The sequence below is a fragment of the Dendropsophus ebraccatus genome, chromosome 12, assembly GCF_027789765.1.
Source record: "Dendropsophus ebraccatus isolate aDenEbr1 chromosome 12, aDenEbr1.pat, whole genome shotgun sequence".
Classification (NCBI taxonomy): Eukaryota; Metazoa; Chordata; class Amphibia; order Anura; family Hylidae; genus Dendropsophus; species Dendropsophus ebraccatus.
This window is the reverse complement of record NC_091465.1, coordinates 5,135,257-5,421,688: the sequence shown is the minus strand read 5'-3', so window position 1 is coordinate 5,421,688 and position 286,432 is coordinate 5,135,257. Positions and strand designations below refer to the sequence as shown.

The window sequence follows — 286,432 nt, the reverse complement described above, 5'->3', positions numbered from 1 at the left end:
AAGAATAATGAGCCATAGAGGAGGGCAGAGAAGGGGGAGTGGCCCCCACAGGGCCTTGTCCATCCCAGCAAGGGGCGGAGCCTCAGCCAGGAGCTGCCATATATAGCAGAGCTGCCTCTGCTGCCAGACACTACCTCCCAGCAGCTGCACTGCCTGTCACTGAGCCATGGCCCCCAGCATGATCCTCTCCGAGTCAGCGCCCAGCTACCAGCCCAAGCCTGGGAAGAAGAGCAAAGAGGCCAGCGAGCTGAGAAAGGTGAGAGCCTGCCCCCTGCATTCTACCTGTATAACCTGTATAACCTGAGGTGTCTGTATCTTATAAGAAATATAACCAGATATTAACCAAATGCTGCATCTTATTCTGCAGACTCTCAAACCTCTGATGGAGAAAAGGCGGAGAGCAAGGATCAATGAGAGCCTCAACCAGCTCAAGACCCTCATCCTGCCCCTCATAGGCAAAGATGTAAGTACAGGTGTTATTGCTCCATACATAGCACAGGGCTGCTCATACACCCAGTGCACTCACTAGCAGGGAGTAACCTTCTCCTTCCTTCTTTCCTCCATAGAATTCCAGATATTCCAAACTAGAAAAAGCCGATATTCTGGAGATGACCGTCCGTTTCCTCAAGGATATCCCCCCAGTGCAAACACAAAGTAAGTACCTGTTCTATCCTCACAACTATTCTAGATATTAGATGTGTCCTGTGACTGGGGGGGGGGGGGGAATAGAGGCAAAAAGAAGGAGTCTTATATGACCTGGACTGGTTCCATAGTCCTCTATGACCTGGACTGGTTCCATAGTCTTATATGACCTGTACTGGTTCCATAGTCCTCTATGACCTGGACTGGTTCCATAGTCTTATATGGCCTGTACTGGTTCCATAGTCCTCTATGACCTGGACTGGTTCCATAGTCTTATATGACCTGGACTGGTTCCATAGTCTTATATGACCTGGACTGGTTCCATAGTCTTATATGACCTGGACTGGTTCCATAGTCTTATATTTCCTGTACTGGTTCCATAGTCCTCTATGATCTGGACTGGTTCCATAGTCTTATATGACCTAGACTGGTTCCATAGTCTTATATGTCCTGTACTGGTTCCATAGTCCTATATGACCTGGACTGGTTTCATAGTCCTATATAAACTGTACTGGTTCCATAGTCTTATATGACCTGGACTGGTTCCATAGTCCTATATGACCTGGACTGGTTCCATAGTCTTATATGACCTGGACTGGTTCCATAGTCCTATATGACCTGGACTGGTTCCATAGTCCTATATAAACTGTACTGGTTCCATAGTCCTATATGATCTGGACTGGTTTCATTTTCCTATATGACCTGGACTGGTTCCATAGTCTTATATGATCTGGACTGGTTCCATAGTCCTCTATGACCTGTAGTGGTTCCATAGTCCTCTATGACCTGTAGTGGTTCCATAGTCCTATATGACTTGTACTGGTTCCATAGTCCTATATAAACTGTACTGGTTCCATAGTCCTATATGATCTGGACTGGTTCCATAGTTCTATATGACCTGGACTGGTTCCATAGTCCTATATGACCTGGACTGGTTCCATAGTCCTATATGACCTGGACTGGTTGTTGTATACATTCATTTCCTGGTACTTTGATCAAGTTGTGACCAATATCTGTTCTTTTTTTTAGATTCTACAGAAAAATACCGAGAAGGCTACAGAGCTTGTCTGGAGCGTCTGAGTGGTCTCCTCAGTAAGAGCAATGCCATAGCGGGGGAGACCTGCAGCCGCCTCCTGGATCACCTGCAGAGGAGCCCAGAACTTTGTTGCCAAGATTGCACCAAATCCCCCAGTGCTAAAGCCACCGGCAGCCCGAGGATTGTCCTCCATCTCAGCCCCAGGAGGTCAGACATGTTCTGCTCATCTCCAAGTCAGGCAGCACCAAGACCCCAGGCCCCCAGCCCAGCTCAGCCCAGCAGCCCCATCTGGAGACCTTGGTGAGGACAAGGCATGGACTCCTCTCTATTGGACTGATGACACTGATGCAATATTCCCATCCTAATTTATTACACACCAGCATGTAAATATGTTCCTAACCACACCACCACCACCACTTGTTGCATGGAAGATTATTCTAAGCAGAACATTGTGGGGTCCATTTGGTCCTTTAAGGGGATTGAATATCTACATATAGGGGTACGAGAAGAACCCTGGTGAACCCAAAGGGTTTATAGAAGAGTATGCGATTTGCATGATTTACTTTAACCACTTAGCTGCTGGAGGGCAAAGCTATGCTGGGCTCCCTGGCGCCTAAAGGGTTAAAACACGGCAGGGCAATGTGCAACAAGGCTTTGTATATATGTAAAATTTGCACTTTTTTGCTTACAGACTTTTTTATGATAAATTTTTTATATATTTTCATTTCAAAATAAAATGAAAAAAAAAAAAAAAAAAAAAACTCTGGATGGTGATGTGTTTCTTCTTCATAGTCACTCAGCTTTCCCAGGGTCCTGAAGGGTCATCTGCTTAGTTATGCAGCTTTGTTAGGAGCAGATGGTGAAGCTTGGGATAAACAAAGACACGTTGGTTGTCACCCAGCTTTCCTGGGAATGGAGAGAAATATTTGGGCGGGAGAAAAAACCTTTCTATTGTCTCCTCCAAAGAGAACTCATCCATATGCATGGATACATAAAGGGGGGCCCCTCTAATATAAGTCAGAGTAGCGAGCCTCTAACAAACATTACCTCCTAGTCTGGTGGGTCCAGATTTACATCTATTAATTTCATGTAATACCATATGTTCCCTGCAGAGGTCGCTGAAGAGGGATTGTACTGTTCCCTGAATAATGGGCTGCAGCGCCCCCCAGTGATAGCAGCTGACTGGAGAACTGATACAGGACATCAGGGGGTGGAGCACGACACAGGAATCCAGCTCCGCCCCCAAGCTCAGCACAACACACAATACATTCGTTTTGTCTGGACTATTCCTTTAACTTCTCAAAACTGCACAAGTGAGGGCAAAAGATAAACCACAGCAACATCCTATAATATAATATCATATAACATGTCTGCTTTAGGTCAAAGGTACAGTTCTGGCCTGTTTGTCTGGGCATGCTGGGAGTTGTAGTTTTGCAATAGATGGTGAACCACTGCTCTATATGTACAAAGCATAACTGTGCAGCCCAGCTGGAGACCACCGCACAGGAGAGCTGGATGTAGAGTGCTGGAGACCACAGCACAGGAGAGCTGTATGTAGAGTGCTGGAGACCACCGCACAGGAGAGCTGTATGTAGAGTGCTGCAGACCACCTCACAGGAGAGCTGTATGTAGAGTGCTGCAGACCACCTCACAGGAGAGCTGTATGTAGAGTGCTGGAGACCACCGCACAGGAGAGCTGTATGTAGAGTGCTGGAGACCACCGCACAGGAGAGCTGAATGTAGAGTGCTGGAGACCACCGCACAGGAGAGCTGTATGTAGAGTGCTGGAGACCACCGCACAGGAGAGCTGTATGTAGAGTGCTGGAGACCACCGCACAGGAGAGCTGTATGTAGAGTGCTGGAGACCACCGCATAGGAGAGCTGTATGTAGAGTGCTGGAGACCACCTCACAGGAGAGCTGGATGTAGAGTGCTGGAGACCACCGCACAGAAGAGCTGGATGTAGAGTGCTGGAGACCACCGCACAGGAGAGCTGTATGTAGAGTGCTGCAGATCACCTCACAGGAGAGCTGTATGTAGAGTGCTGGAGACCACCGCACAGGAGAGCTGGATGTAGAGTGCTGGAGACCACCGCACAGAAGAGCTGGATGTAGAGTGCTGGAGACCACCGCACAGGAGAGCTGTATGTAGAGTGCTGCAGACCACCTCACAGGAGAGCTGTATGTAGAGTGCTGGAGACCACCGCACAGGAGAGCTGGATGTAGAGTGCTGGAGACCACCGCACAGGAGAGCTGAATGTAGAGTGCTGGAGACCACCGCACAGGAGAGCTGTATGTAGAGTGCTGGAGACCACCGCACAGGAGAGCTGTATGTAGAGTGCTGGAGACCACCGCACAGGAGAGCTGTATGTAGAGTGCTGGAGACCACCGCACAGGAGAGCTGTATGTAGAGTGCTGGAGACCACCTCACAGGAGAGCTGGATGTAGAGTGCTGGAGACCACCGCACAGAAGAGCTGGATGTAGAGTGCTGGAGACCACCGCACAGGAGAGCTGTATGTAGAGTGCTGCAGATCACCTCACAGGAGAGCTGTATGTAGAGTGCTGGAGACCACCGCACAGGAGAGCTGGATGTAGAGTGCTGGAGACCACCGCACAGAAGAGCTGGATGTAGAGTGCTGGAGACCACCGCACAGGAGAGCTGTATGTAGAGTGCTGCAGACCACCTCACAGGAGAGCTGTATGTAGAGTGCTGGAGACCACCGCACAGAAGAGCTGGATGTAGAGTGCTGGAGACCACCGCACAGGAGAGCTGGATGTAGAGTGCTGGAGACCACCGCACAGGAGAGCTGTATGTAGAGTGCTGCAGACCACCTCACAGGAGAGCTGTATGTAGAGTGCTGGAGACCACCGCACAGGAGAGCTGTATGTAGAGTGCTGGAGACCACCGCACAGGAGAGATGAATGTAGAGTGCTGGAGACCACCGCACAGGAGAGCTGTATAAAGAGTGCTGGAGACCACCGCATAGGAGAGCTGTATGTAGAGTGCTGGAGACCACCTCACAGGAGAGCTGGATGTAGAGTGCTGGAGACCACCGCACAGAAGAGCTGGATGTAGAGTGCTGGAGACCACCGCACAGGAGAGCTGGATGTAGAGTGCTGGAGACCACTGCACAGGAGAGCTGTATGTAGAGTGCTGCAGACCACCTCACAGGAGAGCTGTATGTAGAGTGCTGGTGACCACCACACAGGAGAGCTGGATGTAGAGTGCTGGAGACCACCGCACAGGAGAGCTGTATGTAGAGTGCTGGAGACCACTGCACAGGAGAGCTGTATGTAGAGTGCTGCAGACCACCGCACAGGAGAGCTGTATGTAGAGTGCTGGAGACCACCTCACAGGAGAGCTGTATGTAGAGTGCTGCAGACCACCTCACAGGAGAGCTGGATGTAGAGTGCTGGATGTAGAGTGCTGGAGACCACTGCACAGGAGAGCTGTATGTAGAGTGCTGGAGACCACCGCACAGGAGAGCTGTATGTAGAGTGCTGGAGACCACTGCACAGGAGAGCTGTATGTAGAGTGCTGGAGACCACCGCACAGGAGAGCTGAATGTAGAGTGCTGGAGACCACCGCACAGGAGAGCTGTATGTAGAGTGCTGCAGACCACCTCACAGGAGAGCTGTATTTAGAGTGCTGCAGACCACCTCACAGGAGAGCTGTATGTAGAGTGCTGGAGACCACCGCACAGGAGAGCTGTATGTAGAGTGCTGGAGACCACCGCACAGGAGAGCTGAATGTAGAGTGCTGGAGACCACCGCACAGAAGAGCTGGATGTAGAGTGCTGGAGACCACCGCACAGGAGAGCTGAATGTAGAGTGCTGGAGACCACCGCACAGGAGAGCTGAATGTAGAGTGCTGGAGACCACCGCACAGGAGAGCTGTATGTAGAGTGCTGGAGACCACCGCATAGGAGAGCTGTATGTAGAGTGCTGGAGACCACCTCACAGGAGAGCTGGATGTAGAGTGCTGGAGACCACCGCACAGAAGAGCTGGATGTAGAGTGCTGGAGACCACCGCACAGGAGAGCTGGATGTAGAGTGCTGGAGACCACTGCACAGGAGAGCTGTATGTAGAGTGCTGCAGACCACCTCACAGGAGAGCTGTATGTAGAGTGCTGGAGACCACCGCACAGGAGAGCTGTATGTAGAGTGCTGGAGACCACCACACAGGAGAGCTGGATGTAGAGTGCTGGAGACCACCGCACAGGAGAGCTGTATGTAGAGTGCTGCAGACCACCGCACAGGAGAGCTGTATGTAGAGTGCTGGAGACCACCACACAGGAGAGCTGTATGTAGAGTGCTGGAGACCACCACACAGGAGAGCTGTATGTAGAGTGCTGGAGACCACCGCACAGGAGAGCTGTATGTAGAGTGCTGGAGACCACCGCACAGGAGAGCTGTATGTAGAGTGCTGGAGACCACCACACAGGAGAGCTGTATGTAGAGTGCTGGAGACCACCGCACAGGAGAGCTGTATGTAGAGTGCTGGAGACCACCACACAGGAGAGCTGGATGTAGAGTGCTGGAGACCACCACACATTAAAGTCCTGGAGGCTGCCAACCCTCACCCTAATGAGTAGGACTACTCAGGCATGGCCGCCCTCTATGGAAGGAGATCAGGAGGACTCAGCTATGGGAATGCCTCCCTAATGCCTCCTCCAGTGTTACTGATGTAGCAGAGTGCACTTTGTCATTACAAGAAAAATCTAATGTGACCTCAAAATAAGTGATAGAAGTGATAGAAGTGATAGAAGTGATATTACCCCAGAAATAATAGTGATAGAAGTGATAGAAGTGATATTACCCCAGAAATAATAGTGATAGAAGTGATAGAAGTGATATTACCCCAGAAATAATAGTGATAGAAGTGATAGAAGTGATATTACTCCAGAAATAATAGTGATATAAGTGATATTACCCCAGAAATTATAGTGACCTAATCTCACAATACAAAAAGTATAGAAAGGAAACGAGTGATATTCCACAGTCAGACGCAACATCTATCAGCATACTGTCATATATATATAACTGCTGTATCTACCTATCTCCTATCTATCTATCTCCTATCTATCTATCTCCTATCTATCTATCTATCTCCTATCTCCTATCTATCTATCTATCTATCTATCTATCTATCTATCTCCTATCTATCTATCTATCTATCTATCTATCTACCTTCTATCTATCTATCTATCTATCTATCTCCTATCTATCTATCTATCTATCTATCTATCTCCTATCTATCTATCTATCTATCTATCTATCTATCTCCTATCTATCTATCTATCTATCTCCTATCTATCTATCTATCTATCTCCTATCTACCTATCTATCTATCTATCTATCTATCTATCTATCTATCTCCTATCTATCTATCTATCTATCTATCTATCTATCTCCTATCTATCTATCTATCTATCTATCTATCTCCTATCTATTTATCTATCTATCTCCTATCTATCTATCTATCTATTTATCTATCTATCTATCTCCTATCTATCTATCTATCTATCTATCTATCTATCTATCTATCTATCTCCTATCTATCTATCTATCTATCTATCTATCTATCTATCTCCTATCTATCTATCTATCTCCTATCTATCTCCTATCTATCTATCTCCTATCTATCTCCTATCTATCTCCTATCTATCTCCTATCTATCTATCTATCTATCTATCTATCTATCTATCTATCTATCTATCTCCTATCTATCTATCTATCTATCTCCTATCTATCTATCTATCTATCTATCTATCTATCTCCTATCTATCTATCTCCTATCTATCTATCTATCTATCTATCTATCTATCTCCTATCTATCTATCTATCTATCTATCTATCTATCTATCTATCTATCTATCTATCTATCTATCTCCTATCTATCTATCTATCTATCTATCTATCTCCTATCTATCTATCTATCTCCTATCTATCTATCTATCTATCTATCTATCTATCTCCTATCTATCTATCTATCTATCTATCTATCTATCTATCTATCTACCTTCTATCTATCTATCTATCTATCTATCTATCTATCTCCTATCTATCTATCTATCTATCTCCTATCTATCTATCTATCTATCTCCTATCTATCTATCTATCTATCTATCTCCTATCTACCTATCTATCTATCTCCTATCTACCTATCTATCTCCTATCTATCTATCTATCTATCTATCTATCTATCTATCTATCTATCTCCTATCTATCTATCTATCTATCTATCTATCTATCTCCTATCTATCTATCTCCTATCTATCTCCTATCTATCTATCTCCTATCTATCTATCTATCTATCTATCTATCTCCTATCTACCTATCTATCTATCTATCTATCTATCTATCTATCTATCTCCTATCTATCTCCTATCTATCTATCTATCTCCTATCTATCTATCTCCTATCTATCTATCTATCTCCTATCTATTTATCTATCTATCTCCTATCTATCTATCTCCTATCTATCTCCTATCTCCTATCTATCTATCTATCTATCTATCTATCTATCTATCTATCTATCTATCTATCTATCTCCTATCTATCTCCTATCTATCTATCTATCTATCTATCTATCTATCTATCTATCTATCTGGTACCTGATGTGTATGGACCCTCTCACAATGACCCCCTGTGTCTCGGCTCTTTGTAGGGAGCAGGTATTACCTATTATCTGAGGGGGGGATGTGACTCTCTTTAGCCCCCAGCTATGAGTGGATTGTAATTGTATCACACTGGGGGTCTCCTGTGATTAATGATACAGTAGTAATTGTAGACCCTTCATTATGGTAATGTGACGCCTCTTTGTTTCAACCCATTCAGACTCCTGGAATCATAGTTACAAGACATTATACCTGGTAATATACAGGGCCTCTCCCATGAAGGACACACCACAGCTTAGCTGAGGAGTGGTCAGTCGGAAACAAACCTTTGGGACCCCCAACAATCATGATACAGAGTTCCTCTGTTCCCCAGAAGGCTGCTAGAAAGTTGCAGAGATTTTTAATTTACTTCTATAAAAAAATCCAGTACTTATCAGCTGCTGTATGTCCTGCAGGAAGTGGTATATTCTCCAGTCTGACACAGTGCTCTCTGCTGCCACCTCTGTCTATGTCAGGAACTGTCCAGTAGTTGTTTTCTATGGGGATTTGCTGCTGCTCTGGACAGTTCCTGACATGGACAGAGGGGGCAGCAGAGAGCACTGTGTCAGACTGTAGAGAATACACCTCTTCCTGCAGAACCTGCAGCAGCTGATAAGTACTGGAAGACTGGAGACTTTTTTTTATAGAAGTAAATTACAAATCTATATAATTTACTGGCACTGGTTGATCTGAAAGATTTTTTTTTGTGTGAACAAGCCCTTTAACACCTGGGAAGGTGCAGCTCCTTGAGTATAACCCACCAGCTCTCCACCTTTTGATAAGCGAGAAGTTTTACTCAGTGAGGTTTTCAGACTGATAATGAATAAGATAAAGGGGGAGAAGAGCTCAGCTGCTTTCTTCTGATCACAGCGCCCCCCTTGTCTGCAGGTTGTGTGTGGTATTGCAGATCAGCCACATTCACGTTAGCGGCGCTGAGATTCAGTACTGGAAGAAAGTGAAGGGATAAGGTGAGAAGTGATGAGCAGACGTCTCCCAGGTTCTTCACCTCTATTGTTCCAGCTCGTGCCTCGTCTTGTCGGAGCTGCTCCGTCTTTATGACATTGCGTCAGTCACCTCCCGACTATATGGATGGTGAATGACCACGCGCTGCCACAAGCTGCATAATCAGGGAGGGAGACAACAAAGACACAATGCTGACACTGATGCCTTGGTGTGTCCTCTGGGTGACTCCATAGCACATGGATAGTCCAGATGATGATGGTGATGATGTTGTACGCACAGAGGGAGCGCAGAAGCCTAGGCGAGGCCACTTACCTGCTTATTACAGGATATAGGAGATTTATATCATACGCTGCACTTCTTATATACACATGAGAATGACAAAGGTGTGAAACAGCCTGAGGCGGATGACGGGAGGGTTTATACAGGGTCCTGGGATAGGCGTCTAATAGTACTGCAGTATATTACAGCTACCAGGCCAGAGAACCAATATGGATAGTTATATGGATGCTAAAATGCGGCTATAGTATATTCAGCTCATTCATCTGCCCACACACTGCGCTAATACAGCGACGGGGAACGTGCACCCCTCCAGCTGTCACTAAACTACAACTCCCATCATACCTGGACGGCCAAAGCTAAAGCTGCTCTAACACTATAATGGGCCCCAAAGGTCCAGCAAGAGACACCCCATCTAAAGGAGACATTGTAGCCAATTACTGGTCATAGTCAAAGCCTCCATACACAGCCTGCTCCCCCTAAACACAGCCTGCTCCCCCTAAACACAGCCTGCTCCCTCCATACACAGCACCCAGCTATTATCCCCGCTCCCCCCATGCACATGTACACCCAGCCGATCGCTAATATCCCTTCTCACCCTATACACATGCACACTCAGCCAACAGCTATTATCCCTGCTCCCCCTACACATGTACACTCAGCCAAGCCGACAGCTGTTATCCCTGCTCCCCCCATACACATGTACACTCAGCCGACAGCTATTATCCCTGCTCCCCCCATACACATGTACACTCAGCCGACAGCTATTATCCCTGCTCCCCCCATACACATGTACACTCAGCCGACAGCTATTATGCCTATCCCCCCCCCATACACATGTACACTCAGCCGACAGCTATTATCCCTGCTCCCCCAATCCACATGTACACTCAGCCAACAGCTATTTTCCCTGCTCCCCCCATATACATGCACGCTCAGCCCAGCCGACAGCTATTATCCCTGCTCCCCCCCTATACACATGCACGCTCAGCCCAGACAACAGCTATTATCCCTGCTCCCCCCATACACATGTACACTCAGCCCAGCCGACAGCTATTATCCCTGCTCCCCCCATACACATGCACGCTCAGCCCAGCCGACAGCTATTATCCCTGCTCCCCTCATACACATGCACGCTCAGCCCAGACAACAGCTATTATCCCTGCTCCCCCCATACACATGCACGCTCAGCCGACAGCTATTATCCCTGCTCCCCCCATACACATGTACACTCAGCCCAGCCGACAGCTATTATCACTGCTCGCCCCATACACATGCACGCTCAGCCGACAGCTATTATCCCTGCTCCCCCCATACACATGCACGCTCAGCTGACAGCTATTATCCCTGCTCCCCCCATACACATGCACGCTCAGCCCAGCCGACAGCTATTATCCCTGCTCCCCCCATACACATGTACACTCAGCCGAAAGCTATTATCCCTGCTCCCCCCATACACATGCACGCTCAGCCGACAGCTATTATCCCTGCTCCCCCCATACACATGCACGCTCAGCCGACAGCTATTATCCCTGCTCCCCCATACACATGTACACTCAGCCGACAGCTATTATCCCTGCTCCCCCCATACACATGTACACTCAGCTGACAGCTATTATTCCTACTCCCCATACACATGTACACTCAGCCCAGCCGACAGCTATTATCCCTGCTCCCCCTATACACATGTACACCCAGCCGACAGCTGTTATCCCTGCTCCCCTCATAAACATGCACGCTCAGCCGACAGCTATTATCCCTGCTCCCCCATACACATGTACGCTCAGCCGACAGCTATTATCCCTGCTCCCCCCATACACATGTACACTCAGCCGACAGCTATTATCCCTGCTCCCCCATACACATGTACGCTCAGCCGACAGCTATTATCCCTGCTCCCCCCATACACATGCACGCTCAGCCCAGCCGACAGCTATTATCCCTGCTCCCCCCATACACATGCACGCTCAGCCGACAGCTATTATCCCTGCTCCCCCATACACATGTACGCTCAGCCGACAGCTATTATCCCTGCTCCCCCCATATACATGCACGCTCAGCCGACAGCTGTTATCCCTGCTCCCCCCATACACATGTACACCCAGCCGACAGCTATTATCCCTGCTCCCCCCATATACATGCACGCTCAGCCGACAGCTGTTATCCCTGCTCCCCCCATACACATGTACACCCAGCCGACAGCTATTATCCCTGCTCCCCCATACACATGTACGCTCAGCCGACAGCTATTATCCCTGCTCCCCCCATACACATGTACATCCAGCCGACAGCTATTATCCCTGCTCCCCCCATACACATGCACGCTCAGCCGACAGCTGTTATCCCTGCTCCCCCCATACACATGTACGCTCAGCCGACAGCTATTATCCCTGCTCCCCCCATACACATGCACACTCAGCCGACAGCTATTATCCCTGCTCCCCCCATACACATGCACGCTCAGCCGACAGCTATTATCCCTGCTCCCCCCATACACATGCACACCCAGCCTACAGCTATTATCCCTGCTCCCCCCATACACATGCACGCTCAGCCGACAGCTATTATCCCTGCTCCCCCCATACACATGTACACTCAGCTGACAGCTATTATCCCTGCTCAATCTTTGCCCTTCTTTTTGGCAGAGGGGGGGTCTATCAGAGGGAACACTGCTGCGGAATTGTTTTGCACAAAACTAGTTGCTAATAGTTAATATATATAACTTGAAAGCTGCCCCCTCCAAGCAAAACATTTAACAAATGCCGCCACCAGCGTCGTAAAGTGCTCATAATAGAGCAATAATAATAGAGCACCATATAACATTTATATAACATTAGGGGATAGGTCTGAATACCTACATGTCATCCCTTCTGCTGTCCTTTAGTAGGATTTTCTCTGTTGCCCATGGCAACCAAATCACAGCCTCCCCCACAGCAACCAATCACAGCTTAGCTTTCATTTAACCAGAGCATTGTGAGAAATGAACGCTTAGATGTGATTGGTTGCTATGAGAGCTGTGACTGGTTGCTACTGGGAACAGAGAATCCTCCTATACAACAAAATCTCCCCCTATATGTCTCCGTGTCATATATATGTTTCACAATGATGAGAGTAATTGGTTAAAATGGTGAATGGGGTAAAAAGAGGAGGCAACTGAGCGCACAGGTGCACAGTACTATAGGGTCTTTAGGGTCTTTATGTGCCGCCATACAGGGTTTCAGCCTACACTCATCCCATGGAGCCTGACAACGTAAGGGTGCGTTTACACAGAAAGATTTATCTGACAGATTTTGGAAGCCAAAGCCAGGAACGGATTTGAAAATAGGAGAAATCTCAGTCTTTCCTTTATGACCTGATCCCTGTTTATAGTCTGTGCCTGGTTTTGGCTTCCAAGATCTGTCAGATAAATCTGTCTGTGTAAACGCACCGTAAGACTTCGCCATTTATTAAAGGGGTTATCCAGACATAGAAACACATGGCAGCTTTTTTTCCCCACAAACAGCGCCTCTCTTGTCTCCAGGTTGGGTGTGGTATTGCCGCTCAGTGTCATTGAAGTGAATGGAGCTTGCAATCCACACCTGAACTGGAGACAAGAGTCATGTCTATGGAGACGAGTCATGCTGGAAGAAAGCGGCCATGTTTTTCTAAGCCTGGAGATAACCCCTTTAACCATTGCTTGCCCGGCTGTCAGTCATCAACGTCACCAGATATGAGCGGATAATGGAACGCTAAACAGAAGACAATGACAGGTCAATGTGACAACGACCCGAACAAGCGCACTTGTGTGTGTCATGGCTGCTGGCAGTGCCTCACCAGGCCTTAACCCCCATGTGTGATGATGGCGTGTGATCAGTCAGAGCTGAACTCCAGGCACACGCCTGGAAGGGAGGGTGATGATCAGCCATGTCTCAGGCTGTGCAGGCGAGGTGCCCGGACATGTACACAGAGAAGGGAGCAGGCCCTGGGCCCACTCCCACTGACTAAGCAGTTTCACTTGGCGTTTCCCAGGCGAGGCCACAGGCAGGTGAGGGATCTGTAAGAAGTCTGAATAAGCACTTCAGAAGCGTGAGAAAACATCAGGCTCCATGGCTCACGATCAGTCCACACGTGTGAAGCGACCGCAGCCCCAACCACCACCCCACCGCTGCCATATACAATTACAGAGGCGGCACACTTGTCTCCCGGCCACGACCTGCTCAGCCTGCTGCCATAGGATCTAATAGAATTCATTCTGCAGCAAATAAAAGTCCTTGTGGAGCTTTATGAGCTTTCGATGAACCGCTCATTATCTGTATTTATTACATACACAGATGTAGCAGAGCCCAGTTTGTCTTCACACCTCTGTTAGCCGTATACGTTAGATATGAGTAATTAATCTGGCAGGATCGCTGGGGGGGGGGGGTCAAGCTGATGATGGACAGCCAGGCATGATGGGAATTGTAGTTTTGCAACAGCTGGAGATTCGCAAGTTTGACACCCCTGCTCTAATGCATAAGGAGGCCTATTGACTTACCTTCATCCTCATCCATTGGGGGGTTGTTCACCCCCCAAAAATTCTTTCAAATCAACTGGTGGCAGAAAGATTGTTAGGTGCCAGATATTTGTAATTTACTTCAGTCTTCCAGTACTTATCAGCTGCTGTATATCCTGCAGGAAGTGGTGTATTCTTTCCAGTCTGACACAGTGCTCTCTGCTGCCACCTCTGTCCATGTCAGGAACTGTCCAGAGCAGGAGAGGTTTTCTATAGGGATTTGCTGCTGCTCTGGACAGTTCCTGACATGGACAGAGGTGGCAGCAGAGAGCACTGTGTCAGACTGGAGAGAATATACTATTTCCTGCAGGACATACAGCAGCTCATAGGTACTGGAAGACGGAAGTAAATTACAAATCTCTGGTACTATCTGGCACCAATTGATTTAAAGGATTTTTTTTCTGTTGAACAACCCCTTTAAAATCAAAGCAACCTTCATGTAATGCAGGTCAGAATTCTCTGATGGGGTAAATATATCCCATGCAGCAGACAACCCTTACGACCTATGCTGCACGTGTCACTCTACACCCCAGGGTGTTGTCCTATGTCATTAAATAAGATGTATAAGAAATTACCACAAAGCAACGTGCCCGGGATCTTATCTCTGTGAATCACAAACAATATCCTGTAATTCTGCCCCAACGTCCACAAGATTAAAACTCATCTTCATAAGGGTTGTATAGGATTAGAGAAACATGACTTCTTTCCTCTGAAACAGCACCACAGCTGCCCCCAGGTTGTGTGTGGTACTGCATCTCATTCACTTCAGTACAGCTAGGCTGCAGGGCCACTAACAACTTGGACAGGATGGCACTGTATGATGCCCTAAAGGAGTAGTCTTTAGTCTGGTTTGGTCATCCTTCTCTTAGAATGAAGCTGTCCTGCAGGTCTGGTAGTCCCCAGTCACAGGAAGGAATTGCAGTGTATTTCATCTGCATTGGAAATGTAAAAATGCACAAAGCAGAGAGTTCTGATGTCTTCTGGCACATGGGTACCTATAAAGGTATATGGTAAGGGTTGTCCTGATGTCTGTGACCCCCCCATTAATGTGCATTAAGGTAACACTGATACACTGAGTGCTGTGTAGTGCAGGGCCTGAAGGGGCGGAGCATGACACCGATATACAAAAAAAATGCTCCAAATCCAGGAGTTGTCTCTCTGCATTAATCTCTCCCCATGCACGCCTCCTGCTGAATGACTAACAACACTCCTTGGAAAGCAGGCTTGCAGAAGGCATAGTTGCATGCATGAAACAGGGAGAGAGCAGTGCTTGCAGCAAGAAGAGAGGCATGCTTGCAGCAAGGAGAGAGGCATGCTTGCAGCAAGAAGAGAGGCATGCTTGCAGCAGGGAGAGGGGAGTGCGTGCAGCAAGGATAGTGGTGTGCATTAGAGATGAGTGAACCGGGTTCGGGTTCGAGTCCATCCGAACCCAAACGTTCGGTATTTGATTAGCGGGGGCTGCTGAAGTTGGATAAAGCTCTAAGGTTGTCTGGAAAACATGGACACAGCCAATGACTATATCCATGTTTTCCACATAGCCTTAGGGTGTTATCCAACTTCAGCAGCCACCGCTAATCAAATGCCGAAAGTTTGGGTTCGGATCGACCCCAGCATGCTCCAGGTTCGCTCATCTCTAGTGTGCATGAAACGGAGATAGAAGTGCTCGCAGCAAGGAGAGAGGAGTGCTTGCAGCAGGGAGAGAGGAGTGCTTGCAGCAGGGAGAGAGGAGTGCTTGCAGCAGGGAGAGAGGCGTGCTTGCAGCAGGGAGAGAGGCGTGCTTGCAGCAGGGAGAGAGGCATGTTTTCAGCAAAGAGAGAGGTGTGCTTGCGGCAGAGAGAAAGTCATGCTTGCAGCAAAGAGAGGTGTTCTTACAGCAGGGACTGAGACATTCTTGAAGCAGGGAGATGACTTTGAGCTGCTTGGTAATGCTCCAATGACTCCATATACTTCAGATACATCCAGCACAGGCAGTACAACGTTATCTAAAAACATATCACCCAGAAACGCACATCACACGCATGTACAGAATTGGTATTAAAGAACCTATAAAGCAGCTAACAGGATAACATTAAGGGTAGCTTCACACGTACCCACTCGCAGCGTTAATAACGCTGCGAGTTGGTTAGGTCCTGGCAGATCACTTTCACTACATACACACAGCGGTCTGAACGACCGCTGTGTGTATGTAATTCTGCCGGCCGCTTAGCCCCTTCTGTTGCCGCCCGGCTCCCGCTCTGTATACATTACCTGTCCTCGCTGCACGGGTCCCGGCGTACTGCTCTCCCGCCCGGCCAATTAGTGTGTTGCCCTGCTGCAGCTACTGATTGGCCGGGCGGGAGAGCAGTACGCAGTACGCAGCGAGGACAGGTAATGTATATAGAGCGGGAGCCGGGCGGCAGCTGAAGGGGTTAAGCGGCTGGCAGAATTACATACACGCAGCGATCGTTCAGACCACTGCATGTATGTAATGACAGTGATCTGCCAGGACCTAGCCGAACGCAGCGTGATTAACGCTGTGATTCGGTACATGTGAAGCTACCCTTAGGGTATAAACACACTCACCCCATATACGCAGCGTATTTACTGCTGCGATACGCAGCAAATACGCAATAAATACGCAGCAGATTAGATCTAAATAACTGAACACAGCATCAAATCTGCACCATCAAATCTGCTGCAGATCTGCTGCGTATCTGCTGCGTATACGGTGTGTGTGTTTGTACTCTTGGGTACAAACCCACACACCGTATACGCAGCAGATACGCAGCAGATATGATGGTTATGATGCGCATTTGTTGCGTATTTGCTGCGTATCGCAGCAGTAAATGCGCTGCGTATACGGTGTGTGTTTATACCCTAAGGGCCCTTGCACACTGAGCAATTCTCGAGGAACTGTAGCTGAAAAATTTCTGCTTGAAATTCCTCGCCTATTCTGCTCTGGCGGAATTCGAGCGGAATTTGAGCGGAATTTGAGCGGAATTTGAGCGGAAATCAAGCGGAATGCAAGCGGAATTACCAGCAGAATTCAAACCCCATTCACTTCTATAGGATTCCTCTAGCGGAATCCGCCCAAAGAATTGACATGTACATTATTTGGGCGGAATGCGGATTCTGCGCGGAATCCGCGCGGAATTCCGGACGGAAATTTACTCTGTGTGCACGGGCAGTCGGAAATCCCATTGTTCTCTATGGAAAGAGCAATGTTGCATTTACACGGGCGGAATTCCACGCGGATTCCGCCCGCTTTTTATGGCGGAATTCGGGCAGAATTCCGCTAGAATTGCTCAGTGTGCACATACCACAGGGTACAAACACACACACCGTATACGCAGCAGATACGCAGCAGATAAGCAGCAGATCTGCAGAAGATTTGATGCTGTGTTCAGTAATTTAGATCTAATCTGCTGCATATCTGTTGCGTATTTGCTGCGTATCGCGGCATGAGTGTTTGTACCCTAAATTTCCAGGATTAGAAACATGGCTACTTTCTTGCTAAGGGCCCTTGCACACTGAGCAATTCTCGAGGAATTGTAGCTGAAAGACTACTCGGAATTCGAGCGGAAATCAAGCGGAATGCAAGCGGAATTACCAGCAGAATTCAAACCCCATTGACTTCTATAGGATTCCTCTAGCGGAATCCGCCCAAAGAATTGACATGTACATTCTTTGGGCGGAATGCGGATTCTGCGCGGAATTCCGGACGGAAATTTACTCTGTGTGCACGGGCAGTCGGAAATCCCATTGTTCTCTATGAAAAGAGCAATGTTGCATTTACACGTGGAATTCCGCCCGCTTTTTATGGCGGAATTCGGGCAGAATTCCGCTAGAATTGCTCAGTGTGCACATACCCTTAAACAGCATCACACCTGTCCATTGAAGTGAATAGAACTTAGCAGTAATACCACCTCCACCTGAGGACATATTTTCCCCCTTTAAGCGCTATATCTTTTCATTGACCCTTACCAGACCACTTCTTTGGCTGTGGCTGAATATACTTCAGTCCATTGGCTATCCGCCCCCCTATTCAGCTGTATGAGTCCCTGTGGCCCCACAGTGAGGGGCTGAGATCTCATAGTGTTTTTTCCCATTAGAGGGCTGTGTATATTTTATTTCCTTTGGGCTGTGACTATATAACCAGTTATTGGTATATACAAGAGACGCGCGAGGCCCCAGGGCAGCCGCTTCTGTTCTCACCACACACAAGTATCATGGGAAAATCTACAACCTACCTGAGATTCTGTATATTCCCAGAGATGCACAAATCCTTATCGGCGTCTTATCTGCATTTAGTTCAAGTTTGTAAAACCTGAGGGGACGACGGCGAAGAAAGACGTTTCTGAAGAATTCACAACAAGTGGCATTTTATAGGAGGGCTTAGTTGAAACTTGCTTGCATGTATAAGGAGGATTCTTAAGATGTGCGCAGGACATGTCACCAAGTGGCAAAACCAGTGAACTGGGAGCCCGTGCCGTCCCCCGAGGCTGTACACGAAACCAAGGGAGGGATCACTGGTAAGCAGGGGCCACAGGGGCCTTTAGCAATGGCCGTCTAGGCATGATGGGAGTTGTAGTTCTTCAACAGCTGGAGGGCCCAGGTTTGACACCTCTGCTCGATACACATGAACACTCGTCTCGGCTGAGCGTGTGTGCACGTGTTCTGTTCATAGAAAGATTTGCAGCAGTTGGAGGGTCAAAGGTTCCCATCCCTGCTGTAGTGTAGATGACCGGCCATTCCCACTGTTTGTACGTCCCGTGTCTAATAGGCATCAGGCCCTTCTCTACTACCAGTGACAGTAAGAGGGGGCTTATAGGGGCTGCACAGGTAGCAGTCACCCAAAGGCACCCATAAGATTAGATGACATAAATGGCACCTGAGAGATATGGGGCCCCACTACTGCACTGGGGCCCAGGAGCTTATGTATGGAGGAAGGAGGCAAAAAGCTCTGCAGGAAAGTGCAGGATGGTGACACTAGAGATTGTGGGCACTACTATAAGGCACTGCTGTTAGGTTATTGCACGGTCACTGTGGCTGATTCTATATATCAGTAAAACTACAACTCCTATCATGTCCCACATCAGGGATGGGGAACCTTTAACCCTCCAGCTGTTGCAAAACTATAATTCCCATTATGCCTGGACAGCCGAAGGCTGAAGGTTCCCCATCCCTGTCTTAGATGGAAGTTTTGCAGGAGTTTTTCTGCTCCTCGCCTGATCGCTGACACATTTACACTTGCTGATTATTGGACGAATGACCATTTCTAGCAACTCTCCTTGCCAATAATCGGCCCATGTAAAAGGTCCCTGAAGGGGAACTCCGGCAAAAGTATTACATTTGTACTTTACTTCTATTTAAAAATCTCCAGTCTTCCAGAACTTATCAGCTACTGTATGTCCTGCAGGAAGTGGTGTATTCTCTCCAGTCTGACACAGCGCTCTCTGCTGCCACCTCTGTCCATATCAGGAACTGTCCAGAGCAGGAGAGGTTTTCTATGGGGATTTGCTGCTGCTCTGGACAGTTCCTGACATGGACAGAGGTGGCAGCAGAGAGCACTGTGTCAGACTGGAGGGAATATACCACTTCCTGCAGGACATACAGCAGCTCATAAGTACTGGAAGGCTGGAGATTTTTAAATAGAAGTAAATTACAAATCTGTATAACTTTCTGACACCAGTTGATTTGAAGGGAAGAGATTTTCATCGGAGTACCCGTCTAGGTTGCTCCGTATTCTCCATCTCTTGAGCTAATATCAGTGAAAGGGAACGTGGTGATCAAAAGGCCTTGTGTGTGCGGCCAGGTGACCCTCCCTGGACATACCTGTGGTCACTAATAGACGTCTGTTAATGAGATTGTTCCCTGATTGATGTTGGTTCAAAGGTTACAGAGCGACGATGATCCCATGAGTGTAACTTTTCACCGATAAAGAGATGTTACCTGCGCCGGCTAAGCTTGTTGTCACTGGAAATAATACAAGGGGGATAGTTAGGGTCAGCCGTGTGCTCGGACTTTGATGATCTTATCTCCAGGCTTGGGATCACCTCTCTAAGACATGATCAAAGGCTTACAAGGAGGTGGACAGGAGAGACAATGGAGTCACTTACTGCAGCAACACAGTTCTATTCAGCTCAGGACTATTATTATTATCATCGTCATCATAGATTCAAGGTGACCACTGGCCCATCACCTTCTATGGGGGAGTCAATGGGACGGCCATCCTCTATAGGAGCAGAGATGCTGAGCAGGAGGAGGATAGGATGCCGGCACTTCTATAGCTTTGATACATTTGTAACATAATAACAATAATAAAAATAACAGCAACAATAACAGTAATAATAATAATAACAAAAACTCAACATCAATGTATAAATATACACTCCACACAGTGGGAGCAATTGTCATGGATCCCCAGCTGCTAGGGGAACCCCGAGGATAGGAAACCTCTGAGAAACAAGAGAAACATCCAGTAATAAAGGGGTAATCCTAAGAATATCACCAACCACAGGACTGATAGAATGCATCCACTTTCCTTACATGTTGGTATGTTGCCCCCTGTATCATGTTATGTTGCTCTGTCACATGTTATGTTGATTCCTGTGTCACATGTTGTTATGTTGCTCCCTGTGTCATATGTTGTTATGTTGCTCCCTGTGTTACAGGTTGTTGTTGCCCCGTGTTACATGTTGTTATGTTGCCCCCTGTGTCATGTTGTTATTTTGCCCCCTGTGTCATGTTGTTATTTTGCCCCCTGTGTCACATGTTGTTATGTTGCCCCCTGTGTCATGTTGTTATGTTGCTCTGTGTCACATGTTGTTATGTTGCTCTCAGTGTCACATGTTGTTATGTTGCCCCCCTGTGTCACATGTTGTTATGTTGCCCCCTGTGTCATGTTGTTATGTTGCTCTGTGTCACATGTTGTTATGTTGCCCCCTGTGTCATGTTGTTATGTTGCCCCCTGTGTCATGTTGTTATGTTGCTCTGTGTCACATGTTGTTATGTTGCTCTCAGTGTCACATGTTGTTATGTTGCCCCTTGTTCCCATCATTCTGCCCCCAGTACCCCATATTGATCAGTGAGGACAGGACGGTAGACATCTGTATAATCCCTATAATCCCTATCAGTATTCGGAGCGGCCCCTCTGGCAGTGATTCCTCCTCCAGTCTTCTCGGCTATGAGACCACAAGGGTTACACCTGGATTTGGGGATGTTCGGCCGTTCTTCTTTGCTCTCCCCTCTGTCAGGTTGGAAGGGGCCATTGGTGGACGCCATTGTCAGTATGGGGCTGTCACAGTGCAGTTATGAAGCTGTTACAGTGCAGGTACGGGGCTGCCAAGGTGCAGGTATATGGCTGTCACGGTGCAGATACGAGGCTGTCAGAACAGTAATCACTGAACTCAAGGAGAACAGTGAAAAAAAACTCCAATGAAGTATTAATCAAGAGTCTCCACTGATGCCCCCAAAAATTTACATATGCAAAACAGGAGTCCGTGGAGCCTCAGTTGCGAGTCTCAAAACACGGGATAGCCAGATATCTCTAGCCTGTGGAGACTCTTGATTGATACTTCATTGGAGTTTTTTCCGCTGTTCTCCCTGAGTTCAGTAATTACTGTGTTTTGTTGGTTGATTTGTCATTGCCCCAACTAGCCAGAATCCTACTCCACACTGACAAGGGGCAAATACCCCAAATACTCCTTGTACCTGCTCAGGTACGAGGCTGTCACTGCTCAGGTACAAGGCTGTCACAGTGCAGGTACGAGGCTGTCACTGCTCAGGTACAAGGCTGTCACAGTGCAGGTACGAGGCTTGTGATGGTGCAGGGGGGGGGGCTTCTCCTGTACGCAGCACCTGTGTCGCCTCTACCTGTTCGGACAGGACCTCACCCTCTATATATGAGAATATCTTCAGATGACAGAACCTGCGGAGAAACCAGGTCACATTATTACAGAGATGAGTGACAGTAATCAGGACAGTCTCTTCCCGCTTTCCCCCATACAGGAGTCAGGTAATATGTATGGTGGGGGTCCCAGCAGTCAGGTAATATTATTATGTATGGTGGGGGTCCCATCACTCTGGTAATATGTATGGTGGGGTCCCAGCAGTCAGGTAATATGTATGGTGGGGGTCCCAGCAGTCAGGTAATATGTATGGTGGGGGTCCCAGCAGTCAGGTAATATGTATGGTGGGGGTTCCATCACTCTGGTAATATGTATGGTGGGGGTCCCAGCAGTCAGGTAATATGTATGGTGGGGGTCCCATCACTCTGGTAATATGTATGGTGGGGGTCCCATCACTCTGGTAATATGTATGGTGGGGTCCCAGCAGTCAGGTAATATGTATGGTGGGGGTCCCAGCAGTCTGGTAATATGTATGGTGGGGGTCCCAGCAGCCAGGTAATATGTATGGTGGGGGTCCCAGCAGTCTGGTAATATGTATGGTGGGGGTCCCAGCAGTCAGGTAATATGTATGGTGGGGGTCCCCCACCATACATATTACCTGACTGCTGGGACCCCCACCATACATATTACCAGACTGCTGGGACCCCCACCATACATATTACCAGAGTGATGGGACCCCCACCATACATATTACCAGAGTGATGGGACCCCCACCATACATATTACCTGACTGCTGGGACCCCCACCATACATATTACCTGACTGCTGGGACCCCCACCATACATATTACCAGAGTGATGGGACCCCCACCATACATATTACCTGACTGCTGGGACCCCCACCATACATATTACCAGAGTGATGGAACCCCCACCATACATATTACCTGACTGCTGGGACCCCCACCATACATATTACCTGACTGCTGGGACCCCCACCATACATATTACCTGACTGCTGGGACCCCCACCATACATATTACCTGACTGCTGGGACCCCCACCATACATATTACCTGACTGCTGGGACCCCCACCATACATATTACCTGACTGCTGGGACCCCCACCATACATGATTTTGCAGCATTTGGCTATGAATTATTGACCCCCTCACCCTTTTTGCTGTAGAGGAAACTCGCTGTGTGACTTTACCCTTAGAGACGACCCCTCTCAGAAAGAAGCCACTGCCAGACTCCTGATTTACAGCTGTTTTTGGCGCAGCCCTCAGTAATGCTACATGACGGCCGCTCAGATATGTAATGTAAAACATGGACGGCTTGTGTCTTCAGGGTTTATCCTCATCAGACAATCTCTTTAAAAGGCGTTCCCAAACTATTTGATCAGTCGGGTCCAGGGGTTCAGACCCCACTAATTGTTAGAAGAAATGGGAGAAGCGCTCAGGTAAGTGCTTCAATCTCTGGTTGGCTGCAGTGTCCATAGACATACAATGGAGTAAGATGGAGAAGGCAGCGTGTGAGCCAGGGAGAGAAGCGCTGAACACCCAGACCCCGACTGATCATAACCTTCATGTGTTTACAAGATGGCAAAAGGCTTTTAAAGTTACAGTACCGATTATAGTCGCCCTCCATGTTACATGTCACCTGCATCACCTCTGGTGTGGAAGCAGAGAATTAGATACATCAGGTGCAGCCGCCTTATCCCACAGGTGACATGCCCTCTTTGGGGTCATGAATGGCAATAAATTGTGTACGTCCTTTAAAATGATCAAATCAATATAATATAAGAAGAAATGCAACAACAATAACAAAGATTATAACAACAGGAAAAAAAAACCCAATCCATATAGATTCATCCATAGTCAGGACTGAGGTTTAGGGTGAGAAGTTTCCTGCACACTAATAAAGCTGTTCTGCTGCTGCCACCTACTGGTCAGTGCTATAATAACACTTCTCTATAGGTTACAGCTAAACACTGCCCCTAGTGGCCACTGGTGGAAATGGTAAAATTCACAGGTTGTAATAATAATAATAATAATTTTATTTGTATAGCGCCAACAGATTCCGCAGCGCTTTTTTTCTATGCATACAGTACAGAGGTACATAATACACAGTTAAATAATTAGAATAAATAAAAATAACATAAAAATACAATGTATAATTTACAGACTATAATTTTCGTTGACAGCAGGCATAAGTGCTTCATTTGTCCATGGTCCGGCCATTGTACATAGTTAGAAATACAGGATGAGCCAGTAACAACACCAATGTCTGATGCAAGTAAATATATAGAGTGCAGGAACCGTCAGAGATATAGAGCGAGGGAAACAACAGAAGGGGGAACAAGTATAGAGAACGTTATAAGCGAACCTGAAGAGATGAGTCCTCAGGGCACGCTTGAAACTGTGAGTGTTGGGTATGAGTCTGATGTGTTTGGGTAGGGCGTTCCAGAGAACTGGTGCAGCACGAGAGAAGTCTTGGAGGCGGGAATGAGAGGTTCTGATTATGGAAGATGTTAAGGTTAGATCATTAGCAGAGCACAGAGCACAGGAAGGATGATAGGTGGAGATAAGGGAGGAGATGTATGGAGAGCAGAGTTGTGGAGATGAGGGGGAAGATGTATGGAGGGCAGAGTAGTGGAGATGAGGAGATGTATGGAGGGCAGAGTTGTGGAGATGAGGAGATGTATGGAGGGCAGAGTTGTGGAGATGAGGGAGGAGATGTATGGAGGGCAGAGTTGTGGAGATGAGGGAGGAGATGTATGGAGGGGCAGAGTTGTGGAGATGAGGAGATGTATGGAGGGCAGAGTTGTGGAGATGAGGGAGGAGATGTATGGAGGGCAGAGTTGTGGAGATAAGGGAGGAGATGTATGGGGGGCAGAGTTGTGGAGATGAGGGAGGAGATGTATGGAGGGCAGAGTTGTGGAGATGAGGAGATGTATGGAGGGCAGAGTTGTGGAGATGAGGGAGGAGATGTATGGAGGACAGAGTTGTGGAGATGAGGGAGGAGATGTATGGAGGGCAGAGTTGTGGAGATGAGGGAGGAGATGTATGGAGGGCGGAGTAGTGGAGATGAGGGAGGAGATGTATGGAGGGCAGAGTTCTGGAGATGAGGGAGGAGATGTATGGAGGGCAGAGTTGTGGAGATGAGGAGATGTATGGAGGGCAGAGTTGTGGAGATGAGGGAGGAGATGTATGGAGGGCAGAGTTGTGGAGATGAGGGAGGAGATGTATGGAGGGGCAGAGTTGTGGAGATGAGGGAGGAGATGTATGGAGGGCAGAGTTGTGGAGATGAGGGAGGAGATGTATGGAGGGCAGAGTTGTGGAGATAAGGGAGGAGATGTATGGGGGGCAGAGTTGTGGAGATGAGGGAGGAGATGTATGGAGGGCAGAGTTGTGGAGATGAGGAGATGTATGGAGGGCAGAGTTGTGGAGATGAGGGAGGAGATGTATGGAGGGGGGCAGAGTTGTGGAGATAAGGGAGGAGATGTATGGAGGGCAGAGTTGTGGAGATGAGGAGATGTATGGGGGGCAGAGTAGTGGAGATGAGGGAGGAGATGTATGGAGGGCAGAGTTGTGGAGATGAGGGAGGAGATGTATGGAGGGCAGAGTTGTGGAGATGAGGGAGGAGATGTATGGAGGGCAGAGTTGTGGAGATAAGGGAGGAGATGTATGGAGGGCAGAGTTGTGGAGATGTATGGAGGGCAGAGTTGTGGAGATGAGGGAGGAGATGTATGGAGGGCAGAGTTGTGGAGATGAGGGAGGAGATGTATGGAGGGCAGAGTTGTGGAGATGAGGGAGGAGATGTATGGAGGGCGGAGTAGTGGAGATGAGGGAGGAGATGTATGGAGGGCAGAGTTCTGGAGATGAGGGAGGAGATGTATGGAGGGCAGAGTTGTGGAGATGAGGGAGGAGATGTATGGAGGGCGGAGTAGTGGAGATGAGGGAGGAGATGTATGGAGGGCAGAGTTCTGGAGATGAGGGAGGAGATGTATGGAGGGCAGAGTTGTGGAGATGAGGGAGGAGATGTATGGAGGGCAGAGTTGTGGAGATAAGGGAGGAGATGTATGGAGGGCAGAGTTGTGGAGATGAGGAGATGTATGGGGGGCAGAGTAGTGGAGATGAGGGAGGAGATGTATGGAGGGCAGAGTTGTGGAGATGAGGGAGGAGATGTATGGAGGGCAGAGTTGTGGAGATGAGGGAGGAGATGTATGGAGGGCAGAGTTGTGGAGATGAGGGAGGAGATGTATGGAGGGGCAGAGTTGTGGAGATAAGGGAGGAGATGTATGGAGGGCAGAGTAGTGGAGATGAGGAGATGTATGGAGGGCAGAGTTGTGGAGATGAGGGAGGAGATGTATGGAGGACAGAGTTGTGGAGATGAGGGAGGAGATGTATGGAGGGGCAGAGTTGTGGAGATGAGGAGATGTATGGGGGCAGAGTTGTGGAGATGAGGGAGGAGATGTATGGGGGGCAGAGTTGTGGAGATGAGGGAGGAGATGTATGGAGGGCGGAGTAGTGGAGAGCTTTATGGGTGAGGGGGAGGAGCTTGAAGTGGATTCTGTATTTAATGTGTAACCAGTGCAGTTACTGGCACAGGGGGGAGACGTCAGTATAGCGGCTGGAGAGGAAGATGAGCCTGGCTGCTGCGCTCAGGATAGACTGGAGAGGGGACAGCTTAGAGAAAGGAAGAGCGATTAGTAGGGAGTTACAGTAGTCACGACGGGAATGGATCAGGGCGACAGTCAGAGTCTGAGCGGTGTCAGTGGTGAGAAATGGGCGGATTCCGGAGATGTTTTTAAGATGAAGATGACAGGAGCGAGTAAGAGCTTGGATATAGGGAGTGAAGGACAGATGAGAGTCCAGCATAACCCCCAGACATGGAGCCTGATGCACAGGAGTGATGCTAGTACCACAGACTGAGAGGGAGATGTCGGGTTTAGGATTGTTAAAATTACCTCTATAAAAAATAAGTTAAAAACAATCTTTTATTAGTGGCCGTTCCCCGAACTCTTGGACATGTGAGAAATAATTCTGTGTTCTTATATCCTAGAAGATGTTTGGGGAGAGACAAGGCTGGAGAAGCTTCATCGGTTCCTTATTTATATAACAGCAACAGATTCTGCAGCGTTTTAGATATACATATAGTCATCCATACATGAGGGGTGGGGGCCCTGCTCACAGATTCTTACAGACTGGCAGGTGACTGGTCCTGGGTGGGCATGGCCTCCTGCGGGCACATCATAGGCTTCCTATAGGACGGTGCTCACATGTTGCAGTACTGGCTGCAGTCATAGTATATGCAGAGTGTATGCACCAGTCCAGACCCCTCCCATTCCTGACACCCCTCGCTCGCCCGCCACCTATGCATTATAGAAGCAGAGTAACAGTATCCGTCGCTCTTATCGCCGCTGCCCCGTACTGCATTACATTCAGACCTGGTTCACACACCGCAGAATGGAGCAGTTTCTGATGCAATCAGCCGAGGTCACAGCCTGGTCACCGCGTCACATGATGGCGGTTGTCCCCCTATTACCCCTCACACATAACACAATAGGGTTTTATAATGCTATATTGTACACTGTAATACGTATGAAATTAAAGGGGTTGTTCAATATTTTTTCCTTTCAAATCAACTGGTGTCAGAGATTTGTAATTTACTTCTATTAAAAAATCTCCAGTCTTCCAGTACTTATCAGCTGCTGTATGTCTTGCAGAAAGTGGTGTATTCTCTCTAGTCTGACACAGTGCTCTCTGCTGCCACCTCTGTCCATGTCAGGAACTGTCCAGAGCAGCAGCAAATCCCCATAGGAAACCTCTCCTGCTCTGGACAGTTCCTGACATGGACAGAGGTGGCAGCAGAGAGCACCGTGTCATATTGGAGAAAATACACCACTTCCTGCAGGACATACAGCAGCTGATAAGTACCGGAAGACTGGAGATTTTTTAATAGATGTCAATTACAAATCTCTGTCACTTTCTGGCACCAATTGATTTGAAAGAAAAAAAGAAAGTTTGGTGAACAATCCCTTTAAAGAAAATCTATATATTGATGCCTCTGGAATTTATGGGCTGTTATTGCAAAGTGAACTGGAGATGAAGCCAAAGCTCTAGGCATGATGGGAAATGTAGTTTTGCATTAGCGGGAGGGCTGTGAGTGTGACACCTGTGTTGTAGATATGGCGCCTCGCACAGGTTTCTGCGTCTGTAGGATAAAACCTTCCAGCCCATGGAGTCTCACACTGAAGTCTTGCTGCGCCCCTCTTGCCCTTCGGTTGTGTGCAGGTTTTGCAGCTCACTTCAATTAATGTGAATGGAGCTGAATTGTAATACCACATACAGCCTGAGGACAGGGGTGGTGCTGTTTTTGCAATAAAGCAGCTGTGTTTTTTCTGCACCTGGGTAACCTGGTTAAGGAGCCTACAGGCTAGAACTCTGCCCGGCGCCATCCTGTATGTGTAGCCGCAATACATTATGTGTCCTGGTATCCTGTCAGTTCTGACATTACAGCCGCACATTAAGTACTGAGAGTATATAGAAGCATCTTCTCATAGAGCGCCACACCTGTCCGCAGGATGTGTCTGGTATCGCAGCTGTGCTTTACCAATAGTGCAATATCACACCTAACCTGTGGGCAAGAGAGGCGCTGTTTTTGGAAGAAAGCAGCCATGAAAGAGAGCGGCCATGGAAGACAGAGGCCATGGAAGAGAGTGGCCATGGAAGACAGAGGCCATGGAAGAGAGTGGCCATGGAAGACAGAGGCCATGGAAGAGAGCGGCCATGGAAGACAGAGGCCATGGAAGAGAGCGGCCATGGAAGACAGAGGCCATGGAAGAGAGTGGCCATGGAAGAGAGCGGCCATGGAAGAGAGCGGCCATGGAAGAGAGCGGCCATGGAAGAGAGCGGCCATGGAAGAGAGCGGCCATGCTTTTGTAATCTTGGACATCTTAGAGTTATTTAGACAATTTTTTGTCCTTTTTCTGCAATAGAAAATGATATTTTACAAACCAGTTTTTTTTTTTTTTTTGTGGGGGGGGGGGGGGGACAACCTCAAAAAGAGTGAACTTTTATATAGTCCTGAAAAACTGCTGCTCTCAGCTGGAAATAAGGGGCCATTTTACTGATGTCAGTATTTATAAAACTGGGATTTTGGGGACTGTCCATTTTACAGGTCTAAAAACAGCTCAAAATACTGAATGTGGCCAACAGGGCCGTATTCACCACTAGGCACCTGTGGTCCGGTGCCTGGGGCAGCACTTTTTTTTTTTTTTTATTTAGTCTCCCACCTCCTGTTCAGACTTGCCGGTAAATCTGGTCTTTTCAAGGGGGGGGGGGGGGGGGGGGGAGGTGTGATAGTATTGGTCAGATCTGGTTATCCTGTCACAGTATGGTGGTATTGCTCAGGTCTAATATGGCGACATTATCCAGTCACAGTATGGCGGTATTGGTCAGGTGTGGTATGACAGTGTTATCCAGTCACAGTATGGTGGTATTGGTCAGGTCTGGTATGGCGGTGTTATCCAGTCACAGTATGGCGGTATTGGTCAGGTCTGGTGTGGTGGTGTTACCCAGTCACAGTTTGGCGGTATTGGTCAGGTCTGGTATGGCAGTGTTATCCAGTCATAGTATGGCGGTATTGGTCAGGTCTGGTGTGGTGGTGTTACCCAGTCACAGTTTGGCGGTATTGGTCAGGTCTGGTGTGGTGGTGTTACCCAGTCACAGTTTGGCGGTATTGGTCAGGTCTGGTATGGCAGTGTTATCCAGTCACAGTATGGCGGTATTGGTCAGGTCTGGTGTGGCGGTGGTAAATGTGACACCTGGAGCTATTACCTACCAATCTACGAATCTTGTGGTGAGAATTCAGTCAGACAATATGCAGACGGCTCTAATCATTGATCAATGTGGAAATGTGTTTATGTTGAAGCCGTTAAAAACCATGAAAAACGCCATTCAATCTTTCTACATATAGAGAAATGCATGTAGGTGTAGTGCTGGGGGGCAGCAGCTGGTAATACCGCCCTGGGTACTGTATATATGGGGGGTCTGCAGGTGTAGTGCTGGGGGCAGCAGCTGGTAATACGGCCCTGGGTACTGTATATATGGGGGGTCTGCAGGTGTAGTGCCGCGGGCAGCAGCTGGAAATACCGCCCTGGGTACTGTATATATGGGGGGTCTGCAGGTGTAGTGCTGGGGGCAGCAGCTGGTAATACGGCCCTGGGTACTGTATATATGGGGGGTCTGCAGGTGTAGTGCTGGGGGCAGCAGCTGGTAATACGGCCCTGGGTACTGTATATATGGGGGGGTCTGCAGGTGTAGTGCTGGGGGCAGCAGCTGGTAATACGGCCCTGGGTACTGTATATATGGGGGGTCTGCAGGTGTAGTGCTGGGGGGCAGCAGCTGGTAATACGGCCCTGGGTACTGTATATATGGGGGGTCTGCAGGTGTAGTGCTGGGGGGCAGCAGCTGGTAATACGGCCCTGGGTACTGTATATATGGGGGGTCTGCAGGTGTAGTGCTGGGGGCAGCAGCTGGTAATACGGCCCTGGGTACTGCATATTAGTGATGTCACGATACCAGAATTTTGAGTTCGATACCAATACTTGATTTTTTAGTTCGATACTCAATACCAGTTCGATACCTCGAAAAAAAAATACAACCCCCCCTTATAAGATCAGCCCCCTCCTCTCCTGACATCCTCTGTGCTGCTGTGACCTCCCCATAGATCAGCACACTCCTCTCCTGACATCCTCTGTGCTGCTGTGACCTCCCCATAGATCAGCACACTCCTCTCCTGACATCCTCTGTGCTGCTGTGACCTCCTCTATAGATCAGCACACTCCTTTCCTGACATCCTCTGTGCTGCTGTGACCTCTCATAAGATCAGCACACTCCTTCCTCTCCTGACATCCTCTGTGCTGCTGGGACCTCCCCTATAGATCAGCACCCTCCTCTCCTGACATCCTCTGTGCTGCTGGGACGCTGTGACCTCCCCTATAAGATCAGCCCCCTCCTCTCCTGACATTCTCTGTGCTGCTGTGACCTCCCCTATAAGATCAGCCCCCTCCTCTCCTGACATCCTCTGTGCTGCTGTGACCTCCCCTATAAGATCAGCCCCCTCCTCTCCTGACATTCTCTGTGCTGCTGTGACCTCCCCTATAAGATCAGCCCCCTCCTCTCCTGACATCCTCTGTGCTGCTGTGTCCTCTCCTATAGTATCAGCCCCCTCCTCTCCTGACATTCTCTGTGCTGCTGTGACCTCCCCTATAAGATCAGCCCCCTCCTCTCCTGACATCCTCTGTGCTGCTGTGACCTCCCCTATAAGATCAGCCCCCTCCTCTCCTGACATCCTCTGTGCTGCTGTGTCCTCTCCTATAGTATCAGCCCCCTCCTCTCCTGACATCCTCTGTGCTGCTGTGACCTCCCCTATAAGATCAGCCCTCTCCTCTCCTGACATCCTCTGTGCTGCTGTGACCTCCCCTATAAGATCAGCCCCCTTCTCTCCTGACATCCTCTGTGCTGCTGTGACCTCCCCTATAAGATCAGCCCCCTCCTCTCCTGACATCCTCTGTGCTGCTGTGACCTCCCCTATAAGATCAGCCCCCTCCTCTCCTGACATCCTCTGTGCTGCTGTGTCCTCTCCTATAGTATCAGCCCCCTCCTCTCCTGACATCCTCTGTGCTGCTGTGACCTCCCCTATAAGATCAGCCCTCTCCTCTCCTGACATCCTCTGTGCTGCTGTGACCTCCCCTATAAGATCAGCCCCCTCCTCTCCTGACATCCTCTGTGCTGCTGTGACCTCCCCTATAAGATCAGCCCCCTCCTCTCCTGACATCCTCTGTGCTGCTGTGTCCTCTCCTATAGTATCAGCCCCCTCCTCTCCTGACATCCTCTGTGCTGCTGTGACCTCCCCTATAAGATCAGCCCTCTCCTCTCCTGACATCCTCTGTGCTGCTGTGACCTCCCCTATAAGATCAGCCCCCTCCTCTCCTGACATCCTCTGTGCAGCAAGGGACCAAACATTGTGTTTATTGGGGACAGCATGGGGGGGGCAGTAGTGGGCGGATTGACGGGGGGGGGGGGATCCAGGTTGGGTGAACAGCCCAGGGTACATTTAATCCGCCACTGGGTACAGACTACAACCCCCACACTGCAGGGAGCTGGTGAAGGCTGCCAGGTCTGGACAGACAAGAGAGGGTTACTCTGCCTGGCAGGTCAGTTCCTGTCAGAGGGCAGGGGTGTAAGGGCAGGAATGTTAGGGGCACACTAGAGGGCAGGGATGTGGGGGGGGGGCACACTAGAGGGCAGGGATGTGGGGGGGGGCACACCAGAGGGGCAGGAATGTGGGGGGGGGGCACACCAGAGGGCAGGAATGTGGGGGGGGGGCACACTAGAGGGCAGGAATGTGGGGGGGGGGCACACCAGAGGGGCAGGAATGTGGGGGGGGGGCACACCAGAGGGGCAGGAATGTGGGGGGGGGGCACACCAGAGGGGCAGGAATGTGGGGGGGGGCACACCAGAGGGGCAGGAATGTGGGGGGGGCACACCAGAGGGGCAGGGATGTGGGGGGGGGGGCACACCAGAGGGGCAGGGATGTGGGGGGGGGGGCACACCAGAGGGCAGGGATGTGGGGGGGGGGCACACCAGAGGGCAGGGATGTGGGGGGGGGGCACACCAGAGGGCAGGGATGTGGGGGGGGGCGCACACCAGAGGGCAGGGATGTGGGGGGCACACCAGAGGGCAGGGATGTAGGGGGCACACCAGAGGGCAGGGATGTAAGGGGCACACCAGAGGGCAGGGATGTGGGGGGCACACCAGAGGGCAGGGATGTGGGGGGCACACTAGAGGGCAGGGATGTGGGGGGCACACCAGAGGGCAGGGATGTAAGGGGCACACCAGAGGGCAGGGATGTAAGGGGCACACCAGAGGGCAGGGATGTGGGGGGCACACTAGAGGGCAGGGATGTGGGGGGCACACTAGAGGGCAGGGATGTGGGGGGCACACCAGAGGGCAGGGATGTTTGCAATGTCTGCACACATCCCCTGCTCTCACTTACTGTGGTACCACTCAAAGCATGAGGCGTGTCAAAGCAGAGGGGAGGGGGGATTTGTAAAGGAAGTTTAAGGTGGAACAGACAGCCTGAACCTCGGCCAGCAGGAAGATTATAACTTTTGCTGCTGGCCAAGATTCAGGCTGTCTGTTCCACCTTAAATTAGCTCCCTTTACAAATCCCCCCTCCCCTCAGCTCCGGGAAGCCCCCAGCTGTCGGACCTCCGTTCCTCCGTGCATACTCATGTGTGCACACTCAGGCCGGTCAGGAAGCGCAGCCACCGAGAGTGTGCATACATGAATATGCATAGGAACAGCGCCGCAGATGGACGGAGGGCGAGCCGGCATCAGTCAGTCTCACCAACCTCACACTGAGTGCAGCCCTAGACGCAGCTCCTCACACCGGCTGCATTCCAGGAGGGACAGGAGGCTGAGGTGTGACGGGCTGCGGGTCATTAGCAGCGGGGGTCTGTTACACACAGTAGCCGACCCCCACTGCTTCTGGAGAGGCTCAGGACGGGTCAGATGCCGCTGTCAGTTGTGACAGCGGCTTCTGCACAGTTATATAGCAGGCACATGCGATCGCTGTGTGCGGCTATAACTTCTCACTGCAGTGAGCAGAGGAAGGGGCGGGCGGAGGAGGAGGAAGTGACGCCAGGGGGCAGGGGGCGGCACACAGAGAACATGGCCGGCGCTCTGCTAGCCGCCGGCTGTGTTCTCTGCTCTATACTTTATGTTAAGCTGCGTTATTAGGCAGCTTAACATAAAGTATCGATACCAGGAAATCCTGGTACCGAATCGTTTTTTTGCCCGAAATATCGATAGTAGTATCGATATTTCGGTGCATCGTGCATCCCTACTGCATATATGGGGGGTCTGCAGGTGTAGTGCTGGGGGGCAGCAGCTGGTAATACGGCCCTGGGTACTGTATATATGGGGGGTCTGCAGGGGTAGTGCTGGGGGGCAGCAGCTGGTAATACGGCCCTGGGTACTGTATATATGGGGGGTCTGCAGGGGTAGTGCTGGGGGGCAGCAGCTGGTAATACGGCCCTGGGTACTGTATATATGGGGGGTCTGCAGGTGTAGTGCCGCGGGCAGCAGCTGGAAATACCGCCCTGGGTACTGTATATATGGGGGGTCTGCAGGTGTAGTGCTGGGGGGCAGCAGCTGGTAATACGGCCCTGGGTACTGTATATATGGGGGGTCTGCAGGTGTAGTGCTGGGGGCAGCAGCTGGTAATACGGCCCTGGGTACTGTATATATGGGGGGTCTGCAGGTGTAGTGCTGGGGGCAGCAGCTGGTAATATGGCCCTGGGTACTGTATATATGGGGGGTCTGCAGGTGTAGTGCTGGGGGGCAGCAGCTGGTAATACGGCCCTGGGTACTGTATATATGGGGGGTCTGCAGGTGTAGTGCCGGGGGCAGCAGCTGGTAATACGGCCCTGGTACTGTATATATGGGGGGTCTGCAGGTGTAGTGCCGGGGGCAGCAGCTGGTAATACGGCCCTGGGTACTGTATGTATGGGGGGTCTGCAGGTGTAGTGCCGGGGGCAGCAGCTGGTAATACGGCCCTGGGTACTGTATATATGGGGGGTCTGCAGGTGTAGTGCTGGGGGGCAGCAGCTGGTAATACGGCCCTGGGTACTGTATATATGGGGGGCCTGCAGGTGTAGTGCCGGGGGCAGCAGCTGGAAATACGGCCCTGGTACTGTATATATGGGGGGTCTGCAGGTGTAGTGCCGGGGGCAGCAGCTGGTAATACGGCCCTAGCAGTAGCAGGTGGAAGGTTGTGTGTGTGAGAGCTCCTGCAGGAACCAGAACTACCAGAGCTACAGGGGAGGAGTCCATCTTGCTTTCCCCAGGAAGGTGGCAGATTCCTGGGGAGAGTCTCCCAGCCTGCCCATGGAGGATCGGTCCTCCACTCCCCGGTCTAGGCCGGCGGGGGGTGGAAAAGGGAAGCAACCGGCCAGCGCTTCAGAGAAGGTCCCGGCCAGTGGGACGAGGAGATCCAGCAGGGTTCGCAGCAATGTGGGCCCCTCTCCCCTGGCGACGGTTGGAAGGTCTCAGGCTCCGGCAGAAAGCGAAGCTGTGCAGCTATGGAGCGACAGAGGCCGTACGGAGTCCGTGTCCACCTATTGCTCCAGGATGACGGCCATGTTCTCGGAGTACGAGCTGCTGGGGAAGCAGCTTAAGAAGGCAAGAGAGGAGCTGCGGTGCGCCAGGAATTTGGCCAACAACTCCTCAAAAACCAAAAGAGCCGGTTTCTCTGCGAGAGTGAAGGAACTCAAGGAGGAGATTAAGGTGATGGAGAAAAGAAGGGCAGTGATCCTGGAAGGCAGTGGAGCCATGAGGGAGAAGCTGCAGAATGAAGACCGCTTCTCAGTAATGGCTTCCAGTGGAAGAGGTGAGGAGAGTGATGGTGGAAGCAGTGGGGAGAATGGAGACATGGAGAGTGAGGCTGAGGTGGAGCAGGACAGGGGTGATGAGGGTGGAGAAGGTGCAGTCATCCCAGTAACCCCAAACACCCAAAGTGCTCCTGTAACCCCGGGGGTCCGGTGCACCCCCCTGGAGTCAGCAAGCCTAGAGCCGCGCCAGGTAGCTTTACCTGAATCCTTTGAGGAGGATGACGGCAGCGATGATGGCCTCATAGCAAGCGGTCTAATGAAGGCCATTGTGATGCAAGAGTCCCCTATGGCGCTGGAGAGGTTTTCTTTTGGTGATGAATTGCCAGAAGAGGGGGAAAGAAGAAAGAAGAGAAAGACAAAGAGAAAAGAAAAGAAAGAAGTAAAGCTGGTGTACGTAACACAGCAGTCAGGGCCAGCTGAGAAGCCGATCCAGGCTGCTGGGTCCCCAAAGCTGCAGGGGTCTGTTTCTGGGGTGAGGCAGGCCTCGCAGGGTAAGAGGGAACACAAGCACATGGCCAGAGCAGAGGTAATGGCGGAGGAGGCTGGGTGTGGCGTCATCATTGTGGAAGGGCCAGACAAAGGGCCTCTGGGCCAATCGGATGGCTCGGGCTCTGCAGGCCACGCCCCTCATCATGGGGGGTGTGGTCGGGAGTCAGAGTCTGAGATGGTGGTGGGGGGCGGCCCCCAGAGTGTGTGTGCTGAGCTTGCACACTCCCCTGCAGGCAAAGGGGGGAGCGTGGCTGCTGTGGATTATGTCCCCCAAGTGCTGGCTGAGGGGCTCGGGCGGCCGAGCAGCGGCGCTGGGAAGGAGGCGGGGGGCGTTCCCCAGGCTGTAGTACACTCCCCTGTGGCCGGGGGGAGCGTTCATGGTTCCGCGGCCCAAGTACAGCAGGGAAAGAAGCAAGAGGACCCATCAGAAGCCCGGGAAAGCTGGGTTAGAAATATACTCAGGCCTGCAACTCTACTCTTTTGCCCCAGCCCTGGCACAAAGGAGGATGTAGTGAGTATGGACACTGCTGTGAGTGTGAATGTGGATAGGGGTAACAGGAGGGAAGTGGGGGGAAGTCCCCAAGTAAATGCCACCCCAGTTAGTGTCCCAGCTCAAGGTGGGCAACAGGTGGGGGGGAGCACCCAGGTTACAGCCCCTATTAGCCCACAAGTAAATGTCATCCCAGCTAATGTTACAGTTCGAGATGGTCAGCAGGTGGGAGGGACTAGTGGCGGTCAGGGGGTGTCCGGTCCGGCTGCGCCCCCGGTCCGCAGCTATGCTAGTGTGGCGGCCGGGGGACCAGGGGGATCCTCAGTTCCACCTGCAGGGCAGGGTGGTTTGCCGCTGCGCCTCCTGGAGGCTCTCAGGCGGGGTGATAGATCGCTCCAAATAGAGGGGAGGGAGGTGGACCTCTCATTCTGGGTCGAAAGACATGGACTGGGGGCCTTCCGAGAACATAATGGGGAGGTAGTGTGGTCGCTCCCTACAGCCGGGCAGGAGGTAGGGCGTAGGAACGTGGCCCGTCTGATTTGGAGGGGCAGTGATGCATGCCCCCAAAGGGGCAAAGTAGTGGAGCTTCTCCTTCAGGCGGGATTCAAGGCGAGAGACATCTTTGCCTTGATCCACCCCTATGGCTCTGTCGAATTCGACGTCAGCTTTGCGAGGGCCGAGGGGCTTGAAGCCTTTTGGTCCTACTATGAGCTGGCGAAGGAGGAGCCCGGCTGGCGAGATTTTGCTGTAAAAGCAATATCTTGCCAAAACATGGTTAAGAAAGTGACCGTTTTGACCCGTAACGAGTCACTCTCTTGCTACGATATAATGACCTGGCTAGGCAGGTATGGGGAGGTGACGGACGTCCCCAAGAAAAATTTTGATCAATACGGGATCTGGTCTGGTGCCTGGACGTTTTCCGTCCGCCTAAGGCGTTCGGGCAATACGGTGACGCACATTCCCTCTGCTACCTTCCTTGGTCGCGATAGAATCCAGATCTTCTACCAGGGGCAACCGAAGCTGTGTCACAGGTGCGGCGATCCCACCCATCTCAGTGCCCGCTGCACTAGGCAGATGTGCGCGCTTTGTGGTGGGGAGGGTCATCTAGCCGCATCCTGTGACCGGATTAGGTGCCACCTGTGTGGTGATCTCGGTCACCCGTTCAGCCAATGTCCGCGCTCCTTTTCCAGAGCTGCGACCGCCCCAGCCGGGGAGAGCCTAGCGGTTGCCCTGGCGGGGGAAGGGACCAGTGATGGGGTGAGGGCATCCGGGCCAATGAAGAGCAAGCATAAGACCCCCTCTCAGCTTAGGCGAGAGGAGAAGCGCAGGAGGAGCACGGACCTTGGAAGTTCCCAGGGTGTAGTTCAAGGTCCAGCTCCAAATGCTGTTTCAGAGGTGCAAGCTGAGGCTTTGGAGGATGTTGCGCTGGATGAGGAGATCAGGAGGATAGAGCACGAGGAGGGTGAAATTGCCAGCCCCTCTGATTCCTCCCAATATGAGAGTTTGGATGAGGGTCCGGAGGGGTGGCAGACAAAAGAAAAGCGTGCCAAGAGCAAAAACACCAAAAAGAGCAATAAGGGAAAGGGCAAGGGGAAAGTAAGCTTCCCCAAGGCCAAGAAAGCTCATGTCCCAGACCAGAGACCAAAGGAAGGCTCCGCTGCCCCCCCTCTGATCGATTTGTCCAACCGGTACCAGTCCCTAGAAGGAGGGGAGGGACTGGAGGAGCCTTCGGGAGGAACAGGGCCTGCTCCTTTGGAGGTGATTCCTTCAGGGGGGCAGGTTGATCAGGCAGATGGAACTGAGGATCCTGGCATGGACTTGTCCGTGTCGCTAAAACGTCCGAAGGGGGATTCTAAAGAGTCCTCCTCGGACAAGGAAGAGCAGGTTAGGAGTGGGAAGAAGCGGTAATGTATTGTTTGGTGTTGTATATTACTTGGTGTTGTGTAAGACCGTCCAACTCAATCACCCTCGATGGCGGTACTCACTCCATTGACGCTGGCCTCTATTAATTGCGCCAGCATTAAGTCAGATACGGCTCGCTTTGCGGCGTATAGCTTTTTTGAAAATGATTTGAGTAATGTAGATATTTTATTTTTGCAGGAGACCAGGTTAACAGACCTTGCCGCCATAGTGAAGGCCAGAAGAGAGTGGAGGTCTGGGCCTTCACACTGGTCTCTTGCGGCAGAGCCGTATAGTGGAGTGGCGGTACTTTTTACCGCACCTGTAGAATGCCGACGGGTTATCGAGTTGGAAATGGGGAGGTGCCTGATCCTTGATGTCTTCATGAGGGGACAAGAGCTTCGGCTCATTAACATCTACGCCCCGCAGACAAAGCGGGACCGTAAAGATCTCTTCATGAGGATCAAGCCTTTCCTTTTTACCAGCCGGCAGGTTATTTTTGGTGGGGACTTTAATAATGTCACCAGGTCCCAAGACAGGGGAGGCTCTAGCGACCAGCTGGCCTACGACAGTATTGCCCTTAATAGCATAGTTAGGGAAGCTCGCCTGGAGGATGCCCACATCCGGACCCCCTCGGGCCACGCGGGTTTCACCTTTCATCGAGGTAGCTACAGGTCCAGAATAGACAGGTTTTATTTAAAGGAGGAAGCCGTCTCTTCCGCAGTGAAGGTGGTTGAGGTGGAGTTCTCCGACCACTGTCTGATTTTGTTTTCTTTGAATGTTTCAGAGACCCCCCGGATGGGTAGAGGCTACTGGAAGCTGAATTCGTCCCTCCTGGAAGAAGCGGATGTAAGACAGTCCTTTGAGGATTTTCTTCAGAGTCAGGTACCTCTCCTGGATCTTTGTAGTAGTAAGTCAGAGTGGTGGGAGATGTTCAAAAAACGGGTTGCCAAGTTCTTCCGCCAGCTCTCGAGCCTCAGAGCCCTGAGCAGATATCGTCTGTATCAGGGCCTGAGGAGGAAACTCGAGCATCTGGTCTCGACTGGAGGTAGCCGTTCGGAGATCTCCAGAGTGAAAGCCTTGCTCATGAGGTGCCAGTATGATAGGCACACATCCTTGGTTTTTGAGAGGGATTTCGGGAGGTACCGCTCGCCCGACCCTTACAGAAACTGTAGGATGTCAGTGAGTTGTAAGGTCATGACAGGACTGGTCGACAGTACAGGATCTCTGAAGCGGTCCAGTTCAGAGATCTTGGAGATCGTCAGATCCTACTACTTGGACCTCTTGGGAAGGAAGGATCTGGATCGGGACAGGATGTCGGCTTTCCTGGCTGAAGCTGCTCCTCAGCCGGGAGCTGACCTTCCTCTTGATGGTTTGACAGATGCGATCAGAGAAGAGGAAGTGAGACTGGCGATTGACAGGCTTGGCCTGAAGAAATCGCCAGGTCCGGATGGCTTAACATCCGAGTTTTACAAGACCTTTAAGGAATGCTTGATTCCCCTCATGACTGAGGTATTCAATGAGTGTCTCTCCTCGGGCACTCTGCCGAAGTCAATGAGGAGGTCGGCTCTGATCCTCCTGTCAAAGGGTAAGGATTCTAGCCGTGTTGAGAATTGGAGACCCATAGCTCTTCTTAACACGGATAGGAAGCTTTTGGCGAAAATACTATTCAATCGGCTGGTGCAGCTTGCGCCACAGCTCCTTTCTGGGACTCAGCATTGCTCGGTGCCAGGCCGAAGCACTTTAAGTGCCGTCCTGAGTGTCAGGGAGGCAGTGGAACGGAGTAGTGCTGGTCTCTGGAGGGGCTACATGCTGTCCTTGGATCAGGCCAAAGCATTTGATCGGGTGAACCATGAGTACCTCTGGTCTGTCCTTTTGAGGTACGGCTTGCCAGAGGGGTTTGTGGATTGGCTTAAGATCTTGTATGCAAGGGCAGAGAGTTTCCCGCTGGTGAACGGTTGGTCTGGCCGCCCTTTTGAGGTCGGGTCTGGCGTTCGTCAGGGTTGTCCTTTGAGCCCGCTGTTATATGTGTTTGCGATCGACCCTTTCCTTAGGATGGTCGATCGTGGGCCATTGGCGGGAGTCAGGATGAGCCTGGCGGAGCCGGAAGCCACTCTGAGGGTGGTAGCGTACGCGGACGATGTCACCATCTTCGTGTCCTCAGTGGATGAGGCGCAGGTGGTGATGTCTGAAGTGGAGCGCTACTCGGAGGCCTCCGGGTCCAAGATCAACCGGGACAAGTGTGAAGGTCTCTGGCTGGGAGGGGGAGATGCCAGCTTTGACCTCCCGGACACCCTTCCAGAGCCCCGATCCTCGGCTAAAATCTTGGGCATCCAATTCGGCCCGGGTGATTACCCATCCGTCAACTGGGATGGCAAGCTTAAGGATGCCGCCCAGAAGGTGGACCGGTGGAGGGGTTGGTCTTTGACCCTGAGGGAAAGGGTTCACCTGATCAAATGCTACCTGCTCCCTTTGTTTATCTACCTGGGCAGTGTGTGTATTTTGCCAGAAGCATCCTATGTCAGGATCTACAGCCTGTTCTTCCAACTGTTATGGGGGAACAGGTTGAACCTTGTTAAGAGGGAGGTCACGTATCGCACGAGGAGACTAGGGGGGTTGTCTATGGAAAACCCGTGGTGTTCTTAACCAACACCTTTATTAAGATCAACATCTCCAACCTCTGGAAAGAGAGGGCTCCTCCGTGGGTACTCTCCTGCAGGGAGTGGTTTCGGCCTTTCTTCCAGGAATGGGAGACAGGAGGGCGAGTGAAGGACTTGCGCACACCTCACGGGCATCTTCCGGCTTACGCTACCCCGACTCTGAAGGCGATTCGTCGGTGGGGTCTGGGAGTGTGGGAGATCAGGACCCAGTCGAGGAAGTTTCTCGACAAACGGGTTCTGTTGACCCACTTCCAGAAGCCCCTGGCACTCAGGGATTGCCCAGGTCGGGATCTAGGGGTGGGCTTAAGCTTGTTAAATTCTAAGAGGATCCCCTCGAAGTTTTGGGACTTGGCCTGGCGCTGCTTTCAGGGAAAGCTATGTGTAAGGGCCAACTTGAAGTACAGGAGCTCTGATGATCGTGGGTGTCCCCGTGAAGAGTGTGGTTCCACGCTGGAAAGCATGGACCATTTCCTGCTTCAGTGTCCCTTTAATATAGCTGTGTACAAACGGGTGGGAGCTTCCATCGGCTGGAGACAACTTGCCGGCCTCTCCTATGCGGAGTGGGCCTATGGGACATTTAAGAGCCTGGGTGGCCGAGATCGGGTGACACTGTTTTTAGTTAGCATAGTGGTTAGGTACTACACGTGGAATGCACGGTGTTTAATATCTACCCAGCAGAAAGTCCTCTCCGAGGTGGAGGTGTGTAGGAACATCACTGGTGACCTTGGGAAGATCAGGTCTTTAGAGTATGGCAGCTTGGGTACAGATAGGGCATCTCTCCTATGGAGAGGTTTCACTTTTGACGTGCCCTAAGCTCTTTAGTTTTAATTTGAAAGGGAGAGAGTAGGGAGAGTGGTTAGGGATAGTTTTAATGCAGGGACAGAATTAGGGTTAAATAGGGATAGTTTCAAATTTAGGGAGTATCTGAGTTGCCATACTCTGCTCCCGGTGATGGGCTGGTGCATGCCACCTTAGCTTTTTGTTTTTGTAAGTACTGATTAGGTTTGAAAGGCTTGCAGGATACCGAACTTGGGTCTTGGTTTGTTGTGTTATGTTTAGAGTTGGGGGGGGGGGCTGTCTGGCGTTGGGGGGGCATTGCTGTGGTCCTTTGGGGGCGTTGCGGCCCCGATCCTCAGTCCTTAGTTGCTGGGGGTGGGGTCCGTGTTGCCTCTGGGGGGTGGTGGTGGTGTCCTCCTGGCTTTGGATAGTCCCCTCTCTGTTTTTCTAGTTATGTTGAGTTTTTGTTTTCTCATGCTGAAGTAAGCATGTTAGGGTTTGCTTCATAATAAGTATTATATTAGGTTTACTGAAGTAAGTAAGTTGTATTCTTGTTTATTTTAGATGCTGAAATAAGAATATTTAGGTTTGTGTTTCAAAAAAATTTTGATATAGAGTTGTGTGTATGGGGTTAGTTATAGGTTGGGAGGGGGGTCACGGGGGGTGGTGGATACCCTCTCAGGCATGGCTGGAGGCAGAGCAAAAACTCTGGACTTGGACTCCAGAACAATAGCCATGTCTGGGGGGGGGGTGATTTGGGGCTCTCATGGACAAAAGAGAGGACATTGCCCCACACTGGGTAGTAGGGTTGGTGTAAGTATTAGTGTAAGTATTATTGTATTATTGTAAGTATTATTGTAAGTATTAAAAAAAAAAAAAAAAAAATTATTATAAATATTTGTTATGTTTTTGATATGTTGAATTAATAATAATATCTTGTTATGTTTCAGTTTTGTATATAGATAGGTTTGGCAGCCGGACCGGCTGTGGGGATTTAGAGGTTTGGGTGGTTAGTTATGGTTAGTTATGATTAGTATTATTGTACTATTATTGTAGTAGTTAATTTAAGGCGAATGCCTTTTCTTTATTTTATGGCAGGTGCCAGATATTTTATTTCTGTTTGCAGGCGAGTAGCCTTTCTTTTATTTTACTTAGGTTGTATAAGGTGGTAGCCTTCTTCCCTTAATTTAGGCAGAGTCCTTTCTCTTTAGTTTTTCTTAGCCGGAGTGCTTTTCTTAAGTTTATAGTTCATAGTCATGTAATATAGGTAATATAGGTAATATAGGTAGGTACAGGGTAGGTATAGGGTAAGGTGTAGGATAAGGATAAAGTATTGTTTCTTTGATGTGGTGTGGTGTGTGGTGTGTATCTATATGTATATGGGTGATTATAGGTGGCCAAGGGCTGGTGGCTTGCAGGCTCGCATGGTTATGCTGAAATAATTTGTGTGTCACATTTATGGACAGTTATAGACCTCTTCCAGGAATGGACTTTTTAGTTATACCCGAGTTGGGCAAAAGTTTTGTTTTGTTTTTGATTGCAGTTATGCATTTGTTATTTTATTGTTATGGTTTTCATTTTTATAATAAAAAAGAGTAGCAGCTGGTAATACGGCCCTGGGTACTGTATATATGGGGGGTCTGCAGGTGTAGTGCCGGGGGCAGCAGCTGGTAATACGGCCCTGGGTACTGCATATATGGGGGGTCTGCAGGTGTAGTGCTGGGGGGCAGCAGCTGGTAATACGGCCCTGTGTACTGTATATATGGGGGGTCTGCAGGTGTAGTGCCGGGGGCCGCAGCAGCTGGTAATACAGCCCTGGGTACTGTATATATGGGGGGTCTGCAGGTGTAGTGCTGGGGGGCAGCAGCTGGTAATACGGCCCTGGGTACTGTATATATGGGGGGTCTGCAGGTGTAGTGCTGGGGGCAGCAGCTGGTAATATGGCCCTGGGTACTGTATATATGGGGGGGTCTGCAGGTGTAGTGCCGGGGGCAGCAGCTGGTAATACGGCCCTGGGTACTGTATATATGGGGGGTCTGCAGGTGTAGTGCTGGGGGCAGCAGCTGGTAATATGGCCCTGGGTACTGTATATATGGGGGGTCTGCAGGTGTAGTGCTGGGGGGCAGCAGCTGGTAATACGGCCCTGGGTACTGTATATATGGGGGGGTCTGCAGGTGTAGTGCTGGGGGCAGCAGCTGGTAATACGGCCCTGGGTACTGTATATATGGGGGGTCTGCAGGTGTAGTGCCGGGGGCAGCAGCTGGTAATACCGCCCTGGGTACTGTATATATGGGGGGTCTGCAGGTGTAGTGCTGGGGGGCAGCAGCTGGTAATACGGCCCTGGGTACTGTATATATGGGGGGTCTGCAGGTGTAGTGCCGGGGGCAGCAGCTGGTAATACCGCCCTGGGTACTGTATATATGGGGGGGTCTGCAGGTGTAGTGCCGGGGGCAGCATCTGGTAATACGGCCCTGGGTACTGTATATATGGGGGGTCTGCAGGTGTAGTGCCGGGGGCAGCAGCTGGTAATACGGCCCTGGGTACTGTATATATGGGGGGTCTGCAGGTGTAGTGCCGGGGGCAGCAGCTGGTAATACGGCCCTGGGTACTGTATATATGGGGGGTCTGCAGGTGTAGTGCCGGGGGCAGCATCTGGTAATACGGCCCTGGGTACTGTATATATGGGGGGTCTGCAGGTGTAGTGCTGGGAGCAGTAGCTGGTAATACGGCCCTGGGTACTGTATATATGGGGGGTCTGCAGGTGTAGTGCCGGGGGCCCTGGTGACCAACAGCTATAGGATAAAAGTCGGCAATCCTGGGATATGTCCAAAATCCGGTCTTTATTGAAACTTTGCATAGGGTAGCTTCACAGTGTTAAAAACACAGCGATACGATACGGTACGTGTGAAGGCACCCATACAAAAATAACAAACTCAGGGACACAAGCTGCTGTCTGTCAGCCGCTCACTATCAGGAGCAGAGCTGAGAGAAGACACAAGCAGGGCCCCCCCTCACTCCCCCCGGGCCCCTCCCCAGCCACCTCCGTACCTTCTCTGGCTGCGTTCTCTGTCGGGACAAGAGGAGCAGGAGGGGGAGGGGCCGGCTGTGTGCAGGAGAGAAGAGGAAGAAGACTGCACCTCATGCTGCCCCAGACTTTCCCTGAAGAGAATGTAAGTGTGTGTGTGTGTGTGTGTGTGTTAGTGAGGTGTGTGTGTTTGAGAGTTGGGGGGTCACCTGGAGTTGGGGTTAGGCTACCACCCTGTGCACACCAGATAGTAATAGTGAGCACAGCTCTGGATATCTGTATCCTCAGCCCCTCTGCTGTATGCTGAAACTTGTACAATTATAGCTAAAAGATGATGCTTGGTTCTTTATAAAGTGAGAGGCTTATGAAGTTCTGCAGCAGCTGAGAGGTGTGTATTATGAGGTTCTGCAGCAGCTGAGATGTGTGTATTATGAGGTTCTGCAGCAGCTAAGGTGTATTATAAGGTTCTGTAGCAGCTGAGATGTATGATGAGGTTCTGCAGCAGCTGAGGTGTAGTATGAGGTTCTGTAGCAGCTGAGATGTATGATGAGGTTCTGCAGCAGCTGAGGTGTATGATGAGGTTCTGCAGCAGCTGAGGTGTATGATGAGGTTCTGCAGCAGCTGAGATGTGTGTATTATGAGGTTCTGCAGCAGCTGAGATGTGTGTATTATGAGGTTCTGCAGCAGCTGAGGTGTATGATGAGGTTCTGCAGCAGCTGAGATGTAGGATGAGGTTCTGCAGCAGCTGAGGTGTATGATGATGTTCTGCAGTAGCTGAGGTGTATGATGAGGTTCTGCAGCAGCTGAGGTGTATGATGAGGTTCTGCAGCAGCTGAGGTGTATGATGAGGTTCTGCAGCAGCTGAGGTGTATGATTAGGTTCTGCAGCAGCTGAGGTGTATGATTAGGTTCTGCAGCAGCTGAGGTGTAGTATGATGTCTGCTTACCTTCATAATACAACTCAGCTGCGGCATAACATCATCATACACCTGAGCTGCTGCAGAACATCATCATACACCTGAGCTGCTGCAGAACATCATAATACACCTGAGCTGCTGCAGAACATCATAATACACCTCAGCTGCTGCAGAACCTCATCATACACCTCAGCTGCTGCAGAACATCATCATACACCTCAGCTGCTGCAGAACATCATAATACACCTGAGCTGCTGCAGAACATCATAATACACCTCAGCTGCTGCAGAACCTCATCATACACCTCAGCTGCTGCAGAACATCATCATACACCTCAGCTGCTGCAGAACATCATAATACACACCTCAGCTGCTGCAGAACCTCATCATACACACTTCAGTTGCAGCAGAACATCATAATACACCTCAGCTGCTGCAGAACATCATTTAACCTCAGGCAGCAGAAAAGCTAGAATTGGCCCTGTGTATTAGTAGTATGGATGTAAATATAAAATGTACATACGTGTATATATCTGTTTAAAGTGTGACTGTATGTAATGTATACAGTGTGTGTTGTGTGTATATGATGTATGTAATGTATACAGTGTGTGTTGTGTGTATATGATGTATGTAATATATATAGTATGTGCTGTGTGTATATGATGTATGTAATATATATAGTATGTGCTGTGTGTATACCATGTATGTGTGTTATTATAATGGGGGTCATCTCTTCATGGTAAGCCCGGATATTTTGTCAATCTGTTATTTTACCCAGCAATGACGTCGGCACTCGGGAAATTACAGGTGTAAATAGAGAAGATATTTTTGTGTGAGCCATGACTACTTCACCACTGAGGGCCGCCCACATGACTACATGGGGTAATTTACATATGGTTTTTCAAAGTTGTTTTTTTGGGGACAACTGGGGGGCCCAGACACTTTGAGTGTACGGGGCCCAGAAATTCCTGATGGCGGCCCTGATGGGGTTACCCCCTTTATCCTGATCCCTACAGGTATATACTATATTTTATATGATGGGAATCCCCCTGTATCCTGACCCCTACAGGTATATACTATATTATATATGATGGGGTTACCCCTGTATACTGATCCCTACAGGTATATACTATATTATATATGATGGGGTTACCCCTGTATACTGATCCCTACAGGTATATACTATATTATATATGATGGGGTTACCCCTGTATCCTGATCCCTACAGGTATATACTATATTATATATGATGGGGTTACCCCTGTATACTGATCCCTACAGGTATATACTATATTATATATGATGGGGTTACCCCTGTATCCTGATCCCTACAGGTATATACTATATTATATATGATGGGAATCCCCCTTTATCCTGATCCCTACAGGTATATACTATATTATATATGATGGGAATCCCCCTGTATCCTGATCCCTACAGGTATATACTATATTATATATGATGGGGTTACCCCTCTATCCTGATCCCTACAGGTATATACTATATTATATATGATGGGAATCCCCCTCTATCCTGATCCCTACAGGTATATACTATATTATATATGATGGGGTTACCCCTGTATCCTGATCCCTACAGGTATATACTATATTATATATGATGGGGTTACCCCTCTATCCTGATCCCTACAGGTATATACTATATTATATATGATGGGAATCCCCCTGTATCCTGATCCCTATAGGTATATACTATATTATATATGATGGGGTTACCCCTGTATCCTGATCCCTACAGGTATATACTATATTATATATGATGGGAATCCCCCTTTATCCTGATCCCTACAGGTATATACTATATTATATATGATGGGAATCCCCCTGTATCCTGATCCCTACAGGTATATACTATATTATATATGATGGGGTTACCCCTCTATCCTGATCCCTACAGGTATATACTATATTATATATGATGGGAATCCCCCTCTATCCTGATCCCTACAGGTATATACTATATTATATATGATGGGGTTACCCCTGTATCCTGATCCCTACAGGTATATACTATATTATATATGATGGGGTTACCCCTCTATCCTGATCCCTACAGGTATATACTATATTATATATGATGGGAATCCCCCTGTATCCTGATCCCTATAGGTATATACTATATTATATATGATGGGGTTACCCCTCTATCCTGATCCCTACAGGTATATACTATATTATATATGATGGGGTTACCCCTCTATCCTGATCCCTACAGGTATATACTATATTATATATGATGGGGTTACCCCTCTATCCTGATCCCTATAGGTATATACTATATTATATATGATGGGGTTACCCCTGTATCCTGATCCCTACAGGTATATACTATATTATATATGATGGGAATCCCCCTGTATCCTGATCCCTACAGGTATATACTATATTATATATGATGGGGTTACGGTCCCTCTATCCTGATCCCTAGAGGTATATACTATATTATATATGATGGGAATCCCCCTTTATCCCGATCCCTAAAGGTATATCCTATATTATATATGATGGGGTTACCCCTGTATCCTGATCCCTACAGGTATATACTATATTATATATGATGGGGTTACCCCTCTATCCTGATCCCTACAGGTATATACTATATTATATATGATGGGAATCCCCCTGTATCCTGATCCCTATAGGTATATACTATATTATATATGATGGGGTTACCCCTCTATCCTGATCCCTACAGGTATATCCTATATTATATATGATGGGGTTACCCCTCTATCCTGATCCCTACAGGTATATACTATATTATATATGATGGGAATCCCCCTCTATCCTGATCCCTACAGGTATATACTATATTATATATGATGGGGTTACCCCTCTATCCTGATCCCTATAGGTATATACTATAGTATATATGATGGGGTTACCCCTGTATCCTGATCCCTACAGGTATATACTATATTATATATGATGGGGTTACCCCTCTATCCTGATCCCTACAGGTATATACTATATTATATATGATGGGGTTACCCCTCTATCCTGATCCCTATAGGTATATACTATATTATATATGATGGGAATCCCCCTGTATCCTGATCCCTACAGGTATATACTATATTATATATGATGGGGTTACGGTCCCTCTATCCTGATCCCTACAGGTATATACTATATTATATATGATGGGAATCCCCCTTTATCCCGATCCCTAAAGGTATATCCTATATTATATATGATGGGGTTACCCCCTTAATCCTGATCCCTACAGGTATATACTATATTATATATGATGGGAATCCCCCTCTATCCTGATCCCTATAGGTATATACTATAGTATATATGATGGGGTTACCCCTGTATCCTGATCCCTACAGGTATATACTATATTATATATGATGGGGTTACCCCTGTATCCTGATCCCTACAGGTATATACTATATACTATATGATGGGGTTACCCCTCTATCCTGATCCCTACAGGTATATACTATATTATATATGATGGGGTTACCCCTGCATCCTGATCCCTACAGGTATATACTATATTATATATGGTGGGAAACCCCCTGTATCCTGATCCCTACAGGTATATACTATATACTATATGATGGGGTTACCCCTCTATCCTGATCCCTACAGGTATATACTATATTATATATGATGGGGTTACCCCTGCATCCTGATCCCTACAGGTATATACTATATTATATATGATGGGGTTACCCCTCTATCCTGATCCCTACAGGTATATACTATATTCTATATGATGGGAATCCCCCTTTAAGTTAGAGGTGAGTTATTGGTGAAGGTCGATTCCATGTGAGCACGGTCGCACATAGATGTCTTCCTCTGCAGATGGTGGGGGGTCCCAGGCAGTCTTCCCCTCTCACTGAGCATGCTCGCACTTCTCGTCTTGCTCGGGTTATACCGGTAAGTTCCCGCTCTCAGCCTCTCCTTGATTCAATATTTGCTCACAAGATGTTATGTAGAGGAGGAGTAATCTCCAGTGCCTTGATCCTTTGTACAATAATGAAAAAATTATTGCAAATTTGAAAAAAATTCTATACATATTAAAAGGATACAAACAAATAACCCCAAAAAGACCAGCACAGAATGCTCTAAAGCATGCAGAATTATGAATGCTGCTCTGGAGTATAATACATCTCTCAGCTGTCCGCCAGCTCTACAAAGAATGAATGTCCAAGAACCTGCATATGCTAAGAGAAACCACAACAAAATGATACCCTAAAACGTAAAGGGGTGCTCCGGAAGAAAGGTTCTTTCAATCAACTAGTGTCAGAAATTATATATATTTGTAATCTACTTTTATTTTAAAATCTCCAGTCTTCCAATACTTATCAGCTGCTGTATGTCCTGCAGGAAGTGGTGTAATCTCTCCAGTCTGACACAGTGCTCTCTGCTGCCACCTCTGTCCATGTCAGGAACTGTCCAGAGCAGCAGGAAATCCCCATGAAAACCTCTCCTGCTCTGGACAGTTCCTGACATGGACAGAGATGGCAGCATAGAGCACTGTGTCAGACTGGAGAGAATACACCACTTTCTGCAGGACATACAGCAGCTGATAAGTACTGGAAGACTGGAGATTTTTTTTAATAGAAGTAAGGCTGGGTTCACACTGCGTTTTTGCAATCCGTTTTTTCCATCCGTTTTTTAAAAAAAAAAACGGATGAAAAACGGATTGCAAAAACGGATGCATTTGTGTGCATCCGTTTTGATCCGTTTTTCCATTGACTTCCATTATAAAAAAAACGGATCAAAACGGATCCGTTTTTTTTTTTACAGACACAAAAACGTTGCTGACACTATTTTTTTTGTCCGTTAAAAAAAAAACCGATCCGTTAAACATATGCTAAAAACGCAGTGTGAACCCAGCCTAAATTACAAATCTCTGGCACCAGTTGATTTGTAAGAATTTGTTTTTTCTTGATGCCTGACCTTGATGCCTGACCTTTTGGGTATGTTCACACATGTTGGAGTTTTGTCGCATTAATGAGGGTCGGCTGGATGGTAATTATATATTTACTGCAATGAAGTGATGCAGTCACAATGTATTTTCATTGCATCACTGCAGGTGTGAACACAGCCTTGGACAATGTCTGGAGATTTTAGACAGCTTTCACATAGGCAGTCACCCAGCTTTCTCAGCGTCCTGCATGGCATGTCTGTCTATATGTGCAGCAGTACAGGAGGGGGGCGTATTACCTGGTAACGTTGGCTTTGCAGGTCCCATTCAAATGACTACAACAAATCTGCTGCAAGTGAATGCAGCCTTACAAGAGCTTAGAGGGGTTATCTGGGTAACAAAAACATTATTCTAAATTATCCCTTTTCCCAATCCCTCCCTATGTCTAATATACATGTGAGGACATGTGATCTCCTCTCTGGGAGTCGGGTTCTGTCTATTGACTTGGTAACCCGGACCCCAAGAGACATTATCTGCATCATCTCCATGCACCTGTGCTGCCTACGTGTGTCCATGAGCCTAGGTCTGAAAAGTTATAGTGCTTGCTGTCAGTGAATGCAGGCATATGTACCTGTCTGTGTAACAGCTCTGTATAGTGTAAGTGTTATAGATGTTCTTAGAGTCTGGATGGAACTAGAATGCTTTCATTTACAGTCAGCAAACAGTAGTCTAAACCTACACTACACCCTCCACTTCCAAAAGCTACACATGCACATGTCAGCTCTACTACACCATGTGCGGGTCAGCTCTGCTACATCATCAGCGGGTCAGCTCTGCTACACCATGTGCGGGTCAGCTCTGCTACACCATGTGCGGGTCAGCTCTGCTACATCATGAGCGGGTCAGCTCTGCTACACCATGTGTGGGTCAGCTCTGCTACATCATGAGCGGGTCAGCTCTGCTACACCATGTGTGGGTCAGCTCTGCTACACCATGTGCGGGTCAGCTCTGCTACACCATGTGCGGGTCAGCTCTGCTACACCATGTGCGGGTCAGCTCTGCTACACCATGTGCGGGTCAGCTCTGCTACACCATGTGCGGGTCAGCTCTGCTACACCATCAGCGGGTCAGCTCTGCTACATCATCAGCGGGTCAGCTCTGCTACACCATGTGTGGGTCAGCTATGCTACATCATCAGCGGGTCGGCTCTGCTACATCATCAGCGGGTCAGCTCTGCTACTTCATCAGCGGGTCAGCTCTGCTACGTCATCAGCGGGTCAGCTCTGCTACATCATCAGCGGGTCAGCTCTGCTACATCATCAGCGGGTCAGCTCTGCTACATCATCAGCGGGTCAGCTCTGCTACGTCATCAGCGGGTCAGCTCTGCTACGTCATCAGCGGGTCAGCTCTGCTACATCATCAGCGGGTCAGCTCTGCTACATCATCAGCTAGTATTGAATACATACTGGAGTGATGTAATGCAAAATCAGTACAAAAACCCACTTCTATAATAGTAATGACAGCAGCGGGCAGGAAAGAAAGCTAAGGGGGCGAGTACACAAATGGACCAATCAGGGAGATGCATGATGGGAAATGTAGTTTCCTATCTTGGTTATAGATCGGCTTTTAGGAAAACTTGTAACTCAGGAATGGCAGCAGCTAGAAAGACAGGAGACGGCTCTGAATACTCAGGGGGGCTTGGAGGGTAAGAGCAGCGAGCATTTCATTTTTCCCTCTCAGGTGGATAACCCCTTTAGTGTAATAACAGTCACCTAACTTTCCCAGAAATAGATGATATATTTTGTATCACATCCAGATCCAATAAGACATATGTATATATGTGAGTGTATATAATTTCCTCTATATATATATATGTATGTTCCCAGTGTAAGGAGCAGGCTATGAATTAGCTGTAAGTGACCTCCCCTGCTGTAAGGTAACTGTAACCAGCAAGCAGAGGTGTGTCACTTCATTCCATTACAGGAGGGAGATGAGTGAATGCAGGAGGGAGGACTATGCTGGTGTCATCCAGCCCTCCTCCTCCTCCTCCCCCTCCCCTTCCAGGCTCAGCATCCAGGAACAGTCAGACACCTTCAGCAGCTGCCTGACAGCCATCCCAACCTGAGAAGGAGCATGTCTCATCCCAAGGAGCCTGCAGCCTCGGCCATCCAGATCAGCAGGTGAGCACAGGGGTCCCTGGCAGCAGCAGCACAGAGCAGCCTGGGGTAAGGCCATTCATTGCCTGCAGTCTCTGCTACCCACGTGGGTGCAGCCGGCATTGGCAGTAACGCAATGGAGGGAGGGGAGGCAGCTGTGACTCTGCAGAAAGCGGTGCAGGCCTGCGCATAGGACAGGGGGGCTGCAATGTGGGGAAGGGGCTGAATCTAGGTCAGAGCTCCTGCCTGCAGCTGCGCGCTCCATCCACCAGGGGGCGCTGTGCTAATGAGTGCAAAGTGCACAGGATCCAAACAGGTGAGAGGAGGAAGTGCTGCTTCCTGGGGAGTTTATAGATCTTTATTACATAATGTGTCTGTCCTGCTGGGATGTTATTACAGTGCTGGGGGAATCCTGGAGACTATAATAATATCACAGTGCTGGGGGAATCCTGGAGACTATAATATTATCGCAGTGCTGGGGGAATCCTGGAGACTATAATATTATCGCAGTGCTGGGGGAATCCTGGAGACTATAATATTATCGCAGTGCTGGGGGAATCCTGGAGACTATAATAATATCGCAGTGCTGGGGGAATCCTGGAGACTATAATAATATCGCAGTGCTGGGGGAATCCTGGAGACTATAATAATATCGCAGTGCTGGGGGAATCCTGGAGACTATAATAATATCGCAGTGCTGGGGGAATCCTGGAGACTATAATAATATCGCAGTGCTGGGGGAATCCTGGAGACTATAATAATATCGCAGTGCTGGGGGAATCCTGGAGACTATAATATTATCGCAGTGCTGGGGGAATCCTGGAGACTATAATATTATCGCAGTGCTGGGGGAATCCTGGAGACTATAATATTATCGCAGTGCTGGGGGAATCCTGGAGACTATAATATTATCACAGTGCTGGGGGAATCCTGGAGAGTGCTATGTGTTACATTGTCCCCTCTGGCTTCTTCCTATAGTCAGAGTTCCTATCCTCAGGATGGGCCATCAGTATCTCATAAATTAGGTTTTACACCCATCTGGTGATCTGTGTGCCAGAGTGAGCCAGAATCAGATAGCGCCATACACTGTGTAGTGGTCATACTGGGTTACTGCAGTTCTGTTCCCATTAAAGTGAATGAGAGGTACACCGCAGTAACCCAGTATGGCCACTACACAGTGTATGGCACTGTTTGGCATAATTCTTTGTTGCTGTGTAAGTGGTGATCATCCAGCACCCAGTACCTCCTCTAGAACAGTGATCGGTCAGATATTTATAACATATTCTGAGGATTGGACAGCAATAAAAAAAAAAAACTAAATTCCAGAGATATCCCTTTAATGATTCAGCTCAGTCCCATTAATTTAAATTTAAATTTGTAATGCTACGTTTACATGGAACGATAATTTGCACGATCGTACGATTAACGTTGTCGGAGTAACGTTTTTTTTTTCATAACGATCAGCATTTAAATGGTACGATATATCGTACGGAAAATTCGTTTTGCGATCGCTTAAGCCTATCTCACAAATTGGTTAAATCGGCGACCGACTGTTCGGAACGATCTGCGACGATTTGAGAACATGTTCAAAGAGCAAAATGAACGATTTCTCGCTCGTCGTTTGATCGTTCGCTGCGTTTACACGTACGATTATCGTTCGAAATTGATCGTTATGGCGCAAATTCGCATGATAATCGTTCCATGTAAACGCAGCATAACACTAGACTATGGGCAGATGTGGCGTTATTTCTGAAAAAAGTAGGTAGACCAGTCTTCTCTGTATGTTCACATGCAGCAGATGCAGGAATATATGCGGCTCTCCTATACATTGTGCACATGCAGCAGATGCAGGAATATATGCGGCTCTCCTATACATTGTGCAGATGCAGGAATATATGCGGGTCTCCTATACATAGTACTCATGCAGCAGATACAGGAATATATGCGGGTCTCCTATACATTGTGCACATGCAGCAGATGCAGGAATATATGTGGCTCTCCTATACATTGTGCACATGCAGCAGATGCAGGAATATATGTGGCTCTCCTATACATTGTGCAGATGCAGGAATATATGCGGCTCTCCTATACATTGTGCACATGCAGCAGATGCAGGAATATATGTGGCTCTCCTATACATTGTGCAGATGCAGGAATATATGCGGCTCTCCTATACATTGTGCAAATGCAGCAGATGCAGGAAACTATGCGGCTCTCCTATACATTGTTCAGATGCAGGAATATATGCGGGTCTCCTATACATTGTACCCATGCAGCAGATGCAGGAAACTATGCGGCTCTCCTGTACATTGTACACATGCAGGAGTCTATGCGGCTCTCCTATACATTGTACACATGCAGGAATATATGCGGGTCTCCTATATATTGTTCAGATGCAGGAATATATGCGGCTCTCCTATACATTGTTCAGATGCAGGAATATATGCGGCTCTCCTATACATTGTACCCATGCAGCAGATGCAGGAATATATGCGGCTCTCCTATACATTGTACAGATGCAGGAATATATGCGGCTCTCCTATACATTGTACCCATGCAGCAGATGCAGGAATATATGCGGCTCTCCTATACATTGTACACATGCAGGAATATATGCGGGTCTCCTATACATTGTACACATGCAGGAATATATCCAGCTCTCCTATACATTGTTCAGATGCAGGAATATATGCGGCTCTCCTATACATTGTTCAGATGCAGGAATATATGCGGCTCTCCTATACATTGTACAGATGCAGGAATATATGCGGCTCTCCTATACATTGTACAGATGCAGGAATATATGCGGCTCTCCTATACATTGTACCCATGCAGGAATATATGCGGGTCTCCTATACATTGTACCCATGCAGCAGATGCAGGAATATATGCGGCTCTCCTATACATTGTACAGATGCAGGAATATATGCGGCTCTCCTATACATTGTACCCATGCAGCAGATGCAGGAATATATGCGGCTCTCCTATACATTGTACACATGCAGGAATATATGCGGGTCTCCTATACATTGTACACATGCAGGAATATATCCAGCTCTCCTATACATTGTTCAGATGCAGGAATATATGCGGCTCTCCTATACATTGTTCAGATGCAGGAATATATGCGGCTCTCCTATACATTGTACAGATGCAGGAATATATGCGGCTCTCCTATACATTGTACAGATGCAGGAATATATGCGGCTCTCCTATACATTGTACCCATGCAGGAATATATGCGGGTCTCCTATACATTGTACCCATGCAGCAGATGCAGGAATATATGCGGCTCTCCTATACATTGTACAGATGCAGGAATATATGCGGCTCTCCTATACATTGTACCCATGCAGGAATATATGCGGCTCTCCTATACATTGTACAGGTGCAGGAATATATGCGGCTCTCCTATACATTGTACAGATGCAGGAATATATGCGGCTCTCCTATACATTGTACCCATGCAGGAATATATGCGGCTCTCCTATACATTGTACCCATGCAGGAATATATGCGGGTCTCCTATACATTGTACCCATGCAGGAATATATGCGGGTCTCCTATACATTGTACCCATGCAGCAGATGCAGGAATATATGCGGCTCTCCTATACATTGTACACATGCAGGAATATATCCAGCTCTCCTATACATTGTACACATGCAGGAATATATGCGGGTCTCCTATACATTGTACCCATGCAGCAGATGCAGGAATATATGCGGCTCTCCTATACATTGTACACATGCAGGAATATATCCAGCTCTCCTATACATTGTACACATGCAGGAATATATGCGGGTCTCCTATACATTGTACCCATGCAGCAGATGCAGGAATATATGCGGCTCTCCTATACATTGTACACATGCAGGAATATATCCAGCTCTCCTATACATTGTACACATGCAGGAATATATGTGGTTCTCCTTTACCTTGTACACATGCAGCAGATGCAGGAGTCTATGCGGCTCTCCTTTACCTTGTACACATGCAGCAGATGCAGGAGTCTATGCGGCTCTCCTATACATTGTACACATGCAGCAGATGCAGGAGTCTATGCGGCTCTCCTTTACCTTGTACACATGCAGCAGATGCAGGAGTCTATGCGGCTCTCCTTTACCTTGTACACATGCAGCAGATGCAGGAGTCTATGCGGCTCTCCTATACATTGTAGTCATGCAGCAGGCAGCCCCGTTAAATGATTATTCAGTGTCCTCTATAAATCTCTGGTGCCACATGTCAGTGTCCGTGCTATGGCTGTAATCCCGGACCGGCCGTTGGTTTAGTGACCGGACCCCATTATACTGCACATCCCTCACATCTATGGTGGACCGAGGATGTGGCGGATGTGGAAATGCCGCCATATTGCGCTCATATAAAACCATCCTTTGGGTCCAGGCATTGCGTGGCTTCTCTGAAGTGATGGCGGCTCCCATCCGCTTCTGTAATAGTCAGATAATAAGGCTAATATTTTCTCTAATGATCTGGACTCTTTGTGCAATCTTTACCTGACTCGCAGGTGATGTTTTAGGCTTGCAGTACCACTGTCCACCAGCAGAGGAGCTTCCACAAATCTACCATTAGAAAAGCTTGTCGTCTTTTGTCCATAGACAGCGCCACCTTTGCCCTCAGTCTGGGTGGGGTATTACAAGTCAATTGCAAATGATAGGAGTTTAGCTGCAATACCACAAACAACCTGGGGATAAGAGTGGTGCTGCTTATGGATGAACGCAGTCACCTGTTTCTAATTCTAGATAATTCCTTTAAAGGGGTTATTCAGGGACAAGTTGTGGTCACATCCTGTCTCTGAAATGCTAAAGGCCGGCCATCCTGGAGAGTTAGGGCGCTGTCTTATTGTAAGATTCTCTCTGCTGCCCATAGCAACCCATCATGGCTGCCATAGCAACCAATCACAGCTCTGCTTTCATTTTACCAGAGCAATGTTATAACTGAGAGCTGAGCTGTGATTGGTCGCCATGGGCAACAGAGACTCTCCCCCATTACTACATGCAGCGCTACCTGTTATGTCCCCCGCCGCCCCCGGCCTCTGGCTGTATATCGGCTCGGTGGATTGTAGGGAAGTTTTGGGAGCAGCGAGGCCTCCGTAGCTGAGAGAGAGAGGGAGGGGGAGCGGGGGATCTGTGAGGTAATACACGAGGCAGGTCAGGACGGTAGAGAGACGGCCTGTAAGTGTATACTGTGCTGTATATACACAGGGTGGTTGTATACACTATATATACACAGGGTGGTTGTATACACTATATACTATATATATATATATATATATATACACAGGGTGGTTGTATACACTATATACTATATATATACACAGGGTGGTTGTATACACTATATACTACATATATACACAGGGTGGTTGTATAGGCTATATATACACAGGGTGGTTGTATACACTATATACTATATATATATATATATATATACACAGGGTGGTTGTATACACTATATACTATATATATACACAGGGTGGTTGTATACACTATATACTACATATATACACAGGGTGGTTGTATAGGCTATATATACACAGGGTGGTTGTATACACTATATACTATATATATATATATATATACACAGGGTGGTTGTATACACTATATACTATATATATACACAGGGTGGTTGTATACACTATATACTACATATATACACAGGGTGGTTGTATAGGCTATATATACACAGGGTGGTTGTATACACTATATACTATATATACACAGGGTGGTTGTATACACTATATACTATATATACACAGGGTGGTTGTATAGGCCATATATACACAGGGTGGTTGTATAGACTATATATACACAGGGTGGTTGTATAGACTATATATACACAGGGTGGTTGTATAGACTATATATACATAGGGTGGTTGTATACACTATATACTATATATACACAGGGTGGTTGTATAGACTATATATACACAGGGTGGTTGTATAGACTATATATACATAGGGTGGTTGTATACACTATATACTATATATACACAGGGTGGTTGTATAGGCCATATATACACGGGGTGGTTGTATAGACTATATATACACAGGGTGGTTGTATAGACTATATATACACAGGGTGGTTGTATAGACTATATACTATGTTGATGTATACAGTCTATAATATATATACTAGATTGCTGTATACACGGTATAATACTAGTTTGCTGTATACAGGTTATAATACTATATATACTAGGTTGCTGTATACACTGTATAATACTATATGCTGTATACAGGGTATGTACATGCTGCTGTAACCTTTTGACCCTGCACACACACCACCAGCAATCCCCAACCTGTGCCTCTCCAGCTGTTCCAAAACTACAACTCCCAGCATGCCCTGGCAGCTAAAGTTGTTAGTAACAGTGTATGTAAAGTTATGCCATAGCGACGTGTAAGAAGGATTGGGGGGGTTCCCTCCGATACCTAGAACCGGGGGGGGGGGGGGGGGGGGGTTCCCTCCGATACCTAGAACTGAGTGACAGTAATGGTGGGCTCAGCGCTTTGTCCCTCCGTTTCTGCTCAGTTATTATTACAAAGCTGAGTGCATGGGGTGAGGAGGCCACGACTGTCCCCCCGGGATACATACAGACCGTCATGGTAATGGAGGGGGGTCACAACCTCTGCCATTGCTCTGTCCTCATGACAATTGTAAGGAAATGTTGTCAGATTTGTAGTCAGTGAGCGGGGGTGGTCCCTTATCACAGAACCCACCTTACATCATTAGGACTGGATTACCATTTTAACCTCTTCCCAACAATTGATGTTGATGTCAAATGCTGGAAAGTAATTATAGACGCGGGAGATAACTCTGATCTCAGCCCCACAGAGAGAGGATGCTGCCTCTATAATCTTATCAGCACTTAAAGAGGCGCTCTTGCAAACATCAGCAGGGGTTGTGATTGCATGCACTTTTACAATATACTCGCTTTATGTTCTATGTTTAAATCAACGTTATACATGATACGGCCACTAGGTGTCTCCCTTCTCTGGGGATGTGTACAGCTACTGCACGTCCACATTCAGCAGCAGAGCATCCTGAGGGTGCTCGCATTATATGGTCAGCTCTCCTGTCACGCAGCACCAAAACCTCTGTAACCACACAATAACATTATACATAACAAAGAGCGGGGGGCCACGGGGAGCCCATAGGAGATAGCGGCGGTCTGCTGCCATATTGTTCAAAAATGTTTCATCCAATCGATCTAACGATTTTGAAGCAACGATTTGGTTTTTTTAACAATCAGCGTTTAGGCGAATAAATCATTAGAAAAATCATTAGAAAAATCGTTATTGCAATCATTTTAAGATCGCTCAAGCCTCTCACACACACAGGGTAAGTCGGTGAAAGACTGTTTACACGAAGCGATCTGCATTAACATTAGAGAATCTGTGTAACCTGCATATGGTTGTGTTCAGACTGACCTATAGAATAATAGTATCATGTCGCTGTTACCATATAGTGCATTACGTAGACACAGGAACCCCCCAAACGTTACCATATTGCATTCTTTTTTACGATTTCACCTATTTATATCTTCATAAATAATAATTTTGGGATTCCGTCATACATTTTATGGTAAAATGAATGATGCCATTACACAGTACAACTATTCCTGTAACAAACAAGCCCCCACATGGCCCTGTAGATAGAAAACTGAAAGTGCTGGAGCTCTTAGAAGGGGAGGAGGGAAAAACAAAAACACAAAAATGAAAATTTGTGCGGTCCACTGGGTCATTTTGGGCCTGGTCCTCAAAGGGTTAAGGTAATTTCTCTCAGGTGATATACAACCTGCATGATGAACAGCTGTCTCTCCCTGTGTGAGCGCACAGAGGACGGGGACTTCCTGTGCTTGGCGTCTTTTTTTTTTTTTTTTTTTTCTTTCTTTTTGTACAGAGAAAATCATGGCGGGAGCATAAACCACAGTTTGGTTGTGTGTGTATATATATATATATATATATATATATATATATATATATATATATATAAAAAAAGAGATTATTGCAAAACTTCTTGTGATCACAACCGCTGCTGATTTCTTACATTTTTTTTTATAAGAGCAGTGATGATGGCAAATGGGGGCAGTATAGCAGTGCATTGTATTAGTGATCATGCCCCCTAGTGGTCAAATACCATATTGACATAAGCAGTAAAGTAAAAAAAAGTTAAATAAAATAAAAAAATTGCAGTATCAGCCTCTTCCTACCAGCCACAGTTTCATACTCTCAGTAATGGCTCTATCTGATATTGAATATTGGAGCCATTAAAGTGAATGGGATGAGAAGCAATCCCCTGTACAGAGCTGTGTCTTGCAATAGGTGTAGAGGCTGCAGTGATCACATGACTGCATCAATCATCTGATCAGTGAGGCTGATCCTGAGGACAGCTATACAATAAGAATAGAGTGCTATTATACATTGTGCGGGATAGAACGGAGCGGTTATAGCCTTTCCTATAGGACTCCAGGGAGACGTCGCTCTGAACCTGTGCAGCCATTACAATTACTATAATAGAATTAGAGGATTAAATACTGTCAGGGGAGCGGGGAATCCTTACCCAGTGTCCCCTATGGAGCAGCTAATGAAGGATGATAATGTAAGAGTAATGGCATCCCATAAAGCGTCTCTGTATAAGTATCTGATCGTGCCTGGAGAGTCAGGAGAACAACCCGAACCTCTCCCCATATATGACACCGTGTACACACCCCATAGGGAACGTCATCCATACATTTCCAGGAGGAATGATTGACACATTGTCGTAAGAGAAGGGATGATCAAGCTCATCACACGACCGCGCACCCTCAATGACATCATGACTTACTCATCCTACAGTTATCACTGGAAACAGTCAGCAAGCTTGTTGCCAGACGCCCCTCCCAGCCCCACTCCTATAATGCAGGGGCAGGTTGTTATTATTATTATTACTATTTATTTATAGAGTGCTATACATGTAGGTTAGTTCTCCCTCCACCATGTGTGCAGCAATGACCGCCCTAAACAGAATGCAGATGGCTCACCAACGCATGCTCTGTGCAGACACTGAACAAGCAGGAACCCTGGAGAGTTGTCAGTGCCGCTGAGAAGTGTAATTGCTGCCATTCGGTGTTAGTACTTCTATAAAATGAACTTCTAGTAGTTTAGGCTGGAGTGACCTCAGGCTGCATTGTACTATAGGGCAATGTTACATATTACTCCCCTTCTAGGCTGCACCTGATAACCTGCCTGAATTAGTGCAAAGGTGACATTTCTGGATTCATCTCATCCAGCTCATAGGATTCTCCCATCTCCCTGGCTGTTTGACGCTCCTCAGGACCCACTCTGCTTTGGGGATGAGGCTCCCGGGTGTTAGACGCTTGTTGGAAGGACTTCTGTTCCACTCCAGGTAAAGATTCCTGCTCCACAGATACCGATCCCCGGCTGAGAAATGTCCAACAAAGGCCGGTGAGATGCCGCACTGTGTATACAAACCCACTGGTGGCAGATGGGACTGTGTGTATCGGGGCCCCAAGGATAAGAGCCCTGCCGTCTGTCCCGGGGTTAGGAGCCCTGCCGTCTGTCCCGGGGTTAGGAGCCCTGCCGTCTGTCCCGGGGTTAGGAGCCCTGCCGTCTGTCCCGGGGTTAGGAGCCCTGCCGTCTGTCCCGGGGTTAGGAGCCCTGCCGTCTGTCCCGGGGTTAGGAGCCCTGCCGTCTGTCCCGGGGTTAGGAGCCCTGCCGTCTGTCCCGGGGTTAGGAGCCCTGCCGTCTGTCCCGGGGTTAGAAGCCCTGCCGTCTGTCCCGGGGTTAGGAGCCCTGCCGTCTGTCCCGGGGTTAGGAGCCCTGCCGTCTGTCCCGGGGTTAGGAGCCCTGCCGTCTGTCCCGGGGTTAGGAGCCCTGCCGTCTGTCCCGGGGTTAGGAGCCCTGCCGTCTGTCCCGGGGTTAGGAGCCCTGCCGTCTGTCCCGGGGTTTGGAGCCCTGCCGTCTGCCCCGGGGTTTGGAGCCCTGCCGTCTGTCCCGGGGTTTGGAGCCCTGCCGTCTGTCCCGGGGTTAGGAGCCCTGCCGTCTGTCCCGGGGTTAGGAGCCCTGCCGTCTGTCCCGGGGTTAGGAGCCCTGCCGTCTGTCCCGGGGTTAGGAGCCCTGCCGTCTGCCCCGGGGTTTGGAGCCCTGCCGTCTGCCCCGGGGTTTGGAGCCCTGCCGTCTGCCCCGGGGTTTGGAGCCCTGCCGTCTGCCCCGGGGTTTGGAGCCCTGCTTTCACCACAACCATCAGGATGTTACAGGGATTAGCAGTTCCTGGGATCACCAGGGTGGGACGTCACTCATGGACTATTCATGGGAAAGTAAGAAGGTACAGTCCCTGCCATGTGTGTGATACATAATAATACAGAGAGTATGTGTGACATATACTGATACATAGTGTGTGATACAGAGAGTGTGTGACATATACTGATACATAGTGTGTGTGATACATAATGATACATACAGTATGTGTGACATATACTAATACATAGTGTGTGACATGTACTGATACATAGAGTTTGATCCATTATGATACATTGTGTGTGTAATTTCACCTTGTCCAGACTGGATACAATTACAGCAAACTCTCAGCAGGTCTAAAGGTTTTCAGTCTGTGAATGGAAGCAAGACTGTTTCCTTTTACTGACTGCAAGCAGATGTATTGAAAGTAGGGAGGAATTTAAAGGGGTTGTCTAGGATAATTTCATACTTGCGGATCCTGCTGTGGCTGTGGGGACATGTCAGTGATGTATACTTACCTGTTCCGATCCCTCCGCCGCTGCCGGATCTCGGGCCACTCATTCTTCAATGATGTCAGTGTTTTGGAAACATTCAGTGAAGTCCTGCTCCCTCCAGAAAGGGAGGTTGGAGGACGTCACCAAATGTTTCCAAAATAGTGACATCAATGGAGAATGAGCGGTCCCAGATCCGGCAGCGGTGGGTGAGAGGAACAGGTAAGTATACATCACTGACATGTCCCCCGGCAGGATCTACAGGTATGAAATTATCCTGGACATCCCCTTTAAAGGAAATCTAAAATACATGAGGTGCTGTATAACCTTTTTGTTTATTTTCCTTTCCCATTGTTTATTTTTGGAAATGTGGATTGTTTCTCCCCATTCTTGTTGTGTGGAGGGGCTTTTGCTGGTGTGAGCCCACCACCTGTCCCCTTTGCTGCCCGTCTTCCCTCATACTTTTCCACTCACACTGAGTGTGAATCCGGCATTTGCCTCTCCAGTTGTCAACCTGCCAGTTGTATCTTCAGGCCCCGCCTCCTCCAAAATGATTGACAGTCAGAGAAGGCAGGACCATAAGATACAGCAGGAGGGCTGGGGAGCAGGATGCCAGAGGGTAAGTATACACTGCTGCTTGTGATCTGGAAACTGACAGCACAGATATATACATATCGTATATATACTTTTTATATATATATATATATATATATATATATATATATATCTGTGATCTCACTTTCTAGGGCTGCACAAAGAATACAAGTATCATCCGAGCAATCCGGACGCTCGATTTGTTGCACTGTGTACAGTCATCGCTAACTAAAGCCAACAAATCTATTAATGTAAAAGTACCCTCAGCTAGCCGTACATCTACAATAGCTCTTGGCTAACAAAGGTTTGCCGACAGACTATTCCCCCTTCCCGCCCCCCATACATATGGACGCTCTGCTCTGCCAAGTGTTCATGTGTTTTAAATCTTATCTCTGTGACTGAAATCCAACAAGCCTGATCAATCAATATCTTCCATTTGGATCGGGCGGCCTCCATTTACAGCAGCTAAACCTTTCCTACACGTGTACAGGGGCTTCTCAGGGTAATATTAATATAATATTGTGGAGCCGGAACTCCCCATTCAGCCACCACCCACCTGCTATGGTGTGACAGGCTTCCATATAATAGTGATGTGCAAACCTGGTTCCCAACCTGGTGCCTGTAAGCTTACACAATTGTTCCCTGTACCCTCTAAATATACGGCATGGTAAGAAGCCCCTATTGGCTGAGCCCTCATTCTTCCCTGGCTCCCCCATACACGTGCTTGCTTGGCTCAGCTGAGCGTCCATGTGTTCTGAAGTTGGGAGAAAACTGCTGCCAGACTCCTAATGATCACTTATCTCTTCAAGAACAAAAGTATCAGACATGTGAAATCCAATCCTTTTCTCCTCCAGCATTATCAGTAGAGAGTCAGGAGGCGGCTGTACATATACAGAGGCATGGATATAAGCGGTCATTTTCATACTGGACTACACTCCCAGCTTCCTCTCTCTAGAGAGGCTAATATCTCCCTTCACCTCTCTTCATCTCTGTAGATAGGCTGGACTAGAGAAAGCTCTTCCTCCACCATCTGGAAGGTTCCTGGCTGTGTGTGTTAACCCCTACATAACTCTCAGCCTTACCTGGTACATAAGGGACATTGCAAAATCAATATAAAACACTATGAAACTGCACGTATGACATGTGACATCCAAGTGAGAGTCTCCAAAGGACACGCGGAGCTGATGAGCGCCGCTGCTCTGGCGTAAGGACCGGACTCCAATTGATGTCAGCACTGTGGTGATGTTATTTTACTATTTGTTTGTATTCATCATTATTATTTAACAAAGAAATTATTTGTAAAGAGAACTTGTTGGTCTGGAATTCTTTCTTGAATTGAGGTGGACTATTTAAGCCAGGTAGCGTGACGTGGTTGTTGCTGGACCTGCATCACACAGTGTGAACGATGGCACACATACATGGTTAATGCTGATATGGGACATACAACACCCAACCACAGGGATCCTAATGGTACATATGATGCATATATGACGTCATACATCACCCAACTACAGGGATCCTAATGGTACATATGGTGCATATATGACGTCATACAACACCCAACCACAGGGATCCTAATTGTACATATGGTGCATATATGACGTCATACATCACCCAACCACAGGGATCCTAATGGTACATATGGTGCATATATGACGTCATACAACACCCAACCACAGGGATCCTAATTGTACATATGGTGCATATATGACGTCATACATCACCCAACCACAGGGATCCTAATGGTACATTGCATATATGACGTCATACATCACCCAACCACAGGGATCCTAATTGTACATGTGGTGCATATATGACGTCATACAACACCCAACCACAGGGATCCTAATGGTACATTGCATATATGACGTCATACATCACCCAACTACAGGGATCCTAATGGTACATTGCATATATGACATCATACATCACCCAACCACAGGGATCCTAATGGTACATTGCATATATGACATCATACATCACCCAACTACAGGGATCCTAATGGTACATTGCATATATGACGTCATACATCACCCAACCACAGGGATCCTAATGGTACATTGCATATATGACGTCATACATCACCCAACCACAGGGATCCTAATGGTACATTGCATATATGACGTCATACATCACCCAACCACAGGGATCCTAATGGTACATTGCATATATGACGTCATACAACACCAAACCACAGGGATCCTAATGGTACATTGCATATATGACATCATACATCACCCAACCACAGGGATCCTAATGGTACATTGCATATATGACATCATACAACACCAAACAACAGGGATCCTAATGGTACATTGCATATATGACGTCATACATCACCCAACCACAGGGATCCTAATGGTACATTGCATATATGACATCATACATCACCCAACCACAGGGATCCTAATGGTACATTGCATATATGACATCATACATCACCCAACCACAGGGATCCTAATGGTACATTGCATATATGACGTCATACATCACCCAACTACAGGGATCCTAATGGTACATTGCATATATGACGTCATACATCACCCAACCACAGGGATCCTAATGGTACATTGCATATATGACGTCATACAACACCAAACCACAGGGATCCTAATGGTACATTGCATATATGACGTCATACATCACCCAACCACAGGGATCCTAATGGTACATTGCATATATGACGTCATACATCACCCAACTACAGGGATCCCAGTGGGACACTGCACATATGTAAACTGCAGGTAATCATTCTGTCCACATGAGCCGATATTCCTGCGGCCATAAGAGGCCCAACCTGCTGCTACGTGTAGAGCTCTATTAAGCTACACAGTCTATATAGGGGAGATTTATCAAACATGGTGTAAAGTGAAACTGGCTCAGTGGCCCCCGGCAACCAATCAGATTCCACCTTTCATTTTCCAAAGAATCTGTGAGGAATGAAAAGTAGAATCTGATTGGTTGCTAAGGGCACCTGAGCCAGTTTCACTTTACACCATGTTAGATAGATCTCTGTCTCACAAGTGTGAACAAGGTGTTACTAATCACCAATGTACCAGCTGGTAGAATGTAGGGTCTCATGTTGGCCAGGAGACCGGCACGTGGTACATAAGGCAATATGTTTTGATCAAATTATATACCAACATGCTGGCGTTGGTTCTTATATGCAGCCGAGAGGCATTAGTGTCAGCCATAGGTGTGAGGTGCAGCCGCTTCTTTTTCTCTTGGTTTATATATATATATATATATATATATATATACTACACAGTCTATATAGACGGTATACCGCACTATATACTACCCAGTCCGTATATACTACACACTTTTCTACAGTCCATATATAGAAGCCACACTGTAATGATTGGTGGACGTGATACATAATAGCAGCAGCATCTCTTCTATTCTTGGACTTGTTCCACATCCAGGAAACCGTCTCCATCTGATCATTTAGCTACCAGGCTGCCATGGTAACACTGCGTGCGACGTGATTGGCTGCACTGTAGCTCTGCTTCGCAGGTTGCACTTAGCACCATTCATATTCTTGCACATGTAGTGTGTGACATCACGCTGACATCACGGTTCCATCATGCATATTATTCACAATGCTGAGGATGCGGCATTCCTCCCCGGCCCTGCCGCCTGCATGCCGCCTCTCCTCCGCTCTAGCTTCCTGGCCTGATGGAAGATGTTCTTACCAGGTAGCGTGCACATCCTCCTGTGGTGTCTCATACAATTCTCTATTAGATGTGGCAGGAGGGCAGGGGGCTAGTAAGACCAGTATATTGGTGGCAGAGTTGGCTGCAGATGTTGGGAGTAGTAGTTCTATTACCATTATAATGGGTTAGCTGTTTACAGGGTGTCCTGCATGGGGATCAGCGGATACAAATGCTTAATTTCTCAGCAGCGCCACCACAGGGTAGAAGATGCACTACACATAGGAATCAGTGGGCAACCAGTGTCTACTTCAGCAGATTGATAGAGATTCTGAATTAAAAGGGTTCTCCAGGTGTAGAAAAACATGGCCGCCTTCCAGAAACAGCTCCATTCTCGACCGCGGTATGTGTGCAGTTCTGCAGCTCGCTTTCATTGAAGCGAATGGAGTGGAGTGTAATACCACACACAGCCTGAGGACAGGGGTGGTGCTGTTTTTGCAAGAAAGGAGAAATTTTGTTTCTAATGTTAGATAATCTGTTTTAGAGAGCCCTTCTACATAAACTAGTAGGTAGCAGATCTGAGAGTGCCCGTATTGGGGTGGTTAGTCTTGTGTGCTTAAAGGGTTTATGCAGGATTTGAAAAACATTGCTGCCTTCTTCCAAAAATAGCACCACCCCTGTCCTCAGGTTGTGTGCGGTATTATAACTCCAATAGTTCCACTCACTTAGAACCTTTTTTTATCCAGGAAAAAAACGCTTTAAAGGAGTTTTCCACTCACACACAAGTTTTGGTATGTTGCTTCACATGGTGAGACTTATAATTCCTTCGATACTTGTTATTATCTATTCAGTCTCCTTCCCCCAGTTCTCAGTTGCTTGTCTGTGTGTGAGCTGTTTTCTCTTTCTCCCACTCTTCTCCCCCTCTCTTTTGAGACAGTTGAAACAAGTCCCTGGCTGGCTGTATCTGCAACATTGTAGCTTTTTTGTAATTCTGAGGTCAAGTTTCTAATGAACTCACTGTGTTTAACCCTCCCAGCATTACAAAGAAGCTACAATGTTACAGATACAGCCAGCCAGGGATTTGTTTACATCAGCCGTCTCAGAAAGGAGGAGGAGATGGAGAGAGAGGTTCACAGACAGATTTTTGTGTCTTCAGCAGAAAGCAGCAGCTGAGAACTGGGGGAAGGAGACTGAATAGATAATAACAAATATAGAAGGAATTGTTAGTCTCACCATGGGCAGCAACATACCAAAAGTTATGTTTGAGTGGAAAACCCCTTTAAGGACTGTGTAAATGGGGATGTATTACATAAAATCAGGTAAGGATCTTAGGGAGTCACAGAGATGAGACCCCGCCACTCACACTGTATGGATATGTAATCTCCTCTCAGCTTTTACCCACTATAAGCCATGACGGGATGTCGGCCATTGCTAAGGCCTCGGCCTGGATGGATCTCCTGAGGTGCCTGCTGCCTTAAAGGGACCACAACCTCACCCTGATAACTTTGGTTTTCATTAGCATTGTTGCATTCCCTGCTGAAAATGTCATACGGTGTCATCATGTGTGATCGGCCCATAGAATAACATGTGAATGTTCTTTACAGGATCATGCGTCCAGATGACGCCAACATTGCAGGAAACGTGCATGGAGGAACCATTCTGAAGATGATTGAGGAGGCCGGCGCCATCATCAGCACCCGCCATTGTAACAGCCAGGCTGGGGTAAGGCCCTGTAATGTGTATGTGTTCTACAAGCACTAACACAAGTCATACACAAGCCCTACACTCCATAGGACATAAGGGGGAGTGCTTCAGCACTCTAGTGAGCAGTATATGGGTAGCCCTGCAGCACTCTAGTGAGCAGTATATGCATAGCCCTGCAGCAGTATATGGATAGCCCTGCTGCACTCTAGTGAGCAGTATATGGATAGCCCTTCAGCACTCTAGTGAGCAGTATATGGATAGCCCTACAGCTTTCTAGTGAGCAGTATATGGATAGCCCTGCAGCTTTCTAGTGAGCAGTATATGGGTAGCCCTGCAGCACTCTAGTGAGCAGTATATGCATAGCCCTGCAGCAGTATATGGATAGCCCTGCCGCACTCTAGGGAGCAGTATATGGATACCCCTGCAGCACTCTAGTGAGCAGTATATGGATAGCCCTGCAGCACTCTAGTGAGCAGTATATGGATAGCCCTGCAGCACTCTAGTAAGCAGTATATGCATAGCCCTGCAGATAGTCCTGAAGCACTCTAGTGAGCAGTATATGGATAGCCCTGCAGCACTCTAGTGAGCAGTATATGGATACCCCTGCAACATTCTAGTGAGCAGTATATGGATAGCTCTGCAGCAGTATATGGATAGCTCTGCAGCACTCTAGTGAGCAGTATATGGATAACCCTGCATCAGTATATGGATAGCCCTGCATCAGTATATGGATAGCCCTGCAGCAGTATATGGATAGCCCTGCAGCACTCTAGGGAGCAGTATATGGATAGCCCTTCAACACTCTAGTGAGCAGTATATGGATAGCCCTACAGCTTTCTAGTGAGCAGTATATGGATAGCCCTGCAGCTTTCTAGTGAGCAGTATATGGATAGACCTGCAGCACTCTAGTGAACAGTATATGCATAGCCCTGCAGCAGTATATGGATAGCCTTGCAGCACTCTAGTGAGCAGTATATGCACACCCCTGCAGGGTGAGTAGTGAGTAGTATATAGATAGCCCTGCAGCACTCTAGTGAGCAGTATATGGATAGGCCTGCAACACTCTAGTGAGCAGTATGGACAACCCTGCAGCTTTCTAGTGAGTAGTATATGGAGAGCCCTGCAGCACTCTAGTAAGCAGTATATGGATAGCCCTGCAGCATTCTAGTGAGCAGTATATGGATAGCCCTGCAGCACTCTAGTGAGCAGTATATAGATAGCCCTGCAGCACTCTAGTGAGCAGTATATGGATAGCTTTGCAGCAGTATATGGATAGCCCTGCAGCACTCTAGTGAGTGGTATATGGATAGCCCTGCAGCACTCTAGTGAGTAGTATATACAGTGAGTCCAAGAAGTATTTGATCCCTTGCTGATTTTCTTTGTTTGCCCACTAATAAAGACATGATCATTCTATACTTTTAATGGTAGATGTATTCTTACATGGAGAGACAGAATATTAAAAAGAAAATCCAGAAAATAAATCTAAGGAATATATATTAATTGATTTGTATTTCATGGAGTGAAATAAGTATTTGATCCCTTAGTATTCATTAGCAGTTCTGGCTTTTACAGACCAGTTAGACACTCCCAATCAACTTGTTACCTGACCTGAAGCCACCTGTTCTCACTAATCACTTGTGTGAAAAACAACTGTCCACAGAATCAGACAGATCACACAGATTTCAAGTCTCCAACATGGGTAAAACCAAAGAGCTGTCACAGGACCTCAGAGTCAGAATTGTTGACCTTCACAAAGCTGGAATGGGCTACAAAAAGATTAGTAAGGTGTTGGATGTGAAAGTAACAACTATTGGTGCAATTATCAGAAAGTTTAAAGAGTATAACATGACAATCAACAGACCTCGGCCCGGTGCTCCAAAGAAGATTTCGCCTGGTGGGGTGGCAATGATGCTGAGAACAGTCAGAAATCGTCCTGCAACCACTCGGCAGAAGTTAGCAAATGACCTGAAGGCAGCTGAGACCACAGTTTGCAAGGAAACAATTGGCAACACTTTGCGCAACAATGGATTCACATCCTGCAGTGCCCGAAAGGTGCCCCTGCTGAAGAGAGCACATGTGGAGGCGCGCCTCAAGTATGCCAATGATCATTTGAAAGATGAACCAAGTTATTGGGAGAAGGTTTTGTGGTCAGATGAGACCAAAATTGAACTTTTTGGCCTTAACTCCACCCGCCATGTGTGGAGGAAGAAAAATGCTGCCTATGACCCCAAGAACACTGTGCCCACCGTCAAGCATGGAGGTGGAAGCATAATGTTTTGGGGGTGTTTCTCTGCCAAGGGTACAGGGCTACTTCACCGCATCACTGGGAAGATGGATGGAGCCATGTACCACACAATCCTGAGGGACAACCTCCTCCCCTCTGCCTGGGTTCTGAAAATGGGCCGTGGTTGGGTCTTCCAACATGATAACGGCCCTAAACATACAGCAAAGGCAACAAAGGATTGGCTCAAGAAAAATCACATTAAGGTCATGGAGTGGCCCAGCCAGTCGCCAGACCTCAATCCGATGGAAAATCTATGGAGGGAGCTGAAGGTCAGAGTTGCCAAGCGACAGCCCACCAACCTTCATGATTTAGAGAGAATCTGCAAAGAAGAGTGGGCCAAGATTCCCCCTGGTGTGTGCGCTAAACTTGTGGTTAACTACAACAAACGTCTCACCGCTGTGCTTGCAAACAAAGGCTTTGCCACTAAGTATTGGGTGTGTTTGGCAAGAGGGATCAAATACTTATTTTCCTCATTGAAATACAAATTAATTAAAATATATTCTTCAAAATTATATTCTGGATTTTTTTCTTGATATTCTGTCTCTCCATGTTAGAATATATCTACCATTAAAAGTGCTGAAGGATAGTGTCTTTATTAGTGGGCAAACAAAGAAAATCAGCAAGGGATCAAATACTTCTTGGACTCACTGTAGATAGACCGGCAGCACTCTAGTAAGCAGTATATGGATAACCCTGCAGCACTCTAGTGAGCAGTATATGCACACCCCTGCAGCACTAGTGAGTAGTATATGGATAGACCGGCAGCACTCTAGTAAGCAGTATATGGATAGCTCTGCAGCACTCTAGTGAGCAGTATATGGATAGCCCTGCAGCACTCTAGTGAGCAGTATATGCACACCCCTGCAGCGCTCTAGTGAGCAGTATATGGATAGACCGGCAGCACTCTAGTAAGCAGTATATGGATAGCTCTGCAGCAGTATATGGATAGCCCTGCAGTACTCTAGTGAGCAGTATATGCATAGCCCTGCAGCACTCTAGTGAGCAGTATATGGATAGCCCTGCAGCACTCTAGTGAGCAGTATATGGATAGCCTTGACGCAGTATATGGATAGCCCTGCAGCACTCTAGTGAGCAGTATATGGATAGCCCTACAGCACTCTAGTGAGCAGTATATGGATAGCCCTGCAGCACTCTAGTGAGCAGTATGTGTATAGCCTTGCCGCAGTATATGGATAGCCCTGCAGCACTCTAGTGAGCAGTATATGGATAGCCCTGCAGCACTCTAGTGAGCAGTATGTGGATAGCCCTGCAGCACTCTAGTGAGCAGTATATGGATAGCCCTGCAGCACTCTAGTGAGCAGTATATGGATAGCCTTGCAGCAGTATATGGATAGCCCTGCAGTGCTCTAGTGAGTAGTATATAGATAGACTGGCAGCACTCTAGTAAGCAGTATATGAATAACCCTGCAGCACTCTAGTAAGCAATATATGGATAACCCTGCAGCAATCAGCCGTGCAGTGTGTGAAATGTCCCACAAGAAGTGGTGTATTCTCTTCAGTCTTCAATTACTTATCAGCTGCTGTATGTCCTGCAGGAAGTAGTGTATTCTCTCCAGTCTGACACAGTGCTCTCTGCTACCACCTCTGTCCATGTCAGGAACTGTCCAGAGCAGGAGAGGTTTCCTATGGGGATTTGCTGCTGCTCTGGACAGTTCCTGACATGGACAGAGGTGGCAGCAGAGAGCACTGTGTCACACTGGAAAGAATACACCACTTCCTGCAGGACATACAGCAGCTGATAAGTACTGGAAGACTTGATATTTTTAAGTAAATTACAAATCTATATAACTTTCTGACACTAGTTGATTTGAAAGAAAAAAACATTACCCCTTTAATAGGCTGCATGATTGATTGGGTCCTGTACTCGGTCCTTGACTGTAAAAAATCTCTGCATTCTAACAACTTCCTGCCAGTAAAATGATCTGTTTGAGCCGTAATGACCCATTCTGCACATGTTACCGCATGATGGTCGGGCAATCACTGTTAGGTAGAAAAAACTTTATAGGAATATCAAAAATTTTTATGTATTTTATAGCAAACTGTTTATTACAGAGACAATCTGAGAATTTGTAGATTAGATTTCAGTGACTTGAGATTGATGAAGGGACCACACGACTCGGCTGCCTGCAGTATGAGGATTGGACACAAGATGGCGATCCAGCCCTAGTTTACTATTTCTTTGCAAAATGTTCCTGCAAAACATCATGACACAACCAGGAATCTGAATATTCTATAGAATTACAGGAGTCTGAGCCAGAACGAACACCACTACAGTGTATAATGCACAGCTATGGAGGATACAGAGAATATATAGATATAGATACAGTTATGGAGGATACAGAGAATGTGTGTGTGTGTGTGTGTGTGTGTATATATATATATATATATATATATATATATATATATATATATATATATATATACACTCACCGGCCACTTTATTAGGTACACCTGTCCAACTGCACGTTACCACTTTATCAGCCAATCACATGGCGGCAACTCAGTGCATTTAGGCATGTAGACATGGTCAAGACAATCTCCTGCAGTTCAAACCGAGCATCAGTATGGGGAAGAAAGGTGATTTGAGGCCTTTGAACGTGGCATGGTTGTTGGTGCCAGAAGGGCTGGTCTGAGTATTTCAGAAACTGCTGATCTACTGGGATTTTCACGCACAACCATCTCTAGGGTTTACAGAGAATGGTCCGAAAAAGAAAAACCATCCAGTGAGCGGCCGTTCTGTGGGCGGAAATGCCTTGTTGATGCCAGAGGTCAGAGGAGAATGGGCAGACTGGTTCCAGCTGATAGAAAGGCAACAGTGACTCAAATAGCCAACCGTTACAACCAAGGTAGGCAGAAGAGCATCTCTGAGCGCACAGTACGGCCAACTCTGAGGCAGATGGGCTACAGCAGCAGAAGACCACACCGGGGGCCACTCCGCTCAGCTAAGAACAGGAAACTGAGGCTACAATTGTGGTGTGGGGAATATTTTCTTGGCACTCTTTGGGCCCCTTGGTACCAATTGAGCATGGTTACAACGCCACAGCCTACCTGAGTATTGTTGCTGACCATGTCCATCCCTTTATGACCACAATGGACCCAACATCTGATGGCGACTTTCAGCAGGATAATGCGCCATGTCATAAAGCTAGAATCATCTCAGACTGGTTTCTTGTACATGACAATGAGGTCACTGTACTCCAATGGCCTCCACAGTCACCAGATCTCAATCCAATAGAGCATCTTTGGGATGTGGTGGAACGGGAGATTGGCATCATGGATGTGCAGCCGACAAATCTGCGGCAACTGTGTGATGCCATCATGTCACTATGGACCAAAATCTCTGAGGAAGCTTCCAGCACCTTGTTGTATCTATGCCACCAAGAATTGAGGCAGTTCTGAAGGCAAAAGGGGGTCCAACCAGTTACTAGCATGGTGTACCTAATAAAGTGGCCGGTGAGTGTGGATGGATAGATAGATAGATATATAGATACAGCTATGGAGGATACAGCGAATATATAGATACAGCTATGGAGGATACAGCGAATATATAGATACAGCTATGGAGAATACAGAGAATATATAGATACAGCTATGGAGAATACAGAGAATATATAGATACAGCTATGGAGAATATATATAGATACAGCTATGGAGAATATATATAGATACAGCTATGGAGAATATATATAGATACAGCTATGGAGAATATATTTAGATACAGCTATGGAGGATACAGAGAATATATAGAGACAACTATGGAGGATACAGAGAATATATAGATACAGCTATGGAGGATACAGAGAATATATAGATACAGCTATGGAGAATATATATATATATATATATATATATATATATATATATATATATATATATATCCCCTGGTGATTATACAGCTGCAGAACCTCATCCTACACCTCAGCTGCTGCAGAACCTCATCCTATACCTCAGCCGCTGCAAAACCTCATTCTACTCCTTAGCTGCTGCAGAACCTCATCATACACCTCAGCTGCTGCAGAACCTCATAATACCTCATGTGCTGCAGAACCTCATCATACACCTCAGCTGCTGCAGAACCTCATCATACACCTCAGCTGCTGCAGAACCTCATAATACCTCATGTGCTGCAGAACCTCATCATACACCTCAGCTGCTGATCATCATCATACACCTCAGCTGCTGCAGAACCTCATAATACCTCAGGTGCTGCCTTATCATTCACCTCAGCTTCTGCAGAACCCCATCATACACCTCAGCTGCTACAGAACATCATCATACACCTCAGCTGCTGCAGAACCTCATCATACACCTTAGCTGCTGCAGAACCTCATCATACACCTTAGCTGCTGCAGAACCTCATCATACACCTTAGCTGCTGCAGAACCTCATCATACACCTTAGCTGCTGCAGAACCTTATAATACCTCAGGTGCTGCAGAACCTCATCATACACCTCAGCTGCTGCAGAACCTCATAATACCTCAGGTGCTGCAGAACCTCATAATACCTCAGGTGCTGCAGAACCTCATCATACACCTCAGCTGCTGCAGAACCTAATCATACACCTCAGCTTCTGCAGAACCCCATCGTACACCTCAGCTGCTGCACAACCTCATAATACATTTGCATGAGATCAGTGGTAATGTATCCCATCTTATATACAGTGTAGCACTCCTCCGCTCCCTAATAATATATATCTTAGGGGTCTTGTACTTTCAGGAGTTGGAATATTGAAGCTGAAATGTGAATCTTTCACTAATCACCTATATCGTATCTATATTTTACATATCGGACATTCACGCTGCGCTTTGTATCTGATATCTGGTCTCTTATTTCCAGGATAAATGTGTCGCTGCTTTGGCTCGTGTGGAGCGCACAGACTTCCTGTCCCCCATGTGTATAGGAGAGGTGGGACACGTCAGTGCGGAGATCTCCTATACATCCAGGCACTCTGTGGAGGTCCAAGTCAATGTTATGGCGGAAAACATACTGACAGGTAAGATGATTAGTGATACATGTGATATATATGTATACCAGCTACAAGCATATTCATATACATAGGGGGCAGTATTATAGTAGTTATATTCTTGTATATAGGAGCAGTATTAGGCTATGTTCACAATACGTATAAGTACGTCCGTTGTTGCCATCGCCTGTGAACATTGCCTGTTTCTTTATGGGATCCCGGCCACAGCGTATATACATCGTATATGCTCCGGCCGGGATCCAATAAGGGGCTGCTAATAACTGACATGTCAGTTTTCTGCGGCCAGAATTCACTGAATTCCGGCCGCAGAAAGACCTGTCAGTTCACACAGTGAAGCAAGCGGCTCCGGCTCCAGCCGCTCGCTTCACTGTGTGCTATGGGAGGTTCTGATGCGGGCGCACGCTGATGCGCCCGCATCAGAACCCTGCGGCCAAAAGATCATCCAGTCGGTACTGCAGTACCGGCCGGGATGATACGGACAGAGGCTGGCCGTTGGGTGACCCGGACGGGGTCACGGAACGGCCGGTCTCTCACGGTGTGTGAACATAGCCTTATAGTGGTTATATTCCTGTATATAGGAGCAGTATTATAGTAGTTATATTCCTGTATATAGGAGCAGTATTATAGTAGTTATATCCCTGTATATAGGAGCAGTATTATAGTAGTTATATCCCTGTATATAGGAGCAGTATTATAGTAGTTATATTCCTGTATATAGGAGGCAGTATTATAGTAGTTTTATTCCTGTATATAGGGGCAGTATTATAGTAGTTATATTCCTGTATATAGGAGCAGTATTATAGTAGTTATATTCCTGTATATAGGAGCAGTATTATAGTAGTTATATTCCTGTATATAGGGGGCAGTATTATAGTAGTATATTCCTGTATATAGGGGGCAGTATTATAGTAGTATATTCCTGTATATAGGGGCAGTATTATAGTAGTATATTCCTGTATATAGGAGCAGTATTATAGTAGTTATATTCCTTTATATAGGAGCAGTATTATAGTAGTTATATTCCTGTATATAGGGGGCAGTATTATAGTAGTTATATTCCTGTATATAGGGGCAGTATTATAGTAGTTATATTCCTGTATATAGGAGCAGTATTATAGTAGTTATATCCCTGTATATAGGGGCAGTATTATAGTAGTTATATCCCTGTTTATAGGGGGCAGTATTATAGTAATTATATTCCTGTATATAGGAGCAGTATTATAGTAGTTATATCCCTGTATATAGGGGCAGTATTATAGTAGTTATATTCCTGTATATAGGGGCAGTATTATAGTACAGTAATGCCTTGGTGTAATGCCAAGGTTACCGCAGCGGGGATTCCCATCATAATGAGAGGTATCCCCACTCTAAATGGGTGTTCCCCACAATGGAGGCAGAGAGAGGCAGGAGTGGGTGGCTGTTTGAACTCGCCCCTCTGCCCTTGCTTCTCCTCGCCACGCGGAACAACTCCTCCATCCTTCCTCAGCTCCGTGGCCCCTTCTCCGGGTTGCCCTCCCCACAGCTGATCCTGCAGCCACTGCCGGCCTGGAGATGGGTGCTGGTCTAAATTATGCTGAATATGTGTAATGCGGCATCATTGGCAGGTGGGTACAGCGGTGCTCAGGGGTGCTGGGATCTCCTCTAGTGCCCCACATTGCACATTTACATATTGATTAATGTGAAGATTTAGGGGGATCTCCCTCAGCTCTATGGTAACATATCAGCAGGTTAGTTTCCCTGTAAGCCAACGTTCGGGTTTGTGTATTGAAACACATTAGATCTCCGTGTAAATGCGCCTGTGTCGCTTTGCGTTGCTGGAATCTCGATGTTCGTATTCATGTAGTTTTGATCAATCTTCTGATCGTTTAGGATATGCGCAGTTCTTGTTATTACGTTGTAAGTTCTGCATCCTATAAATGAGGCGCTGTGACATAGACAATGGCGGCCGCCTACCTTCCCTCATTTCTCCAGCTCCGCATGTCGGTGGGATATAAAGCAGCAGATATACACTAAGCATATGCTGTGTGATGAGCGGCGGCGGCGGGGGAGCGGCAGAGATTGTACTGTGCTGGCGCAGATGATGTACCGCACTTCACACTCTGCAAGAGAGGAGCTCATTCCCTTAGTCAGTGACACACTGAGAGCTAAAATGTGTCTCCTGCGTTATTGTACGTTACTTCACCCCAGATGCTTCCAGACAGAGCTCCACTTTATTATATCACAGTAGGAGAGACGGCCGAATCCAACTTCATATTCACAGAAGACGTCAGAAAACAGCTGCTTCACATTAGACCTTTTATTTTACTTTATGTCTGAATCTGTTACCACATATTACAGAAATGATCTGTACATATATGGCTCCTATACAAATAACTGCATGGATATGGCCCCTATATGTATAACTGTATGGATATGGCTCCTATATGTATAACTGTATGGATATGGCTCCTATATGTATATAACTCTATGGATATGGCTCCTATATGTATAACTATGGGTATGGGTCCTATATGTATAACTGTATGGATATGGCCCCTATACGTATAACTGTATGGATATGGCTCCTATATGTATAACTGTATGGATATGGCCCCTATATATATAACTGTATGTGTATGGCTCCTATATAGGAGGTTGGACAGGTGAGAGGCCTATAACAAAGGTCTGCGTTGTACTGTGTTTTCTGGTTATAATAGGGTCCCTACAGCAGTTTGGTCAGTTTGGTGGTCTTCATAAGTTGACCTAAGGCCCACTAAGAGAATGTTAGATGCCAGGGGGCCCTTGAGCAGAAATTATCCAACCCTGGACTAGAAGAAGGTTATAGAAACTTGACGCTATCTTCACAGCATGGACTGGCGGTAGTAACTTGCTTGTCACAGCTTTGGGAAATGCTGTAGTCAACAAGACCGTATTTGTAGCTTGTAGCTAGTCCTTGAGGTAAAATCTTCTCCTTTTGGCTTAACTTTTAGAGACTAGAAACTTCATGGTCAGGAGGCTGAACACCGTGATTCCCAACTTTCCCCTTATCAGCATGTCCCCGGCTATCTACGCTGTACACAAGATACTGCAAAAACATCTGGAGGTACTGATCTAGCAGGGCTCAGACTGGTCCAAGCCCTTCTAGATTAACAAGGGGTTGCAGTAGGGACTGCCCTATTGGTTGACACATGTGACCAATACATCTTACTTTCATACATGTGACCACTGGATGTGGCAGAGACACAGGGGTAATAGGCTGATAATATATCTCAATGTAGACTGTGTATCAGTGTGGCCTATAAAGCTCCCTATGCCAGTATGACTCTCTGAGACACATTACCTTCTCAGACCAAAACAATTGGTGTTTTCCCCCTCTTGTCTGTGCTTCTTGCTCCTAACAAATACAAGTCATGCGCCTGACTGTCCTCAAGCTTTGTCTGACTGTGGTAGTAAAAAGAATCAACAGGTATCACTTCACTTTGTTTTCTTCAATAAATCATCTGAATATTCTCACTATAGATTTGTATTTCATTCCCCCCCCAATCTCTGTTCTCCTAGGTTGGGGTCAGCGTTTTTGGGGGATGCCCGCTATTATGATGCAGGTCACTTCTATCAGCTTTTAGCTAAAGACCTCTGTTTGTTCTGACATCTTCGCCGCTATAATATGTATCCTGATACCAAAGTAACTAACATAATTTTGGTCAAAGAGTAAAAGTCCTGCTCACCAAAGCTTGAATAGATTTAAATATTAGGCTCCTCCCACATGCATATTATTACATCTACAAATATTCTCCATACTGGAACACTGTACAGAAAGTTAATGCGGATGTATAAAATCTGCCGGAAAAATAGTTGTGTGTGTCGGCGGTGGGGTCATGTGTGAGCCCATGGCGGTTCCCAGTTTTCAATGTTCTATGAGAACGATTTGTGGCAGTGTTAAATACTTTTTTCTTATGATCTTCTAATATCTACTATCATTAGTTGCTACTGTCATTAGTATCTGTGTCCTCCGCTCCGCTTCTCTGGCCCCCAGCCAGAGAATGGAGCTGTTGGCTCTGTAGCCGTCATAGTGGCGGCACTGGGTACTACAGCCTCAGCTCCTGGACACTTGTATTTGCAGAATCTCCTTTGGTAATCTTATCATCGTCAGTTTTTCTGCAGTTTTCTATTCCTCCTCTCCATGCACATCCAGCAGCACCCCCTTCACCCCTGCCCTGGAACAGTGCAGCTCGTACAGGATTACCGGCCCGCTGAACACATCCTTCTTATTCAGTGTTATATTTTTATCTCACTTGACACTTTTCCTTTCATTTTCCTTCCAGCTCTTGTCCCACTTTCTCTCTCTCACACATTTGTCTGTATTTCTCTTGCACCGCACATTCATTTTTAGCGTTTGGGGCTTTTCTGATCTCCGCAGAAAGTTACTGAAAACTAAAAAAAAAAAAAAAAATACAAGATAAAGCTGAAAGTAACATGAAATACCCTACAAACAAAGCATCTAATAACACAGTAATGCTGGTAGTCTAGAAAGGGTTTCTAATACAGAACTGTACAGAGACCAGAAGACTGTTTACATAATGTGACCCCCACCAGCAGAATGGATGTAACTCAGGATCAGTAATGTAATGTATGTACACAGTGACCCCACCAGCAGAATAGTGAGTGCAGCTCTGGGGTATAATACAGGATGTAACTCAGGATCAGTAATGTAATGTATGTACACAGTGACCCCACCAGCAGAATAGTGAGTGCAGCTCTGGAGTATAATACAGGATGTAACTCAGGATCAGTAATGTAATGTATGCACACAGTGACCACACCAGCAGAATAGTGAGTGCAGCTCTGGAGTATAATACAGGATGTAACTCAGGATCAGTAATGTAATGTATGTACACAGTGACCCCACCAGCAGAATAGTGAGTGCAGCTCTGGAGTATAATACAGGATGTAACTCAGGATCAGTAATGTAATGTATGTACACAGTGACCTCACCAGCAGAATAGTGAGTGCAGCTCTGGAGTATAATACAGGATGTAACTCAAGATCAGTCATATTTGTTATGGGGAAGGATTCTGTATAACTCTGGTAACTCTGATTTTTAGGAGTCCAGTGGGTGGTTCTAATTATTGATTGACAGCGTTCCCTGTATGAGCATCCACCCATAGCTGTCAGTTACTGGCTAGTACTGCCCACTGGACTCCTGAAGTCTAAATAGCCAAAGATTTAAACAAATAAATGACAAGTTATTCAGAATCTTTTGTGGATCTGCGATGAATCCTTCCACCATCTTACAATATCCTCTTGCTCCAGGAAAGACCCTGTCCAGGGGAGAGTTTTTAGCAGGAGGTATGAGCGGGACTCTGGGGGTTAATGCTGAAGATGGGAGGTTTCTGGGATATGAGGGGTTACTTAGAGCCGCGCTCAGTTTGTCTCCTTTTAGGTTTTGCTTTCTTGCGGCTCCTCGTGACGTGGGAGGTAAACACTAGGAATGAAAGGCCATATGGCGAGGTCTGTCATTCTCTACCTGCAGGAGACAGAAGCGGCTGAATTGTTGGCAGATCTATCTTTATACATGATACCTGGTGAGGTGATATACACGACTACAGGATAATCGTGATTCCAGGTATACAATGGTTAATCGATTCAGCAGGGGGTGCACGTGAACTCTGAACAGAGTCCTGCAGACAATGTCCCCAAACTCTGAGTCCACATCCAGTATAGAGAGATTCAGGTTGGGATCTTGATTGGTTTTAGAGGTTTGAAGTTTGGGTGATTTCCCAGGGACACTGACTATTAGAGGGTCCCCCAAAGCCAGGTACCCCAGAGGCCAATGAAGAGCACCCAGCATTATTACACAGCTTATTTAGAGATGGCTGTGTAAAATTAGGACACTATATTATGGTATTATATTGGCCCTATATGTATAATCCTGGGGAAAGAGACCGCTGCCATTAGAGGGTGCCGCTGCCATGAAGGGGGGGGATGGGTGTGTACAATGGTCAGGTAGGTGGTCGGTGTCACAGTAACATCCACATGATGCCAGTACACAAGGTCTCCATCACACTGCCCCCGCCATCTTGTCTTCTTCCTATAGTGCATCCTGGTGCAATCATTCTGGCCATCCACATGATTGAGAACAAGACTCTTCACACCAGACGCCTTCTTCCATTGCTCCAGTCCTGATGCCATTGTAAACACTATCGAGTGGACCGGAATCACATGACTGCTCTGCAGGGCCCCATACACAGAACTGCCATATCCTGTGTCATCTGGCCACCCTGAGGGGCCTCATACATCTGTGGTATCTGACCCCTCTGCGGGGCCCCATACATGTCCTGTAATATCTGACCCCTCTGCAGAGCCCCATACATGTCCTGTAATATCTGACCCCTCTGCAGAGCCCCATACATGTCCTGTAATATCTGACCCCTCTGCAGAGCCCCATACATGTCCTGTAATATCTGACCCCTCTGCAGAGCCCCATACATGTCCTGTAATATCTGACCCCTCTGCAGAGCCCCATACATGTCCTGTAATATCTGACCCCTCTGCGGGGCCCCATACATGTCCTGTAATATCTGACCCCTCTGCGGGGCCCCATACATGTCCTGTGGTATCTGACCCCTCTGCGGGGCCCCATACATCTCCTGTGGTATCTGACCCCTCTGTGGGGCCCCATACATGTCCTGTAATATCTGACCCCTCTGCAGAGCCCCATACATGTCCTGTAATATCTGACCCCTCTGTGGGGCCCCATACATGTCCTGTAATATCTGACCCCTCTGCGGGGCCCCATACATGTCCTGTAATATCTGACCCCTCTGCGGGGCCCCATACATGTCCTGTAATATCTGACCCCTCTGCGGGGCCCCATTCATGTCCTTTAGTATCTGACCGTTCTGCGGGGCCCCATACATGTCCTGTAGTATCTGACCGTTCTGCGGGGCCCCATACATGTCCTGTAGTATCTGACCGTTCTGCGGGGCCCCATACATGTCCTGTAATATCTGACCCCTCTGCAGAGCCCCATACATGTCCTGTAATATCTGACCCCTCTGTGGGGCCCCATACATGTCCTGTAATATCTGACCCCTCTGCGGGGCCCCATACATGTCCTGTAATATCTGACCCCTCTGCGGGGCCCCATACATGTCCTGTAATATCTGACCCCTCTGCGGGGCCCCATTCATGTCCTTTAGTATCTGACCGTTCTGCGGGGCCCCATACATGTCCTGTAGTATCTGACCCCTCTGCGGGGCCCCATACATGTCCTGTGGTATATGACTGCTCTGCGGGGCCCCATACATGTCCTGTAATATCTTACCCCTCTGCGGGGCCCCATACATGTCCTGTGGTATCTGACCGCCATTGTGACCAGATGACCTGGGGTAATCAATTCATTGGTGTCTGTCTGTATGTATATGTGTATATGTGCATATATATACAGTATATATATATATATATATATATATATATATATATATATATATATATATATAATGTCTCAGTGACACAACACATCTATGAACCATGTATTATCCGTACACATGTACATGTTTTATTGCTGCTTTTGTCTGATACTTCCAAGGTCTCGGCTCGGAGGTCTCTGGATTGTCGTCCTTGACACTGGGGGACGTTGTTGTCCGGGCTGCGCGGTTTTCCCGCACTCAGCAGAGCTGAACATAGTGATAGACAAGTCTTGATTACCGTTCCCTGGATGAATAATTTATACTATGTATCAGAATGCTCACAGATTCCAGGATGAGTTGTCAGAAAGCTGATTCATCTATTTTTCCTTCTCTGAATGGCTGAAAAAAAAAGTTCCATCAATAATAATCTATTATCTGCTGAAAATCCCATAGAACCGAGGACTGTTATAGAGGGCGACATAAATATGATGGATGGATAGATATCTAATAGATAAATACAACAGGAAAAAGAGTGAGGAACTTAGAGATATTATTACATATTAAATAATCCTGATATCTTGCAGTTCTCAGTCTTACCACTACATCTAAAACGAAGCTGAGACTTGCTGTTCTGTCTGTGATGATAAGGAGGAGGCAGCTGGAAAGTGGTCTGTATAGTATTACAGTGACAAGTGACACAAGTAGATAGAGACAACAGCATCTCAGCCTCCCCCTCCCCGTGGAGGGATCCCAGAGCATGTCTAGTAGGAGTTCCCCCATAATAATTTAGAAAAATGCTGTGTACCAGTGACTCCTGTATAGACTGAGCTGGTGGATGTAACTGGTGCTTCTGATGTGACGCCAGTCCCGCTCTCTTATTCTTCATAGAATATTCATATGATTTTTTTGCTTATTTTGGTTCCAGATCTAAGCTTCACGTCCTGGCTGTTCGCTGGCAGCCATTTGGATGTAATTAGATCAGCAGACGGACGCATTTGATCAGCGCTCGTAGATTACAGCATTAGGCTCTTACATAAAACTCCAGAGTATTGTAAGTATTATTGCCGCCATCCGAGGCCGCGTACGTCTGAGGTAAATGAGAGCTGGCAGTGACAGAACTGTATTCGCCATTGGTGCTAGCGAAGCCTCAGCATGGTGATATAAGTCTCTTGCCAGTGATACGGTACATTCTATTCCATGTGACGTCAGCTGGTGGCGGCCTCCGCTAGTGATGTCATCGCTGTACAGAATGGAACCTTTCCATGTATTGGAGCCATGTATCCAGGGCCGTTTCTGCCATGAGGCGGAATGAGTATTCCGCCTCAGACGGCAGATTCTGCGCCCCTGCAGGGGGCGGCAGACAGCAGCCCTGCAGCCGCTCACCTGTCCTGCCACAGCTGTCCCGTCGCCAACGCTCACCGCTGTCTTCCCGGCCCTGCAGCCGCTCACCTGTCCTGCCGCAGCTGTCCCGTCGCCAACGCTCACCACTGTCCCGCGCCGTCAGCCAGCAGCTGTCATCGACTCCAGCGAGTCATGAGTGCCCGGGGTCAGTGGGGGCATCACGGCCCCTGCTGACCCCGGGCACTCACGACTCGCTGAAGGGCGATGACAGCTGCTGGCTGACGGCGCGAGAGCACGGAAGGGAACAGCGGTGAGCGTTGGAGGCAGGACAACCCATCGGCGGCAGGACAGGTGAGCTGCTGCAGGGCCGGGAAGACTGCGGTGAGCGTTGGCGGCGATGACAGCTGCTGACTGACGGCGCGGGACAGCGGTGAGCGTTGGCGGCGGGACCGGACGGCTGCTGCAGGACAGGTGAGTGGCTGCAGGGCCGGCCGGGGAGGGGGGGGTTGTGCAGGCGCGGGGGGGGGGGGGGGTTGTTGCTAGTGAGGGGGCGGCCGCCTGAGGTTTGCCTCAGGCGGCAGAGACCCCAGAATCGGCCCTACATGTATCCTCTCCTGGCTATGTCCCTACGATTCTGTGCGTCTCCCACCTGCGGTGTGACTAGTCGGAGGTGCGGTTTCCTTGGTTACGGACTTCAGGGTTGAGTGATTGGGGAGTTTTGTGCAATCGATGCGCAGTTTGTCGTCTTTTAATTCTTTAATTCGTGCAGTCTGATCAGGGGCTGCGGAGACTTCATCGTCATATATAAAATGCACAATTGTAGCGTAATAGCTTCAGTTCATTGTGCCCAATATAATATACAGCCAGGGCGGAGGGGGCAGCATGGTTGGGCACTGAGCCCATTGAGGCTTGTAACTTAAGATGTAATATATGATCTTTGTCGGTGCCATAGAAGGGTTAATGTCATTAGTGCAGCCAGTGACATCATTGGATGAAATGTTTGATGATGTCATACCACGTTTGGTTTATTTACCCCGACAGTTGGGCATTTATACAGTAGATTATAATGATACATGCCCCCCCCCCCCCCCCCCATGGGTTTTGAAACCCTTTCACCCACTTTATTGTCACACACTTACCTGTTACCAGTGCGGAGTCCAGGACCAGTTCTCACCGTCCAGTTACAAAGGACATGGAACCAATCAAGTCCATGACCCCCCCTCTCTTGGAGCCATGTAGACACAGGACTAGCTGTATAAATGATGGGGTCCTCGGCAACAGAAGTAGGGCCACCAGCTTGTCTTTCAGCCCACACTGGTGCCACTATCCGACCAAAATAATACTGTCATAAACAAATCATATAATACCAGCATATACTGCCAAAATAATACCATCATATGCAACCCATAGTTATACCACCGTACACTGCCAAAATAATATCATCATATACAACCTAAATAATACCATATTATACTGCCAAAATAAAACTGATCACTGATCTCAGGAAGACCAGCCAAAGATAACACTGGCGGCTGCTGGTTAAAGCACTCAATGCAGTGACATTCTAGGTGCATTGCTCCCTGGGAAACATGAATATGCAAAAAAGAGCCTGAGGGGCCTCCTCTAAGAGTCTTAAAACACAGGAGTAGCCATATATCCCTCCGGGAAGGACCTAACTGAGGGGCGGCTCCTGTAGGGAGACCACCAAAACCACCATAATAAGTAAAATAATACCATAATAAAAGTTGCCTTATTATACTACACTATCACTACATTACACTACATTATAACTACAAGTCAATGTACAAATAAACTGCAGGATAAAACAGACCCCCTGTTTTATCCTGCAGTTTATTTGTACATTGACTTGTAGTGATAATGTAGTGTAATGTAGTGATAGTTTAGTATAATAAGGGAGGAGGGAGGAGGTGGTCCCTTGGGAGGAGGTGGTCCCTTGGGAGGAGGTGGTCCCTTGGGAGGAGGTGGTCCCTTGGGAGGAGGTGGTCCCTTAAAAATTTTAAAAAAAGGATCCAATAATCCTAAAAAAAAACCCACATAGTCCTACAAGGCCCAAATAATACCACCGCACATTATAATAGGGGTGGGGTTTTAGTCGCTTTTATGGGGATTTAAAGGAAATTGAGACCTTGGCCCTTGGTCAGTTGTTCTGCAGCCCACAACCTCTGTAACCACCCAAACGCATATGGACTGTGACAGATTTGGATCATGGAGTGTCCCTTTTAGAGGGCTATTCTACTCACACATACCTTTTGATATGTTGCTGCCTATGGTGAGACTAACAATTCCTTCCATACTTGTTGTGATCTATTCAGTCTCCTTCCCCCAGTTCTTAGTTGCTGCTTTCTGCTGAAGACATAAAATCTGAGTGTGAGCTTTTCTCACTGTCTCTCTCCTCCTTGGCAGGCTGTATCTGCAACATTGTAGCTTTTTTTGTAATGCTGAGAGAGTTAATCTGAAGTCAAGTTACTAATGACATCAGTGTGATTATCCTTCCCAGCCTCAAAAAGAAGCTACAATGTTGCAGATAAAGCCTGCCAGGGACTTTTTTACATCAGCCTTCTCAGAAGGGAGGGGGAGGAGGGGGAGACAGAGAGTAAAGTCTTCAGCAGAAAGCAGCAGCTCAGAACTGGGGGAAGGAGACTGAATAGATAATAACAAGTATGGAATGAATTGTTAGTCTCACCATGGGCAGCAACATATCAGAAGTTATGTGTGAGTGGAAAACTCCTTTTAAATAGTAAAGTCGGGTCATCACTGACTCTGCACAGAAGCTGTTATAGAAATCATTATTCTAATCTCCTCTATGTATTCCGCCATTAGCCGAGCTGGAAGCCTGGATTCATCTCCACTTAGTGTATTTAGTACAGAGCGCGGTGAGATTTATTTTACTGAGAACATTTGTTTTTGTCAGCTTTGTTTATTACATTTCTGTCTCGCCTTTGTCACAATACATCATCCTCTCGCTGCCATTACACGTGTTGACACCTTCTGGCAGAAAACACGATAGCTGGAAATCTGAATATTGAACCAGTTCTCTCTTCTGTGCGACCACTCGTGCGCTCTTCCCCCTGCGTGCGCCGCAGCTTATTACATGTCAATCTCTTCACCCATCACCCGATTGATCTGCAGAAATTGTACCGGAAATCCAGCCCAGGACTAAAGTTTCGACTCCTGAACCCCCGACTCCTGAATTTTTTTTTCTTTCATAATAACTGGTTTCAAAAAGTTAAATAGATTTGCAATATACTTCTATTAAAAAATCTCCTGTCGTCAAGTACTTATCAGCTGCTGTATGTCCTGCAGGATGGGGTGGATTCTCTCCAGTCTGACAGAGTGCTCTCTGCTGCCACCTCTGTCCATGTCAGGAACTGTCCAGAGCAGGAGAGGTTTTCTATGGGGATTTGCTGCTGCTCTTGATAGTTCCCGACGTGGACAGAGGTGGCAGCAGAGAGCACTGTGTCAGACTGGAGAGAATACACCACTTCCTGCAGGACATACAGCAGCTGTTAAGTTCTGGAAGACTGGAGATTTTCAAATAGAAGTAAATTACAAATTTCTATAACTTACTGATAGCAGTTCATTTTCACCGGAGTACCCCTTTAACCCCCTCTCACACTCAGATGCTGTGAGGAGATGTGGATACCAGCTGTATTATATCTGATACTCACCAGGATGAGACTTCAGTCTAACCCCCTGGATGCTTTGGTCAGTAGTGACTGCAGCATCTAGGTGGTTATTTGAAAGGTGTCAGTACTATAATAGAATATAATTTTTTTTTAATAAATAAATTAAATCAATATAAATAACAGTTAAATTACCCTATTTCCAATTTTTATAATATAAATATAATATTAATATGAAAAAAAACATTAATTGGTATTATTGTGCATGATAATATCTTAGCGACCAACCCATTAAAATATAACATTATTAATCCTGTATAGCAAATAATCTATTTCTTTTAAATTTTAGCTGTAAAAAAATCATCTTCGGTATGTTTAAAATTCCTGAAAATCCTTAAAGTGTGCCATGTGCCGTCTCCTCCTGACACGGTGTGAACTCTCCCGGGAGGGGGGGAGACTTTCTTTCTCCTGAGATTTGGAGCGGAGGATAGATGGTGAACGCAGAGCGGTTGTCTCGATGTTGCTGCTCTTTGTGGTTATTGCCGTTAATGAGATTAAGAAGGTTAAAAAAAAAATATGGGAAATTAAACCTCAGCGAAAATAGATTATTACTAATGAATGACCAGATAAAGCCGACTGACAACTCCTCTTAGGCTAGGTTCAGTTAAAGTTTTTTGTCCCATATGGGGAAGCTATAAAAAAGGAGGATGTCTTACATGTTGCCCGGCGTGGGGCCTTGCATGGGCAGGATGGAGTCATTTTCTGACTACGTTCTGTCTGTTTCCCAATGACACAAAATGACTACATCCTGTCAATTAAAGTCAACGAGGCCAGCGACCCCTGCCAGTTCCTCCCCTTCCCTCAGCACAGGATCAGTCAGTTATGTCCTCATCTCCTTCTCTTCCCCCAGCACAGGATCAGTCAGTTCTATACCTAGCTCCTCCCTTTCCTTTGGTACAGGATCATTCAGTTCTGTGCTCAGCTCCTCTTCCCTCAGCACAGAATCAGTCAGTTCTGTGCTCAGCACCTATTCCCTCAGCACAAGATCAGTCCGTTTTGTGCTTAGCTCCTCCCCTTCCCTCTGCACAGGATCAGTCAGTTCTGTGCTCAGCTCCTCCCCTTCCCTCAGCACAGGATCAGTCAGTTTTGTGCTCAGCTCCTCCCTTTCCCTCAGCACAGGATCAGTCAGTTCTGTGCTCAGCTCCTCCCCTTCCCTTAGCACAGGATCAGTCAGTTCTGTGCTCAGCTCCTCCCCTTTCCCTCAACACAGGATCAGTCAGTTCTGTGCTCCACTCCTCCCCTTCCCTCTGCACAGGATCAGTCAGTTCTGTGCTCAGCTCCTCCCCTTCACTCATCACACGATCTGTCAGTTCTGTGCTCAGCTCTTATTCCCTCAGCACAGGATCAGTCAGTTTTGTGCTCAGCTCCTCCCTTTCCCTCAGCACAGGATCAGTCAGTTCTGTGCTCAGCTCCTCTCCTTCCCTCAGCACAGGATCAGTCAGTTCTGTGCTCAGCTCCTCCCTTCCCTCAGCGCAGGATCAGTCAGTTCTGTGCTCAGCTCCTCCCTTTCCCTCAGCACAGGATCAGTCAGTTCTGTGCTCAGCTCCTCCCCTTCCCTCAGCACAGGATCAGTCAGTTCTGTGCTCAGCTTCTCCCTTTCCCTCAGCACAGGATCAGTCAGTATGTGCTCTGCTCTTCCCCTTCCCTCAGCACAGGATCAGTCAGTTCTGTGCTCAGCTCCTCCCTTTCCCTCAGCACAGGATCAGTCAGTTCTGTGCTCAGCTCCTCCCCTTCCCTCAGCACAGGATCAGTCAGTTCTGTGCTCAGCTCCTCCCCTTCCCTCAGAGCAGGATCAGTCAGTTCTGTCTCAGCTCCTCCCCTTCCCTCAACACAGGATCAGTCAGTTCTGTGCTCAGCTTCTCCCTTTCCCTCAGCACAGGATCAGTCAGTTCTGTGCTCAGCTCCTCCCCTTCCCTCAGCACAGGATCAGTCAGTTCTTTGCTCTGCTCTTCCCCTTCCCTCAGCACAGGATCAGTCAGTTCTGTGCTCTGCTTCTCCCTTTCCCTCAGCACAGGATCAGTCAGTTTTGTGCTCAGCTCCTCCCCTTCCCTCAGCACAGGATCAGTCAGTTCTGTGCTCAGCTCCTCCCCTTCCCTCAGCACAGGATCAGTCAGTTCTGTGCTCAGCTCCTCCCCTTCCCTCAGAGCAGGATCAGTCAGTTCTGTCTCAGCTCCTCTTCTTCCCTCCGCACAGGATCAGTCAGTTTTGTGCTCAGCTCCCCCCTTTCCCTCAGCACAGGATCAGTCAGTATGTGCTCAGCTCCTCCCCTTCCCTCAACACAGGATCAGTCAGTTCTGTGCTCAGCTCCTCCCCTTCCCTCAGCACAGGATCAGTCAGTTCTGTGCTCAGCTCCTCCCCTTCCCTCAGTGCAGGATCAGTCAGTTCTGTCTCAGCTCCTCTCCTTCCCTCCGCACAGGATCAGTCAGTTCTGTGCTCAGTTCTTCCACTTCCCTCCGCACAGGATCAGTCAATTCTGTGTCCTGCTGTTTTCTTTCCCTCTGTCCTGTATCTGTCCTGCACAATAGATGGAAGTGTTCCACAACCTTTTTACAATAGGATTCAGGCAGTGGCACAGAGTTACTGAGCATGTGCGACCACCAGCACTGGATACATTAGGTGGACATTCTGAGAGGAAATAAAAACAACAAAGGGGGCGCCATCACAAGTATGTAACATCAGTATCTAGGCATACATTATACATAGATAGATACTAAATGGGGGGGGGGCATAGAACCATCATGTCGGGTGTAGTCACATGAGCGATTTGTCAGCATCCAGAGTGATCTTTCGGATATGGATCCTGTTCATCTATATATAGGGGATTTCTAATGAATTGATTGATCCTTCCGGTCAGCAGATCCCGCCTTGCAGTAAATATTTTGGCATGAAGCCCCCTCTTGTATCCCCCTCCTTGTGTCATGTTTGGAGAACACAATGAAATTAAGCCTCATAATAACCGTGCTCTGTTCACTTAGGCCGAAGGAAAGAGAGACGGCTCGCGTTGCTATGGTAACCGGCCTGTCAGGATGGTTTTATTAAGGTCCAATGGTAATTCTTATTCCCAAAAGCATGTTGTCAGATCCGCTCTCAGTCAAACTGCACTCGAAATATTTTCCAGATTATTTTTCTTGTACTTTTCACATAATGTATAATTGCATTTAAATGCGTTGGATTTGGCAGTGATAGAGCGGTAACACCGGAGGAGCCGCGCTCCGGGCCCAATCATTTCCCTGGTTAATTCCCATCTAATGTGATGTCTCGTGGTTTCTTTTATCTTTAGGTTTATGCTTTATGTATTACATAGGATACGACATCAGCTCAATGAAGCAATTACTAGAGTGTGAACACGCGTCTATTAGTAACCGATAACATGTACCATATAGGATGGATGAATGTATGACATGGGGCCAGCCTACAAGAACTGGTGAGACCCCCAGCCCCCATTAATGGAGCAAGGGTGCCCCCTACATATGGATCCAGAGGCCACTTAAATAGGTTAACAAACAGTGCCATGAAATTCATTCATAACTCCACCATGACCCCATAAACAATGTGATTTAGGGCTCCTATAGTTACAAGAAACCCCTCCAATAAAAGACACCCAGAAAATGCCTTCATAAAGACAGCGAGCCAAAGTGCCACCATAAACTGTCAGGAATAGAGTGCTTCAATAAATACTGCCATACATAGAGTGCTACTGTGGTGTCACACCATGGGTGTTTCTACTTTGAACACCCCTCGCAAAAGCCTGGTATCTCAAAAGTGAAGTGGTAATGAAGTCATGTATGAGTTTTGCCACTAGATGTTAGCAGTATGTATATTCATGTATATATGTTGCACATCTGTAGTCATGAAGGGGTTATTGTTGTGTTTGTGATCTGTACACCAATGAGAGTTGCTGCTCTTTTTGTTACATATCTCTATCCTCTTTCTTCTCGCACTCTCTTCTCCACTACTCACAGGAGCTGTTACACACACCCTGTAGGAACTTCTCACATGGGGAGAGGAAGTGTAGACCCACACTTAGTCAGTTCTTTTCTGTTTCCCTGAGGAGCAAGACACACAGATCAGTCATCCCTGCTGAGTTAGCCAGGAGCCTGGATCTGCCAGGTTCCCTGTCTGGGACAGACCAGCTGTAGTGTACACTTATGAAGAACTCAGAGACTTTCTTTTCTAAAGCAACACTTATCCTCAAGATGCAGTGCTAAACCCCTACAGAGATCACCCCAACCCACACCATGAACATCTCTAAAAGTGCAGGACAGGATCCTAAAGTAGATGAACTGTCCTGGATAGAGCAAAGCAGCCAAGAGCCTACGTACTCTATCTTGCAGCACAGGTGAGACCGGAAAACTTCAGACACTTAGCTCAATTCAGGTAACTAGGACTGGGGCTTGTGTCACCCTGATAGGACGGGAACCCCGACACTGCACAAGTATTATTCTTCTTTCAAGTATTCTTCTCAAGTACTCTTCTTCTTCTAAAGTTCCGGCAGAGCACAGTACTACATTGGGTTGGGACTCTTATGACCTACTCCTCTCCGCTTCTCTGAACACTTTCTCTAATTTTCTCAGCACGCAACAAGTCAGCACGGCTACTCTACTCTCTACCTCAACAGCTCTCAGTACAGATCTAGTAAAGTCAAGTCTGTATCAGTCAAGTATTATTCACTTGTATCCCAGAAGATTTATTAGTAAAAAGAAGAGTTTATTTATTTCTACTGGGTCTCGGCGATCCTTGCACCAGCACCTACACACAGACTACACTGTCCTAGGGTCACCACCCCTTCCTGTGGGTGGTGGTAACGACAGTCCTGGTGGGTCATAACTCCACTCCAGTCCACCAGGATAAGCGCCCAACCCGGCAAGTCATCAACCAATGGGGAAGGGTATAGCCAGCCACATACAACAAGCAGGTATACCATCATACCTGTGTTCTGAGTCAGCACCGGCATCACAACATCTTCCTAAGCGGCTGAGCTATATCCCACAGATCAACCACCACAGTAGTGGCGTCACACAGTACCATCTAGCAAGTAACTGGTCGCAGAGATACCACGCTACCATATACAATGCCAGACAAAGAGTGCTGTCATAAAAAAAAAAGTAAACAGTGCTGCGTTAAACAGCTCAGAGTGCCCCCATTTACAGTTCTGGGCCTATAGTGCTCCCATCTGCAGTGCCAGGCCTAGAGTGCTCCCATCTGCAGTGCCAGGCCTAGAGTGCTCCCATCTACAGTGCTAGGACTAGAGTGCTCCCATCTGCAGTGCCAGGCCTAGAGTGCTCCCATCTGCAGTGCCAGGCCTAGAGTGCTCCCATCTGCAGTGCCAGGCCTAGAGTGCTCCCATCTGCAGTGCCAGGCCTAGAGTGCTCCCATCTGCAGTGCCAGGCCTAGAGTGCTCCCATCTGCAGTGCCAGGCCTAGAGTGCTCCCATATGCAGTGCCAGGCCTAGAGTGCTCCCATCTGCAGTGCCAGGCCTAGAGTGCTCCCATCTGCAGTGCCAGGCCTAGAGTGCTCCCATCTGCAGTGCCAGGCCTAGAGTGCTCCCATCTGCAGTGCCAGGCCTAGAGTGCTCCCATCTGCAGTGCCAGGCCTAGAGTGCTCCCATCTACAGTGCTAGGACTAGAGTGCTCCCATCTGCAGTGCCAGGCCTAGAGTGCTCCCATCTGCAGTGCCAGGCCTAGAGTGCTCCCATCTGCAGTGCCAGGCCTAAAGTGCTCTCATCTACAGTGTCAGGCCTAGAGTGCTCCCATCTACAGTGCTAGGACTAGAGTGCTCTCATCTACAGTGCCAGGCCTAGAGTGCTCCTATCTACAGTGCTAGGCCTAGAGTGCTCCTATCTACAGTGCTAGGACTAGAGTGCTCCCATCTGCAGTGCCAGGCCTAGAGTGCTCCCATCTGCAGTGCCAGGCCTAGAGTGCTCTCATCTACAGTGCTAGGACTAGAGTGCTCCCATCTACAGTGCCAGGCCTAGAGTGCTCCCATCTGCAGTGCCAGGCCTAGAGTGCTCCCATCTGCAGTGCCAGGCCTAGAGTGCTCCCATCTGCAGTGCCAGGCCCAGAGTGCTCCCATCTGCAGTGCCAGGCCTAGAGTGCTCCCATCTGCAGTGCCAGGCCTAGAGTGCTCCCATCTGCAGTGCCAGGCCTAGAGTGCTCCCATCTGCAGTGCCAGGCCTAGAGTGCTCCCATCTGCAGTGCCAGGCCTAGAGTGCTCTCATCTACAGTGCCAGGCCTAGAGTGCTCTTATCTACATAGCCTAGATGTGAGTTTCTTGTGTCAGGATGGGAGAGGTCTGTGTGCTTCTGCTGCTGTGTTCAGCTCTTAGAGGATTGTCTACATTTGCCCCTTTAATTCAGCCTCGTTCTGATGTCTCATAAAGTTTACGGTTTCTACCTTCTGCATGAAGAATTGATATTTGTTAAGCCCGACTTTGTTCTCACTTGAATGATTTCCCCTATGAAATCTATAAGAGCGGGCGATAACTCAATATTTCCATCGCTCCACGACCAGGGATGTGGGCGGCCGGCGCAGCAGAGGTAGAAAGCGAGACGATTTATTATAGGAGAAGCCGTCATATGACTCAGGGAGATATTCTTGTAAATTGGAGACCTAAATGTAGATGACTGTCACCGAGAGGTCAGGACGGAGGATCCCATCACCATGGTAACTGACGGCCGAGGAAAAACACAAAAACACCGTTATTACCTCTTACATGGAAATATTTCCTTTTTGTAAAAAATAGAAGCAGACATGTTATGGTAAAAGGGTGCAGCTATCTATCTACCTATCTATCTATCTATCTATCTATCTCCTATCTATCTATCTATCTATCTATCTATCTGTCTCCTATCTATGTATCTATCTATCTCCTATCTATCTATCTTCTATCTATCTATCTTCTATCTATCTATCTCCTATCTATCTCCTATCTATCTATCTATCTATCTATCTATCTATCTATCTATCTATCTTCTATCTATCTATCTATCTATCTATCTATCTATCTATCTTCTATCTATCTATCTGTCTCCTATCTACCTATCTATCTATCTATCTATCTATCTATCTATCTATCTATCTCCTATCTATTATCTATCTATCTATCTATCTGTCTCCTATCTATCTATCTATCTATCTATCTATCTCCTATCTATCTATCTATCTATCTATCTATCTCCTATCTATGTATCTATCTATGTATCTATCTATGTATCTATCTATGTATCTATCTATGTATCTATCTATGTATCTATCTATGTATCTATCTATGTATCTATCTATGTATCTATCTATGTATCTATCTATGTATCTATCTATGTATCTATCTATGTATCTCCTATCTATCTCCTATCTATCTCCTATCTATCTCCTATCTATCTCCTATCTATCTCCTATCTATCTCCTATCTATCTCTCCGACTCTGTCTATCCGACTCTGTCTATCCGACTCTGTCTATCCGACTCTCTGTCTATCTCTCCATCCATCTTTCTTCCTATAGAGGCACTCTGGTTGTGTTTTTCATTATCTTTGGTCCTGGCCCGGGGTCAGGCTCCGGCTGCTTCGTCCTCTCATTATTTCTATTAATAATTACTTTTCTCGAAAGACGTTTTACAGCTTAATTTAATACGTAGAAATCCTGACAGCGACTCTTTATCAAGTAGGAAAATATGCAGGCAGCATTGCCCCTGGCAGCCGTCCCCTCCCCCATACATTGTGTACCACCGTCTCTTCTGCACAGTCTATAGTGTGACTGTATATTGGATTCTTATACTGTTTTGTGTGAATTCTTATACATAAGATTAATAGGCTTTTTGCAGACCCTCTTTAAGTTTTAGGCTCATCGTCATAGCATTTAAAGTGGTTGTCAGAAAGTTATACAGATTTGTATATTACTTTCCAGTACTTATCAGCTGCTGTATGTCCTGCAGGAAGTGGTGTATTCTCTCTAGTCTGACACAGTGCTCTCTGCTGCCACCTCTGTCCATGTCAGGAACTGTCCAGAGCAGGAGAGGTTTCCTATAGGGATTTGCTGCTACTCTGGACAGTTCCTGACATGGACAGAGGTGGCAGCAGAGAGCACTGTGTCAGACTGGAGAGAATACACCACTTCCTGCAGAACATACAGCAGCTGATAAGTTCTGTAAGTTGCTGTTTTCTATAGTTATAACATTTCTGTAATTCTAGCACTTTTGGAATCTATTGACTGGGTAACCATTATACTGTGATTAATATACGCTGCAGTTTTATTATTACGCTCCAGCTGGGCGTCTCCTCCCCTGTTTAGTAGATTATTACGGCACCAGTATCTCTTAGCTGACTACTCTGTCTTCTATTGAGCACATTGTATCAGTGTTTCGGGACATGTTACATTGTGGTCATGGATACTATTGTTTTGTTGATTTCATGCATGATATATATATGATTTTTTAGTTTGTTATTGCTTTGGCCGGCCATTGTTCCTATCACACATCCGATGGAACACGCACCGCGCAGCGACAATCCTGTTTAATTCCTCGATTAATAGATGAGGTAATGAGCGCGCTCGGTGCCGCTATCAGGAGACCTTCCCGACTCATTTAAATTTATAATTGAATCTTAATTAAAACTTTAGTGATGGCTGCAGCATTAATGAATGTGCCATGTAATACCCAGGGTAGTGATCCCAGGTAGTGGAGCCGCTGTGCGGTATAATGACGCCCCGGAGGCTGTGTGTATCCAATAATCCAGCATATCTGATCATCCGGTATCATGTATAAAAATATTATAATAGAATGATATATAGAATTGATCTGATGTCAGATGTTATCATGTATCACCACTTGTACGGCCGTATGCTGCAGAGCTGCATTTACAGTTCTACAAGAGGCAAAACAGAAATTTTACAGTATTTCTTCTGTCTGCAGAACCTGTCGTCCTAATATATACACTACCGTTCAAAAGTTTGGGGTCACATTGAAATGTCCTTATTTTTGAAGGGAAAGCACTGTACTTTTCAATGAAGATAACTTTAAACTAGTCCTAACTTTAAACCAATCCACTCTATACATTGCTAATGTGGTAAATGACTATTCTAGCTGCAAATGTCTGGTGTTTGGTGCAATATCTACATAGGTGTATAGAGGCCCATTTCCAGCAACTATCACTCCAGTCTTCTAATGGTACAATGTGTTTGCTCATTGGCTCAGAAGGCTAATTGATGATTAGAAAACCCTTGTGCAATCATGTTCACACATCTGAAAACAGTCTAGCTCGTTACAGAAGCTACAAAACTGACCTTCCTTTGAGCAGATTGAGTTTCTGGAGCATCACATTTGTGGGGTCAATTAAACGCTCAAAATGGCCAGAAAAAGAGAACTTTCATCTGAAACTCGACAGTCTATTCTTGTTCTTAGAAATGAAGGCTATTCCATGTGAGAAATTGCTAAGAAATTGAAGATTTCCTACAACGGTGTGTACTACTCCCTTCAGAGGACAGCACAAACAGGCTCTAACCAGAGTAGAAAAAGAAGTGGGAGGCCGCGTTGCACAACTAAGCAAGAAGATAAGCACATTAGAGTCTAGTATGAGAAACAGACGCCTCACAGGTCCCCACCTGGCACCTTCATTAAATAGAACCCGCAAAACACCAGTGTCACCATCTACAGTGAAGAGGCGGCTGCCGGATTTTGGCCTTCAGGGCAGAGTGGCAAAGAAAAAGCCATATCTGAGACCGGCCAATAAAAGAAAAAGATTAAGATGGGCAAAAGAACACAGACATTGGACAGAGGAAGACTGGAAAAAAGTGTTGTGGACGGATGAATCCAAGTTTGAGGTGTTTGGATGACAAAGAAGAAGGTTTGTGAGACGCAGAAGAAATGAGAAGATGCTGGAAGAATGCCTGACGCCATCTGTTATACATGGTGGAGGTCATGTGATGGTCTGGGGTTGGTGCTGGTAAGGTGGGAGATTTGTACAGGGTAAAAGGGATTGTGAATAAGGAAGGCTATCACTCTGCACCGCCATGCCATACACAGTGGACAGCGCTTGGTTGGAGCCAATTTCATCCTACAACAGGACAATGACCCTAAACACCTCCAAATTGTGCAAGAACTATTTCCAGCAGAAGCAGCAGCTGGTATTCTATCCTAGGTAATGGAGTGGCCAGCGCAGTCACCAGATCACCACCCCATTGTGGGAGCAGCTGGACCGTATGGTACGCCAGAAGTGCCCATCCAACCAATCCAACCTGTGGGAGCTGCTTCTAGAAGCGTGGGGGGCAATTTCTCCAGCTTACCCCAACAGATTAATAGCTAGAATGCCAAAGGTGGGCAATGCTGGAATTGCTGCAAAAGGAGGATTCTGGTGATAAGGCCAGCGATACGATTTTACCTACCTGCACCGTACCTATATGACTACACCTATATATATTGCCCTCTTAAGAGACTGGAGATGATCAGAGCGTGATGAGAGCGTGATCAGAGGGTGACAGAGAGATGTTCTGGATAAAGAAGAGGAATGCTGGAAGCACGTCACTGAGAACAACTCCTGGAAAGTTATCATTTGTAGACACAATCCCCAAGGACCCAGAGACACTTATCTATAAACAATTTATGGAAAACAAATACATTGTGCTCTTGGATTCATGAAAAAGTATCTTTGCACAGAATGTATTGTTCTACCCTTCTTGACCTTTTTGAATAATAATAATGAATACTAATATAGATGCCATTGCGCATGACTGAATATCTAAATCACTAGCACCGCCTCATCTATGCCTTATTAGCATTTGTTACCACCCTATATTTTATCTGTCTATAAAATGTGATGACCATAATAAAACTTGGGCCATTTTCTCCAGGCTTATAATCATGATACATTGTCTTATCTGTGTCCATGACGTATAAGTAACGAGCTGGTAATACTGCAGGATTCCAACTCTAGATATAATTATAAAACCATCCTTTACCTGGGTTTTTGGCTTCTCTCCATAGAGAGAGGTCAACATATAAATTTAGACTTATCACTGGGACGGAAGCAAAGTGTGATGGAAGAACAATGTTATTTCACATACAAATCCTTATTTCTAACCTTGTCAATGTCTTGTCTCTATTTTCTATTCATTTCACAAGGTATGGCGGTGAAGTGTGACTTTTCATGGAAAACACAAGATTGTTTGGGTGACCCCAAACTTTTGTACGGTAGTGTTCATTCTGCAAAGTGTAACCTATATACTAGATGGTGTATAGTGCCATCTGATGTGTGAAAGTGTGCCCCACAGCAGCCACACAATGACCCCACCAGCAGAGTAGTGAGTGCAGCTCTGGAGTATAATACAGGATGTGACTCAGGATCCAGGGGGGGTTTGTTGATTGGCTTAAGACCTTGTATACAGAGGCAGAGAGTTTCCCGCTTGTGAATGGTTGGATTGGCCGCTCTTTTGAGGTTGGGTCTGGTGTCCGTCAGGGTTGCCCTTTGAGCCCACTGTTGTACGTGTTTGCAATTGATCCATTCCTTAGGAGGATTGATTGTGGACCGTTGGCAGGGGTGAGAATGGACCCTGCTGTGCCGGATTCCACTCTGAGGGTGGTAGCGTACGCCGATGATGTCACCATATTCGTCTCCTCGCAAGAGGAGGTGCAGTGTGTGATGTCAGAGGTGGAGCGCTACTCAAAGGCATCTGGGTCCAAGATCAACCAGGATAAGTGTGAGAGTCTCTGGCTGGGAGGTGGAGATCCTGGATTTGATCTCCCGGACACCATTCCAGAGCCCCAGGAGTTTGCAAAAGTCCTCGGCATCGAATTCGGCCAAAGGGATTACCCCAAACAAAACTGAAACAGCAGGCTTAAGATCGCCGCTCAGAAGGTGAATCAGTGGAAGGGTTGGTTTTGACCCTCAGGGAAAGGGTTAACCTGATCAAAACTTTCCTGCTCCCTTTGCTGATATATCTGGGCAGTGTTTGCATTTTGCCAGAGCCGCTCTGGACTTGGGTCTACAGTGTGTTCTTCCAACTGTTATGGGGGAATAGACTAAACCTAGTCAAGAGGGAGGTTACTTACCGTACGAGGAGACAAGGGGGGTTGTGTATGGTCAACCCCGTGGTGTTCCTGGTGAATACCTTTCTTAAGACCAACATTGCAAACCTCTGGAAAGAGAGGGCTCCTCCGTGGGTATTCTCCTGTAGGGGATGGTTTCGGCCTTTCTTCCAGGAATGGGAGGCAGGAGGGCAAGTGAAGGATCTCCGCACACCACACGGGCATCTTCCGGCTTATGCTACCCTGGTTCCGAAGGTCATTCGTCGGGGGGGTTTGGGGATGTGGGAGATTAGGACTCTGTCGAGGAAATTCCTTGACAATAGGGTCCTGTCATCCCATTTCCGAAAACCGCTGGCGCTCAAGGATTGCCCAAGCCGGGATCTGGAGGTTGGTTTGGGCCTATTGAATTCCATCAGGATCCCCTTGAAGTTTTGGGACTTGGCTTGGCGCTGCTTCCATGGGAAACTGTATGTGAGGGACAATCTGAAGTGCAGGAGCTCTGAGGATCGGGGATGTCCCCGGGAGGAGTGTGGAGGCATGCTGGAAAGCATGGAGCATTTTCTGCTTCATTGTCCCTTTAATACAGAGGTTTACAACAGGGTGGGCGCTTCCATCGGGTGGCCCAGGTTGGCCCGTCTCTCCTATGCGGAATGGGCCTATGGAGCATTCAGAAACCTTGGTGGCTGGGACCGGAGCACTTTATTCCTAGTCAGCATAGTGGTCAGGTACCACACGTGGAGTGCACGGTGTTTAGTATCGACGCAGTGTAAAATCCTTCCTGTGGTTGAGGTGGTTAGGGGCACAGTGCCCCCTGTGGGTGAGGTGGTTAGGGGCACAGTGCCCCCTGTGGATGAGGTGGTTAGGGGCACAGTGCCCCCTGTGGATGAGGTGGTTAGGGGCACAGTGCCCCCTGTGGATGAGGTGGTTAGGGGCACAGTGCCCCCTGTGGATGAGGTGGTTAGGGGCACAGTGCCCCCTGTGGATGAGGTGGTTAGGGGCAAAGTGCCCCCTGTGGATGAGGTGGTTAGGGGCACAGTGCCCCCTGTGGGTGAGGTGGTTAGGGGCACAGTGCCCCCTGTGGATGAGGTGGTTAGGGGCACAGCGCCCCCCTGTGGATGAAGTGGTTAGGGGCACAGTGCTCCCTGTGGATGAGGTGGTTAGGGGCACACTCGGTGACCTGGTGAAGGTGCGTTCTTTGGAGTACGAGAGGCTGGGGGCTGGTAGGGCCTCTTGTCTTTGGAGGGGCTTTGCCTATAAGGTTCCTTAGCCTGCGTCTCCTCTCCTGGTGGTCGCTGATGCTGGCACTTTAGTCTTTTGTTTTGTGCTGTAGCTGTATAGGAATATAGGGCTTGCAGGCGCTGAACTTTGGCTTCCGGGCTGTGTGTGGGGCTGAGAAGCCCCCCTATGGTTTGCTGTGTATGTTTGTGTATATTATTAGTGTGTTTAATTGTGTATTTAGTGGGTTATATGGGGGGAGGGGGTTTCTGGGGACTGGGGAAAATCCTGAGCTGGTTCATGGACGTCTGTTATCATGTACTGGGGGCATGGGATGCGGGACCAGCTCAGGGCCAAAAAAAAAAAATTATAAAAATGTTTTGGTGTTTGGATCTATGTATGTATTCATTAATGTATTTATTTGTATATTTTTACTTAATTTTTGTGGAACGCAACCGGACCAGGGGGTTAGTATGGAGTATTGTTATGTTAGTTATTGTTAAGTTTGATTTGAGTGTTATTATTGTGGTGGTTTGGGGGAAATTTAGTTTGCACGTGTGGGAGATAATACAGCGGTGTGTTTGGTGAGTGTCAGGCTGGACCAGTCAATACGTTTATGGACTTGTATATATTGTACAGTTGTGTTATTTAAATTGTTGGTTTGTTATGTTTTATATTTTTTTAAAATAAAAGATCTACAGCATGTAACTCAGGATCAGTAATGTAATGTATGAACACAGCGACCCCACCAGCAGAATAGTGAGTGCAGCTCTGAAGTATAATACAGGATGTAACTCAGGATCAGTAATGTATATACACAGTGACCCCACCAGTAGAATAGTGAGTGCAGCTCTGGAGTATAATACAGGATGTAACTCAGGATCAGTAATTTAATGTATGTACATAGTGACCTCACCAGCAGAATAGTGAGCGCAGCTCTGGAGTTTAATACAGGATGTAACTCAGGATCAGTAATGTAATTAATATAGTGTTATTAGTATTGGGAATAGATATTATCTTTAGGCTAGGATTACACTGCGTTTTTGCATCCGTTTCACTGTATCCGTATTTAAACGTACAAAAAATGTGGTCAACCACGTTATTGCATGCGGTAAACCTTTTTTTAAAAAAAAAAACAGATCTTCTCTTCCATAAAACAGATGCGCTAAACAGACAGCAAAAGCGCAGCTTGAACCCAGGCTTATGCTGCGTTTACACGGAGCGGTTATCGTTTGAATTTTCGCAATACCGCTTTTTTTCTAATGATTTATCACTTCGTCTAAACGCTGATCGTTATAAAAACCAAATTGTTGCTTCAAAATCATTGAACGATCGATTGGGTGAATTATTGCTCGGTGTGAACGCAGCACTACTCTTTAATAAGAGGATCTGAACCCTAGGCGGATGGTACCGTAGTACCCGGAGCAAAGTCACGCAGACACGGAGAACATACAAGCTCTATGCAGATGTTGCTCTTGAAGGGATTTGAACCCAGGACCCCAGCGCTGCCAGGCTACAGTGCTAACCACCCTGCTCACCCTGTGCTGACTTGTAGGAGAAGATAATCCCTCATGTTATATTATATCCTTGTAAAATAATCACAGAACCACAAATATTATCGTAAACAGCCTAATATTTATTTATTTGTTTGTTTATTATTCATTTCTTTATTTATGTTGCAGGTGCAAAAAGAGTGACCAACCGGGCGGCCTTGTGGTACGTCCCACTCTCTCTAGCAAATGTGGGCAGAATCACTGAGGTTCCTCCCATACAGGTAATCTCCTCATGTGTCATCTTATTTTTAGTACGTTTACAGCATTTGGTAAATAATGAGAATGAAGCCGCAGATTGTATACCGTCATGTGAAGCCGACAACGTCATGTTAACACCAGTATGATATAACATGTCATCTCCAATAGTCTCCAAACTGTAGAACTACAACATCCAGCATGCCCAAGCAGTCTCTAAGTAGAGGATGCAAAAAGAGACTTCATGTCCTGGGGAAACTCTGTTCTTCCTTGTTAGGTTTGTTCATCCTGAGCAGTCTGGTTCATGTATAGAGACTGACACTAGGGCAAGGCTGCACCACCGGGTTGGGGAACCTGCAGCCCTTCAGCTGTTACAAAACTACAATTCCCATCATGCCTGAACAGTGTACAGTGTATTCCTGATGGGTGATCACATCCTGCATCTTACTCATACACACATATCCTTTAACCCTTTGTGTGGATGGCTCAGGTCAGTGATAAATAAGGAGTCTTCATCGCCGCCGCAGCACAATGGCCGCTGTGGATTTATCGTACATGAAGATACTTTGGAGCAGGCTGTGGGTACAGGAAATTGCAGAACGGCCTTGGAAGGAATCCTGTGTGCAGCAGCTGCTAAAACGGATCCGTAATTGGCAGACGCCATTGCTCTTAACACAGTAAATATTTTAGACGCTAAGGAGTCTCCAGAGATAAAATGGAGGACAATTATGTAACCGATAAAATCCTTACTGAGTCTCCTTAACTCCTTCGCTGCATCGCCAGCAATGTTCAGCGCTGTCAGAAGCGATCTGGATCCACACCATCAGCTAGTGTCTCTGCCATCCAGTCTTTACTCTCCCGTCATCTCTGTGCCGTACATTTAGTTGCATCATTTCCAGTACAATTTATGGCAATTAAAGGGCTAATCTGGTAGGATTTTTTTTTTAAAATCCACTGCTGGCAGAAATGTATACAGATTTGTAATTTTACTTCTATTTAAAAATCTCCAGTCTCCCAGTACTTATCAGCTGCTGTATGTACTGCAGGAAGTGGTGTATTCTCTCCAGTCTGACACAGTGCACTCTGCTGCCACCTCTGTCCATGTCAGGAACGGTCCAGATCAGCAGCAAATCCCCATAGAAAACCTCTCCTGCTCTGGACAGTTCCTGACATGGACAGAGGTGGCAGCAGAGAGTAGACTGGAAAGAATACACCACTTCCTGCAGGACATACAGCAGCTAATAAGTCATGCTGCCACTGATCACATCTAGCTGGCACTTGTATAATGGAAGGTGAAGGTGAAGGAGCTGTGTCTGAAGCAGAGGTCAAGAGTGTCCGTGACTCTAGCGGCCCATCTGAGCTCATTGTAGGGGGTGATAACCGGTGGGATGGACCATATAGCACAGGTTAGGACTCATGGCCGCCATCTTCCACACTCATACTAGCACATTGCACATCTTTTTGCTGTTGGTTTTGGATTTGTTTTGTATCAATCAGACAAGAATATTATCCAAGCAGAAATCATCTCGGTAGATTTCCCCATTGGAGTTTGCCAGCAGGAGCCGACAACATCATTTGTGTTCAGGAAAGCTTCACAGCGACAATGAGAAGGCAGCACGAAGCCCGAGCGAGCGGCACCAAGCTCTAATTCTGCATTTCAGCCGGAAAATGGGCAAATTAATTGCATAATTGAGCTGAGTGGAAGGAGCGGGATGGGTTTCTGGGTTAGAGGAGAGGTTTCAGACTACAGGGCTTGTTGGGGTCAGAGCCACAGAGCTTGGCGTCTCTGTGTACGAGGAAACACAGGGCAATGGCTGATATCAAGAAGAAATGTGGGGCACAGAAAGGGAAACCATCCAAGGATCAGTGTGATATTACTGGAGGCATAGAAGATATAAATACAGGCATATTGTACCCACTGGCAGGAACACTCTCTAACCCCCCTCCCAATACATAATGTGCCTGACAATGCCTGCCGGAGAGTGATCACACCATAGTGCCCAACAGATGCCCCCATACTCTGTGCCATACAAAGAGTGCTTCCATATACCCTGTGCCATACTTTTATTATGGCGCAAACTAGGCTCAGTACATTATTATGGCACAGACTAGGCTCAGTCCATTATTATGGTGCATACTAGGCTCAGTACATACTGTATTATGGCGCAGACTAGGCTCAGTACATACTGTATTATGGCGCAGACTAGACTCAGTACATTATTATGGTGCATACTAGGCTCAGTACATACTGTATTATGGCGCAGACTAGGCTCAGTACATACTGTATTATGGCGCAGACTAGACTCAGTACATACTGTATTATGGCGCAGACTAGACTCAGTACATTATTATGGTGCATACTAGGCTCAGTACATACTGTATTATGGTGCAGACTAGGCTCAGTCTATTATTATGGTGCAGACTAGGCTCAGTACATACTGTATTATGGCGCAGACTAGACTCTACATTATTATGGTTCATACTAGGCTCAGTACATACTGTATTGTGGTGCAGACTAGGCTCAGTACATACTGTATTATGGCGCAGACTAGGCTCAGTACATACTGTATTATGGTGCAGACTAGGCTCAGTACATACTGTATTATGGCGCAGACTAGGCTTAGTACATTATTATGGTTCATACTAGGCTCAGTACATACTGTATTATGACGCAGACTAGGCTCAGTACATACTGTATTATGGCGCAGACTAGGCTCAGTACATACTGTATTATGGTGCAGACTAGGCTCAGTACATACTGTATTATGGCGCAGACTAGGCTCAGTCCATTATTATGGTGCAGACTAGGCTCAGTACATACTGTATTATGGCGCAGACTAGGCTCAGTACATACTGTATTATGGTGCAGAGTAGGCTTAGTACACACTGTATTATGGCGCAGACTAGGCTCAGTACATTATTTATTATGGTTCATACTAGGCTCAGTACATACTGTATTATGGCGCAGACTAGGCTCAGCACACTTGCAGCAGTATTTCAGTCATCTCAAACCGACCTAAGGTTGAGTTTAAGCAGTTTATAGTACAGGTCGATGTGGTTCTCAAATCTCATCCCACACATAGTGGCAAAACCTGCAGAATTGTAAGAATAATGCAGCATGACCATACTGTTATGGAGCATAACGTGGACCAGTGGGTCCTCTGATCCCTGAGATGCTGATAGTTTAGACCCACAATGAAGAATAAGGACCCATATTATGGCCAAATCGAATCTTGATCCTCTTAATAAAATATGTGGCAAATTGTTCTATAAATTTAGAAGAATCCAAAAACATTTTGATTATTTGAGAATTTCAAAACTTTAATTTTGCCGTCTGGAAACATTCCCATATTCTGTCTTGTAGCGGAATGAAACCTCTTGTGTCCAAATGAGATTTTATTGTTGGCTATTAGGACAGGAATGAATCTGGATGGGGAACGCCAGCGAGCCACCAAATTCTTCTAGCAGAAATCTGAAATCCACGTCTGCTATTTAGTCCCGGGCCTGATAATTTGTTTTTTTGGCCGGCTGAATTCCATTTTTCCATCACAGCGTTCACTCGATAGCTAAGCAGAAAAATACGCTTTGGTGGAAAATCGGATTATAATTTTCCACTGCTGTAAACACAGGGTTTGTATATAAGGGGGAATCATCTCACGTGTGACTCAATTATCACCACGTTTACATCTTGTGATCTATCGGGATATCTACATAACACTTTCCGCTACCACTAAATATAGGCCTGGTGCCCCCACAGAGGCACGCTGCCCCCCGTACACTTATCCCGGGGGATCTGGGTGACTACTATAGAGAATAGGAGGGGATGGGGGTCCGCTCTGCTTAGTTATTAGTGATATATCTGGGAAATAGTCTCCTTCCAGCAGCATATCTCTGTTATTCATATATGTGTGTATATATATATATATATATATATATATATATATATATATATATATATATATATATATATATATATATATATATATATGTGTGTGTATATATATATATATATATATATATATATATATATATATATATATATATTATGTGTGTGTGTATATATATATATATATATATATATATATAGTCGCCATCATGCTGCACATAATCTACCTGGAAGAAGACAAATTACGTATGATTATAAAGCATTATTCCATATAGGATATTCTATCACTTTATGGTTGCTGAGGGTCACAGGTGTGATCCCAATGGTGTAAAGTGGATCCTGGATGGAGACCTTCCAGTATCCCCTGCTCCTCGGGGGAGGAGACAGCATAAAGCCCATTACTACGCAGTCTCCGCCCCCTAGTTACCTCTGTGATAGCCAGCATCAGTAGGTAGGGAGAACTGTCTGCTTCAGCACTGAATACCATCCCCAGAAGGGATCTGACCATGGATATGTTGGGTGTTAGTGCCACAGTGCGTCCCACCTGCCTGCTCTGCCCACATGCTCTTCGTCCTCTATAAAAATGATGCGCCCTGTACCCGTACAGCTGCCCCACTCACCCAGCACATGCCATGGCGCCAACTTCAAATAGCCGCGGAGAAAACATTGCTCGAGCCCGCCACCCGCTATGCCGATACTCGACGCCGCTGCTGCTGCGGGAGACACACCAGCCAGCCTCCCAGGATACCTCTTCACAGGCTGCTGCTGCAAGCACCCATCCACAGCCACCGCTTTACTGTTTGGCTTGTAGAGAGAGAGTGCAGGTTGTAAGGTGAGAGGGTCGGCGTTCATCAGTGAGAGGGTTATGTGCCCGGCGTGTCCCAGGCTGCTGTGAGGACGTGTGTGCTGCGGCCTCCGGTGTACGCAGCCTGTAGTTTCCTACTATGGGTCATCCTGAGCAGCTGCCAGTGTGCGCGGGCTGAGCGCTGAGCTGCTGTGCTGTATGTATACAGTGGCTATGTGGTCGCTACGGGCAGTGCTGGGGGTGAGTGCAGCATCTGTGTGTGAGTATGAGGCGTGTGCAGCGTGTGTGTGAGTATGGGGTGTGTGTGGGTATAGGGCGCGTGCAGCATCTGTGTGTGAGTATGAGGCGTGTGCAGCGTGTGTGTGAGTGCAGCATCTGTGTGTGAGTATGAGGCGTGTGCAGCGTGTGTGTGAGTATGGGGCGTGTGCAGCGTGTGTGTGAGTATGGGGTGTGTGTGGGTATAGGACGCGTGCAGCATCTGTGTGTGAGTATGAGGCGTGTGCAGCGTGTGTGCGAGTATGGGGCGTGTGCAGCCTGTGTGTATGGTCGCGTTTCCTGAGTATGTAGTAGTGAGTATGGGCCACGGTGGAGAGGTTGGAGTGTGTGGACAGGTGATTATTATACAGGTGATGAGATGACACAGGTGCAGGTAATCCAGGTAATGAGGGCGGAGGAGGAGGAGGAGCTTCGTATAGAGAAATAACAAAATAAATAAATAATAATAATATTTAGAAATGCTACAATGTGATTATCTGGTATGTTCTATAGATTCTGTCTCTCCCAGGTGATGTTACCCCCCCCCCCCCTCCATTCTGTGTAGGTGGTCGGCAGGGGATCAGATATTTTCCCCCCTGTTTTGAGGGGACCGGCTCAGGTCAGTCACAGCTGTGCCGTATAATCGGCGTCTGCTTCTGGGTCCTTTGTCAGGATATGAATGTCAGTGTAAATCCTATGAAGGGCTGCGTGGTAGTAGTAGAGAGCGGTGGCGGCGGCGGCCTCATGTGGAAGCTTTCCCTTGTTATGGATAAGTGGCACTTAGAGAAGACCGCCAGAAGCCATTCCATTATAGAAATCAATCAGCTTTTATTGAGCTCAGTCTGTGATGTTCTCTATTACCCCACAATGGCGGAGTGTTATCCACCTCACTCTAAGCGCCATCTGCCTGACAGCGGTTTCAGCTCCTGCCAGCGGCCCTGTCCAGCGGCCGCATGCTTCTGCTCTACCAAGGCCAGACATGGCGGTCAATTTAAAGGGGAATTCTACTGCCGTGCACACAGTCACTTTCTGGCTATTCCTGCACCTCTGCCACTGACTACTGTGTACCCCTTTAAGAGATCCTGTATACCCTGCCGCTAAGAGAATCCACACATCCAGTATATGACCCTAACATGGTGGCTTTGTGTGAATAGCGTATAGCAGTGGTGCAGACTTTTGTTTTTCTTTGAGGTTTTCGCACCTTGTTTTCAGCGTAAGGATGTGTTTTCTTCAGTAGTCACAAGGCTGGCAATGTGTTATTCATAGCCTGTCTGAAATAATCCGGAAGCACAATGGCTTCTTGAGAGAAGTGTGACAGTACTACAGCGGGGAGGGTCGCCTCCCCCAGAAGGTTTAGGGAAGAAGTCAACATGTGAGATGATATAGCATTGTCTACCTAACCTCGGAGTTAGGTAGACCAAGGATGGGGGACCTGTACAGCTGTTGCAAAACTACAGTTACCATTGTGTCTGGGCAGCCAAAACTTTAGGTTTGGCTGCCCAGGCATGATGGGAATTGTAGGTTTGCAAAAGCTGGAGGGCCGAAGGTTCCCCATCCCTGCTATAGACAATGATGCTGAAAGCTGTGGTCTAATACTAGGTATAGAGATCATCAATAAGCCAGAATGTCTAGTTCATAAGGGGCTGTTCTGGAATATACATAAGGGTCTGTCCTGGAATTTACATAAGGGGCTGTCCTGGAATATACATAAGAGGCGGTCCTGGAATTTACATAAGGGGCTGTCCTGGAATATACATAAGGGGCTGTCCTGGAATATACATAAGGGGCTGTCCTGGAATTTACATAAGGGGCTGTCCTGGAATATACATAAGGGGCTGTCCTGGAATATACATAAGGGGCTGTCCTGGAATATACGTAAGGGGCTGTCCTGGAATATACGTAAGGGGCTGTCCTGGAATATACGTAAGGGGCTGTCCTGGAATATACGTAAGGGGCTGTCCTGGAATATACGTAAGGGGCTGTCCTGGAATTTACATAAGGGGCTGTCCTGCAATATACATAAGAGGCGGTCCTGGAATTTACATAAGGGGCTGTCCTGGAATATACGTAAGGGGCTGTCCTGGAATATACGTAAGGGGCTGTCCTGGAATATACATAAGGGGCTGTCCTGGAATATACATAAGGGGCTGTCCTGGAATATACATAAGGGGCTGTCCTGGAATATACATAAGGGGCTGTCCTGGAATATACATAAGGGGCTGTCCTGGAATATACATAAGGGGCTGTCCTAGAATATATATAAAGGACCATTCTCGAATATACAAAAGGGGCTATCAAGGCATAAACATAAAGGGCTGGAATATACATAAGGGGCCATCCAGGCATATACATAAGGGGCCGTCCGGGCATATACGTAAAGGCCTTCCTGAAATATACATAAGGGGCTGTCCGGGAATATACATAAAAGGGGCCGTCCGGGCATATACATAAGGGGCTGTCCGGGCATATACATAAGGGGCCATCCGGGCATATACATAAGGGTCCGTCTGGGAATATACATAAAGGGCCGTCCGGGCATATACATAAGGGGCCGTCCGGGCATATACATAAGGGCCGTCCGGGCATATACATAAGGGGCCGTCCGGGCATATACATAAGGGGCCGTCCGGGAATATACATAAAGGGCCAGTGATCACAGATGGGCGGAGGTCAGTGATCACAGATGGGCGGAGGTCAGTGATCACAGATGGGTGGAGGTCACTGATCACAGATGGGCGGAGGTCACTGATCACAGATGGGCGGAGGTCACTGATCACAGATGGGCGGAGGTCAGTGATCACAGATGGGCGGAGGTCACTGATCACAGATGGGCGGAGGTCACTGATCACAGAGCGGTGGCCTGTCCTGGGGTCGATCATCAATGTATTTTCCAGGAAAACCCTGTTCATATAACATCAGTTTCTCCCAGCTGCTCGATGAATAATGTTTCTAGAATATCTCCTTGTCTGTAGGGTCCTCAGAATACTTAGTGACGCGTTCAGGATTTCAGTCATTGTCTCTCATCGTATGTTAAGAACAAGAAAAAGCTTTGGTCTAGTCATCATGTCATGGAGTGCGCTTGAAATGGTAAAAGGTTTACTTGTTTGTTCCCTTAAAGAAGTCCTCCTGTATTCAGATTTTCTCCTGCAGTACGCATTTACCACCACTATGTCTGCAGGGTCATCTGTTTCATCCCAGCTCTGCTGCATTCATACATTTCATTCTTGTATCTGGCTCATGTTCCTCTCCATTTCATATCTGCTATCCATATCATAGTGCGTCAGCCCAGCATCACATGGGCAGCAAGAGCTAAAGTTGGCCAGGCATGATGGAAATTGTAGTTTTGCAACAGCTGGAGGGCTGCGAGTTTGTCAGAATTTCCTGCTGGGGAGAAAAGGAGCCTCGGCCATGTAGCCGCAGTTCTTGCTTTTATTTTCCCTCTGGATCTTGTATCTGTCTCGGCCATTGTGTTGTTTTTTTAATTCCTTCATATTTTTTCTTCTTTATCATGTAGTAAAATGAATTCTTTTTATAGTATGAAAAGCCAGAACAAGAAGAAGAAGGAAAGAAGAGATACGAAAATCAGAAATTAGAGCGTTTCGAAACCAAATACCGGAACGATGAATACATTGCGCCTGTCGTCAACCCAGGTAAGTACATTTATTTTAGTTCTTTTATTTTAGTTTTTTCTTCATGAAGTTGAGTTTTGTCTATATATAACTGAAGAGCCACAAGTTGGAAACCATCGCTTGAGAGCCAAGTTTCCTGTAGACTAACACACTCCATGATCCTACCCTGACAGTGATGGGGGTGTCTGCGCCCACCTTTAGATATTAAAGGGAGTGTCTACTTTTGGAAAAAGTTTTTCTAACTTTGCCTTTCCCTAGCTGACTTTTGTTTGAAAAGTGTAGAAACAGAAACCCCATGACTTTACATTGAGCTGTATATAGACCTCCAGAACTCTGTAACCTGGAGCAATGTCTGGAAGGTACATCCTGTTTTTCCAAGGCAAAAACGCTTTCCATGCAGATCATTTAAGGTCAAGAACCCACTTTAACATAGCTGCTGATAGGTAACTATCTAAATCCATTCATGGGAATTATTAGGGAAGGTGTTGCTGATTAAATGCTCTAAACCTTTAATTTTCCCATTTTAAAATGTACAACCCCCCAGCGATTGGCCATTGTGCACGGAGGGTGATGCCAGCCAGGCAGTTGCTGCAGGAGAAGTGTAGTATTACAGGACACTCCTTCAATGGCCCATCGGGTAAATCATACCTCTATTGTCTACCAGAATAGGGACCACTCTTTGCATTTACTGGATCATAGAATGTTCACTTTCCTCAAACAGGTCACCCCTCTAAGATGTCCATGTACCTACCCTGCAGTCACAGTATAGGAATATGGAGCTCATTGGTTGGACTGGTGCACCCAAAACAGTATAAGTATAGCAAGGCTAAAACACTCCTACAACGAAAACTTACAATAACCTGCAAAGGTATTGTCTGGCTGGGACAACTCCTTTAGGAGGTGGTATTCTCCTTCATGATCCAAGGAGTAAAGGTTTCTACTTATCATTGGTGTCTTCACATTGATAAGAGATGATAGTTTCCTCTTGTGATCCTGGAATAAAGGTTTCTACTTAACATTGGTGGGACAACTCCTTTAGGGGGTGGTATTCTCCTCTTCTGGTTCTAGGAGTAATGGTTTCTACACATCACTGGGGTCTTCCCATCAGTTAGAGGTGTTATTCTTCCCTTGTGATCCTAGGAGGGAAAAGTTTCCCATTTTATTGATGGGAAGATGTCTTCTGATACCATCAATAGGAGATGATATTCTCCCCTTGTGATTCTAGGAGTAAAAGTTTCCCACTTATTGATAGGAATATGTCTTCTGATACCATCGATAAGAGGTGATATTATCCCCTTGTAAAAGTTTCCCACTTATCATTGGTGTCTTCCCATCAGTAAGAGGTGGTATTCACCTCTGTGATCCTAGGAGTAAAAGTTTCTACTTATCATTGGTGTCTTTCCATCAATAAGAAGTGATATCTTCCTCTTGAGATCCTAGGAGGTAAAGGTTTCCCACTTATGATGGTGAGATTGTTTCCAAAACCAATGAAAAGTGGGAAACCTTTACCTTCTAGGATCACAAGGGGATTATATACCTTCTTATTGATGGGAAGATGTCTTCTGATACCAGTGATAAGAGGTGACATTCTCCCTCTGTGATCCTAGAAGTAAAGGTTTCCCACTCATCATTTATGTCTTCCCATCGATAAGCAGTTATATTCTCCTCCGTGATCCTACAAGGATAGTTTTTCCACTTATCATTGCTGTCTTCTCCATCAGTGATGTCTTCTCCTCCATAATCCTAGTGTCCTATACTCATGTGATTATGTGAATCTGTCCGAATAACTATATGATAACTGTTCACTTCTCCAATAAAAAGCACAAGTATCCTTACTTGGCTGAGAAAGGAGCTTATACCAACACACTCTCTGTCTGGTGTGATTTCATTATCGCTCACACTCAGTTATATATATCTAATTTGGACAGGGACAGTCACTTGGGGTATCAGGGTGGACTAACGGGCATCTAACCCTGACACTAGGAGGTGAAGTTCTCCCTTTATCATTGATGTCTTCCATCGATAAAGGGTGGTAGTCTCCCTGCGTGATCCGAGGAGGTAAAGTTCTCCCTTTATCATTGATGTCTTCCATCAATAAGAGGTGGTAGTCTCCTCCGTGATATTAGGAGGTAAAGTTCTCCCTTTATCATTGATGTCTTCCATCGATAAGAGGTGGTATTCTCCTCCGTCATCCGAGGAGGTAAAGTTCTCTCTTTATTATTGTTGTCTTCCATCAATAAGAGGTGGTAGTCTCCTCCGTGATCCGAGGAGGTAAAGTTCTCCCTTGTGGTGTAGGATGCCATCTTCCCATTGATATCCGCTGATGGGGATCCACATTGATAACTATTAGTTTGGATAGTGAATGCATTAATTCAAGCTCTTCCTATGTACAATCCATCCTACATTCTTATATCCAGCCGCTTTTCTTGAGTTCAGTTGATTTCTTCTTTTTTTATCCTTCCTCATTTCTGGCTGAAGGCTGCAAGACGAAAGATAAGTGTCTGTTCTGCTACAAGGGACTTGTCAAGTTGTTATGTCTGCAGCCTCGGCTGCTGTAGAAGAAGTGACGAGAAACAAATTGATCTGAGCATTTTTGCAGTTTTTGAGACAAGTTTGACCTTTATTTCGTGGCTCGAGACCGTTGAATACTTGGTAATTTTTTGGTCTGTATCTATAGACGTTCTTCTGCCACTCAGATTAAGAAGCCGGCTCTTCTCTCTTTATCTGAGAAATTGTAAAATGCGAAGACGGCAGGCAGGAGGCATCAGAAGGAGAGGCAGAAATAATGTGATGTCGGAGGAATGGCTTGGAGATGATAACACTGTGGAGGAATGAAAGATCTTGCGTTTCTTTCTAAGCAACTTTTCCTTCCCTGTTAATTTCACTTTGCTTTAAACTTCCAGCGCTGAGCGAGGGTCCGGGCATCCGCGCATATGTTGCCTAGCAACATTTCACCAGGGGTAAGCGAGTTGCTTCGGTGTGCCCCCTGACAGATTGTGTCGTCTTCCAGAGACATCACTATCTGTCTCCATTTATTAGTGGCTCACGATGTATAAGAATCCGCAGCACGACGTGAACTTTATAACTGTATGAGAAACGTCCATAAATAACTACAGGTAATGGGAATGTAGTCTACAATTAGACTAAAAGGGGCATAAACGCTGATTGTATATCCACACAGTGTCCCTTTAAGTGGTTGGTGTGGGTTTCACCACTACTGTTTGCTGAGCTCTACATTGACTTCTGTAGGCTCAGTGGATGGCCTTAAAGGGGTTGTCCACTTTATCCTAAAATTATTGATTGCACATCACTAGTATAGTTCTGCCACATACTGCTATGAAAAATAAGAAGCGCCATCCACTTGCTGTGCCATCCTTCTGGGCACTGTGAATGGCAAACCCATATGGGGGGAGGGGGAGTAATAATTCATTCACCTATATTCATTGTGACAAAACTGTAACCCCTTGTTCCAAGCTACTGGCTTAATCCTTCTTTTCCTGGATCTTCAGAATTAAAGCAAGTCTGTATCGCCCCCAAGCCTCCTGTACCGTTTGTTAGCTTTTCTCAATCTATGCCTGGTCCCGGGTGGGGCCTACAACGAAGAGCTTTAGGCCCCGGCACTTTGACACTGCACCGCCAGATTAAACACCAGGAGACAAGGGAAGTTCGTCATCAAGCATGGATGTAGAAAAGCTATTGAATGGTACCGGAGGTTTGGCGGCAGTGTCTGGCCATAAAAATTTACTTTAAGCATGTTTTCAAGGTAGATTGGTCAGTCAAAACTGCTTTACAAGTTTTTAATAAAAACTATGTTTTAGAGTTGTAGAACAATCATGCAGTCACCTTAATCAAATTAAAGGAGTAGTCTGGTGAAAAACTTTTTTTCACTAAATAACACATTACAAAGTTATACATAGTTATAACATTGTAATGTGTGTTATTTATGTGAATGGCCCCCTTCCCCATGCTTCCACCCCCCAACACCTGGAAGTGTAATACTGCATACTCACATAATCACTGTCGATGCCTTCCCCCGGCATGAGGGAGGGCTGGAACAGTCAGGCCGGCCTCCTGAAGCGTTACATAATCGTCCCAAGATGGCGGCCGGCCCTGAAGGGGTCGGCAGTGATTACATGAGTATGCAGTATTACACTTCCCGGTCAAATGTCGGGGTGGGGGGTGTAAACATGGGGAAGGGGGCCATTTTCATAAATAACACACATTACAATGTTGTATAATTTTGTAATATGTTTTATTTACTGAAAAAAGGTTTTTCACCGGACTACTCTTTTAAGCCTTCAAAAGTGTCCATCAGGAAGGCCGAACAAATATACTCAGCAAAATCAACCTGCCGCCCTAACTCCTTAAAAATGGGCTCCTCAGGGGTGGAGCTTTTTTCATCCCCTCTCTGATTGGCTGCAGTTGGCATTGCACAGATGTGTTCATTTCTAAAAGGCGTGCGTATATAGAAAATAAACCAGATTGGATATAAAGCTGTTATGACATTGCAATGGCTCCCAGGTGAAGTCTGAGAGTCCTGCTTACCCCATGTATTCTGTATGAATGTGCATCAGCAGTGTGTGGGTGGGGACAGCCGACCTCTAAGGCTTCCCCTATCAGTTCTGTCAGCATTATAGAAATGTCTTACAAGAAAATAGTTAGTAAATCATATATACATGGATGTCTATGAGCTCATTGCCTCCCCTGTACTCTATTTACATAGATTAGGGGGTTGTCTGGTACCTACCAAAAATGAGATATTAGTCATTCCAGGTGAAGCCGCTTACCTGTATCTGACCTGTATCACATGGTTTTCCCTGCCCCACTCCCTCCTGCAAATAAGGTACATATTAACTATGAAGGCAGAGGGATATGACTGTATTATGGGGCTACTTAGGTCACATTATAATTGTCATCCAGGACCTTTCTATAGCGTTGCTGATGGATACTGCATCAGTGCTGTGGGCTGTCATGGGCAGGAAGGGGCTGACGTTGGGTAAGAAGGACCTACAATGTGTGTGCTGAAGTGACAGAGGTTCTGCGGGGGCGGGGTGCCAGCCCACCTCCATGATCAGCTAGTGCCAGGGGCTGCATAACAGTCGTAGGAGAAGAAAGAGGACCTGGTTGGTAGGGGGGAAAAATTTCAAAAAATTTAATTTTATTTCTTTTGGAGTGATCTCACCATCTATTGATTATTATAAAGAGAACGTTCATGACGCAATAACTGATTTATCAATGAGTAGGTAGCTGTAAGACGAAGCTTGTTAAGGTGATTGTGTGACACTCCTTGTTTTTGGGTAAAATGACCCAGATTGTGTCCTGTAACCTGAGACCATAACTATAACACCATTGGCGGCGGTCCGGGCCTCGTTGGCGATTCTTCGAGTGTTTATTGTCTGCGTAGATTCGGGTAAACAGAAACCACATGACTCCGCTCTGATGTCCCAAATCGAGCGCTTTATGTCTTTGTACCTTGAGAGTGAAGTTTGAGATCTCTGTGGTAACCAGATCTCATCTGCGGCCGCCGCCAGCGCTTATTGCTTCTGCCGTTCCTGTGGGTACTGACACTGGTGGGTAATACGAAAAATATTGGACATTTATATAACAGGAAGACTAATCTTGTACTAGATCGAGATTGATGCCGCTGTTGCCGCTGGGCTCCAGGCTTCTCATGATGACTTGTACCTGAGGATTTTTTATTACCTACTTTAGGAGAGCTCCGCAGCAGCTTTACGGTACAGAATATCGTGGGGGCCGCTTATAGAACAATCAGATAATGTTTTTATTGGGGGAATCAGACTACTTAAAGGGGTATCAGCTGATGAAGGTTCAGCTCGGCACAGCCGACTCCCCTCTCACTTCCTGATTTAGTGGGGTACAGCGAGAACGGGACGCAGCGGCACTGAATCAGCGCAGCATCACTGTGTCTCTCACTGAGGATACACGTCTCCAGGGACAATCCACAAGCCTTAAAGACATGGGGGAAAACTGGATACTTACTGCTCTCGAGGTCCCGACCACCCAAGTGATGTCACAGCCCGGCCACCGCTCTCAGAGCAGAAACCATTGGAACCTAGGCAGCATGCTGTCAACTATTCAGGAAGAGAAAGAGGCCAAAAAGCAAAACTAAGCAAATTTACTAATGCAGTGCACCTACTTAGGCTGCGTTTACACACAAATATCTGACAGATTTTTTAAGCCAAAACCAGGAACAGACTATAAGCAGGGAACAGACTGAGAGTTCTCCTCTTTTCTAATCCACTCCTGGCTTTGGCTTCAAAAATCTGTCAGATAAATCTGTCAATTATCTGTGTGTGTAAACTCGTGTGTTCTCTATCACCTAATAAAAGTTTTGATGAGATTACCAGCGTTTTTTTTAAAATCTTGTTGGGGATGGGTTAGTATAGAAAAAACCCTCTACTTACTTAGTCCCGTCCTCCCTGCAGATCCCCACATTTCCCATTCTGCTGCATCCAGTCCCCCATCTTATGTCTGCTTCTGAGATGGTGCAGGACCTGCCAACCCAGCCAATTAGTGGCCGTGACAGGACAACTCTGCAGCCAGTGATTGGCTGAATGAGCAGGTCCTGCATAGAACCAGGAAGAAGACTGAAGATGCCGGCACTGGATAAAGACGAACATGGAGGACAGAGGGGATCGGGTGGGCAAGTCTATTTTTTTTTTTTTTTTTTAAGTTTAATCTGTCCCCAGCAACATATATTATAAAAGAAGCCCTGAAATAGCCCTATAAGAGGGTTGTCTATGGCGAGCAGTGATAGAGTCCACTAATAACCATTCCTGGAATCTTATAGATTCCTACAGCACCTCCACAGGGGAAATAAACCAGGACATGATGAAATCAGTGGGGCCCATGCTGCGTTCAGAAACAGACCCCACACCCAGAGGAGGACCCCCCTTACCAAAATATTAACTCTGTACAATGTATAGGAATAACATTTTCACAGCTACAGTAAGTGGGTGGGATTCAGACCACTAAAATGCTGCAACCTGTAGAGGTATAGTGCCTCTGTGGACCCTGTAGATGAGGATTAGAGATGAGCGAACCGGGTTCGGGTTTGAGTCCATCCGAACCCGAACTTTCGGCATTTGATTAGCTGGGGCTGCTGAACTTGGATAAAGCTCTAAGGTTATCTGGAAAACATGGATACAGCCAATGACTATATCCATGTTTTTCACATAGCCTTAGGGCTTTATCCAACTTCAGCAGCCACCGCTAATCACATACCGAAAGTTTAGGTTCGTATCGACTCCAGCTGCTCCAGGTTCGCTCATCTCTAATGAGGATGTGTTCAGGATTAGTAGAAAAAGGTCAAGAAGGCCTCTGTCTTTAACTAACACTAAAGATAGTAGTTCTGTCTGGTTCTTCTCCTCACATTAGGCCTTCTTGTCTAGCAGTATCTGATAATTAGGCATGTTAGATAATCCGGCATCTGTTAGGGTTCAGCAACGTTCTCCAAAACCAAACGCTCAGCACCCGGTGTCTCGAGAAATTGGATGCCCCCTTAGGGCTGCCGGGAAAACATGGATGCTGCCTGTGACTATATCCATATTTTCCTGGACCCCCTAGGTTTCCATCCAACTTCTCCAGACCCTGGGAATCGAATCCCGAGCGTTCGGGTTTGAACGTTACTGAACCGCAACCCCGCTACGCGTTCGTTAGGACCCATGAATGCCAGAATAAAGGAATACTGCTGTATTGTGACACTGCTGTATTGTGACACTGCTGTATTGTGAAGGACAACTTGGCAGAAGTGATACTCACATATATTTTCTTTCTTGTCCGTAACATTATTGCTTCAGACAGACTGAATAAAGGTAAGTGACGGCTATACGGATGTCCAGGTGTTTGCGTGTATGGATAAAGCAAATGCCGTCTATGACCCAATGGAAAATTACATAGTGAGAAAAGTTTTCTTGAGCCGTGAAAGAATTGGATGAACGTTGAATATTTCTAAGTGAATCTGCTCAGTTGCTGATCCTGTTTTTTCCCTGGTGTTAGCGTTGGCCACTTTTGCTCGGGAGTTGTGGTATTGTGCCATAAGGTGTTCAGCCAGCTGTATTTTACTAGACGGCCTCTACCTCCAGCATTGTAATAACTGCAGCCTTTTCCATCCATAACTTCATATTCCCAAGGAAAAAACTGAAAGTAAAGGTGCTGAAACCCTGTACTGCTGCACCTCTCCAGAATAGCACCTTGAGGGTGCACAGATGTAATGGTCACAATGGTCCCTCCGTCCTGTAGCCTACATTATTCCATTTAGTACTGTAAATCACTTAATTTACCAAAAAAATCTCTCCTTACCCAGGAAGTCCTAAAGTCCTGCCCCTTAGTGCAATTTTCTGTCCACTAGCTGTTGTTAGGGGAATTCTGTCTCTAACAACTAAAACACCAAGACAGAGCACAGGAGATGGGACAGGGTCTTAATTAGTGATATGTGGAAGAGAAAGCTGTATACCTACACTCCATGAGCCTGTGTACCTCCACAGGAGGATCCACACTGTCCCTGAAAGGTAATTTGGAGCTTCCCTTTCATTGGTCACTGCGCATAAAGTTCTGGGTAGCTGTCCCTTGTGTGAATAGCAGTGTCAGTACTACTGTATGTACACAGTGCTGCTCCCTGAATGTAATTTCCCAGGCAGGCCTGTGATTATTAGCAGCAGCGGTTCGGTACTTAGTGTATCTCCTTCCCTGTTACCACCAGTCATCTATCTGTCATCCATCATCCTCCAATACAGTGCAGCCTGTTCAGTCCAGTGGACTCACTCAAGCACTATTTTATGGCAGAGCAGTGAGGAGTTTGTGCTGTGATTGCCAGTAATACAAGATATAGGCCGCCCAGCTCTGGTCCCACCCCCCGAAATGGAGACAATGACAAGTTTTGCCTAGTTGATGTTGGAAGGCGTTATCCATTGTTGTCTACTCCCCCACTGTCAGTGACCGGGAAGGGCTTGGAGTGTCAATGACCGGGAAGGACTTGGAGTGTCAGTGACCGGGAAGGGCTTGGAGTGTCAGTGACCGGGAAGGGCTTGGAGTGTCAGTGACCGGGAAGGGCTTGGAGTGTCAGTGGCTGGGAAGGGCTTGGAGTGTCAGTGACCGGGAAGGGCTTGGAGTGTCAGTGACCGGGAAGGGCTTGGACTGCCAGTGACCGGGAAGGGCTTGGACTGCCAGTGACCGGGAAGGGCTTGGACTGCCAGTGACTGGGAAGGGCTAGGACTGCCAGTGACCGGGAAGGGCTTGGACTGTCAGTGACCGGGAAGGGCTTGGACTGCCAGTGACCGGGAAGGGCTTGGAGTGTCAGTGACCGGGAAGGGCTTGGAGTGTCAGTGACCGGGAAGGGCTTGGAGTGTCAGTGACCGGGAAGGGCTTGGAGTGTCAGTGACCGGGAAGGGCTTGGAGTGTCAGTGACCGGGAAGGGCTTGGAGTGTCAGTGACCGGGAAGGGCTTGGAGTGTCAGTGACCGGGAAGGGCTTGGAGTGTCAGTGACCGGGAAGGGCTTGGAGTGTCAGTGACCGGGAAGGGCTTGGAGTGTCAGTGACCGGGAAGGGCTTGGAGTGTCAGTGACCGGGAAGGGCTTGGAGTGTCAGTGACCGGGAAGGGCTTGGAGTGTCAGTGACCGGGAAGGGCTTGGAGTGTCAGTGACCGGGAAGGGCTTGGAGTGTCAGTGACCGGGAAGGGCTTGGAGTGTCAGTGACCGGGAAGGGCTTGGAGTGTCAGTGACCGGGAAGGGCTTGGAGTGTCAGTGACCGGGAAGGGCTTGGAGTGTCAGTGACCGGGAAGGGCTTGGAGTGCCAGTGACCGGGAAGGGCTTGGAGTGCCAGTGACCGGGAAGGGCTTGGGCTGCCAGTGACCGGGAAGGGCTTGGGCTGTCAGTGATCGGGAAGGGCTTGGGCTGTCAGTGACCGGGAAGGGCTTGGACTGCCAGTGACCGGGAAGGGCTTGGACTGCCAGTGACCGGGAAGGGCTTGGACTGCCAGTGACCGGGAAGGGCTTGGACTGCCAGTGACCGGGAAGGGCTTGGACTGCCAGTGACCGGGAAGGGCTTGGAGAGTCAGTCCCTCATACTCATGATTGGGAGATGTCTCAATGGTTGGACGCCCATCAATCTATAACTAATATGTTTTATAGATTATTACCTGGTGGCCGCCCCATTCGCAGCCAATAACTTTCCACTAGGGTCTGTCCCTCATGGGATGTCTTAAATTACTTATTAAATGTTAATGTTTTGTCCAGTGTGCAATGATGATCCAGTCATTAGAGGACATGTGCATGTTCTATATAGATGGGCCTCAGAATCTTATCCAATATATATATATATATATATATATATATATATATATATATATATATAATTGGTCTCTAGCTATCCTCTGTGAGGGGATAACATCCCTAAGCCCTAGCATGCTTATCATGTTACAGAGCAGAATGATATTTATTAATCTAAAGGCCTGCTTATTATTGGCTTAGGAGTCCAGTGGGCGGTCCTTATCAGTGATTAAGTCCAGAATGAGTGGAGGTTTATATCAATGAATTATAAATTCTACCGAATCTTTTCCCAGAAAAGTATATATCGGTCTCCTCTGCACCTTAACTCTATAACATGATGCTGGTAGATTGGATTTATTTTAAATGTGGCAGGTTCCCTTTAAGGATATGTTCACATGAATGCATCCAATTAAAGGGGTACCCTAGAGAAAAGAATGTCTTTTAAATTAACTGGTGTCAGAAAGTTATACAGATTTGTAATTTACTTCTATAAAAAAAACTCTCCAGTCTTCCGGTACTTATCAGTTGCTGTATGTCCTGCAGGAAGTGGTGTACTCTCTCCAGTCTGACACAGCGCTCTCTGCTGCCACCTCTGTCCATGTCAGGAACTGTCCAGAGCAGGAGAGGTTTTCTATGGGGATTTGCTGCTGCTCTGGACAGTTGAAAGAATTATTTTATGCTGGAGTTCCCCTTTAACTTCAGTAGGGAAGTCAAAATCCTCAACAAACCTGCAGCAGATCTGCAGTTTTTTGGTCACTTAAGACCTCAGTATTGTCTCCAGTGAGCTGCAGTCAGTCTGTGGCCGGCCTAGGCAATGCTCTGTGTGCTTGGTAGCTCTTTATGAAGCTCATGAATAGTTACGCTGGGTAGGGGTCCTCCTGGAGACGCTGTATACTGTATTGATACCAGATCATCCATAATCATCCATGGTTTGTCACAATGAAGTTTCCTCGTCCATTGCGTCCCGACTTCATTGTATCATTACAAATAGCTGTGACCATTATCGCTGGTGCATTGATCAGTCCTCAGCACAATAGATCAGCGTTTTGATGATATTCCCTGGCTCACCCCTGGCCGCTCTGTACATGATTCAGGTGAAGCCTCTCCATGTAACAGGATGCAGCATCAGATATTAGTCTCCCAGCTTCATCATGCAAAGACAATGACAGTCCGGGATGACAGACGGCTCCTGCCTGGGAATTACAGCAATTTCTTCATCACCCGGGAATGTCACAGGGTACGCTGCGCGCCTGCAAAATCCTTCTCACTCAGCAAATTAAAACAAACCAATGCATTAGCCATTCACTGGGTTATGCTTGATGAGCCGTCGGTGTATAACATCTGTGTATTGTACTGGGCTCAGAGAAAACCGTCCCTTAAAGGGATCGGCCAGCATAAGAATCATTTAGCTGCTGTCTCTTCAAAACAGCGCCACCCCTGTCCTGAGGTTGTGTGTGGTATTACAACTCCACGGACCTGCAGTACTGCACACACACTGTGGACAAGAGTGGCGCTGGTTGTAAGAGAAGCTGATGGTTTTTTAATCCTAAGATGACTGGTCGCTGTTCTATTGTTCTGTCCTACCGTAATATTGTATGTATAGTTGGTGTAATTTCTGTACAGCCGTACATTGCCCTAGATGACAGTATAACTGTGTGTTTTTGTTGTTTTTTAGAGCCGTACACTGTGGGATACAGTCAGTCCAGTCTTATTCATTTAGTGGGACCGTCTGACTGCACTCTGCTGGGTTACGTACATGGAGGTGAGTTCCTGGATATTTTACTATACAGATTGCAGTGATGGATAACAAGTGAATGTATATATGTGTGTGTATGTGTGTGTGTGTGTGTGTGTATATATGTATATATACATATATATATACATACATACATATAGTATGTGGTATTTGTTTCCAGCAGACCAGGTGGCTCTTTGCTGATCTGTGCCAGACACATCTTTCATCAATCCCCCCGCAGTGTCCATACATTACCTGTAACTCAGGATCAGTAATGTCATTTGCTGCCTTTGAAGTCCATGCCGCTCTGCTCCGGATGGCTGAGAAAGCTGGATCCAGTCCTGGCTGAAGTTCCCCAGGACTGGATGCAGCTTTTCCAGCCATCTGGGGCGGAGCAGCAAAGGCTTTAAAGGCAGCCGGCTGAAAAGCAGATGGCCGAGCTAACAAAGAGATTCACTTCATTTATACTGTAAATTCACTGATTATGTTACTGATCCTAAGTTACATCCTGTAATATACTCCAGAGCTGCACTCACTATTCTGTTGTCGAGATCACTGTGTACATACATACTGATCCTGAGTTACATCCTGTATCATACTCCAGAGCTGCACTCTCTATTCTGCTGGTAGGGTCACTGTGTACATACATTACATTACTGATCCTGAGTTACATCCTGTATTATATCCCAGAGCTGCACTCACTATTCTGCTGGTGGGGTCACTGTGTACACACATTACATTACTGATCCTGAGTTACATCCTGTATTATACTCCAGAGCTGCACTTACTATTCTGCTATTGAGATCACTGTGTACATACATTACATTACTGATCCTGTATTATACTCCAGAGCTGCACTCACTATTCTGCTGGTGGGGTCACTGTGTACACACATTACATTACTGATCCTGAGTTACATCCTGTATTATACCCCAGAGCTGCACTCACTATTCTGCTGGTGAGATCACTGTGTACATACATTACATTACTGATCCTGTATTATACTCCAGAGCTGCACTCACTATTCTGCTGGTGGGGTCACTGTGTACATACATTACATTACTGATCCTGCGTTACATCCTGTATTATACTTTACAGCTGCGATCACTATTCTGCTGGTGGGGTCACTGTGGACATACATTACTGATCGTGTAGTTGTAAGATACATACCCAGACGTCTCTCTTACAAGCAGTGAGCCTCTAACAGCACCTCAGTGGCTGGGGATAAGAATAGAGCTCACACCCGGTGTATGGCTGCTCTCAGCTGACTGCGATATTTACCAGGGAGCGAGCGGGATTGCTGCTCTGGCTGTTAATGTGCAGGTGTGCTAATTAACAGCTGATTTGCATATTCGTCTGCTGTTCTCAGCCCCGATTCCGAGACGCTTCAATGGGTTCTAGTTGTTCTTCCTTCTCTCTTGTGTCGCTCATCTTCAGTTTAAAGGGGAAGCCGCCCCTTTTCTCTCTCCTGCTCTGGTACGGACACCCCAGGCCCCTGGTACAGCTGCCAATGGGGACTGGACTGGGGTCACTGGTATTATGTGTGTGAGACACCAGTCCAAGGTTTACAGCTCTGCACCGTATCTGGCGGTATAAGACCTGAAGCATATGACGGTATTACTAATCCGTGTTGTATGTGTGACTTCTATGGGGCCTCCATATGTCTCTGTTTTCATATAAAAGCATATGGCGGCTGTACTGTGAAATCTAATAGCAATAAATACTGTGCCAGCAGTGTGTCTTGTAATGTTGTGCTGTAGGGGGCGCTGTGTGTGTGTGTGTGTGTGTGGGGGGGGGGGGGTCAGTTTGGGTAGGGGATCAGCTCTTATTACTAGAATAACATTTAGAGATGTGCTGCTTTACAGCATTCACACAGTCTATAGGAACCTACTGTCTGGAGATGACTCATTGACTTCTATGGGAGAGTCTTGTAGGTATGTCATGTGACGTGCAGGGAGGAGCTCTGACCATCACCTTATATGACTGGTGCCCCGGTGCCGTTCTGGCCTCCTTAGATGCGGGCAGCCGGAGAAGAGGTCATGTGGGCACCAGCAGGAATTGAATAGCTCCATAGGTGAGTATACATGTCGGCCTACAGCAGTGGGGCCAATAATTAAACAAACGGAGTGCTTCTTTAAAGGCACAGTACAATGACTTTTCAGTGACTGTGTTCACAAGGTGCAGTTTTGAGCTTGAGATTCAGTCTCACCTGCGAGTTCCCTTTAAGGGGTTTATGAATATCTTGCGACAGCGGATGAGTTAGTTAATACTTGAGGTTTTGGAAAGTCTCTGGGAGTTACGGTTAGAAGACTTGTACTTGTGGCAAGGGGACCACCTGGAGGGTACCTATCCGTATTGCAAAGCACTCTGCTATACTGGATTCTGACAACCTTGGCTTCAGATATAGATAAGAATAACCCGTACTCACAGTCAGGAGATATCAGTCATTGCTGGTCGAGTACAGAGAGGGGCTGGTCCAGCAATACGGGTCTCAGAGTTGAAGGACTTGGCAGAGCTAACCCCTTATGCCGAGGAAGAGGAGGAAGAGACAGCGGGACACGTCGGCATTTAGCAACTTCTCCAACCACTTCAGATAAGTCCTTGTGCAGACTGTTAGGACCTGAGGCAAAGTGGTCAGCGGCAATCCCCTCAGAGCGGGCCGGTCTGGTTCTCTTGCCTATGGTTGTTAACCTCTAGGAGCTCCTAGAAGGCCATAGTCTGGCTTACAGTAACTTGAAGAAAACAGGAACAGCTTACACTTAGTTAATTGAGACACTTGCCGCAGGGCCAGGCTCTGGAAAGAACACCCTCAGGACACTTGGCAGGGGTCAGATTAAGAACTGACTGTACCTGGGTCTGAGCACATGGCTCTCCCCAATTCTACTTATAGACTACAAGGGAGCTTCCTATTGGTGGAGAGGATCCTGAGGTAACTCGACACATGATAGGACAAGAGAGCCAGGAAACTTAAAGCGGTTGTCCGACGTTAGACAACTATTAATATACTGCTGCTGTTATATAGGAAGCAAAGGAGACTATGCTTACCTCCCGCCGCTCCCCTGGTTTCCTCCTACCGGTCACCGGTGCCCCCCACTGATGGCAGCTCCCTTTACCTCTGAGATAACGGGCTGCTCAGCCAATCACTGGCCGTGCTGCTGTCCCGTCTCAGTCAGTGATTGGCGGAGCGGGCTTTTTCTGCCAAGACCAGTTAATCTCATGAGTGGCGGCGGCTGCAGTCAGCGGGGCACCTGGAGACATCACAGGAGGAGACCACAGGAGTGTGGAGAGGTGAGCATGGCTTCAAATATTTTACAACACCGGACAACCCCTTCAAATATCAAAGCTAAAGTCATGGGGGCGGAGCTTGGCAAGACGGTTCGTAATTATCTAACGATTTAGCCTAAAGATAACTGTCTCTGTAGCGCCACCTATAGGCGACTACTCTGTATGTCCATCCTGTATATCCTTATAGAGAGGAAGCAGGTTATACATAGTGCGGCCACCTACCTTCATAGACCTCTGGGCCGGCTTCCATTTGCAGATCTCTCTGTGTACAAGGTGAAGCGCTTTCCCATGAGATGCAACATTTGGAAGAAAAAGTGTTAAAAGGTTTCCGCCTCCGAGATCTGTCAAACTTTACTTATTCAGTTAATATTTTATCACAATTATGTTCAGTTCACTCAACATGGTGGAAGCAGAAGAAGAACAAGCGCAGCGCCCGTGCTCTACATCTGGCATGCTGTCGTAAGGCCGCCACATAAGAAATGCATGGGATTCGCTGCAGTTGGCGGCCGGCTTGGTCTACACGTGTGCAGATGTGATTCCTGGGCAGCCTGACAGCTTCTTGCCTCATTCCTTGGCTCTGTCCAGTTGTACTTCGCTGCTGCTCCTCCATGGGTGCGGGTGCCCTCCTGAAACGTCAGGAGAAGTGAAGCCTGGGACAGGATGTATTGCACTCCCAGAATGCCCTTTGGTAGGAGTAGTAGATTTGTAACCTTCTTTGTGGTAGCTTTCCTCTTTAAACAACAGAGGGGAGTCCTTCCTGTTCCTAGGGGGTGCAACGTAATGGACATCTATAGCCATTAATCACATCCCAATGTAATTCCTAAACTAGAAAAAAGTTGCATATTTTGTCTAAATGTGGGTGTGGCTTAATGGCAGGAGAGGTGTGGCTTCCTATGGCTAGAAGTTGGCGTGCATGATGGTATATGCACACCCACAGGTTTATGGGGTCCCATCTTTAGGCTGCATGTCATGGAGCAGGAGACAATTACTATATGGGATTGCTCATTTTTTTCATTAGGCTTAGAAAAACTCAGCCGCTTTCTTCCAGAAACAGCGCCTCTCCTGTCCTCAATTTGGATGTTATTTTGCAGCTCAGTTCCATTGAAGTGAATAGAGCTGAATTGTAATACCAGACACAACCTGAGGACAAGGGTAGCGCTGTTTTCGTAACCTGCTTGCTCTGAGTCTGCTAGGCGGCCCCACAGGCTCTTACAGAAACGGTTGTCAGTCACCAATTACAATCACTCATTGGACTCCCAGATTTACAATGAGCAGAACGTGAGTATAGCGTGATCCCTTCAGATCTGACTGTGGAAGGTTCCCTTGGAAGGTTCCCTTTATAGGGATAGTTCACCCAAAACAAATTTCTTACAAATAACTGATGCCAGAAAGTTCCAGAGATTTTTTTTATGAACTACCCCTTTAAGACCAGGGGTGTGACCTGTGCAAAGGTCATTCCACAGGGAGGGGGTGACTGAGCTGTGAGCTTCATGTATTGTTTTCTCAATCTACTCTATTGCTGAACAGATCACTTTACAGCAGCCTCCTCCTTATTATCACAGACAAAACAAGGTAGTGAGTAAAAAATTTAAAAAAAAAAATCACCAAAAATGAAAAATAAAACTTGTTTTCTGTTGACACTTTATGTAATGAACTCCCCCTGGTCCCCTGTGTTCTGACTGCAGACCCCCAGCACACCTGAATGCCCGCACTATCCCCCCCCCCGTCCTCCCATAATTTCACCGTACATGGAAATGCGCTCCATATCTAGTTCTACAATTCTACCAGTTCTTCGTCTATATGGCGGCAATTTTCTCACATGCCACTAATTATTGCGTATTATCTGTAGAATGGCGGCAGATGTAGACGTAGCCCTCCCCCTCCTCGCTTTCATTCTCCGTATCTCATTGTGAATACTGGGAATCCTGCTGCTCTAAACAAATCTTCCTGAGCGTGTCCATTCAGGGTCTGCGCAGCAGCTGGAAATTGGAAAAGCAAAACGCTGGCGGGATGAGATACAGCGGAGATAATGTTCTAATGAAGAGCGGGAGGTGACACTGATCAGAGAGAACCGGCCTGGGTGTAATACTGGGGCTCCTGATACATTATATACTAGAAAGAGACACCCCGCAGCAAATCAAAGGGGCAATTTTGCCACTAATAAAAATGACAAAATAAAACTAATATTAAGGTGTACATGTCATTATAACTTTCAAAATCGACATCACCCCTAGATGTGATATAAAGCTAGTTAACAATATACATTTTCTTTTTTTATAGTAATCTGTAAAACAAAGCTGAAGTTGCCAAAATCCAGGTCCAGTCTCCTGCAGGCAGCTATATAACAGCTATACTTACTGTATCCAGGTCCAGTCTCCTGAAGGCAGCTATATAACAGCTATACTTACAGTATCCAGGCCCAGTCTCCTGAAGGCAGCTATATAACAGCTATACTTACTGTATCCAGGTCCAGTCTCCTGAAGGCAGCTATATAACAGCTATACTTACTGTATACAGGTCCAGTCTCCTGAAGGCAGCTATATAACAGCTATACTTACTGTATCCAGGTCCATTCTCCTGAAGGCAGCTATATAACAGCTATACTTACTGTATCCAGGTCCATTCTCCTGAAGGCAGCTATATAACAGCTATACTTACTGTATCCAGGTCCATTCTCCTGAAGGCAGCTATATAACAGCTATACTTACTGTATCCAGGTCCATTCTCCTGAAGGCTGCTATATAACAGCTACACTTACTGTATCCAGGCCCAGTCTCCTGAAGGCTGCTATATAACAGCTATACTTACTGTATCCAGGTCCAGTCTCCTGAAGGCTGCTATATAACAGCTATACTTACTGTATCCAGGTCCATTCTCCTGAAGGCAGCTATATAACAGCTATACTTACTGTATCCAGGTCCATTCTCCTGAAGGCTGCTATATAACAGCTACACTTACTGTATCCAGGCCCAGTCTCCTGAAGGCAGCTATATAACAGCTATACTTACTGTATCCAGGTCCATTCTCCTGAAGGCAGCTATATAACAGCTATACTTACTGTATCCAGGTCCAGTCTCCTGCAGACAGCTATATAACAGCTATACTTACTGTATCCAGGTCCAGTCTCCTGAAGGCAGCTATATGACAGCTATACTTACAGTATCCAGGCCCAGTCTCGTGACTGCTATATAACAGCTATACTTACTGTATCCAGGTCCAGTCCCCTGGAGGCAGCTATATACCAGCTATACTTACTGTATCCAGGTCCATTTTCCTGAAGGCTGCTATATAACAGCTATACTTACTGTATCCAGGTCCAGTCTCCTAAAGGCTGCTATATAACAGCTATACTTACTGTATAAAGGTCCAGTCTCCTGAAGGCAGCTATATATCAGCTATACTTACAGTATCCAGGTCCAGTCTCCTAAAGGCTGCTATATAACAGCTATACTTACTGTATACAGGTCCAGTCTCCTGAAGGCAGCTATATAACAGCTATACTTACTGTATACAGGTCCAGTCTCCTGAAGGCAGCTATATAACAGCTATACTTACTGTATCCAGGTCCAGTCTCCTGAAGGCTTCTATATAACAGCTATACTTACTGTATCCAGGTCCAGTCTCCTGAAGGCTGCTATATAACAGCTATACTTACAGTATCCAGGTCCAGTCTCCTGAAGGCTGCTATATAACAGCTATACTTACAGTATCCAGGCCCAGTCTCCTAAAGGCTGCTATATAACAGCTATACTTACTGTATCCAGGTCCAGTCTCCTGAAGGCTGCTATATAACAGCTATACTTACAGTATCCAGGCCCAGTCTCCTGAAGGATGCTATATAACAGTTATACTTACTGTATCCAGGTCCAGTCTCCTGAAGGCAGCTATATAACAGCTATACTTACAGTATCCAGGTCCAGTCTCCTGAAGGCTGCTATATAACAGCTATACTTACAGTATCCAGGTCCAGTCTCCTGAAGGCTGCTATATAACAGCTATACTTACAGTATCCAGGTCCAGTCTTCTGAAGCTTTTTCATCTTGTGTTAGTTGAAAAAAAAGAGACTAAACACATTAAGTCCCGGCCAGTACAGAGAGTCATGGCTTAGTGTGTCCATCGATCACATGACTGCCTTCTCTGTGAGCGCTCAGATGACCGGGAAATACGGGACTTCCTGTATTTAGTCTCTTTGAAAAAAAAAGTCCGAACAGGAAGTGCCGTGTTTTCCATAATAATTAAAAAAAATTATAATAATGAATGTAAATAGCAAACTTGTTTTAGATCACATCTACTGCTGATTTAGGTTTTGAAAGTTACATTGTACAGCTTATATGATTAAAGGGGTATTCTGGGCAAAATTAAAGGGGTTATCCAGCGGTACAAAAACATGGCCACTTTTCCCCCTACTGTTGTCTCCAGTTCAGGTGCAGTTTGCAATTAAGCTCCATTTACTTCAATGGAACTGAGTTTCAAAACCCCACCCAATCTGGAGACAACAGTAGGGGGAAAGTGGCCATGTTTTTGTAGCGCTGGATAATCCCTTTAACTGAGGAGCTCAGGGTAGCTGATCAGTAACTGATCGGCAGGGTATCCAAACCCATGCAGGTCAGCTGTTCAGCGCTGCAGTATATACTGAACGGAGTTTGTTTCCAATCATTGTGTAGCAATGGAGATTTACAACTGCAGCTCAGGTCCCGTTCAAGAGAATAGCAGCTGTGCTGCAGGAATACATCACCACCGCTACACAATGAGTGGAGACCAACTCCGTTCAGTGTATAATGCAGAGCTGAACAGCTGATCTGTGCAGTGCCAAGTGCTGATCAGTTATTGCTCTCCTGGAGATCCTGGGAAGAGCTCATCAGTAAATCTTTCTCAGACTACCTCTTTAATCTTCAAATAACGGAGTCACTATGTACATACATTACATTACTCATCCTGAGCTACATCCTGTATAAGGCTATGTTCACACAACTTATTTTTTGGTAAAAGTACGGCCGTTGCAATCGCCAACAACGGCTGTATTTTTTTACAAAAAGATACGTTGCCTTGTCTTCTATGGAATCCCGTCCGGAGCGTGTAAACGTAATATACGCTCCAGTCGGGATCTCTTGCTGCGCTGTAGAAAACGGACATGTCAGTTTTCTGCGGCTGCTATTCAGTGAATAGCCGCCGTAGAAAACCCTGTCAGTGCACACTATAGAGCAAGCGTCTGCGGCCGCTCGCTCCATTGTGTGCAGTGGGAAGTTTGATGGAAAGATCATCCGGTTGGTACTGCAGTACCTGCCGGGATTATCTTTTCAGAGACCGGCCGTTCTGTGGCCCGGCTGGGTCACGGAATGGCCGGTCTCTTACGCAGTCTGAACATAGCCTTATACTGCAGAGCTGCACTCACTATTCTGCTGGTGAGGTCACTGTGTACATACATTCCATTCCTGCTGGGAGGTGTAGTGCTGGTGTGCTATGGAGTAGTTGCTCCATTCCTACTGGTAGAGATTTGGGCTGGGATCCCAGTGCTGGATATATCGGCTTCCGTCTCTGTCCTGTAGGTCGGAGGTTATGTCTTCAGCTGGAGCATGGACTCTGATGTCTTGTATTGTTATTTTATGTTGTTGTTATTGTTATGTTCTATTGTTGTGGAGCTGATTTCCCCGTCCTTTCCTAGACTTGTTGCCGGCCCCTATAACCCTCCTATAGTTGGCTCCAGTCCTGGCAGTATGGCGGCTCTCTGCACTTTATGTGTTTGATAGTTTTTGTCTCTTTTTGCTGATATAATGACATAATTTTCACTCCGGCACCTCCGCCCGCAGCCTGCCTGCTCTTTATGGTTTCCATAGTAACCCTTCATTATCAGGCAGTTACGCGGCGTTAATTACACGGCTCCAGACAGTCATTTATAAGGAGGCCACTATTCCAATGGAATACATTTACAGGTTTATATATAGCGCTCAGCTCTTCCACTCTATTACGGACTCATTCCCTTTTAGAAATCCCCAAGGGGCTGGTTTTATCTATTTTCCAGTTTTTATATACAAGGTTTTTTTCTATGTTTTTTATATATTTTTCTTTGCTGCCTCTCATTGTAAATGACTCATTACCCCAATACATTATTAATCCATAAATATAGAGGTTGTATCGGGCGGTTTCATAGAGGTGAAGCCCTTGTGCCCCTCCAGGGGGGGTCAAACTCTGAGCCCATCATGCCTGGAGAGCCAAAGCTGGAGGACTGGGACGCCTGTGACTTGGGGTAATATTCTGCCGTCGCTGGGGTGTTCTTGCCGCTGCCCAGTCCACGCTGTTAACTACTTTTTGGGGACCTCTTCACACAAGAAAATACTCCCCCAAATATAAGCACTCATGGACAGGAGCTGTCCCAGTAACATGAATGGGAAAGGTTTTTGGGCATGTTTTGTGTCCTTTCTAGGGATGGTACGAACCCGAACTCTCGGTAATGATTCCCGCTGTCTGCCCGCTCCGTGCAGCGGGCCGATCCAGCGGGAGGACCGCCTGAAAAACTGGGATACAGCCGTAGCCATAGGCTGTATCCCAGTTTTCCAGGCGGTCCTCCTGCTGTATCCGCCCGCTCCACGGAGCGGGCAGACAGCGGGAATCTGATGCTGAGCGTTTTAAGCCTATGGACTGTAAGTGGGTGGTCACTGCTACACAGTCAGGGAGGTGGGAACCTGAGGCTATGTGCCCTATAGCACGGCGGTATGTGAATATTGTGAAGGTTACAAGGAGTGGTATATAGGCATCCCGTGTGCTGCCGTGTACGCTCCATGTTCATGTGTTCCCTTCATCTTCTTTTACCTTCTGCTTCAGTGGAATAATCTTAATCCATATCTGATGTTCAACTCCGCAATCGCCCCTCCCCGATCCCCCACCCCCCAACTCTGCACAGTATATGGTTCCCTCTAATAATCACGGCATTATGGGCTTATCTGCATTACTGGGAATGATAAGGCTGAATTAAAGCAATATTCTGTTTTAGTCATCGGAATAATCAGATTTTCCATTGCTGGACAAAATTTGACCTTTTGAAACAAAAAAGAAATCAATGTCACATAGCTAAAACCACATGACTTACATCTGCTGCGATGGAATCCTGCAACTCCGCAACCCCGCACCGCCCCATCCACATCAGCCCTGACACCCTGCCAGAAACCAGGGAAAGCTTCCAGACACTGATTACTCTATCTATGTGTCTATCTATCTATCTCCCATCTATCTCCTATCTATCTATCTATCTATCTATCTTCTATCTATCTATCTATCTATCTCCTATCTATCTATCTAAGTATCTATCTCCTATCTATCTCCTATCTATCAATCTATCTCCTATCTATCTCCTATCTATCTATCTATCTATCTATCTATCTATCTATCTATCTCCTATCTATCTATCTATCTATCTATCTCCTATCTATCTATCTATCTATCTATCTATCTATCTATCTATCTCCTATCTATCTATCTATCTATCTATCTCCTATCTATCTATCTATCTATCTACCTATCTATCCATCTATCTCCTATCTATCTATCTATCCATCTATCTCCTACCTATCTATCTCATATCTATCTATCTATCTATCTATCTATCTATCTCCTATCTCCTATCTATCTATCTATCTATCTATCTATCTATCTATCTATCTATCTACTATCTATCTCCTATCTATCTATCTATCTATCTATCTATCTCCTATCTATCTCCTATCTATCTACCTCCTATCTATCTATCTATCTATCTATCTATCTATCTATCTATCTATCTATCTATCTATCTACTATCTATCTCCTATCTATCTATCTATCTATCTATCTATCTATCTCCTATCTATCTATCTCCTATCTATCTATCTCCTATCTATCTATCTATCTATCTATCTATCTATCTATCTATCTATCTCCTATCTATCTATCTATCTCCTATCTCCTATCTCCTATCTATCTCCTATCTATTAATCTATCTATCTATCTATCTATCTACGATCTATAGTCATATGAAAAAGTTTGGGCACCCCTATTAATCTTAATCATTTTTTGTTATCAAAATTTGGGTTTTTGCAACAGCTGTTTCAGCGTGATATATCTAATAACTGATGGACACAGTAATATTTCAGGATTGAAATGAGTTTTATTCTACTAACAGAAAATGTGCGATATGCATTCAAACAAAATATGACAGGTGCAAAAGTCTGGGTACCCTTATCATTTTCCTGATTTGAATACTAATAAGTACTTTTTACTGACTTATGGTGTGTTTACACAGGCAGATTTATCTGACAGATTTTGGAAGCCAAAGCCAGGAATGGATTTGAAAAGAGGAGAAATCTCAGGCTTTCCTTTATGACCCGTTCCCTGTTTATGGTCCATTCCTGGCTTTGGCTTCAAAAATCTGTCAGATAAATCTGCCTGTGTAAACGCACCATTACTGAAGCACTAAATTGGTTTGGTAACCTCATTGAGCTTTGAACTTCATAGCCAGGTCTATCCAATCATGAGAACAGGTATATAAGGTGGCCACTTGCACGTTGTTGTCCTATTTGAATCTCCTCTGAAGAGTCACATCATGGGCTCCTCAAAACAACTCTCAAAGGATCTGAAAACAAAGATTGTCCAACCTAGTTGTTCAGGGGAAGGATACAAAAAGTTGTTTCAGAGATTTAACCTGTCAGTTTCCACTGTGAGGAACATAGTAAGGGAATGGAAGACCACAGGGACCGTTCTTGTTAAGCCCAGAAGTGGCAGGCCAAGAAAAATATCAGAAAGACAGAGAAGAAGAATGGTGAGAATAGGCAAGGACAATCCACAGACCACCTCCAAAGGACAATCCACAGACCACCTCCAAAGGACAATCCACAGACCACCTCCAAAGGACAATCCACAGACCACCTCCAAAGGACAATCCACAGACCACCTCCAAAGGACAATCCACAGACCACCTCCAAAGGACAATCCACAGACCACCTCCAAAGGACAATCCACAGACCACCTCCAAAGGACAATCCACAGACCACCTCCAAAGGACAATCCACAGACCACCTCCAAAGGACAATCCACAGACCACCTCCAAAGGACAATCCACAGACCACCTCCAAAGGACAATCCACAGACCACCTCCAAAGGACAATCCACAGACCACCCCCAAAGGACAATCCACAGACCACCTCCAAAGGACAATCCACAGACCACCTCCAAAGGACAATCTACAGACCACCTCCAAAGGACAATCTACAGACCACCCCCGAAGGACAATCCACAGACCACCTCCGAAGGACAATCCACAGACCACCTCCAAAGACCTGCAGCATCATCTTGCTGCAGATGGTGTCACTGTGCATCGGTCAACAATACAGTGCACCACGCACAAGGAGAAGCTGTATGGCAGAGTGCTGCGAAAGAAGCCGTTTCTGCAAGCACGCCACCAACAGTCGCCTGAGGGATGCAAGCACGCCACAAACAGAGTGACCTCAGGGATGCAAAAGCACATTTGGAAAAGCCAGCTTCATTTTGGAAGAAGGTCCTGTGGACTGATGAAACAAAGATTGAGTTGTTTGGTCATACAAAAAGGTGTTATGCATGGTGGCAAAAACACAGCATTCCAAGAAAAAAAGGGGGGGGGTGATCGGGCGGCCGGGGCTGCGGGGGGGCGATCGGGGGGCTGCGGGGGGGGGGGGGGGGGGCGATCGGGCGGCCGGGGCTGCGGGCGGCTGGCTGGAGCATATACTTCACCTGGTCCCCGCTCCGGCTTGCTGAAGACATCGGGAACCGCCGGAGCCGGGATCAGGTGAAGTATCAGCTCCGGCGGCCGGGGGGTTAATGGGGTGGGCTGCAGACAAACTCGCAGCAGGGATGTACATCCCTGCTGCGTGTTTGTCTGCCATTAAAAGTATAGGGCCGGGATCTGCAGCGAGTCTCGCTGCAAAAACGCAGCATGGAGACTCGCTGCAGATCCGGCAAGTGGGTTTGTAACCTAAAGAGGAATTGTCAAAAATACCTTTATCCAGGATCCAGGAACTTATTCACACCTACAGGAAGCGACTAGAGGCTGTGATTTTTGCACAAGGAGGATCTACGAAATATTAATGTCAATTTTCTGTTGAGGTGCCCAGACTTTTGCACCTGTCATATTTTGTTTGAATGCAGATTGCACATTTTCTGTTAGTACAATAAACCTCATTTCAATCCTGAAATATTACTGTGTCCATCAGTTATTAGATATATCACGCTGAAATAGCTGTTGCAAAAACACAAATTTTGATAACTAAAAATGATTAAGATTAATAGGGGTGCCCAAACTTTTTCATATGACTGTATGTATGTATCTATCTATCTATCTAGTCCAGAGAAAAGCCGCACATCCGGGGGCAAAGGCGTGGGTGCCCGCGAAGAAAGTCCCTTGGCAAGGGATCCCAAACACAGTCCACAGAAATCCGCAGCACTCCAACATGTGGTAAGAAAATTTATTCCATCAACACGGGTACAAAAATGGCGACGTTTCGACCCTCTCACAGGGTCATTCTCAGGCCTGAGAATGACCCTGTGAGAGGGTCGAAACGTCGCCATTTTTGTACCTGTGTTGATGGAATAAATTTTCTTACCACATGTTGGAGTGCTGCGGATTTCTGTGGACTATCTATCTATCTATCTATCTATCTATCTATCGATCTTCTATCTATCTATCTCCTATCTATCTATCTATCTAATCATCTATCTATCTAATCATCTATCTATCTAATTAATTCCTGGGTACTTATCTTAGAGAGTGGGGTAACAGTAAGGAGACATTTGGTCCCATACACAGCATTGTTAGATGTGTGGCCAGCAGCGGGCTCCACCAAAGACATTGTAAATGATCCTACCCAAAATATATGCAGATGACACTTTTTCTAATATAAGGATATATGAACATGGAGTAGTTGTCGCCGAAAACTCTGCCGCTCATCCCCGCGCGCTCCTGCTTCCCTCTCCGCTGGCTCCATAGGCTCCATTATATGCTTAGGTGGATTTCACTGTCCGCCCAAAGAATTGTCTTGTCAGTTCTTTGGGCGAACTACAGAATCCGCCTGAGCATATATTGGATATTCTAAAGAACACTCCAGAGACACCATCAGAGTCTCAACATAGTGAGCTAGCCAGACCTTCCAGACCTTTCAAGGTATCCATCCACAGACAGCTGTTTCAGGGTATTTGCCCCTCATCAGTGTGGAGTAGGATTCTGGCTAGTGGGAGCAATGCCTAGTAATGCATGCAAAAGGACAGTGGTTGACCTCAGGGAGATCAACCAAAAATACCACAGAGACACCATCCCGTGTCTCAACATCAGTGTATTCTAGGACATTGCCCCTTGGAAATCAAATATGCAAAAGAACACTGCAGAAACACCATCAGAGTCTCAACGTAGTGAGGTAGCCAGACCTTCCTCCGGGAAGAAACAACCAAGCCAAGCCAACCAAGTGGGAGCAATGCTAGTAAGTCAACCAGTGCATGCAGTCCTTTTGCATGCACTTACTAGCCAGAATCCTACTCCACACTGATGAGGGGCAAATACCCCGAAACAGCTGTCTGTGGATGGATACCTTGATTGGGTGGTTTCCTTGACTGGAGACATTCCTTTGCTTGTTTGTTCCTTCCCGGAGGAAGGTCTGACTAGCTTATTACTTGAGACTTTGATTGTATCTTTGCAGTGTTCTTTTGCATATTTGGTTTCCCAAGGGGCAATGTCCTAGAATACACTGACGATAAGACACTTGATGGTGTCTCTGTGGTGTTTTTGGTTGATCTCTCTGAAGTCAACCAGCATCCTTTTGAGCATATATTGGAGTTGGCGGAGAGGAAAGCGAGAGCGTGGGGGGAGAGCGACGGATTCTGCGCAGAGTTTTCAGCGACAATTACTCTGTGTGCATATACCCTAACAAAGTAGAGGAAACAGCTCAGCAATCCCTCACCATGATGAAGGGCTAAGTGTACCTGAAACATGTCAGTTTTGACATATGGAGGGTGTTTTTACGCATTTAAAGATGTTTGGACTGAAAAACACCTTGTAGCTGATACTTTTCCCGATTGAGTGACATCTAATACACTTACAGGATAGGACCGCCCCCCGGACTCCTAAGCCGAGAGCAAGCAGGAATTACCTGAATCCATTAGGATATTTTCTCTATTTTGTCTCTCAGTAGTATACATCACTCCGGCTCTATAACAGACTGACTGCTTCCCTGTATCGTATACAGTCTGTGATCATACTGCGTCCTATAACACATCAGACGGACAGCTTCCCTGTATAGTATACGGCCTATGATCATACTGCGCCCTATAATACATCAGACGGACAGCTTCCCTGTATAGTATACGGCCTATGATCATACTGCGCCCTATAATACATCAGACGGACAGCTTCCCTGTATAGTATACGGCCTATGATCATACTGCGCCCTATAATACATCAGACGGACAGCTTCCCTGTATAGTATACGGCCTATGATCATACTGCGCCCTATAATACATCAGACGGACAGCTTCCCTGTATAGTATACGGCCTATGATCATACTGCGCCCTATAATACATCAGACGGACAGCTTTCCTGTATAGTATACGGCCTATGATCATACTGCGCCCTATACGCCGCTCACTATAGCACATGGTTGTCACCAGAACTTTCCTCTTAATAGTTTTTTTTTTTAAATCTTTTTTCTATTGTTTGTAAGCAGTCCGGCCAATAGAATGTACCTTGCTCTGCGGTCGTGTTCAGTAACCCTTTACTGCCCATTAATAATAATAAAGCTATGAAATGATCGCCATGAATGCATCATCATGGGGGGCCGTGTTATCATGCGGGGGCTGTGTCATCATGGGGGGCCGTGTTACCATGCAGGGGCTGTGTCATCATGGGGGGCCGTGTTATCATGCGGGGGCTGTGTCATCATATGGGGCCGTGTGATCATGCGGGGGCTGTGTCATCATGGGGGGCCGTGTGATCATGCGGGGGCTGTGTCATCATGGGGGGCCGTGTTATCATGCGGGGGCTGTGTCATCATGGGGGGCCGTGTTATCATGCGGGGGCTGTGTCATCATGGGGGGCCGTGTTATCACGCGGGGGTCATGTGACATAGGGGTGAAACAGCAGCACATAATACTAGAGCCCTGAAATCCTTATGGATGTGTGAGCAGTGGGGTCTGACCTCGGGGACCCCCACTGTGATCAGTCAGTGTGACAGCCCCTTTATAACTTCCTGCACATCTCCCAGTAAAACGTGTCTCCCATACTGGTCATTAGTGGCAGCTTCCACCTGACAGCCGCTGCCAGTCACATCCGCCGCTTTGATGGCTGAACAGTGAGATTGTCATCATCCAATATTGATGCGCTCTCTTCAGGGAATGGAGTTTCTTCAGAGACTTCTTATACAATATGGGAGTTCAGGAGCTGCCAGCATCATCTTTATATACAGGATTACAGCGTGTATCCGCGAGCTGTCACAGATACAGGAGAAATAAAGCTATGGCAGGGCTCGCCCATCACCTCACAGCTCGCCCATCACCTCACAGCTCGCCCATCGCCGCATATCTCGCAGCTCGCCCATCACCTCACAGCTCGCCCATCACCTCACAGCTCGCCCATCACCTCACAGCTCGCCCATCGCCGCATATCTCGCAGCTCGCCCATCAGTGCACATCTCACAGCTCACCCGTCAGCGCACATCTCACAGCTCGCCATTAGCGCACATGTCACAGCTCGCCATTAGCGCACATCTCACAGCTCGCCCATCTGCGCACATCTCACAGCTCGCCCATCAGCGCACATCTCACAGCTCGCCCATCTGCGCACATCTCACAGCTCGCCCATCAGCGCACATCTCACAGCTCGCCCATCACCGCACATCTCACAGCTCGCCCATCACCGCACATCTCACAGCTCGCCACATCTCACAGCTCGCCCATTTTACACCCTTTGATAAATCTCCCCCTTGGTGTGCAAGTGACAATTGTTGTGGTTGCATACTGCACACTTCCTCAGACCCAGTAAGTGTTATAGCTCATCTCAGTGCTGGATTCACAGCTTATACTGTTCTATAATGTCTTCCAGGCTGTTGTAGCTTGTAGTAAGTGTTATATCTCCCCAGTCCTGGATTCACAGCTTACACTGCTCAGTACTGCTCTATAATGTCTTCCAGGCTGCTGTAGCTTGTAGTAAGTGTTATGTCTCCCAAGTCCTGGATTCACAGCTTACACTGCTCAGTACTGCTCTATAATGTCTTCCAGGATGTTACAGCTTGTAGTAATTGTTATATCTCCCCAGTGCTGGATTCACAGCTTACAAAGCTCACTACTTCTCTATACGGTCCTCCATACTGCTTCTGTTTCTGAGGGTGCACTGTAAGGGAGCAGGAGCCCCTCCTCAGTATGTGCAGTGTATAGAAACATCACAGCAGACAGTCTACACCCATTATGTCAGAGTTAACTGAACATTAGAGAGAGAGCCTGCAGAGGAAAAAACTGGTGAAAAATGCCATACACAAGTTATACAGTGGTATACCTCCTACAGATAAAGGACACTAGTTTAATCAACATACATAATCTTTATTGACATATTTTATAAAATACATGATTCAAATAATAAAAGAAGATCGCCATGTACATGGGAGTAATGGACACACCGGGTAAGTAATACTACTGCACAGAAGTCTGTAGGTCACAGGTCATTGCACAATCCCCATATATGTTATACAAAGCCGGCCGGCCCAAGTATAACCGAAAGGAGGTAAAGTGACATACTGGTCATAGTACCGGTGGTCTGAGGTGTGTGAACGCTCCCCCACAACGCATGTTCCAGGAGGTAACGTCTCTCTGTCCTTCTGCCCTCCTTATACCTGTGTAAGGGTGCGTTCACACATACAGGATCTGCAGCAGATTCAAAGAGAATCAAATCTGAGACATCAAATCTGCTGCAGATCCTGTATGTGTGAACGCAGCTGTAATAGAGGATCTGGCCTCTGAACACCTTCCCCACTTCCGGTCACGTGATTGCGACGCAACAGCATCACGTGACCTGTCACATGGACGTCAAGATTCTGCAGCACATTACGTGTGGTCAGTGTAGGAGTATATAAGTTCTATACTGGGCAGAAGTGCTGCTCCTCACGTACAGACAGGACAGCCGCTCCTTTCCCAGGTACACTTGTACTCTATATCCGCGCTTGGGATTAGAAACAAACGGACCTCCCACCACTATAAAGATATATGACTGCTACATAGATTTGACAAAAAAAAAAAAAAAAAAAAAAAAGAGATATATGACTGCTATCATGTACGTATGAGTAGTCGCTGACTATCCCTTTTTTCGAGGGGTTCTTTAGGATTTGGAATCAGGATCTTCTTTTATCCAGAATCATTTCTGTTCTTTCCTGTTTGGCATTACAGCTCAGCCTTTAATAAGGGGTAAACTGCAGTACCAGAGCCAACCTATGGATCAGGGGGGCGCTGTGTTTTCTCACCCCGGACAACCACTTTAAGATCTTCTTTGTTGTCTATCCTTTTATTAGACCAGATGTTTCTTCCCATGCTCTGGTGACTGTTCAGATACTGGCGGCTCCATGACATCGCAGCCTTCTCCCCCGTTATTATACACTCCTGACACACTTGGCTCGTCCTAATCCCCAAATGATACACAGCTGTTGGTATATCCGGCGCGGCGTACATCTGGGACATCTCTGGAACTAATAACAGTCACTCAGAAGTAGGCAGCATTGCATTGTACTCCGTCCAGTCCTGGAGCGCTCCACCCTCTCTGCACTGATGGAAGGCGAATGCAGCTGCTTGTCATTCACTCTCCCTGGGGACGGTAGCTGATATTTAGATGCCAACAATTTATAGTTTTCCAAGCAGTTCAGTGTTTGACATCTCGAGTGGTCCTTGAGTCGTCTTCTATGTGGTAAGAACAGTGGCCTCGTCCAATGGAGACCTCCAGGAGGTCCCCCCCAGTATGAGCGAGGCTCTGAGGCTGAACTTCACTGGAGGATAAGGAGAGAGTATTGTTCTTGGGGCACTGCTAGGGGTGCGCTGTAGTAAGAGAAGACCCCCATAGATTGCAGTCCTAGGTACAGAATTATTAATCACTCAGAATGTGTTCCTACCATTTAAAGGGAAACTACACTGTCTAAAACCCCTTTATATTGGACTATAATCTGATTACCCCCAAGAAATTGGCTGTGATCCATAGAGGAACCTGCCCGCAAGTGTCCATTTTCCTGCAGCGCCACCACAGACAAAAAGTTTTTCTTTTAAATCAACTGGTGCCAGAAAGTGATATAGATTTATATTTTACTTCTATAAAAAAAATCTTTAGTCTTCCAGTACTTATCAGTTGCTGTATGCCCTGCAGGAAGTAGTGTGTTCTCTCCAGTCTGACACAGTGCTCTCTGCTGCCACCTCTGTCCATGTCAGGAACTGTCCAGAGCAGCAGCAAATCCCCATAGAAAACCTCTCCTGCTTTGGACGGTTCCTGACATGGACAGAGGTGGCAGCAGAGAGCACTGTGTCACACTGGAGAGAATACACCACTTCCTGCAGGACATACAGCAGCTGATAAGTACTGGAAGGCTTCATTTTTTAAATAGAAGTAAATTACAAATCTCTGGCACTTTCTGGCACCGGTTGATTTAAAAAAAAAAGAACAACCCATTAACTCCTCCCTAGTGTATTGAACATGGGCGTTCAAGACTGTAGAGCCAATGTTTGGGGTTGTTCTAGTTTCTCTTGTTTCTTCCTCCTATCTGTCATATACAGCACTGCGCTATCTGGAGTCGCTCTTTATCCCGAGGTTCGTAGACATTTCCGTAGGCGTTATATGGGCGCATTAATGGCGGCTCTTAGAGGTTTTCCCAAACATCTGCTGTATGGATAGAACCTTTAAGAGCCTCATTATAGGGGATGTTTCTTTACTGGAGACAGAATGGAAAATCATTACATCCTCTGTGGTTTTCCCCGCCGAGTCATTGAGCGAGCCGCTCCGCTTAGAAATCACACAGTTATTGGCGATATAAAGATGGCAGCCAAAGCCGAACTCTGCAAATGACATGGCGGCCGTGGTTAAATCTTTAATGGCATTTCCTGCACATGTTTCCGGGACCATTCCCTTCACCTTAAACGTTACATGAAAAATATATATATGAGAGAGACGAGCGGGAGGGAGGGGGATGTCACTGCGTCTGTTTCCTGGCCCCCCACGGAGTTACCCCCCGTATAGCCTCCTGGCCTCACACATAACAACATACACACATAACCCACTCATCTGAATGGACACCATGCTGTAATTCTTAGGGTCTCCTGTGGTGGCGCTGCAGGAGGACTGAACCGTTACTGACAGGTTTCCCCAGAGATTCCATCTGATCACCTGCGGTCTCAGCAGCGGGAGACATCGGGATCAGCAGTGTGTCCAGGGAGCCCTCCAATATAGAGCAAAGTGCGGAGTTCTGAAGACTGAGCGCCCATATATATATATATATATATATATATATATATATATATATATATATATATCCCTCCCCATCTCCTGTGATATATACATGGCCCCCCCTCTATCTTCTGTGATATATACATGCCCCCCCCCTCCCTCTATCTCCTGTGATATATACATGGCCCCCATCTATCTCCTATGATATATACATGCCCCCCCCTCCCTCTATCTCCTGTGATATATATATGGCCCCCTCCCTTTATCTCCTGTGATATATACATGCCCTCCCTCTATCTCCTGTGATATATACATGCCCCCCCTCTATCTCCTGTGATATATATACATGCTTCCCCCTCTATCTCCTGTGATATATATACATGCCCCCCCCTCTATCTCCTGTGATATATACATGGCCCACCTCTATCTCCTGTGATATATATACATGCCCCCCCCTCTATCTCCTGTGATATATACATGGCCCCCTCTATCTCCTGTGATATATACATGCCCCCCTCTATCTCCTCTGATATATACATGGCCCCCTCTATCTCCTGTGATATATACATGGCCCCCCTCTATCTCCTGTGATATATACATGGCCCCCTCTATCTCCTGTGATATATACATGCCTCCCCTCTATCTCCTGTGATATATATACATGCCCCCCCTCTATCTCCTGTGATATATACATGGCCCCCCCCTCTATCTCCTGTGATATATATACATGCCCCCCCCCTCTATCTCCTATGATATATACATGCCCCCCCTCTATCTCCTGTGATATATACATGGCCCCCTCTATCTCCTGTGATATATACATGGCCCCCTCTATCTCCTGTGATATATACATGGCGCCCTCTATCTCCTGTGATATATATACATGGCCCCCCTCTATCTCCTGTGATATATACATGCCCCCTCTATCTCCTGTGATATATACATGCCCCCCCTCCCTCTATCTCCTGTGATATATACATGGCCCCCCCTCTATCTCCTGTGATATATACATGCCCCCCCTCCTCTATCTCCTGTGATATATATATGGCCCCCTCCCTCTATCTCCTGTGATATATACATGCCCCCCCCTCTATCTCCTGTGATATATACATGGCCCCCCTCTATCTCCTGTGATATATACATGGCCCCCCTCTATCTTCTGTGATATATACATGGCCCCCATCTATCTCCTGTGATATATACATGCCCCCCCCTCTATCTCCTATGATATATACATGGCCCCCCCTCTATCTCCTGTGATATATACATGGCCCCCTCTCTATCTCCTGTGATATATACATGCCCCCCCTCTATCTCCTGTGATATATACATGGCCCCCATCTATCTCCTGTGATATATATACATGCCCCCCCTCTATCTCCTATGATATATACATGCCCCCCCTCTATCTCCTGTGATATATACATGGCCCCCCCTCTATCTCCTGTGATATATACATGGCCCCCTCTATCTCCTGTGATATATACATGCCCCCCCCTCTATCTCCTGTGATATATACATGCCCCCCTCTATCTCCTGTGATATATACATGCCCCCTCTATCTCCTGTGATATATACATGCCCCCCTCTATCTCCTGTGATATATACATGGCCCCCCCTCTATCTCCTGTGATATATATACATGCTTCCCCCTCTATCTCCTGTGATATATATACATGGCCCCCCTCTATCTCCTCTGATATATACATGGCCCCCCTCTATCTCCTGTGATATATACATGGCCCCCTCTATCTCCTGTGATATACACATGGCCCCCCTCTATCTCCTGTGATATATACATGCCTCCCCTCTATCTCCTGTGATATATATACATGCCCCCCCCTCTATCTCCTGTGATATATACATGGCCCCCCTCTATCTCCTGTGATATATATACATGCCCCCCCTCTATCTCCTATGATATATACATGGCCCCCCCCCCCTCTATCTCCTGTGATATATATACATGCCCCCCCCCCTCTATCTCCTATGATATATACATGCCCCCCCTCTATCTCCTGTGATATATACATGGCCCCCTCTATCTCCTGTGATATATACATGGCCCCCCCTCCCTCTATCTCCTGTGATATATACATGCCCCCCTCCTCTATCTCCTGTGATATATACATGCCCCCCCTCTATCTCCTGTGATATATACATGGCCCCCATCTATCTCCTGTGATATATACATGCCCCCCCCTCTATCTCCTGTGATATATACATGCCCCCCCTCTATCTCCTGTGATATATACATGCCCCCCCCTCTATCTCCTGTGATATATACATGGCCCCCATCTATCTCCTGTGATATATACATGGCCCCCCCTCTATCTCCTGTGATATATACATGCCCTCCCTCTATCTCCTGTGATATATACATGGCCCCCTCTCTATCTCCTGTGATATATACATGCCCCCCCTCTATCTCCTGTGATATATACATGGCCCCCATCTATCTCCTGTGATATATATACATGCCCCCCCTCTATCTCCTATGATATATACATGCACCCCTCTATCTTCTGTGATATATACAAGGCCCCCCTCTATCTCCTGTGATATATACATGGCCCCCCCCTCTATCTCCTGTGATATATACATGGCCCCCCCCTCTATCTCCTGTGATATATACATGGCCCCCTCTATCTCCTGTGATATATACATGGCCCCCATCTATCTCCTGTGATATATACATGCCCCCCCCCTCTATCTCCTATGATATATACATGCCCCCCCTCTATCTCCTGTGATATATACATGGCCCCCTCTATCTCCTGTGATATATACATGGCCCCCCCCTCTATCTCCTGTGATATATACATGCCCCCTCTATCTCCTGTGATATATACATGCCCCCCCCTCCCTCTATCTCCTGTGATATATACATGGCCCCCCCCTCTATCTCCTGTGATATATACATGCCCCCCCTCCTCTATCTCCTGTGATATATATATGGCCCCCTCCCTTTATCTCCTGTGATATATACATGCCCTCCCTCTATCTCCTGTTATATATACATGGCCCCCCTCTATCTTCTGTGATATATACATGCCCCCCCTCTATCTCCTGTGATATATATACATGCTTCCCCCTCTATCTCCTGTGATATATATACATGCCCCCCCCTCTATCTCCTGTGATATATACATGCCCCCCTCTATCTCCTGTGATATATATACATGCCCCCCTCTATCTCCTCTGATATATACATGCCCCCCTCTATCTCCTGTGATATATACATGGCCCCCCTCTATCTCCTGTGATATATACATGCCTCCCCTCTATCTCCTGTGATATATACATGGCCCCCCTCTATCTCCTGTGATATATACATGCCCCCCTCTATCTTCTGTGATATATATATGGCCCCCTCCCTCTATCTCCTGTGATATATATATGGCCCCCTCCCTCTATCTCCTGTGATATATACATGCCTCCCCTCTATCTCCTGTGATATATATACATGCCCCCCCCTCTATCTCCTGTGATATATACATGGCCCCCCTCTATCTCCTGTGATATATATACATGCCCCCCCTCTATCTCCTGTGATATATACATGGCCCCCTCTATCTCCTGTGATATATACATGGCCCCCCCTCCCTCTATCTCCTGTGATATATACATGCCCCCCCCTCTATCTTCTGTGATATATACATGGCCCCCATCTATCTCCTGTGATATATACATGCCCCCCCCTCTATCTCCTATGATATATACATGGCCCCCCCTCTATCTCCTGTGATATATACATGGCCCCCTCTATCTCCTGTGATACATACATGGCCCCCATCTATCTCCTGTGATATATATACATGCCCCCCCTCTATCTCCTATGATATACACATGCACCCCTCTATCTCCTGTGATATATACATGGCCCCCCCCTCTATCTCCTGTGATATATACATGGCCCCCTCTATCTCCTGTGATATATACATGCCCCCCTCTATCTCCTGTGATATATACATGGCCCCCATCTATCTCCTGTGATATATACATGCCCCCCCCTCTATCTCCTGTGATATATACATGCCCCCCTCTATCTCCTGTGATATATACATGCCCCCTCTATCTCCTGTGATATATACATGCCCCCCTCTATCTCCTGTGATATATACATGCCCCCCTCTATCTCCTGTGATATATACATGGCCCCCCCTCCCTCTATCTCCTGTGATATATACATGGCCCCCACTATCTTCTGTGATATATACATGCCCCCCCCTCTATCTCCTGTGATATATATATGGCCCCCTCCCTCTATCTCCTGTGATATATACATGCCCCCCCCTCTATCTTCTGTGATATATACATGGCCCCCCTCTATCTCCTGTGATATATATATGGCCCCCTCCCTCTATCTCCTGTGATATATACATGGCCCCCCTCTATTTCCTGTGATATATACATGCCCCCCCCCCCTCTATCTCCTGTGATATATACATGCCCCCCTCTATCTCCTGTGATATATATATGGCCCCCTCCCTCTATCTCCTGTGATATATACATGCCCCCCTCTATCTCCTGTGATATATATATGGCCCCCTCCCTCTATCTCCTGTGATATATACATGCCCCCCTCTATCAGCTGTGGTGTATGACTCCGTTGTGAGGCGGCTCGGCAGGGAGGGGGTTAATATTCCCGGGATTATGAAGGTGTTTTCGGGATGACTATATTTACACCCTACCTGCCGTTAGCCGAGGTGTGAAATGAATCCGCAGACTGTATCACACAATCGGCTCGGATACATCGCCCGCTCACTTACTGACATTTATTTCTTACCAATTAACTCATAATTAGCTATTTTTGTCCCTTAAAGAGCCCCGGTCCCCGTTCCATGATCCGACGTCGTCTTATGGTGGATGCGGCCTGTGACATGCGTGCTGCCGCCCCGGGTACGGTCTACAGCCGCTCCTGTGTTTGATACATATGGGAGGCAGCAGTCCTGTACAGTTCTGTCATACACTGTGATTTCCTAAGGGGGGCGGGCCTTAAAGGGATTGTTCACCAAAAAAAGTTTTCTTTCAAATCAACTGGTGCCAGAGATTTGTAATTTACTTCTATTAAAACATCTCCAGTACTTACCAGCTACTGTATGTCCTACAGGAAGTGGTGTATTCTCTCCAGTCTGACACAGTGCTCTCTGCTGCCACCTCTGTCCATGTCAGGAACTGTCCAGAGCAGCAGCAAATCCCCATAGAAAACCTCTCCTGCTCTGGACAGTTCCTGACATGGACAGAGGCGGCAGCAGAGAGCACTGTGTCAGACTGGAGAGAATACACCACTTCCTGCAGGACATACAACAGCTGGTAAGTACTGGAAGACTGGAGATTTTTAATAGAAAAAAATTACACATTTCTGCCACCAGCTGATTTGAAAAAAAAAATTTTGAGTGAACAATCCCTTTAATATCTGTCTTATTTAGTTGCATTACACTTACGGCTTTGTTCCTTTTGCTTCTAGGTGTTACAATGAAATTAATGGATGAAGTGGCCGGGATTGTAGCAGCTCGACATTGTAAAACCAATATTGTTACCGCCTCCGTGGACGCCATTAACTTTCATCGCAAGATTCAAAAAGGTTGGTGAACGTTTCTTATGTCATACGGATCCCAGATATCCGGCATATTGCTTATTTTCTTACATTGTGGTTACACTTGGCATTGTTTTTTTTATTGAGCCTTTTGTTATATCAGTCACCAGCGTTCTCCAACCATGAACTCTCGCCATCTGACTCCAGACGTCTGGAGAGGTTGGAGGCCACCCTAGGGAGTCCTGGTGGATGCAGTCTATGGCTTATGGCTATATCCATGTTTTCCCTAGAGCGGCATCCAACTTCTCCAGACGATGGGAGTCAGATGCTGAGCGTTGAGGTTTGGAGAATGTTGGTGAACCTGAAGCAGTGTTTAGAACATTATGACTGTGATAGACCAACCAGATCACGGACTGCGGTACAAAATGGTGGACAGATCCCTTTATCTGGAATGGGCAGCACTACTCCTGCTTCATACCGGGGCTGCACTGATCAGCTGATCCGGGGGGGGGGGGGGCGCAGCCAGAATTTTTTTAAGCAGTTGGAGACCTAAAGGTTGTGGCTCCTGGTTTTGGTTCTTAGTCACCGACCACATTCTTGGTTTATCCTCCCACCACCGACCTGTGGCTATTCTGGGGCTCCCCCTGCAAGTTATGGGGGTCCTCATGGCCATTCACCAGTCTCCCGATCCGTGACTGTAGGAGATTATTGGTCCTGTAAATGTTGATGGGTCTTCAGGCTAATATTGCTCAGTAGCCCCCCAGCGCGCGGCAGCAGCGGTTCTATTATTAATGGGATTGTGCCGTTACCGCAGCCTGTAATTTCAGCGACACAGGGATTCATTTAGAAATCACAATTGAGAGAAATGATTTTCCTTCTGTAATTAAAAGGTTACAGGACGCAATGAGGCAGCTTATCCTGCCAGGCTTCCGTCCACAACGTCCGCTTCCCGCTGCCAGCGCTCACCTAGATTGGATGCGGCCCAGGAGATAGAGCAGCCGGGGACTGGCAGCCTGTTACGTGGAGTTATTAGAGTCCAGATTGGGTGATGACGTTCTCTAGATGTATTCTGGTTATGTTAGTCCATATCAGGAACTGTCCAGAGCAGCAGCAAATCCCCACAGAAAACCTCTCCTGCTCTGGACAGTTCCTGACATGGACAAAGGTGGCAGCAGAGAGCACTGTGTCAGACTGGAGAATACATCACTTCCTGCAGGATATACAGCAGCTGATAAGTACTGGAAGACTAGGGTAAATTACAAACCTCTGGCACCTTCTTGCACCAGTTGATTTTGAAAGAAAAAAAGTTTTGGTGAACAATCCCTTTAAGATTTGAACTGTGGCATACATCTAGTAAAGGGTTTTCCCACCAAGGACATTCATTGATTATTGCAGGACAGATAATGGGTGTCTAATTGGCGGAGCTCCGACCTTTACTCACCCATGCTTAGGAGTTTAGACGGTGTATACACTGATGCTGTTTTGCAGTAACCCTGGGGTTGTAGGGGGAGAACTATCATCCATGTAATGACTCGCGGTATGCGTATAAACCCTTCCAAACATGGCGTCACCATGGCGTCACACACACATGGCGGTAATATTGCCCCATAAAACCTCCATGGTGATGTAAGATGTCAGAGTATAATGCGGCTACAGACGGTAAAAGGCAGCAAATTACAGCGCGATGGCGGCGATGTGATACCAGGCTAAATTAGCGCCATTATCTGTACTAATTGATGAGAATTCCAGGAAATCATCACAGAGCGCAGAAACGTATTAATCACTTAGGAGCCGGCAGTAAGTGGTTGGGAGCGGCGTCCTCACGCCCGGCGCCTTTCCTCGTGACAAGTGTGGAACTTTTTTTTTTCTCTTTCACCCATTGTCTTAATAAGCAGATAAACTCCGTCAAGCTCTCGCCCTAATTCCCGCCATCCCGCCATTGTGTTGTCCTATTCAGCTCCGGTCGCCGTGATAACTACTTTTCTTGAGGATTCTTGACATTTGGCAATTTTCCATTCTGGCTGAAGGTGCTCATTACACGGAGTACAGCTAATAGAATGAGACTCGGCTTTTCACGTAATGAGACGGCGAATCCAGGGCGCGGGCTCATCTGACCGCTTCTAATTAATTTGCTTTAATTATTGACATCTGCTCAGCGTTACCTATTGTCAGGGAAACGACGAGCGAGGACGGGCAGAGAATATACATATATGTGTGTGTACCTGATAATGACAGGCCGTACGTCCAAGGTGTACATTAGCCTATATGTACCGTAACGTATCCACAACACGGCCATAGGGGATATTTACTGTGTGTGATTATTCTACAGAATATTCATCTGTTTTTTACCCAGCCAAATAAGACTAATTTAAAGGGGTTCTCCGGCGAAAATCTTTTTCTTTCAACTTAATTGGTTTCAGAAAGTTATATAGATTTGTAATTTACTTCTATTTAAAAATCACTAGTATTCCAGCACTTATCAGCTGCTGTATGTCCTGCAGGAAGTGATGTATTCTCTCCAGTGTGACACACTGCTCTCTGCTGCCACCTCTGTCCTTGTCAGGAACTGTCCAGAGCAGGAGAGGTTTTCTATGGGGATTTGCTGCTGCTCTGGACAGTTCCTGACATGGACAGAGGTGGCAGCAGAGAGCAGTGTGTCAGACTGGAGAGTATACACCACTTCCTGCAGGACACACAGCAGCTGATAAGTACTGGAAGACTGGAGACTTTTTTTTTTTAAATAGAAGTAAATTACAAATTTATATAACTTTCTGAAACCAGTTGATTTTAAGGAAAGATATCTTGTCAGAGTACCCCTTTAAGTCAAGATTTCTAAGATCTTTCATTTGTAAAGTGTAATCTGGACATAATAGGAAGTAACTGTGCCGCAGCACAGGGACCGATAGGTAGGAATGGGCCCCCTGCCACTTTATACGCAGCTTCCTCCTATTAGATTACATGTAAGGCCTGAGCCCATTCTCTTCTTGTCTCACAATGATTGGTGGTTTCTGCTAGAGAAATATAAAGGCGGCCTTATATTCAGCTATTGTATAGCAAGTAGCCCATATGCCATGCGAGCCCAGGGGCCCCTTCTGTCGGTGTCCACCCTATGGCAGAAGGAGTCGTCCATCCTGCAGACCACGTATGTCATGGGCCCCGTAGCAGCTACAGGTGGCTTCTCTATGGGATGTCTAGTGTATGTTATGTCCTGTCTAGTGCATTCAGCGATTTCTCATGGCTCCGCAGCAGTATGGCCCAGGAGACTCTTGTGCTAATGCAATTGTAGTGTGATATGTGATGTATTTCTACAGAGATGAATAAAATCACATGTGTACATGATATATTGTGCAGCTACCAGATCCAAGTCACAAAAATAACAGCAATTATGTTATTGTATGATTATCATAATCCACGTGCGTCACCCCCGCTACCTCCACATTGAGATGAATGGTGGCCATTGTTTTCCTGCGACCATTTTACTGTAGATGAATGTGAGTACTCGGCCCCAGACACCGGCTCTCATACAGGTCGTCTTTTCCGTTTAGTTTTAGGTATTGCTCTAATGGAGATGAATGGCGTCCACCCGGCCTCTAGTCCCGTACTGAGCATCATCTTCACTTATAGATCAGATGGCTCCTGTTCTCTTGTATTGTCTCTAGTGGAATGGGTGGCCCGAGGATAAGGATCTAAGAAAGCGGAGGGATTCCTTACACAATGGCCGTTCAGTGCAGCAAGAACAGAAAGAACAAAGCCTGTGGTTTACTTTCCGGTCGCGGCGTAGAAAGCTGACCCGATACTTTCTCAAATAACATGTGGACGGCTATTTATAACATATATCGTCTGCCGCGGGTCAAGGTCATATTTATCGTCTCCAGTGTTTTCCTTACATCTCAGGGTTTGCCTCTCCGGCTTGGTTCCCATAAGAATCCGCTAAGTGTGTTTAACCCTTTACATCTCCAGTCCAGTTGGTTGGTTCCAAGTGTGCCCGCTGTGTGCCCTTAATCTGACATTATATAAAGTGCATTAAACCAGGGCTGCCATAACAGGCCGACCAATATAGCGTACCCCATGCCCTTTCCCCTGCAGAGGTCACACCTTGTGCCCTCCCCCCACTCACAGACCCACTCACCCTTGTGTCCCCTTTTTTTCAGATTCCCCTGTCATCTTGCACCCCTTTCTTGGACCACAAAACATCTTGTGCACCCATTCCATCTAACAAAGCCCCTGCCATGTGGGATCCCTGCCTCCCTCTACAGAACCCATCATCCCTTGAGCCAAACACCCCCTGACCAACTTGTAATTTGCGTCCCCTTTCTTAAAGTCCTCACACACTTTATAACTTTGTCGACCATGCAGGTTTAAGTGTCAGTTTGGGGCTCTCCCAACAGAAGAGCCAGCCATGCTGGGTGATCCTGTATATGGGGAGGACTGGGGCCGGACAGCCAAAAGAACTCGCTCAGCCATCATGTATTGGTGTAGGCCCAACTTTAATTACAAAGCCCCTGCCACCATCTGGCAATCTTGCCTCCTCACACATAGCCAGTCGTCTTGACCCCCCAAAGAGAACCCCTGGCATCCTGTGACCATCCCCTGACTTCTCACCACCCTAGGGGCATTAGTATTTTGGCTGTACAGGACCTGGATATTCTGTGGGAAGCTTTGCCCCTGTGGGCATTATGATGACCTACTTATAAGCTTCTTCAGAGTTGTGTAACTGGGGTATTGGGCTCGGGGGATTATTCCATATGGGGCAGTTTCTCTATGTAACACTAACTACTATATGCCCTGAACATTACCAATGTTCATTTCCATCATTAGTCAAGGAAAGCCGAATGGTCGGCCCACATTGTGGCTGCTACAAATGAGAGTCCTGAATCTTTTTGTAACTTGCCCCATTTTGCATCCACTGTGTCTGCGGGCCAGAGCTGTAGTAGGTTCTGAATACATAAGATATTACACTAAACCGCTCTGAGCTAATGTTTAAAAGGACGGAAACCTCTCTAATTAAGTCTTCTCTAAATATCCCGCAGCTGCGTCTAATGGAAGATCCTAAGAAATTATCCTAATCCACAATTACATATGGAACTGAAAGGTATTGAGCTTAAAGGGACAGTGCACCGGGAAGAGACTGACCACCACGTCCACGTGGCGCACTAACTTTTTACAGAAACAAATTCCTTTGGCGGAGAAGATAATGTAAACTGGTAGCACCTGGTTGTGATTCACTGATGTTTATGAGCCCAGAGGGAACTGATAGAAATAAAATAGACCTTGCATGTAATGGAAACATCGGAGCTCCTGCAGCCAGGAAAAACATGTGCCCCATGATGAAAAAGATTCCTGCCGCCGCAAAGTTGTCACCATGTGACCAGAAAGGGACAGAAGCTGCTGCAGACGCCCCGCCGGGCCCACCGGATAGATAACAAGAGTTGTGATGAGCACCAACCATGAAGGCAGGGGGGCACTAGCAGGTTATCATTTATTACAGGTTTATTCCCACATCAAGTAAAGTCAAAAATTTCTGTAATCATCTTGTAAATTGCCAAAGTTAGTACTCGGAAATCAGTTATGGATCTTGGCTAATAGAGTGTAAACTTGGCCACAAGTTTATAGCTGATAGTGTCAATGGAAGAAATTATAAATTGTAATGCAGAGTGTGGCAGAAGATGTTGGTTGTTCCAAGTCAGCTTTGTACAGAGCAAGTGTAAAGAATATAGGGTATAAGAGGTTAAAGGTATATGTAGCATACACACAAAGAATGATCACAAGGGGGTATGATGAACACTCAAAGGTGATATCTCAGGCACAATTCTAAAAATGCATAACTAAAAATGCTCCATAGTGATCAAGGAGCGTACCAGGAGCCAGACATAGACAATATGCTAGATCGCTATTCTCAAACAAGCAGCAATAATACCTGAAAAAACACAGATCCCCCACTGGTATACCTGATCCATTACCCTGTTACTGTACACACTATAGGCCTGCTGCCCTCACCAGCGTATTAACCAAATCAACACCTGGGGGATTGGAGAAGAAAACTCAGGGTGGTGCAGTCAGAGGTGTCCCGCATAATGTTCGTGAAATCTATGATGGGCACAGTGATTGCCAAAGTGGACTGCACCACCAATAGAGGACTGGGGCCCTGGGGTGTATGTATAGACCTTGTGTTCATTTATATATATATATATATGAATTCTCAGCGATCAGTCAACCATCTGCATTGATGAAGGAGATGAAAGTTGTGTCCTATAAAGCAATCCTCAGATTTCCCATCATGTCAGGTAAAGGACGCAGGGAGGCGGCGACCACGACTTCCGCACAGTGGACAATTATAGCTTGAATAAAGTTATAAAGTTACTCCAGAAGAAACTGATGTGTATTTTCCCATTGTGGGCCATCTGTCCCATACATCCACCCGCGTGTAAACTTCTGCAATGCTTTTACGGCCTTTAAATATTCATCACGGATTTCAGTGCATTACGCCTCTTCCCGTCCTAACTAAATCCCCCACGTTTTCAATTATGGAGGTCGGCACCTACTGTCCTTGTTGTTTCCAGAAGTTTTCATCTCCCATGTTGTGAATCTTCGGCAAATGCTTAAATGTTTAATAGAATAATGCATCTAAACTAATGCCTGCCAGAAACCCGGAATCCGGGCGTCTCATTGGTGCCGCTGCTGTATCGGGGGGGTTGGAAGAACGCGGCGAGAGAAAGCAAGCGCCACAGATTGTTACAGCTAGACCAGGCGACCAGCAGCTTCTAAATATATTTAAATGCCCCGGAGAAGGCAGGATTTTTGGCAAAGATTTCGAGCCTGACTAATTCTTATCAGAGCCACATGTCCAGTGTTAAGATGTATAAAAGTTTCCTAACATTACATAGTAGTGATGTAAACGCAGGAGGACGCTGCTAATCCAGCGCTGAGTGTCTGATCAGCAGTGCCGGATTACTAGATTATTCTGTTCTATTGCAAAATGGTGCCCATCATTATACTCCATGGTGGTCCAGAGGGGCCCCTGGGCAACAAAGGGTTTCCTGAATCAAACCTACCTCCCTGGCTCCAGCACTGGGATTCACTGTCCTCTGCTCCGGATGCCGTTCCCCCAGCCACTTACTGGTCTGAGCGGGCACCCGGGTCATGACGTGTCTGGGGAAACGGAGCAAAGGACAGCGGACCCCAGCACTGGATCGTGAGTGGCAGGTGCATGTTGGGGAAAAAAAGGCCGACCCCAGACTTCTCCTCTAAGGCTATGGGTACATGGCGAATTCTGGTCAACCAGAAACTCCTCCATCAGACACGCAAGTAAATTGAGCTCTAAGATGGATTTCTTGCAACTGCAGAACATTTTTTTTCCCGAATGTTGTGAAGCAAAAAAGTAAACCTAGACTAAAAATATCCTAGTGTTTGATGTCCACAGGCCTGTGTGTTTCCATGGCTACAGACTACATTAAAATCCTGTGTAGTCTGGTCCTGCAGTCCGTAACCATGGAGACACATAAGTCTGCTCAGGAGCTGTAGACACAAAACAGAGTTCTGCAAAGTTTTTTCTTATACTGTTTAAGATGCATTGGGGCAAACAGTTTGTAAAAGTGTGCACACCCTCTGTAATCTATAGTGGTGGCCATACAATTGGTATAGCGTGTCTTTTGTAGTAACACATCTTTGTCCTTCAGGTTGCATCATCACAGTGTCTGGCCGCATGACCTTCACTAGTAACAAGTCCATGGAGATCGAGGTGTTTGTGGACGCAGACACGTTGGTTGGGGACACCCAGGAGCGATACAGAGCGGTCAGCGCCTTCTTCACTTACGTCTCTCTCAACAAAGATGCGAAACCCCTGCCTGTCCCTCAGCTCGTGGTGAGTGGGAACGCCATACCCGCCTACGAGGGTTTACGGTCAAGATGAGGGGGGGGGGGGGGCAGCTGGTCGCAGTGTCGGGAAGTAACAGCACAGTTACTATAGGTTGTAGCCAGGTCTGTAGACATGGGATTTCAGCTTGTAGTGGTGGGTGAGAGACAGAGTATGAAGGAGTCTCGGGAGAAAGCGCAGAGATGGTTGTGTGAGGAGCGGACAAGGGGAGAGCATGGACAGAGTTCTTGGGACAGAGATTACATGGGGGACGGTATGGTGAGGTCAGGTCAGAGATGTATGGGGGGGACAGAGTGAGGATCAGAGATTACATGGGGGACGGTATGGTGAGGTCAGGTCAGAGATGTAGAGGCGTCTATTACTGCTTCAGTAAAGTAATATTTTATCATGTCGCTTCTGATGTTTCCCTCAAGTTCAGCTGTGGTGTCCCACCACGAGTGTTGCTATTGGTTACACTTCTCGCAAGTGTAAGTAAGTGGTAATGTAGAAGTGATAAAGTTTTGCCACTAGATGTCGCTATTGCAAGTGTATGGACTCAGATGCTGCACGGCTGAAGTATGTAAAGGGTTATGTCACATGAATCTGTGAACCTATAGGAGTCTCTTCTTCTTCTATCCTATCACTTTCTTCTTTACTTGTTCACCCATTCACAGCCCACCTTACAGTAGCTGTAGATAGGAAATCACGTGGGTGACAGGAAGTGTAGAGCAGTCTTGTCAGGTCCCTGTATGGTGAGGAAGCAAGACAAGACGCAGCTAACAGTTTCTTCTTAACTAACACTACCCAACACTTTGCAGTGTTAAACCTTCACAGGAGAGGACAAGTCAGAGATCATCTCAACCCACATAGTGGACTATAAGAGTCACAGAGCAGGACAGTATCCACTAAAGGCAAAGAAAGGTAGGAACTGATCCGGATAGAGCAAATTTGCTAAGAGCCTAGGAACTCTATCTCACACAGCGTGGTTGTCAGCAAGGAAACCATAGAATTCCGCTCATCCCAGGTAACAAGGTCTGGGGCTTGTGTCACCCACTAGGATGGGTCCCCCGACACTGGTAGGCAATAGGTGGTGCGAAGACCCAAAGGTCAAAACATAGGCACAATTATTCTTTCTTTTTTCTCAAGTATTCTTCTACCTCAATCTCCAACATCCCGGCAGAGCACAGTACTACTTGGTTTAGGACTATCATGACATCCTCCTCTCTGCTCCTCTGATTTGTATCTCTCAAACCTCTCAACACGCAACTCAGTCGGCACAACTGTACTCCTCGCTACAGTCCTGCCACATATCTGGATCCTGTGTTATCAAGTGTAACTTATACTGTCAAGGCAAAGCTGTATGTGCTGCTGCACCTAAGTACTTCTAAAGTAAACGAGAGATTAATTATGGTAAAGAGACTCTGTGATTCTTCGTCCTGCACCAACACAGTATATACACACTCCTTGGGACATTTCCCCTTTCTGTGGGAGGCAGTACCGATAGTCCGGGTGGGTCACTACTCCACTGTAGACCACCGCGATAACAACCCAAGGGTCCCCGTAGCAGCCCGGCAGGTCACTGACCACAGGGAAACAAGGTGTAACTGGCTTTAAACTAGAAGAGATGTATCAGCCGCAGCAGGCTTTTAGGACCATGGGGGGTCCCGGCTTGAGTAGGGCGCAGATGTCCAATAACCACAGATTGAGGCGGTTATATCATGGAAGGGGGTTTATTAAAATCACGACGCGTTTCGGCCGCCAAATATAAGGTGGCCTTTCTCAAGTAGTACCAGGTACTACTTGAGAAAGGCCACCTTATATTTGGCGGCCGAAACGCGTCGTGATTTTAATAAACCCCCTTCCATGATATAACCGCCTCAATCTGTGGTTATTGGACATCTGCGCCCTACTCAAGCCGGGACCCCCCATGGTCCTAAAAGCCTGCTGCGGCTGATACATCTCTTCTGACTGTACGACTCCCTTGGACGTACCCCGGCAGGAGCTGCGGTGTCCCTACCCTATAAGCCTGATAAAGAGTTGTGCCTATAACCTAGCACAACTCTACTAGGTGAGTGTAACACTGCTTCCTCTGTGTCTATCACTCTGACCATCTTTTACTGCACCAGGAGGCGCCCCCACCTCTTTCCCTCTTCTCTTCTCTCTGGCTTTAAACTAAAAGCAGGTGTGCCACCATATCTGTGTGCCACCATATCTGTGTGCCCAACCGGCACTGCCGTGTAAACTAAGTTTTAGAAAGTGGAAGGAGGAGGATATAGCCGGGGTTCCTGGACAGCAGAGAGGGGACATCCGGACCGGAGAGTTAAATCTGATGTCATCAAAAATATCTGAAGCCATTGAAATCTATCATCTGCCCAAGGCCAACCGTCTAGATGAAAAAGAGTAGGGCCCCAGGATGGAGGCTTGAGGGGTGCCCCCAGTGCGAGGGTGGGGTGCGGAGGTGGTGCGGGAGACGCTGAATGTAACGGTGGGGTGTTTGGGATATACAGCTGACTAAAAGTACAAATCTGGTACAAACTATTGTGGCGCAGCAGCCATATTGGGGTTGTCATCAGTCCTATTTACAGTAAAAAAAAAAAAAAAGAGAAACTTTTCCTAATTTTAGAGGGAATTTCTTATTCTTTACTTCCATCCCAGATATATTGTTGTCCAATTTTTTGTCATTTGCATTTCACAGACAATGACAGATACACACCAGGATTCTACATGTTGTTCTATGAAACAGGATATTGTACAATGCAAACATACCCGGCTATAAATACACGGCTGTGAGCTTCATTAAAATTCATCCAGCATAACGGAGAGTCCCTGAGGCCTCCACAACAAGGACACATCACATAAATCAGGTGCAGACTCCACTCGCCACCAGTGCAATAAATAATCAATGACAAAGCGCTGGAATAGACATTAGTAGTTTAATCGGGAACTATTAATATGCTTTTCACTCAGGAAGAATAATCTGAATGCTCATTTCAGGAAATATCTGTTATTGTAAAACCATTGTCCATAGGAAGCAGTATGGAACTACTATAATACTGCTCCTATATACAGGAATATAACTACTATAATACTGCTCCTATATACAGGAATATAACTACTATAATACTGCTCCTATATACAGGGATATAACTACTATAATACTGCTCCTATATACAGTAATATAACTACTATAATACTGCCCCCTATATACAAGAATATAACTACTATAATACTGCCCCCTATATACAAGAATATAACTACTATAATACTGCTCCTATATACAGGAATATAACTACTATAATACTGCTCCTATATACAAGAATATAACTACTATAATACTGCTCCTATATACAGGAATATAACTACTATAATACTGCTCCTATATACAGGGATATAACTACTATAATACTGCTCCTATATACAGGAATATAACTACTATAATACTGCTCCTATATACAAGAATATAACTACTATAATACTGCTCCTATATACAGTAATATAACTACTATAATACTGCCCCCTATATACAGTAATATAACTACTATAATACTGCCCCCTATATACAAGAATATAACTACTATAATACTGCTCCTATATACAGGAATATAACTACTATAATACTGCTCCTATATACAGGAATATAACTACTATAATACTGCTCCTATATACAGGGATATAACTACTATAATACTGCCCCCTATATACAGGAATATAACTACTATAATACTGCTCCTATATACAGGAATATAACTACTATAATACTGCTCCTATATACAGGGATATAACTACTATAATACTGCTCCCTATATACAGGAATATAACTACTATAATACTGCTCCTATATACAGGGATATAACTACTATAATACTGCTCCTATATACAGGAATATAACTACTATAATACTGCTCCTATATAAAGGAATATAACTACTATAATATGCACAAGCCCGACGAAGCGCCTCTGTAGGCGTGAAACATTTTGTTGCTCCTGCTGAACACACCTGCTTCACCATCTCCCCTCTCCCCGCCTAGCCTACTCTGATGTATCGGAAATAAACCACTTGCATCTTCAGTCCGGTGAGTGCGAGACTCTGTTTCTTGATCCTTGTTCATTTATCCTGCCTTTTTTGTCTCTGCACCGCCGCTCCACGGTTTGGATACAGTCTGTGTGCTATATACTCCAGTCCCGGGTTTCCCACATTGGGTGTACCTTGTAGTTAGTGCCGGCCGGAACTCTCACCATACGTATAACTACTATAATACTGCTCCTATATACAGGAATATAACTACTATAATGCGGTTCAGGGAAGAAACAGAGTGCTGCACCTCACACCTATGGCTGATACTAGTGCCGCTAGGCTAAAAAAAAAAAAAACACATCAGAATTCTGTATGTGAATTGATCAAGCCATACTGCCCCATGTACCTCGTGCCGGTATCTGATACACATGGGTCCCTACACTAAGTCCACACCGTGCCAGTCAGTGGCCACCAACCCCGCAGGCGTGCACAGTCAGGGAACGGGGGCCATGGGACGGCCCTGCGACCCCCATGCCACAGGACCAGACCCAAAAACACCACACCAGAACCCGGCCAGCACCGCCGGCGGAGAAGGTCGCCCCCAAGCAGCACAAGTCTGGATAAGGAGTTGCAGGGCCGTTCCATGGCCTCCCTTCCCTGCACGTGCACGCTTTGCGGGGTTGGCGGTCGCTGACCGACACGGTGTGGAGTTAGCGTAGGGACCCGTGTGGACCAGAGGACCTGCGCGGTGGTACACGGGGCAATATGGCTTGATCAATTCATATACAGACACTCTGGTGTTGATTTTTAATATAGGCCTAGCGGCATTAGTATCAGCCATAGATGGGATGTGCAGCGGTTCCATTCTCTCCAGTTCATAACTACTATAATACTGCTCCTATATACAGGAATATAACTACTATAATACTGTTCCTATATACAGTAATATAACTACTATAATACTGCTCCTATATACAGGAATATAACTACTATAATATGCACAAGCCAAAAAGACAGAAATGGCTGCACATCGCACCCATGGCTGACACGAAAGCTTATTCAGCTACATTTAAAACCAACATCAGAAGTTAGTATATAATTTGGCCAAACCATATTGCCTCATGTACCACGTGCAGGTCTTTTGATACACATGAGTCCCTAACCAAAAAACTTCACTGTGCCGGTCAGCGACCACAATCCCCGCAAAACGTGCGCAAGCAGAGAAGGGGGGGGCACGGAATGGCCCTGCAACCCCATTGTCACAGGACCAGACCCTAAAGGGCCCCCCCGGACCCCGCAGGCGCCACTGTGACAATCACTGTGACTGTGTCAAGTCCTGTGACAATGGGGTTGCAGGGCCATTCCGTGGCCCCTCTTCTCTGCTTGCGCACGTTTTGCGGGGATTGTGGTCGCTGACCGGCACAGTGATGTTTGGTTAGGGACTCATGTGTATCAGAAGACCTGCACGTGGTACATGAGGCAATATGGTTTGGCCAAATTATATACTGACTTCTGATGTTGGTTTTAAATGTAGCTGAACAAGCTTTCGTGTCAGCCATGGGTGCGATGTGCAGCCATTTCTGTCTTTTTGGCTTGTGCATATAACTACTATAATACTGCTCCTATATACAGGAATATACTACTATAATACTGCTCCTATATACAGGAATATAACTACTATAATACTGCTCCTATATACAGGAATATAACTACTATAATACTGCTCCTATATACAGGAATATAACTACTATAATACTGCTCCTATATACAGGAATATAACTACTATAATACTGCTCCTATATACAGGGATATAACTACTATAATACTGCTCCCATATACAGGAATATAACTACTATAATACTGCTCCTATATACAGGGATATAACTACTATAATACTGCTCCTATATACAAGAATATAACTACTATAATACTGCTCCTATATACAGGAATATAACTACTATAATACTGCTCCTATATACAGGAATATACTACTATAATACTGCTCCTATATACAGGAATATAACTACTATAATACTGCTCCTATATACAGGAATATAACTACTATAATACTGCTCCTATATACAGGAATATAACTACTATAATACTGCTCCTATATACAGGAATATAACTACTATAATACTGCTCCTATATACAGGAATATAACTACTATAATACTGCTCCTATATACAGGGATATAACTACTATAATACTGCTCCTATATACAGGAATATATCTGCTATACTATAATATATTACTGTCCCTGATGACCGTTCTTATGCAGGTAGCAGCTTTTGTTTGTCCGTTTCTTTGTTGGTTTAGCTGCTGTAGGTTTCTATGTCTTTCTATAGAGACAGATGAGATGGGAGGAGATTTCCTCTTATGTTTGGGATGTGCGGGTTTGGTTATTGGTCATGGGATTTAGTTATCTGTTCATTAACCCTATAAGACGTTGTGTGAAATACATGCGGTAATCTGTGTAAGAACTGTCTGATGAGAGCCGCTCTGACTTCTGCTCCTCACAAGTATCTGCACACCTCATAGGAATACGTTTCAGATGTAAGTGGATGTAACAGGAGGCGCACTTCATCACCTCAGAAAGGGCGAAAATTAATTAAATCATTAGCATTGTGAGCGCTCGATCCAGGAAATAAAGGGGGCGGAAAAGAACAAAGACGGGTAATACACCCAGTATGACCGGCGAGAGTCGCCGTACTCAGCAAAGTCTTTATCCCAGGACACTCGTAAGGAGCCGAACTGATGTCTTGGTTAACTTGTTACAAGGATATTACTGAAGACAAAACTACAGGAGGAGGACGGTTGAAGCGTAGAGACGAGGAGGTCACATGATCAGGTTGCCTCCTCCTCTTCCTCCATGGGGGATGTGATGGTAAATGTCAGGATCTGGGTTACTCGTTGCTCCTATGGGGGATGTGAACACTAACAAGCCTTAACAAGCCTTATGGTTTCTGGTCTTGGCTTGATGGCTGGGAAGTAGAATGTACCAATACTTTGGCTTTGCCCATGAGGACAGACTTCAGGAGCAGGTTGGCCTTATTCATTAGAATTATGGAGCTACGTAGAGTTCCCTCACTTATAGAAGATGTGGACACCAGCAAGCTCGATGCTTTCTTGTCCCATGATGGTGGTGTGAAGGTGAGACAAAGCAGTACTGGTGGGGTGCTGGCAACTGCGGCTATGGGGCCCAGGATGGAAGTCTTCAGGATCAGGTTAGCTCTACATAGAGTGTCCTCGTTTCATGTAACACGGTACCATATAGACCCATGATCTGATGCCTCAGGGTCAGGTTGGCCCTGTTGACCTTATTCATGGGAAATGTGAAGCTGTTTAGAGCTCCCTCTGCTCTTATACAGTATGAAAAGTGCTGAAGGCATCTGGACCACCCCTCTCCACTATAAGTGATGAGGAGATATGGACGGCAACAAGCTCCCACCTTTCCTGGCTCCTAATGGGGTGGAAAAGGTGACGTGAACCAACATTAACAGAGTGGAGACACTTACAATAAAGGGGGCACAGGAAGTTAGACCCCTAAAAACTTTGCACAAAACAAGACCCTCCCTGTATGGCCTGGTGCAGACCTCCTCCCGATAGGCTCTCAAAATTCAGCAAGTTGGAATGTGGGAAACTGAAGTTAAAGGATAACATGAACATTGGCTTGCCCCATTTCTCTCCTGTTTGGTTAAATTTCGGACATCATTATTATTATAATTTATTTATTTATAAAGCACTCTTAATTCCAGAGCGCTATGCAAGCGATAGGGGTAACAAACAGGAACAATACAAGATCAAAAACACATTACATGAAGGCAATTGGCAGACTGGTACATGGGGGATGAGGAGCCTGCCCTCCAGGGCTTACATAGGGAGAGAGGACCCTGCCCACCAGGGCTTACATAGGGGGAGAGGACCCTGCCCACCAGGGCTTACATAGGGGGAGAGGACCCTGCTCGCAAGGGTTTACATACGGAGAGAGGACCCTGCCCGCGAGGTGTTTACATAGGGAGAGAGGACCCTGCCCGCGAGGTGTTACATAGGGAGAGAGGACCCTGCTCGGGAGGTGTTACATAGGGAGAGAGGAGCCTGCCCGGGAGGTGTTACATAGGGAGAGAGGACCCTGCCCACCAGGTATTACATAGGGAGAGAGGAGCCTGCCTGCGAGGTGTTACATAGGGAGAGAGGACCCTGCCTGCGAGGGTTTACAATCTATATGGTACGGGAAAGAGACAGGAGGTAAAGTGCAGCCAATCACAGTGTGATGCAGAATTATTATAGGTTTTATCTTAGTTTGAAGAGATGGGTTTTCAGAATACTTTTGAAGGACTTGATGGTGGATGAATGCCGGATGTGTCAGAGTAGTGAGAGCTAGATGTGTCGGGGTAGGGAGAGCCAGATGTGTTGGGGTAGGGAGAGCCGGATGTGTCTGGGTAGGGAGAGCCGGATGTGTCTGGGTAGTGAGTTCCAGAGTATGGGGGAGGCTCGGGCAAAGTATTGGAGGCGCATTGGAGATCACTGGAGAATCAAAGGTTGCGCGAGGGACGGTAACGGGATATCGGGTCAGAAATGTACAGAGGGGACAGGTTGTGGACGGCCTTGTAAGTCATGGTCAGCAATTTAAAGTGAATACGTTGGGCAATGGGGAGCCAGTGGAGGGATTTACAGAGGCAAAGCGAGGGGAAAGGTGGATTAGTCGGGCAGCAGAGTTAAGGATAGACTGTAGGGGAGCAAGGGAGTAAGATGGAGGCCAGAGAGGAGGATGTTACAGAGAGCATGGACCAGCAGTTTTGTGGAGTCAGGGGTGAAAAAAGAGCGGATTCTGGAAGTGTTTTTGAGGTGAAGGCGGCAGGAGGTGGTCAGGGCCTGAATATGTGGTTTAAAAGACAGGGCAGAATCAAAGGTGACCCCAAGGCAGCGGACTTGGGGGACAGGGGACAGAGTGCAGCCATTGATAGTGATATTGTTTGATATTTTATGACTCATTCCTACATGTCACATGTTCTATATACACATCTCCTCTCTCTGAAGTGTTGTGTGTTGAGTGGACTTGCTGAATTGTTTGGGTTGAGCAACGTTCTCAGAACCTGAGCGCTTGACATTCGACTCCTGGCAGCAACAAGAAGCCCTGGAAAATATGTATACAATCTATAGCTTGTGGCTGTATCCATATTTTCCAGGACTAGGGCGGTATCCAACCTCTCCAGCCGTCAGGAGTCAAATTGAGTGTTTAGGTTCAGAGAAAGTTGCCAAAGCCGAATAGTTCTGCAGGCTCGCTCAACATTGTTTACTTGACAATAGAGATGAGCGAACCTGGAGCAGCTGGAGTCCATCCGAACCCAAACTTTCGCATTTGATTAGCGGTGGCTGCTGAAGTTGGATAAAGCCCTAAGGCTATGTGGAAAACATGGATATAGTCATTGGCTGTTCCCATGTTTTCCAGACAACCTTAGAGCTTTATCCAAGTTCTGCAGCCCCCGCTAATCAAATACCGAACGTTCAGGTTCAGATCGACTCAAGCATGCTCCAGGTTCGCTCATCTCTACTTGACAAGCATCAAATTTGGGGGGGGGAACCTTTCCAATCGTTGAAAATCTTCCCCCACCCCCCCATCCCCCCGGATCCTTGCATCAAGCACCTCATAGGCTCTGTGCTAAAAAAGCTCTCATTAGCTGGTGCTATTTTTGGTAATACTTCTAATGGAACATCGGTCATTTTCTGGTCCTCGTCTCTAATTATAGCGTACGAGCGCGGATCGGAGACGGCTGTGAAAAATGATGAGCGTACATGACATTGCATAATATCTCTGGAATAAAGATGTTTATAAATATTAAACGTTGTCTGTTTGGGATGTGGAAAAACGGCTAAAAATACCCAACACTCAACCACCGATTCCAGAACCAGGAGACCTTGGCTGAATCTTGTTTGTTGTTGTTTTTTCAGTTTTACCCGTTTAAGCAGACAATGTCTATTTATTGAGAGTGTCTCCATCCTGACCTAAGCGGCCCATACACATGAAAAGTCATGAGCAGGATCGGCCAACTAATGGGGGGGCCTCAACTATCTCTCCATAGCTGATACCTGGGGAAGGAACATTCATGTTGTCAACATAGACAATCCTTTGTTATTGCATTGCATAGTCTTATGCCAATCTCATAATCTGACGTCTACTCATAAAACCTGTACACTCGCCCAATAACTGTCTTAAGTGAGTGTCCCGGGTAGTGATTGTCTCATTTGGAGAAAACATTTTTATTAGTCTTGCATCCGGGCCACACACACACCCACTGGATCCTTCATGCTGACAATCCGCTGGTAGACACCCATCCCCTTTAGGAATATGTGGCCAACAGCTGATAATTTTCCTGTCGGAACGGCCCCGATCTGCTGATGAGTTTGTGTTCACTGGCCTTATTACCTAAGTATCGTCAAGTTCGACCAGCCATGTGTAATTCTTGTTTTGTCTCTCTTCATCTACTCTATAAGGGGGTTTCTCTGTTCATGGTTATTATCTCTAGGCCAGAATAGAGTGGTCATAAGAAGGTTCCCCCTTCCTGCAGGACTCTCTCCTGTCCTGCACTACAGACAACCCTTTGATTTGAAAGGTCATTGTGTACTACTTCACTTCCCCAGTGGTGGCGCTGCAGGGAAATCCAACACAACCAGGTTTCCCTACAGATCACAGCTGATTTGAAGGGGTTCTCATAAGTGAGCACTTTTTGATTAACCTATTTTCAGTGACTGTCCATGAATGGTGGGAGACTCAAGGTTCTTGTAATGACCTTTGGCCGTGTCCGTTACCTCTTACCTACTCTGGGTGGCAATGCGCTGGGATAGTCTCCCTTTCCTATGGCCTGCTTGTTCTCTGGCAGCTTCTCTTGCTCTGAGCTGGCCTCCTGGAGGATTGGGCTCCCTCTAGTTGCAGCCATGTGCCTGTCCACTCATGTTTAGAAGCTCAGCCCGCAGGTTCTGGAGACTTCTAGCATGTTCTCCTGAGGGTATATATAGTCTCCACCTCTTTGCTTAGTTGTTGTTTGTCAGTCAGCAACAACAACATCTGTGCTGTCTGGATACCCGCCACTTCCTAGTGATATTCTAGCTATTTGGATCTCAGTCCATTCCAGTCCATACAGCTCAGCTTCAGTCTGCATCCTGCTCTTCTGCTTCAGAGGAAGAGTGAATATGCAAAAAGAAGAGCCTGTGGAGCCTCATCTAAGAGTCTCGAAACACAGGACTAGCCAGATATCTCACCATGAAGGACTTAGCCAAGGGGCGGCTCCTGTAAGGAAACCACCAAAACCACCATATTAAGTGGCCCTATAAGTCAATGCAATGACCAGGGAAAAACCAAGGCTAGGTATCCATCCACAGACAGATGTTTCGGGATGTTGCCCCTCATCAGTCCTTTCCGGAGGGATATCTGGATAGTCCTGTGTTTCGAGATTCTTAGAGGAGGCTCCACAGGCTTTCTTTTTGCATATTCATGTTTCCTGGGAGCAATGCACCTAGGATGTCACTGCATTGAGGGCTTTTTAACTATCAGCCGGCAGTGTTATCTTTGGCTTGTCTCCCTGCGATCAGCCCTTCAGAGGAAGAGTACCTAGTCCCGGACTCAAGCACTCGTTTAATTCTTCAGTGGACTCCAAGGTCCTTCTCTGCAGGTGGCGACTGGGAGTTTCCTGCAGAGAAGTCCGTCCTGCCTTGCGGTAGGCGCTGGTCTCCGCTCCTCGTGAAAAGAACACCAGCACTCCTCAGTGATCCAGGGGATCCACCTCCTCATTACAGTCCTTCATCCTGGTGACGCTGAGTCCTTCTCTCCTGATCCTGGGACTCCAAACACCCTAGTAGGACACGCAGAAAGCGCTTCTCCTGATGGGATTACACCTTTAAGAACCTTTGTCCCCCTTCCTTATATAACATGGAGTTACCTGGTGTCTTGCTGCCACCCCACAGTCAGGTCTCGGAGAGCCGTGTGCCGCCGCCGCTGCCGTTGCTGTGGTTTCTGCATGAAAGATGTTTATGTCCTGAGGCGCCGAGGAGGAGGACGAGGGGAAGATTAGGCCACATTATTCCAGCGATGATTTGTGACCTAGAAATTACTTTAGGGTGCCTCGGAGCTAAGGTACTGGCATTTGTTAGGCTGCAGCTAGACCGCCGCTTTGTCCTATGTCTGTGCTACTTGACGAGAATTCACTTTGTCAGGACGATTTCTTTCACCTCCGCAGATTTCCTAATAAATACTAAAACTAAGCACAAAGTGTGAATGCGGCAGCGGGGTTGCTGCCGCCGCTATTATTCTTCTTGTTGTTATTATCGTCATCTTCATTTTTGTCATCACTATTAGACGGAAAAAAAAACAGCCATAGCCAAAGCTTTCTATGGTCCAGGGGAGATTGACCGGACGGTACGGACCACCAGGGTTCTGTCACCTCTCTCTATTTTTTTTTTTGCAAACATTACAGCAAATGTTCTCGAAAGAAGCTTTATAATTGATGATATAAACAGTGTAATAAGTCAAGTAGGCCCCTTTATTCCCAGGGATCACTATTTAGACTCTATATACTAGCTGGTGGTCTTAAAGGCGTCATATATGTATATGTATATATGTTGAATCATCCCCCCCCCCTCCTGGAGGCTAACAGTTTATTTCATACATGTCTTTACCTTTTCTGTCTCTTTCCCTCAGTTCTGAGCTGCTGCTTTTTGCTGAGGACACCAAAATATGTATCTGAGCTGTTCAGTCTGTCTCTACTCTCAACCCCTCCTACCCCCTCCCTTCTGAGACGGCTGATGTAAAGAAGTTCCTATCTGCAACTTTGTAGCAATGCCTATAATCACAGTGAGTTCATCAGCAACTTGACCTCAGAATAACCCTCCCGGCATTACAAAAAAGCTACAATGTTGCAGATAAAGCCTGCCAGGGACTTGTTTACACCAGCTGTGTCAGGAAGGAGGGGGAGTAAGAGAGAGAGGCACACACAAATTTTTTGTCTTCAGCAAAAGGCAGCAGCTGAGAGTTGGGGGAAGGAGACTGAAAAGATAATAACAAGTATGGAGGGAATTGTTAGTCACCAGTAGGAGGGGTGTTTCAATATATATGTTACCTAACCAGATAACCCTTTTAACAAAGAGAACCAGTACCCTGGAAATCTAAAGACACCCAGCGGTTCTCCTCTCCCTAAATAATCCCACAAGACAATACATCATTGCTAGAAGGTAGGTAGGAACTATCCCATTCAGAGGAACAAGAAAGACTTCTGGGCATGCTCAGTGACCTTTTATAAAGGTCATTCCACAGGGATGGGGGCTCAGCTATTCTGTGCAGTCATCTATATACTGGAGCCTTCGGTCTGTGATGATAAGGAGGACACTGCTGGGAAATCATCTGTACAGAACAGGAAGTCTCAGCTTAGATTTAGGCCTAGTGGCCAGAATGGAAACTGCAAGATCTAAAATTTATTTTACAATATAGAGATTATAACACTGATGGTCTATTTGATTAGCTTCAGCCTCCATGGCGCCTACTGATATGAAAGGGTTGTGACAATGCCAATTGTATAGACACAATAAAGCAGGTGTGGCGGGAACCTGTCAGCAGTTAGGAGCCCCCATAACTTCTGCTGACAGATTCATATAGAGGATAAGAAGCTAAAAGTTAATGAATTCCTCACTCTCAGGCATCACTATTGCAAGTGTCCAGGAGGCGGGACCTTTAGCTGTGAGTGACAGCTCTAGTGGTGTCCTGAGAGGAGGGACTACAGAAGTGCTCTGTGCAGCCTATCTTACTGCCACTCCTGTCCCCGTCCTCTATATGGAACAGTCAGGGCTAAAAGCTGCTGACAGGTTCCCTTTAAAGGGACAGAATCATCAGAAAATGACTTATTGTATGAATAATGTTTTTATGTTAAACAGAGTTTTTAAGAATTTTTGGTGACATTTTTTCCAATTTTCCTTTTTTTTCTCTCTATATTATAAAATAATCCTTCCTTTTGTGTCTGTGGTGATAAGAGGAGGCTGCAGTAAAGTGATCTGTACAGCATTGCAGCGTCATGTGACACCAGTAGATAGAGGAGACAATAGCAGCTCCCTGTGGAATGACCTCTTCACAGGTCACAGAGCGCGCTCAGTAATGTCTCACATTCATCTCAGAAAACAGAGTCTGTCTATTGTCGTCTATGTCCATGAGCCAGGCTGTAAAGCATGTCACAAAACGCTGTTAAGAACAGCCCAGGCAATATGGCTGCCCCCATAACAACGTACAAAAAGGGAAATAAAAGTTAAAGTGAGAAAATAGAAAAAGATTAGAATAAAAGAACAGGTTTTAGTATCTCACACATTCCCTTTAAGCCCTGGAAACCTCTGTAAGTGTATTAGGAAAAGATTGCTAATGGTTTATAGTGCTGCCTCCTGGGGGGTACATATCTTCTGCGGGTGAGGGGACCCCCATCATGAAGGCCCCCCCTTCCTGCACCCTGGGAATCGCTCACCAGCAAATCCTCCCATCATCTAATTGTACAAATCGCTGCTTGTGTTTTGTAGCGGGAACCTTGTTAGTTTGTCAGGACTTGACAGATTATAAACTGAGTCCTCCAGCTCCGTGCCCGTCTTCAAGGGATTTATCGGTGTAGGAATGTAAATGAGCAATTTGTAGAAACTGAGATTTCCAGGCAGAGAGATGAGAGCGTCCTGGTCCGGCAGAACGGGGCTCAGCTGTTCACACCACAGATGGATAATAGGGAACCACAATGCCTTTACTGGGCGGTATAATCCGCCGGGCAGGATGGGATTAGTATACAGTCAGATATGCAGAGACTCGCCATCTATATCATATGTATACACATCACCAGATATAGCAGAGCTGGTCGGGGCAGCGGAGCTTACATTGGTGATGGTACAATGACTTCTATTCTGCAGACTTGGAACTTAAGGTTTATTCTATAGTTTACTCAGATGCAGAAGCTGAGGGGCCCAGCACACAACAGGGGCCATTGTTACTGTAGGACAATAGAGCTTCCCACTCACGGCCATATTAGTCTATGGTGGAACTTCTAAGCATTTAGGGTTTTTGGTACATATATACATCATTGCCCCATAACAATACATGTACATATATACATCACTGCCGCATAACAATACATGTACATATATACATCACTGCCACATAACAATACATGTACATATATACATCACTGCACCAGAACAATACATGTACATATATACATCATTGCACCAGAACAATACATGTACATATATACATCACTGCACCAGAACAATACATGTACATATATACAGCACTGCACCAGAACAATACATGTACATATATACATCACTGCACCAGAACAATACATGTACATATATACATCACTGCACCAGAACAATACATGTACATATATACATCACTGCACCAGAACAATACATGTACATATATACATCACTGCACCAGAACAATACATGTACATATATACATCATTGCCCCATAACAATACATGTACATATATACAGCACTGCACCAGAACAATACATGTACATATATACATCACTGCACCAGAACAATACATGTAAATATATACATCACTGCCACATAACAATACATGTACATATATACACCACTGCACCAGAACAATACATGTACATATATACACCACTGCACCAGAACAATACATGTACATATATACATCACTGCCACATAACAATACATGTACATATATACATCACTGCACCAGAACAATACATGTACATATATACAGCACTGCACCAGAACAATACATGTACATATATACATCACTGCACCAGAACAATACATGTACATATATACATCACTGCCACATAACAATACATGTACATATATACATCACTGCACCAGAACAATACATGTACATATATACACCACTGCACCAGAACAATACATGTACATATATACATCACTGCCGCATAACAATACATGTACATATATACATCACTGCACCAGAACAATACATGTACATATATACACCACTGCACCAGAACAATACATGTACATATATACATCACTGCACCAGAACAATACATGTACATATATACATCACTGCCACATAACAATACATGTACATATATACATCACTGCACCAGAACAATACATGTACATATATACATCACTGCACCAGAACAATACATGTACATATATACATCACTGCACCAGAACAATACATGTACATATATACATCACTGCACCAGAACAATACATGTACATATATACATCACTGCACCAGAACAATACATGTACATATATACATCACTGCACCAGAACAATACATGTACATATATACATCACTGCACCAGAACAATACATGTACATATATACATCACTGCCACATAACAATACATGTACATATATACATCACTGCCACATAACAATACATGTACATATATACATCACTGCACCAGAACAATACATGTACATATATACATCATATATAGCCAGGATCCCACTCATAGTAACTATGTAGCTGGAAAGACCATTATCGGGGGCCTATTAAGACCAACTTTGTTTTCATGTAAGGACCTCCCTGGTCCCTCTGCTATTAGCCAAGGTAGAGAGTCACCCTTAGAGGATGTGTGTGTTCAGTGGACTGGTTCTATAGCTCCATCTCCATGTACTTCAATGAACTGTGACTTTGCATGCAGTCCCCTGTCAGTCCCATTTCTAGGGCCATAAGGGTCCCGTAGTTTGAGCCCTATTGTCAGGGTTTGTTTTTTTGCTTTAATAAAGTTATATTACTTTGGGCGTAGACATCCTTGCAGTTCCCGACACAAACTTGGGGGCCGTGTCACCTCTTACTGTAGTGGCTTTATAAAGGAAAAAGTACACATTTATTTTAAAATAACGTAACTTTATTAAAGCAATGTTAACAATGTTAACGTCAAAAACGTTTTTTGTTCTTTAATCTCCCCAATACCCCTTTTAAGGGGTATTCCACTCTAACATAACTTACCATAATTGTTGTTATCTATTCAGTTTCCTTCCCCCAATTCCAAGCTGCTGATTTAAAGTCCCTGGTTAGCTGTATCTGCAACTTTGTAGCTTCTTTGTAGTGCTGAGAGGATAGTCCGAGCATTACAAAGCTGTTACAAAGTTGCAGATAGGGACTTGTTTACATCAGCTGTATTAGAAGGGAGGGGTGGGGGTACAGAGAGAAAAGCTCACACACAGGTTAGATTTTTGTGTCTTCAGCAGAAAGCAGCAGCTAAAAACTGGGGGAAGGAGACTGAATAGATAGTAAGTATGGAAGGAATTGTTAGTCTCACCATGGGCAGCAACATAGAATCAGGATGATCCCTTTTCATATGGCCTAATAGAGTCTGAGGGGGGGGGGGCATCTGTCCTGGCATTTCAGTAGTTCTGAGTGAATTTTCCAAATCTCCCGGCTTCTGGGACAGTTGGATGCAGCACTAGAGCTGCCAGGATAACATGGACACAGCCTATGGCGGTATTCATGTTTTCCAGGACTCCCTAGGATGCATCCAGCTTCTCCGAATGGCAGGAGGTACATAGGAGATTGGGACAGATAAAAAAAAAAAAAATCGAAGAACAAACAAAAACAAATCCTGCGATTTTTCCACCCGATGGATTTCACCAGTTTCCTCCCTAACACATCTGCTCCTCTTGTTCCTCACTTCATCATAAAATCTTCCCAGTTCCCCTGACATTGTAATCGCTCTCCGCCCCGCCACAAGGTTAGCGCTTTGTAGAGCTGTCTTGTTTGACAGCAGCACAAAGATACAGGGACAATGCTGCAGCGTGCGCGCGCTCAGCTCTGCTTTGCCATCTCACTAATCCATCAGGTTCTGGTGTTTTGAAACATGTCATGATCTGAAAGTGAGATTCCCACATTCTGTGTACGGCTCCCTGCTCCATCACAGGCGTCACTCACACCGCAGCGGCACTCACCATTAGATGTGCTCACATACAGCAGGTGGGGTGTGCTGCGTTATCTTTTATAATGTCATGGATCTACACTATATATATATATATATACATACATACAAACCTTTATATGCCCTTAAAGGGGAACTTAAAAATCTCCAGTCTTCAAGTACTTATCAGCTGCTGTATGTCTTGCAGGAAGTGGTGTATTCTCTCCAGTCTGACACAGTGCTCTCTGCTGCCACCTCTGTCCATGTATAGACCACTTTCTGCAGGACATACAGCAGCTGACTGGAGATTTTTAAATAGAATGAAATTATAAGTTTAAAGTTTCCTTATTGCATATGGATTATGATTGGTGAGGGGACAAACACACTTGCCGGATCCGCAGCGAGTCCTCTCACTGCATATTTGCAGCGAGACTCGCTGTGGATCCCGGCCCTATTCTTTCAATGTTAGACAAAATCGCAGAGTTTGTCCCCAGCCCGCCCTGTTAACCCCCGTCCGCCGGAGCATATACTTTACCTGATCCCGGCTCCGGCTTGCTTCGGCGGTTCCCGGAGTCTTCAGCAAGCCGGAGCCGGGATCAGGTAAAGTATATGCTCGCTCCAGTGCCCGCCCGCAGCCCCGGCCGTCTGATCAGACGGCCGGGGCTGCGGGTGGGCAATCGGGACTGCGGGGGGGAGGGGGATCAGACGGCCGGGGCTGCGGGTGGGCGATCGGGGCTGCGGGGGGATCAGACGGCCGGGGCTGCGGGCGGGCGATCGGGGCTGCGGAGGGGGGGGGGGGCGGTGATCAGACGGCCGGGGCTGCGGGCGGGTGATCAGGGCTGTGGGGGGGGGGGGGGTGATCAGACGGCCGGGGCTGCGGGCGGGTGATCGGGGCTGTGGGGGGGGGGGGGTGATCAGACGGCCGGGGCTGCGGGGGGGTGATCAGACGGCCGGGGCTGCGGGGGGGTGATCAGACGGCCGGAGCTGCGGGGGGGTGATCAGACGGCCGGGGCTGCGGGCGGGCACTGGAGCGAGCATATACTTTACCTGATCCCGGCTCCGGCTTGCTGAAGACTCCGGGAACCGCCGAAGCTGGGATCAGGTGAAGTATCAGCTCCGGCGGACGGGGGGTTAACGGGGCGGGCTGGGGACAAACTCGCAGCAGGGATGTACATCCCTGCTGCGTGTTTGTCTGCCATTAAAAGTATAGGGCCGGGATCTGCAGCGAGTCTCGCTGCAAATACGCAGCAAGGAGACTCGCTGCAGACCCGCCAAGTGTGTTTGTAGCCTAAAGGTCCAAAAGCTGAAACCTCCAATAATCCCATAAACAGGGCGCAAACGTAATGGAGAAATGGTGAAAAATGAAACCAGGCATCACTGAACGTAATGCTGGGAAGGATAATCACAGTGATGTCATTGGCAACTTGACCTCAGATTATCCCTTCCAGCTTTACAAAGAAGCTACAATGTTGCAGATACAGCGAGCCAGGGAGCTGTCTCAGAAGGGAGGGTGAGGAGACAGAGAGAAAAGCTCACACACAGAAGATATTTGTGTTTTCAAGAGAAAGCATCAGCTGAGAACTGGGGGAAGGAGACTGAATAGATCATAACAAGTATGGAAGGAATTGTTAGTCTCACCATGGTCAGCAACATCTCAAAAGTTATGTTTGAGAGGAATACCCCTTTAATAATTAAGATTCATTGTGATTAGAGAAAAGCAAACTTGTAAAGGTTCGGGTTTGCACGAACCCGAACAATCGTCATTTGAATCCCACTGTCTGGAGAAGATGGATGCATCCGCCTTCTCCAGGCAACAGGAGTCAAATGACCATCTTTCAGGTTTTTGCTAACCAAAACTTCTGCAAGGTCGCTCATCTCTAATTTTCAGGCGTACCGTCTCTTTAAATTGAAGCATAGAGACTGTTATGGCAGCATTCATTCTGTCTAAGCCAGAGCAGTAACAGTCTCTGTTGCTGGCAGGATGGCTGTCCTCCTGGCTCGCTCCCCCTCTTTTAAAGGTCCTTTACACGTTGCTTATTTCTGGAGAACGGAACCATTGTACTGTGAGAGTGTGGAGATAAAATGGACGGGGAGAGCGGAGGAGCTGTGAACGTATCGTGAGATCCGTGCTGCTTCATATGTATGACAACCGATAAAAATAGCAGCTCGCACCTCAAGGTGTTTTCAGACGTTTAATGAAGAATAGGAATTTTTTTTTTTTTAAGCTGGAAGAATCTGTGGATGAGGAGCAGCACAGTGGAGGGGACACAGAGGTGTTAAAAGTGAATTTCTCTGTATAAGGATGGAATTATACCCGAAATATAAGCCGGACAGTGAAGAGATGTGCAAAGGAAAAAAAATTATGTTCAAGATCAAAATAATGAATGTTATTCCCAATAATAGATCAATAGTACAAAGGAAAGCAAAAAATGTTGTTATATATCTTATCAGACAAGAACGTTAGATTTGTTATATATCTTATCAGACCAAACGTATCATGTCACTGGGCAGCTGTGGCCCACATCGTCCATCCAACCCCACAGACCCCACATGGGTAAAGATGAACATAAGGCAATTTGTGAAGATTCTGACCCTTTCAGGCGTCTCTTACCGCTGGACGGGACTCTCAGCAGCTTTTTCCATTGTTTTCCAGACCTGAAACGGCTCATCGTCTGCCAAGAACATTTTTGGCCCGGCCGGTCAGACAGATGTAGCGTTTTTGCTGTAAGGTATAAGAGTGAGCCGCCGCCGTCCTCACAGACAGAGCACAGATAAACCTCGATTTAATGCTGTGATTATTACAGAACGCTCACATTCAGAATTATTACAGGTTTTTGCTTTTTCACATTCCTTGATCTTCCCACAATTTTCCATTTGCTATTTTTGAGCCGTAAGAATCCAATATGTGCATCACCATCGGCAGCTGCTTCATCCCTGAACCCACCCTCCTGTGGTAACCGGGGGGTCTTATATATCCTGTATTATACTCCAGAGCTGCGCTCACTATTCTGCTGGTGGGGTCACTGTGTACATACATTACTGATCCTGAGTTACTGTACATACTGTATTATACTATGGAGCTGCACTCACTATTCTGCTGGTGGGGTCACTGTGTACATACATTACATTACTGATCCTGAGTTACATCCTGTATTCTACCCCAGAGCTGCACTCACTATTCTGCTGGTGGGATCACTGTGTACATACATTACATTACTGATCCCGAGTTACATCCTGTATTATACTGCAGAGCTGCACTCACTATTCTGCTGGTGGGGTCACTGTGTACATACATTACATTACTGATCCTGTGCTGATCCTGAGTTACATCCTGTATTATCCTCCAGAGCTGCACTCACTATTCTGCTGGTGGGGTCACTGTGTACATACATTACATTACTGATCCTGAGTTCCATCCTGTATTATCCTCCAGAGCTGCACTCACTATTCTGCTGGTGGGGTCACTGTGTACATACATTACATTACTGATCCTGAGTTACATCCTGTATTATCCTCCAGAGCTGCACTCACTATTCTGCTGGTGGGGTCACTGTAAGCTGTAGACTTGTGCACATATATATTTAGTGTTCTTGTTATTATCAGTTTCTCTCTTGTATTTTTGTAGCTGGAGACTGAAGAAGAGAAGAAGCGATTTGAGGAAGGAAAAGGCCGCTACCTGCAAACCAAAGCCAAGCGACAGATGAGCGCACAGTCCTTGACCCAACAATAACCGCCCGGTCCGGGGATCTGCCGCAGTGATCAGGAAGAGCAGGGGCCAAAGTGCCTGATCACTGAGTGTAATGTTACTGTATGTCATGTCCAATATAGCGATAACTTATTTTCTGCTCTTCTCTATGGGTGGGAATGCAGCGGTTCTGTATTTAGCGGTAGTGCAGCTTAGGATAGGCGGTAGGTAGTAACACACTGTAGCTTGTTATAAGACCGCTCTCGCAGAATACTGTGCAGGCAGAACAGGCAGCTGCTATGGGGCTCTAGAGAGGAGGCCCGGCTCTGGTCCTGTCCTATGTTCTGGGTAGGGGCTTGTTCACATCACCATTATGCTGTCAATGCCATGTATATGTCCGGATGATGCTAGACATATACAGCTCCTAGGAAATGCTAGACTACATTCAGCCCTTGAAGTCAATGGGACCTGTGCCTGTCCGTGTACATGGACCTCAGTGTCCCATAGGATAGCCATGGATAGCCGCATTGTGATGTTGGCAATGTCCGGCAATACAATGGGATCCCAGTTTGCTCCTTGCTATGGGACCACATCTCTTCTTTATGCCATTGAGTATAAAGGTGCACCCGCCTGCTTGATGCATCCGTCATCCGGCCCTCTGTTATGTCACAGTGACAATTGTTGCCAAATATTCTAAAACCATAAGAATGTAGACCCCAGTATATGGGTCGGAGGATGAGGCCTTGTTTCCCTATGTCACTTTATGTTACCAAGAAACTTTATGAAAACAGTGTATAACAAAGGTTTCCGGAATACCCCTTTAAAAATGGAAGCAGGATCCCTTTAAGGGGGTCCTGTCCCTTGTTACACCAGGTGATCCGTCCTGACTTGGTGTAACTCTCATACATGGGCCCCCCCATATTATTCGGCTTTTGTGGGGTCACCACGTGCCATAGACGGTACATAGGATCTATATGTGAGGTCATCAGTGTTATTACCCGGCCGCCCTATGAACCTTTATTATTACTATTATACCGTTATCTCGGTATTGTGGAGGTTACATCGTCCGCCATGATACTCTCTCCGTTCCCCAGACCATGGCTGCCCCCCAGTACTGAGCATGCCCAGTGTAGAGTCCCATAGATACAGCTCCATCGCTTCCCATGTGTCCTAGGAACCTGAAGTGTTGTACATGGTCGACCTTAGAGCGCTCGTTTGTGATTGGCCGCCTCGGAGCCGCTTTCTGCCTTATTGCTTTGTGATTGGCTGGATGTTTGTAGTTCATATAGGATGATATGTTACGTGCACTATGGGGGTGTTAGTTGTATTGGTGGAGAACGTCCAATGCTGACGGACGGACACACAGGGGTTCAGGGCGCCATTCGTGGTTGTTACAGGCGATGGTGGAGCAAGTCTTAAAGGGAACCAGTCACCTGATGGATTCCGCCCAGTGTGAGAGCGGGAAACGCTCCAGAATATACAGCTGTATAGGTAGGACTGAGCAAACTTGACAAACTATTCAGGTGGAGCAATGTTCCCCGAGCCCGGGCGCTGGGCGCATCCTACTTCTCCAGACGTTGGGTGCCAAATGCCAGACGCTCGGGTTTGGGGAACATTGGCAAGTTGGCTCAATACTATTTATAAGATTCCTGATGGCATCGATTACGAGAGTGATGGCCCCGCCCATACTCAGTGATTGACAGCACTGATAAACACACTATACACACCATGACAACTGTCAATCACTGTGTGTGGGCGGGCTCAGTGCTGCCAGTCTCTCCATAGAAATCCTATAAACCGATATGTCTTCTCTCCCCCTCCACATCCTACTATCACACATCAGTCAGATCTCCCCCCTCCACATCCTACTATCACATATCAGTTAGATCTCCCCCCTCCACATCCTACTATCACATATCGGTCAGATCTCCCTCCTCCACATCTTACTATCACATATCAGTTAGATCTCCCCCCTCCACATCCTACTATCACATATCGGTCAGATCTCCCTCCTCCACATCTTACTATCACATATCAGTCAGATCTCCCTCCTCCACATCCTACTATTACACATTAGTTAGATCTCCCCCCTCCACATCCTACTATCACATATCGGTCAGATCTCCCCCTCCACATCCTACTATCACACATCAGTCAGATCTCCCCCCTCCACATCTTACTATCACATGTCAGTTAGATCTCCCCCCTCCTACTATCCCATATCGGTTAGATCTCCCTCCTCCACATCTTACTATCACACATCAGTTAGATCTCCCCCCTCCACATCCTACTATCACATATCGGTCAGATCTCCCTCCTCCACATCCTACTATCACATATCGGTCAGATCTCCCTCCGATTGATCCCACAGCTAATTCTGTATAGGAAATTGATCCGCTCTCTGTAGGTTACATATATACACATATGTTCATATTAGGGATGGTCCGAACCTGCCGAGGTTCGGGTTCGTACGAACCTGAACTCTCGGCAATGATTCCTGTTGTCTGCCCGCTCTGTGGAGAGGGTGGATACAGCCGGAGGACCGCCTGGAAAACTGGGATACAGCCATAGCCATAGGCTGTATGGCAGTTTTCCAGGCGGTCCTCCTGCTGTATCCACCCTCTCCACAGAGGTGGAAGACAACAGGAATCATTGCTGAGAGTTCAGGTTCGTACGAACCCGAACCTCGGCAGGTTCGGACCATCCCTAGTTCATATCTGTCAGTGTTACCAATCAGGGAACCTTCTAGGCCTTTCTATTACATATCCAATACAGAAACTACATGGCTTGTCTGTGTATGGACACCGCTTTGTATCCTAGAGAGACCCCCCTATTACCTATGCGGTGCAGCTGGAGACCCAAATACTCTTATCAGCCTCTGTATACTCTGTATGTTTTATGTCAGTGAATAGAAACCTTGTTACTTATATTATATTGGTGTTTGTTCCAGTGACACTAAATCCAGGCGGCTACGTGTCACACCATGGCAAAGTATCTGGGCTGGGGAAGCTTGTCTAGACCCAATACAATTGTAGCAAACCTCCAGCTGTCATAAGCACTAGGTCTCTACAGGTTTCCATCCCTCTGGATATAACTAACAATGTTCTCATTCACTGATAGCAAGCAGAGATCTTGAGAAATGAAAGTATATATTAGTACTAATCTCATACAGTGATTTAAAGGAATTGTCTGGCGGGATATCATAACATAGGGGGAGACTATATATATATATATATATATATATATATATATATATACATATATATATATATATATATATATATATAAAACTCCCCATCACCCTGATCCTCTGCTGCCTCCATTGTTCACTCCCTGCTGATCTCCACCACTCGGTCCCATCTCAACACATAAGAAATCCGGACATAACCAATCAGAGCCCACACCAGTGACCTCCCTGCCAGTGATTGGCTGATCTGGCATTTCCAGGGATCAAGAAGTGGTGGTGAGCCGAATCAGCAGGGGATCAGGGAGGGGTGACTACTGGTCATTTTTTAACCTGGCGGGCCCCTTTGTTTGATCCTATCCAGCTGGTCAACCCTTTCAATCATTAGTTATAGTAAACTGGAACCCCCCTTTAAGAAGCCTGTGTTACATTTGCAGTAGACAAGGCCTCGGTTCAGTCAGGACTGGAGAATGTTTCCCACTTCAAATTATATTTTTATCTAATGAAAAGTTGCTTAGAAATGTCCGTTCACTGTTCTGCGCTTTCGTCTCCGTGATCGGACGTAACATTATTTTCATAGCTAATGTATTAAAGTGTTAAGACCGGATGACCCCTGAGGATGTCTGCGATAGCCCCGGGGTCGTCTCTTATGGTGGGAGGAGCTGGAGGTCTTCACTGCATATTTATTTATAATAAAAAGTGTCTGGAAACACAATGTGTACGAGTTGTGATTTGGGAACAATGAATTTAATATTATGTGAAAGTTTTTCTAGTATTTTGTCCACTAGGGGGCGATAATGATATTTTCAATTTAACTGATTTTTAATTTTTTTTTCAGCAGGAAAAATGTAGAATTTAAAGGATATAATAGAATTTAAATATCTTTTTAAAGGATTTCTGAATGAATAAGGAGAGTCCTCCAAAATAAGGAGCTCTGTCCTGGCCTCAAGGAGCACCCCTTCTCTCCTGACTGATCTCCCCAGAGCGTCACATAGACTTTCTGTTGATTTGAACAGACCTCATGTAATGCCTTGTTTCCCCTGTGGAGGCGCTGCAGGAGGATGAGCATTTACAGCTGCTTGCTGGAGTCTCCCAGCAGGACTCGCCAGTGAATTTATGGGAGGGTGTTATAAACAATTCCCTAATATACATCTATGAATCCAGTTTCTGTTATAAGGTGATGTAGCAGAGGGGAAATAAAATTCTATAAATTCCACTTTTCCAATACTATTGGCAGAATACATGCGCCATTTGCAGCAGACTGGATTGTGTAAAGAGAGAGGCCTGCTGGCCCTTGTGATGGATCCTCATGCCATGCTCAATCCGGCCAATGATTATAAAGCACGATTCTCTTTGGAGGACCCGTCCTGTCCTGCATTACACAAGTCACTGATATGATTGGACACAGTGTAATACTTAGTTTCCCCTGCGGTGGCACTGCAGGGAATTTGAACACTTCCTGCCAGGTTTCTCTCTAATCACAGTTGATCGCTGGGGTTGCTATGTGGTGGTAACCGCCGGTGATGTTGTGTCGGAGGATTGGCCGGTCACTAGCTAGGTGGTGAGGTGTGACGCCACTGAGGTGGTGGTTGGACGCGACACAGCCAGACCTTAAGATGTTACTTTGTGATGCCAGTGCTGGTTGGGCACACATATGTAAGGGTACGCCTGCTTTTAGTTTATAAGGCCGGTTGTTCCCCTTTCCCCTGTGGACCGTGTCCTGTCGGGTCCTTTGGGTTAGTGTAGTCAGGGATGCCGAAGTGGTGAAGTGACCCTCCCGGACTATCGGAACTGCCACCCACAGAAAGGGGAAATGTCCCAAGGTTGCGGTGTGTACTGTGTCGGTGTGAGGCGAAGAATCACAGAGTCTCTTTATCATAAATAAGCCTGTTTTTACTAGAAAAGTAAGTATGAGGGATACAAAGAATCAGAGTAGCAGAGAGGAGGATGTCATCAGAGACTCAACCCAAGTAGTACTGTGCTCTGCTGGGATGATGGAGGATGAGGTAGAAGAATACTTAGAAGAAGAGAATACTTGTGCCCATGTATTGACCTTTAAGTCTTCACACCACCTAATGCCCACCAGGGTCGGGTGACCCATCCTATGAGGGTTACACAAGGCCCCAGACCTTGTTACCTGGAATGAACGGAATGCTGAGGGTTCCCTGCTGACAACCGTGCTGCGAGATAGAGTTCCTAGGCCTTTGCAACTTTGCTCTATCTGGATCAGTTCCTAGCTTACTGCTATCTGTGGATACTGTCAGGCTCTGTGACTCTCCTAGTCAATGGCGTGGGTTGAGGTTGTCTCTGACTTGTCCTCTCCTGAAAGGGGTTTTACACTGCATAGTGTTGTGTAGCATCACTGAGAAGAAAACTGTTAGATGTGTCCTGTCTGACTACCTAACCATACAGGATAGACTAAGATTGACCCAAGTAGGGGACCTGGCAGAGGGCCAGGGCCCAGAGAGGAAAACTGTAGAGAGCTGTCTAGCTTGTGTCCTTCCTCTACAATATCCAGCATGAAAGACCCATGCACTTCCTTTACCCATGTGACTTCCTTCCTCAGAGTATCAAAAGTGCGCTGTGAGTGGGTGAAGAGTGCAATAGAACAAGTAAAGAGAGAGGTGACAGGAGAGAAGAACAGATTCCTATAGGTCCACAGATCCATGTGACACACAAACAAACAATAACCCTTCACATACTTCAGCTGTGCAGCATCTGAATACAAATATCTATAACAGCGACATCTAGTGGCAAAACTTTATCATTACCTTCATCACCACTTTTACACAATAAGTACAGGCCTTTACGAAGGCTGTAACCAATAGCGACACCCGTGGTGGGACACCACCGCTATGTGATCTTCTTATTATTAAGGGCCCTTCTTACCAAAATGGACAATCGCTTTAAGGAGATCCTCTGGTCAAATGCTAAAAGGCATGATGGGAACTACAATTCCCACCATGCCTTGTACCAGACGACGTAATTAATGCGGAACAGAAACAGTGGAACGAAGCATCTCGTGATCCCGGTTACAGCAGCCATGTTCTCCTTCCTCCTGGTCCAGTTACGGCAGCCGCCTTCTCGTTCCTCCTGATCCCGGGTACAGCAGCCATGTTTTCCTGATCTCCGTTACAGCAGGCATGCTCTCCTTCCGCCATATCCCGGTTACGGCAGCCATGTTCTTGTTCTTCCTGATCCCAGTTACAGCAGCCCTGTTCTCCTTCCTACTGATCCCGGTTATAGCAGCTTTGTTCTTGTTCCTCCTGATCCTGGTTACAGTAGCCATGTTCTCCTTTCTCCTGATCCCAGTTACAGTAGCCATGTTCTCCTTCCACCTGACCCTGATTACAGCGTCTATGTTCTCGTTCCTTCTGATCCCAGTTACGGTAGCCATGTTCTTTTTCCTCCTGATCCTGGTTACAGCAGCCATGTTCTCCTTCCGCCTGACCCTGGTTATAGCGTCTATGTTGTTCTCGTTCCTCCTTATCCCAGTTACGGCAGCCATTTTCTCCTTCCGCCTGACCCTGGTGACAGTGTCTATGTTCTCATTCCTCCTTATCCCGGTTATGGCAGCCATGTTCTCTTTCCTCCTTATCCCGGTTATGGCAGCCATGTTCTCTTTCCTCCTGATCCTGCTTACGGCAGCCATGTTCTTCTTCCGCCTGACGCCGGTTACAGCAGCCATATTCTCTTTCCTGCTGATCCCGGTTACGGCAGCCATGTTCTCTTTCCTGCTGATCTCAGTTACAGCAGCCATGTTCTCCTTCCGCCTGACCCCAGTTACGGCAGCCATGTTTAGCAGCCTTGGTGCAGTGATTTGGTTACAGTCGCCCTGGCCTCCGTAGTAATGCATTACCTCTACTCTTCAATAGAGGGTCAATGCAATCATGAAATAACGACAGGAATTCATAGACACTATAACAGGATTTAGTTTTCCTCCCTGTATCTGGTCTAATACCTGAGACCTCATTTGATCCTTAGCCTAGTTTTCCCGGCGCTTACACTCGTGTCACTTCTCTGCATTTTTCATTTGCTTCTCGCAGCCTTGATAACTATTCATGCTTAGAATGATTCCGGTGATCTACATTTGCCTCACTCTGACCGGACAGCTCCTGTTTATCACAAGCAAAGAGATTACATGCTTCTAATTACCGGACCACAGCACTTGCTTAAAGGGCCACAGACGTCTATCTGTGTGAATGGGTCTGGAAGTTCTCACTTGTGATTGTGATGGGGTAAGGAGGGGTAAGACTGTTTGCTATCTCACCCCATCCCCTCATACACATGTATACTCGGCCTGGGCAGGCAGGCATGCATTAAGAGAAAGAAAGAAGAAGCTGCCAGACACCCCCAGTGAGGGTTTACCTAAAGGATTGGGCCTGTTGGAATCCACTGTCAGGGGCGAGTGCAGAGGCCCCATGTACTTTAACCTAAATTGTGGGTTTTGGCTGATAGTATGTAATTTGAATGGTCAGATTTACTATTATCCAATTAAAATAAGCAAATTTCTAGTTACAGAGCAGTATTTCCACAAATTCTAAAGGGGTATACCAGCAAAATGTATTTTCAATTTAAACATGCTCAGAAATAAAACCTTTACATAATTTTACATTGCCTCCTCCCCCACCGCCATCTCTGTGTCCGTCCCCCACCACCCTGCACTTTCCTGTGTCTGTGATGCACAAGGACCTTCCTGCTCAGCCAATCACATGGAAAGCAGGACACTGCTGCAGCTGCTGATTGGCTGAGAAGGAAGGTCCTTGTGCAGCACAGACACAAGTGAGTGCAGTGTGGCAGGGATTGACACACAGCAGCATTGGTAGGAGACCGAAGGGGTATGTATAGGGTTTTTTTTTGTTGTTAAATGGGAAGTTCTATGAAAATAAAAAAGCAAGGCCAGCAGGGGTGTATGAGAATAGACCATGTTTACTTACCCATCCCTGCGCCTCCATAGCGCCGCTCCTGGGTCTCGCAGATGGCCACCAGCTGTCATCTGGAATCTGGGTACATCACATACCCGGCACCCCCAGTTGCAAAGTCACGGCCCAGCTGATCATTTGCCCTTTCAGCCAATCAGTGACTGAACAGGCAATCGCTCAGCCAGGGACGTGATGTTGCAGCTGCAGGAGGCCAGTAACTATCAGCAGTGGCGCTACAGGGCACAACGGTAGGTAAAAATACTTCCTTTATTATGTGACTGCACACACACACACACACACACACCTTTTGTTTGTTTGTTTTTGTCATGGGACTTCTCCTTTATGCTCTGAGCACAGATAAAAAGTTTAAATAAAATTCTCTGGAATCTCCCATACAGATTGCATTCTTTTCATATATGTCCCAATGCATTGAGCATATGGCGTCATAGGTCAGGGGGAGAGAGCAGCAGCTATGTATTCCTATGAAGCCTGGGTGACTCTGTGACTACTTGATAGCTCCATAATTGGTAAAATGGCCGCTGTACCTTCTTGGACCATCTGCTGAATGAAGAATTGGTCATTACTGAGTGCTGCAGGCTGATCACAGGCTACACAGTGACAGCCTTCTGGCTGTGGAGCTTGGGTAAGTTATTTCCGTTCTTGCCCAGAAGATGGAGGTGGTCATCATGAATATTGATTGGGGTAGGTCCCATCTCAGGTCCCCAGACAAAGGCAGGAGCTGTATCTATAGTTCACCGAAATGCAAGAAGTAACATTCTCTCCCATTGAAAACAAGCTTGGCTTTGAAGTCCTGTCCGAACAGCGATGGGTGGAATAAAAATCAATTAAAGCAGAATATTGCTGACAAAGAGCCGTCTGTGCTGCGTACCTGACTTTGTGCCGCTACTTTGATGTGGAAGAAATAGTTTCGGCAGCGAGATTAGTGACCTGGAAATTTACAAAATGTGCGGGATACGTAGAGAAGAGACAAAGGCGAGAAGGAAGAAACAAAGGGAGTCTGGCTGATTTCCCTGAAGGAGGGAACATATGTCTGTGACTGCACACCGGCCTCAGCCGCCAATAATAGGACCTGACAACCTGGCTCTCATGGATGTTCTCTCATTCTAGGAGTAAGGGGAGGACAGGACCCAGCAACCCAAATTCATTGAGGCAAAGAGCCTAAGGCGCCATTTGGTCACCAGAGAGCATAATCCTAGACTTGTATTGTGCACAGATTGTGAGCTCAGTCTAATTCCCCTAAAATCAAAGTGGGCCCAGATTGGGTGAACAGGTTTTGTCGTGTACAAGAGATGGGTCCAGTGTTTAGGACCATTGAGCCCATTGCTCACCCCCCCCTGTTTTCTGTAGGTGACAGGGGCAGGAGTTCTAGTCCAGTTGTAGTCCCTGGATAGTCTAGTTCCAGGCAGGGAAGAGGCATGACCTGTTCGTTTTCTAGAGTGAGAGACTACAGCAGTCATGCACTGCAGAAGCTAACCTTGGGGTAACCGGAGTTAGGGGAACAACCCTTCCCTACGCCGTGTATCTTCACTTCAGGACAGTCACCCCCCTAGGGAGAAAAGATGGTGGGACTGATCCCCAGTAGAACTTCACCCGTCACCCAGAGACGGAGGCCTGGGACTCGTACGACCCACCAGGTTGGTCAACAATACTGTGTAAGCAGAAGGCGGTCAGATAACAAAGATTTAAACGTAAGTACGAGAAGACTCTTTAAGATGCACACTTCCCACAGATCCTGGCAGAGTACTGTACTAATTAGGCGAGGGCTCCTATCCGACCCCTATCTACTGCTTTAGCTTTATTTCTACTTTATCTTCACCTCAGGTTACCTACTGAGAAATGTACTGTTTACTGATTACACTGAATGTACTGTTTATTACACTGAGTACCAGAGCACTGCTATATTTTTGTTTTGCCCTGAAGATAGTTTACAAGTAAAGTTTAAGCACTGTTTCATTGGGACTCTGTCATCTCTGTCACCGCACCCTGCACCTCACACTAACCATACCAAAGGTCTGGTGCCCACCGGCTGGTTCAACACCAGTATGGCAGATGTCCATGGTGCCTGAGGGGATCCACAGTCCCCCAGCAGGTAAGAGCCCCTTTATAGACTTTGCATTGGAACTTAGATGCCTCAGGTTGTACCTCTGCCCTGTGTAGGGTCCATCACTTAAAGGGGTTTTGCCCCAATGGATATTTATTGCCTATCCTGTGACTAAGCGTCCGATCGCAGTAGGTTTGACCTCAGGGACCTCCTGGGAGAATGGGGCACCTAAAGCTTTCATCTGATTGGTGTGGCCGTACACAACCGCTGATTTTATCATTGTCTTTGGGAATGCCAAGTATATCCGATCACTGTACTTTTTTTGATTCTCATAGACCGGGACTAGAGACTGCTGTCTAGTATGTGCACTGCTGCTCCATTCAGAAGGGAACTTAAAAAGTCCCAAATTTAAGATCGCAAGAGGTCGAAGTGGTTGTACACCACTTATCCCCAGTCCTGTTGATGTGTCCTCGATGGCAAAGCCCCTTTATAAGGACACGGGCAATACTAATAATACTTTGCAATTTCTCTAGTGCAGGGTTTGAGGCCTGACACCAATATTCGTAACGCAAACCCATGAGGAAACTCCTTAGTCATGCCCCGCCCCTCAGACACTGCACTGGATGTAAGTCATTGGGAGAGATCTACATTCACCTATACAAATTTAAAATCAAGCACTTGCCGGTATCGATGGGTCAGAAGTCATAAAAAACTGATCGGATGCGGACTTCCTTTGCACCCCTTTAGCCCGGTTGCAGCATGTTGTCTGCAGGGTCCCCTGTTTTCCCCTGAAAGGACAAGAAGGCGGACCCTTAAGGGCCCTATTATTGTGTGAAAATCGTTATATCGTTCAAATTTAAACAATAATGGTTTTGTGCGAATGCCGGCAGCGATTAAAAAAATCATTCATGTGTCGTTGATCGCAACTTTTGAGCGGAACCTAATATCATAGTTACTCGTTCCCTGTAATTCCACATTCGCAAAAGAACGAATGATGTGGAATTATACTGAACGATTATCGAACAAATATAGAATTACAGCGAGCGATTGAGGATGATTTTAGGTTCAGCTCAAAAGATGCGATCAGCGGCACACGAGCGATTTTTCAATCACTTCCTGCATTCACACAAAAAACTTCTTGTTTGAATCTTTACGATATAACGATTTCGCACGCTAATTGTCCCATGTAGTAGTTGAACTGTTTACTAAACTTCCAGTTTTCATTCAGAAAGTTAAACTTTTAGAATTAAGTGAACGTGAAGGGGCTCGGCGCCATCGGCAGACTGTATATTCTGTGGCTTGTATCCTGCTATTTATATATTCCATGAATTACAATCTAATTACCTTGGCAACCGGCGTCGGCTGCTATTAATATTATCGGGAATTATTCGGCTTCCTATATGATCAAAACAACAGTTAACTGATTGAGAATCAGAGCAGTGACGCATCCGAGGGGGCGGAGAAGAAGATGGAACCCGCCTCTGAGGTCCTCCGCCTGTCAGCTCAGGCCCTTCCTAACGGTGGCCGTACACTTTCAATAACTAATGACAGAAAATTATCTCTCCCTGTCTTTCCCATCAGGGCTGGCTCCAGGTTTTTGTTAAGGCCTTGGTGAACAAAGCCTCAGCGGGACCCTTTCTGGAGTAAATCATGTGGCAACAGTAAAACCAACTTCCACCATACAAATAACAGTATCCCTCCCCATACACTGACCCATTTAGTGGTAGATCTCCCCTTAGGGGGCTATTTACTACCCTATAGTTGATGGCCCCCTGTGTAGTCCCCCTTTAGTCCATGGCCCCTTGTGTAGTCCCCCTTTAGTCCGTGGCCCCCACTCTGTCTATGGCCCCCTGTGTACACCCCCCATCAGTATACAGCGCTGCCAGCGGCCAGACATACCACGCTACCCGTATTAACTAGACCTACAGAGGCTTGAAAAAGGTCGGAGTGCCGAACGTTGCCCCTGGTAGCCTAAATGCTTATTCTACTATACAATTTCATTCATTACATTACTGGTTGGATCATGAACTGTACAATACTGTAATAAACTTTTCCTAATTGCATATTAATTTGAGTGCCATGTTCCTTGGATATGGTGGAAACAGGGCCCCAAACCATTATGGGGCCCCGTTACAGATTTTACATTGGACCATGGGTCTGACTGCAGCCTCTGCACCCCTATGGCTAAGCCCTGGGTGTGACTGTGACCCCCTCACCCCTATAACTAGGTCCTGTGTGTGACCCCCGCACCACTATAGCTAGGCCCTTGGTGTGACCCCTGCGACACTATAGCTAGGCCCTGGGTGTGACCACCTCACCCCTATAACTAGGCCCTGGGTGTGACCTCTGCTCCCCTATAACTAGGCCCTCGCAGTGATCTCCACAACCCTATAGCTAGACCCTGGGTGTGATTAGAACAGTCTTTCCCATTGTAAGAACAGGGCCATGGACTGCACCAGAGGGAGCTGGTGGCTTTGGAGTAGGGTGGCTTTGGATGCGGGTGCAAAGGCGGGAGTGGTCACAAAGTTGGGTGGGTTTGGTCAGTGGGGGGGTCCAGTTCACAGCTCTGCCCGACACCCATAATACTGTTAAGATGGCCCGGGGTGTGACCTCTGCACCCCTATAGCTAGGCCCTCGGTGTGATCTCCACACCCCTATAGCTAGGCCCTGGGTTTGTCCCCCACACCCCTATTGCTAGGCCCAGAGTGTGACTGTGACCCCCGCACCCCTATAGCTAGGCCCAGAGTGTGACTGTGACCCTAGGCCCTTACTGTGATCCCCGCATCCCTATAGCTAGGCCTAGAGTGTGACCCCCGCACCCCTATAGCTAGGCCCAGTGACTGTGACCCCCGCACCCCTATAGCTAGGCCCAGAGTGTGACTGTGACCCCCACACCACTATAGCTAGGCCTAGCGTGTGACCCCCGCACCCCTATAGCTAGGCCCTGAGTGTGACCCCCGCACCCCTATAGCTAGGCCCTGTGTGAGTGTGACCCCCGCACCCCTATAGCTAGGCCCTGAGTGTAACCCCCGCACCCCTATAGCTAGGCCCTGAGTGTGACTGTGACCCCCGCACCCCTATAGCTAGGCCCTGAGTGTGACCCCCGCACCCTTATAGCTAGGCCCTGAGTGTGACCCCCGCACCCCTATAGCTAGGCCCTGAGTGTGAGTGTGACCCCCACACCCCTATAGCTAGGCCCTGAGTGTGACCCCCGCACCCCTATAGCTAGGCCCTGAGTGTGACCCCTGCACCCCTATAGCTAGGCCCTGAGTGTGACTGTGACCCCCGCACCCCTATAGCTAGGCCCTGGGTGTGATCCCCGTACCCCTTTACCTCGACCCTGAGTGTGACCCCCGCACCCCTATAGCTGTCTTAGTGCGGTAATGGGGTTAACATTTTCGCACTATCCCACGGTCCTCTGTGAGGCGCTTATTACACCGCCTGACAGCCTAATCACTGTGTCACACCATCTGCTTCCACAGTCACTGCTGCCAGCGAACCCTTCAGTCTGAATCATAGAACTCAGTAAATACAGTTAATCTGTGTGTCAAAGAGCTTACAATCTAATTATCCTACATTGTGAGGAGACCTCGTCCGCATCGCTGCACCCGGCCGCGCTCTTTCCATCGCTAAATATTTAATGCGCACTTTCTTATCTTCCGTAAAATAACACTATTAACCCGTACAGGAGCGGGCGATGGCCGATGTGTATAGAGTGAGGGGGAAATCTGGATGATATAAAGACGACTATAGTAACACTGCTGTCAGGGCAGGAGACCGTCCGAATGTGAATGGTGGCATTAACTGACAGCTAGCAGAGATCCTGAACGTTTATTAGTTGCAGGAGATTTATAACATTGCCCACAGTAACCACGCACAGCTGCCATAGCAACCGGTCACAGCTCCCATAGTAACCAGTCACAGCTCCCATAGTAACCAGTCACAGCTCCCATAGCAACCAGTCACACCTCCCATAGTAACCAGTCACAACTCCCATAGCAACCAGTCACAGCTCAGCTTTAATTTTACCAGAATAATGTGAGAACTGAAAGCTGAGCTATGAGTGGTTACTATGGGCAACCCCATGTTCTATGCTGGTAGGGCAGAGCTGTATCCTGTTACCTGTAAGTGCACAGACCTATATAGTGTGTGGATGCTGATCATTTCTGACTACACAAAATATTTAATTGGACATAATTAGCCGATTACTGAGCCTGGAAAAATCTCCAGAGAAAATGCGATTCCTGACTCCTGTGTCCTGGAAATAACAAGGAGAGAGACATTACATCTTATCTGCTACATCACATATGGAGGGACAATATAATGTAGTTATATCTCTGTATATAGGGGCAGTATTATAGTAGTTATATTCCTGTATATAGGAGCAGTATTATAGTAGTTATATTCCTGTATATAGGAGCAGTAATATAGTAGTTATATCTCTGTATATAGGAGCAGTATCATAGTAGTATATTCCTGTATATAGGAGAAGTATTATAGTAGTATATTCCTGTATATAGGAGCAGTATTATAGTAGTATATTCCTGTATATAGGGGCAGTATTATAGTAGTTATATTCCTGTATATAGGAGCAGTATTATAGTAGTTATATTCCGGTATATAGGAGCAGTATTATAGTAGTTATATTCCTGTATATAGGAGCAGTATTATAGTAGTTATATTCCGGTATATAGGAGCAGTATTATAGTAGTTATATCCCTGTATATAGGGGCAGTATTATAGTAGTTATATTCCGGTATATAGGAGCAGTATTATAGTAGTTATATTCCTGTATATAGGAGCAGTATTATAGTAGTTATATCCCTGTATATAGGGAGCAGTATTATAGTAGTATATTCCTGTATATAGGGGGCAGTATTATAGTAGTTATATTCCTGTATATAGGAGCAGTATTATAGTAGTTATATTCTTGTATATAGGAGCAGTATTATAGTAGTTATATCCCTGTATATAGGAGCAGTATTATAGTAGTTATATTCCTGTATATAGGGGCAGTATTATAGGAATTATATTCTTGTATATAGGAGCAGTATTATAGTATATTCCTGTATATAGGAGCAGTATTATAGTAGTTATATCCCTGTATATAGGAGCAGTATTATAGTAGTTATATTCCTGTATATAGGAGCAGTATTATAGTAGTTATATTCCTGTATATAGGAGCAGTATTATAGTAGTTATATTCTTGTATATAGGAGCAGTATTATAGTAGTTATATCCCTGTATATAGGAGCAGTATTATAGTAGTTATATTCCTGTATATAGGGGGCAGTATTATAGGAATTATATTCTTGTATATAGGAGCAGTATTATAGTAGTTATATTCTTGTATATAGGAGCAGTATTATAGTAGTTATATTCCTGTATATAGGGGCAGTATTATAGGAATTATATTCTTGTATATAGGAGCAGTATTATAGTAGTTATATCCCTGTATATAGCAGCAGTATTATAGTAGTTATATTCCTGTATATAGGAGCAGTATTATAGTAGTTTTATTCCTGTATATAGGAGCAGTATTATAGTAGTTTTATTCCTGTATATAGGAGCAGTATTATAGTAGTTTTATTCCTGTATATAGGAGCAGTATTATAGTAGTTATATTCCTGTATATAGGAGCAGTATTATAGTAGTAATATTCCTGTATATAGGAGCAGTATTATAGTAGTAATATTCCTGTATATAGGAGCAGTATTATAGTAGTTATATTCCTGTATATAGGAGCAGTATTATAGTAGTTATATTCCTGTATATAGGAGCAGTATTATAGTAGTTATATCCCTGTATATAGGAGCAGTATTATAGCAGCTATATCCCTGTATATATAGGAGCAGTATTATAGTAGTAATATTCCTGTATATAGGAGCAGTATTATAGTAGTTATATTCCTGTATATAGGGGCAGTATTATAGTAGTTATATCCCTGTATATAGGAGCAGTATTATAGTAGTAATATTCCTGTATATAGGAGCAGTATTATAGTAGTTATATTCCTCTACATAGGGAGCAGTATTATAGTGGTTATAGTTTTAGTATACAGCATGTATCTGCATATAGAGGCACTGACCGGTATGAGTTACTTATTACCAATGCACTCTGTTTATATCTGCTTATAAAGAGTGTGAACCTTCTGCAGCCCGCGGGTCTTTTTTGTAAAACTTATTCACCAAGTATGAGACAGCGAATATCGAAAATTAGACAAAAAAAAAAACTAGATGGAGGAATGAACTGATTCCTTTAATATCCTCTATATGTAACTTCCTCCAGCATCTTCCTGTGGCAGTGCCATAGTGCCATAGTGCAACGCTCAGCGACTAGAAGCTGCCCCCCATGTGTTAGCCGGCGGACACAACAAGGTGAAAACACCAACAGAGACAAGAGCCAAAGCCATGCCGTCACCGGAACCAGCAGAGGGGAACAAGCCAGGGCTACTCCGTTATATATGTATCAAGTATATAAACCTGGAATATAAGCGTATGAAAATAAAGCGAGGGATTTCTAACAAACGTGGAGCTTGTACCCCCTGAAGACACAGCACAATTCTAGCTCGGCTTTCTGGAAACACCATCTAATCCCATCCAGAACAATAACAGCGTCGCTCCAAGAAGACCAACATTTCATCTATCGACATAGTAAAGACAAACGTGAAATCAGGAAAGCGCAACGTTGCTAGGAATCCGCGATGGCCTATATTTAGAGGCAGGAAAACTGAGACTAAAATGATTTACATTACATTAATCCCCCTAAGGAGAAAGGGATCATTTCATCGAAGGTTCAAGGGAGTCAACGCAACGGTATGGAGGAGAGATGACGGCTGGAAATGTGAGGGGATGAAAGGGTTAAGGCAGAAGAGACTTTGAAGGTGAACTGGTGCTTAGCTTTAGGCAGAGAGAAACTAGTGACATATACAGCTCAAAGACAGATCCAGGCAATGCACTGTCTATAAAATAGAGAGTCCTAGCCCAGGTCTACAGAACAGACAGTTCCAGCCCAGGTCTACAGAACAGAGAGTCCGAACCCAGGTCTACAGAACAGAGAGTCCGAACCCAGGTCTACAGAACAGAGAGTCCGAACCCAGCTCTACAGAACAGAGAGTCCGAACCCAGGTCTACAGAACAGAGAGTCTGAACCCAGGTCTACAGAACAGAGAGTCCCAGCCATGGTCTACAGAACAGAAAGTCCCAGCCCAGGTCTATAGAACAGAAAGTCCCAGCCCAGGTCTACAGAACAGAGAGTTCGAACCCAGGTCTACAGAACAGAGAGTCCCAGCCCAGGTCTACAGAACAGAAAGTCCCAGCCCAGGTCTACAGAACAGAGAGTCCCAGCCCAGGTCTACAGAACAGAGAGTCCCAGCCCAGGTCTACAGAACAGAGAGTCCCAGCCCAGGTCTACAGAACAGAGAGTCCCAGCCCAGGTCTACAGAACAGAGAGTCCCAGCCATGGTCTACAGAACAGACAGTTCCAGCCCAGGTCTACAGAACAGAGAGTTCCAGCCCAGGTCTATGAAACAGAGAGTTCGAACCCAGGTCTACAGAACAGAGAGTCCGAACCCAGGTCTACAGAACAGAGAGTCCCAGCCCAGGTCTCCAGAACAGAGAGTCCCAGCCCAGGTCTCCAGAACAGAGAGTCTTAGCCCAGGTCTCCAGAACAGAGAGTCCGAACCTAGGTCTACAGAACAGACAGTCTTAGCTCAGGTCTACAGAACAGAGAGTCCGAACCCAGGTCTACAGAACAGAGAGTCCCAGCCCAGGTCTCCAGAACAGAGAGTCCCAGCCCAGGTCTCCAGAACAGAGAGTCTTAGCCCAGGTCTCCAGAACAGAGAGTCCGAACCCAGGTCTACAGAACAGAGAGTCCGAACCTAGGTCTACAGAACAGACAGTCTTAGCTCAGGTCTACAGAACAGAGAGTCCGAACCCAGATTTACAGAACAGAGAGTCCGAACCCAGGTCTACAGAACAGATAGTCCCGTCCATGGTCTACAGAACAGAGAGTCTTAGCCCAGGGCTACAGAACAGAGAGTCCGAACCCAGGTCTACAGAACAGAGAGTCTTAGCCCAAGTCTACAGAAGAGAGAGTCTCAGCCCAGGTCTACAGAACAGAGAGTCTTAGCCCAGGTCTACAGAAGAGAGTCCCAGCCCATGTCTACAGAACAGAGAGTCCCAGCCCAGGTCTACAGAACAGAGAGTCCCAGCCCAGGTCTATAGAACAGAGAGTCCCAGCCCAGGTCTATAGAGCAGAGAGTCCCAGCTTAGGTCTATAGAACAGAGAGTCCGAACCCAGGTCTACAGGACAGAGAGTCTTAGCCCAGGTCTACGAAACAGAGAGTCCCAGCCATGGTCTACAGAACAGAGAGTCTTAGCCCAGGTCTACGAAACAGAGAGTCCCAGACCAGGTCAACAGAACAGAGAGTCTTAGCCCAGGTGTACGGAACAGAGAGTCCCAGCCCAGGTCTATAGATCAGAGAGTCTTAGCCCAGGTCTACAGAACAGAGAGTCCCAGCCCAGGTCTATAGATCAGAGAGTTCCAGCCCAGGTCTAGAGAACAGAGTCCCAGCCCAGGTCTACAGAATAGAGGTTCCTAGCCCAAGTCTATAGAAAAGAGTGTCCAAACCCAGGTCTACAGAACAAAAAGTCCAAGCCCAGTTCTAGGTCTACATAACAGTCTTAAACTGAGGTCTAAGGACCTTGGAGAACAGGATGAGACCCAAACACTGACACTGGGGTGAGGATGAGACCCAAACACTGACACTGGGATGAGGATGAGACCCAAACACTGACACTGGGATGAGGATGAGACCCAAACACTGACACTGGGATGAGGATGAGACCCAAACACTGACACTGGGGTGAGGAAGTTCTTAATGGTTCGGATATAAAAGATTATAAATTGGTCACAAATTCAAGGAGAACAATGATGGACAGCTGAGTCTTCTGGGATTGCTCCATGGGGGGTGAGGGCAATTAGATTTGAGGGCTATGAGCAATAAAACTATTTCCTGTCAAATCGGAGCAGAAAGTGTTAAGACAGGAGAAACCTTGAGAACATAGAACTAGATGTGGACCTTGAAGAACAGAAGTAGAGTTATATAAAGGCGCTCCTCCAAGGATAGATGACACGTGGCCCTCTCTATCCGCTGTGTGACTACGAAGACCATAGATCCATCCACCAACCATCACTGACATTTACCTGTGGTCCCATAATCTCCGGCATGGTCCTCATATGCACGGGGTCTGATAGGGTTAAAGCAGCAGATCCTGCAATGTGCACATGGTATAACCTGTACAGACCACACACCACAGCTGAGGACCTGATCTGAACACCTTGGAGGGTAACTACAGAATCATATACAGACGCCTGAATGTGTTCTGTCTCAGGATGTGCAGCAAAAACTGGGTCTGCAAGGGTTAAAGCAGCAGATCCTGCAAATCCCATCTGACATGGTGCAAACTATACAGCTCACACCTCAACGCAATAGGGACCCCTATACTGAAGCCCAGAGAACTCCTGCACTTATGTGAATGATGCCGGAGGATGATTGCTGGGTAGGCTGGAAAAGTGGGGTTTGAAAGGGTTAAAGCTCCTGCTATGGTGCAAACTCTCCTACAGAGCCTCCCACCCCCCATATCCTACAGAGCCCCCCACCCCCACATATATCACACAGCCCCCCATCCCCCATATCCTACAGAGCCCCCCATCCCCCATATCCTACAGAGCCCCACATCCCCCATATCCTACAGAGCCCACCCCCCCATATATCACAGAGCCCCCCATCCCCCATATCCTACAGAGCCCCCCACCCCCCATATATCACAGAGCCCCCCTATATCCTACAGAGCCCCCCTATATCCTACAGAGCCCCCCCATATCCTACAGAGCCCCCCCCATATCCTACAGAGCCCCCCACCCCCCATATATTACAGAGCCCCCCCCCATATCCTACAGAGCCCCCCACCCCCCATATATTACAGAGCCCCCCCCATATCCTACAGAGCCCCCCACCCCCCATATATTACAGAGCCCCCCCCCCATATCCTACAGAGCCCACCCCCCCATATATCACAGAGCCCCCCATCCCCCATATCCTACAGAGCCCCCCACCCCCCATATATCACAGAGCCCCCCTATATCCTACAGAGCCCCCCTATATCCTACAGAGCCCCCCCATATCCTACAGAGCCCCCCCTATATCCTACAGAGCCCCCCCATATCCTACAGAGCCCCCCATATCCTACAGAGCCCCCCACCCCCCATATATTACAGAGCCCCCCCCCATATCCTACAGAGCCCCCCACCCCCCATATATTACAGAGCCCCCCCTCATATCCTACAGAGCCCCCCCATATCCTACAGAGCCCCCCCCCCATATATTACAGAGCCCCCCCCCATATATTACAGAGCCCTTCCCATATCCTACAGAGCCCCCCCATATCCTACAGAGCCCCCCCATATCCTACAGAGCCCCCCCCCATATCCTACAGAGCCCCCCCATATCCTACAGAGCCCCCCACATATTACAGAGCCCCCCCCCATATCCTACAGAGCCCCCCACCCCCCATATATTACAGAGCCCCCCCCTCATATCCTACAGAGCCCCCCCCCATATATTACAGAGCCCCCCCCCATATATTACAGAGCCCCCCCATATCCTACAGAGCCCCCCCCCATATCCTACAGAGCCCCCCCATATCCTACAGAGCCCCCCACCCCCACATATATCACAGAGCCCCCCACCCCCCATATCCTACAGAGCCCCCCACCCCCCATATATCACAGAGCCCCCCACCCCCCATATCCTACAGAGCCCCCCACCCCCCATATATCACAGAGCCCCCCCTATATCCTACAGAGCCCCCCCCCATATCCTACAGAGCCCCCCCATATCCTACAGAGCCCCCCCATATCCTACAGAGCCCCCCCATATCCTACAGATCCCGCCACCCACGGAGCAGCAGCCATTCCCCAGCTCTGGTCCATGATGTACTGGAGACTCTGGGATCTGTGATTGACAGCTGTGCCCTCCCCGGAGCTGCTGCAGCCCCTCAGTGCTGGTTAACCCCTTCCTGGCTGACACCTCCACATCTGGATGGAGCAGGAAGAAAAGTTGTCAGATTGCTCTTTTTCATGTGAGCGGCTGTGAGGGGCATGCGCGGTGTGTACGGCAGCAGCAGCCATCCCTCTCCTCAGCCGTCTCCTCAGCCGTCTCCTCACAGCCGTCTCCTCAGCCCTCTCCTCACAGCCCTCTCCTCACAGCCGTCTCCTCACAGCCGTCTCCTCAGCGCTCTCTCCTCACAGCCGTCTCCTCATCCCTCTCCTCATCCCTCTCCTCACAGCCGTCTCCTCAGCGCTCTCCTCACAGCCGTCTCCTCATCCCTCTCCTCACAGCCGTCTCCTCACAGCCCGCTCCTCAGCGCTCTCTCCTCACAGCCCGCTCCTCAGCGCTCTCTCCTCACAGACCGAGCCCATTGTCTGCCGCTCACTGCTCCACGGAGGGACCGGACCTGGCGGAACAATGCTGACCCGCGGGGGACCGGGCGGGATCGGGGCGGGGATCGGATCAGCTGCGGATCCCCGGGAATCTGGTGTCCTGCTGCCTGTCCGGGGAGACCCGCTCTCCTAACCATGAACCGGGGGCTCCGGGGGACCACCTGCCTGCAGGTAAGAGGGGGAGGGGCTACCGGAACCCCCTGGAAGTGCGAGCAGAGACCCCCGGGAAGTGCCAGCAGAGAAGTGCCAGGTCAGCCCCCCGGGAAGTGCCAGGTCAGCCCCCCGGGAAGTGTCAGCAGAGAACCCCGGGAAGTGTCAGCAGAGACCCCCGGGAAGTGTCAGTAGAGACCCCCGGGAAGTGCCAGCAGAGACCCCCGGGAAGTGCCAGCAGAGAAGTGCCAGCAGAGACCCCCGTGAAGTGCCAGGTCAGCCCCCCGGGAAGTGCCAGCAGAGACCCCCGGGAAGTGCCAGCAGAGACCCCCGGGAAGTGCCAGGTCAGCCCCCCGGGAAGTGCCAGCAGAGACCCCCGGGAAGTGCCAGCAGAGACCCCCGGGAAGTGCCAGCAGAGACCCCAGGAAGTGTCAGCAGAGACCCCAGGAAGTGTCAGCAGAGACCCCCGGGAAGTGCCAGCAGAGACCCCCGGGAAGTGCCAGCAGAGACCCCCGGGAAGTGCCAGCAGAGACCCCCGGGAAGTGCCAGCAGAGACCCCCGGGAAGTGTCAGCAGAGACCCCCGGGAAGTGCCAGGTCAGGGGGAGGGTAAAGGGTCTAATGATACTGATGAAAATGTGTGACTAATCCCCGACCCTGAGGAGAGAGAGAAGACCCCCTAAGTCTTGGTTATAGACACAGAAGTGACCCCCCCCCCCCATTGCTGCTGCCTGCACAGTAATCCCTTCAGTATGGGGGTACCCCTTTAACCTGAAGATGTTATCAGGAATTAGGGGTACCCCCATACTGAAGGGATTACTGTGCAGGCAGCAGCAATGGGGGGGGGGGGGGGTCACAGAGGGGTCTCCTCCATCCCGTTTCCTTCTCCTGAGTGTTTGACCATAGGACCTTCCCTTGTTGGGGCCGGGGGGCCCTGCGTGTTATGTAAGGGGGGAGGTGGGTGATGGCTGCCCCTGTTATTAGAGATCCATGGCCGGATATGGGGGGCTGCGGACCACCTGCATGGATCCCGCCACACGTGTTATAGATGGGGAGCTGCACGGCTGCAGACACCAAGGGGTTAAGGAAGAAGACCCACTGGGGGTGTGCACGGAATCCCCCCACACAGTACAGGCTGCCAGGGCACAGGGGGCGCCCACTCTCCTCTGCATCCCCTCATCTGGGGGGACCCCAGGATTAACCATTACATGTCTGGACAGACAAGGATGGATAGAGAGGCCGCCGTCCCTGCAGAACATCGCCCCTGCAGAATATCCCCCCTGCAGCACATCGCCCCTGCAGAATATCCCCCCTGCAACAAATACCCCCCTGCAGAACATCACCTCCTCAGCACATCCCCCTTGCCTGCAGCACATTGCTCCTGCAGCATATCACCCCAGATAGTCCTGTATAGGGTCAGTTACATCTGAGGATGACGGATGAAATGCTACATGATCCTGGAGGCAGTATCACACATGACAGGCTTAGATACAAAGCTTCCTCAGCAGAATAGAATGAAATTCTGTATCTTGTCAAATGACGGAGAATGCTGCATGGACCCCCTTAGATATCTGCTTAGATACACGTGGTGAGCTTAGATACACCAGCTCAGGAGTGCTGGATGGAGAATGTAATGCTGCATGGTCTCCCAAATGACCACAGCTGTGTACAATGGGCTTAGATACACCAGCCTGGCAGCATGTATGGGATAAGGAGCATTGCTGTGTAGTATCACACATCATGGGCTTAGATACATCCGCTTAGCAGTGCTTGATGGAGAATGCTGTTTGGTCATCCCAGTGGGTATCACAAATGATGGGCTTAGATACATCAGCCTGGCGGTACAGAATAAGGTGAGCAGTGCTGTGTGGTTCTCTGGGAGTATCACACATGGTCAGCTCAGCCGTACACAATGGAGAATGGTCTCTTCTAGACAGTATCACACATGATGGGCTTAGATACAGCAGATCTCAACAGCACATTGTACAGAATGTAGATCTCTTGTTCTCGGAGTATCAGACATAATAGGTTTGGATACATCAATTCAGCAGTGTGTATCACTGTATTGTTCTCTGCAAAAGTATCACACGCTATAGGCTTAGATACATTAGCGTGTCAGCGCATAATGGAGAATGCAGCGCTAAGTGGTTTTCTCTTGTGATAGACTTAGATACAGTGAATGTAGTGATCTCTGAGAGAGTATCCCATGTAACTGGCTTAGATACATCAGCTCAGGATCATACATTATAGACAGATGGAGAATGTATCTCTGTGTGGTTCTCTACAGTATCACACATTATTGGCTTAGATATATGGGCTCAGCTGCTCATGATGGGCAATCTGTGGTGTATCACGCATTTAGATACATCATGATAAGGAAGGAAGTGATCTGTATATATTTAGAGAGTAGCACACATGATAAGCTTAGATACATGATCTTAGCAGCACATGTAGGGTAATGTAGTGCTGAGTGAGTATCCCACATCCTGGGCTTAGATACATTCCAGAATACATGGAATAATGGACTGTGTTGGTATATCAGATAGGGCGGGTGTCTTTGTTTCCTCCATCACATCATATAGGGTGAGGATCGGTAATGGACGCTCAGGAGATGAGAAAGTTCTAGTGACCCAGAGATGATTCCCTGACCCAGCCGGCGTCCATCCATCCCTATATATAGATGCAGGTCAGAGAGGACTCCGCGGAAGCTTCCAGAGCGTTTCCAGCCCCAGACCCCACAGAGGAGGGTTAGGAGGTCAACCATAGGAACATTCCTTACACCCCCCAGGTGCCAGACTAGCAGATGTTCTGTATTAGAGGACGCCATTTATAACTTGTGTGTAATGGAAGGAATTCTTCAGAGAGACAACTGGAGCGGGATGGCACGTGCCCGCTGCCGGGTGCCCAGGGTTACGGATACGGCTCTGTATACAGCTCCGTATAAGCTCTGTGGGAGATACGGCTCTGTATACAGCTCTATGGGAGATACAGATACATCTCTGCATACAGCTCTATGGGAGCTGTATATCGGGCTGATATGACAGTATGGGTAGCAGTGATTCTGGGTTATCAGGTGATATCACAGTATGGGTAGCAGTGATTCTGGGTTATCGGGCTAATATCACAGTATGGATAGCAGTGATTCTGGGTTATCGGGCTAATATCACAGTATGGGTAGCAGTGATTCTGGGTTATCGGGCTAATATCACAGTATGGATAGCAGTGATTCTGGGTTATCAGGTGATATGACAGTATGGATAGCAGTGATTCTGGGTTATCAGGTGATATCACAGTATGGGTAGCAGTGATTCTGGGTTATCGGGCTAATATCACAGTATGGATAGCAGTGATTCTGGGTTATCGGGCTAATATCACAGTATGGGTAGCAGTGATTCTGGGTTATCGGGCTAATATCACAGTATGGATAGCAGTGATTCTGGGTTATCAGGTGATATCACAGTATGGGTAGCGGTGATTCTGGGTTATCAGGCTGATATCACAGTACTGGTTCACTCTACATATACTGGGATGGCGGCACTGAAATAACTGGGATTACATGAAGTCTCTCATCAGCTGTTGCCACTTATGTTCTGCCGCGCGCTGTCTATGCGCCATGCGGTAATTGGATGCATATTACCAGGATATTTATGTAGTAAATATAAAGCAGAACAGATGGCACGATGCACCAGGACTTTCTCATGTCTGCACTGTGAAACCTACGAGACTTTACATGACATGTCGGCATCATGCACCGAATACCGCAGACCCTGTGCGGCCGGCTGGATGTGTACAGAGATACACAGGGTCCCGGAGATGGTATATAGAGTTTAATAGAGATAATATTCAATGTGTCGCCCTCTGCTGGGTGATGTGGGAGCTACCTGGTTTGGGGGGGGGTTGTATACTGATCTTAGTATACACCGTATATAACTGCACATACGAGACTCATGTACCCTGTAGAATACGGCACCATCCAATGCAAACAGTAAAAGAGTGTTAATGGTTGTGCTGGTGGTGGCTGGTGGAGGACTGGTGGTGGCTGGTGGAGGACTGGCGGTGGCTGGTGGAGGACTGGCGGTGGCTGGTGGAGGACAAGCGGTGGCTGGTGGAGGACTGGTGGTGGCTAGTGGTGGCTGGTGGAGGATTGGTGGTGGCTGGTGGAGGACTGGCGGTGGACTGATGGTGGCTGGTGGAGGGCTGGCGGCTGGTGGAGGGCTGGCGGTGGCTGGTGGAGGACTGGCGGTGGCTGGTGGAGGACTGGCGGTGGCTGGTGGAGGCTCCATTGGCCTCCTGGTCACATAGGACTTAGAGGCAGTGAGGGGATACAGGTAAAGGCCATAACAAGGGAAGCATTGCCATCCAGTAGAGAACCCTTAAATTGTAAGATCGCTGCAAGTGGCATCTGGTGGCAGAGGTACTTAGGCCTGGGACCCCCACGGCACATAGTGCTGGTGGTGTACACACGGTACGCTCATACTGTAGCTGTAGGTTGTCAGTAGGTCTGTCTTGCAGAATGTAGCAGTCAGCAATTACACAGACCCTCAGAGGCAGCAGAGACCCCACAGATAACACCTAGGAGGGACGTGATGGGCACGTTCCAGCCCCCCCTGTCACCCACATTGGTACAGAGGGTTTAGACTTGTCAGCCATATTGGATATTTCCCGACCTTTTGGAGGATTGGTGGCGTAACTGACTGCAACCGCTAGGCTCCATGTGCCTCTCTGTAATAATAAAAATACTTAGTGCTCTGAGCATATTGGCGGGAATAACAATAAATGGGAGCAGCAGATGCACAAGGCCGGACATCCTATGCCCATAGGGGCAGCGATCCAGGGGGGCCAGGGCCCTACGGTGATATGAGGGGTGATGCTGTGTATGGTCAGAGCATGGCCTTCATCCCTGTAAGTGAGGGTCCTAGTCCCTTTAAGCAGTAAGTGATAGAGTCCTGTGTCTGATGATCTGGGAGGGATTCCATAGAGAGCAGTGTATGAGGATGTCTCAGCGTCTGGCATGGGTGTATGTGTGAGGAGATATCATGGCGCCCACCTCAGCAGGAGGGTGGTCGCGGCTCATTCCCGGCTTATCCCCCGTGGTCGTTGGACCGGCTGATTCTCCCTTCCTGATTAGAATCCCTTCAGCGCCATCGTTGGCCACACACACACCGGCCCCAGGACTGACGTCTCCGCCGAGCTGACATGCTTCACATTCACTTGCAATCAGCACAAAGATTTTTCCCTGTGTAAAACGTCTTCAATCACGTTTATAATGTCCCAGAAGAGCACTGATTCTTTACAAGCTGCTTCCATATGAGCCGGATCTGTGGTAATGGCGGGGTCACACTTTATAGAGGTTTTCTGGGTCATAATCAGGAGCCATAAATACGATGTAGACGTTTCCAGTCCCTTTACGGGCGGCCATGCTCACAGGTTATGGGAAAAAGACTTTGGTTTGCGTCATTTACCTTTGTGGGACCCCCATACTTTGCCCCGGCCGCTTGCTAATATTCCTCCGCACCTAAGCCATCCTGTCCCGCAGAGGGGCTGCCATTATATGGGTTAGAGAGCTTGTGGACCCCCTGGATGTAAGCGTACCTGTATAGCTGAGACACGTTTGTCGGATTAGGTGTGGAGAGATGTTGGTCCATGCTAGGGGGTCTGGTTGCTACGGCAACAGTGTGATGCCCAATGGGTTCCATGTGGGTGTTGGTAAGTCGCCTCCACAACTCAAACACCCAATGTGGAGCTGCATCTCTCCATCATCTCTGAAGAACAGCTGGTGGCCCAGCTTTATAGGTGCCTGTCTGCAGCTGGGCTCTTCCTTGTTCCTGTGGGTGGCTCATGACCTCAGCCTTGTACCTGATCCTGTCCATGGCCTTATTCCTCACTCTAGTCCTGTTCCTGTCCTCGTTCTTAGTCCTGAACTCAGTTTTGTTCCTGATCCTGACCTCAGTCTTGCTCCTGACCTGATCCTTGCTCCTGATGCTGAACTCAGCCATGTTTCTGACCTCAGCCTTGTTCCTGATCCTGACCTCGACCTTGTTCCTGACCCTGACCTCACCATGTTCCTGTTCCTGACCTAAGCCTTGTTCCTGACCTCGGCCTTGTTCCTGATCCTGACCTCGGCCTTGTTCCTGATCCTGACCTCGGCCTTGTTCCTGATCCTGACCTCGGCCTTGTTCCTGATCCTGACCTCGGCCTTGTTCCTGACCTCGGCCTTGTTCCTGATCCTGACCTCAACCTTGCTCCTGACCTCCTGCTTGCTCCTGGTCATCAGCCATGTTCCTGTTCCTGACTTCAGCCATGTTCCTGTTCCTGACTTCAGCCATGTTCCTGACCTCAACCTTGCTCCTGACCCTGATCTCAGCTATGTTCCTGTTCCTGACCTCAGCCTTGTTCCTGACCTCGGCTTTGTTCCTGATCCTGACCTCTGCCTTGTTCCTGATCCTGTACATGGCCTTATTCCTCACTCTAGTCTTGTTCCTGTCCTCGTTCTTAGTCCTGAACTCAGCTTTGTTTCTGATCCTGACCTCAGCCATGTTCCTGACCTCAGCCATGTTCCTGATCCTGACGTCATCCTTGCGCCTGACCTGAGCCTTGCTCCTGATGCTGACCTGAGCCTTGTTCCTAATCCTGACCCGAGCCTTGCTCCTGAACCTGACCTCAGCCTTACTCCTGATCCTGACCTCAGCCTTGCTTCTGTCCTGAGCCTTGCTCCTGATCCTGACCTGAGCCTAGCTCCTGATCCTGACCTCAGCCTAGCTCCTGATCTTGATCTGAGCCTTGCTCCTGACCTGAACCTTGCCCCTGATCCTGACCTGAGCCTTACTCCTGATCCTTACCTAAGCCTTGCTCCAGATCCTGACCTGAGCCTTGCTCCTGATCCTGACCTCAGTCTTGCTCCTGATCCTGACCTCAGCCTTGCTCCTGATCCAGACCTGAGCCTTGCTCCTGATCCTGACCTCAGCCTTGCTCCTGATCCTGACCTCAGCCTTGCTCCTGTTCCTGACCTCAGCCATGTTCTTGACCTCCACATCTCAGTCCGTTTACGCATCATTCTGGACACGTTTAGTGGAAATGCAGATTTTTATTTAGCGGTAACACAAAGAAGCGGCGCAGTGTTGGATCTATACCAGGTTGGTCGGTCACTATACCAAGGTGGTCTGTCACTATACCAGGGTGGTCGGTCACTATACCAAGGTGGTCGGTCACTATACCAGGGTAGTCGGTCACTATAAGCGCGGCTGTCTGTAGCCTCTCGTCTTATCTCTTTTCGCCATAGATCCGGCACATCCTCTTATACAGCGGAGCTTTGTCTGTGAATGAGGAGATGGTAACCGAGTCACGACTCTGGAATCAGTGTGAGAGGCCGTTGCCTCGTGCCGCCTGCTCTCCATGTAGGAGACAATATCTGACACTGTGAAAATGAAAGACGTAGATGAGGAGCCGGAGGCAGCCATGACATCTCAGGCCGACCCTTCCACATACTATAGTAATCACATTATAATAATTATTAATTCCACATAATCCTAATCACAACACGACTCAAGAACTCGGCATGTTCTATCACTGGATATGCAGCTGTTATATCATCACCGGGCTGTGTCTAGTCTCCTCAGGATCCTCCTTGGTTATAAAGAGCGACCCCTTGCTCTGGAGGACCCATCCTGGCCTGTATTACATGGTCGGCTCATTGATATGAATGGACATTGTGTAATACTTCGCTTCCCCTGAGGTGGCGCTGCAGTGTTCACTTGTATAGGACAGAACTACAGTACTGTGCAGCAACGCAGCTAACACCACTGTGTTGTATGTATAAGTATTAGTAAGACGTTGCAGCGCTCACACAAGTGGTGTATTTTCCTTCATCTGCCAGGAGTCGGACCCCCACCCATCTAAGAGAAGGCTGGATAATCCCCTTAAAGGGGAAAGACAGTTATTTTTTTTCTTTCAATTAGCTGGTGTCAGAAAGTTATACAGATTTGTAATTTACTTCTATTTAAAAAAAAAAATCTCCAGTCTTCCAGTACTTATCAGCTGCTGTATGTCCTACAGGAAGTGGTGTATTCTCTCCAGTCTGACACAGTGCTCTCTGCTACCACCTCTGTCCATGTCAGGAACTGTCCAGAGCAGGAGAGGTTTTCTTTGGGGATTTGCTGCTGCTCTGGACAGTTGGCCTGGACAGAGGTGGCAGCAGAGAGCACTGTGTCAGACTGGAAAGAATACACAACTTCCTGCAGGACATACAGCAGCTGATAAGTACTTGAAGACTGGAGATTTTAAATAGAAATGAATTACTAATCTACACAACTTTCTGACACCAGTTGATTTAGAAGACTTTTTTTTGCCGGAGTGCCCCTTTAACACTGTGCTCCAGTTTACATGTAAGCGTGGAGACGTCCTCTAATATAAAGGACATAACCTCATAGAAATATTTCTTATATGCTCCTAACATTACCCCAGGTTTACTAAAGGAGTTTAATCAGAATTATACTGTATTCTAGCTCCTGGAATTGGGCGGGATCTTGCGGTTTTCCCTCCGGCAGGGATGGGAGCCATTAATGCTCTCCTCGCCCTCAGTCATTTAGCCCGGATTACAATTAGCGCCATCCAGAAAGACAAATGGCGGCGACGCCTCATCCTGGCAATTATTAATCATCCACTTGGAGATGACATTATAACGTTGTTTCCTCTTGCTTCATTATCAGCACGGAAACAGCGGAAACAGCATCCAGGTGACTTTTTTCTTGTGATGAAAACCCTTTAAACTATAAAATTCTACAATCTTTTTGTGGCCTCCATGAAGGGAAGCTCAATATATATATATATATATATATATATACTGTATATATATATATATATATATACCGTCTCTTCCTGAAACGAAGGCAGTGTCTTCTATTAATATCACAGCTTACGGTATGGCGGCTTCCTGTCACCAGGGGGAGCTGACCACAGCACACTCGTACAGCACAGCAGGGACAGCGTACGGTATGGCGGCTTCGGGCCATCAGGAGGAGCTGACCACAGCACATTAGTACAGCACATTGGGGACAGAGCGTACAGTATGCCGTCTTCTGGCCACCAGGGGAGCTCACCACAGCACACTCGTACAGCACAGCAGGAACAGTTTACAGTATGCCGTCTTCTGGCCACCAGGAGAGCTTACCACAGAACACTCATACAGCACAGCAGAGACAGAACGTACAGTATGGCCGCTTCCAGCTACCAAGGGGACCTCACCACAGCACACTTGTACAGCACAGCAGGGACAGCGTACAGTATGGCGTCAGGTGATGGGTTAACTGCAGACTGTGGCCAGCTCTACCTCTGGCTGTAGGGGGCAGCGGGGATAGTGGCAGGTGACGGGCCTCTTGATGCCTTGCCTTTATATTTACAAGTGACAGCCGCGGAGGGGAACATCAGGGTTGGCGGCAGGCGCCGGTCTTTATGTCCTGCAAGCAGCTGCTCTGCAATGGACAGTGAAGGTTGGGGACAACAGTGGCGGGCTAAAAAGAATCCCATCTGTGTGTCCTGCTGCTCTGTGCGGCGGGCATGCTGCCAAACAAAAACCTTGCCAGGTCTTACTTTTGGGGGAGGGCTTATGTTTAAACCTCTACTAGGTCTTATTTTCGGGGAAACAGAGTGTATGGGAGCGATATAATGGGGGATGGTGGCGAGGATATATTATATAAGGGATGGGGAACCTTTGGCTGTCCAGGCATGCTGGTAGTTGTAGTTTTGCGGCATCCCTGTATAGAGACATCTAAAAATGTTTACACTTAAAAAGACTTCGGTAAAAATTTACAAAATAATAAATTCATCCTTAAATAATTGTTTGCTCTTCCACCATGTAAGATAGTTCTCCATTGTGCTGTTGCTAGGCAACGTAACCTCTGCGGCAGCTCCTCACACCTCCATCGCCCCCTCCGTCATATGATCCGGAGACACAACACTTACTATTAACTAGTAAAGACCATTCGGTGGGTGGAGGCACTTGGGGCGCCCCTGAGTTGTGCTGTGACTAGTGGGGGGGCACATAGGACCCCCTGAGTTGTGCTGGGACTAGTGGGGGGCACATAGGACCCCCTGAGTTGTGCTGGGACTAGTGGGGGGCACATAGGACCCCCTGAGTTGTGCTGGGACTAGTGGGGGGCACATAGGACCCCCTGAGTTGTGCTGGGACTAGTGGGGGGCACATAGGACCCCCTGAGTTGTGCTGTGACTAGTGGGGGGCACATAGGACCCCCTGAGTTTTGCTGTGACTAGTGGGGGGCACATAGGACCCCCTGAGTTGTGCTGTGACTAGTGGGGGGCACATAGGACCCCCTGAGTTTTGCTGTGACTAGTGGGGGGCACATAGGACCCCCTGAGTTGTGCTGTGACTAGTGGGGGGGGCACATAGGACCCCCTGAGTTGTGCTGTGACTAGTGGGGGGAACTTGGGGCGCCCCTGAGTTGTGCTGTGACTAGTGGGGGACACATAGGACCCCCCTAAGTTGTACTGTGACTAGACTAGTGGGGGAACTTGGGGCGCCCCTGAGTTGTGCTGTGACTAGTAGGAGGCGCATAGGACCCCCCTGAGTTGTGTTGTGACTAGTAAGGGGCACATAGGACCCCCCTGAGTTGTGTTATGACCAGTGGGGGGTGCATAGGACCCCCCTGAGTTGTGCTGTGACTAGTGGGGGGTGCATAGGTCCCCCCTGAGTTGTGTTGTCACTAGTAAGGGGCACATTGGACCCCCCTGAGTTGTGCTGTGACTAGTGGGGGGGCACATAGGACCCCCCTGAGTTGTGCTGTGACTAGTGGGGGGGCACATATAACCCCCCTGAGTTGTGCTGTGACTAGTGGGGGGGCACATAGGCCCCCCTGAGTTGTGCTGTGACTAGTGGGGGGGCACATAGGCCCCCCTGAGTTGTGCTGTGACTAGTGGGGGTGCACATAGGCCCCCCTGAGTTGTGCTGTGACTAGTGGGGGTGCACATAGGACCCCCCTGAGTTGTGCTGTGAATAGTGGGGGGCGCACAGGACCCCCCTGAGTTGTGCTGTGACTAGTGGGGGGGCGCACAGGACCCCCCTGAGTTGTGCTGTGACTAGTGGGGGGCACATCCCCCCATGTTTCTCCGCTCTTCACATCATAACCTTCTGTTCTAATCTTCCTACCTGTGATGAGGGATGGAGGAGGCCATAGCAACCGCTGCAGTCCAGGAGGATTTCTCGGGGAGTCATTGTCCTCTAGCACCGCTCCGTCTATTTTTAGCTTTAGGTGTAGAATGATCTATATATAGAAGGAGAGGAGTATATAGCGTGCGGGGAGAATCTAATGAGACGCTACGCTCTCCTCTCTGACTTACACAGAGATTCAATGTCGACAGCAGGAGAGTTATAAGTGGCTGATAACAGAGAACAATAGGCTGGTCACACCCCCGCACATACACACCGGACACACGGCAGATTCAACAAAAGCTTATTCGCAGGTTTTTGGTATTTTTTTGTCATCTTAAAACTCCTTCACATTGGAGCAATTCACACACTGCAGGTTTCACATGTTGTTGTGTTGCTCCCTGTGTCACATGTTGTTGTGTTGCTCCCTGTGTCACATGTTGTTGTGTTGCCCCCTGTGTCACATGTTGTTGTGTTGCTCCCTGTGTCACATGTTGTGTTGCTCCCTGTGTCACATGTTGTTGTGTTGCCCCCTGTTTCACATGTTGTTGTGTTGCTCCCTGTATCATATGTTGTTCTGTTGCTCCCTTTGTCACATGTTGTTATGTTGCTCCCTGTCTTACAAGTTGTTATGTTGCCCCCTGTGTTACATGTTGTTATGTTGCTCCCTGTATCACATGTTGTTCTGTTGCTCCCTTTGTCACATGTTGTTATGTTGCTCCCTGTGTCACATGTTGTTCTGTTGCCCCCTGTGTCACATGTTGTTATGTTGCTCCCTGTGTCACATGTTGTTATGTTGCTCCCTGTATCACATGTTGTTCTGTTGCCCCCTGTGTTACATGTTGTTAGGCTGCTCCCATGTCACATGTTGTTATGTTGCCCCCTGTGTCACATGTTGTTATGTTGCTCCCTGTGTCACATGTTGTTATGTTGCTCCCTGTGTCTCATGTTGTTATGTTGCCCCCTGTGTCACATATTGTTTTGTTGCCCCCTGTGTCACATGTTGTTCTGTTGCCCCCTGTGTCACATGTTGTTCTGTTGCCCCCTGTGTCACATGTTGTTATGTTGCCCCCTGTGTCACATGTTGTTCTGTTGCCCCCTGTGTCACATGTTGTTATGGTGCTCCCTGTGTTGTTATGTTGCTCCTTGTGTTACATGTTGTTATGTTGCCCCTTATGTCACACCATAATACCCCATATTGATCAGTGAGGACAGGACAGTAGACATCTGTATAATCCCTATAATCTCCATCAGTATTCGGAGTGTTTCCTCTGAGACTCCTTTAGCAGTTTCTGTGTAACTTCCGGCAGCTTTCTGGTGTCTGCTACTGAGGAGCGGCTTCTTCCTGGTCCCACTGCCATAAAGCCCAGATTGGTGGAGGTTCCAGTGATGACGTTCTGGAAGTTTTTCCTATCTGTAAACAGCTCTGGGGCTTGGCGAGAGTGACCATTGGGTTCCTGGTCCCCGCTCTTACTCTTCTTCCCTGATTCCTTAGTTTGGTGGGGCAGCAGCTCTAGGAGGAGTCCTGGTTGTCTAATCTTCCTCCATGTAAGAATTATGAAGTCCATTGAGCTCTTGGGAACTTTGTCGCCTTCTTCAGATCTGCTCCTCCACACAGTCCTGTCTCTGATCTCTACAGGCAGCTCTTTCCTCCTCTACACAGTCCTGTCTCTGAGCCCTACAGGCAGCTCTTTCCTCCTCCACACAGTCCTGTCTCTGAGCCCTACAGGCAGCTCTTTCCTCCCCCACACAGTTCTGTCTCTGAGCCCTACAGGCAGCTCTTTCCTCCTCCACACAGTCCTGTCTCTGTGCTCTACAGGCAGCTCTTTCCTCCTCCACACAGTCCTGTCTCTGATCTCTACAGGCAGCTCTTTCCTCCCCCACACAGTCCTGTCTCTGAGCTCTACAGGCAGCTCTTTCCTCCTCCACACAGTCCTGTCTCTGAGCCCTACAGGCAGCTCTTTCCTCCCCCACACAGTCCTGTTTCTGAGCTCTACAGGCAGCTCTTTCCTCCTCCACACAGTCCTGTCTCTGAGCCCTACAGGCAGCTCTTTCCTCCTCCACACAGTCCTGTCTCTGAGCTCTACAGGCAGCTCTTTCCTCCCCCACACAGTCCTGTTTCTGAGCTCTACAGGCAGCTCTTTCCTCCTCCACACAGTCCTGTCTCTGAGCTCTACAGGCAGCTCTTTCCTCCTCCACACAGTCCTGTCTCTGAGCCCTACAGGCAGCTCTTTCCTCCCCCACACAGTCCTGTTTCTGAGCTCTACAGGCAGCTCTTTCCTCCTCCACACAGTCCTGTCTCTGAGCTGTACAGGCAGTTCTTTCCTCCTCCACACAGGCCTGTTTCTGAGCCCTACAGGCAGCCCTTTCCTCCTCTACACAGTCCTGTCTCTGAGCTCTACAAGCAGCTCTTTCCTCCTCCACACAGTCCTGTCTCTGATCTCTACAGGCAGCTCTTTTCTCCTCCTCCACACAGTCCTTTTTCTGATCTCAACAGGCAGCTCTTTCCTCCTCCACACAGTCCTGTCTCTGAGCTCTACAGGCAGCTCTTTCCTCCTCCACACAGTCCTGTCTCTGAGCTCTACAGGCAGCTCTTTCCTCCTCCACACAGTCCTGTCTCTGAGCCCTACAGGCAGCTCTTTCCTCCTCCACACAGCCCTGTCTCTGATCTCTACAGGCAGCTCTTTCCTCCTCCACACAGTCCTGTCTCTGAGCTCTACAGGCGGCTCTTTCCTCCTCCACACAGTCCTGTCTCTGAGCTCTACAGGCAGCTCTTTCCTCCTCCACACAGTCCTGTCTCTGAGCTCTACAGGCAGCTCTTTCCTCCCCCACACAGTCCTGTCTCTGTGCTCTACAGGCAGCTCTTTCCTCCTCCACACTGTCCTATCTCTGAGCTCTACAGGCAGCTCTTTCCTCCTCCACACAGTCCTGTCTCTGTGCTCTACAGGCAGCTCTTTCCTCCTCCACACTGTCCTGTCTCTGAGCTCTACAGGCAGCTCTTTCCTCCTCCACACAGTCCTGTCTCTGAGCTCTACAGGCAGCTCTTTCCTCCTCCACACAGTCCTGTCTCTGAGCTCTACAGGCAGCTCTTTCCTCCATACAGTCCTGTCTCTGAGCTCTACAGGCAGCTCTTTCCTCCCCCAAACAGTCCTGTCTCTGAGCTCTACAGGCAGCTTTTTCCTCCTCCACACAGTCCTGTCTCTGAGCTCTACGGGCAGCTCTTTCCTCCTCCACACAGTCCTGTCTCTGAGCTCTACAAGCAGCTCTTTCCTCCTCCACACAGGCCTTTTTCTGAGCTCTACAGGCAGCTCTTTCCTCCTCCACACAGTCCTGTCTCTGATCTCTACAGGCAGCTCTTTTCTCCTCCTCCACACAGTCCTTTTTCTGATCTCAAAAGGCAGCTCTTTCCTCCTCCACACAGTCCTGTCTCTGAGCTCTACAGGCAGCTCTTTCCTCCTCCACACAGTCCTGTCTCTGAGCTCTACAGGCAGCTCTTTCCTCCTCCACACAGTCCTGTCTCTGAGCTCTACAGGCAGCTCTTTCCTCCTCCACACAGTCCTGTCTCTGAGCCCTACAGGCAGCTCTTTCCTCCTCCACACAGTCCTGTCTCTGAGCTCTACAGGCAGCTCTTTCCTCCCCCACACAGTCCTGTCTCTGTGCTCTACAGGCAGCTCTTTCCTTCTCCACACAGTCCTGTCTCTGAGCTCTACAGGCAGCTCTTTCCTCCCCCACACAGTCCTGTCTCTGAGCTCTACAGGCAGCTCTTTCCTCCTCCACACAGTCCTGTCTCTGAGCTCTACAGGCAGCTCTTTCCTCCTCCACACAGTCCTGTCTCTGATCTCTACAGGCAGCTCTTTCCTCCCCCACACAGTCCTGTCTCTGAGCTCTACAGGCAGCTCTTTCCTCCTCCACACAGTCCTGTCTCTGATCTCTACAGGCAGCTCTTTTCTCCTCCTCCACACAGTCCTGTCTCTGAGCTCTACAGGCAGCTCTTTCCTCCCCCACACAGTCCTGTCTCTGAGCTCTACAGGCAGCTCTTTCCTCCTCCACACAGTCCTGTCTCTGAGCTCTACAGGCAGCTCTTTCCTCCTCCACACAGTCCTGTCTCTGTGCTCTACAGGCAGCTCTTTCCTCCTCCACACAGTCCTGTCTCTGAGCTCTACAGGCAGCTCTTTCCTCCTCCACACAGCCTTATCTGAGCTGTACAGGCAGCTCTTTCCTCTTCATGGCTTGGTGTTTGCTCTGATACATTGTCAGCTGTGAGACCTTATATAGGCAGGGGGTGGAGTCTTTCCAGATGTCATCTAATCAGCTGAATTTACCACCGGTGACTCCAGACAAGGTGCAGAAACATCTTGGAGATGATCAGGAGGAGCTGAATGTTACCTGGCTTAGCAAAGACTCTGAATAGTGATGTCTAATAATAATTTTAATTTTTTCTTTTTCATAAATTTGCAAAAAAAAATCTAAAATTCTGTTTTCACATTCTCATTCTGAGAATAAAGAGGAAACGAGGAGGAACCTAATTAAAAAATTGAACCAGTCTGGAGATGATCTGCATGTGCTGTAAAGTAAAGTTTGTACAGTATGAAGCCCTCATGCCGCCTGTAAGATTCAATTCTCCAACTTCAGATTATACAACACAACCAGGGCGGCCATTGCTGTTGTGCACCAGACCTTATGGAAGGCTTCCCGTGCTTGCATTCTGTATTGATGGCCGTCTTCACCATCGGACTTGAGCGCGGTTATGTAATGTTGTTCCTGGACGCATCGTTTACTCTTGGTGACAGTAAATTGTCGTGAAGTTGTCACCCTGTCGTCGTATTCTCTAATTTACTGAAATTATTTGTCATTTCAACGAAAGGAGAAAAAAAAAAGAAATTGAGTGAGATTAATTTGCAGGCGGCTCGATGGCGGCTGGAGCCAGACGAATCCATAACAGGATGTTCTGAGCCGACTCGAGGAACTCGTCCCATTTGCCGCTATTTGTTCTCCGGTTAATTACTGCAGCTCAGTAAGTGGTGATATTGTCAAGTGCTCAATCTGAATGTGGTTATTGGCGACGGTAATGGACACGCTCAGCCTCCTGATGACTACTTTGCGGGTTTGTGTTCTTGACATTAGCGACCTCATCTGTCCTGAACAAGTTGATGTATGACTGAAGAAGGATGAGGTGGACACGTTGTGGTTATTGTGATGCTGTGGATGAAGAGGTCCTGAATGTGTCAGTGGATGACCTGTGATGGTGCGGTGGCCCTCTGACATATCGCAAAAGGCCATGGACACCTCTGACATGGAAAATTATTTTTACACTGGTTACATTTAAAAATGTTACGTCTTCATTCCTTCATTTATTGTCTGACCCCGATGTGTAGTTTGCTGTCTGCCGCTGTCTTCAGACTTGTGAGTGTATCTTCCCTGTAATACATGCTGGATGTAAGGTGCACATTTGTACACAGCCCATGTGATTCTGCTCCCTTATATACAGCCTGTGTGAGCGGCCCTTCCTGTTCCCCTCCCTATACATAGGCTGTGTGAGCTGCCCTTCCCATTCTCCCTATATACAGGCTGTGTGAGCTGCCCTTCCTGTTCTCCTCCATATATACAGGCTGTATGTCAGCTTTTTCCCCCTATCTACAGCCTGTGTGAACTCTTCTCCATGTCTGCTTTCCTCCCTATGTACAGCTTGTGGGATCTGCCCTCTGTGTCTGGTCTCCTTCCTATCTACAGCCTGTGTGAGCTGCCCTCAGGTCTGCTCTCCTTCTTATCTACAGCCTGTGTAAGTTGCCCTCTTCTATATCTACAATCTGTGGGAGTTACTTTTTACGTATGCTTTCCTCCCCATCTACAGCCTGTGTGATCTTCCCTCCATGTGTGCTCTGCTCCCTATTTACAGCCTGTGTGCTCTTCCCTCCATGTGTGCTCTCCTCCATATTTACAGCCTGTGTGCTCTTCCCTTCATGTGTGCTCTCCTCCCTATCTACAGCCTGTGTGCTCTTCCCTCCATGTGTGCTCTCCTCCCTATCTACAACCTGTGTGGGCTGCTCTCCATGTATGCTCTCCTCCATATCTACAGCTGGTGTGAGCTGCTCTCCATGTATGCTCTCCTCCCTATCTAAAGACTATGTAAGCTGCTCTCCATGTATGCTCTCCTCCCTCTCTACAGCCTGTTTTCAGGGGGAGTAGTGAGCTGCTTAGAAAGACAATAAATAACTCCATAGCAAAATTGGGAAATATTATTAAAAACTTTATGGGCAAATAAATAAATAAATAAAAGAATATTATAAAAAAAGGGTGACCATAGTTATGTTTTGTGTAAAACTCGGTGAAATGTTGGTTATGGGTCCTGGCACTTTGGCTCTTCTGGGCAGAGCACGTGTGTGGGGGCAATGCTCTGCAGAATATGGATGACGTTATTCGGTGACATCTCGTCCTGCAACCCACTGACACATAAAACACAATAAATCGTGTATTTCTCCAGGTGATATATTGAGCGTGTAGAAATGCATTATTCACAACGCCGTCCTCATATAGGGAGATAGACGTTCAATCTTTTTCTCATTTGGAGCGGCACGTGGGCCGTATAAATTGTTAATCGGAATCCGATTCTATTAAGCGGCCCGGAAAGCGCTCGATCCACTTTACGCGGCACTGTTATTGGAAAAGAAAGTATTGAAGCTTCTATCCCTCACATCTGGGAAGAACACGTCCGCTTCCTGCAGTAATGACTGTATCGATATCCGATAGGACTAACCGCGGGGGTGCCAGCGTTATGCCGGCATCTGTAGTGCCACACACTAGCACAGGGGGTCCCAGGAGCTTCAGTGGGGTCTCTAAGCCTCTACACTAGATTACTCCCACTCCCTCCTACTCTACGTAAAGTAAGGCAGGGGGTTATGGGAGCATAATAATGGAGTGACGTCACAGGACCAGGAGATACAGGAGACCGGAGGGGGACAGTGACCACTGACACTAGTGGCAACACAGAGCGGCTTTGCATATGCTTCTTCCCTGAATTCCCAGTGGAACATAAGTTGTTTTAAAGGGATTGTTCACCAAAAAAAAGGTCTTTCAAAACAACTAGTGGCAGAAAGTGCCAGAGATTTGTAATTTGACTTCTATTAAAAATCTTCAGTCTTCCAGTACTTTTCAGCTGCTGTATGTCCTGCAGGAAGTGGTGTATTCTCTCCAGTCTGACACAGTGCTCTCTGCTACCACCTCTGTTCATGTCAGGAACTGTCCAGAGCAGCAGCAAATCCCCATAGAAAACATCTCCTGCTCTGGACAGTTCCTGACATGGACAGAGGTGGCAGCAGAGAGCACTGTGTCAGACTGTATACACCACTTCCTACAGGACATACAACAGCTGATAAATACTGGAAGACTGGAGATTTTTTTATAGAAGTAAATTACAAATCTCTGGCACTTTCTGCCACTAGTTGTTTTGAAAGATTTTCTTTTGTGAACTACCCCTTTAAGAAGAAACCTTATGCCTATGGTGGCATTTATTTTTTTTTATAAAGATTTTTAAAATTTTCCATTTAACCTTCTACATTATAAAATCACGCCAATATGCTAAAGTTTTCAGTCTGACACTAAGCTGAGACTTCTGGAAAACTGTTCAGGGCTCCCTGCACTATGATGACAGACAGGATTACAGTGATGTGTGATGGATAAGATGGGGTCAGGCCATTCACAATAGGTGCTGCCCAGAGCTCCGCCTATGCCCATCCCTGCACACCTGTGACCTCTGCACAGGTCGCTGAGCATGCCCACAAGACTCTTCTATAGAAGTCAATGGGTCAGCACCAGTCTATTGTTTCCTATGGTCTATGGGGTAAAGCATATCTCTATATTCTATAGTTGTTTATTTTGGCAATACGATCCAGGTAATACATTCCCATTAAGTGGAAGCAATCATGCCATATACAAGACGGGTATTTGGTAGCGATGCGGTTGACGTGCTGTCGCATTTCTTACAGATAAGATGTTTGTTTAGAAAATCAATCTGGAACGGCTGACTGCCCCAAGTCACTGACTGCACCTCCGTCTCCTGCCCCAAGTCACTGACTGCACCTCCGTCTCCTGCCCCAAGTCACTGACTGCACCTCCGTCTCCTGCCCCAAGTCACTGACTGCACCTCCGTCTCCTGCCCCAAGTCACTGACTGCACCTCCGTCTCCTGCCCCAAGTCACTGACTGCACCTCCATCTCCTGCCCCAAGTCACTGACTGCAGAGACAACTTCCCTCTGCTCCCTATAGAGAAGCATTGTGCAGCGGCCGGACACTTCTGCGCTCTCTGGTCCATATCTTGCATTAACCCCTTGTAACCCGGGACCTATCATCTCGGTTTCACATTACTGCAGTCTACGTTTCCTGTATTTGGCCCCTATGAAACCACTGAATCACATTTTCCATGGCCGTTCTAATTGGAAACGTGTTGTTTCACATGCTGGAGACCTTGTCTACACATGGCTTTTATATACTTACATTTTTATCATAATTGCCCATTCTGGCCCCTCTGGGCGCTGGATGGGGATTCTCTTCTCTCTCCATATATGGGACAAAGATATCTGCACCCTTCAGGGACGGCGGGGTCCAGTGCAAAAGTATAAGCGCCCTCTAATCTGTCAGAAGGAGAAAGGGGGGTGGAAAGAGAGAGATAGAGAGAGGGGGAGAAAGAGAGACAGAGGAGGAGAGGTAGAAGGGGGGGGGGGGGAGAAAGAGGGGGAGATGGAGAAAGAGGGGGTAGTGAAAAAGAGGGAGAGATACAAAAAAGGGGGGAGAGATAGAAAGAGAGAGGGGGAGAACATAACAGAAAGGACCTGCACGTGCCTGGGGAAGTTCAGGACATCCTTGCAGAGTCAGTTGTGGACCAGCCAGGCACTTTAAGTTGATGGGAGTGCAGGTGCTGAGATGGTGGCCGTCACTTCTAACCCCTTCCCTTACTGTGATTCCTAATATTTCTGTATATCACTTTATTTACCAGAAATGACTATTCCCCTCAGAATAAGATCTCTACTGGTTGTCTCCACTTCCTCCAATCAGCAGGACAAAAACCAGATAGTGGGACGGGGGGCAGATAGTGGGGGTGGGGGACAGATAGTGGGGTGGGGGGCAGATAGTGGGGTGAGGGGCAGATAGTGGGGTGAGGGGCAGATAGTGGGGTGGGGGGCAGATAGTGGGGTGGGAGACAGATAGTAGGGTGGGGGGCAGATAGTGGGGGTGGGGGGCAGATAGGAGGGTGGGGGACAGATAGTGGGGTGGGGGACAGATAGTAGGGTGGGGGACAGATAGTGGGGGTGGGGGGCAGATAGTGGGGGACAGATAGTGGGGTGGGGGGCAGATAGTGGGGGTGGGGTACAGATAGTGGGGTGGGGGACAGATAGTGGTACGGAGGGCAGATAGTGGGGTGGGCGGCAGATAGTGGGGCGGAGGGCATATAGTGGGGTGGGGGGATCGCTACTGTTCTGACCAGCAGAGAGGGAGAAGGACTGGGGACCGGCACGCTGCCTCCATTCTCCACAGGATATGACCTGACCCCACAATGTAAATCCTGGGCAGTATAGTGTGTAGTGTAACCCCTTCCTTGCTGTGCTGCTGCCGTATATAGACATACATAAGGAATCTATAGGATTGTTCTGTGTAAATCGCCAGCTCAGCCTGTTCCGTCCAGCAGCTCACAAGCTCCATACCGTGGCATGATGTTCTTCTATGGTACTGCGCAGTGATGCTTACAGTGTATACTCCTCTGCTGTACTGTACTGTATATGAGCAGGGAGTCTAGCAATAGGCAGGTGCCCCTGCTCCTTTACAATGATGTGTTTACTACCAGACTCATATTTCCATACCACAGACTGAGCAGACAGGTTGGGGTGAAGGGGTGGGGTGCAGGGAAGGAATACAGGGTTGGGGTGCACAGTATGAGTACAGGGTTGGGGTGCAGGGAAGGAATGCGGGGTTGGGGTGCACAGTATGAGTACAGGGTTGGGGTGCAGGGAAGGAATACAGGGTTGGGGTGCACAGTATGAGTACAGGGTTGGGGTGCACAGTATAAGTACAGGGTTGGGGTGCAGGGAAGGAATACAGGGTTGGGGTGCACAGTATGAGTACAGGGTTGGGGTGCACAGTATGAGTACAGGGTTGGGGCACAAGTTTGTTGTGCAGGTTTGGGTTGCAGGGTTCGGGCCTAGGGTTGTAGCACAGGGTTGGGGTGCAGGGTTGGGGTACAGCGTAGCACAGAGGTGCAGGATTAGGGCACAGGGTTGGGGTGCAGGATTAGGGTACAGGGTTAGGGTGCAGGATCAGGGTACAGGGTTGTAGCACAGGGTTGGGGCACGGGGTTGGGGTAGAGGGTTGGGGTGCAGGATTAGGGTACAGGGTTGGGGTGCAGGATTAGGGTACAGGGTTGGGGCATGGGGTTGGAGTACAGGGTTGGGGCACGGGGTTGGCGTATTGGGTAACACTTTGATTATTACTCATTATAACTCATGGCGATTCCTTCCCCTCCAAATACCACAATCTAGAGGCCATCTATGTAGCGGGAGTGTTTCTTCCATTTAAACAAGGTGTTTAGCAGATTCTGCATGACAGGGAGATTAAAGCCACAGTAGAATGCAACTATTAAGATGTAAAGGTCACTTAACAGAATCATGGCAGCACCCGGGTTATTTCTGTCCGCCGCATTATCAAACCCACTCCATGGTGAATCATCGCTGTATTACAGTCTGTTCTATGAGAAGAAAGGTGAGCGGCATGTTCAAGGCTTCACATTAAAATATCTCTGTGCAAAGACATTACAGGCAAGAGACACTTACCATAGAGAGAGACACTTACCATAGAGAGAGACACTTACCATAAAGAGAGCACTTACCATAGAGAGAGACACTTACCATAGAGAGAGCAGTTACCATAGAGAGAGACACTTACCATAAAGAGAGACACTTACCATAGAGAGAGACACTTACCATAGAGAGAGACACTTACCATAGAGAGAGAGGCACTTACCATAGGGAGAGACACTTACCATAGAGAGACACTTACCATAAAGAGAGACACTTACCATAGAGAGAGACACTTACCATAAAGAGAGCACTTACCATAGAGAGAACACTTACCATAGAGAGAGACACTTACCATAAAGAGAGACACTTACCATAGAGAGAGACACTTACCATAGAGAGAGACACTTACCATAGAGAGAGCAGTTACCATAGAGAGAGACACTTACCATAGGGAGAGACACTTACCATAGAGAGAGCACTTACCATAGAGAGAGACACTTACCATAGGGAGAGACACTTACCATAGAGAGACACTTACCATAGGGAGAGCACTTACCATAGAGAGAGCACTTACCATAGAGAGAGAGACACTTACCATACAGAGAGCACTAACCATAGAGAGAGACACTTACCATAGAGAGAGACACTTACCATAGGGAGATACACTTACCATAGAGAGAGGCACTTACCATAGGGAGAGACATTACCATAGAGAGACACTTACCATAGAGAGAGGCACTTACCATTGGGAGAGCACTTACCACAGAGAGAGAGACACTTACCATAGAGAGATAGACACTTACCATAGAGAGGCACTTACCATAGAGAGGCACTTACCATAGAGAGAGCACTTACCATAGAGAGAGAGACACTTACCATAGTGAGAGACACTTACCATAGAGAGGCACTTACCATAGAGAGAGACACTTACCATCGAGAGAGGCACTTACCATAGGGAGAGACACTTATCATAGAGAGAGCCACTTACCATAGGGAGAGCACTTACCATAGAGAGAGAGACACTTACCATAGAGAGAGCACTTACCATAGAGAGACACTTACCATAGACAGAGCACTTACCATAGACAGAGCACTTACCATAGAGAGAGCACTTACCATAGAGAGAGACACTTACCATAGAGAGAGCACTTACCATAGAGAGAAACTTACCATAGAGAGAGACACTTACCATAGAGAGAGAGACACTTACCATAGAGAGGCACTTACCATAGAGAGACACACTTACCATAGAGAGAGGCACTTACCATAGAGAGAGACACTTACCATAGAGAGAGACACTTACCATAGAGAGAGACACTTACCATAGAGAGCGCACTTACCATAAAGAGAGCACTTACCATAAAGAGAGCACTTACCATAGAGAGAGACACTTACCATAAAGAGAGCACTTACCATAGAGAGAGACACTTACCATAGAGAGAGCAGTTACCATAGAGAGAGACACTTACCATAAAGAGAGACACTTACCATAGAGAGAGACACTTACCATAGAGAGAGACACTTACCATAGAGAGAGAGGCACTTACCATAGGGAGAGACACTTACCATAGAGAGACACTTACCATAAAGAGAGACACTTACCATAGAGAGAGACACTTACCATAAAGAGAGCACTTACCATAGAGAGAACACTTACCATAGAGAGAGACACTTACCATAAAGAGAGACACTTACCATAGAGAGAGACACTTACCATAGAGAGAGACACTTACCATAGAGAGAGCAGTTACCATAGAGAGAGACACTTACCATAGGGAGAGACACTTACCATAGAGAGAGCACTTACCATAGAGAGAGACACTTACCATAGGGAGAGACACTTACCATAGAGAGACACTTACCATAGGGAGAGCACTTACCATAGAGAGAGCACTTACCATAGAGAGAGAGACACTTACCATACAGAGAGCACTAACCATAGAGAGAGACACTTACCATAGAGAGAGACACTTACCATAGGGAGATACACTTACCATAGAGAGAGGCACTTACCATAGGGAGAGACATTACCATAGAGAGACACTTACCATAGAGAGAGGCACTTACCATTGGGAGAGCACTTACCACAGAGAGAGAGACACTTACCATAGAGAGATAGACACTTACCATAGAGAGGCACTTACCATAGAGAGGCACTTACCATAGAGAGGCACTTACCATAGAGAGAGCACTTACCATAGAGAGAGAGACACTTACCATAGTGAGAGACACTTACCATAGAGAGGCACTTACCATAGAGAGAGACACTTACCATCGAGAGAGGCACTTACCATAGGGAGAGACACTTATCATAGAGAGAGCCACTTACCATAGGGAGAGCACTTACCATAGAGAGAGAGACACTTACCATAGAGAGAGCACTTACCATAGAGAGACACTTACCATAGACAGAGCACTTACCATAGACAGAGCACTTACCATAGACAGAGCACTTACCATAGAGAGAGCACTTACCATAGAGAGAGACACTTACCATAGAGAGAGCACTTACCATAGAGAGAAACTTACCATAGAGAGAGACACTTACCATAGAGAGAGAGACACTTACCATAGAGAGGCACTTACCATAGAGAGACACACTTACCATAGAGAGAGGCACTTACCATAGAGAGAGACACTTACCATAGAGAGAGACACTTACCATAGAGAGACACTTACCATAGAGAGCGCACTTACCATAAAGAGAGCACTTACCATAGAGAGAGACACTTACCATAAAGAGAGCACTTACCATAGAGAGAGACACTTACCATAGAGAGAGCAGTTACCATAGAGAGAGACACTTACCATAAAGAGAGACACTTACCATAGAGAGAGACACTTACCATAGAGAGAGAGGCACTTACCATAGGGAGAGACACTTACCATAGAGAGACACTTACCATAAAGAGAGACACTTACCATAGAGAGAGACACTTACCATAAAGAGAGCACTTACCATAGAGAGAACACTTACCATAGAGAGAGACACTTACCATAAAGAGAGACACTTACCATAGAGAGAGACACTTACCATAGAGAGAGACACTTACCATAGAGAGAGCAGTTACCATAGAGAGAGACACTTACCATAGGGAGAGACTTACCATAGAGAGAGCACTTACCATAGAGAGAGACACTTACCATAGGGAGAGACACTTACCATAGAGAGACACTTACCATAGGGAGAGCACTTACCATAGAGAGAGCACTTACCATAGAGAGAGAGACACTTACCATAGAGAGAGAGACACTTACCATAGAGAGAGCACTAACCATAGAGAGAGACACTTACCATAGAGAGAGACACTTACCATAGGGAGATACACTTACCATAGAGAGAGGCACTTACCATAGGGAGAGACATTACCATAGAGAGACACTTACCATAGAGAGAGGCACTTACCATTGGGAGAGCACTTACCACAGAGAGAGAGACACTTACCATAGAGAGATAGACACTTACCATAGAGAGGCACTTACCATAGAGAGGCACTTACCATAGAGAGAGCACTTACCATAGAGAGAGAGACACTTACCATAGTGAGAGACACTTACCATAGAGAGGCACTTACCATAGAGAGAGACACTTACCATCGAGAGAGGCACTTACCATAGGGAGAGACACTTATCATAGAGAGAGCCACTTACCATAGGGAGAGCACTTACCATAGAGAGAGAGACACTTACCATAGAGAGAGCACTTACCATAGAGAGACACTTACCATAGACAGAGCACTTACCATAGACAGAGCACTTACCATAGACAGAGCACTTACCATAGAGAGAGCACTTACCATAGAGAGAGACACTTACCATAGAGAGAGCACTTACCATAGAGAGAAACTTACCATAGAGAGAGACACTTACCATAGAGAGAGAGACACTTACCATAGAGAGGCACTTAGCATAGAGAGACACACTTACCATAGAGAGAGGCACTTACCATAGAGAGAGACACTTACCATAGAGAGACACTTACCATAGAGAGCGCACTTACCATAAAGAGAGCACTTACCATAGAGAGAGACACTTACCATAAAGAGAGCACTTACCATAGAGAGAGACACTTACCATAGAGAGAGCAGTTACCATAGAGAGAGACACTTACCATAAAGAGAGACACTTACCATAGAGAGAGACACTTACCATAGAGAGAGACACTTACCATAGAGAGAGACACTTACCATAGAGAGAGAGGCACTTACCATAGGGAGAGACACTTACCATAGAGAGACACTTACCATAAAGAGAGACACTTACCATAGAGAGAGACACTTACCATAAAGAGAGCACTTACCATAGAGAGAACCACTTACCATAAAGAGAGACACTTACCATAAAGAGAGACACTTACCATAGAGAGAGACACTTACCATAGAGAGAGACACTTACCATAGAGAGAGCAGTTACCATAGAGAGAGACACTTACCATAGGGAGAGACACTTACCATAGAGAGAGCACTTACCATAGAGAGAGACACTTACCATAGGGAGAGACACTTACCATAGAGAGACACTTACCATAGGGAGAGCACTTACCATAGAGAGAGCACTTACCATAGAGAGAGAGACACTTACCATAGAGAGAGAGACACTTACCATAGAGAGAGCACTAACCATAGAGAGAGACACTTACCATAGAGAGAGACACTTACCATAGGGAGATACACTTACCATAGAGAGAGGCACTTACCATAGGGAGAGACATTACCATAGAGAGACACTTACCATAGAGAGAGGCACTTACCATTGGGAGAGCACTTACCACAGAGAGAGAGACACTTACCATAGAGAGATAGACACTTACCATAGAGAGGCACTTACCATAGAGAGGCACTTACCATAGAGAGAGCACTTACCATAGAGAGAGAGACACTTACCATAGTGAGAGACACTTACCATAGAGAGGCACTTACCATAGAGAGAGACACTTACCATAGAGAGACACTTACCATAGGGAGAGACACTTATCATAGAGAGAGCCACTTACCATAGGGAGAGCACTTACCATAGAGAGAGAGACACTTACCATAGAGAGAGCACTTACCATAGAGAGACACTTACCATAGACAGAGCACTTACCATAGACAGAGCACTTACCATAGAGAGAGCACTTACCATAGAGAGAGACACTTACCATAGAGAGAGCACTTACCATAGAGAGAAACTTACCATAGAGAGAGACACTTACCATAGAGAGAGAGACACTTACCATAGAGAGGCACTTACCATAGAGAGACACACTTACCATAGAGAGAGGCACTTACCATAGAGAGAGACACTTACCATAGAGAGACACTTACCATAGAGAGAGACACTTACCATAGAGAGACACTTACCATAGAGAGAGCACTTACCATAGAGAGACACTTACCATAGAGAGAGCACTTACCATAGAGAGACACTTACCATAGAGAGAGACACTTACCATAGAGAGAGCACTTACCATAGAGACACTTACCATAGAGAGAGAGACACCATAGAGAGAGCACTTACCATAGAGAGACACTTACCATAGAGAGAGACACTTACCATAGAGAGACACTTACCATAGAGAGAGAGAGACACTTACCATAGAGAGACACTTACCATAGAGAGAGCACTTACCATAGAGACACTTACCATAGAGAGAGCACTTACCATAGAGAGACACACTTACCATAGAGAGAGGCACTTACCATAGAGAGAGACACTTACCATAGAGAGACACTTACCATAGAGAGACACTTACCATAGAGAGAGACACTTACCATAGAGAGACACTTACCATAGAGAGAGAGAGAGACACTTACCATAGAGAGACACTTACCATAGAGAGAGCACTTACCATAGAGACACTTACCATAGAGAGAGCACTTACCATAGAGAGACACTTACCATAGAGAGAGACACTTACCATAGAGAGAGCACTTACCATAGAGAGACACTTACCATAGAGAGAGAGACACCGTAGAGAGAGCACTTACCATAGAGAGAGCACTTACCATAGAGAGAGCACTTACCATAGAGAGAGAGACTTACCATAGAGAGAGAGAGACACTTACCATAGAGAGAGCACTTACCATAAAGAGAGAGACACTTACCATAGAGAGAGACACTTACCATAGAGAGAGCACTTACCATAGAGAGAGACACTTACCATAAAGAGAGACACTTACCATAGAGAGAGAGACACTTACCATAGGGAGAGACACTTACCATAGAGAGAGCACTTACCATAGAGACACTTACCATAGAGAGAGACACTTACCATAGGGAGAGACACTTACCATAGAGAGCGCACTTACCATAGAGAGAGACACTTACCATAGAGAGACACTTACCATAGAGAGAGACACTTACCATAGAGAGAGGCACTTACCATAGAGAGAGCACGTTACTAACAGACCAGAGAGAGAAGTTCATCCCCGAGGACAAGAACTGTTACTGCAGATAGGACCGAGCTTCTCAAAGACGCCTCTATCACATCATCACCTCCCTGCCTGACATCATCATTCTACCTGTACTTATCCACAGCAGTAGTACTAGGTATTCCAGAGTCTACCAGCAGTATTATAGTAGTTATATTCCTGTATATAGGAGCAGTATTATAGTAGTTATATTCCTGTATATAGGAGCAGTATTATAGTAGTTATATTCTTGTATATAGGAGCAGTATTATAGTAGTTATATTCCTGTATATAGGAGCAGTATTATAGTAGTTATATTCCTGTATATAGGAGCAGTATTATAGTAGTTATATTCCTGTATATAGGAGCAGTATTATAGTAGTTATATTCCTGTATATAGGAGCAGTATTATAGTAGTTATATTCCTGTATATAGGAGCAGTATTATAGTAGTTATATTCCTGTATATAGGGGCAGTATTATAGTAGTTATATTCCTGTATATAGGGGCAGTATTATAGTAGTATAATCTTGTATATACAGTAGGAGCAGTATTATAGTAGTTATATTCTTGTATATAGGAGCAGTACTATAGTAGTTATATTCCTGTATATAGGAGCAGTATTATAGTAGTTATATCCCTGTATATAGGAGCAGTATTATAGTAGTTATATTCCTGTATATAGGGAGCAGTATTATAGTAGTTATGCGGTTCAGGGAAGAAACAGAGTGCTGCACCTCACACCTATGGCTGATGCTAGTGCCGCTTGGCTAAATAAAAAACACATCAGAATTTTGTGTATGAATTGATCAAGCCATACTGCCCCATGTACCTCGTGCCGGTATCTGATACACATGGGTCCCTACACTAAGTCCACACCGTGCCAGTCAGTGGCCACCAACCCCGCAGGCGTGCACAGCCAGGGAACGGGGGCCATGGGACGGCCCTGCGACCCCCATGCCACAGGACCAGACCCAAAAACACCACACCAGAACCCGGCCAGCACCGCCGGCGGAGAAGGTCGCCCCCAAGCAGCACAAGTCTGGATAAGATATTACATTCACCATAGCTGCAGCAAACAGAATGGGAAAAAACAGGAGGGATTAAAACCATGTGCACTCAGGTGTCTCCTGCTAATTGCGGTCATGTGGGTCTCACCAGGAGGAGTGCAAAACACGGAGAAAAGAGAGAAACAAAATGCCTATGTGTATCAGATACCGGCACGAGGTACATGGGGCAGTATGGCTTGATCAATTCATACACAAAATTCTGATGTGTTTTTTATTTAGCCAAGCGGCACTAGTATCAGCCATAGGTGTGAGGTGCAGCACTCTGTTTCTTCCCTGAGCCACATTTTGTTTCTCTCTTTTCTCCGTGTATTGCACTCCTCCTGGTGAGACCCACATGACCGCAATTAGCAGGAGACACCTGAGTGCACATGGTTTTAATCCCTCCTGTTTTTTTCCCATTCTGTTTGCTGCAGCTATGGTGAGCGCAATACCTTATCCAGACTTGTGCTGCTTGGGGGCGACCTTCTCCGCCGGCGGTGCTGGCCGGGTTCTGGTGTGGTGTTTTTGGGTCTGGTCCTGTGGCATGGGGGTCGCAGGGCCGTCCCATGGCCCCCGTTCCCTGGCTGTGCACGCCTGCGGGGTTGGTGGCCACTGACTGGCACGGTGTGGACTTAGTGTAGGGACCCATGTGTATCAGATACCGGCACGAGGTACATGGGGCAGTATGGCTTGATCAATTCATACACAAAATTCTGATGTGTTTTTTATTTAGCCAAGCGGCACTAGTATCAGCCATAGGTGTGAGGTGCAGCACTCTGTTTCTTCCCTGAGCCACATTTTGTTTCTCTCTTTTCTCCGTGTATTGCACTCCTCCTGGTGAGACCCACATGACCGCAATTAGCAGGAGACACCTGAGTGCACATGGTTTTAATCCCTCCTGTTTTTTTCCCATTCTGTTTGCTGCAGCTATGGTGAGCGCAATACCTTATCCAGACTTGTGCTGCTTGGGGGCGACCTTCTCCGCCGGCGGTGCTGGCCGGGTTCTGGTGTGGTGTTTTTGGGTCTGGTCCTGTGGCATGGGGGTCGCAGGGCCGTCCCATGGCCCCCGTTCCCTGGCTGTGCACGCCTGCGGGGTTGGTGGCCACTGACTGGCACGGTGTGGACTTAGTGTAGGGACCCATGTGTATCAGATACCGGCACGAGGTACATGGGGCAGTATGGCTTGATCAATTCATACACAAAATTCTGATGTGTTTTTTATTTAGCCAAGCGGCACTAGTATCAGCCATAGGTGTGAGGTGCAGCACTCTGTTTCTTCCCTGAGCCACATTATAGTAGTTATATTCTTGTATATAGGAGCAGTATTATAGTAGTTATATTCCTGTATATAGGAGCAGTATTATAGTAGTTATATTCCTGTATATAGGGGCAGTGTTATATCCCTGTATATAGGGGGCAGTATTATAGTAGTTATATTCTTGTATATAGGAGCAGTAATATAGTAGTTATATTCCTGTATATAGGGAGCAGTATTATAGTAGTTATATTCCTGTATATAGGAGCAGTATAATAGTAGATATATTCCTGTATATAGGAGCAGTATTATAGTAGTTATATCCCTGTATATGGGAGCAGTATTATAGTAGTTATCCTCTTGTATATAGGAGCAGTATAATAGTAGATATATTCCTGTATATAGGAGCAGTATTATAGTAGTTATATTCCTGTATATAGGAGCAGTATTATAGTAGTATATTCCTGTATATAGGAGCAGTATTATAGTAGTTATATTCCTGTATATAGGGGCAGTATTATAGTAGTTATATCCCTGTATATAGAGAGCAGTATTATAGTAGTTATATTCCTGTATATGGGAGCAGTATTATAGTAGTATATTCTTGTATATAGGAGCAGTATTATAGTAGTTATATTCCTGTATATAGTAGCAGTATTATAGTAGTATATCCCTGTATATAGGAGCAGTATTATAGCAGTTATATTCCTGTATATAGGAGCAGTATTATAGTAGTTATATTCCTGTATATAGGAGCAGTATTATAGTAGTTATAGTCTTGTATATAAGGGGCAGTATTATAGTAGTTTTATTCTTATATAAAATGATACCCGCACCATTGAATTATGTTAATAGATTCTCCACATATTTATGTCTTACAGGTTGCGCAGCCACAATGGATATATTGTTATTTTCCTGAGCACATTACCGCTAGCTTAACACCTTGTACCAGAAGATGCATTTAACATTACTGCTGGTCTCCATATCTCATCCACTACTGTCTTCTCCTAATGGTGCCTTCACCCTCCACCATGAATGATGAGCAGAGACTGCACAACAACGCGGTAGCCTGGCTTATATGTTCAGGGATCTCACTTTTAGCAAACGCCTGGGGGATTCTCAGTATAAGTGCCAAACAGAAGAAATGGAAGCCTTTGGAGTTTTTAATCTGTACATTGGCCGGAACTCATATCCTTAATATGGCCATACCCATCACAATGTACTCGGTGGTCCAACTAAGAAAACAGCACTCAGACTATGAGTGGAACGAAGGAGTCTGCAAAGTGTTTGTCTCCACCTTCTACACCTTAAGCCTTGTCACCTGCTTCTCTGTCACCTCCTTGTCCTATCACCGTATGTGGATGGTACGCTGGCCGGTGAACTACAGGTAGGTCTCTAATATTCTGGGAAAAGATAGAAGAAAACTTCATGTTATCTATCCTGTCTAGTAGTACAGTTGAGCATTAGTCGCTAAATGTATCAGAGGAGACAAAAAAGCAATTGCAGGACGGCACTGTGTGGCTCAATGGCTCAGGTAGGGTGCACAGCCCTCAGGTTCCAGACCAAGGTCCCAGAAGTGATACAAAACTGTAGAAAAAGGCAAAAAATGGGTGTTGCCTTTTTTCTACAGTTTTGTATCAGATGAGATGTAGGGAGGTCCAGCCATGTCTTCCCAAAAATGTTACCAACAATGTGGCCTGTATGTAGTTTGGAACTCACAGTATAGAAGGTTTGAGAAGACACCGTCCAATAAACAGCTGATACAGCCAAAAATGGTGAGTTTGGCCAACGATTGATCAAACATTTGTGTATTGGGGTGTACAGAAAGTGCTGGTCCCTCTGTGTATGGGGGTCTACAGAAAGCACTGGGTACCCTGTGAAAGCACTAGGGCCCCTGTGTATGGGGGTCTACCGAAAATACTGTTTTTTCTGTGTATGGGGTCTACAGAAAGCACTGGGCCCCCTGTGTTTGGGGGGTCTATAGAAAGTACTAGACCCCTTGTTTATGGGGGGGTTCTCTAGAAAGTACTAGACCCCCAGTGTATGGAGTGTCACCAGAAAGTAATAGACCCCCTGTGTATGGAGGGTCTCTAGAAAGTACTAGACCCCCTATGTAAGGAGGTGCGGTGGACCGGGGCTTTTTGGTCTAATGGATCAACTGGTACGATGGTGTGGTAGCTGAGTGGATTTAGGGTCACTTGAGCACTTGTCACTGTAGCCTGGAATGGTAGTTTGGCGCCCCGCCCGCAGAGAAAGGTTTGACCCAAGTGTAGATGTGTATAGGTGCGGGTAGGCAAGAATAGGCCAGAGTCCAACACTTGAAAAGTAGAACAGTTTACTTGCAGAAACAGGGGAATACAGGGGTACTTGGCAATAATACAGTTTAGTGCAATACAAAGATACTTGAAGTTGCTAGTAGTAGAGGTAGCTGTAAGGTGCTTGTGAGGAAAGGTTTTGCAGAACAGAAAGTAGAGGAGAGAGGGTGCCTGAAGGGCCTTGTCCAATTACTACTGTACTCTGCCTGGAAAGGTTTAAACTGAAGAGGAAGTATAAAGAACACTCTTACTCACGTATAGACTGTGTCTGACCACCTTCTGCCTTACAGTTGCGAGCTACCCGTCCTGCAGAATAGTACGAGCCCCAGGCATAGTTATCTAGACTAAGCAGACTTCCAAGACTTCCTGGTTGTCTTGCAATGCACAGTGGAATACTTAGACTTGTAGTAACTTTGTTCCACTGGGGTCACTTCCTGTGACTGCTAGATAACTGCCCTGCATGTTTAGAGAGGTTCCTGGCTGCTCTCCACCTTTTTACTGTCTAGCACTGCATAGTTGCTGTGTCTTTCATACAGAGAATCTGTGACTCGCTTGTGTACCTGACATGGGACCTGGCGTAAGCCAGGCCCCCAGCTTAACTTCAGCAGAGACTGGGTTCTAGTTGCTTCCTCAAACACTGACTCCAGACTGAAGACTGACTCCTCCCACTAGGAATTCTCTCCTTGCTACAGGGGTCTGACCAAACTCTCCTGTGATTGGTGGGGGCTGTGTGTGCAAAAAGAAAAGACAGCAGACAGGATAGAGACTGGAGGGGAGCACCTGCACCTGTAAGTGGACAAAAACATAACATGTCACACAAAAACAGTTAACCCATTAGTCTCCTATAGCCGCGCTTCACATAAAGCATAGAATACGGAGCAGCACCTAGTGGGGAAAACAGTAACTACTGTAAATACCTCCTCCCTATCTGTGTGAACCCAAGGTAATTACCTTACTCAGGTGCAATAGAACTTAGGGGCCCCTACCGGGTCACTACAGAGGATCTGTCTGTGCACCAGCACCAATATGTCTGTTATACCCAGTATCAGATACCCCTGCCTCCATTAAAGCCCCCGCTTGCACCAGGACTATATAGAACAGCCAACTCTAGCATTATAAACTACATTGTCTATAATAAGGCGGCAGAAAACATTATGATTAAGAACAGATCGATTCCTTCTCCCAGTGCTTCCATTTTCTACCAATTTTAGCCCATAATGTGAGAAGTGACGACTAAATTACCCCGGAAATCAATATGTGGGCGGACATCGATGAATATGTATTGGTGCGGACGTGGCGCTATCATTATCGGTCTGTAGGGATGCGACATGTGATCTGCGTCCGGTTTGTGTTTGTTATTGGAAAGATAATATTATATTGCTGCCTAATCTGCGGCTAATGTGGAATTTCTAGATTAGGAGGAGATTGGAGACGCGGCAGACGTATAGGATTTCTCTATCGATTGTTCCTGGAGAATAGCTAATGTTTTACGGGTTACGACAAATAGCTTATTAATGGCTCTTACCGTCATTTTATTAATAGTTACTATCACAAATTCCCATTCGTAGTGGATTTCCATGTTTATGTATAAGCTCCGGTGACCTAGAAAGCTGATATTCCCTCCCTGACCTTCACATTCTTGGCTGCATGCCTGCATAGATTTTCTCCTTGAAAGTACAGGGGACTATGTGGGATATGTGAGAACCAGGCAGGTAAAATAGAGGACAGCAAAGATGGAGCCAGCAGGTGGGGCAGAATTACCACACACAAGAAGAGGGGCCTGGACAGCAAAGATGGAGCCAGCAGGTGGCGCAGAATTACCACACACAAGAAGAGGGGCCTGGACAGCAAAGATGGAGCCAGCAGGTGGCGCAGAATTACCACACACAAGGAGAGGGGCCTGGACAGCAAAGAAGGAGCCAGCAGGTGGCGCAGAATTACCACACACAAGGAGAGGGGCCTGGACAGCAAAGATGGAGCCAGCAGGTGGCGCTGAATTACCACACACAAGGAGAGGGGCCTGGACAGCAAAGATGGAGCCAGCAGGTGGCGCAGAATTACCACACACAAGGAGAGGGGCCTAGACAGCAAAGAAGGAGCCAGCAGGTGGTGCAGAATTACCACACACAAGGAGAGGGGCCTAGACAGCAAAGAAGGAGCCAGCAGGTGGGGCAGAATTACCACACACAAGGAGAGGGGCCTAGACAGCAAAGATGGAGCCAGCAGGTGGGGCAGAATTACAGCACACAAGGAGAGGGGCCTAGACAGCAAAGATGGAGCCAGCAGGTGGGGCAGAATTACAGCACACAAGGAGAGGGGCCTAGACAGCAAAGATGGAGCCAGCAGGTGGGGCAGAATTACAGCACACAAGGAGAGGGGCCTGGACAACAAAGATGGAGCCAGCAGGTGGTGCAGAATTACCACACACAAGGAGAGGGGCCTAGACAGCACAGATGGAGCCAGCAGGTGGGGCAGAATTACAGCACACAAGGAGAGGGGCGTGGAGAGCAAGGATGGAGCCAGCAGGTGGGGCAGAATTACCACACACAAGGAGAGGGGCCTGGACAGCACAGATGGAGCCAGCAGGTGGATCAGAATTACCACACACAAGGAGAGGGGCCTGGACAGCAAAGATGGAGCCAGCAGGTGGAGCAGAATTACAGCACACAAGGAGAGGGGCCTGGACAGCAAGGATGGAGCCAGCAGGTGGTGCAGAATTACCACACACAAGGAGAGGGGTCTGGAGAGCAAGGATGGAGCCACCAGGTGGTGCAGAATTACCACACACAAGGAGAGGGGCCTAGACAGCACAGATGGAGCCAGCAGGTGGTGCAGAATTACCACACACAAGGAGAGGGGCCTAGACAGCAAAGATGGAGTCAGCAGGTGGTGCAGAATTACAGCACACAAGGAGAGGGGCCTGGACAGCAAAGATGGAGCCAGCAGGTGGGACAGAGTTACAGCACACAACGAAAAGGGGCCTTTCCATTGGAAATCTAAGTGGGTTTAGTTGTCCCCCAAGGCTTTACGTGGTGGAGTCAAATTGCAGTTTATGACCAAAAGGTGAAAGCACCTGAATGCAGCAAGGTGTAGATACTATCTGCTGAATCATAAATTGGCCTATGTGTCTCCGTGGTAACAGACAACAGAAAAACTCTGTGTAGTCTGATTCTGCAGTTATAATACTAACATAGAAACAGAGTAGATTGTGGTCAGAAAAATACCACCAGTCCATCTAGTCCACCCTTATATTATTAAAAAAAGAGTCAGTTGAACCTCATTTAAGAGTCTCAAAACCCAGGACTAGCCAGATATCCCTCCGGGAAGGACCCAGACAAGGGGTGGCCCCTGCAGGGAAAACACCATATTTAGTGGCCCTATAAGGCAAAGCAATGACAAGGGAAGAACCATCCACAGACAGCTGTTTTGGGGTCATTAATGTGGAGCAGGATTCTGGCTAGGCGAGAGCAATGTCTAGTAAAGCCATACAGGAAACAGATCACTGATCTCAGGGAGACCAGCCAAAGAAAACACTGTTTGCTGCTGGTCAAAGCGCTCAATGCAGTGAAATCCTAGGTGCATTGTGCCCCCTTGGATATATGGATATGCAAAAAAAGAGCCTGTGGAGCCTCATTTTAGAGTCTCACCCAGGATTTCACTGTATTGAGTGCTATATCGGCAGCCGACTGTTTTCTTTAAATGGTCTCCCTGAGATCAGTGATCTGTTTCCCATATAACCCTTATATTATTTCCTTTATATCCCAGGCAAGTTTACATTCAGATATCATACATTTACCAACCACAGTCATCTGCTGGAAGTTTGTTCCACGAATCTACTACTCTTTCAGTAAAGTAATATTTTCTTGTGTTATTTCTGATCTTTCCGCCAGTCTCCCCTTTCCCTTCTTCCTCCTGTAACATATATAAAGGTTTCCATCATGTCTTCCCTTTCCCTTCTTCCTCCTGTAACATATATAAAGGTTTCCATCATGTCCCCTTTTCCTTTCTTCCTCCTGTAACATATATAAAGGTTTCCATCATGTCCTCCCTTTCCCTTCTTCCTCCTGTAACATATATAAAGGTTTCCATCATGCCCTCCCTTTCCCTTCTTCCCCCTGTAACATATATAAAGGTTTCCATCATGTCCTCCCTTTCCCTTCTTCCTCCTGTAACATATATAAAGGTTTCCATCATGTCCTCCTTTCCCTTCTTCCTCCTGTAACATATATAAAGGTTTCCATCATGTCCCACTTTCCCTTCTTCCTCCTGTAACATATATAAAAGTTCCCATCATGTCCCTTTTCTCTTCTTCCTCCTGTAAATGATATAAAGGTTTCCATCATGTCCCTCCTTTCCCTTCTTCCTCCTGTAACATATATAAAGGTTTCCATCATGTCCTCCTTTCCCTTCTTCCTCCTGTAACATATATAAAGGTTTCCATCATGTCTTTGCTTTCCCTTCTTCCTCTTGTAACATATATAAAGGTTTCCATCATGTGCTCCTTTCCCTTCTTCCTCCTGTTACATATATAAAGGTTTCCATCATGTCCTCCCTTTCCCTTCTTCCCCCTGTAATATATAACAGTTTCCATCATGTCCTCCCTTTCCCTTCTTCCCCCTGTAACATATATAAAGGTTTCCATCATGTCCTCCCTTTCCCTTCTTCCTCCTGTAACATATATAAAGGTTCCCATCATGTCCTCTCTTTCCCTTCTTCCTCTTGTAACATATATAAAGGTTTCCATCATGTCTTCCCTTTCCCTTCTTCCTCCTGTAACATATATAAAGGTTTCCATCATGTCCCCCCTTTCCCTTCTTCCTCCTGTAACATATATAAAGGTTTCCATCATGTCCTCCCTTCTTCCTCCTGTAACATATATAAAGGTTTCCATCATGTCCTCCCTTTCCCTTCTTCCTCCTGTAACATATTTAAAGGTTTCCATCATGTCCTCCCTTTCCCTTCTTCCTCCTGTAACATATATAAAAGTTTCCATCATGTCCTCCCCCCTTCTTCCCTCCTGTAACATATATAAAGGTTTCCATCATGTCCTCCCTTTCCCTTCTTCCTCCTGTAACATATATAAAAGTTTCCATCATGTCTCTCCTTTCCCTTCTTCCTCCTGTAACATATTTAAAGGTTTCCATCATGTCCTCCCTTTCCCTTCTTCCTCCTGTAACATATATAAAGGTTTCCATCATGTCCCCCCTTCCCTTCTTCCTCCTGTAACATATATAAAGGTTTCCATCATGTCCTCCCTTTCCCTTCTTCCTCCTGTAACATATATAAAGGTTTCCATCATGTCCCTCCTTTCCCTTCTTCCTCCTGTAACATATATAAAGGTTTCCATCATGTCTTCCCTTTCCCTTCTTCCTCTTGTAACATATATAAAGGTTTCCATCATGTCCTCCCTTTCCCTTCTTCCTCCTGTAACATATATAAAGGTTTCCATCATGTCCCTCCTTTCCCTTCTTCCTCCTGTAACATATATAAAGGTTTCCATCATGTCTTCCCTTTCCCTTCTTCCTCCTGTAACATATATAAAGGTTTCCATCATGTCCCCCTTCCATTCTTCCTCTTGTAACATATATAAAGGTTTCCATCATGTCCCTCCTTTCCCTTCTTCCTCCTGTAACATATATAAAGGTTTCCATCATGTCCTCCCTTTCCCTTCTTCCTCCTGTAACATATATAAAGGTTTCCATCATGTCTTCCCTTTCCCTTCTTCCTCCTGTAACATATATAAAGGTTTCCATCATGTCCCCCCTTTCCCTTCTTCCCTCCTGTAACATATATAAAGGTTTCCATCATGTCCTCCCTTTCCCTTCTTCCTCCTGTAACATATATAAAGGTTTCCACCATGTCTTCCCTTTCCCTTCTTCCTCTTGTAACATATATAAAGGTTTCCATCATGTCCCCCTTCCCTTCTTCCTCCTGTAACATATATAAAGGTTTCCATCATGTCCCCCTTACCCTTCTTCCTCCTGTAACATATATAAAGGTTTCCATCATGTCCCTCCTTTCCCTTCTTCCTCCTGTAACATATATAAAGGTTTCCATCATGTCCCTCCTTTCCCTTCTTCCTCCTGTAACATATATAAAGGTTTCCATCATGTCCTCCCTTTCCCTTCTTCCTTCTGTAACATATATAAAGGTTTCCATCATGTCCCTCCTTTCCCTTCTTCCTCCTGTAACATATATAAGGGTTTGCATCATGTTCCTCCTTTCCCTTCTTCCTCCTGTAACATATATAAGGGTTTCCATCATGTCCCCCCTTTCCTTCTTCCTCCTGTAACATATATAAAGGTTTCCATCATGTCTTCCCTTTCCCTTCTTCCTCCTGTAACATATATAAAGGTTCCATCATGTCTTCCCTTTCCCTTCTTCCTCCTGTAACATATATAAAGGTTTCCATCATGTCTCCCTTTCCCTTCTTCCCCCTGTAACATATATAAAGGTTTCCATCATGTCCCTCCTTTCCCTTCTTCCTCCTGTAACATATATAAAGGTGGGGGGCGTGGCTTAGCGCGTGAACAGAGCGGTCGCATGTGAGAACAGCTCCCGCTCCGTGCCCGTTTGTACCAGTCTCCTGAGCAAGATCCTGACCCCTGCCGGTGCCCAAATACTCCGGGCAGCCATGGGAAAGATTGGCAAGCAGGAATTCGGTAAACCGAGGGCGCAACCCGGGCTGGAGAAGCTTAAAAATTATGCCCGCGGAGACAACCAAGATGGCGCCGATGGTCTACCTCCTGTGGCGCAGAGAGCAGCGGGGACTGACACTGACTCGGAGGCCGGCCCTTCTTCTCCTGGGAGCACCGCTGAGCCCACAATGAGAGAACTGTTGCTGGCCATCACCTCATGTAAGTCTACGCTTACTGTTAAGCTCGAGGAGGTGAAAATAGATGTGGGGCTCCTACGGCAAGACCTGCATAAACTCAGGGGACGGATTACTCATGCAGAAGATCGCATATCCTCACTGGAGGACAATGTGAACCCGCTAGCTAATACAGTATCCTCCCTCGAATCACAGCTCACTTTATGCAAGCAGAAATCGGACGACTTGGAGAACAGGCTTCGGCGCAACAACGTCCGTATTATCGGAATGCCTGAAAGAGCTGAGGGGCAAAACCCCACAGAGTTTGTGGAAACATGGCTTAAAGAGACATTTGCTGACACTGTCTTCTCGGCTGCATTTACTGTGGAGAGAGAACACAGGGTGCCGGCGAGACCCCCTCCCCCAGGCGCCGCGGCCAGACCACTGCTTGCACGAATCCTTAACTGCAATGACAGGGATCTTATCCTCCGCGCTGCCAGACGTAAAGGGGATATCATTCATGACAATGTAAAAGTGTCCATCTTCCCTGACTTTTCGGCTGAATTGCAGAAGCAGAGAGCCTCATATACCTCTGTGAAGGCCCGCCTCAGAGATCTTGGCGTGGCCTACTCCATGGCATATCCGGCACGCCTCAGAGTGGTGGATGGCGACCGCGCAATTTTCTTCAATTCTCCCCTGGAGGCCGATGACTGGGCCAGAAGACAGAGAAGACGTTCTCCCCGCCCGGGATAACCCCTCGGTGACAATCCCTGTTACATTACAGCTCCTGGATAACCACGGATGAGTAACGCCTGGTACTGCATGTAGCACGGAACCTGTCTTATGTTCATCCAGTTACTGGTTGCCTCATTGTTGGGCTAGCAGGGGCCCTATGCCCGCGTATCGATGATGGGCACCACCCCATTAATAGAGCCACTCTTATGATATCAGATATCATTACCCATTTGCTTCTCCTTCTGTTTATTCTGAGTGTCCTAATATATGTGTCCTATGGTCTATCCGAGGACAATGTTAAGTTTAGTTATCAGTTTATACAGTTTCAGGTTCATGTCTTTTCCCGAGCACTAACTGAAAGAGATATATTTGACCAGCACAGAACATTGCATATGGTAATTCAGGGATATATTACATTGGTACCATTGTCTAGACTACAAAATGGCTGATTTCGCAATGATATCATGGAACGTCAGGGGTCTAGGGTCCCCCAAAAAGAGATCACTTATCTTCTCCCATATCCGCCAACACAATCCCTTAATCATCTGCCTGCAGGAAACACATATGGTCAGAGATAATGTCAGATTCCTGAATAAACCCTGGGTACAATGGCAGGCACACTCCTATCATACCTCATATTCGAGAGGGGTTTCTCTTCTAATACACCGCACGCTCCGTTGGGAGCCCATGGTCACTAAAGTAGACTCTCAGGGTAGATATATATTTGTCCATGCCTTTATAAACAATGTGGCGTATGTCATAATGGGGATCTACAATCCTCCTCCGGCTAGTTTGGAGATTGTACATCAGGCCGTTATGTTTGCCGCGGACTACCCGACTGCCAGGTGTATATGTCTCGGTGACTTCAACCTAGTGCCGGACGCGTCCTTAGATAGACACGACCCCACCCCGCCCGGGGGCATGGCTACGCCCCCTACACCTAATTGGTCCCCTCTGGGACGGTTAACTAGGGAAGTGGGATGGATAGACGCCTTTAGGGCCCGTAACCCTACTCGTAAGATATTCTCCTGTTACTCACCCGGGAAACGAGCCCTCTCCCGAATAGATCTAGTTTATTGCAATTCATCTATGTATACTGCCCTGCTGGATGTTTCTTATAAGGTCCGTGCGGTGTCAGATCACTCGCCTGTATTAGTGACTGTTAATGCGGCCTCCTTGGCTGGACCCAGAAGGTGGAAAGTACACCCCTTTTGGCTTCAGTTAATTGGGGACAATGATCGTATACCGAATCAATTGGAGGAGTTCCTGGCCCTGCATGATAACTACGGTAATCCCTTAGTGTTGTGGGACACGCTGAAGTCGTTCTTGAGAGGATGTCTAAAATCTACGATATCCTTTATCAAGCGTGACACAGCCAGGATGGAGAGAGAATTAGCGCACCAGTGCATGGCCCTGGAAGAGAGATATATTGCAGACCCTACCGATAACAACAGGCTCCAGTGGCTGGCCAAGGGTCGTGACTATATGCAACACCTTAATCTCAAACTGAATAGAAAATTGTTTTTTAACAAACAATTTTTCTTTGAACATGGTAACCAATCCAGCAAACTTCTGGCCCAATTAGTACACCAAAACTCTGCGTCACCAACCATACTTAAGATTAAGTCAGAGGATGGTGGCATCCTTATAGAATCACCACAAATTGCGGCCAGATTTTCCCAATTCTATGAGTCACTGTACGCCTCACAAGTTAATTACTCCGAGGCGGATCTATCAAACTATCTATCCACCATCGCTTTCCCCCAGCTGTCTGAGGATGAGCGCTCCTTGTTAGACAAAGAGATTACGCGAGATGATATCACTGAGGCACTTGGCGATCTTGCCACGGGGAAAGCGTCTGGCCCTGATGGCCTGCCACTGGAGGTACTGTACAGGTATGCTGCAGAGCTACAAAGACCCCTGCACCAGATGTATACTGAGGCCCTGCAGGTGGAGACTCTTCCTGATTCCCTATATGATGCCACCATAGTGGTAATTCTAAAACCAGATAAAGACCCAGAGGATTGCGCCTCCTATAGGCCAATTTCTCTCTTAAATATAGATTACAAAATACTGACCAAAATACTTGCTAATCGACTGAATAGGGTCATATTGTCATTAATCCATAAGGACCAGGCGGGATTTATGCCCGGGAGATCAACTACTGATAACATCCGCAGAGTACAGGCTGCGGTCCAGACGGGAGTGGCGCTGGGTGGGGACTGGGCCTTGGCGTCACTTGATGCCGCCAAGGCCTTTGATTCCCTGGAATGGCCTTTTCTCTCGGCAGTCCTTAGGAGGTTTGGGTTTGGAGAGGTCTTCATTAAGTGGATCTCTATCCTATATAAATCCCCTAAAGCTCAGGTCCTGGTCAACGGGGTTTGTTCCCCTCCCTTTGCTCTCGGTAGAGGAACCCGCCAGGGGTGTCCTCTATCGCCGCTGCTGTTCGCGGTGGCGGTAGAGGCTCTTGCTCTTTCCATCAGACAGGATGATGCAGTAGAGGGCATGCCCTGCGGTGATAGAGAGGACCGCGTGGGATTGTATGCGGATGACTTGGTACTATTTATGGCACATCCGGATACAATGCTACCATACCTCATCCATAAAATTGACACCTTTGGTGACTTCTCGGGTCTTAGAATAAATTGGGCGAAGTCAGTGTTCTGCCCCCTGAAACCTAGACGGTGGCCCGAGGAGGTGTGTGGCTTAAGGGTGGTTGACCACTTCAAATATCTAGGAGTGTTTATCTACAGAGATTCCCGGAGAGTCCTGGCAGGAAATGTCCTTCCCCTACTGTCATATGTTAGGGAAAAATTTAAAATCTGGAGCTCTCTCCCATTATCGGTGCCTGGGAGAATCAATCTGATTAAACTGATTATACTCCCCAAATGTCTGTATATCCTGCAGCATGCTTCTGTCCCTGTGCCGCTCACGTTTTTCAACTCCTTAAAATCTTTAATCCCAGCATTTGTATGGGGAAATCAGAGAGCAAAACTGCGCCTGACCACCCTACAGAGACCTAAGGATGAGGGTGGCTATGCGCTACCGGACATTTATTTGTACTATCTGGCGGGTCAACTTAAGCATATACGCCCCTGGGTGATGCCTGACGACTTACCCACTTCTGAAGTCCGACTGACACAATATTTGGGCATCCCCAACATCCGCCTCCTATTGGAGAGCCCCACTGGAGCGTGTAGGCCATACCTGCCCCTACACAGACTAGCGAGGCAGGTCTGGCATGCCGCCGGGAGGCTACATGGCTTCTCTGGTGTCATGGCGGACCTCCCTCTATGGAATAACCCCAATTTCCCCCACATGACCGCAAACTTAGACCCTGCCTTCTGGCGACTACATGGTGTTACCTGTCTACAAGACCTGTTCGACTCTGGCACCTTAAAAACGTTCCTTCAGCTCCAAAACGAGTTCAACTTACCACGTACCTCCCAGTTCCGATACTTTCAGATTCGTCATGCCCTGAATGCTCAGTTCTCACCCCCCAGCCCGCCTATATCCGACTACCCCTTGATTGGTGTACTACGGTCTCAAGGCCCGACTGGTCTCATTTCCACTCTGTACACTCACCTGATCCAACTGAAGGTCTCCGGTTCTCCCCTGCCAGCAGAAACATACTGGAAAACTTATATGCCCACACTGACTGATGAGGATTGGCAGGACATAGTCTGTTCACACACATTAGTATCTCCGGCAGCCAATAATAAGATGACCCAAATGTTCATTATACACTGCTGTTACCTTACGCCAGTAAGATTATGTCGTATGGGCCGTTTGGCCACCGATGAATGCCATAGGTGCCATACACCTAAAGCTGATTTCTGGCACCTGATTTGGCACTGCCCATTTATCTCTACATATTGGCAAGAGGTTATGGTGATGGTGACAGAAGTTCTGGGAAAACCAATACCGGTGACTCCTATCATTTGTTTGTTCGGTGTGCTGGCGGAGGAGGACTGGACGCACCACGAGCGTATATTCTTGCGTGAAGTTCTATTCTTAGCCCGTAAGGTGATTGCTTTGCGTTGGATGGACATGAGACCTCCCACGCTAACTAAGTGGAAGAAATTAGTTAACACAGTAGTACCATTCTCCCAAATAGTCTATATGAAACGGGGCCATCCTAATAAGTTTCGGAAGGTTTGGGGACCCTGGTGCGATTCTACGCAAACGGCGTATACCGCCTCTAACTATAGGACTCTGAGGGATTCCCTAGAGGCCCGACTTTCTCCCTAGAACCTTACTCGGGATAGACTCGCTCTTGTTTAGAGATTGGATTTGTTCAGTTAAGTGCTAAGTGTATTCAATGTACAATTGTGACGTTCTTCTGTACAGTAAGGGTTAAAAGACCCTGTGTAAGTAACTATTTCAGTGAATGCAATGTTTATTGTACTCTTTACATTGTTAAATAAAAAGAATTTAAAAAAAAAAAAACATATATAAAGGTTTTCATCATGTTCTCCCTTTCCCTTCTTCCTCCTGTAACATATATAAAGGTTTCCATCATGTCACCCCTTTCCCTTCTTCCTTCTGTAACATATATAAAGGTTTCCATCATGTTCTCCCTTTCCCTTCTTCCTCCTGTAACATATATAAAGGTTTCCATCATGTCCCCCCTTTCCCTTCTTCCTCCTGTAACATATATAAAGGTTTCCATCATGTCCCCCTTCCCTTCTTCCTCCTGTAACATATATAAAGGTTTCCATCATGTCTTCCCTTTCCCTTCTTCCTCCTGTAACATATATAAAGGTTTCCATCATGTCTTCCCTTTCCCTTCTTCCTCTTGTAACATATATAAAGGTTTCCATCATGTCCCCCTTCCCTTCTTCCTCCTGTAACATATATAAAGGTTTCCATCATGTCTTCCCTTTCCCTTCTTCCTCCTGTAACATATATAAAGGTTTCCATCATGTCTTCCCTTTCCCTTCTTCCTCCTGTAACATATATAAAGGTTTCCATCATGTCCCCCCTTTCCCTTCTTCCCTCCTGTAACATATATAAAGGTTTCCATCATGTCTCTCCTTTCCCTTCTTCCCTCCTGTAACATATATAAAGGTTTCCATCATGTCCCCCCTTTCCCTTCTTCCTCCTGTAACATATATAAAGGTTTCCATCATGTCCTCCCTTTTCCTTCTTCCTTCTGTAACATATATAAAGGTTTCCATCATGTCCCTCCTTTCCCTTCTTCCTCCTGTAACATATATAAAGGTTTCCATCATGTCCCCCCTTTCCCTTCTTCCTCCTGTAACATATATAAAGGTTTCCATCATGTCCCCCCTTTCCCTTCTTCCTCCTGTAACATATATAAAGGTTTCCATCATGTCCTCCCTTTCCCTTCTTCCTCTTGTAACATATATAAAGGTTTTCACCATGTCCTCCTTTTTGGTTGCTAGGGACAACTGGGCCAATTCTACCAGTTTGATAATTCTCCTCCATAGTGTTTAGTAAAAATTTTCCTCTTACTATCTTTAGGTTAAGCAACACGAAGAAGCAAGCAGTGCACACCGTGATGGGAATATGGATGGTATCGTTTATTCTTTCCACCTTACCCGCAGTCGGATGGCACAATCCCACTCAGAGGTTCTACGCCGGGGACTGCCGCTTTATTGTTACAGAGATCGGCCTGGGCTTTGGCCTGTGCTTTCTCTTACTGATCAGCGGCAGTGTGGTTGTCGGGGTCGTCTGCATCGGAATCTCTCTTTTTCAGACATTTTCTATACAAACGGGGCAGAACATTGACAAAAATAAATTCAACGTGCCCACCATTGTGGTGGAGGACGCTCATGGGAAACGAAGGTCATCCATCGACGGATCGGAGCCCATTAAGACTTCACTGCAGATCACTTATTTGATATCGGGGATTGTATTTATATACGACTTCCTAATGGGATTTCCTATACTGGTGAGTAGAGCCTTGTTATATGTGACCTGGCTGTGTTTGATGCTTATATAGAATATGTATAGAGGTTGGGGTCCGCCATCTTGGGCGTCAGGCATAGATGCAGACTGCATAGGCCAGGGATGGAGAAGCTTCGGCTGTCCAGGCAGGATGGGAATTGTAGTTTTGCCGCAGCTGAAGGGGTGAAGGTTCTGCATCCCTGGTATAGGCCATTGTAGGCTCCGCAGCAGCAGTCGCCATGGTCTGAGGGTCCGCATCTTCCTGTTGCAATGTCCCAGGCCTCCTCATGGCAGCCTAGTGTCGCTAGCTTAAACAGAGATGACATATGATTTGTGTCATAGTTCACTGCACGCGAAAATGAGCAACTGTGCTAAAATCAACATTACAGTCGCTGGGACGGGGACATAAAAGCTTTTCTGGCAAAGACTGCAAAAATCTCCACCCACGGGGAAGAACAATGAAGAGATAGATGGCTGTAGCCCGTCCAACTTCCCAGGAAATGGGCCACAGGTTTTAGTCATTCTTTTATGTTGTAGGGAGATTGCTATGATGCACTGGGACTCTGTGGGACAATGTCAGCACTTTATTCATTGCTTCTGATGCTGTAAGACACGTGCAGGGCGCAGGCAGGCACTCACCCTGTGGTGAAAGGCATGGTGCTCTCCAGCTGTAAGACACCCGGAGGGCACAGGCAGGCAGGCACTACCCGTGTGGTGAAAGGCATGGTGCTCTTCAGCTGTAAGACACCCGGAGGGCGCAGGCAGGCACTACCCGTGTGGTGAAAGGCATGGTGCTCTCCAGCTGTAAGACACCCGGAGGGCGCAGGCAGGCAGGCACTCACCGTGTGGTGAAAGGCATGGTGCTCTCCAGCTGTAAGACACCCGGAGGGCGCAGGCAGGCACTCACCGTGTGGTAAAAGGCATGGTGCTCTCCAGCTGTAAGACACCCAGAGGGCGCAGGCAGGCAGGCACTCACCGTGTGGTGAAAGGCATGGTGCTCTCCAGCTGTAAGACACCCGGAGGGCGCAGGCAGGCACTCACCGTGTGGTAAAAGGCATGGTGCTCTCCAGCTGTAAGACACCCAGAGGGCGCAGGCAGGCAGGCACTACCTGTGTGGTGAAAGGCATGGTGCTCTCCACTCTGGACTCAGTTGTCGGGGCCTCTGTGCTCAGTTGTTGGGGCTTCTGCGCTCAGTTGTCAGGGCCCCTGCATTCAGTTGTTGGGGTCCCTGCGCTCAGTTGTCAGGACCCCTGCATTCAGTTGTCGGGGTCCCTGCGCTCAGTTGTCGGGCCCCTGCTGATGTTATTGGGGTCCCTGCGCTCAGTTGTCGGGGCCCCTGCTGATGTTATTGGGGTCCCTGCACTCAGTTGTCGGACCCCCTGATGATGTTATTGGGGTCCCTGCGCTAAGTTGTCGGGGCCCCTGCTGATGTTATTAGGATCCCTGCGCTCAGTTGTCGGGGCCCCTGCTGATGTTATTGGGGTCCCTGCACTCAGTTGTCATTTTTTAGGCTCAGTTATACGGGATCTTTGCCAAGTGCAGCGCTCCTTACAGCTGCCAGGAATGTAATTAACCTATTTCCCTCCGCTATGTTAATGCGGCCGCGCTCATCCCGCTATTCTCTTAAGGAACGGTTTGGCATCCGGCGTCTGAGAAATTATCATTTTAGGAGATATTTGGCATAATTATATTCTTTAACCCCTTAAGGACGCAAACAGATTTGACCTTAAAGATGCCGCCTCTTTTTAAATTTTTTCATCATTTAATCATTGTTTTCCATAACTTTTTTAAAAAAATTTTCATTGTCCCTGTCACATGGCTGCATGAGAGCGTGGGGTTTCTCCACAATTGCTTTCTGTATACGATATACTATATACTATACTTAGTAACAATACTAATTCTTTTTGTGATTTTTCTACTATGCGTTTCCTGTATATATTTTGCATCCTTTCTTAGTCTGTGCTCACACACTGTATTTGAGGCCTACGAATAAGCTTGTTTTACATCCCCTTTTTGTTGCTTCTTGGAGCATTTTTATATTTGTGCTACAGAGCATTCTCGAGGGGGTTTTACTGAACATCGATTTATGCCAATCAGGTGTTTTCTTCCAACTTTCAAGTGTTTTGAAGCCTTTATGCAGAAAAGCAACACAACACATAAAAAAGTGCAAAAGAGGTGCAAAAAAAAAAAAAAATCTTTCAGATCATCTGGTGTCAGCAAGTTGTACAGATTTGTAATTTACTTCTGTTAAAAATTTCCAGTCTTCCAGTACTTATCAGCTGCTGGATGTCCTGCAGGAAGTGGTGTATTCTCTCCAGTCTGACACAGTGCTCTCTGCTGCCACCTCTGTCCATGTCAGGAACTGTCTAGAGCAGCAGCAAATCCCCATAGAAAACCTTTCCTGCTCTGGACAGTTCCTGACATGGACAGAGGTGGCAGCAGAGAACATTGTGTCAGACTGGAAAGAATACACCACTTCCTGCAGGACATACAGCAGCTGATAAATACTGGAAGGCTGGAGGTTTTTAATAGAAGAACAAATCTCTGGCACTTTCTGACACCAATTGATTTGAAAGATGAATGTTTTCACTGGAGTGCCCCTTTAACAGTTCAAGACATTTACCATGCGTTTATTGTTATAGCTGGTATGCCCCACTGGGGGTAGAACTAAGCTGAGACTTCTTGTTGTGTCTGTGGTGATAAGAAGAGGCTGCTGTAAAGTGATCTGTACAGCATTGCAGCATCATGTGTGACACCAGTAGATAGAGGAGACAATAGCAGCTCCCTGTGGAATGACCTCGTCACAGGTCACAGAGCGCGCTCAGTAATGTCTCACATTCATCCCAAGGGGACAGAGTCTGTCTATTGTCTTCTATGTCTATGAGTTTTGCTGTAAAGCATTTCACTAAGTGCTGTTAAAAACAGCCCAGGCAATATGGCGGCCCCTATAACAATATATATAAAAAAAATTACAGTCAGAAAATAGAAACAGATTAGAATGAAAGAACAAGTTCTAGTATCTGAGTCAGAAAATCTAGGTGACAGCTTCCCTTTAAGAGCACTCCGCAGCTCTCCGTGCAGCATGGCTGCCCCTGCCAGGACTACGAGGAAGCTTCATCTCTACTGTCATGTCCGCCTCTCTGCTCCCTGCCGCTCACCATAAGTCAATAGTTATCGCTTTCTTCCTCGTAAACCCTGCAGACTCCGACATCGCTCAGCGAGGGATTACAGCACAATGGGTTTCAGGGGATTTTCGGGAATCCCGGTTAAAGTCCAGATTAACCTGTCAATATTCTGCCGTGTCTCTTCCGCTTTGTGACTGCGGCTCAGGGTCGCTAATCTCCCACTAAACTGTCTGATTAAATCAGCTGCGTTACACCGCCCAGCGCTAATGCCTCCAGCTGCTAGATTTAAATAATGAGGGGATCAGACCCCCCCCCATCCTGATTGGATATTAGGGATAATAGGGAGCAGGTTCACTTCCTGTCATGTGTCCGGCTGGGCACTAACGTATACAGCACATTGATATATAGCGTTGTGGGAACTTGTAGTTATTGAACAGCTGGAAGAATGTGAGTTTGATTACTTAGGTGATTACTTACTCTGGGCTTAGGAGTCCAGTGGGCGGTGCCACTCAGTGACAGCTGCAGGGGGGACTGACGTGATTATTGCTCGGCTCTGGACTGGAGTTTAGTTGCACAAAGTTTTACCTGTGAAATGCGCTGCATCTGAGGAAAGTTGGCCGATCCTTCCAGCACATTTCACAGGTCACCTCGGGGCGTTGCATTGGGTTGGGTTCCAAAAAGTTGCACATTCTTGCACAAAAGCAGAAATGCATAAAACTCAGTACAAAATGGCAGCAAAGTAAAGGTGCAGGACATCTAGATGGGCATGTTAGTTAGTCTGTCCCTGTTGTGGGGGCTCTGTGGCTGTCCCTGTTGTGAGGGCTCTGTGACTGTCACTGTTATGGGGGTCTGTGACTGTCACTGTTATGGGGGCTCTGTGGCTGTCCCTGTTATGGGGGTCTGTGACTGTCACTGTTATGGGGGTCTGTGACTGTCACTGTTATGGGGGTCTGTGACTGTCACTGTTATGGGGGTCTGTGACTGTCACTGTTATGGGGGTCTGTGACTGTCACTGTTATGGGGGTCTGTGGCTGTCACTGTTATGGGGGTCTGTGACTGTCACTGTTCTGGGGGTCTGTGGCTGTCACTGTTATGGGGGTCTGTGGCTGTCACTGTTATGGGGGTCTGTGGCTGTCACTGTTATGGGGGTCTGTGACTGTCACTGTTATGGGGGTCTGTGACTGTCACTGTTATGGGGGTCTGTGACTGTCACTGTTATGGGGGTCTGTGGCTGTCACTGTTATGGGGGTCTGTGGCTGTCACTGTTATGGGGGTCTGTGGCTGTCACTGTTATGGGGGTCTGTGACTGTCACTGTTATGGGGGTCTGTGACTGTCACTGTTATGGGGGTCTGTGACTGTCACTGTTATGGGGGTCTGTGGCTGTCACTGTTATGGGGGTCTGTGACTGTCACTGTTATGGGGGTCTGTGGCTGTCACTGTTATGGGGGTCTGTGGCTGTCACTGTTATGGGGGTCTGTGGCTGTCACTGTTATGGGGGTCTGTGACTGTCACTGTTATGGGGGTCTGTGACTGTCACTGTTATGGGGGTCTGTGACTGTCACTGTTATGGGGGTCTGTGGCTGTCACTGTTATGGGGGTCTGTGGCTGTCACTGTTATGGGGGTCTGTGGCTGTTGCTTTCTATATTTTAATCACTTATGGGGAGATTTATGCTGCAGTTTTATAGATTCTTTCTGTTGCCCATAGCAACCGACTGCAGCTTCTACAGTAACCAATCACAACTCAGCTTTTACATTGCTCTGGTAAAGTAAAAGCTGAGCTGTGATTGGTTGCTCTGGGGCTTTCTATAATCTTACTATAAGACAGCCGCTTTGTTGCTACTATGGGGGTCTTGTATGGTTCAGGGGGCACTGATGTTGTGGCTGACAATATGGCCGATACATTCCAGCAGCAGAATATCTCCGGATGGTTCTGTAGGACTCTATATGTATTGTTGGGACCCCCATAGACTCCTGTAATGATCTGCAGGAAACCATCACTAATCATGTACAGATCATCATGGATGGAAGTCTAAAAGGAACAGATCTGAACATCACCCACTTCTCCTTCTCTTTCCCACGATTGGTTTTCACCTTTCGGCTCAGCCCCCCCTCCCCCGCTTCTCCCCCCATTTTCCTGTGTCAGATCTATAAACCTATATATAGAAATAACGCTGCCTAAAAAAGATGAAGAAATGTGAGGGTGAAAAGTGCAGGAAAAGCTCCACGTACTTCTACACTGCTTATAGGAAGACGTCTACCCATAGCATAATGGAGGCTGATGGTGATGAGAAGAGCGCCGTCACCTCCAAATAATAAGAGCGCCGTCACCTCCAAATAATAAGAGCGCCGTCACCTCCAAATAATAAGAGCGCCGTCACCTCCAAATAATAAGAGCCCCGTCACCTCCAAATAATAAGAGCATTGTCACCTCCAAATAATAAGAGCATTGTCACCTCCAAATAATAAGAGCCCCGTCACCTCCAAATAATAAGAGCCCCGTCACCTCCAAATAATAAGAGCCCCGTCACCTCCAAATAATAAGAGCCCCGTCACCTCCAAATAATAAGAGCCCCGTCACCTCCAAATAATAAGAGCTCTGTCACCTCCAAATAATAAGAGCCCTGTCACCTCCAAATAATAAGAGCCCCGTCACCTCCAAATAATAAGAGCCCGTCACCTCCAAATAATAAGAGCATTGTCACCTCCAAATAATAAGAGCCCCGTCACCTCCAAATAATAAGAGCGCCGTCACCTCCAAATAATAAGAGCGCCGTCACCTCCAAATAATAAGAGCCCCGTCACCTCCAAATAATAAGAGCCCGTCACCTCCAAATAATAAGAGCATTGTCACCTCCAAATAATAAGAGCATTGTCACCTCCAAATAATAAGAGCGCCGTCACCTCCAAATAATAAGAGCGCCGTCACCTCCAAATAATAAGAGCCCCGTCACCTCCAAATAATAAGAGCATTGTCACCTCCAAATAATAAGAGCATTGTCACCTCCAAATAATAAGAGCCCCGTCACCTCCAAATAATAAGAGCCCCGTCACCTCCAAATAATAAGAGCCCCGTCACCTCCAAATAATAAGAGCCCCGTCACCTCCAAATGATAAGAGCGCCGTCACCTCCAAATGATAAGAGCCCCGTCACCTCCAAATAATAAGAGCCCCGTCACCTCCAAATGATAAGAGCCAGGTCACCTCCAAATAATAAGAGCCAGGTCACCTCCAAATGATAAGAGCCAGGTCACCTCCAAATAGGGCTGGGCGATATGGCCAAAAAATAAAATCTCGATTTTTAAAAAATTTTGGACGATTCTCGATTTAAATCTCGATTTTTTTGTTTTTGCTAAATAAATAGGACATTTTTCTCCCTGCAGCATCAGATACGATTTTATTGACGTTTGAGACAACTATATTGTTTCCCAGTGTAACAGTGCTCCTCCTGTGCCCCCATGTAGTAGACAAACACATTGTGTGCCCCATATAAGTAGTTTTCCCAAATATGTGCCCTATGTACTCTGTGCCCCCATATAGTATAGGCGATCTTCTTTGTGCCTTCATCTAGGTAGGGAGTAGTAGTGAGGGTATAGTGGATAAGGGGTGTAATAGTACAGGTAAAGATGAGGAGTGTGGTAGTAGTACAGGTATAGATGATGGGTGTAGTAGTACTACTGAGGGGGTATGGGGCAGGCTGGGGGTCACTGAGGGGTATGAGGCAGGCTGGGGGTCACTGAGGGGTATGAAGCAGGCTAAGGGTCACTGAGGGGTATGGGGCAGGCTGGGGGTCACTGAGGGGTATGAGGCAGGCTGGGGGTCACTGAGGGGTATGAGGCAGGCTGGGGGTCACTGAGGGGTATGAGGCAGGCTGGGGGTCACTGAGGGGTATGGGGCAGGCTAAGGGTCACTGAGGGGTATGGGGCAGGCTGGGGTCACTGAGGGGTATGAGGCAGGCTGGGGGTCACTGAGGGGTATGGGGCAGGCTGGGGGTCACTGAGGGGTATGGGGCAGCTGAGGGGACACTGAGGGGTATGGGGCAGGCTGGGGGTCACTGAGGGGTATGGGGCAGGCTGGGGGTCACTGAGGGGTATGGGGCAGGCTGGGGGTCACTGAGGGATATGAAGCCGGCTGGGGGTCACTCAGGGGTATGGGGCAGCTGAGGGGACACTGAGGGGGTATGGGGCAGCTGAGGGGGTCACTGAGGGGGTATGGGGCAGCTGAGGGGGACTAGGCAGGCGTGGTAAAGTGTCAGGACTGCGCGGTGAGGTGCAGGGCCGGCAGTCAGGAGAGATGTGGTACCGGCGGCTCCAGCCTCTTCACAGAGCCGCGGCTGACCTCTCCCGCCCCTTACACGTTAGTGCCGCGCTGAGCTGCGTCCCGTTCTCTTCCTGTCACACGTGCAGGTCCCGTTCTGTGGAGGAGGCGGCAGGGATCGCAGCAGAAGGAGAGAACGTCGCTGCGGGTCCTGGAGCTGTACAGCGGGCAGCGACGTTCTCTCCTTCTGCTGCGATCCCTGCCGCCTCCTCCACAGAACAGGACCTGCACGTGTGACAGGAAGAGAGCGGGACGCAGCTCAGCGCGGCACTAACGTGTAAGGGGCGGGAGAGGTCAGCCGCGGCTCTGTGAAGAGGCTGGAGCCGCCGATACCACATCTCTCCTGACCGCCGGCCCTGCACCTCACCGCGCCGTCCTGCAACTCTCTCCGGACCCGACACTTTACCGCGCCGCCCGCAATGATTTTTTGTGAAAATCGAATTTACGATTTTCACAAAAAATCAAATCGATTCTAACTGTCTGGGCGATTAATCGAATTAATTCGATTAATCGCCCAGCCCTACCTCCAAATAATAAGAGCCCCGTCACCTCCAAATGATAAGAGCCCTGTCACCTCCAAATGATAAGAGCCCCGTCACCTCCAAATAATAAGAGCGCCGTCACCTCCAAATAATAAGAGCCCCGTCACCTCCAAATGATAAGAGCCCCGTCACCTCCAAATGATAAGAGCCCTGTCACCTCCAATTAATAAGAGCCCCGTCACCTCCAAATAATAAGAGCGTTGTCACCTCCAAATGATAAGAGCCCCGTCACCTCCAAATAATAAGAGCCCCGTCACCTCCAAATAATAGGAGCCCCGTCACCTCCAAATAATAAGAGCCCCGTCACCTCCAAATAATAGGAGCCCCGTCAGAGAGAGACGGGCATCACCTCCAAGTAATAAGAGCGCCGTCACCTCCAAATAATAAGAGACGGGCATCACCTCCAAATAATAAGAGCGCCGTCACCTCCAAATAATAAGAGACGGGCATCACCTCCAAATAATAAGAGCCAGGTCACCTCCAAATAATAAGAGACGGGCATCACCTCCAAATAATAAGAGCCAGGTCACCTCCAAATAATAAGAGCCCCGTCACCTCCAAGTAATAAGAGCGCCGTCACCTCCAAATAATAAGAGACGGGCATCACCTCCAAATAATAAGAGCGCCGTCACCTCCAAATAATAAGAGACGGGCATCACCTCCAAATAATAAGAGCCAGGTCACCTCCAAATAATAAGAGCCCCGTCACCTCCAAATAATAAGAGCCCCGTCACCTCCAAATAATAAGAGACGGGCATCACCTCCAAATAATAAGAGCCCCGTCACCTCCAAATAATAAGAGCGCCGTCACCTCCAAATAATAAGAGCCCCGTCACCTCCAAATAATAAGAGCCAGGTCACCTCCAAATAATAAGAGCCAGGTCACCTCCAAATAATAAGAGACGGGCATCACCTCCAAATAATAAGAGCCAGGCCACCTCCAAATAATAAGAGACGGGCATCACCTCCAAATAATAAGAGCGCCGTCACCTCCAAATAATAAGAGCGCCGTCAGTTCCGAAGTGGCCCCATCATATCAATCATATAATAAAGCCGCACATCCAGCTTCAAGGGACAATGCCATCTAATGGCCTAGGTCCGTGTGACAACCTAAACAAAAAATCTTTGAAATCAACTGGTTCCAGAAAGTGCCAGAGATTTGTAATTTACGTCTATTCTCCAGTCTTTCAGTACTTATCAGCTGCTGTTTGCCCTGCAGGAAGTGGTGTATTCTCTCCAGTCTAACACCGTGCTCTCTGCTGCCACCTCTGTCCATGTCAGGAACTGTCCAGAGCAGGAGAGGTTTTCTATGGGGATTTGCTACTGCTCTGGACAGTTCCTGACATGGACAGAGGTGGCAGCAGAGAGCACTGTGTCAGACTGGAGATAATACACCACTTCCTGCAGGGCAAACAGCAGCTGATAAGTACTGAAAGACTGGAGATTTTTCAGTAGAAGTAAATTACAAATCTCTGGCACTTTCTGACAGCAGTCTGGCTGGTGTATATATGTAGCTATAGTATACATATTTATAGATAATATATATATATATATATATATATATATATATATATATATATATACACTAAGGGCCTCATTTACTAACAATGCGTCGATTTTAATATGTCATTGTCATTTTAGGGTCAGTGCTGCAGGCAGGGCTGTTTTACATTGGTGGGCCCAGGGCACAGCTCTCAAGAGTGCCCCCCCTTCCCTTTCGGCACATTGTATAATGTACTGAAAATGCCCCAACACTGTATCAAGAGCCCCAATACATACAGTAGTTACCTTATAACACTATTTCCACCATACAGTGATTACATATTACATAAAAACTGCACTAAACAAAACAGAAAGATATCACCAATGATACCATTACATAATACCGCCACATCATGACCCCTAACACTACAACCCTATAACAGAGTGCAGTTACATCCAGTGACTCACCGGGGGCGTCTTCTCCGATCAGAGTCTGTCACCTTTTCTTTTTCTCTCCATCCAGCCTGGGCCACCTTGAACATCATCCTCTCAAAAGAAAAAAAGCATATGCACAAAAAATGGTAGCACATCACAAAAATCTTTATTATAATACTAACATAGATACAAAAATACCACATAAATATATGAATGTACAGGAGTAGTAAAATGAGGGAGACAACACCCCAAATACTGCTCTAAATTAAAAACACTAAAATGTCACCATAAGTCCTGCTGGCGATCCAGCCGGGACTAATCTACTACTCTGACTCTGGGCTGTATGTGCAATAACAAAAATCCAACATCTCTACCTAGACAGAGACCCAGTAAAACAAAATATAACCACAAATAATGGAGCATAGGAAAAAAAAGAAAATTGGAAAAGATCACCATATACAGTCCAACAGAATGAGAGTCAGATGGGATAAGAAATCACCCCCACGCATTCCGCCATCTAGCGGCTTCCTCAGGGATGTGGGCAGTAAGGTGAGGGGCATAGTATATATACCTATACAACATGTGAGAGCAATTACAGATTAGATGAAAAAAATATCATACCATATCAATGCCGCTAGAGGTGATATACTTATACAGGCCAACACGAAATGGCCATAATAGTGCGGATAGTACAAATAGTATATTCAAAGAGTGAATAGGTAGACAGTTGCTAACTGGCGTCGGCAGTATATATAAATGATCTAACGCAGTGCTTCCCAACCTTTTCCACCTCGGGGCACCCCTCGGAAAAAAAAATTACCTCGGGCACCCCCTACTAAATAATGTTCTACAAAATAAGAAAACCGTCATACAGGGACTGACAGGTGACGTCTTCTTTGATCTGAGGAGTCACTTTCCCTTTTCCTCTCCATCCGCCATGATGATTTCTTCCAGCTACTTTTCATCTCTTCAGAACCTGCGAGACAAACAATTTAGGCTCCGCACATTTCTAGCAACTTCCTTTCCTTTCTCCCCCCTGTAGGCTCCCATAGTAACTGCGCTCTTTGGTGTTATGTGCAGTAAAGTGAGTAGGAATGTGGGATGCCCCCTGTATGTAGGATCCCCTGCTGTGTCCCCTGTATGTAGGATCCCCTGCTGTGTCCCCTGTATGTAGGATCCCCTGCTGTGCCCCCTGTATGTAGGATTCCCTGCAGTGCCCCCTGTATGTAGGATCCCCTGCTGTGCCCCCTGTATGTAGGATTTCCTGCAGTGCCCCCTGTATGTAGGATCCCCTGCTGTGATGAACTAATAATGCCCCCTGCGGTGCCCCCTGTATGTAGGATCCCCTGCTGTGATGAACTAATAATGCCCCCAGAGGTGCCCCCATGAACTAATAATGCCCCCAGAGGTGCCCCCATGAACTAATAATGCCCCCAGAGGTGCCCCCATGAACTAATAATGCCCCCAGAGGTGCCCCCATATACTAATAATGCCCCCAGAGGTGCCCCCATATACTAATAATACCCCCAGAGGTGCCCCCATATACTAATAATACCCCCAGAGGTGCCCCCATATACTAATAATGCCCCCAGAGGTGCCCCCTATGAACTAATAATGCCCCCAGAGGTGCCCCCATGAACTAATAATGCCCCCAGAGGTGCCCCCTATGAACTAATAATGCCCCCAGAGGTGCCCCCATATACCCCCACATTTCCCACGAGGATTTCGCTGCACCCCTGGCGGGTTCTCCCGTCACACCAGTGTGCCGCGGCACCCCGGTTGGGAAACGCTGATCTAACGCATGCGCAATAGCAATGATGAATATCTATTAATATCGCCGATTATACTTTATATACAAACAATCTGGTTCATGCGTAGCGGCATGTCACTACAATGCCACATATGATGTGATAGAGTGCGTTGTGTAGCTGTAATATCCCATCAACACTATAGGATGTGGTCCATTACTATGATATGGAACCTCAATGCGTATAAAACGGTGAAAAATGGCAAGAATCATCATGGACAAATGTCCTGGACAATGGGGACCTATTACTTATCCAACATATAAGGTGAAGTAGTTACAAATGTAGTAAAAGTGAACCAAGACATGGAAGACTGAATATGCCACCTTGAAGTCTTCTCCTGGCTGTGAATCTTCTCTCCAGAATCTGCCAGACAAATATGTTAGGCTCCATTACATACAGTAGTTAGGTCCCTTGTACCCCTATACAGTAGTTACACCCCTCTGTACCCCTACATAGTTACACCCCTCTGTGCCTCCATAGTTTTAAGGTGTCCCTGTAGTATGTAGACCCTCATGTGCTCCTCCAGTTATATACAGCCCTCCTGTGCGCTCCCCCATTAGTATATAGCCCCCCTGTGCACTCTCCCCAGTAGTATATAGCCCCTCTGTGCTCTCCCACAATAGTATATAGCCCCCCTGTGCTCTCCCCCAATAATATATAGCCCCCCTGTGCTCTCCCCCCAATAGTATATAGCCCCCCTGTGCTCTCCCCAATAGTATATAGCCCCCCGTGCTCTCCCCAATATATAGCCCCCCTGTGCTCTCCCCCATAGTATATAGACCCTTGTGCTCCCCAATAGTATATAGACCCCTGTGCTCCCCAATAGTATATAGCTCCCCTGTGTTCCCCAATAGTATATAGCTCCCCTGTGCTCCCCAATAGTATATAACTCCCCTGTGCTCCCCCATAGTATATAGCTCCCCTGTGCTCCCCAAAGGTATATAGCTCCCCAGTGCTCCCCAATAGTATATAGCTCCCCTGTGCTCCCCAATAGTATATAGCTCCCCTGTGCTCCCCAATAGTATATAGCTCCCCTGTGCTCCCAAATAGTATATAGACCCCTGTGCTCCCCAATAGTATATAGCTCCCCTGTGCTCCCCAATAGTATATAGCCCCCTGTGCTCCCCAGTAGTATATAGCCCCCCTGTGCTCTCCCCCACAGTATATAGCCCCCCTGTGCTCTCCCCCATAGTATATAGACCCCTGTGCTCCCCAATAGTATATAGACCCCTGTGCTCCCCAATAGTATATAGACCCATGTGCTCCCCAATAGTATATAGCTCCCCTGTGCTCCCCCATAGTATATAGCTCCCCTGTGCTCCCCAATAGTATATAGCTCCCCTATGCTCCCCAATAGTATATAGCTCCCCTGTGCTCCCCAATAGTATATAGTTCCCCTGTGCTCCCCAATAGTATATAGCCCCCTGTGCTCCCCAATAGTATATAGCTCCCCTGTGCTCCCCCATAGTATATAGCTCCCCTGTGCTCCCCAATAGTATATAGCTCCCCTGTGCTCCCCAATAGTATATAGCTCCCCTGTGCATCCATTGGTATATAGCCCCCTGTGCTTCCCAAAGGTATATAGCTCCCCTGTGCTCCCCAATAGTATATAGCTCCCCTGTGCTCCCCAATAGTATATAGCTTCCCTGTGCATCCCAGTAGTATATAGCTCCCCTGTGCTCCCCAATAGTATATAGCTCCCCTGTGCTCCCCAATAGTATATAGCCCCCTGTGCTCCCCAATAGTATATAGCTCCCCTGTGCTCCCCAATAGTATATAGCACCCTGTGCTCCCCAATAGTATATAGCTCCCCTGTGCTCCCCAATAGTATATAGCTCCCCTGTGCTCCCCAATAGTATATAGCCCCCCTGTGCTCTCCCCCATAGTATATAGACCCCTGTGCTCCCCAATAGTATATAGCCCCCTGTGCTTCCCAAAGGTATATAGCTCCCCTGTGCTCCCCAATAGTATATAGCTCCCCTGTGCTTCCCAATAGTATATAGCTTCCCTGTGCATCCCAGTAGTATATAGCTCCCCTGTGCTCCCCAATAGTATATAGCTCCCCTGTGCTCCCCAATAGTATATAGCCCCCTGTGCTCCCCAATAGTATATAGCTCCCCTGTGCTCCCCAATAGTATATAGCCCCCCTGTGCTCTCCCCAATAGTATATAGCCCCCCTGTGCTCTCCCCAATAGTATATAGCCCCCCTGTGCTCTCCCCAATAGTATATAGCCCCCCTGTGCTCTCCCCCATAGTATATAGACCCCTGTGCTCCCTAATAGTATATAGCCCCCTGTGCTCCCCAATAGTATATAGACCCCTGTGCTCCCCAATAGTATATAGCTCCCCTGTGCTCCCCAATAGTATATAGACCCCTGTGCTCCCCAATAGTATATAGCTCCCCTGTGCTCCCCAATAGTATATAGCTCCCCTGTGCTCCCCCATAGTATATAGCTCCCCTGTGGTCCCCAATAGTATATAGCTCCCCTGTGCTCCCCAATAGTATATAGCACCCTGTGCTCCCCAATAGTATATAGCTCCCCTGTAGCTCCCCAATAGTATATAGCCCCCTGTGCTCCCCAATAGTATATAGCTCCCTGTGCTCCCCCATAGCATATAGCCCCCTGTGCTCCCCCATAGTATATAGCCCCCTGTGCTCCCCCATAGTATATAGCTCCCTGTGCTCCCCCATAGTATATATCCCCCTGTGCTCTCCCATAGTATATAGCCCCCTGTGCTCTCCCATAGTATATAGCTCCCCTGTGCTCCCCCATAGTATATAGCCCCCAAAACAAACACTGTTACTCACCTAGGTCCACGCATTCCTCTTCTCTTCCCTCTTGAGGCCGCACTTCCTGCGGTCACAAGAGGCTGCACTCCCCTTACCCTCGCGCCGACGCTCCAGTGACGTCGGGCGCTAGAGGGAGAGTGCGGCCTCTTGTGACCGCAGGAAGTGCGGCCACAAGAGTGACTGACAGGGAGGGAGCCAATGGCTCTCTCTGTCAGTATCGCTGCTGCTGAAGCGCAGCAGCGGGCGGGGGCAGCGACAGACAGGGGGGCCCTGCAGGGGGCGCCATGGAGGGGTAATTAGATTACCCATCCATGGCGCTCCCCCCTGACAGGCTGGTGGCCGGAGCCCTGTGCGACCTCTGTGCCCTCTGGTTAAAGCGGTGCTGGATGCAGGTATTGTAAGGCTACATTCACACGTAGCAAGTGTGCCAGCCTCCCTGTCATAAAGACAATCTCGACAGGCTCGCGTACCTCCTCTCTCGGCGCTGAAGAATGAACATGTTCATTCTTCAGCGCGGGGAGAGGAGGCGCGCGAGCCTCCCATAGACTGTCATTATGACAGGGAGGCTGGTGCCATTCCGAATTCCGCCACACTTGCTACGTGTGAACGTAGCCTAAAGGTCAGTGCTGCAGGTATTGTAAGGGTCAGTGCTGCAGGTATTGTAAGGGTCAATGCTGCGGGTAGTGTAAGGGTCATTGCTCCGGGTATTGTAAGGATCAGTGCTGCAGGTGTTGTAAGGGTCAGTGCTGCGGGTATTATAAGGGTCATTGCTGCAGGTGTAAGGGTCATTGCTGCGGGTAGTGTAAGGGTCAGTGCTGCGGGTATTGTAAGGGTCATTGCTCCGGGTATTGTGAGGGTCAGTGCTGCGAGTATTGTAAGGGTCAGTGCTGCGGGTATTGTAAGGGTCATTGCTGCAGGTGTAAGGGTCAGTGCTGCGGGTATTGTAAGGGTCATTGCTGCAGGTGTAAGGGTCAGTGCTGTGGTTATTGTAAGGGTCAATGCTGCGGGTATTGTAAGGGTCAGTGCTCCGGGTAGTGTAAGGGTCAGTGCTGCAAGTGTAAGGGTCAGTGCTCCGGGTATTGTAAGGGTCAGTGCTGCAGATGTAAGGGTCAGTGCTGCAGGTGTAAGGGTCAGTGCTCCGGGTATTGTAAGGGTCATTGCTGCATGTAGTGTAAGGGTCAGTGCTGCGGGTATTGTAAAGGTCAGTGCTGCAGGTGTTGTAAGGGTCATTGCTCCGGGTATTGTAAGGGTCAGTGCTGCAGGTGTAAGGGTCAGTGCTGCGGGTATTGTAAGGGTCAGTGCTGCGGGTATTGTAAGGGTCATTGCTGCATGTAGTGTAAGGGTCAGTGCTGCGGGTATTGTAAGGGTCAGTGTTGCGGGTATTGTAAGGGTCATTGCTGCAGGTGTAAGGGTCAGTGCTGCGGGTATTGTAAGGGTCATTGCTGCAGGTGTAAGGGTCAGTGCTGTGGTTATTGTAAGGGTCAATGCTGCGGGTATTGTAAGGGTCAGTGCTCCGGGTAGTGTAAGGGTCAGTGCTGCAAGTGTAAGGGTCAGTGCTCCGGGTATTGTAAGGGTCAGTGCTGCAGATGTAAGGGTCAGTGCTGCAGGTGTAAGGGTCAGTGCTCCGGGTATTGTAAGGGTCATTGCTGCATGTAGTGTAAGGGTCAGTGCTGCGGGTATTGTAAAGGTCAGTGCTGCAGGTGTTGTAAGGGTCATTGCTCCGGGTATTGTAAGGGTCAGTGCTGCAGGTGTAAGGGTCAGTGCTGCGGGTATTGTAAGGGTCAGTGCTGCGGGTATTGTAAGGGTCATTGCTGCATGTAGTGTAAGGGTCAGTGCTGCGGGTATTGTAAGGGTCAGTGTTGCGGGTATTGTAAGGGTCATTGCTGCAGGTGTAAGGGTCAGTGCTGCGGGTATTGTAAGGGTCATTGCTGCAGGTGTAAGGGTCAGTGCTGCAGGTATTGTAAGGGTCAGTGCTGCGGGTATTGTAAGGGTCAGTGCTGCGGGTATTGTAAGGGTCATTGCTCCGGGTATTGTCAGGGTCAGTGCTGCGGGTATTGTAAGGGTCATTGCTGCAGGTGTAAGGGTCAGTGCTGCGGGTATTGTAAGGGTCATTACTGCAGGTGTAAGGGTCAGTGCTGTGGTTATTGTAAGGGTCAATGCTGCGGGTATTGTAAGGGTCAGTGCTCCGGGTAGTGTAAGGGTCAGTGCTGCAGGTGTTGTAAGGGTCAGTGCTGCAAGTGTAAGGGTCAGTGCTCCGGGTATTGTAAGGGTCAGTGCTGCAGATGTAAGGGTCAGTGCTGCAGGTGTAAGGGTCAGTGCTCCGGGTATTGTAAGGGTCATTGCTGCATGTAGTGTAAGGGTCAGTGCTGCGGGTATTGTAAAGGTCAGTGCTGCAGGTGTTGTAAGGGTCATTGCTCCGGGTATTGTAAGGGTCAGTGCTGCAGGTGTAAGGGTCAGTGCTGCGGGTATTGTAAGGGTCAGTGCTGCGGGTATTGTAAGGGTCATTGCTGCATGTAGTGTAAGGGTCAGTGCTGCGGGTATTGTAAGGGTCAGTGTTGCGGGTATTGTAAGGGTCATTGCTGCAGGTGTAAGGGTCAGTGCTGCGGGTATTGTAAGGGTCATTGCTGCAGGTGTAAGGGTCATTGCTCCGGGTATTGTAAGGGTCAGTGCTGCAGGTATTGTAAGGGTCAGTGCTGCGGGTATTGTAAGGGTCATTGCTGCAGGTGTAAGGGTCAGTGCTCCGGGTATTGTAAGGGTCATTGCTCCGAGTAGTGTAAGGGTCAGTGCTGCAGGTGTTGTAAGGGTCAGTGCTGCGGGTATTGTAAGGGTCAGTGCTGCAGGTGTTGTAAGGGTCAGTGCTGCAGGTATTGTAAGGGTCAGTGCTGCAGGTGTTGTAAGGGTCAGTGCTGCAGGTGTTGTAAGGGTCAGTGCTGCAGGTATTGTAAGGGTCATTGCTCCGGGTATTGTAAGGGTCAGTGCTGCAGGTGTAAGGGTCAGTGCTGCAGGTGTAAGGGTCAGTGCTGCAGGTGTTGTAAGGGTCATTGCTGCAGGTGTAAGGGTCAGTGCTGCAGGTGTAAGGGTCATTGCTCCGGGTATTGTGAGGGTCAGTGCTGCGGGTATTGTAAGGGTCAGTGCTGCAGGTGTAAGGGTCAGTGCTGCGGGTATTGTAAGGGTCATTGCTGCAGGTGTAAGGGTCAGTGCTGCGGGTATTGTAAGGGTCAGTGCTGCAGGTGTAAGGGTCAGTGCTGCGGGTATTGTAAGGGTCATTGCTGCAGGTGTAAGGGTCAGTGCTGCGGGTATTGTAAGGGTCATTGCTGCAGGTGTAAGGGTCATTGCTGTGGGTAGTGTAAGGGTCAGTGCTGCGGGTATTGTAAGGGTCATTGCTCCGGGTATTGTGAGGGTCAGTGCTGCGAGTATTGTAAGGGTCAGTGCTGCGGGTATTGTAAGGGTCATTGCTGCAGGTGTTGTAAGGGTCAGTGCTGCGGGTATTGTAAGGGTCATTGCTGCAGGTGTAAGGGTCAGTGCTGCAGGTGTAAGGGTCAGTGCTGCGGGTATTGTAAGGGTCATTGCTCCGGGTATTGTCAGGGTCAGTGCTGCGGGTATTGTAAGGGTCAGTGCTGCAGGTGTAAGGGTCAGTGCTGCGGGTATTGTAAGGGTCAGTGCTGCAAGTGTAAGGGTCAGTGCTGCGGGTATTGTAAGGTTCATTGCTGCAGGTGTAAGGGTCATTGCTGTGGGTAGTGTAAGGGTCAGTGCTGCGGGTATAGTAAGGGTCATTGCTCCGGGTATTGTGAGGGTCAGTGCTGCGAGTATTGTAAGGGTCAGTGCTGCGGGTATTGTAAGGGTCATTGCTGCAGGTGTAAGGGTCAGTGCTGCGGGTATTGTAAGGGTCATTGCTGCAGGTGTAAGGGTCAGTGCTGTGGTTATTGTAAGGGTCAGTGCTGCGGGTATTGTAAGGGTCAGTGCTCCGGGTATTGTAAGGGTCATTGCTCCGGGTATTGTAAGGGTCAGTGCTGCGGGTATTGTAAGGGTCACTGCTGCGGGTAGTGTAAGGGTCAGTGCTGCAGGTATTGTAAGGGTTAGTGCTGCGGGTATTGTACGGGTCATTGTTTGGGTTATTTCGCAGTGACAATCCATAGTAGTATCCGCTGAGCTGGTGCGCTGCCATTTGTGCAGGTACTAGGAGGGATAAGCGGCAGAATGAGGATGTAACATTTATCTATAATAACATTTATTTTTGCTTTCTTGTCACTTGAAGTCGCAGCTTGATATAAAATATTGAATGGAGATTAATGTAATATTCATAAAAAGCTGTAGCAGCCGCATGCCAGACGCTGTAACCTGCAAAATATAAGAGCGGCATGAGAAGTTACGCTATAGGAAGCAGAGTTAATGGTCTAATGCTATACTGGGGGGGGGGGGGGGGGGGGGGGGTAGCAATGCTCCTGTCACATCCAAAGCTGCCTCCAAGGTACCATACTGACCTTTAGCCTAATTTAGCTGACCCTACTGCATACCCATCACTATAGCTGACCCTACTGCACACCCATCACTATAGCTGACCCTACTGCACATCCATCACTATAGCTGACCCTACTGCACACCCATCGCTATAGCTGACCCTACTGCACACCCATCGCTATAGCTGACCCTACTGTACACCCATCACTATAGCTGACCCTACTGTACACCCATCACTATAGCTGACCCTACTGTACACCCATCACTATAGCTGACACCCATCACTATAGCTTGTGATGTTCACCCCCGGTGTGGAGGTATGGCCGGTCACTTGCCAGATGGTTAAGCGTGACGCCAGTCCTATGGTGGATGGCCGAGATATAGCACTGCCCAATGGTATAGTGTTGTGACGCCAGTGGCGGTTGGGCACGCAGGTATGGTAGCACACCTGCTTTTATTTTAGTGGGCCGGCTATACCTTGTTCCCCTGTGGACAGGGACCTGCCGAGCTGTTGCAGGGTCTCTTGGGTACTTATCATGATGGTCTGGAGTGGAGTAGTGACCCACCCGGACTATTGGCACTGCCACCGACAGAAAGGGGAGATGACCCAAGGAAGGTGTGTGTGCTGTGTCGGTGCTGGACAAGAAATCACAGAGTCTCTATAGCAGTGATTTTTAACCTTTTTTGAGCCACGGCACACTTTTTATACTTAAAAAATCCCGGGGCACACCACCAACCAAAATGGCACTAAAAACAGTACATATTATACATATAGTTAATAATATAGATTCTAAATGTATTTATACTCACTCAGTGTGAAACCTGGGCCTGTTTTCTTCTCCCCCCTGTGCTTCTCGCCACCATACTTCTCCCCCCTGCTTCTCTCCCCCATCCCCAAGTTTCTCTCCCCCATTGTTTTCTCCTGTTTCACAGGGGCACCATAGTTTAGGGAACTTTCCCCGCGGCACACCCGACCATGTGTCGCGGCACACTAGTGTGCCCTGGCACACTGGTTGAAAATCACTGCTCTATAGCATAAACATAATCTTGCTTACTCTGAAGATACTTGAGGTAGGCAGTAGATAATACAGCTTTGCCGTGATACAATACTTGGCACTTGATAAGTTACTTAGTACTTTACAGTCCAGTTGTGCACTGAGAGCAGAAGGAGTGATACAGCCGTGATGAGGAGTAGAATAGAGGATCAGAAGAGCAAAGAGAAGGATGTCGAGAGAGCTCAGACCCAAGTAGTACTGTGATCTACCGAAACTTCAGAGGTAGTAATAGAAGAATACTTCAGAGAACAGAGAATATTTGTGCCTGTGTTTTGACTCTTTGATCTTTGCACTACCTATTGCTCTACCAGTGTCGGGTGACCAGTCCTAGAGGGTGACACAAGCCCCAGACCTTGTTACCTGGGATGAGGGGAATGCTGAGGTTCCCTGCTTACACCCGCGCTGCGAGACAGAGTTCATAGGCTTCTAGCAACTTTGCTCTATCCGGATCAGTTCCTTGCTTCTTTGCGGATACTGTCCTGCACTGTGTCTCTCCTTGTCCACGGCATGGTTTAGGATGATCCCTGACTTGTCCTCTCTAGTGGAAGCTTAACACTACATAGTGTTGAGTGAGGTTACTTGAGAAGAAACTGTAGGGAGCGTACTACCTCTACAAGGGCCAAAGACAAAAGACCCTACACTTCCTCTACCCATGTGACTTCCTTCCTACAGCCCCTGTAAGGTGTGCTGTGAGTGGGTGAGGAGTGTGTGTGAGAGAGAGATGATAGGTGAAGAGAAGAAAGAACTCTTGTTGGTGTGCAGATCTACAGCTGTGCCATATCTAGGCATACATACTGAAAGCAGCGACATCTTGTGGCAAAACTTGGGTACCACTACATTACCACTTAGTCTTAAAAGTACAGGGTGTAACCAATTGCAACACCCGTGGTGGGAGACCACAAGCTGACCCCACCATAGGGTCATGAATGTTGCTTTGACTTCTTCCATAAGGCTTGGTCTATAGGGGGCAGTGCTGCATGCTATATGTAGGATATTGCTTCCACTTAGTGCTGTGTGTATTTTTTAGCTGCGTATCTCTCGCAGGTAGTTCTCTTATATGCAGCCGAGAGCTGAGAGCGTCCTTGGATTTCCTGTACAGTTCCCTCTTTTTGTTGTGTGTTTCATCCTGGATTGTGGTGGGAATTATATTGTGAAGCTATCCCGTGTTCTGGCTTTCCCACATGTTTTCCTTGGGAGAAGTTGGTGGGAGATGGGCTCGTGGCCGGCACTGGTTCTTCACGTATTGCAGATATTTGAATTACCCATCAACAAACATATAAAAGAATATAGGAGCGACGTGTTTTGAGCTCTGAGGGCCCTCTTCATCAGGTTCATAGGCAGTAGCAGATAAGTATTACAATTTAGAGGGCTATTCCATGCAGATATCCAGACTCCCCCATATTATTGTTGTGTATCTTGTGATTTTTTTTCCCATCTTTCCCCCCCGTGTCACCGCGTTGCTCCTCTTCTTGGCTGCAGTCACCGGAGTTCATTGTCCATCATTCCGAGCAGCTCAGGTGACTGTAAAATGAAGAACAGGAGTGCGAGCTCTCACGCGGAGTCTAGGAGTCTTTAAATAAAACATGAAGGAACCTGTTTCCCCCTGAAATGAATACGGTACAAGGTTCCAGCGAGACGCTTTAATGGCCCGGCCCCATCCCCAGTGCTTGTCACATCCTCGCTTCTTTCGTTGTCTTTTACCGATGTCTGAAATGTTCCTCGATTGTATTTTCTGTGTATAACAAGCGAATTAGTGATCTCCTGTGAACGGGATGGTAAAACGGAAGATCTGGCGCAACTTAAAAGCCAACGCTGCCGTCTTCTGGTGGAGCTTGGCATTACCGCACTTTATTTATTTTTTTTGGTCTTTAGCAATTCTGACTAAATAAATTTTAATTAGGATTAGAGCAATGTCCTCCAACCTGTGGTTTCCAGCTGTTGTTAAACTACAACTCCCAGCATGCCCTAATAGCCTTGGGAAAACTACAAACATGAAATTATGAATTGGAAATTCACTTTAATTGAGAGCATCAGAATGTTATACTGTGGATGTACTGTTGTCCAGCAGATCCAATAATCCACTATGAGCCCGGAGTATTGGATTATTCTCTGTTAGTTTAATGGACGTGTCTTCTTTAATAAACAGGTCGTAAGTTTTGCCAGCCTGAAGTTTGACAAGTCAGATGACTGGATGGTCCTTGGCGTCCTGTGGTGTTCTGTGGTGCAGGCTCTTCTGCTGCCGATGTTCCTGTGGGCCTGTGACCGATATCGGGCAGATGTCAAAGCCGTCTGGGACAAGTGTATCGCAATCATGTCCAATGATGATGAAAATGAAGGTGAGGGGAGAATAAGTATAACATACAACTTATAGTCAGAGTTTAAAAAGTGCATGGTAGCTGGAAGAAGTGCATGGTAGCTGTGAGAAGTGCATGGTAGCCGGGAGAAGTGCATGGTAGCCAGGAGAAGTGCATGGCATCTAAATTCACCTCTCTGTATGCTTTGGTGTGGGAGGAAACCCACGCAAACACGGAGAAAATACAAACTCTTGGTAGCCAGGAGAAGTGTATGGCAGTGCATTTCATTCCATGACACGCAGTGATCTCCATCTTGGCAGATCCATTTAACCCTGCATTGACCATGAAGTCATCTATTATAGAGTGTACACCACTTGGATGTTTGCTTGGAAGTCATTGGCGGTGTGATATGGTGGTGATGCCTATTGGTGGTGATCTTCAAGGGTGCTCATAGGTGTAGCTTGTGGGTTTGCTCTCAGCTAAAGCTTACTAGTTGTGCTCATAGGTGGTGCACTTTGATGGTGCTTGTAGGTGGTGCTCCTGGGTAATGCTTATTTGTGGTACTCTTTTGTGGTGCCGATGGGTGGTGCACCCTGTGGGGCTTTTGGGTGTCCCTTTTAGTGGTGTACATGCATGGTGCTCTTGCATGATGCTCATGGGTGGTGTTCTTGGATAGTGCACATAGATGGTGCTCTTGGATCGTGTACATGGGTGATGTTCTTGAATGGTGCACATGGGTGGTGCTCTTGGATAGTACATATGGATGGTGTTTATGTGTAGCCCTCTTCAGTGGTGCCCTCGGATAGTGCACATGGATGCTGCTCTGGGATGGTGCTAATGGGTGATGGTTGACAGTCTTGGATGATGCTGTTGGGTGGTGCTCTAGGTTGGTGTTCTTGGGTGGTGCTCTTGATTGGTGTTCTTGGATGGTGCTTATAGGCGGTGCTCCTAGTTGGTGATCTTGAATAGTGCTCTTGGATGGTGCTGTTGGGCAGTTCCTGGGTGTTGCGCTTGGTTGGTGTTCTTGGATGGTGCTCTTGGGTGATGCTCTTTGTTGGTGTTCTTGGATGGTGCTGTTGGGCAGTGCTCCTGGTTGTTCTTGAATAGTGTTCTTGGATGGTGCTCCTGGTTGGTGCTCTTGGATGGTTCTGTTGGGCGGTGCTCTTGGTTGACGTTTTTGGATGGTGCTCCTGAGTGGTGCACTTGGTGTTCTTGGATGATGCTGTGTAGCGGTGCTCCTAGTTAGTGCCCTTGGATGGTGCTGTTGGGCGGTGCTCTTGGATGGTGCTGTTGGGCAGTGCTCTTGGATAGTGCTCTTGGTTGGTTGTCTTGGGTGGTGCTCTCAGATAACGCTTTTGTTTGTTAACCCTCCTATGTCTCTTGTATCTTGTACAGATCACAGTCCTGATGGCGGAGTACACTCTGATCTCATATACGAAAGACCTTATGACTACAATTATGGTGGTGATATCATGGCCATGGAACGTATTACTAAGTATGACTTTTCGGCTTTGGAAAGGGGAATCCCGCAGATGTATCCCGTGAAGGAGACTCAAGAAGATAAAATGCACTATCTTCAGGTACGGAGACCTTCTGACTAGTAAAGTAACATCAGGCTAGTAAACAGTGATCTGCGAAGTAGTATAAGACACAGACAGACACATAGTTCTTTCCATGTCCTTTCCAAGGACTGACAGTACCGTAACTTATTGGCCCTTCCATCTCCCCGAAGCCTGTATAGGAGTCCGCCGAATCACCATATAACGTTCTGCAACCACACTGTAATCCCATTTATCATATAATGAAAAATCAAAAGGATAAAAAAAACTAACTGGTATTACGGCCCCCAGAAACGTCCATACCACTAAAAGATATCCCACTATTTATCTATCATGCTAGACCTGCTAGACCCTTTGACTCTTAAAACATTAACAGTCTGAGGTGAGGAAGAGAAATATAACCTAAGAAGACGTATATTATATGATGTATAGTTAGCCACTAACTCTTATCCATGCCAAACAGCTCATTATTATAAAACAGTTTAAGCGGGGGGGGGGGGGGGGGGGGGGAGGGGGGGTCCTAGCAGTATCACAAGTAGCCGTGCTAGCAGCACCCAGGATCAATAACTAATATCTCACTTGGACCTTTGTGACTTGCCCTAAATCTTGCCCAAAAAAATATTTAGAGGAAAACTCTAGGAAAAACTGATAACCTGTGCTGCATCTACAGCAGGACCCGCAGGGGTGGTGCCTGACTTCTCATCCATGCTCCACCTCCCAGGACCTGCTTTAGACATAACACAGTGTCTTAGTTTTCCCTAGATTGTTCCTTTAAGGATTTGAATGCATAATGAAAACATTAAAATCAAAGACTTAGCCGTGATTCTATCATTTTATCCCAAAGAGACTTTTCACTTGAATATATATATATATATTTTTTACTTGACTTTTTCTGCTTGAATTTTCATGTTGCATTCGGTCTGGAATTCGTACTCTTGAATGTCTCACTATTGTGTTCTTGTTGTTATTTTTAGTATACATGATTATTATGCTGGGCAAAATGAAGAATGGCAGCACAGAGGGATTTAACAATTTGCACGTAATATTTTTTTTATTTTTTTCAGAATTCTAGTAATTTTTATAAATTATGTTGCTGTTTTTATTACAAAATAATTTTTTTGTAATTTTTTTTTTTTTTTTTTTTGCTTTGTTTTAGCAAGGGAATGACATTTTATGGACTGTTTGTTTGCACTTTTGCTGCCCTTGTGTCTCGTGCAATTTGTTTTTCTTTTTGGACATGTTTGTCAAACTTCAGTAACTTCTGCTTTCTACATTTCTGATTGGCCTATTAATTCCTGTCCTTGATCTTTATTTTAATATATTTTTTTTTAAATTGCAGAGGGGTAGCTTCAAGTGCAACCAAACCCATACCCATCCATCTCTCTTGTGTGCCTCATCTCCGTCTCTCCAGAGGCTTGTAAACTCTCGCTGGTCGTGGAAACATTAACTTGAAATTTTTTTATTTTTTTTCAGGGCTATTAATTCAACACGTGCAACTTTTTGATTTTGATCTGCATGCATTGATGTGCCATTTGTCTTATCATTTTACATCTGGCTTGTGTTAGTTAACTTAAGCGCATAGATTCAATTTACTATGATAAACTAAAGTAAAAGATGTAAAATACAATGGTGAAAATTCCCAAATTACTTTTGGATTTTTGGTTACCATAGACATGCACACAGATATTCCAGCATTTAGGGAAAAAACTGTGTGCATAGGGGCTAGCTAAAGCTAAAAATTAACAAAAAATTTAATGTTTCACTTAAAAATTTTTGATTCTTAATGAACTTTTCTTTTGGACAAACGTTCACATGTTCAGTATACTGGGACACGGTCATCGTTCGATGTTGCATTGGTCGATCCATGTGTTTTTGTTTTTTTTTCTAAATTGTCATAATTTTGTCATTGATTATATAAAAAAAAAAAAAAACACTTAGGCCATAACCGCACAACGTCTTTTTTTGGCCATTTGACAAACATTTTTTAGACGGCCGTCATTTTGTGCCAAAATAAAGGCCGGTATTTCAAATCAATGGCCGGTATTCCACAAGTAACGGATGTTGTTTTGAAATAACGGACGTTATTAGGGCATAAAGAGACGGACGTCCGAAAAAATGGGCAACAAAAAGAAGCGTGGCTGCGGCCGGCAGGTGTTTTGCAAAGTGATCATTTTCTGGAAGGGTCCCACATTATCAGTACCCTCTGCGTTATATAACTGAGACTTCCTGTTCAGTCTCTGATGAGAGGAAGAAGGCAGCTGTAAAGTGATCTGTACAGCATTACAGTAAATAGATGAAACTCAGGGCTCAGCCTCCCAGCCTTACAGAGCATGCTCAGAAATGTTTCACGTTTATCTCAATCCAAAAAAAAAAGTCAGGCAAGATCAGGCTGCCCCCATAAGAAGTTGATTCCCTCATTCTAAAGTAAGCAGTTTCCCTTTTCAAATATCTTGAGTCCCATAGAAAAAGACTCCCATAGTCTTTTTCTAGACAGAAGGAATTGAGCGCTGTTACTATGACTAGCTAGGCTTTGGCTTCTTCCCTTATTATCATGTCCTGAAATACTCTGTAATGCTGTGGATGCCCCCTGGGGTCTGTCCAGCTATATGTTCCATTCCCATCTGTTGCAAATATTCCAATGCATGGATAACCCAAGACACATCTACAGGCTTATAGTACGGACTATGTTACTAACTCATCCAATTCTACAAATACAAAATTATTCACTCGGTTTATCACCAAGCCATGATGTTTTATGAAGACTGCTTGTTTTTTCTTTTACATTGATCAGAAGTATACCTGTCCTGATGAGGTGATCTCCTGTGTTAACGTCTCCTGCCGCATTCACTCTAGGTCCCTCCGACGAGACGCTATTCCCATGATGAAACGGATATTTTCACCACGGGTCAGATACCGGCGTTCCTTCACGGCTGGGGATCCGCAGAAGACATTGCTGCTATATCATTCTTCACACTGCCGAGACGCGAAAGACGCAGTAGCCTAATAATGTTCCACGAGGACGCCAGCCTGCCCTATCGAAAGTGCCGAAAAGCCTCCGAGAGCCTCATTTCACTCAAACACTTTACCCTGGAAGAACTCTACAAGGACGACTTTAAGTGCTTTAGCAGAGAAGAGGTGGTCAGCTTCATCGATGACACCCCTCTGCCGAGTCCAAGGAAAGGTCCCCTAAGGTCTTCTTCTATCGCTCTCATCCCCGATGCCCTACAGCATCCAACACTCGCCCATTTTACCATGACGGACTTTGAACGAGAGCCACAGGTATTGCGGAGATTCTCCCCCCATGGTAAAAGTTGTACTCTTAACGTACCGAGTCATCATAGACCTCACGATGACCAGAAAAGGTTCTATACAGAAGGCCACCGAAGAAGCCGCAACCCTCAAAGACATGTTCACAAGACTGAAACGCCCAAACTGGATGAGGTAACCTTGAAAAATAGCTCCAGGGACTCAAACAGTTGCCAGGCAGGGCTAAGCAATACATGGACTGGACAGGACCAACCCAACAAGGTGGAAGATAAGGGGAGTACAAACAGCTTTCTCAGTTCACCCTCCGCCTCATCCGGTTACATAACCTTCCATTCAGATTCCATCGGATCTACGTCTTAGGGATTGAATTTTTTGTGTCATTTTAAGACTTTTTGGTCAAAGACAAGAACTTTGTTTCAGGGTTTACAATTTTCACCTTTTCTTGTATTTTAATACCCGGAACTGGAAACACACACAGCACCAAAGAAGAGAACTCGTGTTTTAATAAGCTCAATGGAAACAACTTTTTAGCTTTTTTTTTTTCTTTTTATTAGGGAAACAAAAATTGGGGAAAAAATTCAGGAATACAGATTCGAAGGCTGGGGTTCTTCTGATACAGCAAAAACATAAACATTTCTTTTCTAAATAATAATGATGCATCCAGCTGGTTGTAGGTGGAAAGTCTTACGCTGGTCTCCTTACACAATAAATATATTATGCATGCTTCTGTCCCTCCTCTGTCCACGCTCTGTACGTGACTTTTTGATATACATTTTACCATTTTCTATTACTGAATGAAATCTGTTTTGTGTGGGTTATGGCATTGAGGTAAAAAAAAATTGTTTTAATTAAAAAAAAAAATGCTTTCGTTTAAAAAACAAAAACAAAAAAAAATTGTATCTATGATGTATGGTATTCTCTGTACTGTAACTTTTTTTAAAGGAGCGAAAATAATTTGGTGTGTGTTGATTCTGTAATTCAAAAATGTTACCTTGTTATAGCTGATTTTGTAAGAAGCAGGCCATCCGAGCTGAAAAATATTATAATTAAAGGGATACTCCAGTTAAATTTTTTTCCCCGAATCCCCTGGTGTCAGAAAGTTGCATAGATTTGTAATTTATTTCTATTTAACAGTCTCCACAGGTGTATTCTTTCCAGTCTGAGACAGTGCTCTCTGCTGCCACCTCTGTCCAGGTCAGGAACTGTCCGGAGCAACAGCAAACCCCCATAGAAAACCTCTCCTGCTCTGGACAGTTCCTGACAAGGACAGGGAGATGTAAACCATCTGAGCATCCATGAGACATCATTGTTATTTGGTGGCGTTGACGGGTAGGATCAGGAAGGGGCCTAAAGGTAGCTGGCTAGTAATGGCGTCCCCCTTAGATGCCGTGTCGCTGTGTATATGCTGAACTGGTTTCCTGGACAGATGTAAGAGGTTCTCCAGGATTAGAAAAACGTTGCTGCTTTTTTTCCAAAAACAGTGCTACCCCTATCCTCAGGTTGTGTGTGGTATTACAACTTGACCCCATTCACTTCAGTAGGACCAGCCCAACCACACACAAACTGAAGACAGAAGGGTGCTATTTCTGGTAGAAAGCGACAATGTTTTTATAATCCTTTCTTGTTGTTTGGGTGAACAAGGGGTTATTCACCCCCCCAAAAAATCTTTTAAATCTGGTGTCAGAAAGTTTACTTCTATAAAAAAAAAAAAAAAAAAAAAAAAAAATCTGCCAGTACTTATCAGCTGCTGTATGTCCTACAGGAAGTAGTGTATTAGACATTTTTAATAGAAGTAAATTACAAACCTGTATAACTTTCTGCCACCAATTGGTTCGAAAGGAAAAGATTTTTGGTGACCTACCCCTTTAATGTGCATTAGACATGCGGATGACATTTGGTTCTATTGCTGATAGGATCCTCTGAACAGTATTAGTAAATTCAGGATACTAACAAACCTTTAGCTGTTAGGGCATGCTGGGAGTTGTGGTTTTACAACAGCTGAAGAGCCACAGGTGTCATGCCAAGTGCTGTCAGCAGGAGGCGCTGCTAAATCATGTTCTATATATCACGAACTGGAGAGGGTGGAACGGCTGCACATCCCATCTATAAACTGGAAAGGGGTCGGCACTCCGATCTCAGGTGGTGCCAGGGTAGGAAATCGGACATCAAAAAGGAAAATCCCGACACTCGCCAAATTCTGCAAAGTGATTTATTGGTGCATGTACAGACAGGCGGATAAAGGACGCGTTTCGGCGTAAAGCCTTTCTCAACAAGGCTTGTTGAGAAAGGCTTTACGCCGAAACGCGTCCTTTATCCGCACATCCCATCTATGGCTGATACTAATGCCGCTAGGCCTATATTAAAAATCAACACCAGAGTGTCTGTATATGAATTGATCAAGCCATATTGCCCCGTGTACCACCGCGCAGGTCCTCTGGTCCACACGGGTCCCTACGCTAACTCCACAACGTGTCGGTCAGCGACCGCCAACCCCGCAAAGCGTGCACATGCAGGGAAGGGAGGCCATGGAACGGCCCTGCAACCCCAATGTCACAGGACCAGACCCAAAAAGCCCCACCAAAACCCAGCCAGCACCACCGGCGGGGAAGGCTGCCCCCAAACGACACAAGTATGGATATGGTATTACACTTACCATTGCTGCTCTCACAGAATGGGGAAGACATAGGGTCCAGACATGTGAGCACAGACATGGTTTCTTCCCTGAACCATGTTCTATATATGCTGTATACCAAGATAGAGACAGAGATGTGGCAGACAGGTTATTATTACACAGGACACAGTCTCCTATAGCCACCCACATTATTGTCTTTTGCGGGTGAGCAGTAGTAAATATATATATTTAAATATATATATACTTTATCCTTTTTTTTTAATTCTAATCCAAAAGCGGCCATTCAGGCAGCGATATATATATATATATATATATATATATATATATATATATATATATAAATTTATTTCAGAGAGTTCTGGAACTTGTGATATTTGTATAGATAAAGTTGTGTACACTCTCTCACCACTAGGGGGCACAATAGTTCTGTAACTGTCATCCTATGGGATTGGATAACAGAGGGGGGCCCACATCATCCCCACATCATACTGGGATATACCTAGTGCAGGCCCATTCTTCCACAGTCCCTTTTATTTGGAAGCTCGCCTATACTGGGCCATGGGTGAAGGGACTGGGCCATAGGTAAGGGGGTTGGGCCATAGAGGAAGGGGCTGGGCCATAGGAGAAGGGGCTGGACCATAGGTGAAGGGGTTGGGGCATAGGTAAGGGGGTTGGGCCATAGGGGAAGGGGCTGGGCCATAGGGGAAGGGCAGCACTGACAGATGGAACCTCACTAACATTTGTATATAGAGTGACTGAGGCCAGGAGTGGCGCTGTTTCTGGAAGAAAGCAGCTACATTTTATAATCCTGGATAACCCCTTTAAGAATTTAGGTGTCACTCAAACATATAGGTTTTCTCATATCTGGAGTCTGGCTTAGGCCATGTTCCCACAATGTTTTTTATAGGCAAAATAAAGTCTGTTGTTTGATAAAGATGGCCGTAAATAGTGTTTATGATCATTATTGACGGCCATCAATGTAAAATGCAACAACCGTTATGTTACCTGAAAATAAGTTGTGGGGACATAGCCTTATAGTGTATATGGAGACTAAACTATATCATGAGCTTTGCTGCTATTCAGAGAATGCAATCAGCTGCGATCACCAGGAGGAGGGGCAGTCAGCTGCAGATGCTCCCTACAGCGACCACTACTGGGGAAATGTGGGATTACAGGATTCCATTTAAAGGGTTGCTCCAGAGAAAAAAATGTTTTGAAGTACTGAACTGACGTCAGAAAGTTATACAGATTTGTAAATTACTTCTATATAAATATCTTCACTCATCCAGTACATCCAGTGTTGTATTCTCTCCAGTCTGAAACAGTGCTCTCTGCTGCCACCTCTGTCCATGTCAGGAACTGTCCTGAGCAGCAGCAAATCCCCATAGAAAACCTGGATAGAAGACATTGACAGAGGTGGCAGCAGAGAGCACTGTGTCAGATTGGGGAGAATACACCACCTTCTGCAGGACATACAGCAGCTGATAAGTACTGGAAGACTAGAGAATTTTACATAGAAATAATTTAAAAATCCTTATAACTTCCTGACACCAGTTGATTTAAAAGAAAAAAGCAAACATTTCCCCATAGTGCCCCTCTCATGGGTGACGACACAGGGCAAGTGAGTCCATGGTCTACACTGTGACTAGTAGCTGGGGGTCCTGACCTGCCCCTCCCCCATCTATGATGCCCATGTAGCCTACATACCCCAAGGCACGGGCTGTGTGACGGGCAGGATGGGGGTGTTCTCCTTGCTCCCTTCCCAGGGCATGAAATGGATTAGGTATGGGGTCTAGCTGAGTGAATAGTCAGTGACTGCTGACATCCCGCACGCTGTCACTCCTCACCGGGGACGCCACCCGCTCCCGTTACACCAATTTCTAACTCAATTCACGTTGTAATTATTTTTACGCGCTCCAAATGTTACGACATGAACATCGAGGTTTTATGGAAATAAGATTTGGGGCTGAGTCCCCTATCTGCTGGGAGGGGATGAGTTCTCCAGACGGCACTGAGGGTCAGATAATGACGTCACTGGGATGTGTGGAAGACAGATCAGCCTCCTCCTTGCTGACAGCAAGCAGAGGTGGTGCAACCTGCCAAGTACCAAAACACAATGGATCACACACTAATCAAACAATATGGGATCAGATGAATAAGACGGCCAAATTGTGTAAGATCAGCCAGGAAATAATCAGCGTGTCCAGTAGAGGGGTATGATCTATTAGTGGCCGTCTATATAACCATCAATAGATAGGAGATAGATAGATAGATAGATAGATAGATAGATAGATAGATAGATAGATAGGAGATAGATAGATAGATAGGAGATAGATAGATAGATAGGAGATAGATAGATAGATAGATAGATAGATAGATAGATAGATAATAGATAGGAGATAGATAGATAGATAGATAGATAGATAGATAGATAGATAGATAGATAGATAGATAGATAGATAGGAGATAGATAGGAGATAGATAGATAGGAGATAGATAGATAGGAGATAGATAGATAGATAGATAGATAGATAGATAGATAGGAGATAGATAGATAGATAGGAGATAGATAATAGATAGATAGATAGATAGGAGATAGATAGGAGATAGATAGATAGGAGATAGATAGAAGATAGATAGATAGATAGATAGATAGATAGATAGATAGATAGATAGGAGATAGATAGATAGATAGATAGTAGATAGATAGATAGATAGGAGATAGATAGAAGATAGATAGATAGATAGATAGATAGGAGATAGATAGATAGGAGATAGATAGATAGATAGATAGATAGGAGATAGATAGATAGATAGGAGATAGATAGATAGATAGATAGATAGGAGATAGATAGATAGATAGATAGATAGATAGGAGATAGATAGGAGATAGATAGATAGGAGATAGATAGATAGGAGATAGATAGATAGATAGATAGATAGAAGATAGATAGATAGGAGATAGATAGATAGATAGGAGATAGATAGATAGGAGATAGATAGATAGATAGATAGATAGTAGATAGATAGATAGATAGGAGATAGATAGATAGAAGATAGATAGATAGATAGATAGGAGATAGATAGATAGGAGATAGATAGATAGATAGATAGGAGATAGATAGATAGATAGGAGATAGATAGATAGATAGATAGATAGATAGATAGATAGATAGATAGATAGATAGGAGATAGATAGATAGATAACATATAGATAGGAGATAGATAGATAACGTACAAACAAATCGCAGCAATCGGTTGATGCAATTGGGTGCCAGCTAAAGTACCAGTATCCGCTGGTGCTTGACTAGATATATGACAAATTGTAGCGGCACTCCGGTAGCTTCAGTAAAAATAATAGTGATTTATTCCATGAATCAAAAACAACAGAGCAGCGACGTTTCAGTCCTATCAGTAAGGACTTTTCTCAAGCTTGTGAGCACACTCCCCTGACGGGATTATATATCACACAACTCCACACAAGTGTAATCAGTTACATACATCATGTGATCTACAAAGTAGTAAACATCATTTCAGTGCTATACAAAAGTGCATATATTTATACAAATAAACGGACATGTATTAATTTTCTTTGCAAAGTTAAAAGTGTCCTTATGGGGACTATTTCAAGTCCCAAATTAGTGCCAAAGTCCGCGAGTGTAACAAGTTCTTCGTGCAAAAATATCCTGGACATCCAGAACAATTATCATACATAAAGAGACGGGCAACAGTGTTCACTCCTTCACGCATTTTTCTCTGCCAAAATGGAAATAGCTTTAGTATACTGTATATCGCTCACTAAAACGCAACTAGGTGCGTGTCCGTCTGAACGAGTTGCTAAATTGCAGGTTGGTCTCCTGGTAATCATTACCATTTCTCACCCGTCTGAAGCTTCTATGTTGCCAGTGAATATTGACCACTGTGGAGGGCTCAGCTGTGAACAGTCAGGATTTCTCCCACCGTACACAAACGGAGATCATGTTCCCCTTCTCACCATAACGTAGAGTCAGGTAATTTCACTCCGATTCTGTGGGGGCTCACCACGGTCTTCTGAATAAAGTGCTGCTTCTGGGGTCATATACAACTACTGTTCATTACTCCAATACAGGTTGTGCAGGCAGAGTATGAAACGCTGGGTGATCACTGTTCTCCCATCTCCACTGATCGCTTGATGACAATCTATGAATAGAAGAAAAACAGGTACGGATACTAATGTTGTGTGAATTGGTGCTCTAGTGTTGCTCTTACACTTAGGTCAAAAGCACTTCACAAAATGTCATATCTTAGAGAACAACTCATTTACAGTACTTAGGCATTATTTTAAATTCAATGTTTAAGCCATTCGTCTTTAATGTAATTATTTGAAAAAGTCCATTCCAATTCTTTTATTTTGAGGCTTGTATGTCTATCTCCCCCTCTAGGTAATATTGATACTTGATCCAGTAAAATGAACTTTACTTTTACTTTAAATGAACTTTCATTTTACTTTACCTGTTTTTCTTCTATTCATAGATTGTCATCAAGCGATCAGTGGAGATGGGAGAACAGTGATCACCCAGCGTTTCATACTCTGCCTGCACAACCTGTATTGGAGTAATGAACAGTAGTTGTATATGACCCCAGAAGCAGCACTTTATTCACAAGACCGTGGTGAGCCCCCACAGAATCGGAGTGAAATTGCCTGACTCTACGTTATGGTGAGAAGGGGAACATGATCTCCGTTTGTGTACGGTGGGAGAAATCCTGACTGTTAATAGGTGAGCCCTCCACAGTGGTCAATATTCACTGGCAACATAGAAGCTTCAGACGGGTGAGAAATGGTAATGATTACCAGGTGACCAACCTGCAATTTAGCAACTCGTTCAGACGGACACGCACCTAGTTGCGTTTTAGTGAGCGATATACAGTATACTAAAGCTATTTCCATTTTGGCAGAGAAAAATGCGTGAAGGAGTGAACACTGTTGCCCGTCTCTTTATGTATGATAATTGTTCTGGATGTCCAGGATATTTTTGCACGAAGAACTTGTTACACTCGCGGACTTTGGCACTAATTTGGGACTTGAAATAGTCCCCATAAGGACACTTTTAACTTTGCAAAGAAAATTAATACCATGTCCATTGATTTGTATAAATATATGCACTTTTGTATAGCACTGAAATGATGTTTACTACTTTGTAGATCACATGATGTATGTAACTGATTACACTTGTGTGGAGTTGTGTGATATATAATCCCGTCAGGGGAGTGTGCTCACAAGCTTGAGAAAAGTCCTTACTGATAGAACTGAAACGTCGCTGCTCTGTTGTTTTTGATTCATGGAATAAATCACTATTATTTTTACTTAAGCTACCGGAGTGCCGCTACAATTTGTCATATAGATAGATAGATAGATAGATAGATAGATAGATAGATAGATAGATAGATAGATTGGAGATAGATAGATCTATCTCCTATCTATCTATATGTCTCCTATCTATCTCCTATCTATCTATCTATCTATCTCCTATCTATCTATCTCCTATCTATCTATCTATCTATCTATCTCCTATCTATCTATCTATCTAACTCCTATCTATCTATCTATCTATCTATCTATCTCCTATCTATCTATCTACCGTATCTATCTCCTATCTATCTATATATCTCCTATCTATCTCCTATCTATCTATCTATCTCCTATCTATCTATCTATCTATCTACCTCCTATCTATCTCTCATATCTAGCTCTGTTCTTCTAGTTTGTATCCCTTATGGTGAGTTTACACAGACAGGTTATCTGACAGATCTTTGAAGCCAAAGTTAGGAACAAACTATAAACAGAGAACAGGACAGGCAAGATTTCTTCTCCTTTCAAATCCAGTCCTGGTTTTGGCTTCAACAATCTGTCAGGTACATGTGTCTTTGTGAACTCACTATTCCTCTGTCTATCTTCATATCTGTCCTTCCATTCAGTGTATATTACAGTTCTCATTCACTTTCCCCAGGCTCCTGAATGGCCGACCTGTCAGATGTCTCCTCCATTATACCATGGCTGCCAGCTTTACTACTGAAGCATATAACACAGTATGACTGCCCCGGGTTGTCACCCAGCTGCTCAGTGACACATCTGTATATAGTGGATGTGTGGGTGGTGTATATAGTGGATGTGTGGGCGGTGTATATAGTGGATGTGTGGGCGGTGTATATAGTGGATGAGCGAGCGTTGTATATAGTGGATGAGCGAGCGTTGTATATAGTGGATGTGTGGGCGGTGTATATAGTGGATGTGCGGGCGGTGTACATAGTGGATGAGCGAGCGGTGTATATAGTGTATGTGTGGGCTGTGTGTATAGTGGATGTGTGGGCGGTGTATATAGTGGATGAGCGAGCGTTGTATATAGTGGATGTGTGGGCGGTGTATATAGTGGATGTGCGGGCGGTGTATATAGTGGATGAGCGAGCGGTGTATATAGTGTATGTGTGGGCTGTGTGTATAGTGGATGTGTGGGCGGTGTATATAGTGGATGTGTGGGCGGTGTATATAATGGATGTGCGGGGGTGTATATAATGGATGTGCGGGGGTGTATATAGTGGATGTGCGAGGTGTATATAGTGGATGTGTGGGCTGTGTATATAGTGGATGTGTGGGCTGTGTATATAGTGGATGTGTGGGCGGTGTATATAGTGGATGTGTGGGCGGTGTATATAGTGGATGTGTGGGCTGTGTATATAGTGGATGTGTGGGCGGTGTATATAGTGGATGTGTGGGCGGTGTATATAGTGGATGAGTGAGCATTGTATATAGTGGATGTGTGGGCGGTGTATATAGTGGATGTGCGGGCGGTGTATATAGTGGATGTGCGGGCGGTGTATATAGTGGATGAGCGAGCGGTGTATATAGTGTATGTGTGGGCTGTGTGTATAGTGGATGTGTGGGCGGTGTATATAGTTGATGTGTGGGCGGTGTATATAATGTATGTGTGGGTGGTGTATATAGTGGATGTGTGGGCTGTGTATATAGTGGATGTGCGGGCGGTGTATATAATGGATGTGCGGGGTGTATATAATGGATGTGCGGGGGTGTATATAGTGGATGTGCGAGGTGTATATAGTGGATGTGTGGGCGGTGTATATAGTGGATGTGTGGGCGGTGTATATAGTGGATGTGCGGGGGTGTATATAATGGATGTGCGGGGGTGTATATAGTGGATGTGCGAGGTGTATATAGTGGATGTGTGGGCTGTGTATATAGTGGATGTGTGGGCTGTGTATATAGTGGATGTGCGGGCTGTGTATATAGTGGATGTGTGGGCGGTGTATATAGTGGATGTGTGGGCTGTGTATATAGTGGATGTGCGGGCGGTGTATATAGTGGATGTGTGGGCTGTGTATATAGTGGATGTGTGGGCGGTGTATATAGTGGATGTGTGGGCGGTGTATATAGTGGATGTGTGGGCGGTGTATATAGTGGATGTGTGGGCTGTGTATATAGTGGATGTGCGGGCGGTGTATATAGTGGATGTGTGGGCTGTGTATATAGTGGATGTGCGGGCGGTGTATATAGTGGATGTGTGGGCTGTGTACAGGGGCGTAGCTAGGATTCATGGGGCCTCATAGCAAAAAACTGTATGGGGCCCCATAAATCCTGTATGCCCCTGTATACGCCACTGACATACACACATATATACACTGTAATGTGATTACACTAGTGCAGATGTATACACCATGAGTAGACTGTACACAGGGAAATCATCTCAGTGTAATAAGAAATACTCAACCAGAAATAAAAGAAAATGCTGCAGATATTAGTGGTGGGTTCTTTTATTAGAGCCCAGCATTAATAGAAGCTGCTGCAGAACATCTTTGGGAGCAAACCTGTCAATCACTTGAGACACTACTGACATACACAAACACACACATATACACCAGTGCTACAGACATTGCTGACATACACAAACACACATATATATATAGCCACAGATACATACACATACTGACATATAAATATATACACAGATACATA

General features: G+C 46.9%; 3 protein-coding genes across 5 annotated transcripts; all 3 read left to right on the top strand.

Moving 5' to 3' along the window:
* The first annotated feature begins 144 nt into the window (after positions 1 to 144).
* Positions 145 to 2,366, top strand: HES2 (hes family bHLH transcription factor 2). Its single transcript, XM_069948135.1, has 4 exons — positions 145 to 256; positions 368 to 463; positions 567 to 654; positions 1,672 to 2,366. Exons 1-4 carry the CDS (start codon positions 167 to 169, stop codon positions 1,980 to 1,982), a joined length of 585 nt encoding a protein of 194 aa, XP_069804236.1. The 5' UTR covers positions 145 to 166; the 3' UTR covers positions 1,983 to 2,366.
* Positions 2,367 to 57,735: 55,369 nt separating this feature from the next.
* Positions 57,736 to 182,630, top strand: ACOT7 (acyl-CoA thioesterase 7). Of its 3 annotated transcripts, XR_011359214.1 has the most exons (11): positions 57,736 to 57,906; positions 62,001 to 62,116; positions 69,310 to 69,427; positions 76,553 to 76,709; positions 104,041 to 104,132; positions 112,588 to 112,702; positions 124,641 to 124,727; positions 150,909 to 151,025; positions 158,654 to 158,838; positions 159,648 to 159,750; positions 180,372 to 180,452. XR_011359214.1 is itself a non-coding variant. In XM_069947380.1 (10 exons), exons 2-10 carry the CDS (start codon positions 62,064 to 62,066, stop codon positions 180,474 to 180,476), a joined length of 1,029 nt encoding a protein of 342 aa, XP_069803481.1. In that variant the 5' UTR covers positions 57,736 to 57,906; positions 62,001 to 62,063; the 3' UTR covers positions 180,477 to 182,630. The 3 variants fall into 3 exon arrangements, 2 of the variants coding, with proteins under 2 accessions (XP_069803481.1, XP_069803482.1); XM_069947380.1 differs by lacking the exon at positions 159,648 to 159,750 and having other exon boundaries at positions 180,372 to 182,630; XM_069947381.1 differs by lacking the exons at positions 124,641 to 124,727; positions 159,648 to 159,750 and having other exon boundaries at positions 180,372 to 182,630.
* A 19,354-nt stretch (positions 182,631 to 201,984) lies between these two features.
* Positions 201,985 to 276,818, top strand: GPR153 (G protein-coupled receptor 153). Its single transcript, XM_069947189.1, has 6 exons — positions 201,985 to 202,275; positions 233,771 to 234,276; positions 248,238 to 248,667; positions 270,822 to 271,011; positions 272,365 to 272,549; positions 275,382 to 276,818. The coding sequence occupies exons 2-6, from the start codon at positions 233,900 to 233,902 to the stop codon at positions 276,153 to 276,155; spliced, it is 1,956 nt and encodes a 651-aa protein (XP_069803290.1). The 5' UTR covers positions 201,985 to 202,275; positions 233,771 to 233,899; the 3' UTR covers positions 276,156 to 276,818.
* The last annotated feature ends 9,614 nt before the right edge of the window (positions 276,819 to 286,432 follow it).

Excerpts from the sequence above, each read along its gene's own strand:
- HES2 (XM_069948135.1), top strand. The coding sequence starts at position 167 with ATGGCCCCCAGCATGATCCTCTCCGAGTCAGCGCCCAGCTACCAGCCC. Across the intron at positions 257-367 it reads AGGCCAGCGAGCTGAGAAAG|ACTCTCAAACCTCTGATGGA; the intron begins GTGAGAGCCTGC and ends CTTATTCTGCAG. Across the intron at positions 655-1,671 it reads CCCCCCAGTGCAAACACAAA|ATTCTACAGAAAAATACCGA; the intron begins GTAAGTACCTGT and ends TCTTTTTTTTAG.
- ACOT7 (XM_069947380.1), top strand. The coding sequence starts at position 62,064 with ATGAGGCTCCCGGGTGTTAGACGCTTGTTGGAAGGACTTCTGTTCCAC. Across the intron at positions 69,428-76,552 it reads ATTGTAACAGCCAGGCTGGG|GATAAATGTGTCGCTGCTTT; the intron begins GTAAGGCCCTGT and ends TCTTATTTCCAG. Across the intron at positions 151,026-158,653 it reads TCATCGCAAGATTCAAAAAG|GTTGCATCATCACAGTGTCT; the intron begins GTTGGTGAACGT and ends TTTGTCCTTCAG.
- GPR153 (XM_069947189.1), top strand. The coding sequence starts at position 233,900 with ATGGTGCCTTCACCCTCCACCATGAATGATGAGCAGAGACTGCACAAC. Across the intron at positions 234,277-248,237 it reads CGCTGGCCGGTGAACTACAG|GTTAAGCAACACGAAGAAGC; the intron begins GTAGGTCTCTAA and ends TACTATCTTTAG. Across the intron at positions 272,550-275,381 it reads ATAAAATGCACTATCTTCAG|GTCCCTCCGACGAGACGCTA; the intron begins GTACGGAGACCT and ends CATTCACTCTAG.